The 238,297-nt window shown below is 46.2% G+C and overlaps 1 pseudogene; it reads left to right on the plus strand.

Moving 5' to 3' along the window:
* The first annotated feature begins 74,118 nt into the window (after nt 1–74,118).
* LOC144134134 (uncharacterized) lies at nt 74,119–214,100 on the plus strand (annotated as a pseudogene).
* The last annotated feature ends 24,197 nt before the right edge of the window (nt 214,101–238,297 follow it).

The following is a 238,297-nucleotide window of genomic DNA, read 5'->3' on the forward strand; positions in this document are numbered from 1 at the left end:
GCATACTACGACGAGTCAACCACACCCTAGAAATCTGCCAAGACATCCATCGTCTAGCGGCACGCATCCCGCAGCAAATCCGTATTGAGTGTGTCCCGTGTGACCTCTTGAACGCACAAAGCCGCGCAGATTCTGCGACCCGCCTTTCGACCCCAACCTCGTCTTTGCCTTGAGTCCTCACTCTGGGTGACTCCACCCTCCTCAAGAAGGGAGCACCTCCGGCGCCGCACACGTGCTCTAATTCCTCCGTGTGCGGTAACCCTCCCCCGTGGTCTTACGCGTGCAGAGCAGGTTGCGCTTCGGAGGACACGGGTCGGTGTTGCCCTAACTCCAGCTGTGACACGCAAGTGGCTGCATTTTAAAGATTTATTTCCCCGCCCCGGGTGTCCAGTCTGAAAAAAACAGATTGTGAGGCGGATATACACGACCTGTTTTGGGACTGCCCTGCGCTGAAGCCGACGAGAGTTCGGCACCGGATGGCAGTGGGACTCTCACCGGACAATCCGGATTACTATATTGCCTGGGCACAGGTTGCATATCATCGTTCACTTCTTGATTTCATCAAATCAGCCTAACTTTTACCATTTATTTAAGCATCTTACTCATCTCTCACTTCATAGTTTTTATGCCCTGAAGCAATAAACATCGCTTCAAGAAAAATCTACCGGCGCAGTTCTCTAGAAGTTGTAATACATTATTCGAATAAGAATCAAGACTATATACACCATAATTTTGGCGCAACACAAGAACTTACCGGCACCACACCTACTGAAAACACAAAGTTAAAAATAGCGTGACCAGTTTCGTTTAGTTTGATGTCTTGTGTCGCGCACGTCAGCAGTTAACCACTATAATGGTTGCAACGGCTGAGGACGAAATAAACTACTTCTTTAATGATCTCATCTGTCGAGAAGTAGAACGGGGTGACAGAAAGTTAGTTGGGTGAATGAGATTAAGAAGTTTTGCAGGGATACGGTGACCACAGGCGGCAAAGGACAGGATTAGTTCGAGAGACATGGGAGATGCCTTAGCCGTGCAGTGGGCGTAGTCAAACTGATGAAGAGGCTGAGAAGCGCGCCTTTAGTCGAACAGCTGATCATCACATACAATGGGCAAGAAATGGCGATAGCTGTGGTGAATGTAAATATAACAAGTTTCTTTTGTGTTTCCATGCGTCAGCTAAAGTAGGAAAGAAAATTAGGTACCCAGACGAGAGATTCGTGTTGATGGGCTACTCTAACCAGCTCTTTGTAAGTCGACAGTTTGTCATTTTGAGCTCAATGCTTTAACGTTCTTTTCTTCACCACACTCACAAGTCAGCTCTGCTTACATCAGATGTGCATGCTTTGTTAACTTATGGTTACTAGAACACTAGGATAAATATATTTATTCTTATTTTGGACTAAAATTCGTTTTATCTGAGTTCAAGCCAAACAAACGTTGCGAGTTTTGTCATTCTGGCAAAAAAACAAAACAATTTAGTTCTTTCAAATGAGCATTTATAGGCCAGAATACATACGTGTTATGCTGAACGGTGAACATTTCTACGGAATTCGACATACACACTGCGACAAAGAACTGAAAGGAAAGTTTATAATATATTTATTCTGAGCGTTGACAATGATAGAACAGCTCGCAAAGCCGTACCTACGACAACACACTGCCATGTCCAAGGCTCATTGTGGACGGCAGCTCAAGACACAAGACAAAATGAAAAAAGCATTGCTGAATAATAATAATAATTGGTTTTTGGGGAAAGGAAATGGCGCAGTATCTGTCTCATATATCTTTGGACACCTGAACCGCGCCGTAAGGGAAGGGATAAAGGAGGGAGTGAAAGAAAGGAAGAATAGGTGCCGTAGTGGAGGGCTCCGGAATAATTTCGACCACCCGGGGATCTTTAACGTGCACTGACATCGCACAGCACACGGGCGCCTTAGCGTTTTTCCTCCATAAAAACGCAGCTGCCGCGGTCGGTTTCGAAACCGGGAACTCCGGATCAGTAGTCGAGCGCCCTAACCACTGAGCCACCACGGCGGGGCCAAAAACTCTGGTTTCTATAATTTATGAACTCTATTTGCACGTACGCGTAATAATGCTGCTGCCAGCGGCTTTTGCACAGCATAGACATTTCTCATAGTACGTTAAAAACGGCCGCCACGTGAAAGAACCACGAGGTAAAGGTGCGTCCAATTTTTTTTTTTTTACTGTGTGAGACTTCATTCTTTGCTTCTATCTGAAAAATTTCTTGTTTGTAATCTAAGAAAGCCGCATTTATTTCTCAGAAACTAGAATATAGAACTTTTTCCTCCAAATGATACCAATTCGTGATATCTACACTGAAAAGGACTCCGTGATCACCGCTTTAAAGTGAAAATCGGTGTAGCCTGACTTCTAAGAGTCAAGCCGATTAAACTCTGTCGTCACACAGATGTTCACTTACGAATTAGGCATGTGATGACGGCACCTAAATCTCACATTTTTGCCTTGTCTAGCTTGTAAATGTTGAGTTTCGGGTTAGTGTAACCTCTTCAGGAAATGTATCTATAAAGGCCTACTTCAGTTTTTCCTTACACTCTAAAAATATAGGAGGAACAGGAGTGTAACCTGCCCTCTAGCGCCCTTTCTTTTATAAAAGCGAGTGTACTAGCGAACAGCTTGCTCCTGCTCCTTTTTTTGCTCCCAAAAAGTGCATTTGTGTTTAAATATTGCCCCCCTCAAAACAAAGCGTTAGCAAACGTTCCCTCTGCAATTGCAGTGTTTTTCACAACGCTTGCAGTGAGGAAGCTTGATACCACAATTTTCAGCGGCCCGTCTACGCCTTGTAGACACACAGTCCACAAATGTAAAGCGGAAGAGTTTCAACGGAAACGCGGCTCTAAATTCTTCTCAGAAAGCCGTACAAGTGTGAACGCTGGTACACATCTGCGATGCATATTCAAGGCTACCAAAGCAAGGCTTGGTGGGCGCCACATTTTCATTGGCTGCTCGTGAGTACGCAAACTACCAGCTGCCACAGTAGCAATAATACAAAGAAGCGATAACACTAAGATGCACATAGGAAGTGCTAGCTGTTTCTCCCTTTTGCAAGCATTGTTCAGAAGTAACATACAGGTCTTTACTAACAGTGGCGCATATATAGGAGCACTTGATACCTCCTGCAGCCGCCGTGAAATGGCTCGTTAGTCGGCGAGAAAATATTCAACGAGCTTTAGACTGAGAATAAAGAGCATATGTTTAACTGTTTTAGCACACGGCTAGCAAATACACCATTTCCAGCTACTGCTGCTGACCCAAATGACCCCATTCTCTTCAATTTCATGAAAAAAACATTTCGCTCATCCGAGTGGTAGCACTTATAATGATAGTGCAGTGGATCCAAGCTCTCCCATAACGGCCTCTGGAGATAGACCATTTACTTTTTTCTTCGCGGCCAAATATTCACTTTTTAACAAAATATTTTAAAAGCATGCTTAAAAAGTTTTTGTACATCAGGGATGTACACAAAACTCAATAGAACTAATCATGAAGTGTGATAGGAAGATTGAGTAGAGCCCATAACTAAAGTCATCAGGCGAACGGGACACTGCAGCTATCGTAAAAACCGCACGTTAATTTAAAAGCATGAAATGCCTTTAGCACCCATGGTATGCAAACTCAGCCGAACATCGTTCAGGAAACCGCGACTTGCGTAGTCCTAAAAAAGGTAAAAGATTTTTTAATCTGTGTTCAGTTTATTACAGCAGAATGGGGAAAGTATACGCATGTATGAAGAAGTATCCTGGTAAAACGGTGTTCCTTCCAAGTCATGTTCTACGTAATGATAATAACATCCGTATGAATCCATGCGTACGTTATACGTCACCCGACACTGCAGCAGCATGTGTTGTGACTGTTTCTGAAAGCAAAAATATTCATTGTAGTCTCCATCCTCAGCTGAATCACCAAGGGAAACAGTCCGCAAGAAGCATCCTCAAGTGCCACGACACAAAGAAATTTTATCAAGCAGACAGAAAAAAAGGGCGCAGTGAAGGGAGCAAAAGCCACACGTGATGTGGATACCGTGGTATGCACGTGTGCAGATGACATATGAACTCCTCTTGCAGTATAGTTAAGGAGAACTTCTATTTGGGCTAGAATCTTTGTGGTTAGCCATTTAGATGGCTAGATGGTTGTTTGGGCCAGCGCTTGTCCCACGTCGTTCTTCTGCTCTGTGTGTGTGTTTTTCGGCGCTACTGTTTTCCTCTTGCAGCTTTACATATTTATCGCTACCCGCACAACAAGGAGAACAGCTAAAGGTTATCACCGTACAAGCATTAAGCACAACCAGTGAACCCTGTGAGAAAATCTTATGAGAAAGTCCTATGATAAAATCCTATCAGGGAAACAAGTATACGACAGAGCGCGATAACGCGAAAAATGTTAAGGGAGGTACACATTGGATCCAACAACTCTGAACGCAGACCTCACAGCTAAATTTAAATTTCATGAATTATCAGTGACTAGGGTTCTAACACAAGCGCTCCCACTTTCTCTGATCTGGTGCGCCTCGATCAATTCAAGGACAAACGTGTCTTTGCTTCTGCTAAAAAAGCAGTTTTCTGAGTGGCTGAAGACATCTTCACCTACCAAAATAATATAAGCATGAGCTGCGCCTGAATTTCGAACCAGCGGTGGCGCAAACAAAATAGCCGCACTGGCCACTGCACGAGAGTTTTATGTCATCGCAATTTTTTTCTTTATTGCGTGGAAAAACAGCTTACAAGAAAAATTCGAAAAATGCTCAAGCCGCAAATCATCGAGCTACATAATACGTACCCGCTATACCCCCGCACGTCTCCACCTTCCCCAAAATGAAACTTTTGGGAGGCATAAACATGCATATAGATAGCAGACCAAACAAGTTGGCTCTTCCAGGCCAGAATATACACTAAACCACGCTTTTCACCTAGCAAACACTTAAACAAACAGTTTAGACGTTTGACAAGGAACTCTACTAACTGAACAACTTTCTACTTGGAGCATATGCTATCGCAGAATGTCACTACACAAAATGTCAAAGAGGTCCAAAACCTGCGCGAGTGCGTCTGGGAAGTCAGGGACACGGTACGGGTGCCATTGAGGTCAGCATGCAGGAATACGGTGTTGAGGACAATATTACCACTAAGTAATCGAGGGAGGACAATTTTGTATTATTCCGTGGTAACTCAAGGTGTCGTGAGACATCGCTAATGCCCGATGCGCTGTTTGCAATTAGAAAAATTTCAATACTCAGCCGTTAAGCACGGCTTCCTTTTTTGTTTCTTTATTTTTGATGCGATGTTTATTGCACCAGGGCATAAAAACTATGAAGTGAGAGATGAGCAAAATGGCCAAATAAATGAAAAAAGCTGGGTTGATTTGATGAAATCAAGAAGTGAACGATGATATAGACCCTGTGTCCAGGCAATATAGCAATCCGGATTTTTTGGTGAGAGTCCCATTGCCGCCAGGTGCCGAATTCTTGTCGGCTTCAGCGCCGGGCAGTCCCACAACCGGTGGTGGATATCCGCCACACAGTCTCTGTTCTTGCAGTCTGGGCACCCCGGGCGGAGATATAAATCTTTGAAATGCGGCCACTTGCGTGTCCCAGCTGGAGTTAGGGCAACCCCGACCCGTATCCTCCGAAGCGCAACATCCTGTGTACGGGTAAGACCACGGGGGAGGGTTACCGCACACGGAGCGATTAGAGCACGTGTGCGGCGCCGGAGGTGTTCCTTTCTTGTTAAAAGGATGGTGGTGTCATCCAGAGTGAGGACTCGAGGCAAAGACGAGGTTGGGGTCGAAAGGCGGGTCGCAGAATCTGCGCGGCTTTGTGCGTTCAGGAGGTCACGCGGGACCCACTCCATAGGGATTTGCTGCGTGATTCGTGCCGCTAGACGATGGATGTCTTGGCAGATTTCTGGGGTGTGACTGACTGGTCTTAGTATGCGTGTGACGTGAAGGGCGTCGGTGCAACTGAAATTGCGGGCAGTGGGTAGCATGGGAACGGCTGCCACAGAGCAAAGTGCTTCTTGAACCGCAAGCATCTCCGCACAGAAGGGGGAAGCTGGTTCTGGGAGGTAAAACCTTGATGTTTTCTTCAGAGAAGGCTTACAAGAACAGTAAACTGCCGTTGATGTTTTGGAGGCCTGGATTTTTGCGTCAACGTTCATACATAACGATGGAGCCATGCGGCAGATTGGCGTCTTGCTCTGTAGTTCGGTCGCGAAACCATGATGCCGTGCGGTTAGATGATGGCCGGCGTAGATCAGTTGGCTTGTTATCGCTTAGGTGCACAAAACGCCAGTAAGAAAGAACTGGCGGGGGCTGTTGTAGAATGGAGTGCGATGAAGCATATGCCCCGAGTGAACATGTTATGTGTCTAATGCTTGACTTTAGACGGCCAGCATCGCGTCGTTGCGGCACGAGCTCATATAGTGTATTCAGCTGTGCATGTTCTTGGAGCGCCACGATCGGGGTAATGCTGGGAAGGCAAGTGATGACCCTCATTGCCTCTCGATGAACAGCTTCTAGACGATCTCATTGAGCCCGCGTGAAATGCTGGAATTGAGCTTGGTAAATGAGGCGCGGTTGCTCAACCGCCCGCACCAACTGTTGTGCAACATGAGAGCTGGCTCCGCCTGTTTTAGGAGCAATGCGTCTAATCAGACCCAACGCCTAAATTGCTTGCTTTTTAGCCCGAGAAAACCAAGCAGTACCTCTTCCTGACTCGTGTATTGTCAATACCATTATTTTTATGGTCGAACTTTTTTTGAATTGGAGTTCCGAATAGATGGACACGAATTGGCGTTGCAGCCAGTTTACAGTGTCCCCAGTGGTGGCGACTGATACGAACGTGGTCTTGCTCACTTAAAGCTGCAGACCAATTGAAAAAGCAAAAGTCGACGTAAGATCTATTTCTGAGAGTAGGCCTGCTGCTTGAGTAATCAGGTCGTTGTGAGTGCTCCACACCGTAATGTCATCAGCCTACAATAAGAACTTAACCTAAGGGACATTAATAAGCGCCAAGAAAGAGAGGTAAAAGCGATATTAAACAAGGTTGGCGATAACACCGATCCATGGGGAACGCCGCGAAGAGGCTCAAATGATCCGACGGCCTCACCACTGAGGTGTATGGCAAAGTGCCGGCATTCAAGGAAGGATTTAACAAAATTGCGCACTCTAATGGTGAAATGTAGCAAGTCAAGCGATTCCAGGATGCAGCATGACTGATATTATTGTATGCCTTTTCAACGTCCACGGCCAGTACAGTACGTACATTGTGGCAGCGAGTTGAGGCCAAAACCGCTGACGCCAAGACAGCCACTCCATCTTCTGTACCTAAGGACGCACGAAAGCCAATTTGGGCGGGATGGTAGAAACCATGGTGCTCAAGCCATCACGACAGTCGTGTGGCAAGCATTTTTTTAGGTAAGCTTGCATAATGTTGGCGTAAGCGATATAGGCCGGAAATATCCGAGGTCTGTCGGCGGCTTCCTCGGCTTTGGTATGCGATCACAATAGCCGATTTCCAGGTTTCTGGTTCGAAGCCTTCTCTCCATACCTTGTTAATGATGGCGAGGAGTTGAGGCATTGAAAATGGGCTTGCAATTCCCTCGGCGTCGGCTGTAGGTGGGAGCTTATCGACATATGCTGGAACGGCAGCCAAGGGGGCGCCTATGAACCTTGGAGGCACACATCATATTTCGGGCAAAAATTCCACGCTGCCTCTCTGGCGAAATCATCCGGTGCTAAGTTGGCTGCGAAGCATGCTGTGGCGCCGCTGCGTCAGGACGACGGGAACCATATTCAATTGCACTAAACGTTCGCCAGAGAGCAGCATTCGATGACTTTGTCGAGAACTGCTCACACCACGCATGCCACTGCTGTCGCGAGAGATCGCGTTCATATCTGCGAGCCTTGGCAGTAAGGTAATTCAGCCTTGTCCCTGTTTTAGAAGAAGTCGTGCCTCCGGAAGCTGCCATCTCCGCTTGTCGGCAAGCAGCACACAGGTTAAGCAGACCCACATCCGGCACCGGGCGATTCACGTCCGTCTAGGTGACAGCAGTAGGCTTATTCAGCGCAGTTTGTATGCAGTCCACAAGTCGTGTAGATGATTGCAGAGAGAGATCTTCGACGGTGATGCGAAACGTGTCCCGAATGACCACAGAACACCTACGGCGTAATCGGTGGTCCCCTGATGGATGGAGACCGATGATGATAGGATGGTGGCCTCTACCCTTGCTGTCTCCAGGTGCCAGGATGGTGTCCCGGTTGCTGACCACATATGTAAGGTCCGGAGCATATGTTGGACTGCGAGCATGGCGCACAGTCCGCGTTGCTGAATCTGGATGGTTGAATAAAACAAACATCGCATCAGCGAATGCGTCCCGCACACGCCTACCACGGGGGCTTGAAGTAAGGTACCCTCTGTCTGGATGAGGGGCGTTAAAGTCATCACCAACTAAAACAGGCCACCCTGGGTGCTGTCGTCGCAGAGTTAATAACCATATCAGATTAATGCGGGATGGAGCTCCACCGGCAGGTCTTACATAGTATGACACGACCACAACAGTTGTCTTGGTAAACTGCACAGCCACTGCGACTACCTCTTGATATGAGGTGCACCAATTTTCTAGAGAGAGGCGAACTTGCGGAAAACACGCACCAACGTACACCGAGGCCTTTCCCGGAGGGGCAACAGAGTGCACACGAAGGTCGTTCATTGAAGGAGACATGTATTCTTCAAAGCCTGGAATGGATGGCAAATCATTGGTCTCCTGCTGTAGCAGGTCCCACACCTGGAGCTTGTTCATGCGAAGTCCAGATTTGAGCTCTCCCAGCTTAGTGGAGAGGCCTCTGCAGTTCCATTGGAGCACACCAGAACTACGTGTATTCGCCATTTTCGATTAGGCTTCCAAGCTTTGTAAAAGAACTGATGCCAGGCTAGATAACTCGTTTACCATAAATCGGACAAGGGATGTTGTTGAGTTATTTTGCAGTGCTGCAGAAGACCTGGTAGAATCTGCGAAAAACGCATGAGGGCTGGACGTAGTCGTAGGCGCTGTAGCATTGACTGGAGCGTAGTGGGATTCCGCTGGTTTTCTATGGCGAGCAAGCAGTTCACGGCGTTGCCGTAGCGTAGAGACCTCGGCTAAAAGGCATGCAATTTGGTCGACAACTGCTGCCATGTCCTCACACAGAGGTTGCAGTATGCTGTGCTTTTGTGTAGCTTGAATGTGACAGCGATCCTTGGAACTTTATCACTGTATGACTCTTGGGCAGGGGCTGCAGGTGGATTGGGCTCAGAAAGCTCCGGCCAGTCGTCTTCATCCCACTCGAGAACCACAAACCTGTTGGATGTCTGTATCAGGGCTCTGTTTTCATTAGGAGGAACTTGATTACGGATCCCACGCCGAAGCTCCTCAGTTGCTTTCTGTATTGTTGGGCAAGTTGGAGAGGTGATCTCGTGGTCGTCAGTCTTGGAAAGTCCGCACTTGTAAGACGGTGTGCCTTGTGGCCGAGCCTCATCTTGTGTTGCAAAAGGGCATGTTCGGCGCATGTGGCCAGGTCTGAAACAGCTATAGTAATAGACAGCTCCAGGTTTGTAGGGGCGAGGCCGCACAATAAATCCACAGTAGTAAAGTCGTTCTGGGAGTGTTGGTGGGCCCTCTAGTGTGACGATGCACGAGTGCCCCTTAGCCATATACCGCGCTTGGATGACACGGTGGGTTGGACACTACAGCTCACGCTGGAGGGTCGTCTGGTCATCGGCGGCGTCGACGTTGTAAACAACACAGCGTTGTAGGTCCGAACCTTCTACTAGGTACACCTGGACCGGCACCGATATCTCGCTTGTAACCGATATGCACTTGATCGTTTCCAGACGCTCGACAGCAGCCAAAGTCGGGAGCCACACAGCGATGGTATTAGATTTCTTTCTAGACGTGAAACAACGAAAACCTTTGGTCCCAAGACACTCGTTCAGGTTCGGCTGAAGAATCCTATTCGGAAAGTCTGTCAGGCTTTTGGCTGCCAGAGCTTTAATGGCCACTTTATACGATACTGACCCCGATGTCAGCACAGCCAGCTGGTTGGCATACGCTAGTCAGTAACGCTTGCCTTGAGAGCGGCAGTTGGCAGAAGACGAATCCCGAGCAGTGTGCCCTGATGGGCGCTTTTGAGAACTGCGGGAAGCCGGTGGCACGGATGGAGGTGCTTAAGACAGGTTCATCTTGGAGCTCTCCTGCTCACTCTGCACGGTTGAAGCCCCATCCAGCAGTGGAGGCTAAGCAGCCATTGCTGAGTTCTGCCCAGAGGCCAGACCGCTCACGGGCTGCGGTGCATTTCGAGAAGGCGGGATGTCCGCTGCCGCTGATGGACCGGGAGGAGGGACCGTCCGGCAAAGCCACCTCTGCCAGCGCGTCACTGGAGGCTCTAGGCCTAGTCTCAGAGCCCAGTCCAGCTTCCGGGATGACTGAAGGACATTTGCTTACTGCCACCCAGTCAGACTGCGCATGAGGCGGGAGCTTCTTCAGATGGTTCGAAGTCAGTTCTCTTGATATAAGGAACGTATTGATGCGGATGGCGATATTTTTCAGCGGAGCGATGTGCAGCCACCTTAGCAGGGACACTTCGTCTTGTTGTTGCCTCAAATACGATGGTACTTCTTCCCAGAACGGGTTCCTCTTGGTCCATTTATGCTATCGCCGTAACTGCAAACATCTCTTGTTTAACTGTCACTCTCTCACGCTGTGCGTTGCATGACGTCATCTTGATCACCTTCCATCTGTACGGAATGTATCGACAACACAGCGCTATAGCGATGCTTTCTAAGATGCGTCAAGCGACATAAAATTTTATTTTGCGCCACCACTAGGGTCCCAAACACCGATTTTGACGGTTTTTGCCTGAAACCTGACCTAGGAGCCCTAGCCTCGAACCGAAAAAAATATGAAGCCCGACTTAGCATGTATGAAGCGCTGTATATACTGAAGTATATACTGAAGTGTACTGAAGTGCTGTACAAACATGCCAGACTAAATGTTTTTGCATCCACATCCGAACAGGTATTTAAATGGTCTAAATTCTGCGGTCCGGCACCTGCGGTCTAGCATTTTTTCTCCTTGACGTTCTGAAAGTCCCCAGCAAGAAATGTTGCACAAGGGAAAAATAACAAGCCTATGTACACTCGCTACGGGACAATAGTTCCAGCTCAGTGGGCATGTCAGCAGCAGACACGGCAACATGCTAAGCAATCCATTTTGCTTTGCACTTCAGGTCTTTCTCGGAGCCCTGCTAGCGCCGCGTGAGTGGTATCAAGCGACACGTGCGAACCATGTTCAAGGATTCGATGCCGTATCAGCAGTACTGCTTTCCGACGGAGTCATCACTGAACCAGACCAACCTTGGCTATCAGCTTCCACACCTTTGACGACATCGGGGACGTCATGTCACGTGGCTCATCCATCGACTATAAATCCACCACCGGAGCTTTTCTTCGCCAGTGGGCATGTCAGCAGCAGACACGGCAACATGCTAAGCAATCCCTTTTGCTTTGCACTTCAGGTTGGTAATCTCAAATATGAACATTGTTATCGAAGTGACGATCGTTTTTTAGTGCTGCTGCCCTGCCCACTGAGCGTTGAGTGCTTTCTGTCTTGTGTTATTACATTATCGAAAGATCTGTTGTCTTGTGACGATATTGAAGCAAATCCTGGTCCAACTGAAAAAGAGATGCTATCGGAGTTACTAGCAGGCCAGGGTAAGATTACTTCAACAATGGAGGGCCTACAGGCATCACAAAACAAGATAGAAGACAAGCTTTCCTCTTTAACTGAGCGGATTGACGGTATTGAGAGACAGTTATCCGGCCTAAATGTCTTAGCCACGAAGGTGAAAGATATGGAATCTACCATATCAGAACTTCAGGGGCAGCTTACTTTAGTTAGAAACCAGATGGATGACTTAGAAAACAGAGGTAGAAGAAATAACCTTATCATTTACGGTATAGAGGAGGACAGCATTGAGTCTAACCATGAACTGGAAGAGAAAGTAACAAACGGCGTTTTTCAGGAAAAGCTGGGTTTAACGGTAAGTGGCGTCGAAAGATGCCATAGAATGGGTAAAAAGGAAGCAAGCAAGGTGCGACCTGTCATTTTAAAGCTGCTCGATTTCCGTGAAAAAATGTCCATATTACAATCATGTCACAAGCTCAAAGACTCCGGCATATCAATAGCTGAGGATTATTCAAAACGAGTTCGAGAAATACGTAAACAGTTATGGAAAAGCTGTAAAGAAGAGAGAGACGAAGGACCCAAAGCAAAGTTATTATTCGATAAACTAAGCGTTGATAACGTCCTATTTGGTTGGGACGAAGCGAAAGGTTCTCGCTTCAGGCTTAGAAAGAAATCAAACTGACTTCTCACCAATAAACCTCGGACCCTGAAAATATTAAATGTTAATTGTAGGAGTGTTCTAAACAAGACTGCTGAGTGGGAGGCTCTTCTGCTTTTGCACGATCCAGAAATTGCGGTTTTAACTGAGACTTGGCTTAACGACACAGTATTTGACAGTGAGTTTGTACCCACTGGCTACAGTGCGTACAGAAAAGACCGTGATGGTAGAGGTGGAGGTGTTAGCATACTCTAAGTCAACCTTGCGAATTTTCCCAATGTCTGATATACCCAATGTAGAGTGTATTTTTTGTAAAGCATACTATGGAAATGTTAGATATGTTATTGCAGCAATGTATAGGCCCCCTAGTTCTACCGTTTCCGTTCTAGACGATCTCAAACAATATTTGTACACGAATGTCAAACTTGGTGATCGTATTATATTGTCAGGTGATTTTAATTTACCTAATATAGACTGGTCGACGTTCTCACTTGAAAAACATGACGCTTTAGGTGAAGCAATGTTGGACATTGCTTTTTCCTTTGATTTATTGCAAATTGTGGAACAAAGCACAAGAATTCAGGGCAGTTCTCAGTCAGTCCTTGACCTATTTTTTGTCAGCGGATCAATAGGCGCAGATACAAATTACGAAATAGTACCTGGAATTTCAGACCACGAAGCTGTCCTACTCACCATTGCTGATGCCGTCTTGGATAGCAAGCCTAAATATTCATCTTACCCAAACTTTTCTCGAGCCGATGATGTATCAATCATTGACATACTTTCGCTTAACTGCGATGCCTTTTCAGATAGCACAGATGATGTGCATTCACTTTGGTGCAGGTTTAAAAAATTAGGAAAAGAGTGCATTGACCGTTTTGTCCCGCTGATAACTAAAAAGAAAAACGGCAGGAACCCCTGGATCTCCCGTGAGACGTTACGACTCCAAAGGCAATTGAAGCGTCTTAAGAAAAGATTGAAAATCCATGCTGCACAGGCGGTCAAAAACAAGATTGACGAAATTTCCTCCCGCCTTAAAAATAAAGTATATGCCGATAAACAACGCTACTATGGTGAATCACTGCCCAGTTTCATAACTACAGCTCCAGAAAAGTTTTGGCGTTCTATTTCTCCGACTTCCAAGGAATGTGATGTGTTTCATGTTGATGGTAAAGATGTGTGCGATGGCAAGGAAATAGCAAACGCATTTAATAAACATTTTAAGTCCGTCTTTACTAAAGATAATGGCGTAATGCCGTCTTTCGAATTACCTACGCCACCTATACCCGATGTTAAAATAAGTGAAACAGGAATACTAAACATGCTTTTAAATCTGGACATTAAAAAGTCTTGCGGTCCGGACAACATTCCAAACACATTTTTAAAGCGGTATGCAGAATGGACCTCAAAATACCTGCACGTTCTGTTCACGAGATCATTGTGCGAGGGACAAGTGCCGAGCGACTGGAGGACTGCCACAGTGAAGCCACTACATAAGGCAGGAAAAAAACAGTGTATTCAAAATTACCGCCCAATTTCTTTAACATCTACGGTATGTAAACTTTTGGAACACATAATTCATAATCATATCTCAGAGTTCTTGGAGAAATATAATATACTTACGAAGCATCAACATGGTTTCCGAAAAGGCTACTCTACAAATACCCAATTGGTTCTAACAGTGCATGACTTTGCTAAAGCAATTAACAATGGGAAACAAATAGACGCTGTTTTTATGGATTTTTCAATGGCCTTCGACAAGGTGTCTCATAAAAAGTTACTTCACAAATTAGGCGCAATACTGAAAAATTCTCAACTAATTAATTTGCTTGCGGCTTATCTTGAGAACAGAGAACAATTTGTTGTTTTTAATGACCACCATTCAGAACGACTTTCAGTTGGCTCTGGCGTCCCGCAGGGCTCGGTGGTTGGGCCTCTTTTGTTTCTTTTGTTTATTAATGATGTACTGCATGGTATTCCCGTTAAGGTTAAACTTTATGCTGACCACTGTGTATTGTACTCGGAAATAGAGAATGCCGCTGACCAGGAACTGCTGAACAATGCCTTAGGACAAGTTGTTGCCTGGTGCAAAGCTTGGCAAATGTCAATTAATTTTCAAAAAACTGTTTTTATGACCATTACACGCAAGAAGCACCAACTTAAATATCCATATGCTACTAACGACATATTTCTCTCCGAAGTAACACACTACAAGTATCTAGGACTCTGGATCACTAATGATCTCACTTGGACTAAGCACCTTGAATATGTAGTAGCTAATGCTAACCGCAAATTATTCTTCTTGAGGAGGGCTTGGAGACTTTCCACCCCTTCTGTCCGTCTGCTCGCATACAAAAGTGTAATTCTGCCGATACTAGACTATGCATGTGTAATTTGGGACCCTTTCACAAAGACTAACATCACCAAGATGGAAATGGTGCAAAGAAAAGCAGTTCGCTTCATATATAATAGCTTTGGACGTACATCAGTAACCGAACTACTAATGAAAGCAAACCTGCCACCATTAACGCAAAGAAACCGTGTATCACGACTAAAATTCCTCTTTCAACTTATTAACGGTCATAATAAAACCGACCTTACGGGAATAATTAGTTTTTCATCTGGGTATTCTACAAGGCAGAGACACAGTCGCACAATAACCGCCTTTAGCACCCATAATAACTGTTTTAAGTATTCTTTCTTTCTCCGAACAGTAACTGAATGGAATCTGCTAACCAATGATCAAATTTCAAAATCATCACTATAGGCATTTATTTCAGGTATTGTTTAGAAATGTGTCTTTAACTGTTTATACGCTCCATGGATATAATTTGTATTATATGCTTTGTCTGTGTTATTGCTTTCATTATGTATTTATTGTATCCCACCCTACTAAAATCCCCAGAGGGGATTGCAGTATTGATAAATAAATAAATAAATAAATAAATAAATAAATATACCGATTTAGCAGCAAGCCTAAATAAGACTGAATGAGTGTGTGCCTTATTTTCTGAGAAAACTGGTGTAATTTTTGGGCATAAAACACATAAGAATTCTGTGGCCTAACATTTCTACTTAAACGCTTGTTCTCGGTGCATGGAAGAGGAAACTACTGTGGCAAGATGAGCAGGTGTGCCAACTGGCATGGGATGAAGCGTAGTTCCGCGCGCCTCTGCTTCATGACAACAAATCTGGCGCTGCTGTTCTCCGGTCGGCGCTCAGATACGTATCGTCTGCTACTCGTCGTGGTTGCATCTGGCTTTTCGCTCACCTCAGTTTTGGCTCAGAACGTTACGTTCTTTCTTTTGTCTATCTCTAGGCACTACCGCTGAAGTAGATAGTCATTATTTGGCAATAAAACTCTAAAGGTAAGAGAAAGTAGCTGCTTTATCTTCTGTTTCCCGCTGCTCTAGCGCAGTGCAGTTCGCAAAAGACCTAGTGCTTTATGGTAAAAATTAAAAAAAATATCTTATAGCCAGCTTAAAACACGTAAGGAAGAGGCCTACCTTTTCATTGGTTTTTGTGCCATGGTGTCGCAAATTCTTTAGGAAATGCGAGTTGTTCGCCATCTTGCTTAGTATACCAAACTCCGCATTGCGTGTGAATGCAACTTCGAGCACCAGTTCACCGAACATACAGTCTATGCAGTTGTGGCTGAAGGTAGTGTATTTAGGCGATTATAATCATTTTCTATGGGGCATGCTATGCAGCGCAGACGCTGTGGGGAGTGCTAGCGTTTTTTAGCGCCGGCGCTCTCGTTCTAGCTGTAGCGGCGGTCACAGGCCAGCCTGCGTGAATACGGAAGCTTCCTACTCCCACCTGCTGCTGCAAATGAACAACTTCGCGACTGCTTGCACGTTCGCTCGCTCGGTTGGAGTGGCAAAGCGTATAGGCGAGTCTGCATGGCACTTGACTATTCCCCGCTGCAAGGGCTTTCGCAAGGAATTGAAATTACGGGGTAGGGCAGAGCAGAAACGGTAGTCATTTTTATTTGATTTGTGTTGTTGATGTGTCCCGTAACGTTTAATTATGACGCTGACACTCATGAAAAAGATGCAAAAATTCGTTACAAATCGTGGCCGTGTCTTAATTCAAGAATACAAGAGCGGAGTTGGGGGGGTTGGGGGCGGGAGATCACTGTATGCCAACGGCTAAATAGTGCCATTGAGATCGCATGTGAGCAGCATATAAGACCAGATGACCAATGGTATCGGCAAGCTGCAGCCTTTCGGAAGCGTCCATTTCACTCATGTCTATAAGGCCACCCTCCTTGAATAAAAATGGCGTCTGAGTAGCGTGACGACGCGAGCGCTGAGACTCGCGCTAACGGCATGGACTCGAACGTTGTTATTTCACTACGAGTGCTCAAAAAGATTCCTATATGTCCATCATTTGCTTTACTTAGTTCGTTTATTCATTCGCTTCAGTATCGAATTTAAATATAGGTTCATATCATGTCGACCTTTTTCAGATTCTTGTTCATGCACTAAGACTGGACGAAATGCACTAAGCATACATTTCTTCAAAATACATGAAATACGATTGCATGATGGCGCAGACATTTTCAGCAGAAAACAAGAAAAAAATTGTCGTAATATGGCATTTCAACTTGTACTCAGGGCAGATCTTTATAGAGCACAGCGACCGAAGCGAAATTGATAGTACACCTACGGCGGAGCTGAACGAGTTAGATATTCCTCTTCTGCATCTCTGACCCTATAATATGCACACGTTTCAGTCTTTTTTGTGCAGTTTACTCGAAATAAAGTCATATATTGCAGTAATATCGATAGTAAAAATGAAATGAATCGGCTTGATACACGCATAGCAAAGGCCCGAGGAAGCAGGCGCGAACTGATCTTTCGCCGGTGGCGCATTCTCCTTACTGGGAGGCGCCGTTCATATCTAATAACATTTAATTTTTACAGGCCCTTTTTGTGAAATTACACGTGGGAGACTAAATTGCTTTGCTTTTCTTTTTTTCTGGCGAAAATTTTCTAGCATAGCGAATTGCACGTGAATATGCGTCGAAGACTTTTTTCGAGCGCATCTGAATTCCAAACTGATAGAGCACAGTTGCAACTTGGAATGAAAGACAAATGCATAAGTTGGCCTACGATTGAACAGAAACCATCTAGCTTGTGCATGCACGCAACGCTACTTGCACTCATATTTCGTTCTTGGGCGTGGTTCTCTTGTTTGTTAGGTTTGTTAATGGTGTAACTGCGCATGGTTGCATCGTCATATGTCGGCGCACAGCAAGTAAAGAATAGTTAGATCTCGAAAAGGCACGTGTAGCCTGTTCGTCCATCATATCACTATCCAAACACTTAGGCCTTTATATATCCAAAGCCCAAAGGAAACAGAGCAGACGATACCATACAAGCACCCCTTGCCGCGCAAAATGGACGCGCCATTCGTGGACCACAAAGGGCGGCTGTTGACACAGCGATGCCAGAGGTTGGGCATTCGATGCACTTCTGTCCCCAATAATAAGTTCACGACGATGAACGAACGTTCATAATAACTTTGAAAGTCGGGGCTGCAATCGTTGCGAGATTTGTGACACACAGTGCTCCGAACTAAGACCAAACGAGGTTGCTTTGAAGCTTGTTCTCTCAACAATAAAAAAAATCCTAACCTCTACATATCCTTATAAACACCTATACCACGGAAAAACGGCTATCAATGCTGCTATTGCTCTAACAAAATTGGCAGTTGGGCATAAACTCTTGCAGTTATCATCATTAATTTTTTAGTTCCCGCTTCTCACGGTAATCACTTTTGAAGATTTCACATCCGAAGATTTCAGGTTAGTTTACTTAGTGGAAGCAGTTATGCAATCATATTATCTAGAAAACGAAAACAAGCTATAACAAAGTGACAACTTTGTTCGTCTACCTAAGAGTGGCCTTCCACTCACTATGTTCTCCGCAGTTCGGCCATCAATCTGACTGCATATATTTCTGGTTTCTCGCTTCCGGCCCTCTGTTACTAGCTTGGATTATTTTGTGCGCACTGCGATTATTACTTAAAGATATGGTCGCTGACAAACGTAGGGCGACTCGAAAGGGGCTCTTAATCAGATGCCCAAGAAGACAAGCAGCGCGCATCCGAGCGGAAGCGTGGTCTTCCTCGCTCTGTAACGAGCCACGTCATGCCGCTCGGCCGCATGGCGGCATTCGCAGAATGTGAGCAGTGTGGCATTGCCCCCCCCCCCCCCGTACTTTCAAGGCGATGCCTCCGCCAAGGGGGAAACACAGTATAGAAGCACCGAAAGTGCGAAGGCGCGTGTGGCGTCGGCACTGAATGTGAACCCCGGCGGGGGCTAACGGGCGTAATACAGTTTCATGCGCGACACGTGGACGACTTCAGACTTGGGCAGTCGAGAAGAGCGGACAACTCCTTGGGAATGCACTTCATAGTTCGCCTCGATGAGTTGACGTAGCACCTCGTAGAGGCCGAAGTAGCTGTGCAGAAGCTTTTCAGAGCGCCCGCGCAAAGGTATTGGACTCCTTACCCAGACTTGCTCACCGGGTTTGCAAATCACCTCCCTGTGGCGGAGGTTGTAACGCCGGGTGTCAGTTGTCTGGTGGTGTCGAATCCAGTGTCTAGCGAGGTGGCGAGCGACTACTGCGTCACAACAAAATTGGTCAGCGCCCGTGACAGACGAGGGCCGCAATCCGGGAGCAGCATGGCGTCCAGCATGGTCAGGGCATCACGGCCATACACCAAGCGGAACGGAGTGAAGCGCGTCGTTTCTTGGAGGGCGATGTTATATGCAAACGTGACGTAAAAGAGTATTTCGTCCCAGTTGCGATTGTTAGCGTCGACATACATAGACATCATATCTGCAATGGTCTTGTTCAGCCTCTCAGTCACTCCATTCGTTTGAGGATGGTAAGCAGTCGCTTTTCTATGACGGGCGCCCCTGAGACACAGGACTTCATGTGTAAGAGCCGACGTAAACGCGGTTCTCCGGTCAGTTAATGCAACCGCGGGGGCTCGGTTGCAAAGCACAATAGAGTGAACCAAGAACTTGCGATTTCTGCCATGGTGCCACGGGGGAGACCTTTGGTTTCACAGTAGCGGCTGATGTAGTACGTGGCAACAACAATATGCCTGTTACCCATGGAGGAAACTAGGAATGCACCTAGTAAGTACTTGCCGAATTGCTGAAATTGGATTTGCGGTAGATCAATTGGCTTCAGGAGGCCGGCCGGTTTTGTGGGCGGTATCTTCCGTTGTTGATACTCACGACCGGTTCTAACATAGCGTTAGACAACCTTAGCAAGCCGAGGCCATGTTGTGGCGGAGGCGCCCCAACGTTCTGGAAAAACCTAGGTGGCCAGAAGAAAGGTCGTCGTTGCATGCAGAGAAAACTTCCTGAAGACGCGCGGTTGGGACAATGAGGAGATATACAGTTTCAGTCCGGCCGTAGTTTTTCTTGAAGAGGACTCTGTGTCTTAAGCAAAATGACGAAAGTCCGCGCGAGAAGAGTCGGGGCGGAGACGGAGCGGTTCCTCCGAGGTATTCGATTAGAGGCAGCAGTTCGCAGTCGGCCCTCTGGTGGAGGGCAAGATCGGATGTGGTGACAGCGCCGAGGAAAGCAGAATCGTCGTCGGACTCATCTGGTGGGCGCGGATGAGGAGCTCGGGAGAGACAGTGAGCATGTCTATGTTTCTTACCCGACTTATACACGATGGTGACGCCGAACTCTTGCAACCGAAGGCTCCACCGTGCAAGCCGCCCCAATGAATCTCTCAGGTTCGCGGGCCAACACAAGGAGTGGTGACTGCTGACGACTGGAGACGGTGGGCCGTAGAGGTAGAAAGGAAATTTCGTGACTGCTCACACAGTAGCGAGACACACCTTCTCCTTTGTGGAATAATTCACTTCGGAACGGGACAAAGTGCGACTCGCGTATGCGTTCACATGTCCTACACCGTCTTGCCGCAGCACAATCACCGCACCAAGGCCAACATTGCTGGCATCTGTGTGCAGTTCTGTGCCGGCTTCCTCGTCGAAGGTTTCAAGGATAAGCGTAGATTGTAGGCAGGCCTAAAGTTCTGTGAAGGTTTTTTCTGAACCTGGCCCCATTGGACGGCTTCGGAGTTTTTCGTGAGGTGAGTAAGTGGCTTTGAGAGCTTGGAGAAGTTTTGACCAAATGTCGATAATAGGCTCAAAGCCCCAGAAAACGCCGCAAGCTTCATTTATCTGTTGGCTGGGAAATGCAGCAATGGCGACCGTCTTTTCTGGGTCGGGCCTAACACCATGAGCATTCATGATGTGGCCAAGAAACTTGAGCTCTCGAAATGAGAAGTTGCACTTTTCAGGCGTTTGAGACAGACCTGTGTTAAAAATTGCCTCGAAAACAGCGCGCAAACGCTTTCGGTGCTCCTCGAACATCGCCGAAAAAAACGCGAGGTCATCGAGGTGCACTCGGGAGGGCTGCCACTTCAGGTCAGAGATTACGGTGTCCATCATGCGTTGAAACGTTGCAGGGGCTGAACACAAGTCGAAAGGAAGCACCTCAATTTCGTATAATTCGTCAGGGATAACGAAGGCGGTCTTTTCTCGGTCACGTTTGTCAACCTCCATTCGCCAATAACCACTACGCAAGTTTAGTGACGAACAGTACGTGCCGTGGCGCAGGTGGTTTAAAGATTCGTCAATGCGCAGCAGCGTATAGACATCCTTTGTGGTAACATTGTTGAGACGTCTGTAATCTACGCAGAACCGTAGATTGCCGCCTTTGTGACGACAACAGATGAGGCGCAGGTGCTTGTCGATGGTTGCATGACGTCGTCGTGGAGCATTTCGGCAACTTGGCGGCGGATAGCATCACGTTCTTTCAACGAAACCCAATTAGGAAGCTTACATAGCGGTCTCTGGTCACTGTCGACGATAATGCGGTGCTTAGTTACTGGCATCCGGTGAACCTTGGAAGTGGACGAAAAACAGTCGCGGAAAGAGCCAATAAGACTTTACACGCACTATTTCTGATTGGGCACAAGGTCCGTCTTCATGTCGGTCTTAAAGGCTGTTTCCGTGCATTGTTCCGCTGTTCCAGGGACCGTTGTGGACAAGGCACATTGGCCAGCACGCTGGCCCAGTTCTTCAAAATGGGCAGTCACTGTTTTTTTTTCGTCAAATGTTAGGGTTGGCAAATAAAGTTGGTCACTAAGAGCTCGGTACACCCGAGAACAAGGTCGACAAGAGCGCGAGCAACGCAAACTTGCCGACAAAGTAGCAGTGATATGTTCCCTTCGGCAATGCCCCGAGTACCGAAGCTGGTATCAGACTACACCGTGACAAACTTGCTTGCTCTAGGCGGAGTAGTTATGTGGTCGTCAGATGCGTGTAGTGCTGCTCTGCGCGGATCGGGATCAGTATATATCAACGGCTCGCTTTGTCTAAAATGATAACTGTTCCTGCAGGTTGATGACCGCCTTTCTTTAAGAAAGTCCATGCCGAGAATCAGTTATTTTGAACACTCTCGTAGCACGGCAAACGACCCAGAAAAAGTGGCACCGCGAATCTATATGCTGCAGGTGCAGACACCAATTGGCGTTACCACATGGCAACCAGCACCAGACCAAGGTGTTATAACCTTACCGAAGGCCGTGGCTAGCTGGCTCCTCATCACAAAAAAGGCGGATTGGGTGTCCGCGAGTGCTGCTACACAATAGTTGTCGGAGGGAAGTAGAATTTCGGCTGCGGAAACGATTCTTTTACAACACGTCGGTGAGGTCTTCGTTGAGGTCGTCGTTGAGATCGTCGGTGAGGTCGTTGGTGAGGTTGTCGATGTGGGTGTCGGTGGGGTCGCCGATGAAATCGTCTTTGAGGACTGCGAGTGAGATCGCCGACGTTCAGGTCACCGAATCAAATCATTGGGATGGAGGCTGTTCACTCGCTGCGGCAGGCTGTTCACTCGCCGTCTTCAGTCCTCCCGGCGGGGAGACGTGCCTCTGAATTGGCCAGAGGATGATGCACGACTGGGCGAAGCACCCCGTCTTGGAGACGGCGACCAAGACTGATATCGTGGCAGTGTCGAGGGCAGCACGTGATCGGCCGGGTAATATTAAATGTGCCGCGGTCTCTCACCATACCGCGGTTGAGGTGCACCGGGCCGAAATCCTCTCAAAACCTATCCTCCTGTATGGGCACTTGCGAAGGACATCACCTGGCTGCCCGCAGTCGTAGCATAGTGGCCATTAGATGGATGTGAGCCACACGTCCGCTTTTCGAGCAGGGCCTGGGTCATGCAGCTCAGCGGGAAGAAGGTACCCCTGGGTTGGTTCTGCAGCAGGACGGTATGCATGCGGCGCCGACGCAGGTTGCCTTAGGGCTTCGCTGGAGGTCACGATGTACGGCTCCGGTTGTGGTGTGCGTAGGCCTTCGCTGTAGCTCATGACGTACGGCTCAAGCTGTGGTGCCAGTGGCGACTGGACCGCTCGCCGAATTTCGTCACGGACGGCATCGGCTACAGCTGCAAAACTGGCAGGTGGAGCATCTAAGTGGAGGTAGCGCAGTTCTTCGCAGACCACACCCCGCAAAAGCTCCCAAAGCGGCTCGGCCCCGGCGACTGGCAGTGACATACAGTAGGGTGTGGTCGCAACGCTTTCCTGACGACCGTACTGCGCACTGCGTTCCTGCATGGAACGTTCCATACCCGTGGCTTCTTTGGCGAAGTCACCGACGGGTCTTGGAGGGTCGCGTATGAGGCCAGCGAAGAGCTGCTCCTTCCCACCACGCATGAGGTGGCGCCCCTTCATAGCCTTGGGCATGACAGGGTCTGTCCGATTGAAGAGGCATGCCATATCCTTTAAAATATGGTGACGCTTTCCTTCGTCTGCTGTGACCTAGAGCGAAGGACGATTTTGGCGTTTTCTTTTCGTGCGTTTGTGCTGAAGGGGCCAAGCGACCCACGGCGGAACGCATTCTAGTGGGTAAAAGATTCTTCATGGTTCTCGAACCATTTCTTTGCCGAGTCTTTGAACGCGAAATACACGTTTTGTAGCTTTCAGTAGTTCTCCCACTGGTTACAAGTGGCCCCACGGTCAACGCTGGAAAACCAGTCCTCGACATCCTCGAACCGATCGCCGTGGAAGGATGGCGGCGACCGAGGTGTAAGGAGTACAAGCGGCGTACAGTGCCGAAAGGCTGACCTGTCTGACTGCCAGTAGTGGATGTCATGGTACGCACCGTCTTCATCAGTGGATGAAACTCAGGTTCCAGGCCTCGCAGGCGCCGGCTTGCTTTGTGGACGGGTGTTGTTTCGAAGCATCGCGGATGAGCGTAAGATTTGTACTCAGGGTGGGCGTTCATGGGACGATGGGCTCCACCTAAATGTCGCCGAAAAAGATAGCGCGACTCAAAAGTGGATTTTTAATTGAACGACGAAGTTGTTGTTATCCTCATACTATGGCACATGCCCACATCGGGGGATTCGCCAAGAATGGGGCGGGGGGGGTGGCAGAGAGAGTTTTTCAGGTAAATATTTCCTGGACGAAAATAAAATTAATGGTAAGGAAGGAGGAAGTACAAAAAGGAACAACGAAATGAAACGTGAAATGCATAATGCACGCAGGAGATTGAGATTGATGGTTTATAGCCGAGTAGTTAAATTATAACTGTAAGAATAAAAATAATATTGAAAAAATTAAATAAAGTTAACAAGGTAGCCAACTTTAATTCATTAAAAAAATTTGGACTGTGGTGAAAACAGACTTCTGGCTGTCCCCAAGTATGGTGGCTCCAAACGACAATATGCCTGGGCTGCTCAAACAAAGGCCAATCTGTTGAGGCGGTTTCTCTAAAAGCCGTCTTTTCATCATGATGTATCGGCGACAAGACAACAAAAATGGTGTATGGTTTCATGCTCACCACAGAATACAGCGAAGTAGACCAGCAGTGCGCACCAGAGAGGAAGTGTCGTCTTCCTCGCTCCGACACGAGTCAAGTCATGCCGCTCGACCGCACGGCGACGCTCGCAGAATGTGAGCAGTGTGGCAATAATAAATGCGGGCATACTGGCAAATTCGAAAGCACCAAGGTATGTTGTATAAAACGGTAGTGTCCAAACCTATCTCGGGACTCAGGCGCCGACACCGACAAGCAGTATTGTGTTTTTCGCTCAGCCCTCATAGTGAAATTCTGGCTGTCACAATAACAATCGGGAGAAACTGGGTCATTTCTGACGCTCACGAAAACGCTGACCTCCAACACCAAAAACTTTGCACACAGGAAATCCAGACAGCCTACTCGAAGCATAACTTTCACGTCTCTTATTCATATTGCGCGAATACCTAAGCGACAGCTGTATCTAGTACTTGCCGCAGGGAGAAAATAGGTGCTTTCTTTGTCCGCGGTCTAAGTAACTTATTATGTAACCAAGACGCCATCAACACTGGGCCTTGTACTGAGGAAATACGTCATGTGGGGCTCCTAACCTTCGAAAGAATAATGGATTAGGACAGGCGTCAGTGTTCAACTCAGCTTTTTACTGAGCATTCAGTGATTGAAAATCAAGTCTCTCTCTTTTTTGTTTCTTGCAACAATCCAATTTTACATGATTCTTGTGCCAGAGTGGTTTAGAAGTTTCAGCATTGCAGTTTCGTTTTGTGTGCCGAAAGCCAATTAGAGGTTCGTGTTTGCTCGTGCGATCAGAACTTCATCAGCTGCCATGTGATTCAGAATATTTCTCCTGCCACTATTGTGAATAGACACACAGTGGTGCTTGTTCGCATTGAAGAAACGGGAAGTTATTACCATCACCCTCGTGGTTACGTCCGCTGTGAGGAACGCCTTATTCTTATTATACTTAGTTATAAAGCCGTAATAAAGAAGGCCTTTCCCATTGATAATAAATAGCTCTGTCCTTCAACAGCTCACCCTACTTTTATCTCTAATACGCGCGCATCCTTATATACCATATTTGGTCAAATAATCTGTGCGCCTGAATCTCTGGCCTCCTGCTATTTACCTGGCTATCTACCTGCTATCCTAAGCACCACCAGCTGCCTGTTTTGCTCATTAGGTTTATTGCATGCCAGCTAGTGCGATTTCCTCCTCATTTCAGCTACGCTATCATGCAGTCGTTCCTGCCTTAGCGTATACTGTCACTTCCTGCTGCTCATTTACAGCTTCGCTATCTGCTAAAGTTCAGTCTCACAAAGGGAGCGGCGCCTACCCGGTTATGCCTCAAAGTTCTAAAAACTGCAGAGGCGTGAAGGAGGAGAAGGAAGGGGAGGCTCATGGGCCTCCCTTGGAACTCGGTGGGGTTTGGAATCACCAAACCCCGGCCAATCCCCCACCGTCGGTATGCGCCATCTTTTTTGAGGTAACAACCACAACCAGGGGCCAAATCCACGAAACAGTTCGCTTTGGAACGCGTTCGATGTCTCTCTCGCCACCTCGCCTCATTGGCCCTGTGTCGTCACCGCTGGCGGTGGCATCACTTCACGGAGGCGGGACCATGGATTTTGTTTACGTCACGAGACATGTCAATCAAGTGAAAGCGAACGCGTTGGGTCGCTGTGTGTGGAGCTCTGAAAGTGGTGTTCGCTTCGGCGCGAGAAGAAGCATGCCGGCAGCTACCGTCGCCCCGCTGTTAGCGGTGCTCAGCGACTGTTATCGGTGGCATCGGCGGTCGCGCGTGCATGACAATCCGTTCGACATGCGTGACAATGCCTTCCGAAGGCATTTCAGGATATCGAAGGGACTTGTACGCCGGCTATGCGTAGAGCTAAAACCCCCACCTTGGACCAACGAGAAAAAGTGCGCTCACAACAGAGCGCAAAATACTCTGCGCGCTACGGTTTTTCGCTACCGGGGGCTTCCAGGCGACAGTCGACAGCGAGGCAACTATACGGCTCCCGCAGTCGTCTGTGAGCCGCACGATTTTGGCCGTTGCTCAGGCAATCGTGCTATCGGCACGAGAGGTTTAAAATGCGCCGAAGATAGCATATAGCCCCTTAAACATACAAGCAGCCGAATGGGACCGCTGAACAAAGCCGATTAGCTGTTGCCTGCCCCCTCGTCCTCTCGCAGTGTTCGTTCCATCCTTCTCCCTCGGATGCTACGTCAAATTTACGTCACGGCAAAGCGAACGCGTTCCAAAGCGAACTCTTTCGTGGATTGGATTCGGCCCCAATTGGGTCGGCAGCGGCAGCCAAGAGCAAACGCCTCTACCATCTTAGTGATGCCAGCAGCCAAGCCACCGATGAGCACTCGGGGTCTAGTGATGACCGTTCGACGGATGATGGATTTGTATCAGTCCTCAGCCAGAAGGTACAGCGAACAATGCGCCGACGTGAAGACTCGTCCTCATCAAGCACGTCTACGGTCACCAAGACGCGAGGTCCCCCCGAAACATACCATCTTGTCTGTGCCTGATATGCCAACCGGAAACCTCAAACACCTGAATAGCCAAGCCACGTCTTTGTTCCTTGAAAGGCTCTCCCCTGGGGGAATTAAAGATCAGAGTCAACCCCTACAGAAACATCATCGCCATTGATCTCACGGATCGGTGCGCACTGCAAAGTTTGACCGCCATTAACAAACGCGGCGACATCAGTGTACGCTCCCATGTGCTCCAAGCCGGCGGCACTATATTAGGCGTCATTTACAACGTAGAGATTTTCATTTCTGGCGCTTATTTTCCTATTTAAGTAAGGCAAGCGTCCAACAGCAACTCAATAATGGAAGTACAGCGAGTTGGAAGATCTCAGTGCATCAAGCTCACATTCAAAGGCGAATCCATACCGTCGTATGTAGAGGTTAGACCATTTCGCCACCCCGTTCGGCCTTTTGTGCCCAAACCACTTTAATACAGAAAATGCATGAGGATCGGATACGTGAGTCGCGTCTGCAAGAACACCATCGTGTGCCCTAGGTACTCTGAGTCACATAGCGGCGACGTTTGTCACGCGACTACCCTTAAGAGTGCCAACTGCCGTAGCCCTCCATGATTCCTCCTCGAAAGAATGTCCCTGCCTAAAGAACGAAGGAGCAGTGCTGAAGCAAATGGCGCGTGACCAATCCACGCACAGACAGGCCGCTGATAAGGTGCGACGACGTCCTTCGTTTCGTCGAAGGACTTTAAAGAAAGCTGTCACTTCTGGTAGGGAGGCTTCTAGCACTGCTCCATTTTTTCCTCCTCCTCCACCTGCCGTACTAAGTCAAAAGTGCCTAACGGTTGGTGAAGCCGGACTTGCTGCTTCGGATGTTATCTGGTCATCACTCCCGACACCCAGTGGTGGCCCAGTGGCCAGCACGTCCACTGGGCCAGGAACGTCAATGCCATTTCCAAGTTCTGCGCTCACTGTTGATCCGGAGAAAGTCCAAGACCTCGGCTATGGCCTAGAACTGCAGGTTATAGCAATGCTCAAGACCGTCCTGAGGGCCATCCACATTGTGCTGGCAGGTCTGCGCACGCCAGTAGCACAGAATGCGCTGTGAGTACTGGACGCAGTAACTCCAGTTCTAGCGGCTCTACATTAGCAGGAACGATGGCTCCCCCAGCATTAATACTTTAAAAGCAGCTGAAGCAAGTCTCTATTTTACAGTGGAATGCCCGCGGGCTCCAGTCTAGAATTTCATATATTCGGCAGTATGTTTGCATAAATGATTTCCCAATCCTTGTCATTTGTGAACCGATTGCACCAAAGATAATGCGGCTGTCAGGCTACGAGGCGTTTGCATCTCCAACGCACCCAGGGAACAGAAAATTTATTGTCTACATTCGGCTTGAACTTACGTACGTGCTTCATCCAGTTCATCGCAGTACCGACAACCAGTACGTTTCCCTAACAGTGAAGAGGCGAAATCTCACGTTTGCGCTCGTGGGTGCGCATCGGCCACAATCAAGTCAATTTGACGCCACACGATTGAGTGAATTGATGGCGATTACACCCGGCCATTCGATTGTCATGAGTGGCTTTAACGCTCACCACACCATGTGGGGAGGCGTTGAAACGAATATTAGGGGACGAAAGCACGTGTCTTTCGTCTCTGACTATGACCTTCAGTGTCGAAATGACGGCTCCCCAACCTATATTCGAGGGCTAACTTACAGCAGCTGCCTCGACTTGGATTTCGTTTCTCAATGCCCTATCATCCGCAACATCCGGTGCTTTTCGGATATTGAAACCCACAGAAGTTACCATATCCTTACATATCTGGTCATTATTGGCCTTTCCACGTGCAAATCTTCAACACGCATGTGACTCATTAATTGGTCAGTGTTCCAAGCAATTATGGAAGAAGCTTGCAGAGAAGGTTCCTCCATTGGTTAGGAAGGAAAAATTAAGGAGGCCATGGAAAACGCGACACGGATATTACCACCAGTTACAAAGTACGCAAAACTTGATATGGAATTGCAGCGCCTACAATCACTGCGACGGAGAGCAAAGCATAGATACCGACGCACAAAGTCGAGCCTTGACCTCAGAGATGCGAGGTGCATGCAAAAGAAAACTCAGCGCTGAATTCAGGCCCTTCAGGCACAACGTTGGAGTTCAGTTTCTGAAACACTTGACCAGGGACACAATTGTCACGCTTCTGGAATGTCGTTCGTGGACTCCGAACATCCCCGCACCAGTTGCACCCTTTCAAGTCTCTCGCACTCTACCAACGACGTGCCGAGGTCGAGGCAGCTGCGGATTTCTGGGCTAGCGTCGCAGGACCATCCACCCCATTGGCAACGCTACATTGCAACCATCTTGCCGCTTCTCGGGATTCTCAGGTGGACCTTCTGTTACATATATTAAGGAGCCTAAATTAAATTTTAAAGGAAAGAGGTGCGAAGAAGACGAAGTGGATTAACCGAAGAAAAAAGAGGAAGAAGCATTCGGTGAGCTGGAGACAGCTGATTGGTGGAGAAGCATTCGGTGAGGTGGAGAGAGATGATTGGTCAAGAAGAGAAGAAGACGACGACAAGGCTTACATGGACTAACACCAAGGCTATAAAATGGCGAGTGAGAGCGAGGCACGGGGGAACAGCAGAGAAGAGGAGGCTCCGGCGGGTCAGGGACACATCGGCTGGAAGAGAGCGACGCCGGCTACTGCTCCGGTGAGCTCGCGTTCTACGGCATCGCAACGTGGACTTCCTGCCGTGCCTGAGCCCGTTCCGGGGAGTCAACCGAGGACGCTACCACCTGCTACGGCCAGGGGTGTCTCCAGCGCTGTTGCCACCCATCCGGGTGGTGCCCCCAACGCTAACAACGCCGGCATCACCTCCACGGGCACTTGCAACTGGAGCTTATACGACGCAGCAAGCGACGCCGCCAGCGACGCCAGGCCAAGCACGTCGAACGCCGGATACTGGATCCATACAACGCCGCAGCCGCACCTAACCAACCGTGAGCAAGAACGCCGACCACGAATAGTAGAACGCTAGTAGTACACGTTGGTAGCAGTGTGCCCGGTTCGTGTCCATTTATAGCTTTTGTGTTAGTTTTGTTGGTTTTGTGTTCTAGTGTGTGTGTCACGCAGGGTGTATTAAATGTGCGTTTGTGTGGGTACACCCGTCGCCTAGTCAACTCTTTCGGCCCGAGTGTTCTCGGGAGAGATCCGTGACAAAGATAAGTGGCGATCCTGTGCCAGGATTCATTTCCTTTTTTCTTGTTGCTTTGTCTCGGTTCTTTCAGATCTCTCCACAGCAGAAAGTATGGATTTGGCAAGAACTTTAGAACTGGCGCTCAAGCTTGGGTTAAGCAAGGAAGGGGCGATATGTCTCGGCGACAGCAGAAAGAGGAGGCAGATAGACAGAGAGAGTAAAGGGCGCAATCACGCGCAGACGCTCGTGAAGCCGAATAGCGAGAAGAGAAAAGAGCTCGCGAGGCACAAGAACAGGACAAAAGAACGATAGAACGGTAGAAGAAGTTTGTTTTGTGGAAACAGGCACATGTCGCGGGAATATATGAGGAGATCACGGACAGTGATCAGCGTTCCATAGCGGGTAGAGAATCTCTTAGACCGGCTATAGTTTGTCCAAGAAAGCTGATCGCTGCTTATGATGACAAGAGAGATGATTTGGACGCATATCTGCAGCGATTCGAGCGGATAGCTTTGGGCAAGGCTGGGAGCGCAGTGAATGGGCCACGGCATTAAGCATGTGTTTAGTCGGAGAGGCACTGAATGTGTTTGGAAGGATGCCTGCTGCTGATTCCATGGACTATGAGAAAGTGAAAAATGCACTCCTCCAAAGATTCAGGCTTACGGCAGAGGGTTTTCGTGAGAGATTTCGCACCGCAAAACCTGAGGATTCGGTAACCGCTAAGCAGTTTTCCTGCAGGCAATTCAAATATTTTGGTAGGTGGCTTTATATGTAAAACACAAAAAACGTTTTGAAGGTGTACGTGATAAGCTGGTCACAGAGAAATTTTTAGCGTGTTGCAGCTCAAAGCTGGCGCTATTCCTGAAAGAAAATTATGTTTATTGGAACAGTTCGCCGACACTGCAGACCAATTCCTTGAGGCTCAAGGGCTAAGAAATTTGAGTAAGACAAAAGAGGAAACCAAAAAAGTCCTATTGAATGATGCGGCAAAACCTAGAGCACATGGCGGTGCACCTCTGTCGTCAGTAAGGTGTTTTCTCTGTGGCAAGGTGGGGCACCGTGCAGCTAACTGTCGCACTAGTAGCGCTGCCCAAAATCAAAGGTTGTGTGTCAAGGTTGTAAGAGGAGGGGTCATATTCTGGATGAGCACCGATACAGAACGCTGGACCGAGCTGCATGCGTTGCCGACTCTAGGGTAGAACTTCTGACGCCACCCGAAGTTCCAGAACTGAAAGGAGAGCAAACGCCGCTGGAAAATGAGGCAGTGATTGTAACACCCAAGTCGAAAGCAGCAATGCCGGTGGTGGTTGGCCAAATAGGGGACCGTCCTATATTGGTGCTTATAGACAGCGGAGCCAACACAGTCTTTGTTCGGAGAAGCTTGGTGAAGGACGAGGATTTTACAGGGGAAGCGTCGGCCGTCATTCTTGTAGATAGCACAGTAAGGTACCTTCCTGAAGCAAGGATTCGAGTGTCCACACCATATTATATTGGGTAGGTAGTGGCAAAATGCGTAGACCAACCCATATACGATCTCATCTTAGGAAACATTACGGGTGCAAGAAGTGTCCAAGACACCGGTCCCGAGTGATGGATGCTCTACGTTGAAGAACATCCAAAGGAGGAAAGGCCTGCGACAGCTAAGACTGGTGCAGTCAGTTTCTCGTCGGCAGTAGAGGCAAGAGCTCGAGCGACAGCCCGAGCAACGCAGCGTCCGCTCTCTGCTCCTGTTATGATGTGGCTAAGGGTTACATCGGGCGAAATTGCAATTAGGCAAAAAGAAGACCCGATCCTTAAGACCTGCTTTGAGAAGAGTCGTACGTCCTTCGAATATCAATTGGTAAATGTTCTGCACAGAGAATGCAGATTTAGTTCAGGAAGGCGGGTCCAACAGCTGGTGTTACTGAGAAATATGCGAGAGACCGTGCTACGCTTTGGACATGAAGCCATTATGGCCGGACACCGGGGTGTTCAAAAACGGTGTCTAGGATCACCAAGGAGTTTTTAGGCCGGGTGTTCAGAGTGACGTTAAGCGCTTTGCTCGCTCATGTGATGTGTGCCAGCGCACAGTTCCGAAGAGAAGAGTTGGTCCTTTACCTCTGGGCAAGATGCCAGCCATCGACCTACCGTTTCAGCGAGTGGCCATTGACATTGTGGGATTGGGATAAGGTACTAATAAACCCCAATTTCAATATAGACAGAAGATAAGGTTGAAGCGGACTTCATGTGTAGAGACAACTGAACAGCTCTAGGTATCTCTGGGATGTATCTTGTTGCTGTGTTAATGTATCTCTGAGATTTATCTTGTTGTTGCTGTTCTTGGTGTTATGTGATTATACAAGGGAGTGTGTTGTGGACACGAAAATGTTTATTAAAGACTCTGTACGGACAGCGGCAGTGGTGTGTTAGTGTTCCGAAAACAAAATTTGGTGTGCTGTGTTAGTGGTGTGCGTTTGGTGTGAGCTGTACCTCTGCGGTGTGTTTTGTGCTGGGTCCAGAATCGGTACAGAAGATAGTCGGTTGGCTGGATGGCTTGGAGATGATGATTACGTGCAGTTTTTCATGAAAAAACTCTTGAGAGAGGCGGCCCTTGTCACATATATTAAGGAGCCTAAATTAAATTATAAAGGAAAAGGTGTGAAGAAGACGAAGTGGATTAACTGAAGAATAAAGAAGAGGAAGGAGCATTCGGTGAGCTGGAGAGAGATGATTGGTGGAGAAGAGAAGAAGACGACGACAAGGCTTACGTGGACTAACACCGAGGCTATAAAAGGGCGAGTGAGAGCGAGGCACGGGGAGAAAAGCGCAGAAGCGGAGGCTCCGGTGGGTCAGGGACACATCGGCTGGAAGAGAGCGACGCCGGCTACTGCTCCGGTGTGCTCCCGTTCTACGGCATCGCATCGTGGACACCTGCCGTGCCTGAGCCCGTTCCGGGGGTCAACCGAGGACGCTACCACCTGCTACGGCCACGGGTGTCTCCAGCGCTGTTGCCACCCATCCGGGTGGAAACTCCCAACGCCAACACCGGCATCACCTCCACGGGCCCTTAGACCTGGAGCTTATACGACGCAGCCAGCGACGTCGCCAGCGACGCCAGTCCAAGCACGTCGAACGCCGGATACTGGATCCATAAAACGCCGCAGCCGCACCTAACCAACCGTGAGCACGAACGCCGACCATGGATAGTAGAACGCTAGTAGTAGACGCTGGTAGCAGTGTGCCCGGGTCGTGTCTATATATAACCTTTGTGTTTTGTGTTAGTTTTGGTAGTTTTGGGTTCTAGTGTGTGTGTGTGTGTCACGCATGGTGTATAAAATGTGCGTTTGTGTGGGTATACCCGTCGCCTGGTCCATTCTTTCGGTCAGAGTGTTCTCCGGAGAGATCCGTGACACCTTCCCCTCACTGTGGAGGAACTTGATGCCGCGCTGCCTTGTTGCATACTGTCATCATCGCCGACACCCGATGGTGTGCCATACTCCGCACTTGCAAACGTTGGAAAAGAAGCTTGCGTGTCCTTTTGGAGTATTACAACAAATTATGGAATTAGGGCACAGTTACAGATGAGTGGAAGTCCAGTCGTCCAGTTCTGCTCCTGAAACCAGGGAAATCGCCATTTGACCTGACATCGTGCCGTCCAATTGCGTTGGCTAGCTGCGTTGGCAAAGTGCTGGAAAAGATGGTACTAAGACGTATTGAGTGGTACCTGGAGCGCTACTGTATATATCCGGCTATAATATCCAGGTTTCAACGTGGACGCTTCTGACTTGACAGCGTGGTCGACCTGGTGTCATCCGTCCAACGCCAAAATATTTGAAGAGGTTGACCGCGGCATTGTTCCTGGATATAAAGTGCGCATACGACAACGTAACCAATCAGGGTATTTTAGACGCTCTGGAGGCGGCCGAGCTTGTGGCCGCGTATTCTGCTGGATACGTAGTTATTTATCCAACAGATCTCTCTTTGTACAGACTGGGGATGGCGCAACATGTCATTTCACTTCCCGTGGAGTACCACAGGGTTGAGTGCTTAGCCCAGCGCTGTTCAACCTTGTACTTCTCAGGCTCTCCTACATACTACCACAGTAGGCGCAACTCTCAATCTATGCGGATGACATATGTATCTCAGCGGCTGATGTTACGCGCCCACTAGTTCGAGCAACATTCCAATAGCCGTCAAGTATTCTTGAGGCCTACCTCCATTTGAGAGACTTTCAGATTTCAACCGAAAAGCGCTCCCTTTCAGCCTTTACACGCAAGAGCATGTCTCAATATACCGTATGCATAAACGGCACAGCAAAACCCTTCGCAAAGAGCCATCGGTTTCTGAGAGTAATCATCGACTGAAATCTGTCATGAACCCCCATATTTCATACATTAAAAAGATTTTTTTAGTGTTTTTTATTAAAATAATAGTAAAACGGAAGGAAAGATTTTTGCCAGCCTCGGCATCTGCCATCGATATTGAAGCACCTGAGCTGGGGCAGCGGAAATAAAGGATAGCAGGAATAATGGAGTATATAAATGAAAGATGTGAGGGGGCAGGAAGACACATTAAAAAGAGACTGTCAGTGATTTGTCACGTTCTCGCCTTTCTTGAAGGAAAGTCGTGGGATGCGTCAGTGCGGTCGATGATACAGCTCTACAACGCATTAATCATTGGATTTCTTCCCTACAGCCTCCCCGCACTTGCAAACATTCGAAAAACAAGCATGCGAAATCTGCAAAGCGTTCAAGCCCAAGCTCTCCGGACTTGCCTAGGATTGCCACAATGTGCCTCTACAGTCGCATCTGTATTCATCGCCCAGGAGCATCTAATCCCTGCCAGTCTACGTATTACCAGGCCACGCACATCGTTCAAAAATGCCATTGATGCAGATTGCGCCATTCTGCCGTTCCAGTTTACACCCGCCTCCAGACCGTCCTCGCCACTTTGGAGCCGGCACAATCCCCGCGTGCTTCTTTCAATACCTGGAATGAAGAAGAAGATTGATTTATCACTGAAAGTACTAAAAGAAGACACTCCTGATTATTTCCATGAGCACCATGCAAACCGGGTGCTCGTTTGCATCGACGGCTCAGTGAACCCTACCAGTTCTTCGGGCTCCGTGGTCATCCCCGCAAGGACTACAGAATTTGGAGTTGGGACAGCTCACCAGACTTCTTCGACGGGTGGAGCACTCACTGCGCTTCGAGTCGCCACTGAACAAATCCATCAGAAGCGCCCTCTGCAGTTTCTATTTTCACCGATTCAAAACCTGCCCTCTAAGGCTTACAAGCTTCTCTTCGCCGTGGAGTCCAGGAACAACTGGTCTCGGAAATCCGACAAATACGTCACTCTGCCATTAATAAAGGGCACGACATTATCTACCAATGGCTACCGGTGCACAGCAGAATAGCAGGCAATCACCACGCGGATGAGGTCGCGCGAACTCCTCGCCACGACAGCGATTTTGTGTCGATCCCCTTTTCGAGATACGACGAATTAGGCAGGCTTCGCGTTCTCGCGCGACATCACGCTTGTCGCGTGGAATTTCGGACAACTTTCTAATTCACGTTGAAAAGCCTTGGACCCATTTCTGAAGCTCCGGCTTCCATCCGGCCTACCACGATGTGAAGAAAGCTTGCTGTCTTGCCTTTGACTTGGTGTAGCTTTCACCAACCATCACTCGTTCTTAATCAGTATGACTGATAGCCCTGCATGTTCCTTCTGCGGATATTACAAGGCTATATCTCACATTCTTTTTAATTGGCCTGCCTAAATCGCCGAAATGTAGTTGCTCTGCCGTGCGCTGGAGCGTCTAGATTCACGCCCACTGAAAAAAAAGAAGATTCTCGGCCACTGGTCGCGGCTATCGTCGGTGATAAAGACCCCGAAAGCACTTCTCCGCTTTTTACGAACTTCTGGCCTGCACGATAGGCTGTGACTTTTACGAACGCTGACTTTTCATAGCAACTCTCCTTTCTCTTCCATTTTAATCCCCTCACTCCTTTCCTCCGTGTAGGGAAGCAAACCGATTATTCTTACGGTTAACCTGAATGCCTTCCCTCTTCTTCCGCCTTGCTTTGCATTGCATTTAGTCTATATGTGTACTACCGCAGAGTACTAGAGAAGACGTTACGCTGTTCGTGACAGTATTATGCTCATGATGATATGACAGTCCGTTGCGGGTCTCTGGAGGGCCGCTATTTCCGGTGGCATCTTCCCTTTGTGGGACACCGGAGGCTCTTAACCAAGAGAATGTGGGGCACCGGGAATCGTCGGGTGTCGGGGCCAAAGGTCATTAAGGGTTCGAATGCCGACAGCCTGACCGTCAAGTTTATTCGCACGCCAACAAGCATTCAACTGGTCAAGCTCACTCGGCGAGAGTTACCGGGATGCCGGCAGGAGGGGAAAAGACCCCAGCCAACGGGAAGTCAGGGGAAGACGAGCAATGCCGCAGGCACCGTGCCTCAGAAAGGAGCGAGGGAGACATTCAAGTCTGTAGAGAGGGATCGCCCGAATGGACAGGCGAAAAAAGGAAAGGAGGGCAGTAAGGAGACGAGCAAATCCCGAGTCGTCACCACTGGGCAGTCGGCCTTCTGGCTCACCAAACGCCCAAGCCATCTGGGAGAGGCCGAGCCTGAGCGAACGAAAATGGTCAACTCCGCATCTTCTCTGTCCTTCCTGACGAAGTCTCCTGCGCCAACGCAGCTGCATGAAAGCTTGGGCACCCCAGCCTCCGCATCATGTGCTGTATAATATGTAATTCCAGATTATACCTATTTTTCTCTAACTGAGTATAGCGGTGTCTCTTTGCTTCTCCGTGTGGACCCGTGCAGTGTGTGGGGTCGTCACAATGCTACTTTCATAAACTTTCAGATCCATGCTGCACTGACGGACAGCTGCCGATGATGATGAGTGACGGAGCACAGCTACACGTGCGGCATAGCTGCCCTGACGAGCTTTATCGCCACTAATTTAGATTCCGCCCAGACATTGGCCATGGCTGGCGCGACGAATTGACGCATGGCGGTCGATGTGACTCAACCGGACAAGATGATATAGAATGAAGCTGGCTAGCAGCCCCGACGCGACCAGAGGCCGTGTTGTGATTGCTTTCGTACACGACGGCCAACTGAAATTGATCATTACAGAATACAAAACTATTTTTACTTCTAGTGCTGAAAAAAGCCGATAATAAATTTGCCGGAGACACAAAGGAAATAAAATCTTTCCATCCGCCGTTAAATATTTTAAAGCGAAAGTTGTCCATCGAACGCTGGTCTTTTGTAATGGAATTGTGGCACCATTTATCAGATCTAACTTTTTCGGCACGGTCATTGAACCTCTGTGCAAGAATGCACTGCACATACTCTGAATCAAAAACATGATATCTCTTCTGCATTACCGGGACATACCTCCTGTCTTTCGCTGGAAACATAGTTCTAACAAAGAATGCTCCCGTCCGTATTGTGCGAAGGCATTGTCTCCCATGAAGTGGGGCTTCGAATGACGCACTTTCTCAACTCCAAAAATGAAAAAATCTGCAGGCGTTTTCCTCAGAAATGCGAAGAGCACAATGCCCTCACTTTTGTGCAAAAAATAAATGTTTTTGCACCGCATGCGCGATTCATTTTTATTTTGTTCAAGCTTCTTTTTTCTGCGGTCTTTAGTGATCCTTTTGTACGCGTTTCTCTTTCGACTTCACAGCGCAGTCCTTGTTTCTCGTGGATATAATTGCGTAAATAACTAGCTGTAGCATATTTCACTATTAAACAGAGAGTTCCAAAGTTTCTATCGACTCCCTAGAAGGAATCTGCAACAGTGATATGAATACTTCTCCCTCCCTTTCCTTTAGTACATGCTAAAAACCGAGATGCACGTGGCCCATATCAACTGTATAATGTCATGAAGCATATAGTCAGAAAACCCTACTTCTTGAGCAAACTGGATTCAGGAAACACTGTATTCTGTGAAAGGAATGCAATGCTCGGAAGCCACATGGTGTAGCGGCATTAAGATGTCAGGAACATTGTTCTTGGAACGCTACACCAACCAAAGAGGTATACATAACTTTTCGATGGTTTTTTGAACGGTTCTTATGTGCAACTTTGACTTTATTGCTGACTTTGAGAACACCTTTTCACTTCTTGCAAAGAAATAACATATCAATACTCCTCATGTAATATACACTGGGGAGGATTAGGACTAACAGCAATAGTTAAAAAATTTACAGTTCAATATTATTTAAACATCCTACTAGTTAGCACGACTTGGCTGTATTACTGATGCACTACAAAGCTGACAATGCTATGGCTGAAAGAAATCCCCCTCTATCTCTAAAATCTTATTATAGCGAGAGCTCTACTCCTCGGGCTGCTGCTTCCGGTTTTGATGTGGATGAGGCAATGACCTTCAATGCCTCACAAGGTCGAACCGAACTTAACTGCGCGGTGTTATGGTCCAAGATATGGTAGTATGAGCACGCGATCATATGTGGGTCACCTGACCTTGAACTTCGGCCTTGACATTTGATTTGAGACCATGGGCACCACATCGTCAGTCATCTTCATTACCTCACAAGGTCAAGCCGAACTTAAATGCGTGAGTGTATGGCCCAAACCGTAGTAGTATCACTACGCAATCATATAACTGCCACCATTGGGTACCTGACCTTGACATTTGATTTGAAACAGTGGAGACCATGCTTAGAGTGCATTATCTACTGTAACTACGTTCAGGCCACGTTTGTACCCCAGCCATTTTTCTAAATTTCAGATAATCTGAGGTAAGAGACCTGGTAAAACTCTTCACATATTGGTTATTGCTTATCCATGCCTCATAAATCGGTAATCATGCCATCCATTTTATATGCCTTAACTTATGGCATCTTTAAAGCGATCTCATCAAAATTTTCTCTTAATATTCTCGACTCCATCCGAAAATGACTGAAACCCAATGAGGTATGTCAATAAGAAATTGACGCATTATTTTTCTGTGTTTTTATAATTGCATACATCTCCTTCGAAAAAAAAAACTATTGCAAAGTGGAACGAGGTGAAATAAGCTACAAACATGTAAATCTTATTATATGCACAGACAGAAATCACAGAACATGAATAAATAGCGTTGGTTTTAAATAGTTATCAAAGGGCACAGAATGAATATTTTCAGGAAGCCGATTGGAAAGCACTATAGATGGGGTCGAAATGTCTACCAGGTTGCACGCGCAGCAAGCTAGTCGGTTTATTATGTTTATGTTGTTAATATGCCAAAACATTAAACATTTTTACAGAACAATAAGTGCAGTGCGCATTAAGTTGAGGATGCCTAAATTCTCCAGTATCATTCTTTGTTTTGTGCTTGAAACTAATTCAAATCAAACAACTTTTCATTATAAACGGCACACACATTACATCTTTTCAATTTTTGTGAAATAAAAATTCTGAATTGTTTGGAAAGATTTAAAAATGTAATTTTATAACTTAAAGTGTAATGAACTTTTCTTGCGCGAGAGCAGATTTGGCTAAAGAGCGCGTTAGCACTAGGAATTTCATATACGCAAGGCGGGATCAGAGACCCAATCATTTCATGCCTTTCACCGCAAAAGGCGACGAGCACCAGGCCAGGGAAAAGTTTTTAATATTGTTGTTCAGGTGTACACTCGGCACTGGTAAGAATCGAACCCCGCATGATGCTCAAACCTAGGCCCATTCAATAATTTCTAGTGAAGATATAAAAGGAAGTGTCATATATGGAATAACGCTTTTATAAGAAAGCTAATTAACGTGTTTTTTTGCGTTTTGCAAAAGAATGAAGAAGCTCGTAGTTCAATAGGATTAAAGAAGTGTTAATTAGCGTTTTAATTATATCTGATGTCTTTAAAATATTTACGCTCATTATAACACTGAGGCCTCTTTTATGCTTTTATAAACTTGGACATCTATCAAAGGCACGTAAAAGCTCCAAATAAAGTTTTTAAATTAATTTTTCAAATATCTTATTAAAGAGAAAGCCTTAGCGGCATCATAATACGAAATTCTGTCAGCGACAGTCGTTGCGGCTGAGAGATGTTCCCGAAATGAACGTCGCAAAAGCTGTCGTCTAGCCACTGAAGCGGCGAACGCGAAGACAGGCTTCAACTCTCGTTACTCCGATTTCCGCTTCCGTTCAGCTGCCTTAGCCAAGCAATTCGCTTCCACTCAAAGGGTGCGTGTGCGTGCGTGTGTGTGTGCGTGTGTGTGCGTGTGTGTGTGTGTGCGTGTGCGTGTGCGTGTGCGTGTGCGTGTGCGTGTGTGTGTGTGTGTGTGTGTGTGTGTGTGTGTGTGTGTGTGTGTGTGTGTGTGTGTGTGTGTGTGTGTGTGTGTGTGTGTGTGTGTGTGTGTGTGTGTGTGTGTGTGTGTGTGTGTGTGTGTGTGTGTGTGTGCCTTTGCTAGCTGCGCCCATCCTATGCCTGCAAACTTCTTAATCTCATCCGCCCACTTAACCTTTTGCCTCCCCCTGCTACGCTTACTTTCTCTCGGAATCCACTTCGTTACCCTTAAAGACGAGCGGTTATCTTGCCTTCGGATCACGTGCCCTGCCCAAGCCCCATTTCTTCCTCTTGATTTAGGCTAGGATTTAATTAACCCGTGTTTGATCGCTCAGACACTCTGCCCTTTTCCTAATTAATTAACGTTACACCTATCATTTTTCTTTCCAGAGCTCGCTTCGCTGTCCTTAAGTTGAACATTTTGCGTTAGCCCCCACTATTCTCCCAATAGGTGAGCAAGGGTAAGATACTGCTGGTGTATACAGCTTTACTGTAAATAAGTGCAAAAGATGAGGGACTAGCGAAAGAAAGGCACAGGACACACACTGGCTCGCTAGTAAATGCTTTGTTTGCTAGAGCCATCGTGTATAAAGAAACACTCAAGGGCATAAAAATGATCACACCGATAAAACAACAATAAAAACCAAACATTGTCAAGTAAGGCATCTTCTTATCGCTCACAATAATCGATGTGTTGCTGATGCAGCTCTTCTGACCCTCTGCGATATGGAAAGCCTCAACCACTTCCCGAGTTTTCTGTTCCTTGTGGGTGTAAAGTACACCCACATATAGCAATGGACGTATCAAACAAGACAGCAGCGTTGCAACAGCAAGACATTGGTTGTTGTAAACGATAGGAAGATTGCGGGAAAATATTCGGGAATCGGCGCTCTTTACCATTCCAGGCATAGAGAAAATTTATTAGCACTCCTTTGAGAGCACATTTAAAATATTTTTATATGCCATTATCTGCAGTTTCATTTTAACGCGACAGCGTTAAATGCCTCTTTACGCGGAAAATCCGACGTCGACTCTGTCGGCGTCGCCTTTGTGGGCGAAAAATCACAGGCATGGCTCAAGCTAGGATTTTACAGAAGGCAACCTATGAGGCAGGTGTGCAAACTAGGTAACGTGACCTTGCGGTATCGTCAACATCCTGCCCACTGGAGAGTGAACAGTCGGCTCACTGTAGCAGGTTGCAGAAAATTAATGATTCGTTGGTAGGGAACAGCAACCTGGTTCGGTCATGGCCCCCCGCTGGAATTGCCTGCCATCGCAGGGCAGCGGCGCATCGCTCAACCGCTGCACCACTGCGCCAGAAGGGCGTGATGACTCCTAGAGATCTAAATTAGATAACGACCTTACGCGTACATTGTTAACCGGGTGTGTACCTGAGGACTGGAAGATAGCCCGAGTCGAACCTGTATTTAAAAAAGGCGACCGCCTTCAGGTGACCAATTATCGACCTATATCCTTAACGTCATCTTGCTGCAAATTAATGGAACATATTGTCGCAACTAGCATTATTGAATTCTTAGATCGCAACAACATTCTGACAGATTACCAGCATGGTTTTCGCAAAGGGTTTTCCACAGTAACTCAACTACTTTCAGTTATCCATTCATTTGCGGCATCACTTGACCATAACAGCCAGATTGACGCGATCTTTCTAGATTTCAGTAAAGCGTTTGACAAAGTTCCACACCACAGCCTTATTCTAAAGCTAAAAACTATTGGACTTCCGCCTATATTTATTTCCTGGATAAATGATTATTTAACTAACCGGAGTCAACATGTTACAATCGGTCGTCACCAGTCTGGCTGTCTCCCAGTCACATCAGGTGTGCCACAGGGAAGCGTACTAGGGCCACTACTCTTTCTAATATACATTAACGACATCATCGGTGAAGTTTGTACTGGCGTACATATTCGATTATATGCTGATGACTGTGTTTTATTTCGCGATGTTAGCAATGAAAACGATCAGAGTGACCTACAAAATACGCTTACTAATATTGTACAGTGGTGCAAGCGCTGGGACATGACACTGAACGCAGATAAAAGTGTTTCTCTTCGCATAACTAACAAGATAAACACTCTACAATATGCATATAAATTAGAATCATCACCATTGCAACAAGTAGCGTCCGTAAAGTACTTGGGTGTAACACTTACTAATAACCTTTCCTGGAACTCTCACATAGATAACATCTGTTCACTCGCATTCCGTAAGCTCTGTTATATAAGGCATAAACTTCGAAGCGCCCCCGCTAACGTTAAGCTCTTAGGTTACAATACTCTAATTAGACCCAAGCTTGAATATGCTTGCATAATTTGGGACCCGTATACTAAGTCTAACATAAGAAAGCTCGAGTACGTTCAAAGGAAAGCAATTAGATTCATATATTCAAAATATCTACCCACTGACTCCCCCTTAGACTTGATGCATGCTAACGGTATTGAAGAACTACAGGTAAGAAGACAAAAGTTTCGTTTAGATTTTCTTTCTTTACTTCTTAATAATAAACTCAGACTTGACCCTTCTGCTTATCTTTCCCCAATGCCAACACGGAATACACGACACTATCAAAAAGCTCTTTTAAAACCATATTTTGCCCGGACTAACTCGTTCAAGTTTTCATTTTCCCACGCACTATATCTGACTGGAACTCATTAACCGTACCACATCAACCCTGAAAAACAGACGCGTTCCTCAGCCATCTTTGATATTGCGTATTATGTATTTTTTTCTGCTTTGTCTTGCATTGCTGTATTGTTGTTTTACCACATTATCTTTGCTGTATTGTTGTATTTTTGTTGCTATACTTTTGCTTTTTGTGCACCTGCCCTTCCTGCTTGGACCTAAGCATCGTCTGCAGTATGTACATAAATAAAAAAAACATAAATTAGCCCATTACGATATTTTGTCAAAATCTTAAGCGGAGCTTAAGTGTGTCCCTCAATTTTTAGCTTTTTTTTCATTTTCTGCATTGCGCACATATTTTGCTTAGCCATGCCACTGTTTTATTCTCAATCGGCTAAACATCGTCGCGTTAAAGTGGCGTAGGTTGCAACGCTTTATTTTGATTCTTTTCCTTAAGAATAACAATAATAAAACAATTAGGCACACTGAAGCTCCGCGTATTCTTAACTGAACAAAGATAAGCTAACACTCTTATTAAGCGGCATTTACTAAGGCTTACCATTGGGGCTAGCGCTTTGTTGGCGACATAATGCAAGAGAAAGCCCACGCAGATTGCTTAGTGGGAGCTCACAGAGACGACGTGCCTACAGAATAATTAGGGATACTCGCGGATTGGTCGTCAGATTCGGAAGCATTATTCCTGGGCACAACGAAAGACAGGAAGTCCGCATTAAAGGCAAGTTGTCAATTTGGCTGCATCCCATTTCGTTTGGATTAACATGCTCCAAATATCATTACCGGCAGGGTGGCGTTGAGATCACACGCAGCTGTAACTTCTCTGTGCGGCTTATTATTTTCATTCTGTTTAGGTTGCCCCAACGTTACGAATGTACATTCCGGACCCGGCAGCTTACTCTGTTCACAAGTGACATTGCTCTCCGGAATGCCGTATATTTCCAAGCTGTTTGTCAGGCATCCATTGTTGTAGGAAGGTCACAGGTGGCGCCGTAGAAGCTGACGTTTCGTTGCTACAGGAACTTACTGCCTAAGTGGATGCATTCGTCTTTTTCATTTTAGGTGTCGCTAAATAGAGTGTCGAGATGGTCGGTCATGACATTTAATTTTGATAACTGTGGAACAAACATCTCTCTCTTAAGTGCGGTTTCTACCGCACCGTCTTGTTGCATTTCCTTCAAACTATTCTTTATTCGCTTAGGCTGGCAGAGAACTGATGCGCACTTCTTGTCTGGAATTTTAATCCCTAGAAGCTGCTGATTTCAATAAGAACATTGAAAGTGGAATATTTATCATATCGGCAAACATTCTTTTCAGTTATTGGATATATTTATTTCGCTTTGCTCTGCACCTTCGAGCCTCGGAGACATACATGACGAAACATAGAAGCTTACATAAATAAACAAATAGGTTTGAAGATGACGCTGCAACAAGTAGATTGACTTTTACACCAAAAGAATTTGAGTTTGAAAGCTTGCAGCCAGTCATATCACTAGTGTAAGCTCCCTACAAATAAAAAAAAACAGCCACCACCTTAAAATAATGCATTGAATGAGTAAAACTGTAAAATTAAATGGAATAAAACTTTATTTTAGAAAGTAATTATTTCCGTCTATACAAAACTATAAGAACGAAAAATAACTGAAATTACCCTTTATTCTTGTGTCTATCCGATGGATATACCTACAATCATTTTGAGTAACTAATAGAAACTCAGTGCCGCCGTAATTTCTGAAGTCCTTCGCGTCCCCAAGAGTAGAATATTGTTACGTGGCGGCCAGTCGAAGAACGAGGCGCGATAAACGATGGGCAAGAGATGATTTAATGGCCGCTGGCCTATCGCGAATGCTTCGCCCCGCGCCACTGTCATTTCGTCTTGTCTTCTGGTCAAGCCGGGGGACGGGGCTGGTGTGAGTGGCGTGGTCAGTTATGGTCTCGTGGGATGGGGGAGAGCCGGGCGGTTCTGTCCAGGCGCACACGGTCGATGCCCACGGAAGACGCGGGACGCAGATAGCACTCACCATGCGGAGTGCTATTAAAGCCGATATCCTGTTGCAACAAAGCCGGCTCATCTATATGGCGCTCCTTCTATCAATCCGCACACCCTCCATACACCATGATGCATCGAACTTTGCGGCGTGAATCGCTACGCAGTGCCTGCCTCATGGCAGCGGGATACTTCCTGGCCGCTTTTGGCCGTTGCAGAAAAGCTCAAAAACATGTGCACACACGCAAGGAATGTGAGGGAATATGTCAAGACTGCTCGAGCACCAACCTATTTTATATTTCGAAAATTGAATCAACTCAAACCTCTATTTTTCTTTAGACAATTATTACGTAGTAGCGAAAAGCTGCTCTAAGTGTCAGCTTGACCAGGCGGCTGCTCCTACATACGTGACAACAGCTTGCACCACGTCAAACGTATAGTATCAGTCAGATTTGAAAAAATTGCGCAGAAGCACATAGTGTATATGCGGTCCTCAGATAAGTGAAGGACACACCTGGTTTAGTATTGTAGAATTACCGACAAATAATACAATATAACTTTACAGGAAAGAACAACGAGCAGTGACAGCGGTTATGCAAGGAAAAGCAAGAACATATAAACACAATAGAAAAATTGAAACTCTCGGGAATTCCGTGCCTGCTTAGCACATGAGTAAACGGTGCACATAAGAATGAATTCAGAAGAAAAAATATTGTAGCATCGCAAAAATACATGAGAGAACAAAATATTCAATCCTTCCTTAGAAAGGAGACAAACACCTATTTAATGCTTATAAAACTCAATTAGCCTCAATGAAGTTTGTAACCTAATGATTGCAAGGCATAACAATTTTTGGGGTGTTGGACTGTACCGCAACTTATAACGAGTGGTGTACGCATTAAGGTAGAGGCTTAATTGGCAGAGTTCTGCATGAAATAAATTATTGTTTTAATACATGCACAGTAGGTCTGAAATAATTGGTATTGTAATAAATGCTTGCTTTAAATATTTTACATTTATCAAGTAGTTCATAGGTATGTGAAGTAATATGGCGCATTAACAATGACACTCACCACTTTCTTTTGTAAACTTACTAATTTTTCAGTGACTGTTTGGTCGTCGTTCCCAAAATCAAACTACAATAGGTCCGGTGTGGAAGAATAAGGGGTTAGAAATGAACATGACCATCCCAGCTTACTGTATTTGAAAACTCGACATCAATTACATTAAATTTAGTGACTTTACATTTCCAAAGCTCATATTAAAGTTAGCAGCTTCTAGGGATGAGAATTCGAGGAAAGAAGTGCGCATCAGTTATCGGCAAACCCAAACAAATAAAAAAAAGTTCTGAAGGAAATGCTACAAGACGGTGCGGTGCACACCGCACTTAAGAGAGAGCGGTTTGTTCCATACTTATGAAAACGAAATGTCATGGCCGACCATCTTGACACTCTATTTAGCGACACCTAAAATGAAAAAGATGAATGCGTCCAATTAGGCTGTAAGTTCTTGTACGGAGCAAACGTTAGCTTTGACGGCGCCTCCTGTGACCTTTTTACAACAATGGCTGCATGAAGAACAGCTTGGAAATATATGGCATTCCGTATATCAATACGACTTGTGGACAGCGTAAGCTGCCGAGTCCGGAAAATATACAGAAGTTACAGCTGTCTGCTGTCTGCTATCTGACCCGGCGGTAATGGTATTTGGGGCATGTTAAACCCAACGCAATGGGATGTAGCCGAATTGGCAACTTGCCTTCAATGCGGACTTCTTGTCCTTAGTTGCGCCCAGGAATTGTGCTTCCGAAACTGACAACCAATCCGCGAGTCTCCCTAATTATTCTGGAGGCGCATCATCTCTGCCTGCTGCCAGCAAGCAAATGCTCCAAAAACAATTGGATGGACAAAAGGACTGGGGTCAGGCGCATTGCTGCGAGAGCTGCGGGGCTGCTGAAGGGGTGGGAAAGGCTTGGGAGTGTGTAGTGAGTATTGCGTTGGCGGTCTCTTGCATTATATCGCTAACATAGCGCTAGCACCAATGGTAAGCCTTATTTAATGCCGCTTAATAAGAGTGCTAGCTTTTCTTATTTGAGTATAGAATCTTAGGGGCTGTTCTGTGATGTGTTTTACTGTGGTAAGGCTTATTAAAAATAATTGAAAATAAAGCGATCCTGCCCACGCCACTGTATTATAAAGGGCTTTAACCAATTAGGAATAAAACAGGGGCATGGTTAAACGAAGCAATTGCTGAATCCTGAAAATAAAAAATAGCTAAAAATTGTAGGAGACAATTAAGCTCCACCTGAAATCTTTGACGCGATAGCGTAATGGTTTAGTTTCCATGTATGCTTAAGGTCACTCTCTAGTTTACATTCACAGATCTCTTGGAGTCGTCATACCCCTCCTGCCGCAAAAGCCATGTTTTTACTAAAAAAAATTAAGTACAATTACTTAGTCTTCTCTGAAACGTCTGGTATATATGCACGCAATTGCACAGGTTTTCACAAAGCAGGCCTCAAAATAACAGCTAGTCAGGCGGGCAGGCAGGCAGGCAGGGACCGAAACAAAAATAAGGAGCGAAGGAAGTGATATCTTCGATAAGCAGTGGGGAGCAGGGCTGAGAATACATTATCATACACAAGGATTATGCACAGCAGCCTTTTTGACCTGGAAACCGTTTATGAACGCAATTTTTTAGGTAATGTAAGATTTCACTGCAAAAAATCAATATATCCGCAGATTATTTAACGGCAGTCCTGTATTTTTTTCTATGCACGTTTTTGATATCGTTAAATGAGCTCCCCATTCATTTTCTATGGCAGTCTTAACTTTTAAATGCGATCGGTCGAGCCCCCACATTGCTACCTGCTAGTGCCGCGGATGGCATTTGGGAAAGTGGAGAAAGGATAGCTGATGAAAATGAGAAGGGAAGGCGGCTGTCTTGAAAACAATACGAAGGTGGGCGGGGGGTTAATGTGGAAGGTGGAGGCTGAGGAGGAATGTCACGTGATAAGGGTATCCATATATCAGAGCGGCGCCCGTGCCGGATGCCACACTTTTAATGAACTGGTTGCGTGGTGCAAGATTCTCTTGACTGTTAAACGGCGCGAAGCAGTGCTTGCGCGCGGGTCTGATGGAAGCCGGACCTTCAGCGAGCTGCGTACAAAGCGTGGAAGACGTGGGTCGTCTTGTGAGCCAAGCAGAATTTCCATTAGAGAGTCCATCCTTGACACACAGAAGATCCTGCTCTCCAGTAGAAAACAAGTTGAAGCATGCAAGCAAGATGAACAAAATGACTAATTGTTCACAAAGATTAACGTAAAAAACTGAATGTGATTTGTCGTGTCAAGACAAGAAAAATGAAAGTCTAATGATATGGTTCTCTCTATGATCAGCGCACCGATCGCCTGTCATTTTCTCTATGAATTATAGATGTTCTTCAAAACGCAACCTTTAATTTATGCATGAATTCATCACATTACCAGATAATTCTGTGTTTTTTCATTACGCGTGGCACCAAACCGAGAACGACTAAGAGAACAACCTCACCAGGGGCCATAGTTAAGAAAGCTCTCTGACGCGAAACTTATTATTACATCACAGTTGTCCCGTCCTTTCACTGAGTCCTTTTGCCCCTGAGCGGGATCCGTGCTGTCTCTCAGTTACTAAGCTATGTGTCTACAAGTGAGAATTTCCAAGCAGGGAACTGAATTTATTGTGATCACAATTTATCTGCAGAAAACAAGCAGAAGCGACGGTTACGAACCAGTTCCTGATTGAATAACTACCCACTGTTCACAGCAATAATACCTTTATTGCGGTTGTGTTCGACAAGATTGTGACGAAGAATACGAAGCTGGCAGTGGCGCGGGACGGAGCGTTTGTGCTAGGCCAGCGGCCAATAAACCATCTTTTTGCCATAGCTCAACGCGCCTCATTCTTCCCCTGGCCGCCACGTAATGTCTTGTGGATGTGCTGGGTAATCATCGGTATCCTAGTCCTGGAGCGTCGGCGTCCTGAGTTGGCCCTGGTCATCGCCACTGTGAAACTGGTCCGCACCGCCCGGCTCTCCCCCCAGCCCGCCAGACCAGAACTGACCTCGCCGCTCACACCAGCCCCGTCCCCCGGCTCGACCAGAAGACACGACAAAACGACAGTGGCGCGGGACGAAGCACTCGCGATAGGCCAGCAGACATTAAATCATCTCTTGTCTATCGTTCATCACGCCTCACTCTCCGGCTTGCCGCCACGTAATAATATATACCTCCTGGAGACGCCGGGGTCTTTAGGAGTTTTGTGGGTACTCAGTTTCTAGTAGATACACAAATCGATTGTCAATATATCCATCGGATATACACGCGAATAAATGATAATTTCAGTTATTTGTCGTTCTCCTAATTTTCGGATAAAATGAAAATATTGGGTTCTAAAATAATATTTCCTTGCTGCAAGCCCTCAAACAGAGACTCTTCTGGGGTAAAAATCAATCTATTTCATGCAACGTCATGCTCGAACTTATTTGTTTATTTATGTATGCGCCTATGTTTGGTCATGTATGCCTCCGATGCTCGAAGGTGCCGAAAAAAGCGAAATAAATATATGCAATAACAGGAAAGAAAGTTTGTCGATGTGGTAAACTTTCAATTTTGAATGTTCTATTGAAATTATCAGCTTTTAGGGTTGACAAATCGAGGCCAGGAGTGCGCTCCACTCCTCTGCTAGCCTAAAGGAATAAAGAACAGTTGTGATAAAAATGCTATAAGACCGTGCGGTACACACCGCACTTAAGAGAGAGGGCGGTTTGTTCCACAAAAAACAAAACGATATGTCATGACCGAACATCTCGACACTTTATTTGGCGACAACTAAAATATAAAAGAAGAATGCATCCACTGAGGCAGAAAATTCTTGTAGCATCGAAACGTCAGCTTCGACGGCGCCTCCTGTGACCTTTCTAGAACAATGGCTGCATGAAGAAAAGCTAGGATATATATCGCATTGCGGAGAGCTGCATGGGTTGAATGCCACGGCACCCTTCACGACCTCCGCATACGGAGCTTGTTGGCTAAGGGGCTTTCTCGCGTTCTTTCACCTTCTCTTCGTGTTTTTTTTTATCATTTTCAAACCTGTGTCTGGTATGCGCGGGTTGGCTGAGGGCGTTTTCTTTTCATTAGTTTTTCATGGGAACGCGCCGATGGGAAAGAAGTTGCCCTGGAGAAATTGGTCCGTGCGGACATGAGTGCGGTCAGCCAGGGAAGTGTTCGGCAAGCGAGCCTGGGGGGGGGGGGGGGGGGGGGGAGGGGGGGGGCTACGCTTTGTACAGCGCGGTGACTGGAGCCCCGAAGACGCGTGGCATGAGTTAGTCTGTATCTGCGGCACCCCAAAATCCCGTAACGAGCAGACATTTTACAAAAATGGCGCCTGCGCACTCCGAATCACAGTCGAGTTTCTTTAGAAGCAGTGTAGCTTTCCTTATTAGGCATTTGGCTGCGCTTGGGTGGATGCCGATCAGTATTTACTCCCTTCTTAAAACCTACCGCAACTTGGGTGCCTACTGTAAATTTTAAACGAAAACCACTCCTTTCGACTGGATAGCCTTCAGCACTGTCCCACCGCAACCATTTTTGGGTGGTTGTTATACGTACGAACAATTGCCTGCTGGAAGGGCACAAACTCAGAACAAATGTGTGTGCTACCTAGGTATATGGAACTGAATTTGTAGCAAATTCTGTCCTAGTAGTCAGCGTGACCTCAAGTTGATTTAGCCCACCAGGGCGAACCATGTTGTCCATACTTGTGCAGACGGCGACCGTGGTGACAAATAGCAAGCGGTTGCTTTCGGGACCGGCACAGGTTATGACCTAACAGTGCTAATCCCTGAGATGAATTTGGCTTAGCGTGGATCGAATATTTTTCGACAGTGATGCATATAAGCTGCGAAAAGGCCCATTTATGAGTGTTTTGAGCGGTCACCCTAGCATTGGGCTTCCTCCGCAACGCGAGGGTGTGAGAATATAAAATGGAGGAAGAAAATCATTGAGACCGTGCACTTACGATAGGTTAGAGTGAGCAATCCGATGTTAATGACCCTTTTTTCTTGGCGCTCATTTGCAATATTTTAAACAAAAGCAGTGCTTAATAAGGTCTCATTTTTAAAATAATGAACTGGAGATCTTGAGAAACATGCATCTGTGGTTATAGTGAAAGCTTGGTAAATGCATAAAATCGGACATTTATTCTGTGAGTTTGGGTTCTTTGCTACGTCGCGTTCAACTATTTTTGCTTAGTTATGCCGGTGACTGCTCCACGGATGCGACAACTAAGTTATAATTATAAGAAGCTCCTGTGGAGCAGTACCCTGACGGAGCCTGTCTGTGTCACCATGCACGCAATTACCCATAATAGTGGTCTCCTATCATTGTCATAATTTATTTTTTTTATTCACATACCTTAATGTTGAAGCAGGTGGGAAGATTTTCTTATACTTGTCCGCTTTACATACGCGTATAAATGTCATTCAGACAACCACGGGTAACAATGGGCCTTTTGACGAACGCGAGCATATTCCCGCTTTGTGGCTAGTGATCTCTAGCTTGCAAGATGAAAGTCTAAATCGAAGCAAGCAAAACACAGCGTCGGTAACTGGTAACGTCGCTAAAGCATCCGCGTTGGAGCGCGAACAAAATGTGGGTTAAGCGGCGCAATTGAGGGCATTCAGCTCTCTTTAGTTCATGTTGATCACCTTGGAATCTGGACAGGCTTTCCTTTGTGGGACAACTGAGCGCGCTTTTAGGCAAAGCTGCCGTACACGTACCTTAAGAGGACGTTTATACGGGAACGTACACCTCCCGTCAAAAGGATAGAGCCCAAAGCGTTTGCTTTTTAGGCCTGCAGCGTGCCTCGTTATGCATCATCAGCAATCAATTTTCTCGAACGAAGAATGGCTTCGTGTCCTGATTCCTCCCAAGCTTCGGACTGCTAGATGTGCTAGGGAGTCACGCTAAACAGATTAGAAGAAAACCTGTTGGGCTGTTAAAACTGCAGATTTCGAATTGCTCCATATCATTATGCCGGTAAACGCGTAAATTTTCATGAGCTGGCAGCGCGTCGTGAACACCCCTTAAGTAATCGTGCCGGCCCCTTGAAATGCGCAGAACCAAAACACACGAAATGACACGTGTATCTGTTTCACTATTTCTGAACTACACGCTGAACCTGCGAGCCCGTTCGGCGTGTCGCTTTCACGAAGAGAGGCGTGTTCCAGATCAGATGTTATGTTGCGTTAGGCAGTGCATATAGTTGCACTTAAGTGGGAGCTCGTTTTGCAGACAAACCATACTCGCGCTTCTACAGTCGAACTCGCGCTAAGACCAAATAAAATTTTAAAGCGAATGTACACTCGTTTGTTCAAAGTGTGAGTACTTTTTCGTGACCTTCATCCACATCTCTGATCGTCCATCATCATCCTTCGCTTCACGTGAACTTCATCCTCATTTGTGAATGATCATCATCAACGCTCGTTCGGTGTGTTCGATCTTCGACGCCATTGTTGGCAGTTCCAATAAAGCTCGGTCAGCCAGTTTACAAAATTTACAAATTTGCATTGGCTCCCAGTGTAAACGGATCAGGCTTGAAACTTGAGGAGAGGTGAGGAATGAATAAGCCCTTGAATGCAGCACGACCAACTACTGTGATCATCTCTTGCTTTCCTTCGTTTTACAGCGATAGCTGTTAAGTGCCAGTTCCTGTGTAGTAGCCCGTCTTAATGTCGACGTGACCGGTGGATGCGTTCCCATGGGAACCACTCGGAGTATGGGCGGCGTGCAATGACGAAAGCATGACGTGAGAGAAGGAATGCTCACCCAATGGGTGGTTAGCACAGGAACAATCGGAGGTTGGTTACCGTTGAAGGAGGAGGGGATCTGGAGAGTAGAGCAATCTCCAACTGGAGGGTGGTTACTGCGAGAAGACGACGGTACAAAGAGAGCACAAGACGGCGTTAGCGGTCGGTGGTTGCCTCGAAAACCACCCGTAGGGCAGTTACCCTGGAAAGACTAGAAGTGCTACCATGGAAGAAGGCGCAACTGGAAGGTGGTTACCACAAGACCCGACCGGAAGGAGGAGCGAGAGCGTATGCAGGCGTAACCAGAGGCGGTTGCAGAAGGACGTGTGGAACACGGTTACCACGCAAGGATAAAGGTGTGACGAGAGCGAAGAGATCTCCAACCGGAATCTCGTATATTCACGCTACGAGAGCATAAGGAGATGCAACCAGTCGGTTGTTGCAACGCAGATCACATGGAAGGCTGTTATGCTGGAAGCACGAGTACGGTTACTGTGGAAGGGGGAATGTATTCTGAGAGCTGAAACGTTCTCAACCTAAAATTATTCTCGTGAAAAGAGTAGGGTGTGGCGGGAGCGTGAGGATGTGTAACCTGTACGCGATTGCCTTGGGAACCAACCGGAGTGTAGTTACCCTAGAAGGAGAAGAAAGGTATGGCAAGAGGAGGAGACTACGGCGAGAGTGTAAAAATGCGTACGACCGTAACCTTCGTGAATGTGACTACCTCGAACGAAGGAGGGAGAGTAAGGCGGGAGCAGGGAAATGTAGCCTGTGCATCTGCGGCAGCTCCTTCAAAACGCGCCGCCCGAGGACAGGGTCATCAGCGGCGCTGTGCCTCTAGAGTGCAGACAGGAGGGACGTAGATGAAAAGTGTCGTGTGGATCGAAAACTAATTAGAGCGCCCTAGAACTACGCAGATGTGAGGTCACTCTCATATTCTCTACCAGAAGATGTCGCAAAGTGTAAACACTTTAGGGCCTGTCAACGAATCGGGCGTGAAGTGGTGGTAACCACATTGTCAATTTTTTAGCCGCGCTATTATGCTATTTCAGCAACGTTGATGTAGGCGCACTTCTGCATAGGCTTTCACATGAAAGATAAAGCGATTTATTCAGTAACTGTTAAAGTTCTAATACAAGCATCAGTTTCTTTCCATGTATAAAAGCGTTCAAAATCTCGAGAAATTGTGATAGCGGGCCAACATTCAAGAGTTTATCGCCGGTTGTATAGAACTAAGCTAGACATACCGGCTTTTCATTTTTTTTCCTCTCTGTCTATTTGGGATGAAGCAGTTTGAAGCATGTCACAACACGCGCTCCACTCTGGTTGAAAGTATCACAAGGTACATGGCGCTGTTCTCGTCTGATTCGATCTCACAGGGAACATAACCTTGGCTATAAATTACCTCTCTTCATGCAGACCCAGTGACCCGCTACCTAATAGCAAGGGAGGTAATTCAAGCTGCGAGGCTGAAAATATCTGAAACACACAAATACAAACAGCCTATCACAACGTGGAGAGCAGGCGCAATCATGAAGTGCATTTCAAAAAAAGGCCAGCGCATTTTGAGCCGGCTCAATTGATTGTAGTCCCGGTGATAAGTTCTGTCAGAACCGACCATCGCTACTGATTGCTGGACGAGGTTCCACCTCTGCGAGCATGCTGGGAAGTTGATTTTCAGCAAAGTACATAATACACTGCACTTTCCGTGGCCTTTCAAGTTTGGCTATATGACTGCTGTGTCACTAGAGAAAGCATCCAAGTGAGGGCAAGAAGTGCAAGTAGATTGGAATCAATTGCTCAATACACTCGCTCGCTCTGAATTCTCTTCTTGTTTTTTTTTTAATAACAGAGCTTGCAGTGGCGACTTGTGTCCATTTTTCTTTTCTGTTGATAGTGAATTGGTTCCATGATTGAAAAGTGGGCGTGACCTTCCTTGACCTCATTATAATAAAAAAGTGCTCGCGCATTTAGCAAAACATTGCTGCAAGATGTTCCAAAGACCTTGAAGCACCAAATGAGACCACTCTCATCATTTACAATCAAGTACTCCAAGTGAATAGAACTTAAACGGTAAACAGAAACGCGTGTGAGCACGCGCTGTGAGACGAGATCTCGAAAATGAAACAGAAATTAGGTTATTCAACGTGTGGCTCACTCACTACTACCAAACCTAAACTAAGACAGCATAAGAACTGAAAAAGTGCTTAGTATAGCATTTCGCCTTTGAGGAGCGCGCTACGAAACGGATGTCATGATCGGCGACAGGTGGACTACGTCCAGTCAAAGTTTAGTTGCTTCATCTCGTTGGAAAATGAAAAAAAATGCAACCAAAGCAACGGTGTTTTGAAGCAAACTACATGGCACAGCTTCGTCAGGAGAGCCGCCTTGAATCTTTGGCCACACGCTCAAAATGGCGGTGATGTATGACCGATGACATATTGCGAGGTAGGGAAAGAATTAAGAACCAGAACTGCTACCGTGCCTCCTAATAAGTGTATCTAACGTAAAAAAAATATCAAGACGACGCCGTCGAATAATACATCGCGCCTTGTTTAGATGCGGAACATTCCTTGAAGTATGGAGGAGAAACATGGCAATGCGAGATAAAACGGGACACGTCGTCAACGACAGAAATCAATTCGAGACATCCTGTTGGGTGAGTTTGTTCATGTATAAGGCTACAGCACGACTTACGAGAAACATTAGGAAGGACATGACACAATGCTCAGTGAACGCCTGTAATGACTGGCGCCAGTAATGGAAAAACAATGCGTATACGCAACCCGAAGGAAAGATAAATCCTCACATACAGCTGACTTGTGTCTACATTAAAACTTGAGGTTAATTTTTTCTGTTGTGACAGCGCTAGAGAGGGTCCACTGATGCATTTGTCTTGATGCCTTGCTGTCATGCCTGTTTCTATTATTACTCTTGCGCAATAGTCATAATTTCTTCCTCTCAGGATGCGTTCGTTATGCCAGCTCATCCATCAATAATGATTTAACCTGCTTTCAGTACGGCGCTGCATCCTCCCGACTATGTCTAATAAGTTTGTCCAATGTTTTAGGGGAATCCTCCCAGATATAGTAGATTTGTAGTAGCGGCGCCGACTAAGATACTGTTAGGCGAGAGCGAATTGATCAATATATCGAAGTGGGAGCGGCGTTATACAGTCAGTTGCACTGTAGGCATGGCTAACCCTCGAGGTCACTAAGAATGCGGAATACAGGGAAGCCACGCCGGCGTGCAGTCATAACGGGCAACGGACATCCACTTCTTTCAATAAAAAGGTCGCGTTTATAAGGAGCAAACTTTAGAAGCCCCGTGAATGAATTGGTGTACGGCGAACTGCATAAAGAGATCATCCTGTATGCAGTGGTCATTAAAGATCAGTGTAAATGACATTCTCGCAAAATATTGTGATCTGTAGCTGCATTGTCTTCTTGTCTCTTAGATCGTATCAAATCGCAAAAGATTTGAGCCCTAATAACCAAGAGTCACAACAACTCTACCCAGTTATGGAATGACGCCACAGTTTTGTTTTTCGTGAACAAACAGATTTCGTGATCAAACTGAATGCTCATCAATGCATAATTTCAGGAGGCTTTATTGCTCCTTGAACAGCTATTTCGCAGTATGACAATTTTTCTTTTATTCTTTGTGAAGAGACATCCAAAAAGCTCCCCGTGTAATATAAACAAGGGCCGGTAAGAATGGTCCGGAATTATTATCGCCGGCTGACGTTCCATATACATCGCTGATGCTGCAGCAAGTTTCTTAACACCGCTGGCTGCAAAAACAGTAACCCAATATCAAGACACGTTGTGTCTAAAGTGTATAAACTGTGGCAAGGGGCATTTTAATGCGGCATCCTCCGCCGTATACATCAAAACACCTTAGATACAACGAATTCAAAGGGTCCCCTATAATTCTTATAGCCATAGCTGAACGTACGCACTTATTCCATATACTCACGCGCTTAACGAGCACCGTGTAGACCTGAAGCCAAAATGCTTGTGTTGGGGTTCTCACCAGTGTGTGCTGGCACAGCTCTAGTGATCGTGCGTCATGATGGAAATTCACCCAATTAAGACCGTGAGAATGTAGTGGCAGTTGGTCGCCAGGTTTTATGTGGCCAATTACTAGCGGGAACTATAAAATGGGACTTGGTATTTATACGAGCTTTCTTCTTGTGCTCTACGTCTGTATTGCTGCAGGAACCGTTTTTTAGGCCCTGAATGAATTTTTGTCCGCTTAAGAACTTCGTGCTCGTTTACAAGGCTGACATATTTCAGTGGTGAATTCGTGCTTTTGCCCGCCACAAAGCGTGTTTTAACCAAGATTGTTAGCAAACTTTAATAAAAGCTTTGTTATATGCTTGCTCTCTCCTCTATAACTCTATAAGCGGTGCTGTAGAACTGAGAACTGCCATTATCATCATCATCATCAGAATGACTACACCCACTGCAGGGCAAAGGCCTCTCCATGTCTCTCCAAATAACCCTGTCCTTTGCCAGCTGCACCCACCCTATGCCTGCAAACGTCTGAATTTCATCTGCCCACCTAACCTTCTGCCTGCCCTTGCTACGCTTGCCTTCTCTTAGAATCAATTCGGTTACCCTTGAGGACTAGCGGTTATCTTGCCTTCCGAGTACATGCCCTTCCCAAGCCCATTTCTTCTTACTTACTCGCTTACTTTCTGTTTACTCCTTTTTGTTAAGAGTGACAGTCCACAAGTAGGTATGAGCCGACTACTTGCACGAACTGCGCACCACTCCACGAATGTGTGAGCAGTTACACAAAAATCATTCTTTCACACAATTTGGCGTACTAATCAATAAACAGGTCTGGCTGTTGCGGGGATCGGAACAAGGTAAAAATATTATTGCACATTGAATTTTAGTTCTGAATAATGCGGTGTGTGCGAGTTTTTGTAAGTGTGTGGGTGCTTGCCTTACTCAGTGTTTCATCATTTCGACTGAGCGATTAGAAGTTGCAAGATTAACGTTGATGTGATGATGCCAAGTTTGATCCGTTTGAAAGTTTATCTCCTAGGTATTTGTATGTGGTATCAAGGTGGACAATATTGTAATCTATAAGTTTTGAGGTTAGAACAAATTTCAACCGTTTCCCGCTTTTTACGAAACAGTGAATAAAAAATAAGTGCAGCAGCACGTTCAACTGCGATATGCTCCGCACTGACCTTTTCCTAATGATATTTTTATGTTCCATTTGAGTAGAAGTCCGATTCACAATTGCATATGATGCTTCACTACGTGGTGACTGCGCTAAATAGTTATGCATTCCTTAACAGCACCGGAAAGTATGTAGGTATATAACTCCTGACAGACAGACGAGTGCACCGTCACATGAAATACCGCCTTAGCTAGTTAGCAAGAATGACGAGGTAAACTATCACACATCATTTTAGAAGCGTTTTTATGCAGGAAAACGTTACATATTCTGAAATATAGACACAGGCATCCTACGGCGCCTTCTCAGCCCTTCCTTATCTCTGTCTATCATCCGGCCAGAGAACAAGCGACTATTCTTCCAAAAAAAGAGACCTTGAACCACTTTTCGCAGCAACAAAAAAGAACTGAGTACCGTTCGAATCAGTGGCTCGGGATTTCAGATTCCCAGGCGTTTTCAAATGCATTCACACGGGTATCACCACACCTACAACACATAACACACCAATAGCTGGAGAGCCCAACTGATTCGCTCGTATGTTTCGAACCCTTTTAACCTATTCGGCCATCCTTGGCGAATGCCGCCTTGCGCTAGACATGTTGCGCGTGAATTTGCAATGCGTTGCATGAAACCAAGAAACTAACGGAAGAGAAATACGTTTCAAAAATATCCAGGAGCAACGAGAATAACACAGCTCGCTATGCTCAATTAGAAAATCGTACCTTGAAACTTGCGTATTTCTTTACACGATATGAAGGCCGATTGTATTACCTTTGCTTTCTGAGATGGGGTGCTTGGGCGAATATTACATTTTGTGATGAAACGTACCGTCGACTTTGAAGCACTGTATCACTACATCTTGTGATTTATCTAATCGCATGCAATATGGAATGGAATATTTAGATTTTCTAGCTTACTTTCTTTTTACGATTATCTCGTGCTCCTGCGAAGTTTCGCAGGCTTCATACAGAGAGCAGAAAAAATGCAAAATACTCCCGATATTATGCTTATTTAATTTCAACGCTGTTACAATAAATATTCTTTCTTTGTCTATACATCCAAAATTGACTGAAATAGATAATGAAGTGAATGATGTAGAATAACATGCTTAGAGTGTGGCCTCACGCCACTCCAGCACTTAATGGGTTTGTCGCTCTCTGCGCTTCCTGAAACCTTGGCTATAGTGGGCTTAGGATACCCATCGACTGTTGTTTTCTTTTGTCTGTTGCCAAGAAACCCATTTTCTTGCTTCCCGTCTACCATGGATTGGCAAACAGGTGATTGCCAAGCGTTTCGCTAAATGTTTGGTTAATCATTTGGTGAACTGTTTGTTAAGCCACTTGGTTAAAGAGTTTGATCAAAGAGCGTGGGCCAACTATTTATTCATTAATTCTTCCTTAATTCCTACGCGGTAAGCACATTTTGAAGATTAGCGCAAATTAGAGTCCGCTGAAAGTGGAACACGTTGACGGGCTGCTTTCAACACTTTGAGGCTGGATTTTCGCGATGCTGGAAGGAACGAGATAAAAGCTCGAAGTAGAAGGTGAACAAAAATTCTTGTCAAGAAAAATCGTGCTATACACCTGAATGGCGCATAAATTTTTAGAAAACTGCCGTAGAGCCAACACTGATGTATAAAAACCTTTAAATCTTCAGGTGCAAAGGTGATATTTTTAGCGCTTAGCTGTGAGATATCTCCAAGAATGACCCATTCCACGGTGGTAGCTGGAACATGCTCACCGTATCAAATTAGTTGAGTGCATGTGATTTAGAAGCAGCTCTCTATTGCACTTTTTATGCACTTCCTATTCGTGCTGCCGCCCCAACTGACGAGTGCCATAAGTTTAGGAAGAAATCTCTCCTTTGCAGCGCGTGTTACTCGCAATTATTTCCCGCTTTATACTTTCCCTTAGATGATCAAAAGGAAAACGCTGAGGATACCGAAAAAAGTCAATCTCACCCAACATAAATTGAGCCTCAAATAAGCCGACCTCACACTGGTTAATTATATTTGGTGGTTATGTATTGTGTGCAATTTATCCACAGACAAGGCAGCGGGTACAGGCTGATTTGCCGAACGGTAACATCTAAGATCACAGCCACTCATAGCTCCGCGGGTCTGTACACCACAGCGGAAACGGCTTAAAGAACTGATGGCTTCCGGCGGCTCAGCCACATGAAACTAAAAAGCAAGCAAATTGAATATTTGATAAAAACTCTTCATCAATTTAAATTCGAGAGCAGACTAGATCTTTAAGCTTGAATGCATTGCCCAGAACGCTGGGCTTCACTTTCAAGTTAGTGGCACCACAATAACTGGCCATCCTTGGTCTGTGGAATAGCGGCCTATCCCGTGAGGCCATTCTATTTCACCCGCGTCAATGCGAAAACGGGCCTTTATAAACTCTGTGAGACACTTTTCAGTGTCTTGTTTCTTTCAAGGTAATTCCTGCAAGAAATCCTTAAATATCAGGTTTTTCGCCGCATCCGGTTATTTAGGGCACCGACAACTAAGTTAGAGTTTTGTTTAGGCAGCCTGTTTTTCAATAGTCCTTGAGATTCCTCGATCGGGCAGATGTGAGAACTGTTACGTCTGCGCACAATGTATTACCATCAGATAGATCTTCTAGTCCGGAAAGTCGTCGCTTTATCTCAATGATATTAGACTGAATGTTCTTCAGCTTAATAAACGTGTCTTGCAATTTCTCGCATGAGGCCGCAAGTTCTGTCAGCACAGTCAAAACGTTTTCTATTGTGTCGGCGCTGAGGTTTGTCTCTACGTCCTCAGGACAAATGGCCAGATGCGCAACACAAAAAAATAACGGTAAGCTGACCGCTAGTACACCAAAGTCCGGTAGGCGAAAAAGCCTAAGCCGCACTTGAGAGCAATATTTCTTAGCTTTCCAGTATGTAACAAAAGAGCCTGTACGATCACGGTATGTACTAAGATCAGTACCCACGTCTAATTAAATTATGAGCAAAGTAGGGGATTTGCATCGAGGCTGAGTACAAGACTGAGGAAAAAATTAATTTGTGCAAGCTCACGTAGAAAGAAGAAACAACCTGCGCTGGTATCAACTGTACGGCCGCCAATCCCACAGGCACAGGAAGGTTGACTGGAAGTTTGAAAAAAAAAAAAAACGACCGAGAATGCTGCATGGTGCTTAAAGTATGAAGCATAAACTACATATCTCTGCGGTAAAACTTTGTGAGCACCAGAAATGGAGGACATTCGGTCAGGAGCATTCTTTCGACGACCTCAGAATAATGATGGCTTGTGTCGGCGCAGTGTACCCGAGAAACTTCAATGAAAACTAAGGAAGTTGGAAGGCACGCCAAGCTTCTACACGACCAAAAGAAAAATATAATCACAGTGATAGCGTCCCATACCTTATAGCATCTAGCAGCCGAATTGCTTAAAGTATCAAGCATAAACGCGCATCTTAGATTGCCTTCAAGTGTAAATAACAGTGCGAAAGGACACACGATGGACATATTTCCACACACCATATATAGGATTACATTTTCAAAACAAGGAACCGCTGAATCAACAACTAATCTGGAGAAAGAATTCAACTGAACTCAGCGGCTATATATACACAAGTTCAATTCGTTTCTTTCTTGAGTGGAAAACAGCTGCTGAGCTGTTTTAATCATCGGAAACCTTATCAACAATGCCTCTTTAGACGGCTATGTTTCATCGATGAATGCCAAGATATAATCACTTCTCACAAGTGAGTAATCAGAACGATTACAAGTAACCTTGTTTACTGAAGACGTTATCGTATTCACCTTTTTCGAGTTCCTATTGATCTGTGTCGGCATCAATTGTCTCCTTTTTTCGGCAAAAAAAGGGCTTTCTACCAGTAACGACACGTGCATGCGCATAAACGCTACGCACGAGCTCTACCGCGAACCCTGTAGGCCAAGGACACGACGCACTGAATGGCGAAAATTAGGTGCAGCGCTTCCAGGTCCCTTGCAAAACTTCGTAAGTCACATTTTCAGCATAGCAAGAACTTTTCATCGCGGCGTTCCGAACCGTCCTAAAGGTAGGAGTAAAGTGCACCGCTGAAGACTGCCACAGCTGCATTTCTTCATTCTGTAGGGATATCTCTAGGGGGAGAGAGAACACTGGTATGGTCCAACAGATTAGATGCGTGCCACAAAGCCCTCGCCCGCAGGCTTAGGATGCCAGGCGGAAACACCGTATTGGATGCTGGCCGGGACGTCTTGTTCCTCGGCTGCCTCCTCAGTTTGGGTTGCATGTTGCTGCAGCATCGGACGATGGCCTCCGCTAACTTTTCTCTCCTAACCCCATTGTGTTCAAGGTGCATGTTCCTAGGTAACGGTGGTATTACCAACTTCTCCATGACATTCCTGTCCAACTCGACCCTTGGAGGGGGATCCCACGCTAGGCACTGTCCTAGCTCGGTCGACTATCCCCCGCCTGTTTTTGTGCCGCTGAACCTCAGTATCTGAGTTTTAAACAACGATTCTGTCATTTATGGCCCCGTGTTGTGTACACCGAGCGACAAGAGTCTCTCGGTGGACGTAAATCCAGGTAGTCTTAGCGCTCGGTTTTTGCATCAACCTATCAACGCATATATTTTGGCTTTCTCAGCCATCTTCAGGTCCGAATACAGCATCGCGTATACGATCATATTTTATGCAGAGCCCCACACTAGCCTCGTTAGGTACTTTGCTTTCAGCTGTCGTCGTTCGCTCGCTACTCTTTTGATGAGATTCAACGTCTGCGCCGCATGACCCTCTAGCTGCTAAGTGCTTTCCCCATTGAGGCCGTCTATCTGAAGCGTCAGCTCGAGGACCGTTATATACTCTACTTTCCGGATCTCTTTCCCTTCGACTGATATTCGAATGGCTGCTCGCATCTTGCATCTGAGCCTTTTGGGATTGTATACGAAAATTCCATACTTATTCGGGCAGCAGGCGAGTGCCCTTTCCGCCACATATTCGACTATTATGTCCGTTCCCCTTTGTAGCTTAGCTTCGATTTCCGATTCACTGCCGCGATTGATCCACATCGTGATATCATCCGCATATTGGCTGAAGTTTACTTCCTCAACTCTCAAATTTTGCCGTGAAGGAAAGCAGAGCTACAATAAACAAAAATGGTGATAGCACCGACCTTTTCGGGGTACTCTTGCTTCCTTGTTCAATGGCAAGGGATTCCGCAGATTGAAATATTGAAATTTTATTCCGGCCGTCCGGTTAGAGAGGGATACCCTGACGTAGAAGTCTCTGGCATGAGTATAGCCTCATGTTTGACATTATCGAATACCTTCGCAAGATCTAGTCCTAGAATTTTTTTCGCGTCCTTCGACCGCGAGCTTTTGTCGTGCTTTAGTTGCAGCATTATGTCCTCCTGCCTGCACAGGCTGGTGCTTCATGTTTTGGCCGGGTGCATCGAAGGTGAAATGAACCTGGCCAAAACTTGGAGCAATAGGGGAGGATGGATTTCACCTGTGGAACACTGGTTTGGCAAAGCTGCGCCTAATCTGTATCGCCGCAGCAACATACGGCACAGAGTGCACAAAAGGCGCGGACGACTTTTTCCTGAGAACACGTCTCCAGATCTGCACTGGATTTGTGCCCCCCAAAGCAGGTTTGGCCGTAATGATGAAGAAGCTTCCGCTGTAAAAAGAAGCTTACTTCGAGAGTTTTGTAAGCAGTGATGCCTACGCCGATTTCCACGTGGTCTTAGCGCACACTATCCTCAGGCGAGAACATGCTGTCTGGTTCTCAAGTCTAATTGCGTTGAAGATTAAGCGCATTGAGCGCAGCGCTGACAAAGCAGTTCATTACAGGTACGTGCACAGGTTGGTGAAGCACATCTGTGGTTAGGCAAAGCCAACACTTCTCGAAACAATTCCGTAAAGCAAGACGCACAAGCTATTCTGAAGGGTTTTTAAAGGCCGCACCCGATCGCAATCCTTTGCAATGTTGAGTCTCTACAAACGTGGACTGCGCGCAATTTTTCGATTGTGCATTCAACAAATTTTATTTCGCAGGATTTTATGTGTGCATTGGCGACGCGTCCAGTTTGGAACTGACTCACCGGCCTGTTTGTAAACTGTTGCTTTTATGCTGGAACTGAAACACAGCTTTAAACAGCTTTGCCAGTGTTCTAGAGAGCACGTGAGTTTTTAATGTGCGTTTATGTGAATGGCGTCATTAAACTTTCTAAACAGAGGCAAATGATTATAGGTGCAACCAGTTCGAAATAGTAGTGTGACGTTGTTAATACACCTACGAAATTTTTATAACTACTTAAGCAGTACCAATTCTTCACAGGTTTAGCAGGAAAGTGATAAGTTTTTCAAATATAGCGGCATCAGAATTCGTGAAGTGTTTGCTTAAGAAATGGCATCTTCGGTATCACCATATTGTCTATTATGAGTTCTATCACTATCTTTGAGGCATCAATCCAAAAAACCCAGATATAGAGAAGGTGCCCTATAGTGCCAGTGAGTAACTCAGGTTGAGCGACAGCTGTTCTGACAGTTGTCACTACACCTTGTTCTCGTACAAGGTAAAACCAGTCTCTTGTATAGCATAGAAGAATGGGGCATTAGTTCACTAATCACAAGCTGTTGTTAATGTGACAGCATTTTAATGGCAATTAATATTATGTATTAGGTGAACAATGTTACATATGTTGCAATTGTAATGTGCATTGTTGATAATAATCCGCTTCGGCAGTAGTATCAGCCACAGATGAAGGTTGTTCACAGTTCTAAGTGCTCATTACTACTGTTTTGAAATAGTACTTTGTTGTGTTGTTAGCAGCCTTTACGAAGCTAGATGACCAGAGCGCCGCTGCTTCTAGATATTGATCAGATTATTGCTTCTGTTTGCAACACTGCTGCTTCCTCTATCTCATAGACCGTTCTTTTGTCATATACGTGTCATCTGGGTAACTCAGACAGGCATGCACGAGTGATGCCTACCTGTTGTCACCGTTTCATCTCTGAACAGACAAGAATGACGCAACAAATAGTGTACTTATCAAGAAAACATGAGTGACTTTCAGCAAGGCATCAGCCCACTTTTCGAAAGAAAATAGTTCTAGCTATGCAATTGAATAATTTTACTTGCGGGTATGCGAAATTAAGATCACATTTAAAGAACAACTAGAAGTGCCGACATACCACAGCCTCCTTTTGCCTGAGTTTTGTTTTCAAGATAATGCTCTGAATGAAAAGATATGAATTAAAAAGTGAAGTTGGGGGTGGGTTGTGTACACATGTATGGTTAGAAAGGCACTCCTTAACTCAAGGATTTCTATATATTAAATATTTGCTTGGACTGTGCTGTGGATAAGCCAACACAGTTATCTGGCTTAATATCTATTATAAATGAGTGAAAGATGCATCTAACAGATTAATTATCTTGCCTACTATTCACTACAAAGGAATGAAAGGTGCACCAACAGATTTTTCAAACTACTTAATTTTTTTCTCCTCTGAACCTCTTATTAAATTTATCTCAATTTTCTTTTCGTTCACTTGATTACTGCATCACTACATACCTTTCTTCAGCTTTGAAACACGACAGATTGCTTTTGATCATCTCTTAGGTTGTTGGAAGCAAGCTGCCCATTGTGAATCCAGGGAACAGTTAAATGCATCTCAGGAAAGCATGCGCATATATATAATTTTAGTTACCTGTTAACAGCAGCAGTTAAGAGAAAGAAGAAGCTGGTAACAGATGACACTCACTGCTTGTGTGGACACCTAACAATGATTAACGAACAACCAAGCGCAAAAAATTCTTTTTTTGCCCACCCCTACGGTTGGAACAAGCTGTACATGCAGAGCAATGTAGGAAAAGATAAACGACGAACATGCAGTGAAACAAGAACAGAGACTGTCTCTAAAAGAACAGAGACTGTGAGGCGGATATCCACCATCTCTCGTGGGACTGCCTGGCGCTGAAGCCGACGAGAATTCGGCACCTGGCGGCAGTGGGACTCTCACCGGACAATCAAAAATGCTATATTGCCTGGACACAGGCTCCATATCATCATTCACTTTTTGATTTAATCAAATCAGCCCACCTTTTTCATTTATATAAGCATCTTACTCATCTCTAACTTCATAGTTCTTAATGCCCTGAGGTAATAAAAATCGCTTTAAAAAATGCAGTGAAACAAAAAAGCCCGTTGGTTGGGTACCGCCAGGGATTTAGATTGCAGCTTTTTTTGCGTTCAATAGTATGCCGTGCAAACCGACCAGAACAAAAAATACGAACAAAGGGGCCACCTTTTAACAAATGCTAATGGTTCAAAAGGCTTAATGTCTAAAAGCGACTCAGTCTATGAAGGACGCTGATGTGAGGGGCTTCGGAAATTTCGACCACGTCGAGGGTTTTATCACATACCGGTGGATACCTAAACCTCGCTCTAAGAGAGAAGATAAATGAGAAAGTGAAATAAGAAAGGAAGAAGGGGGGTAACGAATAATTCCAACCGTTTAGGGGCCTTGAACGTGTACAAGACATCTCAAAGTACAAAGGCGCCTTTTGCGTTTCGCCTCCAGTGAAGCGCGGCAGCCGCACAAATATGTATCTGTCGGTGCCAGTTGGATATTAACGAACCTGCGAAAGGAAAAACAAAGAAAAGAACAGAAAATTGAGAAGAAAAATAGTACAATTCCGGTACAGGGCCGGCATTCGAATTCCGCGTTTGATGGCAGTGAGAAGGGCAATGACCTAATTTTGACTTCAAAATGGTGTAATGACAGTTATATGAGCCCCGCATCGCTACAGTGCTTAAAAATGAGCACGGGTGAACAGAAAGACAGCACAAAGTGCTGTTTCTTGTCACGTCACAACAGAATACATCTGCACGCAGAAAGGACTGTGCGTGCTTTATGAACACGTTAATTTGGAGTCCTTGAATAGCCGTATATGGCGTATGGATGCCTAATAAAAGGGGCTATTTATTGCGTAACAAGACAGTGCGCGTACTCAAACACAGTTTCTCATTCTTAAGTGCACGCTTCGGCACTCTACGGGTGAACAGCATGTGGAACGAAATATCCCAGCAATCCATGTTGGCCATATACGTTCGATAACGCTGGTGGATAGAAACACACGCGGTTCTGAGCTGCTGCTGCAAGTATTCTAAGTAGTAATCTTGAAATGTGAGTTTGTGTTCGTGTCTTACTATTACTTCCTGACATTTCATAACTCTGCATGAAATTTTTCCTTTCTACTGGAATTATGCTGCAGTGACACAGCTTTCCTGTGTAAGGCTTCCTTAATTTCGCTACCTTTCTCTACATTAGAATAGTAGAAGGTTAGAAATGAAGCTTCATTCTTGGTCTTTCCTGCCAATATCGTTAAACCTTTAGTGTAGAAATTGAGGTTTGCGATACCGAAACGTCAGCTTTACGTAAGGAGCTGGTGCAACGAAGAATAAAATAATGCATTTAAAAAAAATATGAATAATAATAGATAATAATGAAATAATGAAGGAGATAATGATGAATTTAAAATTAGAGATCAGATTTAGAGAGCGCGTGGGCCCTCTCGACGCCGCTAGGTGGCTTGCAGTACATGTTTCACTACTTCCTCCAGGGCCCAATCCACTACATGCAGTTGTACCTCCGAGCCAGGGCTGAGCAAAGCAGTCTCTCACTGACTTTGGTTTGAAATTTCGAAGCTCAGAGGTGGTTGGTCCTCTGGGTACTCAAAGAGGTTATCATTGAGGCTTGCCTTAGAAGGATTGCAGAGAGTGCAGCGGAAATTGTATTCCTCGGGATTCATCAGACAGTAGATATAAGGTTATAGGAATGTACACGTTTGATGTGGCCGCGAGGCAACCTGCTCTGCTTTAGTGAGGGATTTTTGCTGGGATGAGTATTTAAGTGGATCGATTCGATAGTGATGGGCGATTTCATGGTAGGTTACCAGACGCTTCCCCCTGAACCAAGCCGTGTCCCTGGGTGGGAGGTACCCATAGAAGCTGGAACCGTTGTGTAGATAATTTTGATCTCGCCAGGATGAAGAGAGCTGGGGCCTGATGCCTTCTCTTAGCGATGTTCCTGATTGCTGCCTTGCAATCACTTAGGATGAATCCTACCCTGGTGCCCGCTGTGGCGAGCTGAATGGTCACCTACTCAGCCTCTATGGATAGTCGGGTGTTGACGGATGTGGCCGTCACTAGGGGTTGTCTGTGGTTTTCTGCGACCATGAGTGGAACTGCGTCCTTACCGTTTCCTGCAAGTCGGAGTAGTGTTTAAGCAGCGCCTTGGCTCTGGCAGTGCGTTGGCCTTGGTCGGGCACTGGGTGCATGTTTTTGGGAATGGAAGGAATGAATATATGGTTGACAATTTCATTATGCAGCGAAAGTTGGCGGTAGCCGTGGGCGTGTGCCCATTTTCTATTTTTCTAAGGGTAACCCTTCCTGTTATCGTGCGGGAGAGGCATCCGTAGTGAGCGGCAATATGCACCTCAGCGAGTTCATCGAACTTATTATGTACCCTAGCTGGAGCAGTTTTTTCTAGGCGGTATTTTTGGGCAGGTTAAGGGTGTTTTATATGCTGCGCGAATTATTCTCTCTTGGCCCATGAAAGTCGAGAAGATGAAATAAAACTATGTGAGAGAACACACTGAACTATCTGGCGACCCACTGGGCACATGGCTCAGTTCACATGACGCCAACTTTTAATTCTGTGCACGTGGAACATAGCCATGGCTACACATACTCTCACGTCTTGCGGTGAGATTATTTTGGGATGCAAAATTAGCCATCAGGCTTGAAGATGTCTCGAAGACCCATATATTTGTTGTCTATCACCTCATGAACAGTAGGCGCAAGCATGAAATGCACTTTAGAAAAGACCGGGCATTTTTAGCTGGCTTATAAACCACGGTCCGGGTGATTAGCTACATCAGAACGGACCATCTCTTTTGGGTGGCAGACGAGGTTCCATAAGTTCGGCAAGCTGAGCGTTGCACATGTGTAGGCCGGCCGTTTTCAAGGCTTCGGGAGCCTTTGCGATCAGCTGCTGTTTTTCCTAGACCAGGCGCTACTATTCCATGGCAGCTTTTGTGGAGAGCTTCTCTGTGTCTTGATTATCCCTTTTCATTGCATGCCCATGGCGGCAGTGCTACCCCGCCGCTAGTTATAAGTGTCAGGTTTGCAGATGAAAGTTGATGACACAAGGAATTAGAACACGCCGCTCAAAATGCTGCGATAATGGCCGAGTGTCCTAATACGTCAGGAAAAGAAACCGCTCAGTCAGCGCCGGAACTGTCTCGAGTCTCATTCGGGGGTTCTCTTATAATGCTAATATTTACTACTTCACACCGCTGTCAGGGAAAACTGGAATTTTTGGGACACGTTTTTGGGACAGATTCGGCTGCGTCTTCGGCCTTTTCGTTTCGGCTCTTTCTTGAACATGCTCGCCCGAGTTTGCCTGAATGGGAACTGAGAGTATTTTCTGTTCATAATGTACATATTGCATTAAAAAACGAAGAAAACAAAAACGTGACTCTAAACGTTAAGTAGGATATTCCACAACAAAATATATTGCTTCTTCCAGTACAGAATATGCTTTGAATATATTAGCACCAGAGCAATGAGACAAAACAGTCGCACGAAATGTCCTGGTGGCGGCGGAAATTGCATTTAAGCAAAACTTCGTCCTTCCTAAAATTTCACTTCTGCTGTTACAGCCTAGAAGCATATTTTTCGAATAAGAGCTCGTAACTTGGATACTGTTGGAAAGACGAAGACTAGGGCAGTGGCGTGGGACGGAGCGCTCGCGTTAGGTCCGCAGCAATTAAGTTATATTGTCATCTGTTATCATGTGGCCCTGTTCTTTGGCTTGCCACCTCGTGTCATTTCATGGAGGCGCTGGATATCATCGCCATCCTCGTCCTGGAGCTACTCCGTCCTGCGTCAGCCATGGTCTTCAGCCGTGAGTTCATGGCCTGCGTCGCTCGGCCGTGCTCCCGCCTTTCAGACCCGAACCGACCTCGCCGTGACGGGCGGCGGAATGGGTCGGTGACGGGAGCGGTCGCATACCGCGTCGGCTCCGTGACAGATCGCAATCAATTGCGATACACCAACTTTTCCCCCTGCAAGCGTGGTATCGTCTCCAGGAACCTCAGCGGCACCCGTCTACACCACGCTTGTTAAGGTGGGGCCAAGTTTTGACACTTTTCGGTCATTTGAAGCTTTCGTCACGCCGCGGTGGTGCTAAGCCTAACGGCGCCGGGGCCTGCGATGGCCCCGGTCGGGGATCCCTCGGCTCTGGCGGCTCCAAATCAAGTCACGGGATACGGCCCGCAGTCCTTGCAGATCGTAACAATGGATACCTATCAATCCGAGGATACGACTCAAGGCGAGGATCCTGTACCAACCGAGGACGATTACCTCCAAGATGTGGTCCGCGTCTGGCGCGGAAAGAAGAACGCGGCGGCGGCATCGAGGGGCGCTGGTGCTGGTGCCACCCAGCAACAGGCGCCGGCTAGCTCTGCGCATACGCAGGGCTGGAGTGCGCTGAACGCAGCCTCGAAGAGCTCCAAGCAACTCCGCTGGCGGCCGCAGAACACGCCGCGCATTGAAAAAGATGACATCGTCGTGGTGCTGAAACCAAGAAACACAATCGACCTCAAGGCAACTTTTGGTCCTGGACGAGCCGGCGCTGCAGTCCGCAGCATCCTCGGGGACGACGCAGATGCTGGACTTGAGGTGTGGCCCGTTTGGGACCAAAACGTCCTTGTATGTGCACTGAAATATGTCGACGCCGCGGAGAAGCTACTCCGGGATATTGTGCTGCCGGTAGGGGAACGCGAGCTACCGTTCCGAGGAGACCCTAAACTCTCCGGTGCGTTCTGTCGAGGCGTCGTGACTGTTTCGCCAGACGAAACGTCTGAAAGCGTTAAACGAAAACTCAGTGCGGAACAAATTTTGGTGTCTGTGCGCAAGCTAGGGGGAACCCCGGTTGCGGTGATCACCTTCGCGGGGGCCAAGGTGCCACGGACGGTGTTGTACAGCTACGAACGGCTCCCTGTTCGCCTGTACAAGAAAACAGTGCCAGCATGCCACCGCTGTGGCACAGTGGGCCATCGGGCCGATGCGTGCCCGCGGCCGCAGCCGGGCCGCTGCAAACGCTGCGGAGTCCATGTTCCCGATGCAACTCCTGACGCCCCGGCAGAACCTGACTGTATTCCGAGCTGCCTCATCTGCGGAGGCGGCCACCCTACCGGAGCTCCTGGCTGTGCCGGGCGGTTCCGGAAAGCCATCAAACCGAGCTCTCCATCCGGATCCAAACCGAAGACAAAGACGGGGCCCAAGCAGGCTCCTCCGCCCAAGGCCAAGAAAGCGCCAGCCGATCAGGCAACCAAGGCCAAACCCGGCACATCGAAACCTGTCAAGTCCGCGACCCAGGCGGTGCCCCCGTCCTCAACGCCAGGGACTTCCCGCCCTTGGCACCCGTCCAACCACAGGTGAGCAGTTGGAGTAGGGCAGTCTCCGGGCCCCCTACCCGTCCCTCCCCTACCGAAACCGCCCTACAGCAGCAGGTAGAGCAGTTCAGGCGCCAGAACCAAATTCTAGCGCGCAAAATTCAAGAATTAGAGGCCAAACAGGCCGGGTCATCCGAACCAATGCAAGCAGCTGAGCCAGATGACGAGAATGACGGATCATCCGTAACATCTTGCCTCACTAGCGTCTCGCGGCAGTGCGGGGACACGGTAGTTGGATCTGCTGGTCGCGTCGCCGGCCTAGAGGCACTGCAGCGCCAAACCGAGCAACTGGAGGAGCAAGTGGCGGCCCTCCCGAATCAAATCATGTCAGCAGTCCGCGAGGCCTTCCTGGACATGTTCAAGGTAGCTTTAACGCAAGCACTTCCCGACCTTATGGCCCAGGTCACTGACTCGGTCCTTAAAGCCGTACATCCCTGGGTCAGCACCCAAATTAAGAACGCCACTAGCTGCGAATCCCCTCACCTCAAACGTAAGACAGCCTCCCGCCAGGCAGCGGAGGAACATGGTTCAGGCTCTGCAGCTGGTGGGTAGGTGCGGCCAATCGCTGGGGTTGCGCTGGCGCCCGGCCAGATCTAGTCCGCTCGCCCGTAAATAAATAGAACAAAATGGCTAGCAGATCTAATAGGAATGATTAAAACCTTGAAAAATTCCAGATCATCCAATGGAACTGCAGGGGTTTCAGAGCTTGGGAAAAACGGTCACACCTCCAGCTCTACCTCCAGTCCCTAGGAGACATGCCGGCACTCATTCCCCTGCAGGAGCCCGGCATAGACGCTAAATTATCAGGCTACAGCACCTTTCAGGGGGGCGCCTCTACGTGCATCTTGGTGAATAAAGCTTACACCGTGGTTCAGGTCGACATAGACTTGAGTACCGAGCAAGAATATACAATGGTCCGGGTACTGCCTCTCAGACGCCGCGACCCGTCAATACATATCCTCAACATATACTGCCCTCCGCATAAGCCGCGCACAACTTTTAATGAAATCTTCCTTCGCGCGATTAAAAAGGCAGCCAAAGAGCCTCTAGTGATCGTTGGAGACTTCAATGCTCCCAGCCTTCATTGGGGCTACCACTTCGAACAGGCAAGAGGACGTAAGCTGGCGGAGCTCATCTCCACCCTCAGCCTCACGTTGCTCACGGACCCGGCGTGTCCCACCCGAGTGGGGAATTCGGTAACCCGCGACACGTTTCACGACCTTTCTCTCGTTAAAAATGCTAGAGCGGCTGCTTGGAAGAACTTGGGATATTCTCTAGGCAGCGATCACCTCCTTCTCCGGATTACACTCATGGCGAAGGCAGCGCGCAAAAAATGGGGTCAGGCCAAGCTGACCGATTGGCACAAATTCCGAAATCACACTATCCCTCCCGTACTATTTTCCGGCGGCTACGCGGAGTGGGCTAACCACATATACAACATTCAGAAACAACACGTCACAACAATACAAACCACCCAAGAGATCCCCGCAGTGCACACCCACCTCCTGCATTTGTGGGAGGCGCGCCGGAGCTTGACTAAACGGTGGAAAAAGCAGAAAACTAATCGCAAATTACGCGACCGCATAGCCAAACTCACAGAGCAGGCTGCAGCGTATGCTGCCGAACTCTCAGATTCAAATTGGATAGCACGCTGCGACGCCGCAGCTCATCAGATGAGCTCTAAGGGGACGTGGCGTCTCTTTCGCAGTCTAATCGACCCCTCCCAAACGAGAGGGGAGACGCAAAAGCAGCTCCGGCGTGCTCTGCAAGGCTATCAAGGTACGACGGCGCAACTTGCGGACACTCTGTGCGACAGATATCTCTGTCGTACGGAGGACCCGCCTGGGCCTGAGTACGTGTACTCTGGCCGGCCTAATGAAACACTAGATGCCCCTTTTGAGTTGCACGACCTTAAGGCGGCCTTAGCAAAAATGCGCCGGGGTACGGCTCCCTGACGGGATCACATAACAGTTAACCTGTTGGCGAACCTACCGGACCCAGCCTACCTCCATTTATTAGAATACATCAACCAGATCTGGGACGGGCGTACACTCCCTCCCGAGTGGAAAACGTCACTTGTGACGTTTATCCCTAAAACAGGTAAGGCCGTGAATACGGACAACCTGAGGCCCATATCACTGACCTCATGTGCGGGCAAGCTTATGGAGACGATGGTTCGGGATCGCCTCTCTCCATACCTGAAGAGTAAGGGCGTCTTTGCAGTCACCCTGTTCGGGTTTCGCCACCACATTTCTGCACAGGATGTCCTTCTCCAGCTGCACAGGGATGTAATACGACCCACAACTATGCAACACAATGACAAAGCCATCGTCGCCCTTGACCTGAAAGGGGCTTTCGACAATGTTAAACACGGAAGCATCCTGGCCAACTTGAGTTCTACCGATTCTGGGGCTAGGGCCTACGCGTATGTAAGAGATTTCTTGACTAATCGCCAGGCCTTCCTTCGGATTGAGGGCGAGGAATACGGCCCTTACATGATGGGAACACGGGGTACCCCTCAGGGAGCGGTGTTATCGCTCCTGTTCAACATAGCTATGATGCGCCTCCCAAGCCAACTGGGCCGGGTGGAAGGCATTCAACACGCGTTATATGCAGATGACATTACAATTTGGACCACTGAGGGGAGCCTTGGGGACATGGAGGCCCGCCTTCAGTAGGCCGCTTCCATAGTCGATGCGTATGCTATGGACTGTGGGCTCCAATGTGCTCCAGCGAAATCAGAGCTTCTGCATGTCAGAGCGAACCCAAAGGATAGGACAGCAATTCACATCTCTCTGTCAGGAGGTCCTATTAGAGAGGTGGAGGAGCTCCGTATTCTGGGCCTTTTCATTCACCACAGACTCAGACCGGACTCCACCATTGTGAAACTCAAGAGAGTAGGCGAACAGGTAGGGCGTATGATCCGCCGCATATCCAACAAGCGGGGCGGTCTGCGGGGCAGGGACGCGCTTCGGCTCGTCTATGCCTTCGTGACTAGCCGGATCCTCTAAGCCATGCCATATCTCCGCACTACTAAGCAAGACGAGGCGCGAATAGACGCCATCATCCGCAATGCAACTAAGCGAGTCCTGGATCTCCCGGTGGCTACCTCTAATGCCAAACTGAAGGCATTAGGGGTGCTAAATTCCTACCAGGAGCTGCGGGAGGCCCACCTCGTAAACCAATACACGCGGCTAATGCAGACGGCCCCTGGGCGCCGCCTGCTAAACCGCTTACACATCCAACACGACTGCACTCCAGAGGAGACGGAGCGTATCCCGGTACTGTGGCGCCATATGCTCTGGGTCTCCCCGCTCCCCCGTAACATGGACACCGACATGCACGAAAACAGACGAGAAGCGCGGGCTCGGGCTCTTGAGAGACAACACGGCTCCCGACCCGTTGTATATTATGTAGACGTAGCAGGGCCGTCGCCCACGGGATTTTACACGGCCGCTGTTGTTCACCAGGAAATGCACGTCGATGGACTCTCTTTTCGAGCCCCGAATTCAATGCGAGCCGAGGAAGTAGCGATAGCGCTTGCTGCCGCCCACGCCAATTCGAGAATCATCATTACGGACTCCCGAAAAGCATGTGATCATTACTTGGCTGGGGAGATCTCCCCCTTAGCTGCTTGCATTCTAAGACGGACTGCCACTGATCCAACACCAAAAAGAATCATTTGGGCTCCTGGCCATCAGGACGTACGAGGTAATGAGGCCGCTGACGCGGCTGCCCGAGCGCTTATTTACCGGGCTCCTCATCCCAGCTCTTCTGGCTCGGAGACTAACCAGGCGCTGCTGCGATTCAGGGAAATAATAACGCATTATAGTGACAACCACCGCCTTTTCCCGGCCCCTGCCAAGGGGCTGAGTAAGACGGAGGAGCGAACTTTAAGGCGCCTGCAGACAGGTACTCTGCTCTGTCCTGCAATCTTAAAGCATTACGATCCTAACACGGATGGGCGATGCCCGCACTGTGGGGAGACCTGTGATATCTTCCACATGGTGTGGGCATGTACTCAAAATCCCCACCTCCCCCTTCCCCTACCCCTTCCAGAGAGGCATGGGAGACTGCCCTCCTCAACTGCTCCTTGCTTGAGTCCCAAAGGGCTCTGGTGAAACGGGCGAGAGACGGGGCATTGTCATGCGATGTCCCGGACTAGGGACGCCGACCATGTAGCGGGGCCACTCTGTGGCTCCCAAACTTTATTGCAGCAATTAAAAGTTTTCACCACCACCAACTCGCCGTTGTTCGGCGCCCCGCCCCGTACCCCACCAAGACCACTCAACACGACGAACTGAAAACGACGCAAGGATTTCACCTACCGACTCCACCGACTCGAGACGCCGCTTACATCTGAAGACACCGTTCCCCCAGGCCGTTCGGCGCGTCTTGGGGCCTCGGCCCTCGGCTCCTGGCAACCTGCGGCCTGGAAGCTTCGTGGACCAGGATACAGTCAGCCATCTTATTCATCGTGGCGGCCAGCCCATCACCACTTTCTCGTTCCTGTCCAACCGCCCTCTGAAGCCCGTAACCACTTCACTCGTCACTTGTCACCGATCGGTACGATCGCTCGGTGGCCCCGGGTAGTGTGACGAAGAAGACAAACTGTGCAAGGGCGTCCGCAGCAGCGCTCACGCTAGGCCAGCGGCCATTAAAATCACCTCGCCGGCTCTATCCCAGCTCGACCTGACCAGAACCGACCAGCCGCTTTCCCCCGCCCCGTTCCAGCCCCGACCACAAGACACGACGATAAGGACCAGACGCAGTATGACACACCAACCACCCGATTAAAGACGGCATTCACGCACAAGCTGTCCGGCGACTCCTTCAACTTTGCCCTTCGGCTGTGGGTGACCGACCGCTGTACCTGAAGCCTCGTGGACAACCGTTCATCAGATTATCTCGTTCATCTTGGGGGCAAGCACTTCGTCCTCTTCTATCCTGAGCTATCATGCTCATCGTCACCTCACGATTGAGATTTCATGAAATCGATCGGAGCAATCGCTCGGATGACCCGGGTAGTGTGACGAAGACGGGGAAGTGGGCAGTTTCGCGGTACGGAGCGCTCGTGTTAGACCCGCTGGAATTAAATCATATTATCATCTGTGATCATGTCGTCTTCTTCTTTGGCTTGCCGCCTCGCATCATTACTACACACAATAAGATTTCCTCGTATAGGAGAAATGCTCCTGCGCACATGAAACAGGTATGTTATTAGTCCGTTTATGCATTTTTAATCTCCCAGAGGCGCCGTAACTCGTATCTTAAACTTAGTCTTCTCTTTCATGAAACATGTCAGCTGCTAGGGAATACAAGCATATTCCCGATAAAAAGCTCTTAATTTAATGCTAATCTGGTGCTACGTACAATATTAGTTGATATCACGAAAAAATAGTAAAGTCCTTTAAAAAGATTTGTATTAGATCTTTATATATTTACATTGTCAAACCTTTAGTTGAAGCAATTTCTGGCCATTGGAAGTATTAGGCCCACAAATTGCTTTCAGGAAGGGTCAGAGCGCGACTGCCTTAACCTCATGAACATGTACAGACTATCTCAAGAAAGCAAACTTTTGCAGTTGTTCGCAGATATTCCTAATACCCTGCTTCCTGGCCAATAACTATTGAATATTTCAATTATGAATGACGCTATTATATTTATCGAATGCCTTTGCCCCAGCAGTTCAATCATTTAGGACACTTAACAGCAATGACAGTTTTTATGCTCACGCAGCTGAAGCTTATAATGAAGCCGAGCTAGCGAAAAGTTACGTCACGACACGCACGCCAAGTGAGCAACCAGAAAGTGCAAGTGTTTATTTCATGAGCCGCGTTTTTGCAGCCCGCACTTCCACTACCACTGCCCGACATAATCAGCCCAGTGCCAACGTTATCGCAGTCGAATCGCTACGCAGCACTCCTTCTTCTCCATTAGAGGTTTAAACGCTGCGCTGGACTTCTTTTTCTGGTTGACATGTGAAGATTAACCTGTAGATAACCATCAGCTCCGTGATCATGATTGGCTTGCGGCTCCTGGTTTTCTTGGGTTGCCTGGTGTGTCGAAGGAATAGTGGCGATTGGCTCCTCGGCCTTCAGTGGTGTGGTAGAAGCACGAGGTCGTAATTTATCCGCGTGACAGCGCTGATGTTCGCCCGGACGGACCACTGTGGCCATCCTTAATCCCTGGGTTGATGCTACAACGCCTGGCAGCCATGATAGGCCTGAACGAAAGCTGTAAACACAGACGGGTTGACATGGAGATAACGACATAGGAGACTTGTGGTTTGAATCTGGATCGACGTATTGATCGGGAATCGCGCAGTCTAGTTTTGTCCGGGGTTGATATCCCAAAACATTTCCGCAGGTGATTTACCATCTTTCACGAGAGTCCGGTGGTACCGGCACAAGAACCGAACCAGATGGTCTGCCATACTGTAACCCTTTACGAAGTCCATCCTTGACAGTCCTGACAGCTCTCTTGGCCAGGGCGTTGGACGGTGGATGGTAGGGTGCCGATGTTACATCCTGAATGTTGCGGCGAGCCATAAACTGCCGGAAGACGGCCAATATGAATTGGGGTCCATTGTCACACACCAGTGTGTGCGGTCGACCAAACCTGGCAAAAATTTCCGTTAATGCTCTGGCAGTTGCCTCTGCAGTGGTGCTGCTCATAGGTATGGCCTCTATCCACTTAGTTTTTGCATCCACCAGCAAAAGAAACATGGGCTCTGCACTAGCTCTGCATAGTCGAGGTGCAGCCGAGACCGTTTTCGTTTTGGCTCCGGCCAGGGTACTCGTGGTAGGGCAGCATGCATCGCAGTAGTTTGTGAATAAGTTTCACACTGGCGCACAAAGTTCTCGATGTCTGCATCTATGCACTGGACACCGAATGTGCTTCTGGCTAAGCTTTTCATTGTTGCCATTCCAGGATGAGTCTCGTGCAAGATTTCGAGAAATCTTGATACTGTCGCGTTTGGTACTACTACGCGTTACCCCAGTAGGTCAGCCCCTGACTTACGGCCAGCTCGTCACACTTGTGGAAGAAGGGTCCAAGCCGCTCCTCAGTTTCAAACAGAAGTGTGGGCCATCTTTTCACAAACCACTTTGCGACAGGCTGCAACAAAGCGTCTTTCTGAGTTAGGTGCACTAATTCCTGTGGCCTGATAGGCGCCTGTTCTAACGTCAGCGAGTAGAGGACATACTCTGGCAGTACCCTCTGGCTGTTTTCCGGTTATCTTGCTGGCAGAGGCAGGCGACTAAGAACGTCCGCGTTTAGATTCTCTCTGCCTTTGCGATACTCTAAGGTATACTGATGGCCTCCAAGGAGCAGGGCCCATTGCTAAATGCGAGCCGTGGCCATCTGAGAAATAGCTAGCTTTATCGCGGCTAAACAATCCTGTCAACGGTTTGTGGTCTGTGACTAGCACAAATGGCCTTCCATACAAATAGTCGCGAAACCGTGTAACACCAGATGCCAAGGCCACTGTGCCTCTTTCTCAAGATGCAAGCAGTTATTTTCAGCTTTACTCAGTGTGCGGGATTTGAATCTAATAGGGCAGTCTACCGCTCCGATTCGATGGGAGAGAACTGCTCTCACGCCGAACAATGACCGGTCACATTCCAGACGAATCGGATTACTAGGATCAAAACATATGAGAAACTTTGCATTCTCTAACGCTGCCTTTGCTTCCGAAAAGGCTTCTTCCTGCTGGCTTCCCCTTTACCACTTTGTGCCTTTCGCTAGTAACCCGTACAAGCGGGTCAACGTGGTAGCCTTTCGGGGAAGAAATCTGCCATAATAACTCAGCAGAACTAGAAAGGATTTGAGTTCACTCACAGATGTTGGCTTAGGTGCGTTGAAAACTGGAGCCACGTTCTCCCTGTCCGGTCGAAAGCCCTTTTTTCAATGCAGTGGCCTATAAACGTGACCTTTCGTGCCCTAGCTCGCACTTATCCCGATTAAGCCGGAGGCTATGCTCTCGTAGCCATTGCAGCACCTGCGTCCGCACAGAGTAATCTCCCGCTTTCTCGGCAACAATGATGTCGTCCAGGTATACCTGTACGCCTGGAATAACATTAGCACCGCTTCCATACGGCGTTGAAAAATTCCTGGCACTGAGGAGATGCGGAAAGAAGATTGAAGCTTAAAGACCCTTGTGCGGGTTGACTACTGTAAGCTTTTATGCGAAGCATAATAGGGACACTACTCAGCTCAAACATAGCCCAGCCTGGCGCGGCCGCGACCACCAAGGCTAACTCCCGCTCCTCCCGCTAGGGGCGCTGCAGCCGAGCACGTGGTCTGACGTCACGACAGCTGAGGAGAGACGGGGCTCAACTCGCGCGGTCGCCGCGCGGCCGCGACCACCAAGACTAACTCCCGCTCCTCCCGCTAGGGGCGCTGCAGCCGAGCACGTGGTCTGACGTCATGCCAGCTGAGGAGAGACGGGGCTCAACTCGCGCGGTCGCCGCGCGGCCGCGACCACCAAGGCTAACTTCCGCTCCTCCCGCTAGGGGCGCTGCGGTGCAGCCGAGCACGTGGTCTGACGTCACACCAGCTGTGGAGAAACGGGGCTCAACTCGCGCGGTCGCCTCGCGGCCGCGACCACCAAGGCTAACTCCCGCTCCTCCAGGAGATTGCTAAACAACGAAGAGACTAGCATGACTTACGGGCAGGCGATACTGAATCCCTTTCACAAATATATTATGCTTCGCATCCTAGGCTTAACCTTAGCTAAGCCAGGCCAGTTTTGGAATCTTCGTCTAACTGTAGCGCATTTTGTGCATCCCGAAGATCCAGCGTGCTAAAGACTTCTCCCCTGATGAGACTTGCGAACATATCTTCTAATCTTGGCAGTGGGTACTGTTCTGTCTCGGTCGCAGCATTCACAGTAAAGCGGAAGTCCCCACATATTCGCAGCCTAACGTTCCGCTGAACTGGTAGCATCGGTGTCATCCACTCAGAGGTCGGAACTGGTTATAACGCGCCTTCGGCAACCAGGCAGTCTATTTCTTCTCAATACATAGGCTTCAGTGCAAAGGGGACGGTGCGCGCCTTACAGAATTAAGGAGTTACCCCTCCTTTCAAATGAAGACTCACAGGTTGCCCTTTGCATAGCCCCAGTCCTGCGGAAAATACATCGCTAAACTCACCGAGAAGCTTTTGCGGGATCTCATTTTCGGGTTCAGAGTCTACCTGCATGTATCCAGCAGGGTTGGCACCTAGGGCCGGACAGCCCCTTGCGTTAAAGCTTCGGATGATGTCGCGGCCGCAAAGCGTCGGTCCTGGTAAGTCAACGGCGATGAGGAGGCCCTGCACGGACGAGTTTCTCTCGGTTGCCGTCCGTTCCAGCTGGCCTACGACAAGCAGAGCTCCAAGAAAACAAGATAACTTTACTGTCGTCTTTCTGCAACGCCGGCCTCACGTTGTGGTGTTTCAGGAAAACTGCCTTTGAGATAACACTCAGGGGCTAGCCGGTGTCAACCAACACGGTAGAGAGTACGCCGCTCCAGATGATATCGCGCGATACGGGCTTAATGTTCGCTTCATTCCCGGATGTTTGCACGATTAAGGCACAAAGTTCGTCCCCTTCGGCAAGTCCTCGTCGCATCCGGAAAAAGCGTACCCTCCCATATGCTTGCTGAGCCGTTCGCGGTTGGCTGGGCACACTCTGGACAGGTGTCCGCGTTTCCTGCAGTTGTGACAGACCATCCGTGCATGACGACACTCGTTTGTTTGGAGGTAAACGCCACCACAACGATCACACGGCTGGCCGTCGTGTACGACCGTCCTAGTAGGTTTTGCTGGCTTCCTTTGCATTCGTGCCGTCTCGACGTTGCTAGAAGTGCCTGTAAGCTGCGATCCGGTGTTATGCTCGCGTCGTGCGTCCTCCATGGCTTTTTCAGCCGACAGGACCAATTCATCGTCCTCCTTCAACGTCAGAGTGCGAGAGGTCAGGAGGTAGCGCCGTATGCCCTCGTCTCGTACCCCACACACAATGCGGTCCCGGATAATACGCTCCAAGGAGCCAATAAAATTGCGGCTCTCGGCAAGTCGGCGGATGTCAGCAATAAATTGCCGCACGGCCACACCTTCCGGTTGGACTCGCCTGAAGAAGTAGCTTGCGGATATTCCGTTGACTTCGGGGGCGTAGTAGTTTTGCAGGTGCTTGACGATGTCACTGTTCGGCAGGTGGCTCACAGGTGTAGGGTGGTAAGCCCCCGTAGCCCATTGAATGCACTGCAGGGTAATGAAACCACCAGCAAGGCTCGCTTCTTGGCCGAATCCGCGAAGCCACGCGCTTCAAAGTACGCTTCCAAGCATATCTGGTAGGTTTACCAGGTGCCATCGGTTTCGACTAAATCCGAGAGCCGGTCGCCGGGCATCGCTTTAACACCACCACTGACGCGGTTAACTCAATCCGCCCGTTCGCTCAGATCCCAATCTCGTCACCACTGTTACGTCACGACACGCACGCCAAGTGAGCAACCAGAAAGTGACAAGTGTTTATTTTATGAGCCGCGTTTTTGCAGCACGAATTTCCACTATTACCGCCGGATGTCATCCGCCGCAATGCCAACGTTATCGCAGTCCGATCGCTATGCAGCAAAAACGAAAAATTTGAGAGGACACTTATGCTCCGCCTTAAAGGCAATTCATGATAGCGTTAATGGGCTAATGCCCTTATATGCAGAAGTGGTCACTCTCTACTTTACATTCATAGATTCTTGGGAGTCTTTCTACCCTTTCTGGAGCAGTGGTGCAGCGGTTAAGGGATGCGCCTATTTAAAACCCTTAAAACCCTTATTTAAAACCCTATTTAAGACCCTATTTAAAACCCACTAGTGATGAACGCCTTGCTCAGACGAAGACAAGTCCTCTTATCGAAACGTTGCCAACCACTCTGAGGCTTTCTCCTCCCTTGTTTAGTTTGTGATTGCTTAAAGGTAACAATACTGTGCCGAACTGGGAGCTGCGGCCACATTCTAGATACGCTATAACTTGATTCACACGCGTGCTGGCTATACGCCTGTAACCAGTTCGTTTAGTATAAAAATATTTTATAATTTTTCCAGCAAGTACGGCACGATAAGGCTGCATATGAGAGGCGCAACTAACGAATCCTCGATCAGTCAATGAAAATTTTTGGTGAGCAGTTACCACAATAACAAAAATATTGTCCTCCATGGTTTTCCTCGACACTCATAGCCATTCACTGGCTCAACCTGTGACGACGTGAAGGAATTGTTTACGCACTTGTAATAGGTGAGCCGCTTTAGAGGACCGCAGCTTTGCAGGGGGGCGTTGCAAGCGCCAGTGAAAAGCGTCCTCTCCGGCTGACTCCCCACAATTGACCGGGCAGGTTGGTCACCTCGCCCATTGAGTAGTTGCGCAAAATACCCAGCTATCTCTTGAAAAAGGCCAGTTCTAAACATGATTTCCACGCGCTGGCCTGCCTACAAATATGTTTGCGCAGTCGCTTTTCCCTCGTGCATGAACGCTGACGAGCTTCACAGGATTAGGAAAATGTACTACGATTAGGTTCAGCGTAATTGTTGACAGTGCAATTTTCTTTCGCAGCACAAACTTGAAAAAAAAAGAACTGCTAGTGGATCACGTCCACTCCATTGAGCAGGTTTTCGACGAAAACACCGTTACCGTAACGGTGAAGTGTGTGCCGCAAGTAAATGAAACGATCATTTAAGATGTGAAATTCAAGGTCAATACCCTTTTTTGTGGAGCAGTCATTTTCGCAAGATGCTAATTTTTTGGGGTGGCTCAGCAGTCAAGTGCACACAACTCTGTTACCCAAATAGATTTTCGTTACGTTTTTATCTGCATAAGAATGAAAATTACTTTTATTTCAATGTAAAATGAAGTGCCTACATGGCGATACGCGAGAAAAAGCAAGACACGCACGAAACGCGCCTACCACCTGCTTGCTTATGGCTAAAGAAAAAACGCTCTAGTTTGGTTAATTACTGCCATTGAGATAAATGGCTGGAATATTTCTTTTATTGCCGACCACTGCCCACGCACATGCCTGCAACAATTTATTAGCAGAGTCATCGCTCACATATAATTGGTTTTTGGGGAAAGGAAATGGCGCAGTATCTGTCTCATATATCGTTGGACACCTGAACCGCGCCGTATGGGAAGGGATAAGGAGGGAGTGGAAGAAGAAAGGAAGAGAGAGGTGCCGTAGTGGAGGGCTCCGGAATAATTTCGACCACCTGGGGATCTTTAACGTGCACTGACATCGCACAGCACACGGGCGCCTCAGCGTTTTTTCCTCCATAAAAACGCAGCTGCCACGGTTTTTATGCACACATGCAAATACTCATTCGTGTGCATTCAAACATTTCATCTACTTTTATTTTTAAACTTTTTTACACGTAGTAAACGAACTTCGGAAATTGAGCCGGACGTCACACGTCAGAACAACCAGCCGATCAATGACTTTATTTAACACGCGTCTGCATAACGTCGGTGTTCAAAGTTGGTCTCCAAAATAGGTTTAGTAATACCTGACCGGTGCAGGGAATTACTGGTAGAAAAAAAATTCAGGTTCGTTAGCGCCAGGTCTACCACTAAGCTCTGCATGCTTAGTGAATTACAACGAAAATTGGTCAGAAATATTATTCCACGTGCAACATTCCAAACATTATTAGCAAGAGAAAAAGCTTTCTTAGCTTACTACACTCTGCGCATGGCAGTTATCCAGGCTTGCCGTGTCTAGTTCTCAACCATTTTATGCTCAAAATTTACGGAAAAAAACATTTTGAACAGGAAAGTGTGTATGAACGCATTTTTTTCACGTGTCAGAAGATTTTACTATAACAACTTCCCGTCTACAAGCTTCAAGATTTTTTTTTTTGCTAGTAACATTTTTCTTATCGTCAACTCCTCGATGCGTGCGGTGGAAAACTTCGGAACACATTGCTACATATTGGAAGGATGTACCATTACCTTCAATATTTCCATTACAGTACCTTACAATTGACAAATATTGAAAATTTTTTCCATGAATATGGGACATGTCCAGGAAGTTTGTAGAATTCCACGGGCAGCACATGCCCGTGCAGATGAAAGAGAGTGTGCCAGCGGTACGGGCTGAACGCCTGCCAGTCGAGACGTTGCGGACTCAGTGCACTTCGCCGGCGACGTGCCCGGGCAGAAGTTCGGAAATGGTCGCCAGGGAAGAGAGGACGCAGGTGCAGCGGCGGCAAACATTAGGCGCGCTTTCTTATAACAAGTGGAACGTCTACGCCCAGCTAGTCAACGTCATCATCAGGTCTAACGAAACCTTCCCAACGCAGTATGACCGCTACAAGGACGCTTTCGCGACCCCGAACTCATTATAGAGGAGATCAAGAAGTGCTTCGGTGACTCTTGCCGGTTGAAAGGACCCCGCTTCCCGGTGAGTAAATAATAAGCGTATCGAGGAAACTTAGTTAGGAGGCGAAGTTATTTGCCTCCGCGCCATAGAAGAGGACATAGCTGAGGGCCTGTTAAAGAGCTTTCCGATGAAATATGCAGTTTTTGTATCGTGTAAGCAAGCCTCGGGGCCGTCTCCAGTTCATAATGCATTGCCACACGTTACAGACGACAAAAATGCGTCCGATCATCTCCATATTCTGCCGTTTGGCTGGAGTAACTTTTGCGGTAGGTATTGACATATCTTTATTACCTGGCGGCGCCGATCAGAAAAGGCGAGAACGTTCGACGCAACATTTCTTGTGGTGACTACCTGCCTTTCAGCCTGTTCCTCCTCCTTATCTTGTTTGTTACCAGTGCGCCAACCTCGGCTACGTCTCGCGTTTTTGTTCCTGCTGTCAAATATAGCGCCGCTGCTCCTCATCTAACCCTCCCCACCACACTACCCATCTGGTCCGAATCCAGAGACCCGTGGCCTGCACCTTTCCGACACCGTTCTTAGGCATCGAATAGAAACGTGACACCGCCTCCAGCTCCCCACACGCGGCCACCTCTATCAACCCAGCGTAGCTCATTCTCGCCCCCCCCCCCCCCCCCTGAAAACGTACATTGAAAAAAACAAGAGTTCTTTCCCCCATCTTGCTCGTGCTGAGAGATTTATATCTGTCATTCGAGTGATAAAACGATGTTTCAATGTGTATATCGTGCTGCACTTAACTCTTCAACGAAGACATTCTTTTAGATATATTGCCGCCCAGTGCTAAACATTTCATTGAAACATATGCAATAATCTATGCCTGCCATGGCCGTAAACAATGTAATAATATTAAAAGCCTTGCAATAAGAATTAAGCAACAAAAATATAACGACTGAAAGTGAAATTAGAATTTAAAAAATTTGACATGCATGTGAGTTTCTTGGTGACACAACTCCGTCAGAGAGCAAGCCAAAACGGAAATGATGGAATGATTCGCCTTTTATTTATTATGCTATGCTTCCACTACACAGAGTAAAGTATCTGAATAATAGAACGCTCACTTCTTCGCCATGTCTTAAGAGGGGCTATAAAACAGCTAGAATGCAGATTTACGGAAACTTTGAATAAACATTATGCCAATCTTCAAAAGATTTTCAAGAGAAAATTCAGCACTACGTCGTCTAATCAAATTAATGTAAAGCCGAGAAATATGGCGATGGGAGCAAAAACGGGGCGCGTTCGCAGCGACCCAACTCATTTAGAGGCAACCTGTTGGGTGAGTTGGTTCCTGTATTCTGTGGCTGCAGTACACTTACAGGACACAAATGGGAAGACACAACACAGCGCTCAATCAGCACCTGATATTTTTGTTGGCTGTACAGCCTTTTGAAATACCCTACTGGAAACCAGTATTGGAAAAAGCAATGCATATATGTAGAGCGTAGCAAAGAAAAATCCTAACACACAACTGACATCTGTTTACATTCGAAGCCAAGATAACATTGTCTCTCTTGAAAGTGGTAGAGCGACCCATTGATGCGTTGGTGTCAAGAGTGCTTCTATTATTTCCCGTGCGAAGGAGTTACGGTTTGTGCCCCTCAGGATGCATTTGTTTTAAGGGCTTATCAATCAATAAATATATCAGCTGCGATCAGTACTGCGATGCCTGCTCTCTAAATTGTCTCTTCAGTTGGTCCAATGTTTAAGGGGAATCCTCCAAGATGGATTACATTTCTAGCAAGTTAACTACACATTGGCTTTCACCCAAGTATAGACAAACGGCTAGAAAGAGAAGCTAGAGCTTCAGCGCGGAACTTCGTAGTTAAAGAAAATTTGCACGTGTCCCTGGTTGGAACCATGGACCACCGCCTTGTCGGGCAAATCGCTCTAGCAAAACAGAGCTAACCGGGACGGTTAGGCATATAGCAGGGCGAGAGTGAATTGATCAGTTACCAGAAGTGGGAGAGGCGTTGGTCAGTCAGTTACGTTGTAGCCATGAATCAATTCTCAATGCCACTAAGAATGCTAAATTTTGTGAAATCAAGCTCGCTTGCAGGCATAAGCGACACCGGAAAACTACTTCCTCTCATAAAAGGCCTTGTAGATAGGAAGAAAAATTTAGAAGCATCCGGAGCCAATTGGTTTGGGAGAGGTTGCATAGCAATATAGTCCGTAATTTGAATGGTTATTAAAGATTGATGCAATTACATTTTTCGCAAAATAATGTAATCTGAGGTACCGTTATAATATTTTCTCATACATCGTAGCAGATCGCAAAATTTCCGAGCCCTGTTACCGAGAAATACAATAATATTACGCTAGAGTTTTGGGTTTCACGTACAAACCGAATGGTGATAAATGTGAAATTTCTGAGCCACTTTATGGTCTCTGAAACTTGATATCACAGTGTTACGTTGTTGTTTTCTTCCTTTGCGGAAAAAGGCCCAAAAGGCATGCAGCCCCATACAAGCACATGCCAGTAAGAATGGTCCGGCGTTATTATCACCGACAGATGTTTCGTATTCGTCGCTGATGCAGCAGCAGCCTCTTTCTCAAAGTTATAAGCTGTGAAAAGATTAACCAGTGACGTGACGCCTTCTGGCTAATGCGCCAGGAGGAACCTTTAAATGCGGCATATGGTGCCATATTCATCAAAAACGATGTTGAAGTAACCTTGCGATTTTTTTTTGTTATAGCTAAAGAGCACCGTCAATATGTGCTGGTGCCATTGTGGCCTGTGTGCTCGCTCACCGTGCGAGAATATCATCCAAATAAGGAACTAAAATTGTTATTGTGGCCGGATGCCAGCTTTTATATCGCCTCTATAATAGTCAGCAATAATGAAATTATGCTTAATATTCATACGTTTCTTCCTGTGCTTTGTGACAGTAGTCCTGCAGGAGCCGTTTGTTACGCACTGAATATTTTTTGGGTCACTGAAAAAGTTCGGGCTCGTTGACGAAGCCGACATATTCGGGCGGTGAATTCGTGTTTTGACACGCAAGATAGGGTGTTTCAACTAATATTGCTTGAATGACATAAATAGAGTTTTTAATATGCCAGTGTTCTCTTCCCTATAGCATTGTGACTTGTGGTTTGCATCAGAATACGGCAAGTAGGTGTTAGCTAGCAGGCTGCTTAAGTAAAATTTGCTAGCCAATAATAACAGTCTATTTAGATGTGAAACACTTTTTCTGTAGCATACCTCTCGTTACAACTTTTCAACAATCGATAAACATTTTCGCAATGCCTGTAGTACCGTTACCCCCTCCCTCTTCTTCATATAATTGAAAATAAGGACCCATAACCTTAACGTGGCGCTGACCTGCACACGAAAAACTGCCGCCATGAAGCCAAGCGGCGGGTGTAATAGCTTAATCGCAGACATTCTTCACTTATACAATACACCTTAGCTGAAACCCTAAAGTGCCCGGTTTGTTAGTCAAATACGTGATAAGAAGCGTCCTTCGTGGAGGTGAAACAGCCATTTCTTTTTACCATGGCACACATGCATGTGTAGGTGCTATTCGGCTGCACTAGGAAAAGGCGCATGGCAAACAATACTTTTTTTATGCACCTGCTGTCTGAGTGCAAACTTCGCTTTTGCAATACACTGTATCATTTCCTTTTGAATAGAGGAATGAAGAACAGACGCGAACATTGCAATTAGTGGCAAATTAAATGACCAAGGAAGCTTTTTCTTTTCGTTCGCATGTCTTGATTTGGTTTTCAGTCTTCGACGTACAGTGAAGGTGATTGCTATTACCACAAGACTGCTTCGAGGGTTGTACCCGAGTAGAAACATACTTGGTGATGCTGCCGTCCGCCTATTGTTGATTTCTGATGCGACATTCAGAACGGCACCCCTGATTTGACACCTGCTAGAACCACCCAAAACAAAAAAAAAACAAATTCAGATGAGCCGCTAGCCATTAGTGATTGTAGCTGTCAACGACGAGTTTATAAAAAATGTTACGGAAAATTCCTTCTTGCTTTGTTCGTTGGGACCATCGTACGCACCTCGCCTCTTTAATTCACTGCCGCATCTATGTAAGGAAGAGAGAACACCTAGCAGCGACAATAACGAATAACCTACATGCTACCTGACACAATATGCGGCTTTCTCAGATTTTGCCGTTTTCATAGCACTGAGAGGCTGTGCTAGACTTACAGGCTTCACTTTTTTTACGCTGCAAGCAAGACGGGGAATTTTAACAACAATAATGGCAAAAATAGGCTTCATTTTTTGTGTTCCCTACAACTTGAGCCTGACCTATAAGCTCCGTTTAGCTCATTTACTTATTATGAGGATGGGCACATCCATAGCTGCCCGTGGCACTTGAAAAGAAAAAGGGCAGATTTTGGATGCGACTGTAAATACAGATAACTGCTAAAGTTTGCATATCTTCGTCTGCACACTAGCCATGCTTGTGGTTGTTTGACACCTTTACAAATTTTGACTCCTTTCTCCTTTCAATTGCAGTGGCGAGCCGTTGACCGAGAATGAAAGCATTGATAGTCCTGTTGGTCACCGTACTTCTTGGTTATAACCAATTTGCGCAATGGTAAGGGCAGCATATTGCACCTCGTAGGCACGTACCCTGGGACATATGCAGAAAAACTTTTAAAATATGTTACGCGGGCTAAATACATAATGATGGTATTCAACGCGCAGAAATATTCTGCACTGCGAAATATGAAAACCACACCCATTATGTCCCGCAAAATTAATGTCCCCCTCTCTGCATGCTGTGCGCTTATTCTAAATTAACCTATTTAAATTAGCGAAGGAATTAGTAATGTCAAAAAATTCCAACCTTAAGTCTCCCATAAAAAAAAATTTCTGTCGATAAACAAGCTACCACCAAGTAATGTGAAATTAGATGCAGTGGTCCATTCATCCTCCAATTACATCTGCACCGCAGCTTCTCATTCAACATTAGGTGGCGTCTATTTTAGCGTGCTAAACTAAAAAGAAGGAACCCTGCGTACTACCTGCATAGCAACAGGTCTGGATAAGCATGTAAAATCATTAGGCAGTAACTACACCCCGAGTGCGTTTTATTTTTGTACTACTTCCGAAGGAATGGCGCTGAGCGGGAAATATCTGTAGATTTGGAGAAAAATCCCCGGCATAGAGGGCCTATTTCAGATCCGGTTTGCGCATTGAAAACTTCAACGTTGTTTTGACCGATGTGAAACAACTGTAAAAAGAATGATTACTCAGGATTATTTCTCGTGGTGTGATTCTTGATTGCATTGGGTGCGCCATAAAGGCAATTCAATAAGGCCCTCAGGAGACATGTAAATTCCAGCACAAACACCTCAAGGAAGCAATTAGAGAGTATACAGTATTGGCAGGAGCGTGGAGAACATGAAGGTGTCTGGTAGATTACAAAAACGAATATATCGTCTTTAGTTACTCACGCATTACTGTTGTTGTTCTATGTGACTGACTTCAATATGTTTCATGTTGTGTCTGCGAAATTTTTACGGTTATTAAGCACACCGAGGATGACTCGTGCATTGCATGAGTGGTGATGAAAAAAAATGGTAAACGTTAAATGCGGAAAACATAGGGTCGCAAGAAAGACGAAGAATGAGCTTTTTTCCGCCGTCTTTTTTACGTCAATGTGTTCGCCGCGCTTTGCGCTTGCCATGGATTATTAACTAGCCCACATTCACACCTTAGTACGGTGATAAAAATTCGTCTTTAATCAAAAAAGAAAACGAGGATGTAGAAACTGGCCGCTGATAGCTTGCGTTTCTTGTCGCATCAAATTTGTTGTCTTTTACTCCTATTTGACAATTTGCTCATATTTCTGTTTTGTACAAAATTATTTGTAACACGTCGGAGTCAGATGTCGGTCGGCGGCAGTTCTGATGAAATAACATATTGTCTTGGCTTATAGACTGTGGGATTAGAACGTTCTCACGCTAAGACTACCGGAATATATTTCTGAATTCCCTATTAAAATATTAACCCTCTATGTTGTGAATCCTTTTAGCCAGCAGCAGTCATGTTGCAGCTCGTGCAATAAAGTGCAAAATCTTACATATCTGCAATATTTGTATAAGATGTTATTTTAGGGAAGGAACTGAATGAACGATGCCCCATGATGTGTTTGCACGTTTCGAATAGCCCATAATATGAAAGACACAGAAGAGACAAAAAAAGCAAATACGACATCTGTGTCTTACTTGCATAATTTTTCATATTCATGCAACCTGAATCTTCTTATTTTTGACCAGAAAGACGATTGTACTTGACGATATTTTTGATTCAGCCATGTCTTTCATCGTGGCGGCCAGTACCTTACCACTTTCTGCTTCCTGTCCCGCCATCCTATGAACCCATCACCACCTCGCGGTTCTCTTTGTCACCAATCGGAACGTTCGCTGGGTGGCCCCGGGTAGTGCGACGAAGAAGATAAAGTTGGCAGTGGACCGAGATGGAGCGCTCGCGCTAGGCCAGCAGCCTTTAAAAAATCTCATTGCCATCAGTCATCTGGTCTCATACTTCGGCTGGCCGTCACGTAACAATATTATTATTGCAGGCGCATCATTGCTGGCATTACGCATATCCTTTGTCGATTTCACGGCGCATACAGGTCATGCTTATACCTTGGAATCGGAGTTTTACAAGTCAGGTTGCAGCCGCTAGAATTTGTATTTATTTGTTATGCAATATTACAATATTATTCTGGATATTCCGTAAACCTTTCAGCTCTGTATTCCCATTTTACCATTTTGTGAAAAGGAAAAAAGCACGCAATAACAAAAACTTACGCTCATCCTGAGGACAGTTCTATGTGGAGCACTTTCTTATTAGTTCAAGCAAGTCGGTAACCAACATTACCTACTATCAGAAATGAAAGTTACCAGGAGATTGTGGATATAAGAGTAAAAGCTCTGATGAAATCAAAAAATACACGAAAGAATTAAAACTAAAATAGAGCAATTAAACAGAACCATACGGCTAATAAGAAATCAGCGTAAGAAGAAGCATATGCAGAACAGAGGAACAAAATTTATTATGGATTTCTTGAACCTGCGAAACGCGCGAATCTTGGGCAACAACGTGGCGTGTCATGGAAAAGCAACAGTGGAGTGAAACAAGGGTTCATGCTGGACAACTGTCCATCATAGTGCACAACCGTCCACCATGGATGTGTAACAACTTTCCCAACTTTGTTGGCTGATTAGGTATGCAGACATGATTTTCTTATCGTATTATGCTTACTGAATTCACTTTAACTCTTTTGCTTTAAATTTTGTATTTAAAATTTATCTTAATGTTAGTGCTATTCATTTTTAGCCCCTTGTTTAAGTCATATCCCTGAGATTTTCGAGGCGTGTAGTTTCAAGAGCATAAGCTCTTACTCATCGCGTTTCAAGATTTCGTAGGGCCTGCTACGAACCTTGATCTCAGCGCCATCTCTGGCAGCAACTAGAAAACAGCACATCTCGCATAGAGACTTCCAGCTTCATTGTTAGAAACAACTACCTGCTGCGTGCCAGTGATGACGTCACGACCAAATATGGTGGATAGAGGTGGAACTATGTACGTATGACATCAGGGGACAAAATGGCAGCATAGATTCGGTTTCTCGAATCAAAAATGGCGGCCATTAAAATTTATTGTGCCCTTCCAACCCTTTCTCCCTCACTCCCAAAAAAATTTCCTATAACGGGTCGGAAAACTGGCCCGTTACGGGACCTTCGTAAGTGGGTTCATTCGTTCCGCTATTTATGCTTCGACAACAAGGGGCATCCTTCCGGTGACAGTTGTGTACCAAATTTGGCAGGCAAATAGTATTTTATGTGTTGTGGTATCGAAATAAAACCACAATCAAATAATAGGTAAACATTGTATACATTCAATTACTAATTCAAGCGTTACCATAGCGCACCACAAGCCCTATTCTAGGCACACCGTGACCCCCCATAGCGAAGCACATTTCGTTTGGGATGTATCTTGAGGGGGTGTAACTCGACAATGGTTAGACATGCATCATAACTTCTCTGACAGATGGTGCTAGGCGTCGATCGCTCCGCTAGGGGGCGTGCGTGCACGCGTAGCCGAGCAGGGTGGCAATCTACGCCGTCTCAACGGGTATTTCCGTTTCTGGAAACGAGCGGTGCATTCTTCGCTCTCTTCGTCTAGAAAACCAAACGGCTATCGCGCGTTGCTTCAACATCTTCCAGACGGTGGTGGCCTTTTTCACATTCATAAATAATCACTCAAAAAACTCTGTTCGGGCGTTGTCGGTGGCCTATTTTGAGTCTAGCTCTGGTTCTTCTTGGGATAAATAATTTTTGGTTGTTTCAAAGTGCGCAAAGTTCGCATTATTGGCGCTCAGTACAAAACGAACGATAGCTGCAAGTAGAATTTAATTACAATGAAAAACAGCTTACACCGGTAACACCAATAACTTGTACGGGGTTCGTATTGCTGTATGTGAGGCTGTTTAATCATTAATTTTGCAGTAAATCGCCATAATTTACCGACATATTTAATATTTCTGACAAATATTAACTGTCCATTATTGTGTACGTAAGAAAGAACCATGACAGACAAGGTTGCAGTTCTAAATGCCAGCATATTCTTTTCTTTCCATAAGGTGTAACGGAGCCCCTCGAAGCTGATCGGAATAATATTTTCCATTATACAAACTTCGTGAACTGCACCAGCCCGTGCAGAACTAGAGGGCCAAAGCTGAAAAAATAGGAACATTTTAGCAAGGCACAGTGCTATTTCTTGATCTTTATAACATGCAAGCAAGGAGACCTGTAATACAAAATTTTTAAGAGTAATTGCTACACAAAAACAAAAAACCCTGCGCTCATAAATCAATGCTAAACCGATGTGAATAACACCACAATCAGAAGCAGAGGATATGAAACGGAAGGGGGCAAAAACTGTTTCTCAGTCTCATCCACACAAAAAAACGCTGTTTAATTCACAGAACCTTTAGCATTGCTCCATTCCTGCCCATGTCGCACTGGCCAAAAAAACCTTGAGAAAAAGCTTTTTTTTTGTGAAACTCTCAGCTGGTATAAAACGGTTATCTATGTGTACATCACCGGTGCATTGAAATCAGAAATATCGGATCGAAAAACCGCTATAAAAAGCAAGCCACCTGAACCGAAGGCAAAGTGTACGCCGTCAACTTCACTAGCACTGAAAACAGCCTTTGCCAGATAGCGGGTTGCCTCAATAATGCGATGTGGAACACGAACAAAAATAAAGGGACGCAATTAAGAGCTACCAAGCGTAACGCTTCTGCTATCTGCGTGTTCTTTGCCCCATTTTTAATGCAAACATTTGTTATAACGACCTCATCCACGAAAGATTTCATCCGCTGTCCCCAGACACTGCTACGCAGCAGCCCGAGCGCTCAGCTCGTGCATGTGAGCCCTTTGTCTGCTTTTCGGCTAAGAGCGGAGGTCACTCGGCGCTTGCAGCTCCTTCAACCTGGGAGACGCGAGAGCTTCGGATCTGCTGCATTCAGCAGTCAGTATACGGCGCGCTCGTGAGCACGAAATGAAGCGTGGAGAACGCGAAATCGAGCCGCACGTAAGCTTCGCACTAAAATCTAACATATTTTTAAGATGTACTTAGCAAATGTTCGAGAGCGAGAAGCACCCAGACTAGCTGCCACATTGCCCGTGCAGGGCCATCGACGGAGCCACCGCCTGCCAGACGGCTGCAAACTAATAAGAAGCGTGCTCACACAGTCGAACAGCAGCTGCAACTACTCTGTAGAGACAGATTTTGGCTCAATAGTTTGTGTCGAGCGGTAATTTCTCGGTGGCTCATTTTTCCACTCTATTCACGAATCTTTATTCGACCAGAGAAGCGAACCCTTTTTATAAACGAAATGATTCAAGGGACCACATCCAGTGAATACACCTTTGTATCCGGTCATTGCGGTATTAATATTCAGGATCATGCGTGCAACACTCTGTCAAATGTTTGTACGGTGATAGACAAGCAAGTGATCTAGGCATGCTGAAAATAATCTAATGTGCAGAAATAGCACGCTTTCAGGATGCTGCGGTGAGCACTAATAAATTGAACGTCTTGCTGGCTAAGCGCTTGGCGCTCCATCTCGTTTTCCTGCCTTGTGTTACGTCTTTTTTTCGTACCTGTATCCAAAGATGGCACTAAAAATGAAATGGCTTTTGGTTAAATGTTTATGCCAACCCCCAAATGTAGTAGATTTCTAATAATGGAGTAATTTTTCATTGGTATATCCCAGCGCAGCAATAAGGTTACATAAGAAAGCTATAAAGCCTTCACAGAAACTTCGTACTTTAAGAAAATTCGTCCTGGTCCGAGGTTCAAACCTGGGTCCACCGAAGCAGTGCCCTACGAACTGAGCTCACCTGGACGGCTAGCTTCTAGTAGAGCGAGAGCGAATTGATCAATAACTCGAAGTGGGAACAGTGTTGGTCAATGTTTAGGCAAAGCACCAAGGATGGAGAAGGTTTTTTATAAGAGAGTAACTGCTTATCGGCAACTGGCAATGATATCAACAGCATAGTGGATGCCAATGAGCAATTGCTGCCTTTCAGCCAAGTGCATAGCCGCCCTCTCTTTCGGCGGAGCTAAACATAAGTATAACAGCTTCTCGCGGTAAAAAATCTGAGACAACTGCAAGCAAAAGTTCCCAAAATTGAGATGCTGAGCAGTTACTACCTTTGTTGGATGTCAATGGCTATTGGCAATGACATCCACTCCAGAGTTGATGCCAGTGAGCAATTACTCCCTTAATTGAAATATCTTTTATTGCACATGAGCTTAACATCTTGATTTTGGGAACTTTTGTTTAAAGTTGTCTCATATGTTTTACAGCGAGAACCTGTTCTAGGTAAGTTCACCGGCGCTCAACGAGGGGTCGGCTATGCACTTGGCTGATGCGCACAGCTTTGGAGGAAACCGCTGAAGCCTATGTCTATCATTGGCCTCTCTGTGGTCTTGTGCTCGACCGCGTGGAGCCGCTTCCGGGGAGAGTTGATTGTCGTGATTACTGAAGGAGATTCCTCTATTATTTTCTAGCATGCATCGGCAGTAAAACTCGTTTTGCGTGAATAACCAAAAAGAAGACCCCTGTGCTTAGGCAATAATTAAACAAGGCAGAAAGAACAGCTCTACCAAAGGTTTACGCTACTCCAGGACTGCTTGGTTGAAAACAAAGCGAAATAGAAGAAACGCCTGCCTTCTTTCCTTGGTACTTTCCCTTTTGCTCATCTGCTGACTTATGAACATAGTTGCATAACATTTTTCAGCTGTAAAAATACGAAACCGGAATATGTATACGGACAACACCCTTGCGTTGGGAAGGTAAGCATCATTCTTGGTGTCTGTAATATCTCGCCAAAATAATACGACAGGCGCTGTTTAGCACCATACAAATTCTAGTGACGGCTATAATCTGTCATGCAACAGTCTGTTCGCGACGGCGGCCATACGCTGAAGGTTCAGTTCACAGAGGGAATCCAAGGTAAAAAGCATCGAAGTAACTCGAGATATTTCCTTTCTAAAGTAATCTCCTACCGATGGTTAGCTGTGTAGCCTGCATCGTTAACAGCATATTCATAGCGCAATGGAAATCCAGTTCTATCACAGGGTGATTTAGTTTTCGTTATATTACCGTAGCAGAACTAAGCATCAAAGCTGTCGTCGAACAAAACTGTTCTCTTCAGCACTAAACTAAATCTAAATAACAAAAATCACCTGCTTCTTCGCTTTCGACCAGAGGTCTAAGAAGTGAAGAGGGTGGGCCTTTGTATCTTTTTTATCTACTGGATCGTAAATGAAAACGGTCTGTTAAGATCTGAGGGTGGTTGGAAAGGAGCCACATCAATAGCGGTAATGAATAAGACGGCGGTAGCAGCTTATGTCCAGCATTTTCGGACAAAAAACTTGAACATGAGAAACCTGTAAGATACTGTTACGAAAACATTGAAGGTAACGGTCCATTCTTCTGATATGCAGAAATCATTTTTTAAAGTGTCTCCATCGATTGCATAGAAGGGTTAAGACTGCCATAAAATACATGGGAACACTTGACTATAACCAAAACGTTAGTAAAAAATAAAACTCAAGACTACCATCGGGTGATCTGCGGAAATATTGTATATTGCATTAAATTATTGCCTTATATAAAAAAAATGCGTACATCAACGGTCTCCCGCTCAAAAATGCTTTTCTTCATAATTGTTGGACGTGACTCATGACCGTCACTTAAAAGAGTCATAAAGCACCCATTCACGCAAAAAAGGCACAAACATTGGCATATTATTAAAGCGTTGTAAAGCTCCCGTTCAGGGGAAAAGACGGCGTCGGCGCTGTGTCGAGATACCAACCACATACTATCTTCATTGCTTGACGTGCCACAGCGGCGCCATTATGCGCAGACCACTGCAAAACCTCCACGATCTGATGTGGAACCTGTGTCTGGTTCGATCCCTCTTTTGAGGCGATGTGACCGTGTGCTTAGTGCAATGAAGACTGATTTTTGTGTGTGTATATAGAACCAACATTATGTGCATAAAGAGCAATATGGAAGAGTTCAGAGACATGATAAGGAAATTATGTTGTGATAAACATGTGAATGTGAAAGAAACAGTTACTTAGTGTGAAGAGCAACCACTGAATCAGTCCATTAACGCTGTCACTTCATGCCGTTAAAGCCGGAGCTAAGATATCCCATAATTGTTTTACTTCCAGCGTCCGGACATATCTAATTATGAAAGTGAAGCTTCTGGCACGCTAACTGAGGGTTGTTCAACGTGCTTATAAGAATGCTCCAAATTGAGTATATTTTAATTAGGTTAGCAATTTGCATCATCCACTAGACACAGCCATACAGGTCTAAAGAAAAGTTGTAAACAAGACTTTCGGGGCTTGTGCTCTTGATCAGTGCCTCTCCGGGCAGTCGCCTTACCAACTGATCTAACCAAGAAGGCTAAGCCGAATCGATCTCCTGTGTCGTCCTGGAAAATCTCTAGGTGGAGTAAATTTGTAATGTGGGAGAAATTGTTGATTTCTCAGCTTTGGTACATCCTAATGAGCAATTGCTAATAGACGTTAGATGATTAAACGTTCTATACGGACGCAGTTTCACTTTATCGGCATATACATCTGAGAATTAGACTAATATGATACTCTTTCTCGCGAACTTTTTTAGGCCGGCCGCATTACTAAAGAGCGTTTCGAAATATTCTGTGGCATCCTGCGACAGGTTCCAAGCTACAACGGCAGCAGTAAATAGTCAAGCTACATTGAGGTGTGCGCCGTGAAAATTTGTTATTTCGGAGCACACAGATGATAGACTTAGATGAGGAGTAAGACTTCTTTCAAAAAATCATGTGCGCCTTAAGCTCTGCTTAGCTTTGTACAAAACGAGGGTCCCTTGTAAAAAGATTGGTGTGCAAAAGCCACAGTACCATCCGAGTACAATTTTTCACGTAGCACACAAAGATGCGTTAGCTAATATACAATTCATTGAAATACCTGCAACACTGACAGGCACAAATTTTCAGCAAGAGACACTCACAGATTCAACTGATTTATGTCGCCAATTTGGTTTGCTCATAAAAAGTTATAAAGGAAAGGGCAAACATGATAATTTAGAAACTCTCTTATGAAGAAGCAGCACTTAGAAGGTGGCAGTAGTGCGTGGCATGACCACCCAAGATTTACTCCATCTGTTTATTAGGTTCCCACTTGTCTCTTCCTTAAGATCAAAAAATTTCCCCAGCAAACGGACTCAAGCCTTCTTTCGAAATAAAAACCTCATTCATTAATTACGAATAGCGTAGTTCAAGAAATCGTTCCTTGGGTATATGAAACACTGCGCTAATTTCCGACTCCGCGGCTTGGAGTTTGATGCTCATGATGCTGTTTTTCCTGCATGCCCAAAACGATAAGAAGAGAATATTAGAACGCAATACCTGATAAGCCCACACGGAAATTAGTGCAACAAGCAAGTCATGTATTACATGCATGGCCCTAACAAATGTACATAACGTACACAAGAATCTCTGGAGAAAAACTTTCAAGCTAAACATGCTTCTTTACAGACTTGTGGCTTCTCTGATTGCGATCCACCCTGCAAGTGTAAATCCTGCAACGCAAATCAGCCTGGATATTGCAATGTGTGAGACGAGTGATCCTAACGCTACGAAGGCAACTATGGTTTTTTCGCAGAGTAAATTACTCCATTGACTGCATCGATGTGTTTATCTACTTGCAAAGAATACAAATTTGCTGCTCTGAACGACTATTTGTACTGCGTTTGCTGCTTCTGTATGCTACTAGCGTAGAGAAACTAAAAAGTTTACGCAAAATTTTTTAGCTCAGACAATACTCTTTTGGACACTAAGGTAATGTTACATGCTTCGGAGTTGCGTTTAACGTTCCAAGGCCCTAATTTTGCTTTGCTCATCTCTCCACTGTCGGCCACTATTTTAAACAGTGGTATCCACTACGGTCGCCTTTTTTTAGATATACATTTGCGGGTAAAGTTACGACTAGACAGATGGGTTTGATAATATAGCCACCACGGCAACAATTTTTAGGAAGCATGAGATGTGGGAGAAATCACCCGCGAATGCCTGAAAAACACTTAGCGTTATCTGATAGTCTAACGTTAACGACCTGGCGTAAAGAAAAGTTCTGGAAATAGCTTCAAATATTCAAGCTAATATTGCAGCTTATCCTATATGCAACGGTATCAGAAACAAAATACAGAAACACTATCGCGAAACATCTCGTTCATAAAAAAGTGATCGGAATCCCTCTTTGCACTTCTCAGTTGTGCATGCCTTCAAAGTTGCCAGTGAAATATTCTCTATTTCTTCGAAAGAAAATTCTATTGCTAAAAGCATAAGGCTGTCCTCTCTTGGAAGGGGAAGTACCTTACTATGAGGTGTTTGGATACACAAGAAAATGCTATACTCATCACCCTGACCATTAATAGTTAAAGTTGACTTGAAAATATTCAGAATTTGGAGACTGCGCTGTCACAATAGCTTTCAATTCAGTGAAGCGCAGTTTACCGTCTTTTTTTTCAAGCAGTAACGGTACATTGAGTGTTAGTATCATTGTTATCTATATTTGGGTAAAATCACTTGCCAGACTGTTCGCGCGCGTATTATAGAATCAGATAAACACATAAAGTGGACACTGTAGCGGAATACAAAGTCTGCCTTGCCTGATACAGTGGTGAGATACCAAAAATACTAACTTTACCTAACCTGAACTTCGGCAAGCCAGAAACTTACATAATATAGGAGGACTGAGCTCACACTTCTCAAGAATTTCGGTAACTACACCTAGTGGCGTGATTCGGCGAAGGCCGCTATTGGCCTACCGATTTCACGGGCAATGTTGATTGTACAAGTCCGCAAAGGGTGCTCAAAATCGAGCGGTTCAGGTGGTGTTCGTATACAAAAATATAGAGACACTCCAGGTTCACGTACGGCATAGCAGGCCTGTCAAAAGCTGCGGTGCGCACTGGCGTCACAGCCACAAGCCATGTCGATGTGCTCATTCTTTTCGAGCGGTTTGCCGAGTGGCTAGGTTGCTAACAACGTGAAAAAAGGAACTCATATTCTTATCAACGCGGTATGCTGGCGCCATGGATTGGTAAATTTTTAAACGAAGGCCCATGTCAAAGCTAGAAGAGCAGTTTTCATTAAAATTCATTGCTCCGATTGGTCGAGTTTCTTTGTTCTATCTATTGGGCCGTAAACAGAACGAAATAAATATAAGATCGCATCATGCGTATTTTTTGCAGCCATGAAATGCACTATTTGGAAATTGAACTCTGAAAAATATGTCAAAGGTATCAGAATTCTTGTATTTCATTTGATGTCATGCTTAGCTTTTTGTTTAGGCAGCAGAAAAAGCTACAGCAACTGTCAAATTTTCTCAGAGGGTTAGTACTGTGTGCCTTTCATGAATGAGGGCGAACGTTCACTGAAAACTATGTAGTTATGCAGCAGCTTTTTCTCGCAGCTTTTTCTCTGTAGCGTTCAATAATTTTTTTTCTTTTCAGGCGAATTCTCGAACTTGCACCTTGCACATAAAATGCTTCCTTATGCAATCTAGCGTGCGGACCACAATATATTTCAGAAAACCATGAGATCTGTAGGGCGGCTTCCACTATTTTCTTGCGGACAAGCATTGTCGCTAGCTCCAATGAGTAATTTTTTTTTCGGTTTTTCTTTCGTCAGGTAAATCTTCAACACCAAAATGAATTCAAGATTCCTACGGACTTGGTTTCATGAATCCCGCTGTGCTAAATTGACTTTCAACTATCTTTATAGATTGTACGAAATTTTATATAGGCGTGTAAAATAACAACCCTCGTTTTTTCTCGACCAATTAACAAAGGCACTTTTATATAGGACAAGGCATACATTTCAGGCTAAAAATATATGTTTTGAATGTATATAAAAAATGGCTCCTAGAAGGCCTAATCTGTATTAATGGATGCGGAAGTGCACCAGTGCTTAGGCACCAGAAATACTGCCACACTATCTGATAATGGGTTGAGCAATTACAGAAACAATAAACGTTATCAACTCTGTTGCCGCGTTCCTCTGAATTGCCACGGGCACATGAAAGGAAGAATATTTCCCTCTCCTTACAAACTAGATAAGACATGTTGCACATTCTCCCCGGACTCTTAACCACTATAGCACCACTCCTGCTAAAGAACGACGCCAAATAATAATAATACATCGATGATCTTTCGATGGTCGATGATGAGGTTGTTTGTGAGCTTCTGAAATGCCAAGCAGAAGGGAACCTCCTGGAGCCTAAATGTGCAAGTTCATCGTGTAGTCCAAACACTGCTGCTGATCTGAATGCATTATGCTTCTCGTCTCCTGTTGTCTAGAGAGTCTGACGAGCTTCTTAGAGAAAATATTAGAGGTGAGTGACGCCAGGCTTCAGCGCTGGTAAAGAGGCAGGAGTGTCCTGAGAGTTTCCTTACTGGCTTGCGTAGAGGAAATATACCGTTGACGATATTAAGAACATTGTGGCACGTTTTGAGCACGAGAGAAGCAGCTACAGTACCCCCATTGCTCTATTATCTAATATCCTCTACTCAGTGTACTGAAACTTGGTGTCAGTTGGAGGCCGTTGCAGTGGAATTCTCTGAGTGAGCGCAAAAAAAAAGAGTTTTTACGAGTTAAAGGAAAAGCGCAGATTATTGTGTCATTAACGGAGGACCGCAAGGAAGCGTGTAAAGCCCTCTTCTTTTATCAACGGAAAGCTTAATTAGCCATAAATGATGTCAACTTGTTTATTGTGATCACTATGTGCGGATGATGTGTGCATTAAATTACAAGCATACTCATGTCGACCTTAACACTGGCATAGATGTCCGCTTTGTGCTTTCTAGAAGAAAGTCGTGTGAGGCTAGCGTTGGCCAAAACAGCTGTGCTTCATTGCATTCGAAAGCGGTTAATGAATTTACAGCTTTCTTTCGAATGTTGGATTTTGATTACTGTTAAGTATGACCGCTCCCTTGATATAGTTCTCAGCCGACAACTGCCTTGGTATTACGCATACATTGATTGTATCGAAGAAATCAGTTATGTGATGAATGCATTTCACTGCTTGCAAGTACATTTAGGGGCAGTTCAATGCCACCTCTTCTTAGAGGTCACAATGCATTAATTTTACAAAATATTTGGCAATTTGCACGATGTATACAGATTCTCGCAACCATTTTGTAAAAGCGCTTGCAGTGACTGATAGCTAGAGGGGTTCGAATGTGATCTGTTCTTCCCCATGCGAAAGCGAGCACTACGGTAAATGCAGAGGCTCGATAGCATCAATTTAAAGTGTAAAAAATGAAACATAAAACCTCACTTCCTACCTTATACTCGAGCTTGAAAAACACTCCTTCCTTTTCCGCGTCGCCGGAGCCAGATGGAGGCCAGAAAGATATCATATATACCACGAGTTTCTCGAAAGGTGATCACTTATTATTAGAAATAGGGTTCTTGACGTTGAGAAAGGTTTTTGGAAGGCGTATTCATAAAAGTGTTGGTGGAGGTAAAAACTCTGGAATAAAGTTAACTAGTAAAAGGGTTAAAGAAATTCTAATATTTACCTTTTTACCTGTTTCTACTGGCAACTCATTGCAATTAGAGATCTGCAGCCGGCCGTCGATAATAGGCATATCAGTTTCTATAATTTTAAAAACGCGATTTCCGTCGGCGCTGTGGCTCTACAAACTTTGGCGATTTCGTCTAGTTACGGGGACTGGAGGGGTTGCTTTGCCTGCATGCTTTTCGAAATCGCATCTATTCTGGCACGATGTACCCGAATTTTGTCGACCCACAGTGACTGAAGTTATCGCTTTTTCATATTCTAAAAACTGATATGGTCATTACTAACTGCCGGCTGCAAAAACCTAATTGCAATCAGCTGCCTATCTGTAACAGTTAAAAAGTTAACTTATCGAATTTAGCTAATCACTTTACTAGTTTAGTTAACAACTTTACTTGCCCTCTAGTTTATAGAGCGGAGGAGGTTGCTGGTGGGTGGTGTTTCCAAGAGATGACAACGCCATGTTCGCCATGTTCTAATGCTGCTATTACCAGAATAAAACAAAAAATCTCGGACTGTCTTGGTGGTTTAGCGACTGTATGCTGCTCCCGTCTTCCATGTTCCCACACGGCACTAAGTTATAAATATATATTCTTAGAACTTTTTCCTCTATCATCTTAATTTGATCAAGCGCGAAAAGTAGAGGGGTGAAAATTATATAGTCCTTAACTTACGCACACATTCGAATATCTCGCGGCCAGTTTCTCGTTGTCGAAATGAAGAACAGCGTAAAAAGACAAAAGAAATATAACAGATAAAAGCCACCGTGCAATTAAGGCCATTTCACTCTCTCCTTTGTGAGAAGCTTCTAACGTGTGTTGAAAGTTGCGTTGTTGCGTTTGGCTCTAACCGAACTGCAGCGAAGAAGGATCATCCAAGGTAGTTAACCTCATACATTGCGCGCGAAGCGAGTTGTGGCCTCCGGCCAACGGACGCCGCATGAGCCGCTGCAATAATGCTGCATTTCAGAAAGCCTTTGGCGATACGGAAGGTGGCTGTCATGAGGTCTTTACTTTTCTCTTAAATCCCGCTATGTCTTGTGGGGTAAGAATACTCATAACCGGAAATCCGGGGTGTGAATTGCATCTTATACTGTTGGAAATTTGAGTTATATAATGTCGACCGCCTAACTGCTCACAAAATATCAACAGAGCGTCCCACAGCCTCATTGTCGTTCTCGAAACACTTCGCCGTCCTCCAAACGTACGTAGCAATATATTGCACATCCTGACCTAAATCTTGCTAGCCTTTTGTCAGGTCTTTCATCTAAAAGGCCTTTAGATTCGAAGACGACTATTTCATTCTGGTGACTGTGATGAGGATTGTTTCCCGACTGTAGTTCTACAACTGTTCATGGTGTTCGAGCAGTGCCTGTCGCCTCAATATTTCTGTAGTCCTACGACTGCTGATGATGATAGAACACGGTCTCTGCCCTCATGTTTTGACCTAAAAATTTGCTTCCTATACCTAGCACGTAGGTTGCAGATGGACACTTCGTTTCGGTATGTGCCGAGAGGGAGGGGGGGGGGGGCAAGGCACTTCAGTCCTACTAGTCTCCGAACTCAGTCATCGTAAACTTGAGCACAGCTACGCGTGTGGCGTGTCTGAAGAACTTTATCGCCACTAATTTGGATTCTGCCAAGAAATTGGTCACCATTGGCGCCACGAATTGAAGCAGTGCGGTCGATATGACTCAACCGGGCAAGATGACACAGCATCAGGCTGCCTAGCTGCGCCACCACGACCAGGGGCTGTATTCTTTACTGCTCTCTAAATCAATCTCAAGTTTAAAAGCGTGACGTAAAAATGACGGAACCACAAGACGCCGGCCGTGGCATCAACCAATTAGCAGCAAGGTTGCGGTGACTAGTAGCAGGGCTCCACCCCGGAAGCATTTATTCGCACGACAAGCAACCATAGAGTTACGTTTGCCTGTAAAGATGCAGTGAATAAAATAAATATTGCTTTATATTGCTAGGAAACTGTATTTGAAACTCAACACCAAGAAAAACAAGAAGTGATCTCTGTTCAGCAATTAAATTTGCTCTTCAGTCACTTTTATTGCCGCCAAGAAGTGCTCTCATCAGTAATGCTTGAACATGTCAGTCTAAAAATATAGAGGAAAGCAATGCAGAAAATAAATAATTATTATTTTGGTAATAAACTGCGTTAAAAACTCAACAACATGAAGAAAAATTAGAAGCGTTCTCAGTTTTGCAATTAAATTTGCTTTAGGGTAACTTTTATTGACATGAGGGCGCGCTGAGAGTGGTATCGCGTGAACATGGCGGCCTGCAAGAAAACCGCTGATACATGGCTAGTTCTTTAAAGCTGCGAACTGGGCGAGTTGGTATTGATTCATATTTGAACAGCGCAATAAAACAACGGGACACAACAAAGAAAGGACACCACAAGCACTGACTCGCAACTAGGTTTTTAATTCACGTCAAAGCATCTTAAATACTAAGAAAGCCAAACACAAACAAGAGGGAAAACCAAAAGAAAAACGACACAAAGCTGCTAATCATGCCAACAAAGGTGACAGTGAGCACGAGCGCGAGACTACACATCTTGGCCGGATAAAAACATCATCTCTCTATGAGTTAGTGTGACAGAAGGATCACTAATGCAGCTATCAGGTGCCAAGCGGATGTGAAAAGCCTCCAAAATTTCCCGCGTTAGCTGTCATTATGTTTTCCTAGGATGACGGTGTTAGACAACAGAGGGGTGCAAGTACCTTCTCTCCAGTGGCGGGCAAGGTTACAAGAAGACCCATTATCTCGGGACCTGTGGTGCTCACTAAGACGAGCGTTGATGCAACGTCCTGTCTGGCCAATATAACTCAACCCGCAAGTGCACGGAATCCTGTAGACAACCCCCACATTACAGGGCACAAAAGGGCTCTTATGGTTGGTCTGACAACCCCCAGTCTTTTTCTTCGCGGTTGTTGCCTTAGCCTTCTCTTCCACCTGCCTGCAAACACCTCTAAGGTTTTTAGGCGCTGAAAAGACCACATCAACATCGTATCTCGCCGCAACATTCTTTAAACCATGCCCGACACCCTGCGTGTAAGGCACCACCACAAACTTCTTTTTTTCCCGTTTTGGCTTATCCCCGCTCTTGATCCATCTAAGAAGCTTATCGCATTCCCTGGAAATCACATGAGAAGGGTAACCGCTAGATTTTAATCGGCCAACTTGACGCAAAATACTTTCATTGATTCTTTCAAGACATGACTTGTTCATGGCAGATTTCAGGCTAGAAAAAACAATGCCATTTTTTACCAGTTTTGTGCGGCTTGATTGGTAATTTAGAAAAGACTTGGTAGAGCGAGGGAAGTATTCCCAACACACATGACGCTCTTCCAACACCAGTCTTAAGTCCAGAAATTGAAGTACATCTTCTTTATGAAGTTCAGTCGTGAAAGTTAGTCCCATCGCGCATTCTCTGAAAACCTTCAGTACATCTACCACGCTACGCGTCATGTAACCCTTCTTAAAAAAACAATATAATCATCGACATACCGAAAAATCCTCAGAACCAACCCGTCACATCTCCTGTCTATGGATCTGTCTACCCTGGCAAGGAAGATATTGGCTAACACAGGTGCTACTTTAGATCCTATCCACACTCCATCATTCTGCGCAAACGATTTCCCTTTCCATTCAATGACAGTTGAACGGAGGTAAAAAGACAGAATCTTTAAGAAGCTCTCAAGGGACACACCACATAGCAATAAAATCAGTTTCATTGTTGTAATCAGCGATGCACATTTTTACACCTTTCATGAGGTCATCATGAGGTAGAGAATAATATAGGTCTTGCACATCAATGCTGAAACATCACACCTTGCCGGGTTATTGGATTTTAGGAAGTCAACCATAGCACCGGAATTAGAGATGTGAAAAGGATCCTCAATTATCAAACACGACAAATGCTTTTGAAGATAGCTAGACACGAAGCACTGCCAAGTGCCGTGCTCAGACACGATAGATCTGAAGGGAACATTGTCCTTATGCGTCTTTGCAGAAAAGAAAACCTGAAGGTGGGATCCTTTTGCGCTCTTAGCAGAAGCCGCGAGGCGTTGCAAGTTGTTCTCTTCCAAAAGACGAAGGGCACTTGCCTTGACTTTGTCAGCTCTGAAACTTACGGACTTGAAGTTCTTCGTTAAGGCTTGATGCGCTTTTTCTTCAAATTTCTGGCTAGTTCTTGTTCTTTTGCGCGTCGTCTAAAATCAAGGTACTTTGCAGATGTCTTAAGTGCGCGAAAAAATCTGTTTCAAGGCAGTGAACGCTATGGGCCTGCGGAGATCAACTTAAAAGGAGCGCTCGCCACGAAAATCGACGCCGACTATCGATGACCGAGTGACGACTGGTTCTGTTTATTTTTCTTTACAAAAGAGCAGACGACAATGAATCATCACACAGACGCAACTACCGACTCACAGGAGCAGACAGCTGCTGTTAGCTAGCGATCACGGTGCGGGAAATGAGAGCCGACACAATCTGCCTTTGTGGTAACAATCACTCTTCTGCCTCGTGACCAAGTCATGCCACCCACATCGGGCTGAGCACTTAATGTGCCGTTGGTTGTGTTGTTGCTCCGCTGGTGGTGTTGTTGTTGGTGTTGTTGTTGGTGTTGTTGCCTATGCAAGATGCAGACATTGCGGTGTCTATGCTCCGTTTAGTTTGTTTATACAGAAAGTAAGCACTTCATTTGAGAACATTGCTATTGTCACCGAGGAGGGAACGAGCTAGTTCCATTAACATCATTCGCTGATCTAATATATCTGGGGTCAACCAGGCAAGAAGTAGTTTGCTTGTATGGCTTGTGTAGATGCTAAATGCAACAGGGCAGAAAGTTGAGCAAGTTTGTTCGCGTTCACAGGTACACAGCAGTTGAATTCTCCCCAATGAATTTGTAGAGGCAATGTTCAAGTTTGCGTATGATCCAGGGCAGTGAGGTAGGTAGGAAAGGGCACTGATATGTAAAACAGAATGATATTGTATCGCTGGGTTTGTTGAGGGCAGTGTTTGAAGGGCTTTAAATAATTTACATAGCCTACAACAACATGCACGTCCATTAAGCTCAGAAGAATACTTAGGTTTTTTTTAAAGTTTTGGTCCATCTCATCTGAGGCACCCTGTATACAGGCCGCTCCAGTAGTAAATGAAACAACCAGTTTAAAATGACTTGGATAATAAATGCCTAGAGTAAAAGTAGCTTAAAAATAGTTACACTTATCGCAGATATTATGTGATAGCATAAGGAGTTTGTCGCGCCATTTGGCATTGTCACTGTCTTGTGACGTCATGGACACGACTTCATAGCCTTGTGTCATCGCAAACCAAGCTAGGTGCCACTTATGGGGCAATAAGCGAGTGCTGAAAACTTCCCATAGTGTAGCTGCCCTTACATTCTTAGAGCCGTAGAGCATTCTCAGTCATGGTGTTGCGTGTTTTATTCTTGTAAAATAACCTCTACTCACACGCCATCTCCTTGATGATGTGTGTGTGATGTCTACACACTTCTGTCTATCAGTCAAGGTGTTCTAGTCATTCGGCAGTCATTGTAGCCACTGCACATTAAAATATTTTTTGTGCATTGTTGTACAGCGGTCTCCTTGCAGTAGGTACAACTTTTAGCACTGAGTGGAACACGGTCGCCACACACCATCAAGCCAAAAGGCTTAGCTTTGGTATTTACGCATCTTTTATGTACCAAAAAGTTTTCTTGTCGTGAAAATGCGTTATGTACCCTGTACCAAGCAGTATTTAATGTACAGGTGGTCTTTATATGAAACCAGGCGCTTTAAACAGAAATCTTTTTCTTAATTCCACTTGAAAATGCCATATGTTAATTGTACATCAAGGTAAAGTATGCTTGTACGTACGGTGGCTTTTCTGCAATAGAAACACTAGTATGAAATGCTGTAACAAAAAAATTAACGCACACACTGAATGTATGATGCACCGAAAAAAACGTTTGGTGTCGCTTTTTTGTTGCAACAAGCATCATAAATATTTCGTGCCTTATTCCAGCACTACACTTTTGGTTGATGCATGTTCGTCACACGGGTAATGACCACAGGCGTTCCATCAAGGTGGAGTGATGGCATGGAAGGGGAAGGTGGGCTGACATAACCATTGGCAAAAGAGAGAGCACAATGAAGCTTTTTACTTATTGGGTGAGCTTTTCAACACCTTTTCCGCCTTCAGGAAGAGACTGTGCAATACGCTGGTGAGGGACTGGGAGGTATACTGGCAAACACATTGTCAATGAAGTGGCAGCTAATGGGGACACTTGTGTGTCACTGCGGGCTTCTGACCGCACGGCACAACCTAATCATACAGTTGCTCACACACTTGCAAATCTGTGCTGTGCACTAACATGAGGCAACGACAGTGGCAACAGCAGCGGTGGCTGATACTCTATAAGCCAGCATGGTGAGTTATCGCTAGATGCTAAAGTCTCCACCGCAACTGTCGCTGCACCATCTCTAGGTACGCCTGCCCCTGGAGACGGGTCGTCCTACAGAGGCTGATAGCACAGTAGCGCATTGCTCTTCCCAGGAGGTAGGTTAGGAGCTATTCTGCCTCTACGAGGTAGCCACTATTTAGAGGTAGTCCGTTGTTATATGGGTCGCTGGCAGTGTCGTCTGCACCCTCTGCTGGCATGGGCGAATTCAAACGGAGGCAGTGAAGTGCAGCACGTGCGGTGATGATGCGCACTGTCCACTCCCACTGGCAGGGCTCTTCGGCGCACTGAGGCAGCTCTCAACCACAAACTGCTTGAAAGCATGTGGCGTGTCGTGCAGACCTTCTGCTGAATTAGATCTACGATGCCACGCCACTGGCGCAAGCAGACATGGCTCCAGTGGCTAGAAATTGTCTCCTGCATAACAAAACATGGCGCAGTTAAGGATGTCCTTTCACAGTGATCTCAACAGCATGACAGGAAGCTCTACTATGAAATGGAGATTCGTGCTAAGTAGCCAACAGCCGGACAACGCATGATTGAGGTGTAGAAGTGAGTACTGCTGTAAGGTCAGACCTTTACCATCATACTGATATAAATGATGTGCTATGATTGCCGGCACGTCACAAGGGCCGTCAGGTGCATTTTGTCTTGGTTTCTTAGGCAGGAAATAGGATGTATTTCAACAATGTTATATGTGTCATGTGTTTCTGCTGCAATTATAAACAAAAGGGTGATAATACACTATCTTACTGTAACGTGATTGCATAGGTGTAACTAGCCACACTGGATCTTGTAGCTTTAGCAGATCCGTGTAAATGCATAGTGTTGGAGCTCAATATATGCAACGGTGGTGGCCTGAAAGTTGACACGGCTTTTTTTTTGTTACCCAGAAAAAACTCACTGTCGTCCAGCAGCCCTGCCTCCGCCTTGGAGTGCCGCCAGACGAATGCGTCGTGGAAGGATCCGGGTCAGCTCATTTCCGCGGCCAGAATGCACATGTTCACGTCACAGATCTGAGAAAAAAGACGCACAGGGCTATTTTACTGCCGTTGCCGAGGTACGCACTTCTAGCGGAACTCATGCGATCAAAAACAGTGGCCGAGGTCTACTCACTTTCACGTTTGCAGCGTAGAACCCCTTGCGGCTGGTTCGTAGCACTGCCTTGCGGCTCCAGGATGACGATGAGTGTGCAGTCGACAGAACCGACGACGCCGCAGATGCTGCCGCGATCAACGGTTAAGCGAAGGAAGCCCTCCTTCGCCGCCGCCTTCTTTTCTGGTCTCCTCGGAAAGCGAACACACCCCAACTCTGACCCAACGTTGACAATGGTCCCCTCCACCCACAGCAAACACGTGCTCACAGTCGATTGGGCTACGCGACGTTTGCTCCATTTCCCACGGTGCCGTGACACCCACCGGTGGCGAAGAAGCGCAGCGCGCACAGCACCTGCCGGTCCACTGAGAGCACTCACCCACACAAATCCTATTTCAACCGCGAGTTCGCCGCATAGCCACTCTGCAGTCTCCTTCCTAAGTCGAATCGTCGAAATAACTCGTCTCGGGCGTTAAAAATGTTTTCATGCACGCCCCTACACCGTTGCTCGCGGTGCCCCGCGCGTGTTAGACGCTGTCAAAAGCCGCCATTTTCGCCCACAAAGATTGTGAGCGGTTTAGGTGCTACCTTTTCGCTCTCAATTTTAAGCCCGCATAATTAAGTGCGCAACGTCATCACTTCAGCCGTGTACAATACGTAAATAGCAGCCGCCGGTGACGCAAAAATCGTCGACCAAGGTCGCCCAAGACTAGCGGGGCAATATGGCGGCATTGTAGGCGTTTTAGTCGCGTGTTAGTATTGAGAGCGGTACAGAATACGGCCCCAGACAGGCCGTGTCTGTGATTGCCCTCTTGCTTTCGCACGTGCTGCTCCTTTGGTCACAATCACGCGACGGCCAACTAAACTCGATCGTTACAGAGCAAGGAACCTGTTGTTAATTCTTGTGCTTGAAAAAGTAAATAATAAATTTGCCTAAGACACGGAGAAAATAACGTCTTTCCATCCGCCGTTAAGTGTTTTACAGTAAACGTTGTCCACCTAACGCTTTTTCTGTATAATGGGGACGTTTTCTGCATGGTCATTGAACCTCTGAGTAAGAATACACTGCGCATGCTCTGAACAGAAAACTTGGTATCTTTCAGCAATAGCGGGGCATAGCTCCCGTCTCTCGCTGGGAACGTGGCTCCAACAAACAATGCTCACATCTGTATTGTGCAAGGGCATTTTGTCTTGCATGAAGTGGGGGTTCTAATGACGAACATTTTAAACGGCAAAAAAATGCGAAATATTCCAGGCGTTTTCCTAAGAAAAGCGAAGAGCACAATGCCCTCTGTTGTGTGCACAAATAATAATTGTTTTGGCAGCGCATGCGCACCTCATTTTTACTTTGTTCAAACTTGTTTCTTCCAGCGCTTTGTAATAATCTGCTTATACGCGTTTCTCTTTCGAGTTCACAGCTCTATACTGGTTTCGCGTGGCGCTAATTGCGTAAAGAATTAGCTGCAGCATATTGGACTATCAAAGAGAGATTTCCAAGGCTTCTCTATACTCCCAAGAAGGAAATTTCAGCAGTGAAATGATTACTTCTCCCTCCATTTTCCTCAGTACATGCTGAACACCGAGATATGCGTGGCTGGTATCAACTGTATAACGTCACGAAGCACTTACTCAGAAAACCCTGCTTCTTGGGCAAACTGGATTCAGGAAACACTGTGTTCTATGAAATGAATTCAATGCTAGGAAATCACGTGGTGCAGTGGCGTTAAGATGTCAGAAACATTGCTCTTGGCTCGTGATATGAACCAAAGAGGTATAATTATCTTTTCACTCGTTTTTGAATGGTTCTTATATCAAACTGTGACTTTTTTTGCTGACTGAAACGCACTGCATTTCTGATGCACAAATAACAAATCAATCTCCCTCATGCAATATGCATCGCCTTCCAGTAGGACTAAAAGCAATAGTTAAAAAGTAACTGTTAAATATTGGTTAATCATCCTGATAGTAAGCTCGACCTAGGTGTATACTGATGCACTACAAAGCTGATAATTCTATGCCGAACAAAGCCCCCTTCTAACTTTAAAATCATATTATAGCGAGAACTCAACTCCTCGGGCTACAACTTCCGGATTCGATGTGCATAAGACAATGACCTTCAATGCCTCTCAACCTAAAACCGAACACAACTGCGTGGTGTTTTATCTCAAGCTGTAGAAGTTTGACCACGCGATCATATGTGGGTCACCTGTCCTTGACCTTCGACCTTGACATTTGATTTGAGACAATAGGCACCACATCGGCAATGGCCTACATTGCCTTACAAGATCAAGCGGAAATTAACTGCATGGTCGTATGGTAAGGTACGATGGTATGACTACGTAATCATACGGCTATATTCATTGGGTACTTGATTTGGACATTTGATTTCAGACAGTGAAAACCATGCTTAAAAAGCTTTCTTTCTTATAACTATGTTCAAGCCACGTTAGAACCCAAGCCATTTTTAGAAATTTCAGATAATCTAAGGTGAAGCATCTGGTATAACCCTTCACAATTTGGTTATTGCTTATACAAAACTCCTGCGTCGGTAATCATGACATTCTTTGTATATGCCTGAATTTCTGACATCTTTAAAACGATCCCATCAAAATTTTCTCTTGGGATCCTCGTCTCCATCCGGATAAAACTGAAAAGGAATGAAGCGGATCCCTAAGAAAATCTCGCACTCTTTAACAACATGCAATATTTCTCTGTGCTTTTATAATTACATACTACTCCTTCGAAGAAGCTATTACAGAGTAGAACGAAGTGAAATAAACAGAAAATATGTAAATCATATTATAAGCACAGACAGAAATCACAAAACATGAATAAAAGGCGCTTGTTCTAACTTATCAAATGGCACAGAATGAATATTTTCAAGAAGCCGATTGCAAAACACTATCGATACGGCCGAAATGTCTACCAGGTTGCACGCGTTGTTATTATGCCAAAAAAATTAGCCATTTATTAAGACTGATAAATGGAGTGCGCATTAAGTTCAGGTGGCTTAAATTTTGCATTTCATGCTATCTTTTGTTCTTCACACTAATTAAAATCAAAACTTTTTTCACAGTAAACGGTAAATATATTAAATATCTTCAATTTTGTCAAAAAAAACTTTAAAATAATTGAAAAGTTTTAAAAATATAATTTTACAGCATACAGTGATTATGAACTTCTCCTCCGCAAGAGCATATTTGGCCAAAGAGCGCCTTAACACCAGCTATTTCATACACGCAAGGCGGTATCAAAGATCCAATTTTTTCACCCCAAAGCATTTCATTCCAAAAGAAGACCAGCACCAGGCCACGGAAAAGCGTGTGCATATCGTTATCTAGGTGGGCATTCGGCACTGATAGGGATCGAAACCCACATGATGTTCAAACCTCTAGGCCAATTCGATAATTGCAAGTGAATATATAAAAGGAAGTGTCATATATTGAATAACGCTTCTATGAAAACGCTAACTTAGCTGTTTCTTTGCATTTTGCAAAGGAGTGAGGAAACTCGTAGTTCATTAGACTAAAGAAGAGTTATCTAGTGTTTTATTATATCACTCTGGTTTTCTTAAAATGCGCTTCTTATACCACTGAGCCCTAATTTTGGTTCTTATAAGCTTGTAAAGCTATCAATGACACGTAAATGCTCTAAACACGGTATTGCAAATAATTTTTCAAACATCTTATTAAAGAGAAAGCTTTCGCAGCCTCATTAGACGAATTTCCAGCGACAGTTATTGAGCCCATTGTGCGTGCGTGCGTGCGTGTGTGTGTGTGCGCGTGCGTGTGCGTGCGTGCGTGCGTGCGTGCGTGTGCGTGTGCGTGTGCGTGTGCGTGTGCGTGTGTGTGTGTGTGTGTGCGTGTGTGTGTGTGTTTGTGTGTGTGTGTGTGTGTGTGTGTGTGTGTGTGTGTGTGTGTGTGTGTGTGTGTGTGTGTGTGTGTGTGTGTGTGTGTGTGTGTGTGTGTGTGTGTGTGTGTGTGTGTGTGTGTGTGTGTGTGTGTGTGTGTGTGTGTGTGTGTGTGTGTGTGTGCGTGTGCGTGTGCGTGTGCGTGCGTGCGTGCGTGCGTGCGCGCGCGTTTTAATAAGCTCTAAACTAAAGATCAAATCTCTAAAGCGTAATTCTCACAGCTGCACGTTTATTCATATCGAACTATCAGTTTGTAAACTCAAGAAAATATTGCGGTGTTGATGTTCATATAACACCTTGCAGGCGCTGTTCCCACATTTATGAACACGAATAAAAGGTGCTAGAATGTGAAAATTCTCGCACATTTTTTCACACTTCACCTCTGGGTGGCCTACCGATCGTGATTTATGGCAAATATTTTCCTTTCAGCCGGTCGAATTGGGGCCTGAAGGGGACATAAATAACTGAATTTATATTTCACTAGCATGCTCACCAAGTAAGCAGTTATCAATTTTTTACCTATTCCCATTTCCTACCCTCACCTTAAAGCGGCTCTGACACACCTACCGAGGAGAGCACATCAACTTTCTCATTCACTGCATTGTGTTGTCATGAGAACCTTAGCAAAATAATACACTTCTACAGGCAGCAGAAAACCCACAATAAAGCGCGAAAGTTGGCAAGCCCTTTCCGGCGACATTTTCATTCTTGCACCCTTCTCCGTCACTCGCACCTGCGTATACAAGTTGACAGGTAGCTGTTGGGTAGATTCTTTCAGACGTGGTGCCGCTACCACGGGTGCATCCAGTACGCCGTGTAGCTCCAGCGCGGCAGGAAGCTTCGCCCCCGGAGGTGAGGCCGGCTGAGGAGCGCCGACCTTCCATTGTGCAAAAAGTGACAAGAGATGAGGGTGAGAGATAGAGAATAAACATTTAATTGTAAAAGAGAATACCGGAGCGGAGTGTGGGTGGGGTCCTCAGTCCAAGACTGTATTGACTTCCGCCGATGCTTTGGCGATGGCGACTAGCGCGTCCTGGTCTTCCTGGGTGCCACTGCTCCAGCCCTGCATTGCGCGGTTTTAGTTGGTTCGGTTTATCTCAGCATGTCCATGTAATGTGCGTGAATGAGCAAATTTCGCCACAAAAAAAGACATGTGTCTGCGTATAATGTTGGGTGAATGCCGTGTAGGTGGTGAAGACAGGGGAAAGTAAGTGTTTGGATGCATCTAATGTGGAGGGAAAGGCGCGAACAAGCTGCACCTCGAATTCGCACTACAGATAACCCAGCTTCTACAAAGCGCTTTAAAAAAAAATTGCTGAATCGGCGTGCTTTCCCAACCCAGGCATACAGCAACTTGAACGCTTTCAGAGCCCCTTAAAATATCATTATATCCCATTATCTGCAGTTCCTTTTTAACGCGAACGATAAATGCCCCGTTACGCAGAAAATTTGACCTCGGCGTTGTCGGCAACGGCTTGGTGAGCGAAAAATCATGGGCATGGCTCTGGCAGGTCTTCCACAGAGAGCAAGCTAGGAGGCAGGTGGCACAACTGGGTCACGTGACCTTGCGGCGTCGCCACAAGTTGCCCACGGGGGAGTGAGCAGACTGCCCAGTGTACGAGGTGCAGGCTAAAATAATAATTGGTCGCTCAGGAACAGCAACCTGATTCGGTCAAGGCCCTCCCCTGGGAGCACCTGCCATCGCAAGGCAGTGGCAGATCACTGAACCGCTGCACCACTGCGCCAGGAGGGGCTTGAGGACTCCCGCAGATCGCGAATGTAAAGTAGATAATGGCCTTAAGCGTACAGAGAAATTAACGCATTACGCAATCACATCAAGCCCTTCAGGCGGCCGACCACAGCTTAATTGTTTTTTTTTCAATTTCAGCTATTTGTTATTCTCTGCAAGACACAATTAATTCATTGTCCATGCCTTGTTTTATTCTATTTTGACTAAAGCCCGTCATAATAAAGTGGCGTAGGCTGGGATGCTTTATTTTCAATTATTTTGTTAACCCTCACCTTAGTAACACAAATAAGAGCAGAGCCCCTTAGATTCTTTATTGAAAAAAGATGAGCTAACGCTCTCATTAAACGGCATTAACTGAGCCTTACCATTGGTGTTAGCGCTATGTTGGTGACATAATACAAGAGACAGCCCACTCCCACAGTCACTACACACTGTCAAGCCTTTGCCACCCCTTCAGTAGCACTGCAGCTCTCGCTGCAATAGGCGTGACCACAGTCCTTACGTCCAGCCAATTGTTTTTCGACAACTTGCTTGGTGGGAGCACGCAGAGACGACGTGCCTCAGAATAATAAAGGCATTCGCGAATTGGTCGTGAGATTCGCAAGCATAATTTATGTTCACAACTAAGGACATGACGACCGCACTGAAGGGAAGTTGTCAATTTGGGTACATGCCACTGCGTTGGAATTAACATGCTTCGAAAACCATTAGCGCCGGGTCAGCGTTGAGATAGCAGACAGCTGTAACGTCTGTGTATTTTCTGAACTCGCCAGCTTACGCTGTTCAGAAGTCCCGCAGCTCTTCAGAATTCTATGTATTTCTATGTATTTCCCAGCTGTTCTTCATGCAGCCATTGTTGTAGAAAGCTCACAAGAGGCGCCGTCGAAGCTAATCTTTCGTAGCTACAGGGACTTACTGCCTAATTGGAAGCAGTCTTCTTTTTCATTTCAGGTGCCGATAAATAGAATGTGGATATGTTCGGTCTTGACATTTCGTTTTGATAATTGTGGAACAAACCGCTGTTCCTTAACTGCGGTATCTACAGCAACGTGTTGTAGGATTTCCTTCAGAACAATTCTTTATTCTTTTAGGCTTGCCGAGAACTTAAGCGCACTTCTGGCTTCTAATTCTCATCCCTAGAAGCTACTAATTCCATTGAAATTAGAATGTTTTTCATATCTGCGCAGTTTCTTTGCAGATATTACAAGTATTTATTTCACTTTGTTCTCCACCTTCGGGACTAGGAGGCATACATGATGAAAAATAGGAGGATACATAAATAAACAAATATGTTTTAAGATAACATTACATGAATTAGATTGCCTTTTGCGCCAGAAGAATCTCAGTTTCAAACCTTGCAGCCGTCGTATCACGAGTGTAAGGTCCGTAAAAAACTTTAAATAAACAAGCGACTACTAATAGAAGCAATGCCCTGAATGAGCAAGACTGTAAAATACTACGCAAGCAAATATCCTTTTAGAACAGAATTATTTCCATCTATAAGAAAATAAGAGAACGATAAATGACTGAAATAATTATTTACCCGTCTGTCTATGCGCTGAATATACTGACAATTACTTTGAGTAACTACTCGAAACTCACTGCCGACTAACTTCCTAACGACTCTCGCTTCTACAGGAGGTAAATATTGTTACGTGGCGCCCAGCCGAAGAGTGAGGCCCGATGAACAATGGACAACGGATGATTTAATGGCCCTTGGCCTAGCACGAGCCCTCCGTCCCGCGCCACAGTCATTTCGTAGTGCCTTCTGGTCGACGCAGGGGACGAGGCTGAGGTGAGCGGCGAGGCCAGCTTTTGTCTAGCGGGCTGAGACACAGCCAAGTCGCGCAAACCAGGCGTACACGGCCGACGACCAAGGCAGACGCAGGACGCCGAAGCTCTCTGACCAGAAAGGCAGTGATGGTATCTAAGCACCTCACGCCAAGTGTTACGTGGCGGCCAGTCGAAGAATGAGGCACGATGAACGATGAACATTAGATGATTTATTGGCCCTTGGCCTAGCGCGAGCCCTCCGTCCCGCGCCAATCTCATTTCGTAGTGTCTTCTGGTCGAGGTAGGGGACGAGGCTTGGGGGGGGGGGGGGGAAGCGGCAAGGCCAGCTTAAGTCTAGCGGGCTGAGACACAATCAGGTTGTGCGAACCAAGCATACACGGCCGGTGACCAAGGCAGACGCAGGACGCCGAAACTCTCTCACCAGGAAGGCTGTGATGGCATCCCAGCACCTCACGCCAGGTGTTAGGTGCCGGCCAGTCGAAGAATGAGGCACGATGAACAATGGACAACAGAAGATTTATTGGCCCTTGGCCTATCACGAGCCTCAGTTCCGCGCGCGCCACTGTCATTTCGTAGTGTCTTCTGGACGAGGCAGGGACGAGGCTGGGGTGAGCGGCGAGGACAGCTTTGGTCTAGTGGGCTGGGACACAGCCAGGCCGTGCGAACCAGGTGTACACGGCCGATGACCACGGGAGACGCAGGACGCCGAAGCTCTAGGACTAGGAAGGCGATTACGGTATCCCAGCACCTCACGCCAAAAGTTACGTGGCGGCCAATCGAAGAATAAGGCACGAGGAACGATGGACAAGAGATGATTTAATAGCCCTTGGCCTAGCGCAAGCCCTCCGTCTAGCGCCACTCTCATTTCCCAGTGTCTTTTGGTTGAGGCGGGGTACGAGGCTGGGGGGAGCGGCGAGGCCAGCTTTGTTCTAGCGGGCTGGGACGCAGCCAGGCCGTGCGAACCAGGCGTACACAGCCGATGACCACGGCAGACGCAGGACGCCGAGCTCTGCGTCCAGGAAGACGATGACGGTATCCCAGCACCTCTCAACAAACGTTACGTGGTGGCCAGTCGAAAAATAATGTACGATGAACGATGGACAGGAGATGATTTAATGGCTCTTGACCTAGCGCGAGCCCTCCGTCCCGCGCCACTGGTCTAGCGGGTTGGGACACAGCCAGGCGGTGCGAATCAGGCGTACACGGCCGATGACCATGACAGACGCAGAACGCCGAAGCTGTGGGTCCAGGATGGCGATGACGGTATTCCAGCACCTCTCAACAAATGTTACGTGGCGGCCCGTCAAAAAATGAGGTACGATGAACGATGGACAGGAGATTATTTAATGGCCCTTGACCTAGCTTGAGCCCTCCGTCACGCGCCACTGATCTAGCGGGCTGGGACACAGCCAGGCGGTGCGTATCAGGCGTACACGGTCGATGACCACGACAGACGCAGAACGCCGAAGCACTGGGTCTTTGAAGCCGATGACGGTATCCCAGAACCTCACACCACATGTTACGTGGCAGTAAGTCGAAGAATGAGGCACGATGAACGATGGACAGGAGATGATTTAATGGCCCTTGACTTAGCGCGAGTCCTCCGTCCCGCGCCACTGGTCTAGCGGGCTAGGACACAGCCAGGCGGTGCGAACCAGGCGTACACGGCCGATGACCATGGCAGACGCAAGACGCCGAAGGTCTTGGACCAGGAAGGCGATGACGGTATCCCAGCACCTCACACCAAATGTAACGTGGCGGCCAGTCGAAGAATGAGGCACGATGAGCGATGGACAAGAGATGTTTTGTGGCCGCTGACCTAGCGCGAGCGCGCTGTTCTGCGCCACTGCCAGCATTGTCTTCTACGTCACAATATCGTTGAGCATGACCAAAATAAAAGTATTATTGCTGAGAACAGTAAAGAAATTATATTATCACGAACTGGTTCATGGCCTTTGCTTCTGCTTGTTTTCTGTGGCTAAATTATGATCCAATACATTCAGTTTACTGCCTGGAAATTCTCATTTGTAGACACAGAGCTTTGCATTTGCAAGGCACCTCGGAGCCTGCTAAGGGGCCAACGGAAACTGTAAATGAATGGAACAAGCATGATATAATTCTAAGTTTCGCCTGAGAGAGCTTTCTTAACTATGGGCCAGACCTGGTGAGGTTATTCTCTTCATAGTTCCCAGTTCAGTGCCGGGCATAATGGAAGGGCAAAGCTATCTGCTAATGTGATGAATTCATGCAGATAATTAAGGTTGGGTTATGTAGAACTTCTCTCTTTTCCCCTCCTCTATTACAGAGAGAAGAAAATGACCGGCGATCGGCGGGATGACCCTAATGAGGTGCTTATCATCAGTTTCATTTTTCTTGACTTCAAACGACATATCACATTCAGTTCTTTTCGCTCACCTTTGTGAACACTTAGTAATTTTGTACTTTTTACGTTTGCATGATTCTACTTGTTTCTCACTAGAGAGCAGGATCTTCCGTCTGTCGCAGACGGCGTCTTCAAAGCAACTGCTTCTTGGCTCACAAGACGCCGCACGTCTTCCACGCTTTGTCCGCAGCTCGCTGAAGGTTAGGTTTCCATCACACCCATACCGAAGCACTGCTTCGTGCCATTTAACAAGCAAAGAAATCTTGCACGCAACTACTTTAATAAAAGAGTGGGATAGGGCGCAGGCGTCGCTCTGATATACCGGCTGCACTTATCACGTGACTTTCCTCACCCACCACTTTCCACAGTACCCCACCCCATATTGTTCCCAAGGCAGCCATCTTCCCTCCTCTTCCTCAACAACTCTTCTTTCTCCACTTTGCCAACTGACAACCGTGGCACTCGCAGGTCGCCAAGTGGAAGCTCGATCGACCACCTTTCACAGTTACGACTTCAATTGAAAAGCAATGGGAACGCTTTTGACGATATCAAAAACGTGAATAGAAAAATATATAAGACAGCCATCGAGTGATCTGCAGATATAATTATTGTCATAATTAAATCTTACATTACCTGAAAATATTGCGTTCATAAACGGTTTCCATCTCAAAAATACTTTTGTCTATAATTGCTGGATATGATAATATGCTCTTCACCCTCCTCCACCATTGCTTGTCGAAAATTTTACTTCTTTCACTGCTTATTTTTGTCAGTCTTTCCAACTAACGAAGTCATGTTCATGCAGCAAATATTTAATTCAGCAGATGCTCTCTCTTTTCGACGCACCAACTGCAAGTTTCTCATAAGGCATAAAAACATAAAACTCAAGAAAAATGTTGCAAATCCACTCAAGCCATATAGGTTCATTAATAAGCCAATTCAGAAAGTGGTCAGAGTGCTAATTTTCAGGCTATTTTATGCAAATTGTGTGCAGTGTTGTCACTCTCGTTATTGCAATTCTTTTATTAAAACAACACCTCTTTGAACCTAGCTATGACCAACTGCAGTTTTTGATACTGTCTAGATGAAAAGTTTCACAGCATTAGCACTTATACTGGCCAGCCATTCTCCGCATTTAGACGTTTGCCTGCTACTTTAAGGCTTGTTTTGTGAAAAGCTCCCCAAGTGCGCGCATATATACCAGACGTATCGGGAAGAAACATCTTCCCACATATATTTTTAGGCGAAAGTATGGTATTCGCGGCCTAATACTGCCTGTGTTGGCGGACACCATAAAACAGGTGAATCGTCTTAAGTAAAGGGCTGGTTAATTAGTATGTGTTCTGGCACAATGTAGCCCATCTATACAAGCCTGGCACGTTCCTGATTTGCCACTGGAAAACGTGTGGTGGGCACACAGCGCACTACAGCAAGTGCCACTTAAATTAATTATTGGGCCACCTTGGCCACACAAGGCCCATCGCTAGCAATTTTGACGCAATAGCGTTAATTGCCTGATGTCGGAGTAATGCCAGTGTCCTCGTCGGCGGCGTTGGCCATGTGCGAAAATTCCCAGAAGCATTAATAAATAAAACCGTGTAGGAAATTAGTCGAGTTCGGGAATCGAGCCAGGGCCTCCAGAGTGCGAGAGGAGCATGCTAACCACTCCATGAACCAGCTCGATTGTTTAGAATAGACAAAGGCGCGTCTAGTGAATACGGTGTTGTCTTAGAAGGGTGTTTTTGAGGCATGTATTGTGGTGTCTACTAGTAATTATGAGCCTGGAAATTAAAGAGGTCACAGTGAGGGGAATAGCAAAGTACGTTTCCTGCACTTTCCCTTTTCGCTCGGCGCGCACGTAGCGCCACCAGGCGATGTCCACTAAAACCATTCTTTCCTCCTCGCAATGTACGCCACAACGCCAACAGATAGCGTGCTACGGTAGCGCCTCCCGCTCGTCTCGTTCGGGCACAGGAGGGCCGTGCGGGGACGCAGTAATCACACAGTGAGGGGCGAAGAACGCAGTGCACTTAAAAAGCGCGTTCAGCACGAAGCTTGCGGCTTTCTGCCTGTTCTTTCGGCGCGGAAGCTATGCTGGTCTTCGTGCATCGAGTTTGTCGAGAACAATGAGCCGACGAACTACGACTGCAACTTGAGGCCCACGCGTTTCGGCAAGGCGCCTGGCAGCGCTTCTACGTGATTTGCAGCTCCGCGCGTCTGTTTCACCGTGAGCAGCATCAGCAGCATCAGGTTCACGCGGTGTTGAAGGCATTGGCCGTCAGCGAAAAATAGCGGAATGATTAATAATTAAAGAGAGCAGTAAGTTGGTCTAGGTAGTGAATCCATAACCCATTCCGCTATAGCGTCATACCCTCAAGGAGAGCTTGAGTGTCTCCTTCAATTTGGAGGGGACACTATGAATGTACAATGTAGGGATCTATGAATGTAGAGAATGACTGTGCATACAGGGGAATTAACCCATTACCCTCAAGGCAGAGGTTGAGGGTACCCTCCAATTTGGAGGTTACACTATGAATGTACAATGCAGGAATCTATGAATGTAGAGAATGGCCTTCTGCATACATGGAAATTAACCCATTACCCTCTCGCGTCATACCCCCCAGGCGGAGCTTGAGTGTCCCCTCCAATTTGGAGGGACACTATGAATGTAGAATGCAGAGACTAACCTTCTGCATATATGGCAATTAACCCATTACGCCATCCCGTCATACCCTCAAGGCGGAGCTTGAGTGTCCTCTTCAATAGCACTCACCAGACGGAGTGCTATTAAAACCGATATCCTGTCGCAACAAAGCCAGCTCATCTATATAGCACTCATTCTATGAATTCACACACTCTCCAGACACCCTGATGATTCGATCGTTAAGTTCTGAATAGCTATCCTGCCCCTGCCTCATGGCAGCGGGATACTTCCTGGCCGGTGTTGGCCCTTGCAGAAAAGCGCAAAAACACCTGTGCACAAGTAAGGAATGGGAGAGAATTTGTCAAGAATGCTTGAGCACCAATGTATTTGAGATTTCGAAATTAAAATAAACTCAAATCTCTATTTTTCTTTAGACAAAGATGACGCAGTCGCCAAAAGCTGCTCCAAGCGTCAGTTTGACGAGGCGGCTGCCCATACATACGTGACAACACTCGCATCACGGCAAAAGCATATAGTATCATTCAGTTTTTGAAAATATTGCAGAAGCACGTTAGTTGTATGCAGTTCTATGAGAAGTGAAGGACACAACTGGCTTAGTTGTTTAAAATTACCGACAAATAATACTAAATAACCATATAGTAAAGAACAACGAGCAGTTTTAACAGATATGCAAGCAAAATCAAGAACTTAGAAAATCAATAGAAAATTTCAAACTCGGAATTTCGTGCCTGTTTTGCCCATGTGAAAACGGTGCACAGAAGGACAAATTCAGAAGAGAAAAGTTTGTAGCATCTCAAAGATTACATGAAAGAACAAAATCTTCAAGCCTTCCTTAGAAAGGAGACAAAAAACTATTTAATACTTATAAAACTCAATTAGCCTCATTGGAAGGTTGTAACTTGATTGGAAACGGTTATGATTGCAAGGCATAACTATTTTTCGGTGCTGGAGTGTACCACTTCTTAGAAAGAGTGAGGACATTAGGGTGAGGCTTAATTGGGATAGTTCTGCATAAAATAAATCATTGTTGTTAATACCTGTACAGTAGGTCTCAAGCAATTGGTATTACAATAAATTGCTTGCTTTAAATCTTTTACATTTGTCAAATAGTTCCTCGGTATGTGAAGGTATATAGCGCATTAGCAAAGACTCTCACCACTTTCTTTTGTAATCTTATTAATTTGTCAATGCTTATTTTGTCATTGCTCCCCAAATAAAACTACAGTAGGCCCGGTGAGCAAGAACCAGGCGCTACAAATCAACTTGACTATAGCAACTTACTGAATTTGAAAACTCGATATCAGTTACATTAAATTTAGTGACTTTATGTTTTAAATCCTCATACTGAATTTAGCAGCTTCTAGGAATGAAAATTTGGGGCCAGCAGTGCGCTTCAGTTCTCTGCTAGCCGAAAGCATTAAAGAATAGTTCTGAAGGTTATGCTACAAGACGGTGCGGTAGAGACCGCAGTTAAGAGAGAGCGCTTTTTTCCACAATTCTCAAAACGGAATGTCAAGACCGAACATCTCGACACGCTATTTAGCCAAACCTAAAAAAAAGAAGAATGCATTTAATTAGGCAGTAAGTTCTTGTACCTACCAAACGTCAGCATCGACGGCGCCTCCTGTGACCTTTCTACAACAATGGCAGCATGAAGAACAGCTTGGAAATATACGGCATTCAAGATAGAAATGCGACTTGTGAACAGCCTAAGCTGCTGAGTCCGGAAAATACACACAAGTTACAGCTGTGTTCTATCTCAACGCGGTAATGGTTTTTGGAGCATGAACTCCAACTCAACGGGATTTAGCCAAATGGACAACTTCCCTTCAATATGGGCTATGAATTATGCTTCAAATCTCAAGGCCAATCCGCGAGTCACCCTAATTGTTCTGGAGGCACGTCATCTCTGCGTGCTACCGCAAAGCAATCTTACCAAAAACAATTGTCTGGACAAAAGTATTGGGGTCACGACTATTGCTGCGAGAGCTGCAGTGCTACTAAAGGGGTAGGAAAGGCCTGGGAGTGTGTAGTGACTGTGGGAGTGGGCTACCTCTTGTATTACGTCACCAACATAGCGCTACAATGGTAAGGCATAGTTAATGCCGTTTAATGAGAGCGTTAGCTTATCTTTTTTCAAAAAAGAATCTTTAGGGCTGTGCTGTTCTTTGTTTTACTAAGGTCAGGGTTATTAAAAAGAATTGAAAACAAAGCGCCCAAGACCACGCCACTTTATTAGGACGGGCGTCAAGCCTATTCAGAATCAAACAGGGGCATGGCTAAACAAAATAATTTGTCACGGATCTCCCCGGAGGACATAGGGACCGAAAGAATGGACTAGGTGACGGGTGTACTCACACAAACGCACATTTAATACACCCTACGTGACACACATACTAGAACACAAAACTAACAAAACTAACACAAAACACAAAGACTATAAATACACACGACCCGGTCACACTGCTACCAGCGTCTACTACTAGCGTTCTACTATTCGCGGTCGCCGTTCGTGCTCACGGTTGGTTCGATGCGGCTACGGCTTTGTATGGATCCAGTATCCGGCGTCGAGGCGGCGCTCGACGTTCTTGGGCTAGCGTCGCTGGCGGCGTTTGACGTGCTTGGGCTGGCGTCGCTGGCGGCGTCGCTGGCTGCGTAGTACAAGCTCCCGGTCCAAGCGCCCGTGGAGGTGATGCCGGTGTTGTTGGCGTTGGGGGCACCACCCGGATGGGTGGAAACAGCACTGGAGACACCCCTGGCCGTAGCAGGTGGTAGCGTCCTCCTTTTACTCCCCGGAACGGGCTCAAGCACGGCAGGAAGTCCACGATGCGAAGCCGTAGAACCGCGAGCTCACCGGAGCAGTAGGTGGCGTCGCTCTCTTCTAGCCGATGTGTCCCTGACCCGCCGGAGCGTCCGCTTCTCTGCTGTTTCCCTCGTGCCTCGCTCTCGCTCGCCCTGTTATAGCCTTCTACACGCAATCCTTGTCTCCGTCTTCTTCTTCTTCTCCAATCATCTCTCTCCACCTCACCGAATGCTTCTTCTTCCTCTTTATTCTTCGGTTAATCCACGTCGTCTTCTTCACATCTCTTTCCCTTAAAATTTAATTTAGGCTCCTTAATATATGTGACATATTGCGCCTTGCAGAAAAAAAATAGCTAAAATTGGAGGAGACAAGATCCGCCTGAAGGCTTTGACGAGATAGCGTAATGGGTTAATTTCCATGTACGCTTAAGTCCATTCTCTACTTTACATTCATTGTCTCCGGGAGTCCTCTCACCCCTCCTGGCGGTAAAGCCATATTTTTACCTAAAAAACAGCAGAATTACTTAGTTTCCCTAAAACATTTGTTTTATAAGCACGAAATTGGGCAGCTTTTCACAAATCAGGCCTCAAACTAACAGGAAAGCAGGCGGCAGGCTTTCAGTCAGGCAGGCGGGAAGGCAGGCAGGCAACGAAACAAAAACAAGCATCGAAAGAAGTTAAATCTTTGATAAGCAGAGGGGAGCAGGGCCTAGAACACATTATCATATCCAGCAATTATGAACAAAAGGAGTTCTGACGTGGAAACCGTTTATGAACGCAATTTGTTTAGGTAATGTAATTTTTCACTATAAAAATCAATATATCCGCAGATCACTCGACATCAGTCTTGTATTTTGTTTTCTAAGCACGTTTTTGGTATCGTCAAAAGCGTTCCCCATTGCTTTTCTATGGCAGTCTTAACACTTAAATGTGATCGATCGAGCCTCCGCTTTGCGACCTGTGAGTGCAACGGTTGGCATTTGGCAAAGTCGGGAAGGGAGAGAAGGGAACGTGGCTGTCTTGGGAACAATATGGAGGGGGGGAGGTTATGGTGAAAAGTGGAGGCTGAGGATTAAAGTCCCGTGATAAGGGGAGCCATATATAAGATCGGCGCCCGCGCCGAATGCCATTCTTTTCATGAACTGGTTGCGTGCAAGATTCCCTTGATGGTTCAACGGCGCGAAGCAGTGCATGTGTGTGGTCCTGATAGAAGCTGGACCTTCGATGAGCTGCGTACAAAATATGGAATACGTTCGGTGTCTTGTGAGCCAAGCAGCAGCTCCATCGGAGAGGCCATCCGCGACATTCGGAAGATCCTGCTCTACAGTAGAAAACAAGTAGGAGCATGCAAGCGCAAAAAAAGAACAAAATGACTAATTGTTCACAAAGGTGAACGCAATGAACTCAATGTAATTTGTCGTGTCAAGCCAAGAAAATTCAAAGTCTAATGATACACTACCCTCTATGATCAGCCCACCTATAGCCTGTCATTTTCTTCTCTGAATAATAGTAGTTCTTCGAAACGCAACCTTAATTTTCAGCATGAATTCATCCCATTCGCAGATAACTCTGTGCTCTCCCATGATGCGCGGAGCCAAACCGGGAACGGCTGAAGGAATAACCTCACCAGGGACCACAGTTAAGAAAGTTCTCTGACGTGAAACTTCGAATTTTAACACGCTCGTCCCCTTCATTCACGGGCTCATTTTGTCCCTGAGTGGGCTCCGTGCTGCCTTTCTGTTACTAAGCTCTGTGCCTACAAATGAGTTTCCAAGCAGTGAACTGTATTTATTGTGGTCTTAATTTAGGCATAGAAAACAAGCAGAAGCGACGGTTACGATCCAGTTCCCGATTAAATAATTTCCTGACTATTCACAACAATAATACATTTATTGTAGTTATGCTCGACAACATTGTGACAAAGAAGACAAGGCTGGCAGTGGCGCTGGACCAAGCGCTCGTGCTAGGCCAGTGGCCATTAAACCAACTCTTTGCCATCCTTCATCGTGCCTCACTCTTCGGCTGGCCGCCACGTAAAATCTAGCGGATGTGCTGGGTAACCATAGGCATCCTGGTCCCGGAGCTTCGGCGTCCTGCGTCTGCCGTGGTCATCAGCCGTGTGCACCTGGTCCGCACCGCCCGGCTGTCCACCTTCCCGCTAGACCAGAACTGACCTCACCGCTTCCACCAGCCCCGTACCCCGTCTCGTCCAGAAAACACGATGAAATCACAGTGGCGCGGGACGAAGCACTCGCGATAGGCCTGCGGCCAGTAGATCATCTCTTGTCCATCGTTCATCGCGCCTCACTCTCCGGCTCTCCACCACGTAACAATTTTTACCTCCTGGAGAATCGAGGGTCCTTAGGAATTTAGTGGCTGCTGAGTTTCTAGTAGTTACTCAAATTGATTTTCAGTTTAAGCATCGGATAGACACACCAATAAATGACAATTTCAGTCATTTGTCGGTCTCATAATTTTCGTATAGATGAAAATAATTGGGTTCTAGAATGATATTTGCTTGCATATAATTTAACAGTCATACTCACTGAGTGCATTACTTCAAGGTTGTGGCATATTTTTAAAAATTTTTACGGACCTTACATTCGTGATACGACTGGCTGCTAGCTTTCAAACTGAGATTCTTCTGCTGTAAAAGCTGATCTACTTCATGCAACGTCACCTTCAAACTTATTTTTTATTTATGTATGCTCCTATTTTTATTCATGTATGCATCCGAGGCTCAGACGTGGAGAAAAAAGGAAATAAATATATACAATATCTGGAAGGAAAGTGTGCGATATGGTAAATTTTACACTTTCAATGTTCATATTGAGATCAGCAGCTTCTAGGGATGATAATTCAAGGCAAGAAGTGCGCTTGAGTTCTCTGCTAGTCTAAGGGAATGAAAAATAGTTCGGAAGGAAATGCTGCAAAACGGTGGGGTAGAAACTGCACTTAAGAGAGGGCGGTTTGTTCCACAATTATGAGAACGAAGTGCCGTGACCGAATATCTCGACACTTTATTTGGCGACAACTAAAATGTAAAAAAAATGCATCCACTTAGGCGGTAAATTCTTGTAGCAACGAAACGCCAGCTTCGACGGCCCCTTCTGTGACCTTTCTAGAACAATGACTGCATGAAGAACAGCTTGGAAATATATGGCATTGCGGAGAGCTGCGTGGGTTGAATGCCACGGCACTCTTTGTGACCTCCACATACGAAGCATATTGGCCTTTGGGGTTTCTCGCGTTCTTTGATTGATTGATTGATTCAATTTTATTTCTCAACATTCATACAAGGCATGCTTGTGAAAACATCTGGATCCCTAGCTAAAAGCTAGTTGGGATCCATGCAATTCAGTTTCAAAGAAAATTGCAGGCATAACTAAAATAATTACATACATATAAAAGCTCATGAAATTAGAAATACATGAATGGGTACATAGAGCAACAATATTCAGAGCACCAAGCCTCTTTTACAAACGCATACAAACACACAAAAATACATGAAAAGGAAAAACGCTGGCTTCACTCATTGTATATATTTCTTCAATGACTCAGGAAGAGTTTTACTATGTTTAAGTTCACTTGGAAGCTTGTTCCACAGCTTAATACCAACATGGGCCATCCTTCTTTCTCTATAGACATTTTTCGTTTTCGGAAGAAGGAAATTTCTATGAGTGGCGTTGCGAGTGCACAGTGGTGGGATACAGAATAGCGATGAGTGTAACGGGTAATTGTCTTTAAGACATGTGTGTATTGTCAAGACAGTCCTGTATTCAAGTAATGTATGTAGTGGCAGTATATCCATCTTTTTAAAAAGAGGAGAGTGTGGGCGTTGTATCCTGAATGTGAAATGAATCGAATTGCCAATTTTTGCAAGACCCTAAGTGGTTCCAAATAAGATCGGTAGGTGTGGCCCCATGATTCAATGCAATATAATAACTGGCTTTGAAAAATTGAGAAATAAATAATGCTGAGTATGTCATTACCAAAATAATCTCGGCATTTGTACCGTGCAAAGCATGCTGCAGCTAACTTTTTACAAAGGGCCTGAATGTATGGCTTCCAGTGTAGGTTCTCATCTAGAATTATTCCAAGATAAGTGATGTTCATGATTTGAACAGCGCGAACTACAAGGGACAAGAAAAGAAGGGAAACAGGACAAGCGCTGACTCGCAACTAAAAGGTTTATTCAATGAAACCTTCTTATATGAAGAAACAATCAAAGGGAAAAAACAACACAAAAAACTAAAAACCATGAAACGCAACATTCGTCAGGTGCTCCCGAGATAAATCATCTCCCTATCGGAAAGGAACACAGAAGGTTTGCTGGCGCACTTCAGTTGATCCCCTGCGATGTGAAAAGCCTCGACAACTTCTCGTGTCGTCTGATCACCGTGGGTGTATAGCACACGGGTTTGATTGAATAATGCAGTGCATTTTTTCTTTTTCTTTTTCATGACTTTACATTCTAGACAATGTTTGACCAAATGCGAAAGGTCATCACCATTGTTTAAGTTGTTCCTGTGCTCTTGTAGGCGCTTGTTAAGGCAACGCCCTGTCTGACCAATGTAACGCGCTCCACAGGAAAGGGGTACACTGTATACGACACATGTTTTACAGGCCACAAACTTATCCCTGTGCGCAACGCCACATCCTTCTTTTTTCTCCTTGGCCTCTTTCTTTCTTTCAATGGCAGGGCATATCTGTTTGAGCTTGACGGGGGCTGTAAGGAACACGCCAACTTTGTACCTACTTGCTACGTTCTTTAGTCCTTGGGAGACGCCGTGGGAGAACGTAGTAAGTAGGTACAAAGTTGGCGTGTTCCTTACAGCCCCCGTCAAGCTCAAACAGATATGCCCTGCCATTGAAAGAAAGAAAGAGGCCAAGTAGAAAAAAGAAGGATGTGGCGTTGCGCACAGGGATAAGTTTGTGGCCTGTAAAACATGTGTCGTATACAGTGTACCCCTTTCCTGTGGAGCGCGTTACATTGGTCAGACAGGGCGTTGCCTTAACAAGCGCCTACAAGAGCACAGGAACAACTTAAACAATGGTGATGACCTTTCGCATTTGGTCAAACATTGTCTAGAATGTAAAGTCATGAAAAAGAAAAAGAAAAAAATGCACTGCATTATTCAATCAAACCCGTGTGCTATACACCCACGGTGATCAGACGACACGAGAAGTTGTCGAGGCTTTTCACATCGCAGGGGATCAACTGAAGTGCGTCAGCAAACCTTCTGTGTTCCTTTCCGATAGGGAGATGATTTATCTCGGGAGCACCTGACGAATGTTGCGTTTCATGGTTTTTAGTTTTTTTGTGTTGTTTTTTCCCTTTGATTGTTTCTTCATATAAGAAGGTTTCATTGAATAAACCTTTTAGTTGCGAGTCAGCGCTTGTCCTGTTTCCCTTCTTTTCTTGTCCCTTGTAGTTCGCGCTGTTCAAATCATGAATATCTACCAACTCGCCCAAATGAACGTTTTGATAAGTGATGTTATTGACAAGTGCAATAGCTGTTCCCAGCCATTGCACGGAAGGCAGGTTTTCATGTATGATTTTTCTGGAGCTCCTAAATAATATGCATTTTGTCTTATTAACATTTACAACAAGTTTAGTTGAAATAAACCAGCTGCACAAAGTTTACAATTCTCGGTGTGCGGTGCTAATAAGTTCCGTTGTAGTTTCATGAGCACATAGAAGAGCAGTGTCGTCAGCATACATAAAAACAGAGAAGTGTTGTGTGAAATGCGGCAGGTCATTAATATACTAGGAAAAAGAATCGGACCAAGGACTGAACCCTGAGGCACACCAGCCGTAACTGTTTCAAAGTCAGATTTTACACCACTAAGTTGAATCATTTGCCGTCGATTACTGAGATAACTTCTGAAGAATTCTAAACTGATACCTCTAAACCCAAAAAACACCAGCTTTTTCAGTAAACTTTCGTGATTAACAGTGTCAAATGCTTTCTTAATGTCCAAGAAAATTCCGAAGACTATTTTATTATCATTTAGAAAAGTGTTGATCGTGTCTGTTAGCGATATGACGGCCGTACCAGTTGATCTGTTTGGTCTAAAGCCATGTTGTTGAGGAGATAGCAAGGCTTCTTTCTCGCGAAATATTTTCACTCTCTTTGCAACGAGTTTTTCAAAACGTGTGTTTATATCGCTTAATATAGAAATTGGGCGGTAATTCTCAACGTGGTTACGGTCACCATTTTTGTGAATCGGTACTATTCTAGCTAGCTTAAGCAGATCGGGATAGGTGGAGGAATAGAAGGCAAAGTTGAAGATTTTTTCAAGTGGCTCGCATAAGATATCAATGCATTCCTTCAGCGCAACAGAGGCAACGCCATCACATCCAGTGGATAATTTCGATGGAAAATGAGTAGCTGTATATACAATCTCCTCCACTGTAATATCATGGTATGCAAAGGTCACTACAATGTTTTGCGGAGGGAGGTACTCAGTGCAGGGGCAAGTATTTCCTATACTAGCACCAATAGTGGAAAAATATACATTGAACGTTGTAACTAGATTTTCGATGGAGATCCCCAAGATTTCTATGTCAGGCATAATAAAACGATTTGCTACGGGTTTAATAACAGAGTTAATGATCTGCCTCGTAACTTTCGTACTTTGGGCATTTTTCAAAATTAATTGGGAGTAATACTCTTTCTTGCGGGACCTTATGGCCGCAGTAACTAAGTTTCTTGCTCTCCGAAACTTTACTAATATGAATTACCTCGCTTTTGTTTACATTTGGTATGCCAGTGATCTTTTTCCTTAATAAGTTTCATAATAGCTTGTGTCATCCAGGGACAGATAGGCGTGCTATGGTATCTTTTGATTTGAGGTGTAGAAGATTGCAAAACTGCCGTGGTTAGCCTGTCATTAAATTCTTGGTATAGGTCATTTACATCAGCTGAGTTGATCAAGCTAAAATCTACCACTTGAAGACATTCCCTCAACTGAATAACATCGATGCTGCAGTGGGGGTCAGATGTTTTACCCGGGGCAGCTTGTTCCAGAGGAAAAAATATCGCAACAGAATAATGATCTGTAAGGGATGCTTTATATATGAAGCTCAAAGTAGATGATGTGTCGACATTGCAGAGTATATGATCCAATGACGTCGAAGAAATGGGAGTCACACGTGTTGGGCATATAACTACATTACTGAAGCTATATGACTGTAATAAGTTAGTATATACCACACTGTTATCACTTAAACAGTCAATATTTAAATCACCACAGATTAATACTTTGACTCTTAGATTAGATAAGTTCATGAGCAGCGATTCAAAATGGTCAAAGAAGAGTGATAGAGAGCTACTTGGAGCACGATATACGACAGCAATTGTAAGGTTCATAAACTGAACAACCAAAAAATCAAAGCCACCAGAATATGAATTTGTCAACCCAGGAAGAAGCGAGGAATGCAACGATGTTTTCACGTATAGGCCAACGCCACCGCCTTTCGTAAAAGTTTTTCTACTACAGGAAAAAAAAATTGAACCCTTGGATATTGTGGAATTCCCCTTCATGTATCCAAGTTTCAGAAACGGCTACGTAGTCAAACGTAAATGAGTGCTCAGCCATTAGACAGCAGACATTATCTATATTCTTATTCAAGCTTCGAAAATTGCAATGAAGCAGAGAAGCACATGCATTTTGTTTCATAAATTGGTTTGCTAGATGCACATTGTCCATGATTTACTAACGATTTTGGTTTAACAGATCAGAGCTAAGTCTGCCTCGGAACGGATCTGAATCACGTTCGAGTTCTCGGCCTTCCTAGCAAGGATCTTTCTATTAGTGACCCAGGTGAACTTCCAGCCCTTTTCTCGCTTTCGTGGAATTGCTTTTCCAAGCAATACCTTATACTCAGGACAGAGGTGCTCATTAATATCTACTGTATCTGTGCCTTCGTAGCCAAAGTCCACCGGAGCCAAACTGATCTTTTTCACTGCGTGTAGAATTCTACTACGCACGGAACGAGATGTGAGCCTCACGATCACGTTTGGATTTTTCTTGTCCTTTCCGGGTACGCGATGAATCACATCGATATCAGAGCTGAATATTGGAACACCGCGCGTTTCACCAAACTGCATTAAGGCGTCAGCAAGTTTTTCGTCAGTTCTGAGGGTGGTAGTTCTTTGATTTCGATGTTCTGTTGTCTTGAATACTGCTTTAACTCTACGATCTCAGTTTTTGCACTCTCTAGGGCTGCTCTAAGATTGTTGTTTTCTGTTTTCAGTGTCTGTTGTTCCCGCTTCATGTCTTCTACGGTGTACTTGAATTCTTCAAATTTTTCATTTATGAACGACAGCGACTGTTTGATGTCTTGCAGTTCTGACACAACGTTAGCTTTGTGGTCGTCAAACTTTGTGGAAAGTTCTGAGAGCACCTTTGCTACTTCTTTAATAGTTGATGGCTGTTTATCACCAATCTCAAGGCAAAAAAAAAAAACACACCGCAGGGCAGCTCAGGAACGCGCTCGGGAAAAACTCAGGAAAAGAACGTACCTGCGCAAAGTAATCAATTCGGTCAACGACGTAAGGTGCCGAGGCGCGTGTGCCTGAGCTGCCCGCAGTTGTGATGAGGTCCGGGAACGCGGCTTGCTTATGAAGGCTTGCCCCGGAAGTTCACGCCCGCTTGCTGTGACGTGGTTCCGTCCTGTTCCGGTCTTGTGATTGCAGCTTCCACCCCGCTAAGTTGATAATGGATCCAGCTCAAGGTGATGAAGTTATCGCACAGCCATGAAGATGGAATTTTCACCGAGCGATGAGCAACGATCTGCGCAAAGTAATCAATTCGGTCAACGACGTAAGGTGCCGAGGCGCGTGTGCCTGAGCTGCCCGCAGTTGTGATTTTCAGCCTTCTCTTCATGCTTTTGTTATCTTTCTCAAAACGTTGGTCTCGTATGTGTAGGGTGCCTGAAGGGGTTTTCTTTTTCATTAGATTATCATGGGAACGCACCGGCGGGAAAGCAGTTGGCCTCGAGAAATTGGTGCGTGCGGATATGAGTGCGGTCAGGCAGGGAAGCGTTCGGCAAGCGAGCCTAGGAGGTGCGGGGGGGGGGGGGGGGGGCTGACGCGTTGTACAAAAGAAGAAGAAGAAGTTGAAGTTTATTCCTTTCTTACAAAGGAGGAGCCGGGACTAAAAGCTGTGGCGACAGCTTGACAATGGTCCCGGCTCCTTTACATACCCGGCAGTACAGGAGGAAAAGCGACGGCTATACATACAACAAACATACATACATACAAAGCAAAAGTAAAGAAATCAACACTTTGCAGGCCACCTATGCACATCATGCAAAAATAACAAAATAAAATGCGATGCGATGAAAGGTCATAGATAATCATACAAAGAATGGTGCATAATAATCAGAAAAATTGCATCTGAGATTCTCAAGGAAAAGAATTCTCCCGGCAGTATTCCCGAATTTCGTGTTTTGATTTTCGGGTTATGTCAAAATTTTCATCGTTTAATCTGTTCAGCAGAATTGGAAGGTTATAACATAAGGATTGATTCACATAATAGACTCTTAGTGTTGGGGTAAACCAAATTTCTCTGTGTCTTGTGTCACGGCAGCTGGCGTTTTCTCTGAGTTGTGCAAGCAAAATGATGAGGTTTTCGGGGTGTTTTAGGTGAGATTTGTAACATGATAGTAGTCTATAAGTATATAACGCAAATATTTGAAGGATTTCATACTTTACAAAAATATTCCTGGTGGGAGAAGAGAGTGGTACATTGGCAATACATCTCACTGCTTTTTTCTGAAGCAGATGTATCTTGTTAAGATTTGTTATGCCTGTTGTGCCCCACACTATGTTACAATATTGCAAATCAGAAAGTACTAACGCATTGTAAAGTATGATCTTTACCCTTATTGGAAGAATGTGCCTTAACCGCACAAGTAGACCAAGGGCTGAGGCGACCTTTGAACGTATGTAATTAATATGTGTATTCCAAGTTAAATTGCTTGAAAAGGTAACTCCCTGTGTTTTTACGGACTCAACGAGCTCTATAGGCTGGCTATTGAATACGGCTTTGATAGGTCGCGATATTTTCTTTCCCTTAGGACGGAACAAAATAATTTTAGTCTTCACTAGATTTATTCGCAGATAATTTGCTTCTGCCCATAAACTGAGTTGAATAAGTGCATTGTTTGTTTCTTTTTCGACGTCTGTTTCGGAAGTACCTGTGATAAAGAAATATGTGTCATCAGCATATGATACTATATGAGCGCTACTTGGGCTGTAGCAAATATCATTTATATAAATTAAGAACCGTAATGGCCCAAGTATGCTTCCTTGAGGCACTCCAGATGTTATAGGGAGAGTAGAAGAAGTTGCTGTGTTTATATCTACATACTGAGCTCTGTGTGATAAGTAGTATTCTAATAAAGTTAGCGCTACACCACGTACACCATACCTATTTATTTTAAAAAGAAGGACCTCATAATTAATGAGGTCAAGTGCCTTAGTAAATTCGATATAAATACCAATAGCGAGTTTATTATCTCTAAATGCCTGTATTATAATTTCTTTTTGTGTTAGAAGTGCCGTTTCAGTAGACCTATGCTTCCTAAAGCCATGCTGAAAGTCAAGGAATAAGCGATTGTAATCAAAATATGAAGTTATTCTGGTATGGATTATTTTCTCAATGCCCCTAGAAAGCACAGGAAGTAGGGAAATCGGTCGATAGTTATTGAGTAAATTTTTATCTCCACGCTTAAATATTGGCACCACTCGGGCAATCTGCATTTCCTTAGGGAAAATTCCAGTGGATAAAATTAAGTTGAATATGTAGGTAATAAGAGGGCACAGGACGCCGAGAACATACTTGACAGGCAGTATTTGCATACCATTCGAGTCCTGTGATTTGCTATTTTTGATGTTATTTGTGCAAGAGAAAACTTCGGATGAATCAGTTGGGGATAAAAAGAGGGACTGCGTACTATCGTTTCCTTGTACGTACTGAGCGTATTTCGGCACATACCCACATTCTGGTTAATTACACTACTTTGTTCAATAAAGAAACGGTTAAAAGCACCTGCCAAAGAAGTACCGGAGAGTACCTTTCCGTCATGCGTAAGGCCATCAAGTGTAGATGCATAATTGCTGGTATGCAACAACAAGTTCAAATTGCGCCATACAATATCTGGACGTTGCGCGTATTCATCACGGAACATGTTTATTAAGAAAGAATCCTTAGCGTGCTTTAGTTTAGATGTAACTTTATTTCGATAGGTCTAAACTGTGCAAGTAGTGTTAAATCTTTTGTTCTTACAAATTTGGCAAATAACGCATTTTTATGCTTAATCATATTCAACAACTCTCGCGTTAACCAGGGTTTTCGCGCTTTCTTCGGTTTCCTCACTTGCACTAACGGAAAATGTAGGTGGTATATATCTTTAAATATGCTTATAAATTTTGAATATGCAGTATTATTATCACTCCATGTGTAGACGGAGTTCCATGTTTGCTGTTCAACTGCGCACCGGAATGACTCAAGGCGAGCAGGATTAATTACTTGGCGATAAGTAGTTTGCTCTCTATTCCACTTGATCGGAAAGGGCCTATCTACCAATAGAAAAATTCCCAGATGGTCGCTCATGCTAGTATACGTAGTTCCAGCGAATATTGTGTCAGTGCTAATATTAGTAATAAGTACATCCAATAAAGTAGAGCTTTTTTCTGTGATCCGTGTTGGATAAGTGATAACATTGGACAGCCCATATGCAGAAAGAGTAAGGCTGACTTCATTTTGGTTAGACGTAGGTATAAGCATGTTCACGTTAGGGTCTCCACCCAAAAATATATCCACTTTCTGTTCCACAAAATATTCGAAAACTTTGTCTAAGAAGGCCAAAAATCGGCTAAAAGTACCAGACGGTGGCCCGTACACCACGCAAAACAGATTATCAAGATGGCGTAGAGTGAGCGCCTCAAAATCAGGTGTGACAGCACAGAAACGTTCTCCAGTATCACAGATAACATTCTCTTTTACAAGAATAGAAACACCGCCACCTTTCTTGTCCTGACGATTGCGAAAGAAACATTGATAACCAGGTGATTGAAATACAGTCGATTCATCCTCATACCATGTTTCAGTAAGCATTAACACCGTGAATGATACTCCGAAAAGATCTAGCAAAGCATTCATTTCGCTTTCTTTATTTTTTAAAGAGCGAACGTTCTGGTGAAAAAAGGATAGGGCTGGCTTTTTGGTCAGAACCTATTTCTGAATTTCTTGCGGAATAAAACCCATAATTGTTGGACAACAAAGCTAGATAAGTGCAAGCACTTTACGCTATCTTGGACAGGTCATCCACGCGGGTGATAGGGATAACGGGTGTGATATCAGATTTGCGAACATAGATTTTTCCGTTCTGGACCCACGCGTATTTCCAACCCTGCGCTTTTTTCGCTGCATTTGCAGCACCAAAGAGACGTTTCATGGCTGGGCACAGGTGCTCGTTTACAAAGATGTCGTTGTTCGGTTCTAACGCCAGGTCATTTGCCGTAATCCTGCACTTTCTAGCTTTTTCCAGGACAGAGTTACGCTGAGCTCTGCGTGTAAACTTCACAATTATGTTAGGGGAGGCAGCATTTCCGACAGTTTGAACACGATGGCAAACCTCAATGTCAGCGTCCGCCAGAGGCATGCCAATTTCTTAAGCCACTTTTTTCGTTCGTTCTTGCAAGTTTTCATTTTCTATTTGTGGCACTCCTTTAATTTCAATGTTAAAAAACCGTGAGTGCTGCTCGGTCTGCATAAGACGGGACTCGTGTTCCTTTACCTGTGCACACAGAGCCTGACGTTCCTCTAGCAGCGTTCGTATTGTTTCTTTCAGATCCTTTTTCTTTGTTTCAACTCTTTTAACAGAATCTTTTATTTCTTCATAGCTTTTGTTAATAAAGCCCATGCTGGTCTTAATTTCTCTGATATCTTTCCTGAGGTCTCGCTCGATACTTTCTCTCATATCGCGAAACTCTTGTTTTATTTCACGCTTCAAGTCTTCAAACATTTTCTGAAGCTCTTTGGTCATTTCTCAGACTTTGACAAAAAAAATGCAAACCAGCTCCAAAACAAGACGCGCAACAAAGTGCTTGGCAGCAATATGGTAGCGGATTCGCACTGAATAGTTTACATGCAGTAAATGAAAATTTCTGGTAGCAAATCTGCAAAATATGGGCAGAAGATATAGCACGGCCGTTGTCTCCGCTACCGCAGCTGCCAAGTGACGCTGGACAAAACTGTCGCAGAATATGTAGCCTCAGTCAATGCGACGTCACGCCGGGGCATCCAATGGCTGATGGCCTCCTTCTCAGACGGCAATGATGGTGCAGTCATGTGCTGCACTGGGCAACAAAGTCTGGCCACGGGAGCTGCAAGCCCTCCCGTAGAAAGCGATGCTGCAAAATATGGACAGAAGATATAGCACGGCCGTTGTCTCCGCTACCGCAGCTGCCAAGTGACGCTGGACGAAACTGTCGCAGAATATGTAGCCTCAGTCAATGTGACGTCACGCCGGGGCATCTAATGGCTGATGGCCCCCTTCCCAGACGGCAGTGATGGTGCAGTCATGTGCTACACTCGGCAACAAAGTCTGGCCACGGGAGCAGCAAGCCCTCCTGAAGAAAGCGATGCTGCAAAATATGGGCAGAAGGTATAGCACGGCCGTTGTCTCCGCTACCGCAGCTGCCAAGTCCGGTGACTGCGGCCCCGAAGATGCGCGGCAGGAGTTCCACCGTATCCGCGGCACCCCAAAAGCCCGCAAGGAGCAGAAGTTTTAAAAAAATGGCACCTTCGCGCTGTGCGCGTGAGGAATCACAGTCCAATGTCTGTAGAAGTAGTATAGCTTTCCTTTGTATGTGTATGGCTGCGCGTGGGTGAATGCCAATCAATATTTTCTCCTTATTACAAACTTACTCCACCTTGGGTGTCCGCAGTAGAAATTTGACCAAAACCACTCCTTTCGACTGGATAGCCTCCAGCACTGTCCGACCGCAAGCCTTTTCGGGTGGTTGTTATAAAAACGAAAAAATTGCGTGATGAAAGGGCAGAAATTCGTAATTAATGTATGTGCTACCTAGGTGTATGGAACTGAATTTGTAGCAATTTCTGGCCGAGCTATCCACGTGACCTCAAGTTGATTTAGCCCACAATAGTAAACCAAGTTGTGGATACTTGTGCAAACGGCGACTCTGGTGACAAATAGCGTGCGGTTGCTTTCGGAAACGGCATACATTACGACCTAACATTGGTAATCCCCCTGATGAATTTGGCGCAGTGTCGCACAAATGTTTTTCGACAGTGATGCATATAAGCTGTGAAAAGGACCATTTTTTGAGTGTTTTGAGCTGCCACCCTGACTTTGGGCTTCTTCCGTAACGCGAGAGTGCGAGCAAATAAAATGGAGAAAGAAAATATTTGAGACCGTGCACTTACTGTAGATTACAGTGAGCAAGCCGATATAAATGACCTTTTGTTTCATGGCACTCATTTGCTAAATTTAAAAAAGAAGGTCTTCAGAAGGTCTCATCTTTAAAACAATAAACTGAAGATCTTGCGTTAACACGTTTTGGCGGGCTAGTTGGTTAAGCATCTTGAACAAACAGCGCGAACAAAGACGAGCACAAAAGACAAGAAAGCGAACGACACGGCGCTGTGTTGGAGCGTAGGCCGAGCGAGCAAACTGCGTAGCAGTTCTCGATACAGGCGAGCTTGGCGCTGCCATTCGGAGCGCAAAATCCTGCAAATTCTTCTTCCATGACCAACAGATGGTCTGATGAAGCCAAACAAGGTCACCACCTCTGGAGGAAAGACCCTACGCCGGTTGCAAAAACCGAAATAACGTGCATTGCATGTTGCTGAAGCCACAAGGGGGATAACACGAAGCGGGTCAAGAAGATACCCCAAAGGAACACCCGAAGAACAAGAAATAAGTTGCGTTAACACGTTTTGGCGGGCTAGTTGGTTAAGCATCTTGAACAAACAGCGCGAACAAAGACGAGCACAAAAGACAAGAAAGCGAACGACACGGCGCTGTGTTGGAGCGTAGGCCGAGCGAGCAAACTGCGTAGCAGTTCTCGATACAGGCGAGCTTGGCGCTGCCATTCGGAGCGCAAAATCCTGCAAATTCTTCTTCCATGACCAACAGACGGTCTGATGAAGCCAAACAAGGTCACCACCTCTGGAGGAAAGACCCTACGCCGGTTGCAAAAACCGAAATAACGTGCATTGCATGTTGCTGAAGCCACAAGGGGGATAACACGAAGCGGGTCAAGAAGATACCCCAAAGGAACACCCGAAGAACAAGAAATAAGTTGCGTTAACACGTTTTGGCGGGCTAGTTGGTTAAGCATCTTGAACAAACAGCGCGAACAAAGACGAGCACAAAAGACAAGAAAGCGAACGACACGGCGCTGTGTTGGAGCGTAGGCCGAGCGAGCAAACTGCGTACTACGCTCCAACACAGCGCCGTGTCGTTCGCTTTCTTGTCTTTTGTGCTCGTCTCTGTTCGCGCTGTTTGTTCAAGATGCTTAACCAACTAGCCCGCCAAAACGTGTTAACGCAACTTATTTCTTGTTCTTCGGGTGTTCCTTTGGGGTATCTTCTTGACCCGCTTCGTGTTATCCCCCTTGTGGCTTCAGCAACATGCAATGCACGTTATTTCGGTTTTTGCAACCGGCGTAGGGTCTTTCCTCCAGAGGTGGTGACCTTGTTTGGCTTCATCAGACCGTCTGTTGGTCATGGAAGAAGAATTTGCAGGATTTTGCGCTCCGAATGGCAGCGCCAAGCTCGCCTGTATCGAGAACTGCTACGCAGTTTGCTCGCTCGGCCTACGCTCCAACACAGCGCCGTGTCGTTCGCTTTCTTGTCTTTTGTGCTCGTCTTTGTTCGCGCTGTTTGTTCAAGATGAAGATCTTGAGAAACATGCATGTGCGGTTGTAGTGAAACCTTGGTAAATGCATAAAATTGGACATTTGTTGTTTGAGTTTCGGTTCTTTGATACGTGACGTTGGACTATCGTTGCTTATTTATGGCGTTGACTGCTCCATGGTAGCAACCAATAAATATTAATTATAAGAGGCGCCTGTGGAGCAGTCCCCAGACGGAGCCCGTCTTTGTCACAATGCATGCAAGTACCCATAAGAGTGCTCAGCTCCCATTGTCATAATTTATTTTATTTATTCACATATCCTAACTTTGAAGCAGGCGGGAAGGTTTTATTATACCCGTCCGGTTTACATACGCCCATAAATGTCATTCAGACAAAAGCGTCCAACACGGGTCTTTTGACAGACGTGAGCATAACCCCGCTTTGGGCCTTGTGATCTTGAGTTTACAAGATGAAAGTCTAAATCTCAGCAAGCAAAGCACAGCGCCGGTAGGTGGAACCGTTGCTAAAGCATCCGCGGTGGAGTACAAATACAATGTGAGGTTATGCGGTGTAATTGAGGGTGTTTAGCACTCTTAAGTCCCTCTTGAGCGCCTTGGAATATGGACGGGCTTTCCTTTGTGGGTCAACTGACGACGCTTTTAGGCATACCTGTCGTACACGTACCTTCCGAGGACGCCTTTACGCGAACGTACACCGCCGGTAAAAAGTATAGAGACCAAAAGTTTTGCTTTTTAGGCCTGAAGCGTGCCTCGTTATGCATCCTCAGCCATCGATATTCTCGAACGAGAAGTGGCTTCGCGTCCTGAGCCCTCGCAAGCTTCGGACTGCTCGATGTGCTAGGGAGCCGTGCTAAACGAATGAGATGAAACCCCTTGGGCTGTGTACTTCTGACGGGGACTATACACACGCAAAACGCCCAGAAAGTGTACCGTGTCCTTTTTGAACTGAACTAACAATACACAATCATCGACGGGTTGCGCGTCTGGCTCACGACACAAGGGGCACCGGTTCGAGTCCCTGGTCGACCATTGTTCTTTTCAGCGAAATTGCTTTTCACTCTTCAGATGCCCCATGTAGCCGTGGTGGAATTCCGTTACCTCCCTGTTGGCCACTGAAGATTGTTGTAGTGGCGTTGTCACTGTTGTATTTTCTGCTCGTTGTGGGGTCTTTAAGTATACCTGTGTCACGGATCTCCCCGGAGAACACTCGTACCGAAAGAATGGACTAGGCGACGGGTGTACCCACACAAACGCACATTTAATACACCCTACGTGGCACACAAACTAGAACACAAACCTAACAAAACTAACACAAAGCACAAAGACTATAAATTCACACGACCCGGGCGCACTGCTACTAGCGTCTTCTACTAGTGTTCTACTCTTAGCGATCGGCGTTCGTGCTCACGGATGGTTCGGTGTCGCTGCGGCGTTGCATTGATCCAGTAGGCGGCGTCGAGGCGGCGTTCGCCGTGCTTGGGCTGGCGTCGCTGGCAGCGTTCGACGCACTTTGGCTTGCGTCGCTGGCTGCATCGAACAAGCTCCCGGTCCAAGTGCCCGTGGAGGTGATGCCGGTGTTGTTGGCGTTGGGAGCACCACCCGGATGGGTGGCAACAGCGCTGGCGATACCCCTGGCCGTAGCAGGTGGCAGCGTCCTCTGTTGACTCCCCGGAACGGGCTCAGACACGGCAGGAAGTCCACGATGCGATGTCGTAGAACGCGAGCTCACCGGAGAAGTAGCCGGCGTCGCTCTCTTCCAGCCGATGTGTCCCTGCCCCCCCCCCCCCTGTGCCTCGCTCTCACTCGCCCTTTTATAGCCTCGATGTTAGTCAACGTAAGCCTTGTCGTCGTCTTCTTCTCTTCTCCACCAATCATCTCTCTCCACCCCGCCGAATGCTTCTCCACCAATAATGTCTCTCCACCTCAACGAATGTTTCTTCTTCCACTTCTTTATTATTCGGTTAACTTGTGTCGTCTTCTTCACACCTTTTTTTCCTTTAAAATTTAATTTAGGCTCCTTAATATATGTGACAACCTGCTCTAGGCCCTGTAAACGAATGAGAAATTTTGTTGCGGACACAAATATCGCTGTGATCAGCAGAGATATTTCGTTGTGACAAAGCATTCTTTTTGACATCGAGGTCTTCGTCTAGCTAACACCCGCTGTTATCGCGTCAAAAACTATCGCGTCAAAAACGCTGTTATTCATTAGTATTGAATTAAATGCGCCAAAGTAATCCACAGCTGTTGAGAGAGTAAGCCATAGTACAACTTAAAACTGCATGTTTCGAATTGCTCAGAATCCCGAACACTTATGCTGGTAAACGCGTCAAATTTCATAATCTGGCGGCGCGTCGTAAACGCCGCTTAAGTGATCGTGCCGGCCCCTTGAAGTGCGCAGAACAACTACACAGGAACCGACACATGTATCTGTTTCACTATTTCTGAAATACACGCTGAACCTGCGAGCCCGTTCGGTAAGGCCCTTTCACAGAGAGGAGTGTTCCAGGTCAGAAGTCATGCTTTGCCCTCAGGCAGTGCAAATAGTTGCACTTAAGTGGGAGCTTGTTTTGCAAACAAACCATACTCGCGCTTCAACTGTCGAACTCGCGATAGGACCAAATAAAACATTACAGCCAATGTACCCCCATTCGTTCAAAGTGTGAGCAATTTTAGTGACCTTCGTCAACATCTGCGATTATCCATCATGACTCTTCTTCTCACGTAGACTTCATCCTCATTTGTGAATGATCATCATCAACGCTAGTTCGGTGTTTTTGATCTTCGACGCCATTGTTGGCAGCGCCAATGAAGCTCGGCTACCCAGCTCACAATATTTACAAATATGCTTTGGCTCCCAGCATGAACGGATCAGGCTAGAAACATAAGGTGAGATGGGGGATTATATTGTAACAGTTGTTACACTGAAAAAGAACTGCAGCGGCTGAACGAGGGCACCAGAGAAACGGACCTACCCTTCAGCGTCGTCTACTTCTAGAGGCTGTGATCTCTTTCTTCTACTTCCAATCCTCGTGTCACTGCCCCCGCTTCAGGAGCATCGCCCCGATGTGGTGGGGAGAAAAAGTGTTCAAGAGGTACACCACGAGTCTGATATCAGCCGCAAAGCCACTCGGGGGGTCGCTCGTAGTACGGCTTCATTCGCACCACATGCACAACGTCGCTGCGCTTGCCGTTGCGCGATGAACGAGCTGGCGAGGCTGGTGCAACTTCGTACGTTACGTCGCTGAGGCGGCGGACAACAAGGTAAGGACAGAAGTAGCGGCGCAGTAACTTTTCGGACAGCCCGCAACGACGAACGGGCGTCCAAACCCACACATAGTCGCCTGGGTGGTAGGTAACGTAGCGGCGTTCAAGATTGTAGCGGTCAGCATCGATCTGCTGCTGACGGTGAATGCGGTGTCTGGCCAGTTGCCGTGCTTCTTCCGCGCGCTGAACATAGGTGGCGACGTCGACAACAAGTTCACTCTCACTGTCAGGGGGGTCCACGGGTAGCATAGCATCGAGGGGGGTGGTAACCTGTCGACCGAAGACTAATTCGAAAGGAGTGAACTGCGTCGTCGCGGTATTATACGCGAATGTTGCGTATGGGAGAATTTCGTCCCATGTCTTGTGCTCGATATCGATATACATGAAAAGCATGTCGGTCAAGGTCCTGTTGAGGCGTTCTACCAAGCCATTTGTCTGCGGGTGGTAGGCTGTTGTACGTCTATGGCTGGTGTGCGTGAGCTTGAGTACAGCCTGAGTGAAGCGGGCCGTAAATGCAGCTCCACGGTCAGTAATGATAGCTGCAGGAGCGCCATGACGCAGGACGATGTTGTGGACGAAGAAGTCGGCGACTTCAGCAGCAGTACCGTTTGCAAGTGACGTGGTCTCAGCGTATCGGGTCAAATAATCTGTCGCGACCGCAATCCACCGGTTTCCTCTGGTCGACTTCGGAAAAGGGCCGAGGAGGTCTATGCCAATTTGCTGAAAAGGGGTCTTTGGTGGTGCTATGGGCTGTAGAAAGCCGGATGGCTTCAGAGGAGGAGATTCGCGCCGTTGGCAATCCCGGCATGTTGTTACGTATCTACGCACGGATGGGAGCAAATTGGGCCAGTAATACTTAAGCCGAATTTTTGCCAGTGTGCGACTAACCCCCATGTGGCAGGCGGATGGTTCATCATGACAAGCGCTTAAAATTTCGGAGCGTAACTGCGATGGCACAACAAGCAGAAACGTCTCTTTGTTGCTGTCAAAGTTGCGCTTGTAGAGGACCCCACGCCGCAGAATGAAGGTCTGTAGTCCACGGCGAAACACACGAGGTACATGAGAATTCAAACCCTCCAGATACTTAACGAGTGGCGCCAACTCAGAATCTGCTCGTTGAAGCTGCGCCATACGGGAGATGTTAATGGCACAAAGAACAGGGCAATCTTCGGGGATGTCTTGCGTAGCCGGTTCCACGGGCGCTCGTGATAAACAGTCCGCGTGCTGGTGCTGCCGACCCGATTTATAGACGACCGTAACGTCATACTCCTGTAAACGGAGGCTCCATCTGGCCAACCGGCCAGAAGGGTCTTGAATGCTGGCCAGCCAGCATAGCGAGCGATGATCGCTGACAACACAAAACGGTCGGCCGTAGATGTAAGGTCGAAACTTACTCAGAGCCCAGATGACGGCAAGGCACTCTTTTTCGGTCGTCGAATAGTTCCGTTCCGATCGAGAAAGTGTGCGGCTCGCGTAGGCGATTACTCGCTCTGCGCCGTCCTGCCACTGTACGAGGATCGCTCCGAGGCCGACATTGCTGGCGTAAGTGTGGACATCAGACTCTGCATTCTCGTCAAAATGAGCCAGTATTGGTGGACTTTGAAGGCGGCAGCGGAGTTCCTCGAAGGCTGCGTCTTGGGCACTTCCCCATACGAAGGGTGTGTCATCTCGAGTCAAGGCAGTCAATGACTCAGCTAGGCGAGAAATATCTTTAACAAAGCGGCGATAATACGAGCAGAGGCCCGAAAAACGTCGTAGGGCCTTCTTGTCGGTTGGGCGTGGGAAACTAGAGACGGCGGAAGTCTTGTCGGGGTCTGGAAGAACACCTTGTGCGCTGACATGTCCTAAGAAACGGAGCTCCTCGAAGGCGAAATGGCATTTCTCTGGCTTGATCGTTAGTTGTGCAGACTGAAGAGCTTGAAGGACAATGCGCAATTGCTGCAAGTGTTGTTCGAAGCTAGACGAAAAGATGACCACGTCGTCCAGGTACACAAGGCACGTCTGCCACTTCAAACCAGCTAAAGCAGTGTCCATCATGCGTTGAAATGTGGCCGGAGCGGAGCAAAGTCCAAACGGGAGAACCTTAAATTCGTACAGACCGTCGGGTGTCACGAAAGCCGTTTTCTCGCAGTCTCGCTCGTCCACCTCGATCTGCCAATATCCGCTTTTCAGATCTAAGGAAGAGAAGAACCAGGCGTCCCGGAGTCGGTCAAGGGCATCATCGATCCTCGGTATTGGGTATACGTCCTTTTTGGTAATATTATTCAGTTTCCTGTAATCAACACAGAATCGCAACGTGTTGTCTTTCTTTTTCACCAGGACCACCGGCGACGCCCATGGACTTGTTGACGACTATATAACGTCGTCTGCAAGCATTTCATCGACTTGCGTCCTAATAGCTTCGCGCTCTTTAGGCGAAACGCGGTATGGACGCTGGCAAACTGGTGGCGTGGCGGAATCGGTGACAATGAGATGCTTGGCTATCGGCGTACGTCCGACCTTGAAGCTCGCCGCGAAGCAATCTTTAAAATCAAGTAGCAGCGACGACAGAAGGTTCTTCTGATGAGGTGACAACTCCGGGTTGATTTTAACCTTATGAAGGGCGTTACATAGTGCGGCATCGTCGTGAAGATTCACCTATACAGGGCACAGATTCGGCAACCTATCCACGTCGTCGAGGAAGGCGACGGCCGTTCCCTTGGCGATGTGCTTAATTTAATTCGTGAAATTCGTCACAAAAACTGTCGCACAGCCGTCATTCAGTTCAACAAGACCGCGCGCGATAGCCACACCCTTCTTGAGCAACAGCGAAGGGTGACTGTCCGCAATACCTTCGTAGTCGTGAAACGAGTCGTTCCTCACTAACACCAGCACACTGGACCGTGGTGGCAGCATTACGTCATCTTCGACTATACGCAGAGCGTTAACTCCTGGGCCTTCTGTGTTACTGTGCGCCACGGCTTGCTTCGTCGAAAATGTGACTCGCGCCTCGTGTAGATCGATCACAGCACCGTTTGCCGGTAGAAAGTCGAGGCCCAGGATCAAATCTCTCGAACCCTCGATCAACACGACGAATTCACCCACGTAGACGAAACCGCGGATGCCGACTCGGGCTGTGCACCTTCCAGCCGGGCTAATGAGGTGAACTCCAGCCGTGCGAATGCTAGGGCCCAACCATGGTGCCAAACCTTTGCTCAATTCCTGGGCGAGGGTGTGGCTCATCACGGAATAGTCAGCCCCAGTATCAAGTAAAGCGATGGTATCAGTTCTGTCAATCGTCACACGCAAATCAGAAGTAGCGCGTCGGATGCTGTCGCTTCCCTGCCCCGGTGAGGAATCAGCGTATCGGTATATCGGCGGCGGAGGATCTTCAGTTTTCCCGACAGCAGCGGCCTTGCCTCCGGAGACCGCTGGAATTAGTTTTCCCGGCGTGGACTGGGAGAACGCCGCTCAGGGTAGCCGGCGTCTCGGCGAGGGCTTGGGGAACGGTAACGCAGCGGAGATGACGACCTAGGATCGTAGCGACCATAAGTCCCAGGCCTCTGACGGGCCGACAGATGAGCTTCAATTTCGAATGGTCGTTCGCCATACCGAGGGCAAGGGTCGTCGGGCGCGAAACCACGCAGACCCACTCGGCGGTACGGGCAGGCCCTGTAAAGATGTCCCGCCTCACCACAGTGGTAGCAAAGGGGCCGCCGTTCCGGTGCACGCCACACTTCACACTTCCGTGGCCGCTGATAAGCTGGTCGAGCAGGCACACGGGAAAGACCAGACTGCTGCGCTGCGTGAGTCGCGGTATTCACGTCGTAGCCTGGCGTTGGGGCCCGGCAGAGGACAGATGCCTAGGTTGGTCTGACCTCAGTCTGTCTTGGGATCTCAGGCAGTTGTTGCTGCTGTGCTGCTAGGCGCACCTCGTCCCGGACGACTTCAGACAGCGATGTAACAGACGGCGCGCTGGGTGGCAGCTGGAGGGCTTGTAATTCCTCCCTGACGATCGACCTGATTAGGTCCCGTAAAACGGCCGCATCACTCCCTAGCGGCATCGAAGAAACAGCGGGCCCAAGCGTGCTTACATCCCGATTGTATTGCCGGGCTCGTTGCAGGAGCGTCGTCTCCATGGTAGTCGCTTCCGTGAGGAATTCGGCAACGGTACGCGGTGGACTGCGCACAAGACCGGCGAAAAGTTCCTGCTTGACCCCGCGCATGAGGTGGCGAAGCTTTTTCTCCTCCGCCATGGATGGGTCAGCACGCTTGAAGAGGCGCGTCATGTCATCTACATACATGCGGACGCTTTCGTTAGTCCGCTGGTTACGCGAGCGAAGCGCAGCTTCAGCTTTCTCCCGGTGGTCTGCGTTGTTAATGTAGCTATGAGATTTTGGCGAAATGTCTCCCAGGTGGACAGGTTGCTCTCGTGGTTCTCGTACCATGTCCTAGCGGAGTCCTCGAGCGCAAAATACACATTATGGAGCTTACGGTCGTCGCTCCAACCGTTGTAGCGGGCGACCCGCTCGTAGGTGTCCAGCCAGTCTTCCGCATCTTCGTACACGTCGCCGTGAAAAGATGGCGGTGTTCGCGGCGTGTGGTAGAGGATGGGCGACGGGAACCTACTGTCTGTGGCCATTTCCGGTGGGACCGTCGGTCGAGGCTGCGTGTTCCTCGTCGGGTTGTCAAGAGGCCCGAACTCAGGTGTCTCACCGCGGAGGCGGCGGCTTGGGCGCAGATGGACCGGTGTGAGTGCCGTCTTTATCTCGTAGGCGTACGCAGGTCGGGAAGCGTACCCAGCACTGCTCCACCAGATGTGTAACAGTTGTTACACTGAAAAGGAACTGCAGCGGCTGAACGAGGGCGCCAGAGAAACGGACCTACACTTCAGCGTCGTCTACTTCTAGAGGCTGCGATCTCTTTCTTCTTCTACTTCCAATCCTCGTGTCAATATTGTTACGACGAACTGGTAGTGGAGGACGAACTGGCCTTTCGCATGAAAGGACGGACGAAGAAGAGGAGGTTAATGCAGCTCCCTGTTAGTGTTGGTGCTCCCTGCTAGGAACTCTTTATTCTAACTCCAATACTTGTACATAAATGTAAATAGTAATTCACCGTAATAACCTTGGCGGAGAAGTGGCAAGACGGAACTAAGTAGCGGACGATATCTACCACGGCCGACAATGACGGAAGCATCCCCCCCAAGATTCGGCAGCATCAGCGTCCTCAGTCGTCTTCACTCACCCTCTTGACACTAGACCCTTCTCCGGGGATGATGACGCCGATGTTGAGACTTGGCTTCGCAAGTATGAACGGTGCAGCGCTAATAACCGCTGGGAACAAACTTTCATGCTTGAGAACATAGATTTTTTTTTACCTTAAGGGCAAGGCGTTCAAGTGGTGTGATACCAACGAAGAGACACTGACCAATTTAGCTGACTGTAAGCAGAAGCTTATTGACCTTTTCGGCAAACCATTCGGCCGGCAGCTTTCCGCTAAAAGAGATCTTGCCAGTCGCGCCCAGTCATCCACGGAGTCCTACGTCTCTTGTAATCAAGATGTGTTGTCTCTGTGCTACACACTGGATACAAAGATGAGCGAGGCTGACAAACTCGGACATGTGCTCAAGGGCATCACAGACGACGCCTTCAATGTGCTCATCTACAAATACTGCGACAAATTTGCCGACATCATAAAATAATGCCGCCGCTTCGAGGACGCCGTAACCGGAAGGATCACCCAGCATATCGCACGCTTGCCCAACATGGCTGCATCTTCCTCCTGCCAAGGTCTTTGCTCTCGGAACCAGCCGACCTCACCTGAGAACGTGACCCGTATTGTGCGCCGTGAGCTTGAAGCAATTGCTCCGGCTCTCTTAGCAACTCCTGTGGCCGACCAGCCGTTGACCCTTCCACTTATTCAAGCCGTCGTGCGACAAGAAATTGCTAACTTGGGTTTTAACTTAGTCGCCGCTATTCATCCCCCTCAAGTACCCGAAGTCCCTCCTCTTTACCCTGTCCTGCCTGTTTACGCCACTGTTCGACCACGCAATCCCTCCGAGTGGCCTACGCCTGACGAAATGCCCATATGTTTCAACTGTTGTCGTGTAGGCCACATCGGCCGTCACCGCCGTAGTCAATGGCACTCTTCCCAGTGGACGCGTTTCTCGACTCCCCCTTGTCGCCAAGACGCTGCCCGCTGAAGCTATTTCTCGCGACCCTTGGACCCATCAAGCTCCATCACGGTTGTTTCGCCGCCCCGCTTCAGCCGTTCACCATGCCCACAGCGCCGCCCGTCCCGTTCGCCGCAACGACCACACGCTTCCTCTCCTAGCTAAGACTGATGATCACAGGCGGAAAACTAGCTTCTGCAGCGTCTAGAGGTGATGCTGTAGTGACGACCCGGTTTCAAAATCCTACTTTAGTTCTTCGTGCCCCGCGGAATTTACTGACCATACAAGTCGATGGAGTTGCCGTCTCTGCTCTGGTTGACAGGGGCATTAACATTTCTGTGATGAGTTCCGACCAGCGTCGCCGCCTCCGCAAAGTATTGACGTCTGCTCCTACAACCGTTGTTCGAGTTGTCGTTGGCACAACGTCACCAGTTTTCGGCCTGTGTGCTGCTCGCGTGACGAGTTCAGATCACCAAACCACCGTGCTCTTTACCGTTCTCAACTGCTGCCGTCATGAAATCATACTCGGCCTTGATTTTTTTAGTAAGCACGGAGGCCTTATTGGCTGTGCACCAAGTGTTGTTGAGTTGGACCTACCGTTCCTCTTAGAACCACCTGCCCCAGTTGTGCACCGTCTCTGTACTGCCGTATTAAGCCGCTTACCACCCGCAGCCGCTACTTGCGTATTGTTTAAATCTGTTCCACCTCTTCCCAACGGCCAGTATGTCATCACTCCTGACATTGATTTGCCCGTCACAAAGAATACTGCCCTTGCACACACAGTTGTCACTGTCTCAGCAAACAGCGCATGTCTACCTGTTCTCAACTTCAGTACGCATGTCCGGACGCTTGCTCAAGGCATGTGCCTCGCCACGCTGTACCCGACCGACAAATACGTATCTCCGCAGTCACAAACCGTGTATCGCCCTCTTCGGACAGTCATTTCACCGCTATTTCGAGACCTGACCACGTTACCATTATGATCACTTCCCATCTCCCCGCAGACCAATATAACGCGCTTACCCATTTACTGGCATCCTTTCAGGACATATTTGAATTCATTGACAGCCCTTTAGCTCATACGACTATTGTGCCGCATTGTAACAACACCGGTGACGCCGCTCCTCTGCACCGCCGGCCTTACAGGGTGTCCAGCTCCGAACGATATGTGATACAAAAGGAAGTCGAAAAAATGCTCTCTAAGGTCATCATCGAACCGTCCACCAGTCCTTGGGCCTCTCCCGTCATCCTTGTTAAAAAAAACGGCAGTTGGCGTTTCTGCGTAGATTACGGCCACCTGAACCGCATCACAAGAAGAGACGTGTACCCACTCCCAAGGACCGATGACGCTCGACTGCCTCCACGGATTTCAATACTTTTCTTCCATTGATCTTCATTCCGGTTATTGGAAAATCGCCGTTGATGAGCAGGACCGCAAAAAGCAGCTTTTGTCACACCTGACGGTTTATACCAGTTCAAAGTTATGCCGTTTGGACTTTGTAATGCACCAGCTACCTTCGAAAGGATGATGGACTCGCTCCTTTGCGTATTTAAGTACAGTATGTGCTACCTCGACGATGTTGTTGTCTTCTCGCCCACCTTTGCCTCGCACCTTGAACGTCTTAGGAGTATCCTGACTGTATTTCGTATGGCTGGGATACAGCTCAACTTGTCCAAATGCAAATTCGGCCGCTGGCAAATCACCATTCTTGGACATCTCACCAAGGCCTCTGGCGTACGTCCTGATCCCGCTAAAATTGAAGCGGTGAAACACTTTCCTTGTCCACAGCCCCAGAAGGACGTGCGCAGTTTCCTTGGGTTGTGTTCCTACTTTCGCCGTCTTATTCAAGGTTTTGCCCTTATTACTCGTCCACTCGCTGACCTACTGAAGACCGCCACTGACTTTACCTAGGACCCTGACCACCAAAATGCGTTTTCCACGCTTGTCCGCCTGCTGACGTCATCACCGATGCTGGCAGAATTTGAGCCGGTGGCCTCTACTGAACTGCGCACAGACGCCTGCGGCTACGCGATCGGAGCAGTGCTCGCACAACGCTCCCGGTGTCCAGACCGCGTCGTTGCGTATGCTAGCCGCTTGCTTTCACCTGCCGAGCGAAATTACTCCATTACCGAACTGGAGTGTCTCGTCCTGGTCTGGGCTGTAGCTAAATTCCGGCCATACTTGTTCGGGCGTGCTTTTTCTGTTGTCACGGACCACCATGCCCCTTGCTGGCTGTCCCCGATGAAAAACCCTTCCGGGCGTCTCGGCCGCTGGGTGCTATGCCTTCAGGAGTATTCGTACACCGTTGTGTACAAGTCTGAACGTCTTCATCAAGACGCTTACTGCCTGTCTTGCTACCCTGTTGAGCCATCTGATCTCAGTGACACTAATGATATCGCTTCCCTGTTTGGCATTTATGATCTACACAACATCGCCGAGGAGGAGCGCAAAGACCCATATTTGCCAACCGTCATCGAGGGCGTCAGCTCTGGAAGCTCGAAGCACTCCCTGCAGCTCTTCGATACCAAAAATGGCATCCTCTATCACTGAAACTTCCGTCCTGACGGGCCCTCCCTCCTTCTAGTCATTCCCCAGCTGCTGCGCTCTTCTATATTCACAGAACTCCATGACCTGCCTTCAGCTGGACACCATGGTGTGGCAAGAACCTACGACCGGATAAGGCGCCGCTTCTTTTAGCGTGGCTTATACCGTACAGTCCAGCGTTACGTCACCACTTGCGACCTCTGTCAACGCAGGAAGAAGCCTTCAGCACCACCTCCTCGTCTTTTGCGTCGAATAGACGTGCCCGTGGAGCCCTTCCACCGTGTAGAGCTCGACCTCTTTGGATCATTCCCGACCTCAGAATCCGGAAATAGGTGGGTCGCAACAGCCGCCGACTATGCCACTTGGCACGATATCACTCGCGCATTGCCTACGAGCTGCGCGACCGATGTCGCTGACTTGCTTTTGCACAATCTTAATCTGCAACATGGTGCCCCTCGTGATGTCGCTGACTTGCTTTTGCACAATCTTATTCTGCAACATGGTGCTCCTCGTCAATTACTCACTGCCCGCGGACGCTATTTCATGTCTCGAGTGTCTCGAGTGACGACAACCTGCGCTCATGTTCAACCAAGCACAAGATTACCACAGCATAACACACACAGACGAACGGGCTAATCGAGCGTTTGAACCAGACAATAACAGACATGTTGTCTATGTACGTCTCCCCCGACCACGAAGACAGGCATCCCGCCTTGCCCTATGTGACGTTCGCTTACAAACCCCTCCCGGCATGACAAAACTGGTTACTCTCCGTTCTATCTCTTATATTGAAGACACGCCGTCCTGCCTTTGGACACACTTGTCCTATCCGCTGACCGTCGCCTCATCGCCTACGCCTGTGACGCCATTGTTCAAGCTGCAGACGCTCGCCATATCGCCCGCAGTCGGCTCCAAGCGTCCCAGCAAGCACAGATGTCTCTGTACGACAATCGCCATCGCCACGTCACCTACTAACCGGGCTCGCTCGTTATTCTGTGGTCTCCTTCCCGCCGCGTCGGTCTCTCCGAGAAACTTTTGTCCCCCTACCATGGCCCTTTATGTGTGGTGCGTCAGGTCACCGACGTCACATATAAAGTTGCTCCTCAGGCCTGCACCCTCATCACGTAGACCACCCGCCGACAGTGTTCACGTCATGAGCCCCAAGCCCTACTACGTCGGTTCTCGATCATTGGCCTAGCGTCGAGACAGCGCAGGTGCCGCCGGGTGTCAAGTTACGACGAAGTCGCAGTGTAAGACGAAGTGGCCTCTCGCATGGAAGGACGAACGGAGAAGAGGAGGTTAATGTGGCTCACTGTTTGTGCTGGTGCTCCCTGCTAGGAACTCTTCATTCTAACCCCCAAAGCTTCGAAATAAATGTAAATGGCATTTGCCCTTAACAATATCAGCCCTTAAATGCGGCACGATCAACGACTGTGATCATCTCTGGCTTTCTTTCGTTTTACAGCGGTAGCTGTTAAGCGCCAATTCCTATCTAGTAGAACGTCTTAATATAACCTATTCGTCGACGTGACCGGTGTATGCGTTGCCATGAGAACCACTCGGATGGTGGGTGGCGTGCAATGAGGAAGATATGGCGTGAGCGAAGAAATGCGTACCAGATGGATGGTTAGCACGGGAACAATCGGCGGCTGGTTACCGTTGAAGGAGGAGGGCATCGGAAGAGCAGAGAAATCCCCAACTGTATGATGGTTACTGCGGGAGGACGACGGTATAGAGAGAGCGCGAGAAGACATTAGCGGTCGGTGGTTGTCAAGCAAACCACCCGCAGGGCAGTTACCCTGGAAAGACGGGAAGATTTACTATGGAAGAAAGCGCACCTGGAGGGTGGCTACCGCAAGAACCGACCGGAAGGTGGTTTCTGTTGGAGGAAGAGGGAGAGAGAGAGCGTATGCAGGCGTAACCAGAGGTGGTTACCGAGGAACGCGTGGAACGCGGTTACCACGGAAGGAGGAAGGTGTGGCGAGAGCGAAGGGATCTCCAATTTGAATCTGGTAGGGTGACGGTACAGCGATCGCATAAGGAGACGGAACCGGTCGGTGGTTGCCGCACAGATCACTTGGAAGGCAGCTATGCTTGAAGGACGAGGAGGGTTACCGTGGAAGGGGGAAGGTATAGTGAGAGCTGAGAAATTCCCAAACGAAAAATGGTTACCGTGAAAGGAGAAGGGTGTGGCGAGAGCGTGAAGAAGTGTAACCGGTACGCGGTTGCTATGGGAACCAAACGGAGTGTAGTTAACCTACAAGGTCAAGGAGGGTACTGTGAGAGTAGGTTAAGGCGAGAGTGTAAGAAGGTGTACAATGGTAACCATCCGAAACATGGCTACCCTGAAGGACGGAGGGAGAGTAAGGCGGGAGCAGTGGAATGTAGAGCTGTTAATCTGCGGCAGCTCCTGCGAAAAGCGCCGGCCCAGGAGTGCATCATCGGCGGCGCTTTGCCTCTAGAGAGCAGACTGGGAAGACGTAGACCAAAACTGTGGTGTGTGTAAAACTATAAAAAAGCGCGCTTGAACTACGCAGATTTGAGGCCACTCTCATACTTTCTACCAGAAGATGTCGAGAAGTATAAACACACAAAGAGCTGTCACCGAATCGGCCGTTCAGCGGTGGTAACCGCCCTGTCAATTTTTTAGCCACGCCCTATAATAGCGCCATTAGCCGTTTCAGAAACCTTGATATAGGCGCACTTCTGGAAAGATTTTAGATAAAAGAATAAGCTATTTATTCATTAACTGTTAACGCTGTAATAGAAGCATAGGTTTCCTTCTATGTGTAAAAGTGTTTAAAATGTCGAGAACCTGTGATTGGCGGCAGAGTTTGTCTCCGGCTGTATAGAACTAAGCTAGTCATCTCGGTTTTTCATTTTTATGCTCTCTGTCTATTTGGGATGAAGCGGTTTGAAGCATGTCACAGCACGCGCTCCACACTCTGGCTGAAAGTGCCACTAGGTGCACTGCGCTATTTTCGCCTGATTCCTTCTCACAGGGAACATAGCCATGGCTATAAATTACCTCTCTTCCAGCAGACCCAGTCACCCCCTACCTAACAGAATGGGATGTAAAATCAAGCTGCGGGGCTGAAGATGTCTGAAACACACAAATACAAACAGCCTATCACCATGTAAAGAGCGGGCGCAACCACGAAATGCATTTTAATCCGAGTGGATAGATTCTGCTCCCGGTGATAACTTATATCAGAACCGCCCACCACTACTGATTTCTGGACTAGGTTCCATCGTTGCGAGCTTCCGTTCAGCATGCTGGGAAGCTGATTTTCGGCTAAGTACATAATACACTGCACTTTCCTTGGCCTTTCAAGTTTGGCAGTGTGACTGCTGTGCCACTACAGAAAGCAGCCGCGTGAGGCCAAGAAGTGGAGGTAGATTTGGAATATTCAGCACATTACACTTGCTCTGAGTTCTCTTCTCTACAAAAAATACAACTTAAACGTTAAACCGAAACACGTGCGAGCACGCGCTGTGCGACGAAGTCTAGAAATTGAAACATAAATCAGGTAATTCGACGTGTTGCCAACTCACTACTACTGCTCTAAAAAAAGACAGCATAAGAATCGATAGAGTGCTTAGTGTAGCCTTTCGCCTTTGAGGAGTGCACTATAAACGGACGCCATGATCGGCGAACGGCGGACTACGTCCAAAGTTGTTTTTTAAGTCGACTCTTCTTGTATGAAAATGAAAAAAAGTACAGCCAAAGAAATGGTGTTATACAATCAAACTACATGGCGCAGCTTGGTCAGGAGAGCCGCCTTGAATTTTTGGCCACAAGCTCAAAATGGCGGTGATGTATGACCGATGGAATATGGCGAGGTAACGAAAGAATTAAGAACCAGAATTGCTACCATGCCTGAAGTGGTTCTAACGTAAAAAAAAGTCAAGACGACGCCGTCCAATAATACATCGCAGCTTGTTTAGGTGCGGAACATTGCTTCACGTATGGCGGAGAAACATAGAAATGCGAGATAAAACGGGGAACGTCGTCAACGACACAAATAAATTCGAGACAACCTGTTGGGTCGGCTGTTTCATGTATTCTATGGCTAAAGCGCGACTGACGAGAAAAAATACGGAGGACACGGCTCAGTGCTCAAAAAACACATGTAATGTTTATTGGCTGGTCAGCCTTTAAAAATGCCCCTCTGTTGGCCAGTAATGGACAAACAATGCGTATACTTTACGCGTAGCAAAGAAAAATGCTAACATACAACTGAATATTGTGTCTACACTAAAACTACAGGTGAATTTTTTTCTTTTGTGGCAGTGCTAAAGAGGGTCCAGTGATGCATTTGTCTTGATACCTTGCTTTCATGACGGCTTCTTTTATTACCCTTACGAACGAGTCATGATTTCTGCCTCTCAGGGTACATTCGTTTTGGCGGATCATCCACCAATAAAGATTTCACCTGCTATCAGTACGGCGCTGCATCCTCCCTACTGTGTCTGATAAGTTTGTGCAATGTTTTGAGGGAATCCTCCAAGATACAGTGGATTTGTAGTAAGGGAGTAATTGCTCTTTGGCATCCGCCCAAGAGCAACCGTACTGCTACAATTAAAGCTGTACAGCTTTGCATGCAACTCTGTAGTTAAAGAAAAAAATTCCTTGTCGAGAATTTAAACCCTGGACCACCGCCTCTAAGCGGCAATCGCTCTACCAACTGATCTAACCGGGCCGACTGTGATATTGTTGGGCGAGAGCGAATTGATCAATATCTCGAAGTAGGAGCGGCGTTAGACAGTCAGTTGCACTTTAGCCATGGCTAACCCTCGAGGTCACTAGGAATGCGGAATTCTGGGAAGCCACGCTGGCGTGCAATAATAACGGGCACTGGACGTCCACTTCTTTCAATAAAAGATAGCGTATTTTAGCAGCAAAATTTAGAAGCAGCATGAAAGAATTTGTGTACGGCGAATTCCATAACGAGATCATCAGGTACGGAGCTGTCACTAAAGTTCGGTGTAAATAATTTTCTCGCAAAATACTGTGATCTGTGGCTGCATTATCTTATTGTCTCGTAGATTGTATCACATCGCAACATAGTTGAGCCCTAATAACCGAGAGTCACAACAATGCCACCCAATTGTTGAATGACGCCACAATTTTGTTTTTTGCGAACAAACTGAATGCTCACGAATGCAATATTTCGTGACCATATCATGCTCTTTGAAGCGCTAAGTCACAGTATTACAATTTTGCTTTCATCCTTTGCGAAAAGAGGTCCCAAAAGCTCGACGTGTAATATAAACACGAGCCGATAAGAAAGGTCCGGCATTATAATCACCGGCTGACGTGCCATTTTCATCGCTCATTCTGCAGCCTGTTTCTCAAAACTGCTGGCTGTGAAAACAGTAACGCAATGCCATGACCCCTTGTGGCTAAAGTGTAGGAAAGGCCATTTGAATGCGGCATCCTCCAACGTATTCAATAAAATACATTAAACTCAGTTACAACGAAGTCAAAGGGTCCCCTTGATTTCTTCGTTATAGCCATACCTGAACGTAAGCACATATAGCATGTACTCACGCGCTTAGCAAGCACCGTGTAGACCTCAAGCCAAATAGTTTTTGTTCGGGTTGCCACCAATATGTGCTGACGCAGCTCGGGTGCTCCTTCGTCATGTGGGAAAGTCATCCAATTAAGTCCATGAGAATGGAGTGGCAGTCAAGCGCCAGCTTTCATGCCGCCCATTACTTGCGTGAACTATAAAATGTGTCTTGGTATCTATGCAGCTTTCTTCCTGTGCTCTACGACAGTATTGCTGCAGGAGCCGTTTTTAAGGCGTTAACTGATTTTTTGGCCGCTTAAGAATTTCGTGGTCCTTGGCAAGGCTGACATATTTGAGTGGTGAATTCGTGTTGAGGCCTGCCACAAAGGGTGTTTCCACCAAGATTCTTAGCAAACTAAATATATGCTTTGTTGGAAGCTTACTCTCACCTCTATAACATTATAAGCGGTGCTGTACATCAGAACACTGCCATCATCAGCAGTAGCAGCCTGACTACGCCCACTGCGAGGTAAAGGCTTCTCCCATGTCTCTCCAAATAACACCGTATTTTGAATGTTGCACCCATCCTATGCCTGCAAACGTCCTAATCTCATCTGCCCACCTAATCTTCTGCCGCCCTCTGCTACGCTTGCATTCTCTTAGAATCCATTCGGTTACCCTTGAGGACTAGCGGTTATCTTGCCTTCGGAGTACATGCTTTTCCCAATCCCATTTCTTCTTACTTACTCTATTACTCCCTGTTTATTCATTTTTGTTCACAGTGACAGTCCACAAGTAGATATGAGCCGGCGACTTGCACGAACTGCGCACCGCTCCGCGAATGCCTGAGCAGTAACACAAGCATCATTCTTTCACACCGTTAGGCGCACAAGTCAATAAACAGGTCTGGATGTTGCGGGATCGGCAGACGGTTAAGATATTTTTGCATATTAAATTTTAGTTCTGATTACTATGGTGCATGCCAGTTTTTTTTAATTGTGAGGGTGCTCGCCCTAGTCTGTGTTCATGATTCCGAGTGAGCGATCAGAAGTTGCAAGAGAAGCGTTGATGTGATGACATCACATTAGATCTGTTTGAAAGTTTACTCCTATGTATTTGTATGTGATAGTGATCTGGACAATATTGTTAACTATAAGGTATGAGGTTAAACATATTTCAGCCGTTTCTCGCAATTTACGAAACAGTGAATACAAAATTAAGTGCAGGAGAACGTTCTACTGCCATATGCTCTGCACTGACCCTTTCCTAATGATTTTTTTATGTCCCAGTTGAGTAGAAGTCCGATTCACAATTGCATATGATGCTTCACTACGTGCTTACTGCGTTAAAAAGTTAAGCATTCCCTAACAGCACAGGGAGTATGTAGGCATATAACTCCTGAAAGATAGACGAATCCACCGTCATATGAAATGTTGTCTTACCTAGTTAGCAAGAATGACCCGCTAAACTAACATACATCATTTTAGAAGAGTTTTTATGCAGGAAAGTGCTACACACCTTGAAATATAGACACAGGCATCTTACGGCGCCTTCTCAGCCCTTCCTTATCTCTGCCTATAGTCAGGCCAGAGAGCAAGCGACTATTCAGCTGCAAATAGAGATCTTGAACCACGTTTCGCAGTAACAAAGAAAGAACTCAATACAGTTGGAATAAATTGATAGAGAAGTCAGATTCCCAGGCGTGTTCAAACGCATTCACACGGGCATGATCACACCCACAACGCTTAACTCACCGATAGCTGGACAGCCCAACTTGTTTGCTCAAATGTTTCGGATCCTTTTAACCTATTCGGGCATCTTGGGTGAATGCCACCTTGCGCTGAACATGTTGTTCGTGAATTTGAAATAAGGGGCACGAAACCAGGAAACCAAAGGAGATTTCATAAATATCATGAAGCGACGAGACTAATTCGGCTCACTAATGCTCAATTAGTAAATCTAACCTTGAAACTTAGGTATTTCATTATACGATATGGTGGCCGATTGTCTAATCTTTGCTTTCTGAGATATTGGGGAGGGGGGATTTTACGTTATGCGCTAAACGTACTGTCGACTTTGAAGCACTGTGTCACTACTTGTCATTTATCTAATCGTATTTCATATGGCATGGAACATTTAGATTATCTAGGTTGTTTTCTTTTTGCAATTACCTCGTGCTGCTGCGAGGTTATTCAGGCTTCATACAGAGAGCTGAAGAACTGCAAAATGCTACTGACATTATGTTTCGTTTCATTTCAACACCGTTACAATAAATATTCTTTCTTTGTCTGTACTTCCAAAATTGACTGAAGTAAATTATAAATTGAATGGTGTGTCATAACATGCTTAGAGTGTCGTCATGCGAGATCCTCAAACCGCTGCCAGAACTTAATCGACTTCTCACTATGTGCGCTTACTGAAACCTCAGCTAGTGGGCTCAGGCTTCCCTTGGACTGTTGTTTTCTTTATTCTGTTGCGAAGAAACCCATTTTCTTGCGTTCCATCTACCGTGGATACGTAAACAGGTGACTGCCAAGCGTTTGGCTAAATGTTTGCTTAATCATTTCGTGAACTGTTGCTTAAGCCATTTGGTTAAAGAGTTTGATCAAAGAGGGTTGGCCAGTTATTTTTTCATTAAGCCTTCCTTAATTTCTACGCGTTAATCACGTTTTCATGAAATAACATAAACTGAGGCCGCTGAAAGTGAAACACGTTGATAGGCTGCTTTCAACACTTTGAGGCCGGAATTTTGCGATGCTGGAAGGAACGAAATAAATGCGCGAAGTATAAGGTGGACAAACATTTTTTGTCAACAAAAATCGTGCTATACACGTGAATGGCACATAATATTTTTAACAAACAGCCATAGCGCCAACATTTATGAATAAACACTTTTAAATGTTGTGTTAAAAAGGTGATATTTAGCGCTTAGCTGTGAAATATCTTCAAGAATTACCCATTCCACGGAGATAGCTGGAACATGCTCACCGTATCGAAGTAGCTAAGTGCATGGGATTTAGAAGCATCTCTTTGTGACACTTTTTATGCCCTTCTTATTTGTTCTGCTGCACCAAATGACGGGTGCCATAAGGTTAGAAAGAAATCTTTTCTTTGCAGCGTTAGTTATTCGCAATTTTCTCTGCTTTCTGCTTTCCTTAAGGTGATCAAAAGGAAAAGGCTGAGGATACTGGAAAAGGTCAATCTCATCCAACATGAGTTCCGCCTCACAGGAACCGACCTCGCATGGGTAATTATATTTGATGATTATGAATCGCATGCAATTTAGCCACAGACAAGGCAGCATGTACAGGCTGATATATTCGCCGAACGGTAACATCTGAGATCACAGCCAAACTTAGCTCAGCGGGTCTGTGTACGACTGCGGAAACGGCTTAAAGAACTGATTGATGGCTTCCGGCGGCTCAGCTACACGAAACTAAAAAGCAAGCAAATTGGATGCTCAATGAAAACTCTTCATCAATCCAGATTCGAGAGCAGACCAGACCTTTGAGCTTGAACGCAATTTTCAGTACGCTGGTTTTGTCTTTCAAGTTAGAAACACGACAATATCTGGCCGTCCTTGGTGTGTGGTATGCCGGCCTATCCCGTGAGGCTATTTCATTTCACTCGCCTCAATGCCAAATGGGCCTTTATAAAGTCTGCGAGATGCTTTTCAGTGTCTCATTGCTTTCAAGGTAATTCCTCAAGGAAACCCTTAAATATCAGGTTTCTCGCAACATCCGGTTATTTACATCATTGACAACTAAGTAACAGTGTTCGGATTCTTTAGACAGCATGTTTTTCAGTAGTTCATGAGATTCTTCGAGCGCAGATGTGAGTTCAGTTATGTGTGCGCACAACGTATTAACATCAGATTTATACTCTAGTCTGGACAGTCATCGCTTTATCTCAGTGATATTAGACTGAATGTTCTTCAGCTTATTAGAAGTGTCCTGCAATTTTCGCGAGTTTCGACAGCACAGTCAAAACTTTCTCTCTCTTGTCTGGGCCGTGGCTTGTCTCTACGTCTCCAGGAGAAATCACTAGATGCGCAACACAAAAAAGAACATCCGAAAGCCGGTCGCTAGTAAAACAAAGTCTGGTAAGTAAAAAAGGCGAGAAATCTGCTTGGTGCTTAGAGTATCAAGCATAAACATGTATCTTATGGTGTCTTCTAGTGTAAAGAACAACGCCAAAGGAACTAAAATAGGTTCTTGCATCGCGCTATTCGTTTCATGTTTCTGGCCTTGGTCTTTTTCCTTTTGCCCGAATGTATCCACTGCAGCAATTCAAAGTTTGTTTGCAGCTTTAGAACATTGATGGGCAATTGAATTACATGTGTCTTGCCTCGCTGATGAATAACATAGCTACATGAAGCATTATGCCACAAATCCCGGTGGTAGAACTTTGTGAGCACCAGAAACGGAAGACATTCGGTCAGGAGCTGCCTTTCGACGACACCATACTAATGTTGGCTGGTGTCAGCGCAGTGTACCCGAAAATATTCAATGAAAATCAAAGAGTTTGGAAAGCCCAAAAACGCACGCCAATCTTCTGCATGACCAAAAAACAAAAAAATATAATAAATGAGATCGATAGTGTCCCATACCTTATAACAGCTTGAAGCCGAATTGCGGATAACTTACAAAAGACTACACGGTTCTGCGAATAAGTGGCAAATGAATTTTATATTAAACTGCACATCAGCACGATCGAAGTATTTCAACACAAATATATAGCATTACAGTGTAAAATAAGAAACCGCTGAATTGACTAATTTCGAGAAAGAAATCGGCAGAACTCCGTGGCTATGTATAAGCAAATTCGTTTCCTTTCTTTCTAGAGTGGAAAACAGCGGCTGAGCCGTTTAAATCTCCGGAAGCGTTATCAGCAAAGCATCTGTAGACGATTACGTTTCATCGATGAATGACAACATACAATCGCCTCTCACAAGTGAGTAATGAGCACGATTGCGAGTAACCTTGTTCATTGACGATTGTATTGTATTCGCCATTTTTCTACTTCTTATTGATGTGTGTCAGCATCAATTGTCTCCTTTTTTTCGGCGAAAAAAATGGCTTTCTTCAATAACGACCCGTGTGTGCGCATAAATGGTACGCACGTGTTCTACAGCGAACACTGTTTGTAGGCCAAGGACACGACGTACTGCATGACAACAATTCGGTGTTGTGCTTGCAGGTCCTTTGCAAAACTTCGTAAGTCACCTTTCCAGCGTAGGAAAAACCTTTCACCGCGGCGTTGCGACCCGTCCCAAGGGCAGCAGTTCGGTGCAGCGATGAAGACTGGGAACACTGCATTTCATCCTTCTGTAGGGATACCTATAGGGGGAGAGAACAAACTTTTATTTTCCAACAGAGAATGTGCGTGCCCCAACGCCCTCGTCCACAGGCCTAGGATTTCACGCGGAAACACTGTCTTGGATGCTGGCCAGGACGTCTTGTACCTCGGCTGCCTCCTCAGCTTAGGTTACATGTTGCTCAAGCATCAACCGATGGCCTCCGCTAACTTTTCTCTCCTAACCCCATTATTTTCAGTGTGCATGTTCCTCGGTAACGGTGGTATTACCAACTTCTTGAAGTTGCTGTCCAACTCGACCCATGGAGGGATCTTACGCTAGGGGGGATCCCAACTCTTTCGAGTATCGCCCGGCCTGTTCTTGTTCCGCTGAGCTTCTGTATCTGAGCTACGCGCACCTATTCCATTTCTGACCACGTTTTGTGCACACCGAGCGACAAGAGCCTCTCTGTGGACGTAGACCCAGGTAGTCCTACACTGTAAACAAGAATCAACACAAATTCGAGTTTAAATCGTTGGCGCCACCCTTTATGCTCCATATTCGGAAGCACTTGCTCCATCAATATGAAATAAAAATGTTCTAAATGAAATATTTTACTCCCTGCGCTAAATTATTGCATATAAAGGGGGTTCTCCACCTTATAACTCTCATTTTTAAATGGAGTTTCTTCGTCTCAATGCGCCCCAAGTCCCCAAATGAGAAAAAAAACACCATTTTGCGCCATCCGCCCCGCCACCTAGCGCCCCGTCTGCTTGCGGTCAGCCGTCTGATAATGACGGTGAGTGACGACCCCCTGGTTACCATCGTCGCTGTATCTCTGCTCACTTCTGCTCCTTCATGGGCGCCTGCCGCGGTTCAATATATCGGCTTGCCGCCGTTTTCCGCTGCACTAAACTGCATAACTGAAACTCTCTTGTGAAGCGTACAGTGCTATAATCATACCTGACCTTCCTTTGTTAGTGTCCCCACCCCGTTAGAGCCCCCGCATAGGCCTAAGCTTCACAGCATTTCCAGTGTTGTTCTCGCGGTGCGCGGTGGGTCGCAACAGATTATAGTGCGTTGCATAACATGGAACCCTCACAGAATATAGATTTAATGCTGAGCTTTTGATTGAGCTGATGAGGCAAATTTTTTTTCGGTCATATTTAAATGTAAAGCCTTAAAGAAGTGAATATGAAGCCAAGCACTGCCATACCAAACTACCTTCAGGGGTGTTTTCATTTTCAACTCATTCTGCTGTGGTATTTAATCAAGTATAGTGTGATGCATGACCGTGAAAACTACTCCGCGACTCCTTTTCAGTTTTGAAATATTTATTTTAATGCTATATTTTGTTATCTACGAAGGCATCCAAACACAAAAGCTCGTACAGGAAAAGCAGACGACTCCTGCCGCCTTCGCCTAGGGCGCCGCTCGGCTTGCAGACAGCGAAAAGAACGCTTGACGCAGGTTGACAATAGAGAGTTTTAGTTTCACGGACGTAGAGAGTTCACGTACGCAAACGTGAGAAGTCTACGTAGCATACGCGCATGTAGTTTCAAACCCTTTTGGTTGCACGTACGCGACATACGCCGCGCGTTCTTCTACTGACAGATGAAGACACTGCTGTAGCCACTCTAATACCAGACGAGTCAAAGCCAAGCCAGTCGAACTGCGACGGAGCGCTGCTTCGTCAGGCTTAACAGCTGAAAAATCGCCCTTCTGTCTGAAAACCAAAAGCTCTTTGCCGCTTTAAAGCTTATGCGAGGGTAAGAATGGGCAAATTGAAGGCGAATACATTAGTTTAGAACACGATATCGCGTCGAGGGATTAGCGGCGAAGCTGTTATTGCTGTGAAGCGGCGGGCAGTGCGCCGCCATGTTTGTCAACGCTAAGTACGCAAGCAACGCAAAGACCGCAACGTAAAAATTCGAATCTCACGTACGTACGTGAGACTCGCGTGTACCCTTTGCATTCTGCTCATGCGCATTGGTCACCCGTAAGAGCTCTACGTACGTGAAACTAAAACCCTCTAATTAGGCAGCGCAGTTTCCAATGTTTTATTGCCGGCTGCCCGCGCAGCTACTGCCTATTTCCGCCGCGGGTAATGCTGTAACAATGAGCCTGAATGAGGATAAATCAACACAATGCCATTTTTGGGCTCCATTTCTGCGGGTAGTATAAAATTCCTCGTACTAAATACCTGCCTTGTATAACGAAGTATATCAAATACCCCAATTAAATGCTGTAAAAAAACCTCTTTTTGGGTGTGCGGTCCAGGACAAGGTTTTTACTGTCATTTGGGTGTATTTTTGTTAACAGTGTAGAGCTCGGTTTATTCATCAACCTATCAACGCATCTAACTTGGCTCTCTCAGCCATCTTCACGTCCGAGTACAACGTCGCGTGTACGATCGCACTGAATACAGAGACTCGCACTAGCTTCACCAAATTCTTTTCTTTCAGCCCTCTGCGTTCTCTCGCGAATCTTTTGATGAGATTAAGCGTATGCGCCGCATGGCCCTGTAGCTGTTAAATGGTTCCCCATTGAGGCCATGAATCTAAAGCGTCAGCTCGAAGACCCTTATCTCCGCTACCTTTGGGGTCTTTTTCCCTTCTACTGATATTCGAATATCTGCTCGCGACTTGCATCTGAGCCTTTTTGGATTTATACGAAAATTTTGGACTTATTCGGGTTGTAGGCGAGTCTCCTTTCCACCGCTTATTCGACTACTATGTCACTTCCCCTTTGCAGTTTAGCTTCGATTTCCGAATCACCGCTGCGATTGATCCACATCATGATATCTCCCGCATATAGGTTGAAGTTGAGTCCCTCAACTGTTTCCAAGTTCGCCGGGAAGGAAAGCAGAGCTACAATAAACAAGAGTTGCGATAGCACCGACGTTTGCGGGGTACTCTTGCTTCCTTGTTAAATGGTAGGGGATTCCGCGGATTGAAATTTTATTCCGGCCGTCCGGTTAGAGAGGAAAACCCTGACGTAGAAGACCCTGACATGAAGATGGCCTCGTGTTTGACATTATCGAATACCTTCGTAAGACCTAGTCCTAGGATTACCATAGCGTCCTTCGACCGCGAGTCGACTATGTCATGCTTTAGTTGCAGCATTATGTCCTGCGTGCACAGACTGGTGCTTCATGTTTTGTTCAGGTGCATAGATGGTGAAATGGACCTGGCCAAAACATGAAGCTATGGCGGGAGAATCCCTTTCACCTGTGAAACAATGGTTTGGCAAAGCTGCGCCTAATCTGTATCGCCGCAGCAACACGCGGCCGAGCGTGCAGGAACGGCGCACGAGAGTTTCCTGACATCACTTATGCAGGGAAGCACCCGATTTGTGCCCCCCAAAGCAGGTTTGGCCGTAATGGTGAAGAAGTTTCCGCTGTAAAAAGAAGCTGACTTGGAGATTTTTGTAAGCGGTGATGCCTACGAAGATTCCCATGTGGTCCAAGCGCACACCAGCCTCAAGCGAGAACATGCTGTCTGGTTCTCAAGTCTAATTGCGTTGAAGATTAAGCGCATTCAGCGGAGCGCTGACAAAGTACTGCGTGACAGGTATTCGTGAAGCACATCTGTGGCTAGACAAAGCCAATATTGCTCTAAAAAATTCCTTAAAGCAAGCCGCACAAGCTATTCTAAAGGGTTTAGACTGGCCGCACCACATCGCAATCCTTTGCCAAGTTGAGTCCTTACCAACGCAGTCTGCGCACGATTTTTGATAGTGCATATAACAAATTTTATATCGCTTGATTTTATGTGTGCGCTGGTAACAAATCCAGTCTGGCGCTGATTCAGTCGCCTGTTTGTAATCTGTGGCTTTTCTGCAGCAACTGAAACACAGCTTTACGCAGCTTTACCAGTGTTCTAGAGATAACGTGAGCTTTTAATGTGCCCTTAACTGAATGGCGCCATTTAACTTTCTGAACAAAGGCAAATGAATAATCGTGCAACCAGTTCGAAATACTAGTGTGACGTTGTTATTACATTTGCCAACTTTTTATAAATTTATTATTTATTAGTTGTTTCTTTATCGGTAACAATTCAGCATATGTACAGCAGGGCAGTACAAACTTTTTAAATATAGCAGCATCAGAATTCATGAAGAGCTTTGCTTTAGAACTGGGATTTTCGCCATCACCATCTTGCCAGATTGTGAGTGTCAATATCTTTGAGGCATCAATCTAATAGACCCAGATGTAGAGAAGGTGCTCTGTACTGCCTGTGAGTAAATGAGGTTGAGTGACAGCTGTTCTGACAGTTGTCAATACACCTCATTCTGCTGCTACGAATAACAACTCTCTTGTAAAGCATAAAAGAATGGCGCATTAGGTATCTAATCATAAGCTCTTTAATGTGACTGCATTTAATGGCAGTTACTTTTATGTATTAGGACAACAGTGTTACGGCCTATTGTAAGGGCAATGTGCGTTGTCAGTAATGATCCGCTAAGACAGTAGTATCAGCACAGAAGAATATTGCTTAGAGTTCTGTTATAAGTGTACATTACTATTGTATTGAAATCGTGGTTTGTAGTGCTGTTAGCAGCCTTTATAAAGCTATATGACCAGGGAGCCGCTGCTTCCAGATCTTGATCAGATTACTGCTTCTGTGTGCAAAAATGCTGCTTCCTATATTTTATAGACCGATCTTTTTTTGTCGTATGCGCAGTCATCTGGGTAAGCAATACTGGCATGCCCAAGTGGTGCCTATCTGCTGCTCACTTTTTCATCTCTACACAGACAAGAATGACGCACCAAATAGTCCACTAACCAAGACACATCAGTGACTTTCAGCAAGTCATCAGCACACTTTACGAAAGAAAATAGTGGTACCTAACCAATTGAATAATTTTACTTCCGGATGTGCGAAACTAAGATCAGTTTTAAAGAACAGCTGGAAGTGCCGATATACCACAGCCTGTTTTTATCTTTTTTAATTGGTTTTTGGGAAAGGAAATGGCGCAGTATCTGTCTCATATATCGTTGGACACCTGAACCGCGCCGTGAGGGAAGGGATAAAAGAGGGAGTGAAAGAAGAAAGGAAGAAAGAGGTGCCGCAGTGGAGGGCTCCGGAATAATTTCGACCACCTGGGGATCTTTAACCTTCACTTACATCGCACAGCACATAAGCGCCTTAGCGTTTTGCCTCCATAAAAACGCAGCCGCCGCGGTCGGGATCGAAGCCGGGAACTCCGGATCAGTACCTGATTTTTGTTATCAGGATTACGCACTGAATTAAAAGATATGAATTAAACAGTGAAGTTGGGGGTGTTTACTCCTTCATGGTTAGATAGGCACTCCTATATTTGAATATTTCTATATCTTAAATGCTTGCTTGGACTGCCCTGTGGACGTCGCAACACATTTATCTCGCTTAATATACAAAGGAATGAAAGGTGCTTCAAACAAATTTTTCGAACTGCTTGTTTTGTATCCCCTCTAAATCTGTAATTACATTTCTCTCAGTAGCCTTTTTGTTCACTTGATTTCTGCTTCACTACATACCTTTTTTCAGCTTTGAAACCGGTAGATTGCTTTTGACCATCTCTTAGATTGTTGGAAGTAAGCTGCCCATTGTGAATCCAAGGAACACTTAAATGCATCTCAGGAAAGCATGCGCATAAATATGTTAGTTACCTGTTGACAGCAGGAGTTAAGGGAAAGAAGAAACTAGTGACAAATTACACTCACTGCCTGTGTGGACACCTAACAAGGATTATCGAACAACCAATCGAAAAGCCTTTTCTTTTGGCCACCCCTTCGGTTGGACCAAGCCGTACGTGTAGAGCAATGTAGGAAAAGACAAGAGACAAAAATGCAGTGAAAAAAACAAGCTCGTTGTTTGGGGACCACCAGAGATTTCAAGTGCAGCTTTCTTGCGGTCAATAGTGGGCGGCCGTGCAAACCGAGCAGAACAAAAATACGAATCATAGGGCCCCCTTTTAACAATTGTTAATGGTATAAAGTATTTAACATCCCAAACCGAGTCAGTCTATGAAGGACGCCGTCGTGAGGTGCTACGGAAATTTCGACCAGGTTGAGGGATTTATCGCATCCGGTGGACACCTAAACGTCGCTCTAAGCGAAGGGATAGAGAAGGAAGGGAAATAAGAAAGGAAGAAAGAGGTGCCGAAATAGAGAGTTCCGGAATAATTCCGACCGTTTTGGGATCTTGAACGTGCACTGACATCTGACAGCACAAGGGCGACTTTTGCTTTTCCCCTCCATTGAAACGCTGCAGCCGCACTAATCATGTACCTCTCGGTGCCAGTTGGATGTTAAAGAACCTGCGAAAGGCAAAAGCAAAGAAAACAGCACCAAAGCCAGAACAAAAATAACAAAACTCCTGTACAGTGCCGGCATTAGAATTCCGTATTTTATGGCAGTGAGAAGGTCAATGACCTAATTTAGACTTCAAAATGGTGTAATGCCAGTTATATGAGCCCCACTTCCTCACAGCGCTTAAAATGAGCTCGGGTGAACAGAAAGGCAACACAAAACGCTGTTTTTTTTTCACGTCACTAAAGAATTCATCTGCACGCATAAAAGACTCTTTGTGCTTTATCAACACGTTAATTGGGAGTCTTGGAATAGCAGTTATTACGTTAGGATGTCAAATAAACAGGGCTCTTTATTGCGAAAAAGACAGTTCGCGTACTGAAAACACTTTCCCGTCCATACGTGCTCGCTTCTGCACTCTGCGGGTTAAAAGCATGTGGAAGGAAATATCCCAGCACTCCTTGTTAGCCATATAAGCTCGAAAACGCTGGGGGATACGAACGCGCACAGTGCTGAGCTGCTGCTCCAAGGCTTCTAAGTCGGAATCTTGAAATGTGAGTTTGTGTACTTCCCTTACTGTTACATCTTGACATTTCATTACTCTGTATGAAATTTTTTCCTTTCTACTCGAATTATGCACCAGTGACACAGCTTTCCTGTGTGAAGCTTCGTTAATTTCGCTATCTTTCTCTACTTTAAAAGGACATAATGATGAAATTAAAATTAGAGATTAGATTTAGAGAGCGCGTGGGCCCTCTCGACGGCGCTAGGTGGCTTCCAGTCCGTGTTTCACTCCTTCCTCCAGGGCCTAATCCACTATACCTAGTTGTACCTCCGGGACAGGGCTGAGAAAAGCAGTCTCCCGCTGACTTTGGTTTGAAATATGGAAGCTCAGAGGTGGTTCGTCCTCTGGGCACTCAAAGAGGATGTGACTGAGGCTAGCCTTAGGAGGATTGCAGAGAGTGCAGTGGGAATTGTATTCTGCGGGATTCATCAGACGGTAGATATAAGGATTTTGGAATGTACCCGTTTGAAGTGGCCGCGACACTACCTCCTCTGCTTTAGTGAAGGATTTGCGCTGGGATGTGTATTTGAGGCAGTCGTTTCGATAGTGGAGGGCGAGTTCATGGTAGGTTACCAGACGGTTACTCCTGAACCAGGGGCCGTGTTCCCTGGGGAGGAGGCATGTTCTGGCACCCATACAAGCTGGAACCATTCTGTAGGTATTTTAGATCTTCCAAGGATGAAGAGAGCTGGGGCCTGAAACCTTCTGTTAGCGAAGTTCCTGATTGCTTCCTTCAAATCACCGAGGATGTATCCTGCCCCGGTGCCGGCTATGGCGAGCTGAATGGTCGCCTCCTCAGCCTCTATAGTCAGGTGTGGACGGAGGTGGCCGTCACTAGAGATTGTCCGTGTTTTCCTCCGACCGCGAGTGCAAATGAGTCCTTATCGGGGTTTTCTGACGCATCCACATGAACCGTTTCCGGCAAAGCGGAGTAGTTTTTATGCAGTGCCTTGGCTGTACCAGTGCATCGAGTTTGGTCATGCACTCGGTGCATGTTTTTGGGAATGGAAGGAAGGAATATATGGTTGGCAATTTCATTATGCAGCGAAAGTTCGCGAGTAGCCGTGGGCGTGTACCATTTTTAAGTTTTCTGAGGATAGCCCTTCCATTTCTCGTGTGGGAAAGCCTTTCGTAGTGAGCTGCAATATGCACCTCAGCTAGTTCATCGACCGTATCATGTACCCTAAGCTGGAGCAGTTTTTCGGAGGTGATATTTTTTGGTCGGTGAAGGTTTGTTTTATATGCTGCATGGTTTATTCTGTCTAGGCAGATGAATGTCGAGAAGATGACATACAAGTATGTGAGAACACACGCTGAACTATCTGGCGAGCCACTGGGCACATGGATCCGTTTACATGACGCCAACCTCTAATTACACGTAGAACGTAGCCATGGCTACCATTAAGCTCACGTCCTGCGGTGAGATTAGTATGCACTTGTAAGCTACAGTAGCATGGGATGTGAACTTTGGCAACAGGCTTGAAGATGTCTCAAAGAGCCATACATTTGTTGTCTATCACCTCATGAACAGTAGGCACAAGCATAAAATGCATTTTAGAAAAATGCATTGAGTATGCTTAGACGACTTATAAGCCACAGTCTTTGTGATTAGCTACATCCGAATCGATCATCTCTTTTCGACCCCCCCCCCCTGAAAACGTGTCGTTCCCACTTGCGGGGGTGAGGTCATTGATGCCCCAGCATGTGGGAACAAAGTGCACATAGACGTTGATTCTGGATCTGTCATGGCGTTAGTTGATAACACAGCTCAGTGACCGTTATCATTGCTGCTTTCAACTGTTTCCTCTGACATAATGTTGCGTTTAGGTGAGCTGCGGTGAGCGTACGCGAACTGTTACCTGCTATTGCATTGTGCAGAATGAAGGTCTCTTTGGGTGGTTTATTATTCATCACGCAAAAATGGTGGTGTTCGACCGATCGACACACGACGTCATTTGTGGGTTCTATATTTTGCATGTGTTCGGCCCGGACGTCTTCTCTAACACCGGCGAGCTCAGCGTTGGCAAATGTCACACCCCTTGTTTTATGTAATACTCGTGAAGTCGCTAGCATTGTTATGTGTTTCTCCTGATACCATCGTGCCACCTTTTTTGTCTGTATGCCTTGCCACGATACCGCCTTCGACATATTTGATGCGACTGTGGATTCGATGCGTTTGGATGGCATGAGGGAGAACGTCTTGATTGCTTTGCCATGGTTTTCATCACCCACGGTCTCATTTAATCATGCGCAGTGAATTTCTCCACAGAATCTGCAGCTCTTCTTCAATGCTTGAAACTTGCGTTATGTACCCCGGCTCACCAGTGTCCGTTGCATTGGTTACTTACGCCTGGTGCAGGACAGCGGCCAAGTCCTCTGAAAAATCGCAGTTATTTCGCTTACTATCCAATTCGCTCGCCAGGCATGGGTGCCGTGCTATCACTTTCAACATTTGACGTTTGACTTTTCACAGCCATGTGGTCCACTTTTCAATCCCTCGGACCTTTCGCCGGGTTCACAGTGGCGCTTCTAATCATTCACTTGATCTTCTGCGTGTTCATGGGTGTCGCATACCTTTCATGGGTGTCGCATACCTTGAGAAAATTAGGACGAAGAAAGAAGATGTGGGTGGGTCATATCGTACAATAAGCAGACAACGAGAGCGGTACATGTAAATCAAATTTATTCGCACAGAAAAAAGAAACCTTTAAACTAGCCTTGGCCAGCATAATCATAAATAAATGCTCTTGTGGAAGGGCTGTTCGGTTCTAGCGTGTTATGCGGAACATTTCATTGCAACAACCTTAAAAATTGGATCATGAAAAAACCTTATCGATATCCTAGATAAACTTCGCGAACTGGTCGATAGAGCTCAGGTTGCCTTGTGATGTCATCAAAACCTGCCCACTGTGGCCGTTGGCAGCCTGGACCCCGGATATCGAGCAACCTACCCACCACGACAGGTGGCAATGGAATAATTTATTGGTCAAGAGAAGTCTATGTAAAATGTTACACCATCGCAGACTTCCCACCGAGCTGCGAGCAACCTAGTTTGTGCAGTGCAAGCTAGACACAGAATCCATTTCAAATACCATAAAAACGTGCTATAAGTAAACCCTCGCAATGTTACGTCATAGCGGATACATCCTACTGCAGCTAGCCCTATATAGGTAAACACCTTATAGGCAACTATAGGCGAACACACAAAAGACGAGGAAGAATCAGCGACAAATGTCACATTTAGTGCTATTGCATTTTACTCTTCAGTTGGCTTAAGCGTCTGCATAGATTCTCCCCAAGAAGCATGCAATTTTTCCAAATAGGAATTGTCGGCACTTAGCCCAACGGGCACATGTAAGCGTTAATTAATGGACTGCGAAGAATTGTATTGCAACAGCGGAGTTCCAACAATGGCAACTTCGTGGGGATTGTTTCCTTTTGAGAAATGAACCTGTTCTTTTGGTACTACAAAGAAAACTGTCATGAAATGTACTTTTCTGGCGCAGTAATACTTAAGCACTGAAAATATTTAAGAGAATGCTCTTTATGGCGCCAAACTATTTGCTAAAGCTTATTACGTACATGCAGGATGTGAAAATTGCCCTTGTGTCATTGTGCCAAAGTACAGCGCGCTAACCTGAAGATGAAACTGAATGAAAATTGTGTTTGCCAAACCACATTCCTTTCGCCACAGCAGTGTTGAACACACTTTTTTGTGTTTGAGTGACATAATAAGCACAAAGTACAGTTCTAGGAACATTATGCGGATCATACATGAAAAAAAGCGAGAGCTCTTTCCTCCACCTTGCTCACTCTTACAGATTCTAGCTGTCATTCTGGTGATATAACAATGTTTCAGTTTATGTCGTGCTGCAATTAACTCCTCAAAGCCGACATTCTGTGCAATATTTGCCGCAGAGTGCAAGACATTTAATGGGAATATATGTGATAATCTAAGCCTTTCATGCGCGCAAACAATCTATTAATAAGAAAATATCTTGCAATCAGTATTAAGCCACAGAACTCCAATGATTGAAAGCGAAATGAGATTTTGAAAATTTTAGGACGCATGTCAGTTGCTTGTTGACGCAACTCTGTCCGAGAGTCAGCCAAAAAGCAAATGAATGAATGATTCGTCTTTTATTATTTACGCTGTACTTCCACTACACATAATAAAGCATTTGAATAATAGAACGCTCACTTCTACGCCACGTCTTCAGCGGGGCTATAAAAGCCCCATGATGTGGGAAAAACACCTAGAATACAGATTTACGAAAACTGTATAAATTATACTAATCTTTGAACCTGAGAGCTTGGGAACGCAATATTTGAGTTTTAAATCCTGTTTTCTTGAAACTGATGTGCATTTTGTCTAAGTTCTCCCGTCCACATCACCGTGGAAAAATTTCTCCCCAAGAGCGATATAGAGTCATTTTTATAAACTCGCGACATTCAGTTATCAATGAAAAGCTAAGTTAAAGTTTTCTACGTATTCTATTTTTGCTAAATGGACAATGTTAAACATTACGCCTTTTCGCATACTGCCCCCTGTTGATTCGCTCTCTTCATTCCCTCTCACCTCTTTCAATTCATTTCTCCATTCTGCTTCTATCCTTTAATTCCGTTACCCCAGCTCAGGTGCTTCAGTATCAATGGCAGATGCCTGGGCTAGCAAGAACCTTACCCTTCCTTTTTATTATTATTTTAACAAACCACCACCACTACTACTACTACTACTACGGCTGATTCCTGAAGGTGAAAGTTGAGATTGCATGCATTCGAAGAATGGAGGTTTAAGCTCAAACCATAGTTCACCACACAAGGTTTCTGAAAGCATACATCTGTTGTATACCGTGTATTATCTATGCAGGACAACTAGAGCATGTAATTCTAAGACGCAAGCTCTTGGCTTCGGAAAAAGGAGTCACGGTAGTACAAGTGGTCACATATGACGGTCAGGGCAATGGTTGTTCTATCATAGCTCTCTGTTAAACACGAAAAATTTGTTTTCTATTCTTCTCCTCACGTACAGTTAGTGTATTACAATCTCAATTCAAGCATAAAATGTAAGATACTGTGCCATTTCCTTTCCTCAAAAAACCAATTAATAATTATTAAAATGTAATATTTTTTCTCTTCTCTAAATTGCCCCTTAGCGGCTTAGACAAATGACTTGTTTGGAATGTCTCCAGTGCGCTTTTTTTAACTCCTGAAACGGTTTATGTATATCTGCGCAGGTTTATTTAGGACGCAGGTAAAGCAGCCTCAGAAGAGTTGTATATCCTCTCATTTTTCATCCATAGTGATGGAAAAAGTTTCGAAGGATGCGGGACAAAGGCAAAAAATGTTATTTCTGCGCTATCAAGCAAAGCAGATTAATCAAATACCAGAAGCATGATCTCGTGCATGTGCTGCATCTGCTGCCATAATTTCTTTGAGCGACTAATGGGGAGACGCAAAATATTTTTCCGCCATTCTGTATTTTGTAAGCAGTAATCAATGACAGAACTTCGTAGTTAATGCTCATGGCAGCTTCACTACTGTCTCCCAACGATTCCAGCTGTTAAGATTTAAGAACCAGCTTTGCTACCGCGCCTCAAAATTTGTAGTTCTAAGGCAAAGAAAATTCAGGACTACACCGTCTAATCAAATTGATGTAAAGCGCACAAATATGGTGATGCGAGAAAAATGAGGCGCGTTTGCAACGACCCAACTCATTTCGAGGCAACCTGTTGGGTGAGTTGGTTCCTGTATTCCGTGGCTGCAGTACACTGACAGGACACAAATGGGAAGACACAACACAGCGCTCAATCAGCACCTGAAATTTTTGTTGGCTGCGCAGCTTTAGAAACACCCTACTGGAGACCAGTATTGGAAAAACAATGCATATATCTAAAGCGTATCAAAGAAAAATGCTAACACATAAGTGACATCTGTCTACATCAAAGCCAAGGTAACATTGTCTCTTGAGACAGCGGTAGAGCGAATCCACCCATTGATGCCTTGCTGTCATGAGTGCTTCTATTATTTCCCGTGCGTACGAGTTACGATTTCTGCTACTCAGGATGCATTCGTTATAAGGGCTTATCAGTCAATAAAGATTTCAGCGGTGATCAGTGCTGCGTTGCCTCCTTCCTACTTTGCCTCGCCAGTTGGTCCAATGTTTAAGGGGAATCCTCCAAGATGGAGTACATTTCCAGCAAGCTAGCAACTACTCATTGGCATTCCCCCAAGCTTACACAAACGGCTACAAAGGAAAACTGCAACTTCCGCCTGAAACTTCGTAGATAAAAAAAGTTTGCACGTGTCCGGAGTTGGAACCTGGGACCACCGCCTCACCGGGCAGATCACTCTACCAACTGAGCTACCCGGGACGGCTAGGAATATAGTAGGGTGAGAGTGAATTGATCAGTTACCCGAAGTGGTAGAGGCGTTGGTAAGTCAGTTGCGTTGTAGGCATGAATCAAATCTCGGTGCCACTAGGAATGCTGAATGTCGTGAAACCAAGCTGGCTTGCAGGCATATGCGACACCGGACAACCACTTCCTCTTAAAACGGCCGCGTAAATTAGAAGAAAAATGTAGAATAAGCGTGAGCCAATTGGTGTTAGATAGACTACATAATGAGATAATCGTAATTTGAATGATCCCTAAGGATTGGTGCAAATACTTTTCATCTCAAACTAATATCATCTGTGGTAGCCTTATCATATTTTCTCATACATCGTACCGCATCGCCTTAGGGACCATTTAAATTACGATGATTTCGCTATGTAGTCTATTCAACACCAATTGGCTCACGCTGCTTCTACATTTTTCTTCTAATTTACGCGGCCTTTTTAAGAGGAAGTGGTTGTCCGGCGTCGCTTATACCTGCTAGTTCCGAGCCCTGTTACCGAGAAACAAAATACTGCCACGCCAGAGTTTTGTTTTTTACTAACAAACTGAATGGTGATCAATGCGAAATTTCTGAACTACTTACATACATACATACATACAAGTTTTATTCTCCGCAAAGAAGTGGAAGGAGGCGGAGGGAAAAGCCGTACATTTGTGGCTTGAAAAATCCTCCGCCCCCTTACAGTGCATACAGCAGCAGAGCGGGACAATACACAGTCACATTTTTTTTTGTTGCAAAGAGGAAAAAAAATAAACAGCACTATATCGCATCACAAAATAAAATAAGCCTAAATAAGAGTTTCAATAGAACACTGGGTTTGGACTCCTGGAAAAACATTTTTTTTTGAAAAGTAAACAATGCAATGTAATTGAACATAAAGATAGACCTGTGCGTTCATTCACAAAAAAGAGTATGAGTAGCAAAATATTTGTACATATTTGGAGGAGACATATTGGATACATCAGCGCCTTCTTTTTCTGCAGCATTCAATAATCGCGGAAGGTTATACCGGAGTGTTTGTTGTCCATAGGCAGTACGACATTTTGGAACTTTCCATCGTTCTGGAGTTCTGGTGCTGTAGATGGGATAATTGGGTTTTAGTTCTGCCATTTCAGTAAAAACTGTACTCTCTCGTTGGACACTTAAACGGTACTGCCTGCATAATTTGTATTCGTAAATATTTCTTACTTTCAATAAATTAAGCGAAGCAAAGATATCTGAAGAAGGCGCTGTGTATTCAACGTTTTCAATTATTCGTACTATTTTTTTCTGTAGCCTTTCAAGCTTCAACAGATTAGTTTTCATGCTCTCTGAAACTTTATATTACAGTATTACAATTTTGCTTAATTTTGTTTTCTTTCTTCGCGGAAAAAGGCCCAAAAAACCAGCCGTGGCATATAAGCACATGCCAGTAAGAACGGTCTGCGTAATTATCACCGGCAGATGTTTCGTATTCGTCGCTGAAGCAGCAGCCTCTTTTTCAAAGGTATCAGCTGTGGAGATTACCAAGTGACGTGACACCTTCTGGCTAATGCGTCGGAAGGTACCTTTAAATGCGGCATCTACCACCATATTCATCAAAATAAATTTAAATGCAGTTACAGCGATGTTGAATTACCGTCGTGATTTTTTTTTGTTATAGCTATAGATAACCGCGGACGCAAAGGTTTTTTAACTACACGCTTGCTACCCATCGTGTAGACATAAAGCGAAAAATGTGGTGTTGGGACTGCTGCCAATATATGCTGGCGCCATTGTGGCCTGTGTGCTCATGCACCATAAGAGAATGGCATCCAAATAGGGTACTAAGTTTGCAATTGTGGCCGCATGTAAGCTTTTATCGCCCCGCTGTTCTAGCTTCAGCAAGAATGAAATTATGCTCAATATTGATACGTTTCTTCCTATGCTTTGCGGCAGTATTCCTGCAGGAGCCGTTTGTTACGCATTGAATATTTTTTGGGCCAATCAAAAAGTTCGGGCTCGTTGTCGAAGGTGACATATTGGAACGGTGACATCGGGTTCTGACATGCAGTATAGGGTGTTTCAGCTAAGATTGCTTACAAATTTTAAACACAGATTTTAATATGCAAGCGTTCTAATCACTATAGCATTGTCATCTGTGCTTTGCATCAGAATGCGTCCATTAGGCATTAACTATCAAGCTATTATATAATATTTGCTAAAATTAACAAACTATTAAAATATAAAACATTTTCTGCAGCATACCTGCCGTTACTATTTCTCCAGTTTCGATAAACATTTTCGCGATACTCTGCAGTACCGTTACCCCTTCTCTCTTCATATAATTGAAAATAAGGACACATAATATTGTCGTGGCGCTGAACTACACACGACAAATTGCCGCCATGACCCCAAGCGGCGGGTTGAATAGCTTCATCGCAGACATTCTTGTCTTATACAATAGTCCTTCGCTGAAGCCATATAGTACCGAGTATTTTAGTCGACTATGAGATTAGAAGCGTCCTTGGCGGAAGTGAAGCAGTCACTTATTTTATTTTCACCGTGGCAGACATGTATATATGTGTAGGTACCATTCGGTGTGTACAGTTAAGGCTCTACACGCTGCACTGGGAAGAGGCGCATTACAGACAATACGTTTTTCATGCACCAGCTGTTTGAGTACGAGCTTAGTTTTTGCAGTACGCTGTATCTTTTCGTTTTGAATATATAAGTAAAGAACAAACGCGAATATTGCGTTTAGTCGTAATTTAAATGACACAGGAAGCTTCATTTTATTCGTTCGCGTGTCTAGATTTGGTTTTCAGTCTTCGACGTACTGTGAAGGTGATTGCGATTACCACAAGACTGCTTCGAGGGTTGTAACCGAGTACAAACATACTTGGTGTTGCTGCCATCAACCCAACCCATTGTTGCTTTCTGATGCGACATTCTGAACGGCATTCATGATTTGACACTCGCTATAACCACCCGGAACAAAAGAACCCGAATTCAGATGAGCCTCTAGCCATTAGTGATTGTAGCTGTCAACGACGAGTTTTTAAAAAAATCCCACGGAAAATTCCTTCCTGCTTTGTTAGTGCGGACCATCATACGCAGCTGACTGCTTTAATTCACTGCCGCTTCTATGTGACGAAGAGAGAATACTTAGCAGGCACAATAACGAACAACCTACATGTTAGCTGATACAATATGCGGCTTTCTTAGCTTTTTGCCGTCATCACAGCACCGGTAGGCTGTGCTAGGGTTACAGGTTTCACTTGTCCCTATGCTGCAAGCAAGTCGGGCATTTTTAACAACAATAATGACACAAACAGGTTTACTTTTTCGCATTCGGGCAACGTGAGTCTGACCTATATGTTCCGTCTAGCTCATTTCCTAGTTTTAAGGGTGGGCATATCCAAAACTGCCCATGGCGCTTGAAAAGAAAAAGGGCAGGTTTGCGATGTGGCTGTAATTACAGATAATTGCTTAACTTTTCGCATCTTCCATGTGCATACTATCCTTGTTTGTGGTTGTGTTAGTCCTTTATAAATTTCGACTCCTTTCTTCCCCTCATTGCAGTGACCCGCCGTTATCCGAGAATGAAAGCATTGTTGGTCTTGTTTTTCGCCGCACTTCTTGGCTGTAATCATTTTACTGAATGGTGAGTAAGGGCAACATACTGCACCTCGTAGGCACTTTCTCTAGAAGATCTGCAAAAAACTCTTTTTTAAGATGTCCCGGGGGCGAAATAACTGGTGATGGCATTCAACGCGCAGAAATATTCTGCACTGCGAAATATGAAAACCACACCCATTATGTCACGTAAAATTAATGCCCGTCTCTCTGCATGCTATGCGCTTGTTGTAAATTAAAAAATTTGAAAGTACGGATGCACTTAGTAATGTAACCCAAATTCTTATCTTCAGTCCCGCATGAAAAAAAAAACTTTTGTCGATAAACAAGCTACCGCACAAGAAATGTGAAATTAAATGAATAGTTCAATATTGCTTCAATTACATCTGGTGTGTGACTTCTCATCCAACTCTAGGTCGCGTCTGTTTAGCGTGGTAAACTTAAAAGAAGGAACACTGCGGTCTATCTTCATAGCAACGGGTCTGGGTAGGCGTGTCAAATGATTTAGCAGTAGCTACACACCGAGTGCATTTTAGTTTTGTATTACTTGAGAAGGAATGGCGCTGAGCGGGGGATATCTGCAGATGTGGAGAAAAATTCGTGGCAAAGAGAGCCTAGTTTAGATCTGGTCCTCGCATTGAAAACATCAACGTTATTTTAACCGATGGGAAACAACTGTAATAAGAATGATTGCTCAGGATTATTTCTGGTGGTGTGATTATTGATCGCATCAGGTGAGCCATAAAGGCAGTTCAGTACGGCCCTCAGGAGAGATGTAAATTCCAGAGCAAACATCTGAATGAAACAGTAGGTGGGTATACAGTATAGGACATTAGGTTTTCGTTTCCTATATTATACAGTATTGGCAGGAGTGGGAAGAACATGAAGATGTCTGGTAGGTTACCGAAAACGAAAACGAGTAACTTGCGCATTCCTGAGGTTGGTCCAAGTGATTGGCTTTATTATGTGTGTCCGAAATTTTTGCGGTGGCAAGCACAGCGAGGATGACTAGTACATTGCTTGAGTGGTAATGAAAAACATAATAAACGTTAAGCGCTGATAACATAGGAACGCAAGAAAGACGAAGAACAAGCTTTTTTTCGCCATATTTCTTTCGTCCGTGTGTTTTGAGCGCTTTACGTTTACCATGAATTATTAACTAGCCCACACCAACATTTTAGTATGGTGATTAAAATTCGTCTTTAACGAAAAGAAAACGAGGGTGTAAAAACTGGCCGGTGATAACCTGCGTTTCTTGTCGCATCAAAATTCTTGTCTTTTGCTTCAATTCGACAATTATCTCAAGTTTCTGTTTTGAGCATAATTATTTACAGCATATCGGAGTCAGATGTCTGTCGACAGCAGTTCTTATGAAATAGCTGATTGTCTTGACTAATAGACTTTGAGATTAGAAGGTTCGCACGCTAAGAGTAGCGGAACACATTTCCGGATCCCCTTATTAAAATACCAACCTTCGTTCTTATGAATCTTTTTAGTCAGCAGCAGCCAAGTTGAAGCTCGTGCAATAAAGTGCGAAACCTTACAAATCTGCAATATTTGAATAAGGCGTTCTTTTAGGGAAGGCACTGAATGAGCGATGCCCCTTAATGTGTTTGCATGTTTCAAATAGCCCAGAATATGAAAGGCAGAGAAGAGACGAAAAAAGCAAAAAGAAATCTGTGTCCTACTTGCATAGTTTTTCATACTCATGCAAGCTGAATCTTCTTATTTTTACCCGGAACGACGATTGTACTTGATGATTTTATTATTACAGGCGCATCGTTCCAGGCATTAAGCATATCCAATGTCGTTCTCACGGCGCAAACAGGTCATGCTTACCTTGGGTTCGGATGGTTACTATACAGGTTTTAGCCGCTTAATTTTGTATTTATTTTTATACAATATTAAAATATTATCTTGGTTATTCCGTAAGCCTTTCAGCTGTGTATTCCGGTTTTGTGCAAGGAAACAAAGCTCTTTTTAACAAAAGCTTATGTTCACGCTGAAGACAGGTCAATGTGAGCAATTTCTTATTAGTTCAAGCAAGTCGGAAACCAACATCACTTGCTATCTTAAATGAAAGCGACCTAGAGATTGTGAATATAAGTGTATAAGCTCTGATGAAAACAAAAAATACACGATAGAACAAAAACTAAAATAGAACAATTAAACAGAACCATACGTGTAATAATAAAAGACTGTATACAAAGAAGCAAATGCAGAACTGAGAAGCAAAAGTTTTTATGGATTTCTTAAATTGGCGAAACGTACCAAGGGGACATGTACTTGAATCTTGGGCAACAACGTGGCGGGGCACGGACAAGCAACAGTGGAGTGAAACACGGGTTCATGCTGACAACTGTCCATCATAGTGCACAACCGTCCACCATGGATGTGCAACAACTTTCCCAACTTTATTCGCTAATTAAGGATATAAACACGATTTTCTTAGCATATTACGCTTACTGAATTCACATTAACTCTGGTGCTCTAAATTTTTTATTAAGAATTTCTCTTAATTTTAGTGTAATTCATTTTCGAGCCTTATGTTTAAGTGATCTATAGGATTTTAGAGGCGTGCAGTTTTAAGAGCGTTAGCTCTTACTCAACACGTTTCAAAATTTCGTAGGCTCTGCTACGACCCTTGACCTCAGCGCCATCCGTGGCAGCAACTGCTCATCATATTTCGAGATTTCGTGGGGTCTCGTACCACCCTGAGATCACAGCGCCAATTGTGGCAGCAACTATAAAACAGCACATCTCGCATTGAGACTTGCAGCGCCATCTACAATAGCATTGTATAAACAACTATCTGCCGAGTGCCAATGATGACGTCACGGTTCAATATGGTGGACAAAGGTGGAACTATGTGAATATGACGTCAGGGGACGAAATGGCAGCATAGTTTCGGTTTCTCGAATCCAGCATGGCGGCCATTACAGTTGGTTGCGCCCTCCCACCCCTTTCTCCTGTCACGCCTAAACAATTTCCTATAACGGGTCGTAAAACTGACCCGTTACGGGACCGCTATAAATGTATACATACGTTCCGCTATATATAGTCCGACAACAACGGGCACCCATCCGGGGACAGTTGTATGCCGAATTCGGTACGCAAATGAAACCCTATGGGTTGTTGTATAGAAATAAAACCACAATTACATAATAGGTAAACATTGTATATGCAATTACCTATTGAAGCATTGCCGCGAACATTTGCAGCGTTTGTTCATCCTTCAAATCTGCCGCCACAAAACCATCGATTTGTTTGCGACGCAAGACGCAACTAGATTTATCTCGATTTAACGCAGCCAGGCAAAGCTGATTCTATGTTGTTCCAGAATGTTCTAGTAACTTTGCACGCTTTATCTTGAAAGTTCGCTATCGGCTTTGAATTGAGCACGGCCGACAGCGGCGGGCATTCTGTTCGACGACCGCCGAGCACGCTTGTCGCTTCGCCGCCGCCGAGTGATTCAGTCCGTTTTGGGTGCAAGTCAACCAAATAAACAGTCTTCTATAAGAAGACCCCTTTGTCCGTCTTCATCGCTGCTTCGACTGCCGTAACCACTACGTGACATCTGGTGGAGCTGCTGGGTAGCTTTCTATGTTCCGGGCGCCCCCTTCAAGTCGTGAAGCCAGCCCTCAGCGCTTCGTACCCGAGGACGAGCCAGCAGCTCAGCGAGCCAGCCGACGTCTCCAGGGAGAGGAGCCTGAGTTCCTGACCCTGCCGGACCGCACCAGACAGCGAAAAGACGCTGCTACGAGCACCGCTACCTCCCCGAAGATGTCGGCATCAATCATACTGCAGCAGCCGCAGGTGCCGCCAACTTTCAATGGATCCCTAAACGAAGACCCTAAGGAATGGTTGAACCAATTTGAGGGGGTGGCGTCATTAAACAAGTGGGATGATATGGCAAAAATTGGACAGGTGTTTTTCTTATTGGACGGCTCCGCACGCACGAGGTACGAAAACTACGAGTCGCCCCTTACGACATGAGAGCTATTCAAGAGAGAACTATTGAAGGTATTCACCAGTGTCGTGAGGAAAGAAAGAGTCGAACGACTCCTCGAGTCCAGCATCTAGCTTCTGAATGAGCCCATCCGCAGTTACGTCGAGGAGATGAAGCGCCTGTTTCGCCGCGCTGACCCCGAGACGACCGAGAAAAAGAAAGTTCAGTTTTTAATGTGCGGCGTAAAAGAACAACTCTTTGGCAGCCTCGTCCGCCAGCCGCCAAAAACAGTCGAGGAATTCATGCAAGAAGCCTGCACAATTGAGAAGGCCCTCGACGTCCGAGCTCGGCAGTACAATCGCCCTTCCTCTGCCTGTGCAATCCGTTCGGACACGACGGCCACTACCAGCGACAGCTTGCGGGAAGTTATCTGCGAAATCGTCCGAGAGGAACTACGCCGATTACTGCCATCCTCCCCACAGCCACAAGCATCGACTCTGACGGTTGTGGTACGGGAAGGTGTGCAACAGGAACTTGGCACCCCGACGGCCACAGAGCAGTGATTTAGTCCATTTTGGGTGCAAGTCAACCCACTTAACAGTTTTCTTTTAGAAGACCCCTTTGTCCGTCTTCATCTCTTCATCGCTGTTTCGACTGCCGTTACCACTACGTGACAATATCGCACCGCAAGCCGAATTCTAGGCACACCTTGACTCCCCCCCCCCCCCAAGTGAAGCAAATTTAGTTTGGGACGTATCTTGAAGGGGTGCAACTCGACAACGGGTAGGCGTACATCGTAACCTCTCTGATAGATGGTTCTTGGCGCCCATGCTCCGCCAGGCGGCGTCCGTGCACGAGTAGCCGAGCATGGTGGCAATCCACCCCGTTTCAAAGGGTATTTCCGTTTCTGGAAACGAGCGGCGCATTCTTCTTCGCTCTCTTCGTCTAGTAAACGAAACAGCTTTTTTTTTTTGAAGCGATGTTTATTGACTCAGGGCATAAAACTATGAAGTGAGAGATGAGTAAAACGCTTACGTGAATGAAAAAAGGTGGCTGATTTGATGAAATCAAGAAGTGAGCGATGATATGGACCCTGTGTCCTGGAGCAATCCGGATTGTCCGGCGAGAGTCCCACTGCGGCCAGGTTCCGATTTCTCGTCGGCTTCAGCGCCGGGCAGTTCCACAACAGGTCTGTCTTCTTGCAGACTGGACACCCGAGGCGAGGATATAAATCCTTGAAATGCGGCCACTTGCATGTCACAGCTGGTGTAAGGGTAGCCCCGACCCGTATCCTCAGAAGCGCAAGCTCCTCTGCACGGGTAAGACCACGGGGGAGCGTTACCGCACACGGAGGGATTAGAGCACGTGTGCGGCGCCAGAGGTGTTTCTTTCTTATTAAAAGGAGGGTGGTGTCATCCAGTGTGAGTGCTCGAAGCAAAGACGAGGTTGGGGTCGAAAGGTGGGTCGCAGAATCTGCGCGGCTTTGTGCACTCGGGAGGTCACGCGGGACCCACTCAATACGTATTTGCTGCGAGATGCGTGCCGCTAGACGATGGATGTCTTGGCAGATTTTTGTGGTGCGACTGACTTGTCGTAGTAGGCGTGTGATGTAAAGGGCGTCGGTGCGAATGACAATGCGGGCCGTGGGTAGCATGGGAACGGCCGCCACAGAGAAAAGTGCCTCTTGAACCGCAAGCATCTCCGCACAGAAGGAGGAAGGAGCTTCTGAGAGGCGAAACCTTTCACGTTTTCTTCGGAGCAGGCTTTCAAGGACAGTAAACTGCCGTTGTTGTTTCGCAGGCCTGGATGTTTGCGTCAGCGTACATAACGATGGAGCCATGCGGCAGGTTGACGTATTGCTCTGTAATTCTGTCGCGAAACGACGATTCCGCGCGGGTAGATGATGGCCGACGTATATCAGTTGGCTTGTTGTCGCTTAGCTGCTCAAAACACCAAGGAGGAAGGACTTGCGGGGGCGGCTGTAGAATGGAGTGCGATTAAGCATATGCCCTGAGTGCACACGTTGTGTGTCTAAGGTTTGACTTTAGGCGCGCGAGCTTCGCGTCGTTGCTACACAGCTCATCTAGTGTATTCAGCTGCGGATTTTCTGGGAGCGCCACGATAGGGGTAATGCGGGCAAGGCAAGTGATGACCCTCATTGCCTCTTGATTAATAGCTTCTAGACAATCCCATTGAGCCCTCGTTAGATGCTGGAATTAGGCTTTGTAAACGAGGCGCGGTTGCACAACCGCCCTCACCAACTGTCGTGCAACATGAGTGCGGGCTCCGCCTGTTTTAGGAGCAATGCGTCTAATTAGACCCAACGCCTGAGTTGCTTGCTTTTTAGCCGGAGAAAGCCAAACAGTACCTGTTCCTGACTCGTGTATTTTCATGCCCAAGATTTTTCGGTCGAACTTTCTTGAATTGGAGCTCCGGATATATGGAGGCGAATTGGTATGGCAGCCAGTTTACGACGCCCCCAGCGGTTGGCGACTGACACGAATGTGGTTTTGCTTACTGAAAGCTGCAGACCAATTGAAGAAGCAAAAGTCGACGTAATATCAATGGCTGATTGTCGGCCTGCTGCTTGAGTCATCAGGTCGTTGTGAGTGCTCTACACCATTATATCATCAGCATACAATAAGAACTTAATCTCAGAGACATCATGTGAGCGCCAAAAAAGGGGATAAAAGCAATATTAAATAATGTTGGCGATAACATCGATCCCTGGAGAACGCGGCGAAGAGGCACAAATGATCCCACGGCCTCACCACTGAGGCGTATGGCAAAGTGTCGGCCTTCAATGAACTATTTAACAAAATTGCGCACTCTAACGGGGAAATGCAGCATGTCAAGCGATTCCAGGATGACAGCATGACTGATATCATCGTACGCCTTTTCAACGTCCATGGCAAGTACAGTACGCACATTGTGGCTGCGAGTTGAGGCCAGAACTGCTGAAGCCAAGACAGCCAGTCCATCTTCTGTACCTATGGACGTACGAAAGCTAATTTGAGCATTATGGTAGAAACCATGGTGCGGAAGCCACCACGACAGTCGTGAGGCAAGCATTTTTTTCTGTAAGCTTGCATAATGTTGGCGTAAGCGATATAGGCCGAAAATTCCAGAGGTCTGTCGGCAGCTTTCCCGTCTTTGGTATGGGGAACACAATAGAGGATTTCCAGGTTTCTGGTACGACGCCTTCTATTTATACCTAGTTAATGGTGGCGAGGAGTTGAGGCAGTACAGCGGAACTTACGTTCTTGTAAACCTCGTACGGAATGGAGTCCAGACCGGGCGCAGTATTCCGACAGGCCTTGTCTATACCTGCAAGCAACTCGTGCATTGAAAATGGGCTTGTAATTCCCCTCGGCGTCGGCTGTAGATGGGAGCTAATGGACATATGCTGGAATGGTAGCCAAGGGGGCTCCTATGACCTTTGGAGGCAACACATCATACTTGGGGAGAAACTTCCGCGCTGCCTCTCTGGCGAAATCATCCGGAGCTAAGGTGCGAAGCATGCTGTGACCGCTGCGTCAGGACGACGGGAACTATGTTGCATTGCACGAAACGTTCGCCAGAGAGCAGCTTTCGATGACTTTGTCGACAACTGCCCACACCACGCATGCCACTGCCATCGCGAGAGATCGCGTTCATATCTGCGAGCCTTGGCAGTAAAGTTATTCACCCTTGTCCGTGCTTGCCAGAATTCGGGTCTCGGGAAGCTGCTATCTTCTGTCAGAAGCCCACAGGTTAAGCAGACGCACATCCGGCGCCGGGCGATTTACGTCCGTCCAGGTGAGAGCAGTAGCCTCATTCAGCGCAGTTTGCGTGCCGTCCACAAGTAGTGTAGATGATTGCAGAGAGGGATCTTTGACGGTGCTGCGAAACGTGTCCCAATTGACTACAGACCACCTACGGCGCAATCGGCGGGCACTTGATGGATGGAAACCGATGACGATAGGATGGTGGTCGCTACCCCAGCCGTCTGGCTTCAGGTGCCACGATGGATTCCCGGGTCCTAACCACCACGTAAGGTCCGGAGCATATGTTGGACTTTGAGCATGGCGCACAGTCCGCGTTGCTGAATATGGATGGTTGAGTAAAAGAAACAGCGCATCTGCGAATGCGTCACGCACACGTCTACCACGGTGGCTTGAAGTGGGGTACTCCCAGTCCGGATGAGGGGCGTTGAAGTCACGACCGGCTAAAACAGGCCACCCTGGGTGCTGTCGTCGTAGAGTTAATAACCACCCCATATTAATGCGGGAGGGAGCTCCACCGGCGGTTCTTACATAGTATGACACGACCACAACAGTTGCCTTGGGAAGCTTCACAGCCACTGCGACCACCTCTTGATATGAGGTGCACCAGTTTTCTAGAGAGAGGCGAACTTGACAAAAACGCGCATCAGCGTACACCGCCGCCTTTCCCGCAGAAGCAACCGTGTGCACACGACGATCGTTCATTGAAGGAGGCATGTATCCAATAAAGCCCGGAATGGATGGCAAGGCATTGGTCTCCTGCAGTAGCAGAGCCCACACCTGGAGCTTGTTCATGCGAAGTCGAGATTTCAGCTCTCCCAGCTTAGTGGAGAGGCCTCTGCAGTTCCACTGGAGCACACCATAACTACGTGTACTCGCCCTTTTCGATTAGGGTTCTAAGCGTTGTAATTGAACTGATGCATTCCCGATTCTTCATTCGACTGGAGAAGCGAAGCCTTCTTATAAACGAAGTGATTCACGACACCACATCCAGTGCATACACTTCTGTATCAGGTCGTTGTGGTATTAAAATTCGCGATCATTCTTGCAACGCTTTGTCAAATGTTTGTACGGTGATAGCCGAGCAACAGAACTAGTCTTGCTGAAAAAAACGCATTTGCGGAAATAGCAAGCTTTCAAGATTCTAGGATGAGCGCTAATAAAATGAATGTCTTGCTGCCTATACGCTTGGCGCTCCGTCCCGTTTTCCTGCCCTGCGCTGTGTCGTTTTTCGAGCCTGTAGCCAAAGATGAACTAACAAAATGAAATGGTTTTTGGTCAGACGTTTAGGGAAAACCCCCAACGTGTAGTAGATTTGTAATAATGGAGAAATTGTTTATTAGTATATACCCAAGCGCAGACATAAGGCTACATAGGAAAGCTATATAGCTTTCACAGCAAGTTCGTAGTTAAAGAAAATTTGCCCTGGCCTGGGGTTCACACCTGGCACCACCGGAGCAGTCGCTCTACGAACTGAGCTAACCTGGGCAGCTAACTTCTGGTAGCGCGAGAGGGAATTTATTAATAACTCGAAATGGGAACAGTGTTGGACAATGTTTAGGCGAAACCTCCAGGGCGGAAAAGTTCGTAATAAGAGAGTAACTGCTCATTGGCAACTGGCAATGACATCAACACCATGGTGGATGCTGATGAACAATTGCTGCCTTTCAGCCAAGCGCATAGCGGACACCTCGTTGGGCGTTGCTAAACGGAAGTATAACAGCTTCTCGGTGCAAAAAATTTGAGACAACTTTAAACAAAAGTTCCCAAATCGTTGAGCAATTACTACGTTTGGTGGATGCCTTTGGCAATTGGCAATGAAATCCACCCCAGGGTGGATGCCAGTGAGCAATTGCTTCCCTATTATAAATGGCTTTTATTGCACATGAACTTAGCATCGTGATTTTGGGAACATTTGTTCGAAGTTGCCTCATATGTTTTACAGCAAGAACGTGTTCTACTTAAGTTCACCGGCGCTCAACGAGGGGTCGGCTATGCGCTTTGCTGTAGCGCACAGCTTCGGGTGAAACCGCCGAAGCCTATGTCTATCGTTCGTCTCTCTCCGTCGTCTTCTGCTCGACCGCGTGATGCCACTTCAAAGGAGAGTTTAATGTCGTGATTATCTATGGGGATTGGTCTATCATCGTCTAGAATGCATGCGCACTACAACTCGTTTTGCATGAAGAACCTACACGGATAGCCCCTGTACCACAGGCAATAATTAAGGAAGGCAGAAAGAAACAGCTGTACCAACGGTTTACGGTATTGCAGGACTGCTTGGTTGAAAACAAACACAAATAGAAGAAACACCTCTCTTCTTTCCTTTGTATTTTCCTTTTTGCTCATCTGTGGACTTATGAACATAGTTGCATAACATTTTTCAGCTGCCAAAATACGAAACCTGAACGTCAAATTGGGCAACCCACTTGCGTTGGGCAGGTAAGCATAAATCTTGGTTTCTGTAATATCTAGAGAACAAAATACGAAATGCGCTGTTTAGCGCCATGCAAATTCTTCTGACGCCTACACTCTATCGTGTAACCTCAGCTGGTTCACGACGGCGGCCATATGCTGAAGATTAAGTTCACAGAGGGAAACCAAGATAAAACACATCGAAGTAACTCGAGGCATTTCCTTTCTGAAGTAATCTCCTACCGGTGGTTAGCTGTGTAGCCTGCATTGTTAACTGCATATTAATAGCTCAATGGAAATGGTGTTCTATCACAAGGTGATTTATTTTTCGCTGTTTTACGACAACGAAACTAAGCGTAAAAGCTGTCTTCGCACAAAACATTTCTCTTCAGCACTAAAGTAAAGGTAAATAAGAAAAAATCACCTCCTTCTTCTCTTTCAACCAGAACTCTAAAAAGTGAGGAGTGTGGGCCTTTGTATCTTTTTTAACTGCTAGATCGTAACTAAAAGCGGCGTTTAAATCTCAGAGGAAGGTTGGAAAGGAGAAACATAGATAGTGATAATGAATTAGACGGCGGTAGCAGCTTATGTGCAACATTCTCGGAAAAAGTTTTTGAAAATGAAAAACTTCTAAGATGCTGTTACGGAAACATTGCAGGTAAGGGTCTGTTCTTCTCGCATGCGGCAAAATTATTATTTTAAAGTGTCTCCATCGATCGCATAGAAGAGTTAAGACTGCCATAGCAAAAAATTAGGAGCGCTTTTGGCGATAGCAAAAATGTTAGTAGAAAAAAATTCGTCTGGCATCGGGCGATTTGCGGACATATTCTATATTGCATTACAATACGGCGTTATATAAAAACATTTCTTTCATCAAAGGTTTCCCGCTCAAAATTGCTTTTCTCCAGAATTTTTGGATACGACTCATGACTGTCACCTAAAGGATATAAAGCGTGCATCCATGCAAAAGAGTATAAACGTGCGCATATTAATAAAACGATGCCTTTGACGCTCCCGTCCAGGGGAAAAGACGGAGTCGGCGTTGTGTCGAGATACCCACGTCATATCTTCATTGCTTGACGTGCCACTGCGGCGCCATCATGCGGAGACCAATAGGAAATTCCCGCGATCTGATGTGGAAATGGTGTCTACCTGAAACCCTCTTTTCAGGCGATGTGACCGTGTGCTTATTGCAGTGAACACTGATCAGTGTGTGTATATAGAAGCAACATTATAGCGTCTCTCATAGCTTGAGCAGCTTTGGGACGTTAAACCCACATAATCCAAAAACCAAAAAAAAAACATTATGCGCATAAATTGCAATATGGAAGAGTTCAAAGACATGCTGTCGAAATATTTTGCGATAAACGTGTCAATTTGAACGAAGCACGGTTACTGAGTGTGAAGAGCAATAGGTGGATGGAGCCATTAACGTTGTTGTTTCATACCCTTAATGGCAGAGCTAACAAATTCGTATAATTCTTACACTCCAAATTTCTGGACATATCAAATTATAAAATTGAAGCATCTGGCACGATAAAGTAAGGTTGATCAATGTGTAGAAGAACGGCAGATTGGGCGAGTTGGAAATGCTCCATAATATTAAAGCAGCGCTAAGCAACAAGGACGAAGAAAGAAGGGAACACACACACAGGCGCTGATCTTACAACTAAATTTTACTTGAAGCAAGCAGGTCAATTTATACATACACAAGAACTACGCACATGCGCATGGTCAAGCAGAGATGTACTCATTTAAAATGCAAATAAAAACACACTGCATCAAGGGCTCGTGCAGTTATCGCCGATATGCTATCCCCTGTGCAACAGGCTCATTTTCTTGGAGGTTAGAGATACTGAAGGTGTGCTGACGCAACAGCTTGTATTTATTATGATATGGAAGGCCTCTGCTATCTCTCTTGTGCGCCGATCATTGTGCTCAAACAACACTTCCATGTAGACAAAATACGGTGTGCATTTACACGTGAAGCAATGCTTGGCAAGGTTAGTCTCTTTGTTTCTCAAGGAATTGGCGTGTTCCATGAGGCGTATATTAATACATCGGCCGGACTGGCCTATATACCTAGAACCACAAGACAATGGGATCTGGTAGACAATGCCAGTCCTGCACTGGACAAATTGATTAACATGGTTGATGTTACACACTTTCCTCTTTCTATGTTCTTCGATGTTTCTTTGTGCTGCGGCCCCTACTTTACTTAGTTTATTAGGGACTGAAAAGAGAACATTAACTCAGTAATTAGCCCCCACTTTTTTAAACCTGTGCGACAGTTTGTGAACATATGGCATAACGGTCACCCTCTTCCTTTCATTTTGATAAGACTGCACATCAGAGGTGCACTCTGAGGATTTCACCGCTTTTCTTACTTTATCAGCACTTGACACAGTAACCGAGTCCGGGTATCCTGCTTCCTTGCACTTGCGCACTTGGGCTAGGAGACTGCTGCTCATTTGATCAGGACAAGATTTTTTTACTGCCATGATTAAAAAACTAGTAAAATTTCTAGCTTTTACCAGTTTTGAATGGAACGACTTATAGTTCAGTAGGGGCTTCTCGCTTCGGGGGGAGTATTGCCAACACACAAGGTCTGGTTCAAAAGTCAGTTTTAAATCAAGAAATTGCAAGCCATTTTGCTGGGGGACATCATGCGTAAACGTCAGTCCCGAGCCATTTTGTGTAAAAACTTTAAGAACTCGTGACACATATTCAAGATCCAGGGGCCTTCCAAACACCAGGAAATCATCCACGTAACAGAAAATGCGAATGACTGTTCCTGCTAATTCATGCGACACTTGTCTATCAACGCGGCTCAGAAAGATATTGCTCAGGATAGGGGCTACCCTCGCACCTATGCACACACCCGACTTTTGCATAAGTACTTTGCCGTCCCACATAATATACGTGTTATTGAGGTAGAATGACAAAAGTTCTAGAAAGGACGCGGTTGAAATACCACAGGAATTCCGGAAGAGGCATTCATCGTTGTCTTCAGTAATACATAGATGGACGTACTTCATGAGTTGGATATGTGCAAGTGAATAGTACAAATCCTTCAAAGCTTTCCTTCAAAGCCCCAACTAAAGTTCGACCAAGATGTGAGCCTGAATGCATTGACGCGGTTGCTAACAGCGGTATTTCGAAAGGGCAGCAAAAATCAGTTTCGTTCCCTAGTCAATTATTTGTTTGAAGATCACCTGCGGGTTGTACACTCGAATAAAGAAGGATTTTTTGTTCTGCTGTCTGAGGAGCAGTTCGCCAAAAAATCCAGTGATGCACTTCAAGAGAATTTCAGAAGTGTTAAAAAAATTCCTGCACGATCTAAGGGGAAGCCAGTTGCTTTACTGGAGAGTCTCAGTCTAGAACATTTAGCGAAAAAGGTTAAAGAAGCTTAGCTTTCAGTGCTTGAGGTGTTTTTGCGGGAAATACCCACAAACACGATATTCTGTTTAGAGCAATAGTTTCTGAGCGCAACTCTTGGCAGTTAGTTGTATCTACTTACCTCTGCAGACATCTCTTTTCACTTAAAGCAGTAGATCATTTCATGGTTCGCACTCGGAAACTGTTGCAAGGTTCCTCAGGGATGAAAATCCCGGCCCTTGCTCTGGCTTCAGCGTGGACGTGGTTGATTTGTACTATTCACTTCCACATAGCCAACTCATGAAGTACGTCCAACTATGTATTACTGAAGACAACGATGAATGCCTGTTCCGGAATTCCTGTGGTATTCCAACCACGTCCTTTCTAGAACTGTTGTCATTCTACCTCAATAACATGTACATTATGTCGGAAGGCAAAGTACTTATGCAAAAGCCGGGTGTGTGCATAGGTGCGAGGGTAGCTCCTATCCTGAACAATATCTTTCTTGCCGCGTTGATAGACAAGTGTCGAATGAACTAGCAGGAACAGTCATTCGCCTTTTCCTTTACGTGGATGATTTCCTGGTGTTTGGAAGGCCCCTGGATCTTGAATATGTGTCACGAGTTCTTGATGTTTTTACACAAAATGGCTCGGGACGACGTTTACGCATGAAGTCGCCAGCAAAATGGTTTGCAATTTCTTGATTTAAAATTGACTTTTGAACCAGACCATGTGTGTTGGCAATATTCCCCCCGAAGCGAGAAGCCCCGCCTGAACTATAAGTCGTTTCATTCAAAACTGGTAAAAGCTGGAATTGTTACTAGTTGTTTAAGCATGGCAGTAAACAAATCTTGTCCTCATCAAATGAGCAGCAGTCTCTTAGCCCAAGTGCGCAAGTGCAGGGAAGCAGGATACCCGGACTCGGTAACTGTGGCAAGTGCTGATGAAGTATTAAAAGCGGTGAAGTCCTCAGAGTGCACCTCTGATGTGCAGTCTTGTCAAAAAGAAAGCAAGAGGGTGACCGCCATGCCATATGTTCACAAACTGTCGCACCGGTTTAAAAAAGTGGGGGCTAAGTACGGAGTTAATGTTCTTTTTCAGCCCCTAATAAACTAAGTAAGGTAGGGGCCGCAGTACAAAGAAAAATCGAAGCCCATAAAATAGGAAAGTGTGTAACATCAATCATGTCAATCAATATGCCCAGTGCATGACTGGCATTGTCTACAAGATCCCATTGTCATGTGGTTCTACGTACATAGGCCAGTCCGGCCGATGTATTAGTGTAGGCCTCATGGAACACGCCAATTCCTTGGGAAAAAAAGGGACTAGCCTAGCCAAGCATTGCTTCACGTGTAAATGCGCACCGTATTTTGTCGACACGGAAGTGTTGTTTGTGCACAATGATCGGCGCACAAGAGAGATAGCAGAAGCCTTCCATATCATAAGAAAGACAAGTTGTTGCGTCAGCACACCTTCTGTATCCCAAACCTCCAAGGAAAAGAGCCTGTTGCACAGGCGATAGCATATCGGCGATAACTACACGAGCCTTTGATGCAACGTGTTTTTATTTGCATTTTTAAAGGAGTACATCTGTGTTTGACAGTGCGCATGTGCGTTGTTCTTGTGTATGTATAAACTGACCTGCTTACTTCAAATAAAATTTAGTTGTAAGATCAGCGCCTTTGTGTGTGTTTTCCCTTCTTTCTTCGTCCTTGTTGCTTAGCGCTGCTTTAATATTATGGATTATTCAATGTGTTTTAGAAGAATGCTCCTAAATGAGTATATTTAAATTAGGTTAGCAATTAGCTGTTATCCTCCACTAAGAAACAGCCATACAGATGTAAAGAGAAGTTGTACAGAAAGTTTCGGGGCTTGTGCCCTTGACCAGTGCCTATCCGGGCAGTCGCCTTTCCGACTAAGCTAATCAAGGCCAGCAGATGGCTCAGCTAGGCCGAATCGATCCACTGTGTCTTCCAGGAAACTCCCAAGGTGGAGTAAATTTGTAATGTGGGAGAAATTATTGATTTTTGCGCTTCGGTGCATGCTATAGAGCAATTGCTAATGAACGACCGGTAACTAAACTTTCTATTAGGACGCAGTTTGACTTTCTAGGCTTATACATCTGAGATTAAGCCTGATGATACACTTCCTTACGACCGTTTTAAGGTAGGCCGCACTAATGAACAGCGTTTCGAAATATTCTGTGTCATCCTCGCGCAACTTCCAAGCCACAATGCCAGCCGTAAAAAGCTACATACAGGTGTGCGCTGTGAAAACTTGTTATTTCGGAGCACACAGATGATAGACTTAGATGAGGAAGACATGTTTCAAAAAAGCATATGCGCCCTAAGCTCTGCTTAGCTTTGTACAAAACGAGGCTCCCTTGTAAATGATTGGTGTGAAAAAGCCACAGTGCACTCCGAGTATCATTTTGCACGGAGCACAGAAAGATGGGTGAGCTAATATACAAATCATCGCAATACCTGCAACACTGACAGGCACAAGTTTTCAGCGAGAGGCACTTACACATTCAACAAATTTATGTTGAAAATCTGATTTGCTTATAAAAAAAGATGTAAAGGAGAGGGCAAACATAATAATTATAGAAACTCTCTTATCCAGAAGGACCACTTAGGAAGGTAGCAATAGTGCGTGGCTTGACCACCAAAGAGTTCTCCCATCTATTTATCAGGTTCCTACTTCTATCTTCCTTAAGAACAAAAAATACCTCCTGCAAACGGCCTCAAGCATTCTTTTTAATAAAAATCTAATTCATTAAATATGAAGAGCGTAGTTAAACAAATAGTTCCTCATGTATATGAAACACTGCGTTAGTTTTCGACTGCATGGGTTGGAGTTTTATGCTCAAGATGTTGTTGTTCCTGCATGCCCACCACGGTAAGAAGGGAATATTAGAACGCAAAACCTGATCATCACACACGGAAAGTTAGTGCAACATGCAAGTCTGGTGTTTTAGCATGCATGGCCGTAACAAATGTACATTGCGTACCCAAGAATATGTGGAGAAAAACTTTCAAGCCAAACACGCTTCTTTACAGACTTGTGGCATCTCTGACTGCGATCCACCCTGCAAGTGTAAATCCTGCAACGCAAATATGCCTGGATATTGTAATGTGTGAGACGAGTGATCCTACCGTTACGAAGGCAACAATGATTTCTTCGCATGGTTAACTACTCCATTTGCTGCATCAATTGTTTGATTTGCTTGCAAAGAATACAATTTTGCTGTTCTTGAACGTCTTTTTTACTTTGTTTCCTGTTTCTGTATGCAACTGTTTCTGTTTTGAGAAAAATAATGATTAAGTAAACTTTTATTACGCTGAGACAATACTCATTTCGACCCTAATTCAGTAGCGCAACCTTATTGAGTTTGGTTTAACGTTCCAAGGTGCTAAATATTCTTTGCTCGTCTCTACTGTCTATAACTATATTAAACAGTAAAATCGACTGCGGCCGCCTATTTTTCTAGATGGAAGCTTTCTGCTCAAGTTAGGGCCATACAGATGAGTTAGAGAATATCGCCACCATTGTTAGGATTTTCTGGGCGTATCAGATGTGAGAAAAATACCTGTAAATGCCTAAAACACTTAGCGATACTTGATAGTAGAATATTAACAACCTAGCGTAAAGAAAACCTTGGGAAAAAGCTGTAAATATGCAACGCCACTGTGCGAACATTCCCTCTTTCTTCGAAAGCAACACCTATAGCTTATAGCCTATGGTTGTCCTCTCTTCATGGGAGGTACCTAACACTGAGGTGTTTATATACAGTAGAAAATACTATTGACATCATTCTATCCAATATTGTTGGAAATTTGGCTGCAAACAAATATAGAACTTGGAGACTTTGCGTTCACACTAGCTTTATATTGAGTAAAGCGCAGTTTACCGCTCGTTTTGTTTTCATGTTGTAACGGCACATTAAGCGCTGCTTTCATGGCTGCTTGTATTTGGGTAAAACAGCTTGTCAGACTGTTCGCGCAGAAATTATTTCATTATATAAACATATATAGAGGACAAAAAGACGCTACTAGGTTCATTCACTCCCAATACTCTTAAAACGTTAGCGTTTCACCTTTAATATCAGAATCCGGCTTGTAAACGCTCTGTGGTCGACGCCGAATTGCCAGCCTGTCTTTGTATAATAAGTTCTTCTTTTCTTCTCTTAATAAATTACCATACATCCCAGCAGCGTCCCGCATATCTCATCGCACCAGCCATCAGTTCCACGTTGCGCGCCCACGAGCTCGAACCCCTGCATTCATTGCTGCCATTTCCTTCCAAGCCGCCACCGACTGCAACGGCCTTCCCCAGCCATCGCTGCTACAACGTGTCCATCTTCGTTTTAACAGCTTTTAACAGCGCTGGATTAAGGGGCGGAAGGCTAAGGGGGCAGCAGCCTAGGGTCTCACCTCGGACAGTAGAACAAGGGGCCCCATTTATTCTAACCTGCTTAGTATAAGGAACCATGGGCAACGGAACTTCGAGTGACATGTATGAAGCGAGAAAACCAGAACGTTTTTTTTTCGGATTTAAAAGACCATTTTGTTAAATAATTACTTGTTAGGATGTGTTATTCTTTGCATAAAAACCCACTCCTTATGTAATGTGCTCTACGGGAAACTTTAAGGTAATAAACTGAATTGAACTGAATTCAAATTCCTCCTTGATCTAGATCTTGGTGCCAAACGCTGAAAAATAGCAAGTTTTATTAAAGCCACCGCGTCAGTAAACCAGAGAATTGCATAATATAGAAAGACTGTGGCGACCCTTTTATCGGTAATTACACTTAGTGGCTTGATTCTGAGAAAGTCGCGATTGGTTCGCCGATTTCACAAGCAATGCTATTTGTCAAGCCCCAAAGCATGATCTAAACGGACTAGAGCGAGTGCTGCTAATATCGAACAATTCATAGACACTCCAACTTCCCATGCGCCATAGTAGGCAAGGTAAGTTGTTGGGCGAGTTGGTGACGATATTATATGACTGCGTTGTATTTTGTTCCTCAATTTTTCCTTCTTCTTTGGCCCGTTCATCGCGCTGTACTCATGGCATAGAAGGCCTGCCCAAAGCCGTGCTGCGCAGTACCCTCACAGTTGTCGTTTTCCTGCGCTATTGACGAGCAGCTAGGTTCAAAATAACATCAAAAAATGATCTCGGCTTCATAGCAACGTGGTATGGTGGCGCCATGTATTAGTAAACATTTTAAACAAGGCCTGCGTCATCAGCGGGAAGAGCGATTTTTCTTGCAATTCACTGCACCGATTGCTCGTAATCTTCCCTGTTTTGTTGAATTCAAAAGATACCGTAACAACAATGATGTCGCCTCATGTGCGTTTTCTGCAGAAACCAAATTCAGTATTTGGAAGTTTCATTCTGCTAAATTTCTGAAAGGCATCATAATTCTTGTCCTTCATTTCATGTTATGCTTAGCCATCTGTTTACGCAACAGGAAAAGATACAACCGTCTACTTCCTTGTCTCACAGGAATAGTGTGTGGCATTCATAAATGTGGACGAACATTCGCCGCGAACTAAATCTGAATTCGCCCACTCAAGAAGATCAGCATTGTAAGAGCAGACTGAGAAATGTCGGCCTTTATTTGAACTGTGTTCTTTCCGTACGGACAACGTCAAAAATTATTGTTAATGGAAACTTGAATTTCATTAGGCGAGCTGCCGCAGTGGCGCAGTAGTTATAGCGCTCGGCTGCTGGCCCGAAATACACGAGTTCGATCCCGGCAGCGGCAGTCAGATTTCGAGGGAGGCGAAATTCTAGAGCTCCATGTGCTGTGCGATGTCGTGCACGTTAAAGAACCTAAGGAGGTTGAATATTCCGGAGCCCATCACTGCGGCATCTCTCATAGCATCGGTCGCTTTGGGACATTAGCCCCCCATAACCACAAACCAAGCAATTCATTACGCATATGTGCCTGCCAGCCTCGCGATATATTGATGATGACAATAGAGTTTTATGATGCAAATGCATCTGTGGCCTAAGAGCGCCATGGCACAAGGTATACATTCTTTTACTCTAGGTAGGGTTAAAGCCCCACTTCTCAAGCAGTCCACTCTAAATACGGCAAGCACCAGACCAAAGGAAATGTTATACTCTGTATCACCGGTGGGTACCCGGTGGCACTAGGGATCGATCCGCGCGCCTCCGGCATGGGAGGTGGAGTCGGACTCGCGAACCGTTGCAATACACAATGCTCGCAGCTATCCAAAAGGAGCCGTGTTAGCTGCAGCGAAATTTAAAAGTTCACAAAAGAGAAACCTGAACACGTTTTTTTACCGCGGGAACTCTATGCACACAGTTGAGTTTCCCCTTCCGGTGGCGATGAGAGGAAACTACTTGATGATGAAATCGGGGTTTCTTGATGACCCGGTGGTTCTGCTCGCAAACATTCACATTACTCAAGGAAAGGAGAAGGTTAACTATTTATTTACAACATAGGTAAAAAACCGAGAAGAAACAAAGCAAGGAGAAAACTATTTGCATGACTAAATCGTGGATCAGACGAATTCAGCCTCCGCTCAACCCAGAGCGCTTGGATTTAAACCCTCTGTCTCCGTCCTTAGCGGGTACAGCAACCAATAAGATAACAAACGAACCATCTCGCCAATCAGTGGTTAGGGAAAGGAAAATAAGGTCCGCCCACTGATCAGAGATTGGGGAAAAAGTTCTGATTAAAACATTTGGGAAGGAGGTTTCAAATAACCACACAAACAACACAAATGCGACCTCCGTTCCCCACGCCACCCACGGCACCACAGATGCTAGAAACGTGTGCCGACGAGGCGATGACTCAGGTTGTTGACAGCAACAAAAAGAACACAGTCGTTAATGGAATGATCCGTTTCCTGGTCACCCAGCACTCGGTCCCCACCCAGCTGTATCTCTCCCGCATCGCCGAAGTCTCGTCACCCATTGACGACGCACACATGTGGACAGCTGTATCTGGTTAGGCTTTTTCAAGGCGGATTATGCCCGAGGCGGCGCGGGTAAACAAGGACGACCGCTGCAAGACGGAGGAAGTAGGGACCAGATGGCTCCCTTTGATGCGGCACGCGGCGCCGACACTGGCGCGGCCTTTCTCAGTCTTCGTTCGAAGAACGGTCAGCGAACTCCACACCTCCCAACCAAGAATGTCACGCGGACACTTGCTGTAAGTGTGACATAAATGTTCAGTCACAATTTGCAGGAACACAAAAAAAAATCACACAACCGTGCACACACACACGCATATTGTGGTTAATTCAATCCGCACACAGGGGTAGAACACCAGTCTGCACATTCCAGAACTTGCCATGTCCGTTCTCTGAAGGCTAACTGCCAAACTAGCCTTCACTTCCCCCCGTGACTACCGCAGTAAGCTAACTAGTTACCCTAAAAAAAAATTACACCTACTAGTTACTTGCGCATGCAAACATTGAGCACACGGAGAGCTCGCATGCTTTAAACTCTTCAGCCGCGCCCGGCTGGGACGCTGTCTCACTGGTGCCGACCGGTCACAAAAAAGGACAACTCCCTGTACCCCCTTTGCAAGCGCTTCTGCGTTTCGGTAATAAACCTACAAAGGCCCGGCAGCGTGGGGATAATCTAACGGTCCAGCCGTACAAAGACTCTGAAACGACAGCGCCGTTGCTTGTCAAGTTTTTCCCCTTTGGCAGCAATCGGCATTCTGGCGCGTCGGTTGAGCATTTTGCTTTCTAATGCGTGGTGCGCGACCAGTTAGCCCTGACTTTCGCCTGCCAGGTACTCTCCGTCTGGCGCGGCGCTCCAGCCTCTTCTGAAATCTCTTACGTCGTGAGTTAGCTCGCCCCTCTTTTTCCGTGTACACTGCTGTTCTCTCTGAATAACGTGCTACGCCACTTCTCATGTGCCGCTGCCTATCCACAACGTGAACGCCTCTTGCGGCTGAGAAGCACGCCTTCACCTTGCCCTTCCTGTTGCTACCGTCTGAGTCACCCGCAGGCGTAGTCTGAGAGGACTCGGCTTTGTTGCGTTTAGGGTAAACTCGGCGGCGACGACTTTTTCTAGGTGTCCGATGGTTTTCTGCGTGCGCTTCCTTTGTTCCAGAATCATTGGTGGAAACCATCGGTGAATCTTCACGCAGCTCTTTGCTGTCGCGCGGCGCGCTCAACGCGTCTACCAATACCGCTGTACGAGTTAGCGCTACCTGCGTTCTTTGTATCGACAGCTCGACCGACACGAGCGGCGCGTCCTCAGCATACAGTGATGGCCTACAGGCCCCCTCTGCGACAACTTCATCAGAACCTGCTGTTACCCTTAAAGATTGTCGTGCTGTTTCGCAGTTCTGGGGAACTAATCTGCCAGGGACAGCGACGTCAGACTCAGAATTAGCATCTCTTAATTCCGGCCTCGCTCTTTGTGTTTCCAGCACTTGCACTTTTTCTGTCTCGCTGGCCTTTTCTCGTGCTATACGCTCCGAACGAAGACGATACGTTTCGCGCTTCAATTCCAGCGATTCCCTCTCTACTTCTGCGATCTGCAACCGCAGTTGCAGCATTGATAACCGCGTCGATGTCGCCTCAGGTGCGGCGCTCTTCTGACCTCCGCCCATATGGCCAGCGGGCGCCAATGGGTCCTTTTCTGGCATAGAAGCCAGCACCGTTTTCAGTCCATTTGCATAATCGCCCAACCACTGTCCATGTTGCGCATCCTCTAGTGGCGGAAACTGCATTTGCGTCAATTTTATTTCTTTAAGTTCAAGTTGGAGCTTCAACTTTTCAATTTCAAATATTTGAGCTCTGCGCTCCTTTTCTTTCCACAAAGCTTGCGTCATGTTTCCTAGTGCCTGCTCTGTTGACGCAAGTTGCTCTATAGGCTATAGAACATTCCACCCTGCGGCATCCATCCCCGCATCAGCCATTTCAATGCTACCGTATAGCGTACGACTATTACACAGACATGGCAAATTCGGAGAAAGCAGGAAGGTGTCCTACCTCATTCGATGCTCCGACGACCGCAGCACTGTCGATCTCAGCGTGATGACAGCGGGCTCCCGGCAAGGTAGACGCCCACGAGTTGATCCTGGTTCCTCACACAGATCAGCGCTTCGGACCTCGCTTCACCTGGTCGCCTGATTACTTTTCAGCAGCTAGCTGACTCGAACCATTTCGAGGTGGACCCCTGGTTCTTTTTCAGCAGTTCCTGACTCGAACCCTCGATGGCTTGTCGTTGCCCGGCTCTTTCAGCTCCTCGCTGACTTTAGCCTCCGACGTCCTCTCGAACACGAACTGTGATCCTTAAGCTCTCGACGTCGTCTTTCGACGGAGCTTCACGTTTTCTCCTTTAGGACAAACAGCTTGTCCACCGACTTGTTCTTCTCACCTTCCGTCCAATGCCTTGAGTAGAAAGAAGTTGCGATCCTGTCGACTGCGCCAGTTGAGTTTCCCCTTCCGGTGGCGATGAGAGGAAACTACTTGATGATGGAATCGGGGTTTCTTGATGACCCGGTGGTTATACTCGCAAACATTCACATTACTCAAGGAAAGGAGAAGGTTAACTATTTATTTACAACATAGGTAAAAACCCGAGAAGAAACAAAGCAAGGAAAAACTATTTACACGACTAAATCGTGGATCAGACGAATTCAGCCTCCGCTCAACCCAGAGCGCTTGGTTTTAAACCCTGTCTCCGCCCTTCGCGGGGACAGCAACCAATAAGATAACAAACGAACCATCTCGCCAATCAGTGGTTAGGGAAAGGAAAATAAGGTCCGCCCACTGATCAGAGATTGGGGAAAAAGTTCTCATTAAAACATTTGGGAAGGAGGTTTCAAATAACCACACAAACAACACAAATGCGACTTCCGTTCCCCATGCCACCCACGGCACCACAGATGCTAGAAACATGTGCCGACGAGGGGATGACTCAGGTTGTTGACAGCAACAAAGAGAACACAGTCGTTAAGGGAATGATCCGTTTCCTGGTCACCCAGCACTCGGTCCCCACCCAGCTGTATCTCTCCCGCATCGCCGAAGCCTCGTCACCCCTTGACGACGCACACATGTCGACAGCTGTATCTGGTTAGGCTTTTTCAAGGCGGAGTATGCCCGAGGCGGCGCGGGTAAAGAAGGACGTCCGCTGCAAGACGGAGGAAGTAGGGGCCAGACGGCTCCCTTTGATGCGGCACGCGGCGCCGACACTGGCGCAGCCTTTCTCAGTCTTCGTTCGAAGAACGGTCAGCGAACTCCACACACACGTTCCGGGCATACTTAGAATCTTCGAATTATGGTCCACCCAGACGTTCGGGTTCGGGTGTCCACCCAGGCATGTGAGATGGTTACTACGCTATTTCTTTTCCTAAAAATCAATAGGTGCAGTGGGCGAAAAATTTGCTTCTGAGGAAAGGAAATGACGCAACCACTGTCTCACATATCTCGGTGTACACTAACCACGCCGTAAGGAAAATGAAGAGTTCCCGAGTTCAATCCCGACCACGGCGGCAGCGTTTCGGTGAAGACGGAACGCAAATTCGCCCGTTTGCTACGTGATGTCAGCGCGCATTAAAGATCCCCATGCAGTATAAATTATTCGGGAGCTCCACACTACGGCACACATTTCTTCCTCTCTTCTATCAGTCCCTCCTTTATTCCTTCCTTTACGGCGCGGTTCAGGTGTCCACCGATATGTGAGACAGATACTATACCATTTCCTTTCCACAGAAACCAATTTTTATTTTTCTTAAAGGAGGGAGTAGGAGTATAAAGGAACAAAGAGGTGCCGTACTGGAGGTCCCCGGAATAATTTCAGCCACCTGGGGACGTTTATCGTGCAATGACGTCGTATAGCACACGGGCGCATTCTGCGTTTCGCCTCCATCAAAACGCGGCCGCTGCGGTCGGGTTGCAGCCCGGAGGAGAAGAAAACATTTATTGCAGCATTGTAATAAATTCGAAATAGCAGGTAGAGATGGTCGTTGCGCTGGATGGCAGTCCGTATTCCGGGACGGCATTGGTTGCCGCTGCTGTCCCTGCTCTCTTGACCATGGCCCGCTGGACCGCCATGTCCCAGCTTTTAGGGCCGCCTCCCATCCCTCCCTACTTGGCTGACTTATAACGATTATATGTGTATCGTACTGGCTGGCCCTCACCATGTGGTATAGGTCAGCATACTTCCCGCAGAATTTCCACCTGCCAGTGAATGTTTTGTCCCCATGTTTTAGTATGGCGAGATTTAAGAAAGACCCCGTTTGGAGCCGTCTTAGGTGGCACTCCTCGGTTCTGTCGAGAGCTTTCGCGGGTTAGGGCAGTGCCCTCCTTCAGAGATGCAGATAATTTGCAGTATCCGCGAAAGAGATTAGCGGATTTGGGATGAATGTCGCGGCAGCACCGCGAAATTGAGTCAAACCCGGGCGAAGGAACTCCCGGACAGCAGCGTGAACGGCCCCGTTCCCCTCAACCTCCTGGTGACCAAGCACCCATATTGTCTGTTTTTGTAGCGAGAGCTACACTTGGCTGGCAGCCGAGCATTTCGCCGTGATCCGGAGAGACCAGTTGTGCGCATGAGCGGCGGCCGGAGAGGAGCAGCAGTGTGTCACGGATCTCTCCGGAGAACACTCGGACCAAAAGAATGGACTAGGCGACGGGTGTACCCACACAGACGCACATTTAATACACCCTACGTGGCACACACACTAGAACACAAAACTAACAAAACTAACACAAAACACGAACACTATAAATACACACCACTCGGGCACACTGCTACTAGCGTCTACTACTAGTGTTCTACTATTAGCGGTCAGCGTTCGTGCTCACGGTTGGTTCGGTGTGGCTGCGGCGTTGTATGGATCCAGTAGGCGGCGTCGAGACGACGTTCGGTGTGCTTGGGCTGGCGTCGCTGGCTGCGTCGTACAAGCTCTAGGCCCAAGCGCCCGTGGAAGTGATGCCGGTGATGTTGGCGTTGGGGGCACCAACCGGATGGGTGGCAACAGCGCTGGAGACACCCCTGGCCGTAGCAGGTGGTAGCGTCCTCTGTTGACTCCCAGAACAGGCTCAGGCACGGCAGGAGGTCCACGATGCGGAGTCGTAGAACGCGAGCTCACCGGAGCAGTAGCCGGCGTGGCTCTCTTCCAGCCGATGTGTCCCTGACCCTCCGGAGTCTCCGCTTCTCTGCTGTTCCGCCCCGTGCCTCGCTATCACTCGCCCTTTTATAGCCTCGGAGTTAGTCCACATAAGCCTTGTCGTCGTCTTCTCTTCTCTACCAATCATCTCTCTCCACCTCACCGAATGCTTCTCCACCAATTATTTCTCTCCATTTCAACGAATGCTTCTTCTTCCTGTTCTTTATTCTTCGGTTAATTTGCGTCGTCTTCATCACACCTTTTTCCTTTAAATTTTATTTTGGCTCCTTAATATTTGTGACAAGGGCCCCCTCTCTCAAGAGTTTTTTCATGGAAAACTGCTCACATCATACTCATCTTCAAGCCATGCAGCCAACCGACTATATTCGGTGGTAATTCTGAACCCAGCACACACCACATTGCAGATGTCCATCACACACCAAAAGCAGACCACTAACACAGCACACCAAATTGCGTTTTCAGAACACAAACACACCACTGCCGCTGTCCGCACAGAGTCCCTAATAAACATGTTTATGTCCAAAACACACTCCCTTGCATAATCACAGTAGCAACAACAACAGTAATCATGGTAACATCAACAACAAATCGACAGCACCAAAAAAGATACATTACAGAGATAGCTAGAGCTGGTTTATTCTCTTCTTGCAAAAGTACGGTTCCTAATACTCTGTTTGGTACTTCAGTGCGAAGAACAAATTCTTTATCCAATGCCAATAGCCACTCTTTGAAGCGGTAGGTCGATGGCTGGCGTCTTGCCCAGAGCTACGGGACCAACTCTTCCTTTTGGAACTGTGAGCTGGCACACGTCACACGAGCGAAGAAACCGTTTAACGTTGCTCCGAACACCTGGCCAGAAGAACTTGGTGATCCTAGACACCGTTTTTTGGACACCCTGGTGTCCGGCCGTAATGGCGTCATGTCCTAAGCGTAGCACGGTCTCTCGCACATCTCTTGGTAACAACAGCTGTTGGACCCGTCTTTCTGAACTAAATGTGCATTCCCTGTGCAAAAACCATTTACCAATTGAAACTCGAATGACGTCCGACTCTTTTCACCTTTTCCCCAACTCTTTCGAAGCAGGTCTTCAGGCTCGGGTCTTCTTTTTGCCTAATTGCAATTTCGCCCGGTGTTACACTCAAGCACATCGTAAAAGGAGTGGAGAGCGGATGCTGCGTTGCTCGGGCTGCAGCTTGAGCTCTTGTCACCACTGCCGATGAGAAACTGACTGCACCCGTCTGAGCTTTCGCAGGCCTTTCTTCCATTGCATGTTGTTCACCGTCGAGCATTCTGCACCCGGGATCGGGGTCTTCGACACCTCTTGCACCCGTAATGTTCCCCAAGATGAGATCGTAGATGGGTTGATCTACGCATTTTGCCACTATGTGCCCAGTATAATATGGCGTGGACGCTAGAATCCTAGATTCAGCAAGGTACCTCACTGTGCTATCTACAAGACTGACGACCGACGCTTCCCCTGTATGATCCCCATCCTTCACCAGGCTTCTACGAGCCAAGACTGTGCTGGCTCCGCTGTCTCTAAGCACCAATATAGGACGGTCCCCTATTTGCCCAACCCCCACTGGCATTGCTGCTTTCGACTTGGGTGTTCCACTCACTGCCTCATTTTCCAGTGACGTTTGCTCTCCTTGCAGCTGTGGAACTTCGGATAGCGTGACAAGTTCTACCCTTGAGTCGACAACGCATGCAGCTTGGTCCTGCGTTCTGTATCGGCAATCATCCAGAGTATGACCTCTCCTCTTACAACCTTGACACACAATCTGTGTTTTTTGGGCAGCGCTACTGGTCCGATAGTCAGCTGCACGGTGTCCCACCTTGCCGCAGAGAAAACACCTTACTGGCGCCTTAGATGCACCGCCATATACTCTTGGTTTTGCCGCATCTGTCTCTAGGGTCTTTTGGGTTTCCTCCTTCGCCTTGCTCAAATTTCTTAGCCCTTGAGCCTCGAGGAATTGGTCTGCAGTGTCTGCGAACTCTTCCAATGAACACAACTTTCTTTCAGGAACAGCGCTAACTTTAAGCTGCAGCACGCTAAAAATTGCTCTGTGACCAGCTTGTCACGCACCCTTTCAAAACTCTTTTCTGTGTTTGACATATCAAGAAACCTATCAAAATAGTTGGTCAACCTGCAGGAAAACTGCTTCGCGGTTTCCGAATCCTCAGGTTTCGCGCTGCGAAATATCTCACAAAAACCCTCTGCCGTAAGCCCAAATTTTTGGAGGAGTGCCTTTTTGCTTTATCGTAGTCCATGGAATCAGCAGCAGGCATCCTTCCAAACACATTCAGCGCCTCTCCGACTAAACACATGCTTAATGCTGAGGCCCATTCACTGCGCTCCTAGGCTTGCCCCACAGCTATCTGCTCGAATCGTTGCAGATATGCATCCAAATCATCTCTCTTGTCATCAAAAGGAGCCATCAGCTTCCTTGGACAAACTCTGGCTGGTGTAGGAAATTCTGTACCCGCTAAGGAACGCTGATCATTGTCCGTGATCTCCTCATATCCTCCCGCGACATGCGCCTGTTTCCACAAAATCAACTCCTTCTCCCGTTCTATCCATCTTTTCTCCTGTTCTTCTGCCTCGCGGGCTCCTCTAGCTTCTCGCTCTTCTGCCTCGCGACCTCTTTTCGCCTCGCCCTCGTCTGCATCACGAGCTCTTTTCTCTTCTCGCTCTTCCGCCTCGCGAGCTCTTTTCGCCTCGCGCTCTTCTGCTTCGCGAGCGTCTGCGCGTTCTTGCGCCCTTTCCTCTCTCTGCCTATCTGCCTCCTCTCTCAGCCTCTTTGCCTCCTCTTCATAGGGACGCATCGCCTCTTTTTTGCTTAACCCAAGCTTGAGCGCCAGTCCAAACGTTTTTGCCAAATCTATACTTTCTGCCGTCAAGAGATCGGAAAGATCCGAGACAAATCAAAAAAGAAAAAGGAAATGTATCCTGGCAGAGGCTCGACACTTATCTTTGTCACGGATCTCTCCGGAGATCACTCGGACCGAAAGAATGGACCAGGCGACGGGTGTACCCACACAGACGCACATTTAATACATCCTACGTGGCACACAAACTAGAACACAAAACTAACAAAACTAACACAAAACACAGAATATGAATACACACGACCCGGGCACACTGCTACTAGCGTCTACTACTAGTGTTCTACTATTAACGGTCGGCGTTCGTGCTCACGGTTGATTCGGTGGGGCTGCAGCATTGTATGGGTCCAGTAGGCGGCGTCGAGGCGGTGTTCGGCGTGCTGGGGCTGGCGTCGCTGGCTGCGTCGTACAAGCTCCAGGTCCAAGCGCCCGTGGAGGTGATGCCGGTGTTGTTGGCGTTGGGGGCACCAACCGGATGGGTGGCAACAGCGCTAGAGACACCCCTGGCCGTAGTAGGTGGTAGCGTCCTCTGTTGACTCCCGGAACGGGCTCAGGCACGGCAGGAGTTTCACGATGCGCAGTCGTAGAACGCGAGCTCACCGGAGCAGTAGCCGGCGTCGCTCTCTTCCAGCCAAAGTGTCCCTGACCCTCCGGAGCCTCCGCTTTTCTGCTGTTCCCCCCCGCGCCTCGCTATCACTCGCCCTTTTATAGCCTCGGTGTTAGTCCACGTAAGCCTTTGTGTCGTCTTCTTCTCTTCTACACAAAACATCTCTCTCCACCTCACCGAATGCTTCTCCGCCAATTATCTCCCTCCAGCTCAACGAACGCTTCTTCGTCTTGTTCTTTAGTCTTCGCTTAATTTGCGTCGTCTTCTTCACACCTTTTTCCTTTAAAATTTATTTAGGCTCGTTATTATATGTGACACAATGCGCCGCACATGACGTTAGAGCTTCGCCAGCTTCGTGGCCGCACGCCCACTCCACCGCAGGTTCCGCGCGTGACCTCACGCGGAAAAGGGGTTGTTGCATGCGCGGCAACAAGAGAGGAGCAACTGGCCGGCCTTCGCCGCTGGGTCCGCGCTTGACACAGATTGATGTCACGTGCTAGCTATGCGCGTAACTACGCATGCAAAGCTGCGTGTATAAAACGCCGAGTTGACACAGCGGCTATATGAGGTGATTGGTTGGTTGGTTGGTTCTGATTTAATTTCTGCTACGGATCTCATGTGGACGCAACATATTAAATTTATTTGTTTAAATATGGCGGAGTGGTCGAAGCACTCCGGTACGGGTTGCCCCGGTATTGCACTGCCTCCGGGATTGGCCGGGACATATTAGCGCGCGCGCGCGCCTTTCCTTATCTTTCCTCTCCTATACTCCGATTCTCCTACTTTCAGCACGTGGCAGCGGTTGTGGCTCAGCTTGAGCCAGTGGGCCGGCCCGTTCACTTTCTTATTCATTCTTCCTGACAGCAACAGCAATAGCGGCAGAAGGCGGCCATGTCACAGCCGATTCGCATGGGTGACGAAAAAAAAGGCCGCCGTCTTGTAGACGTCGGACTCACGAGCGTTAGCTGTTTGTTTTACTAGACGAAGAAAGTGAAGAAGAACGCGCCGCCTTAGTCGAGATGTTTTTGTGTGATGTCAACAACAACAACAAGGAAATGTAATGCAATTTGAAACGGGGTGGGTTGCCACCATGCTCGGTCGGCTACGCGTGCACGCACGCCGCGCAGTGGAAAGGTCACCACCTAGCACCATCTATCAGAGAAATTACGATGTACGTATACCCGTTTTCGAGTTACACACCTCAATATGCGTCCGAAACGGAATTTGGTTCGTTTGGGGGTTCAAGGTGGGCCTAAATTTAGCTTGCTGTGCGATATGATAACGCTTCAATTAGTAATTGTATGCACTCAACGCTTACCTATTATTTATCTGTGGTTTATTTCTCTACCAAAACCCATATATTTTATTTGCCTACAAAGTTCGGTGCACAACTGTCCCCAAATGGGTGCCCCTTGTGTTCGGATTATATATAGCGGAACGGAGCCGGAGCTGCCTGCTGCGCAGCCGCCGTGGGACCCTGTTCCCGCGCTCGCGACGGTGCCACCTGCCGAGACCGCGCCGCACCAGGACGACGACACGTCTGCTGCTCCAGCAAACGACCTGTCACAAACCCTGGCCGATCCAGAGCCTGCGGCCCTATCGCAGGAGGAGCCGGAGAACACGGCGGACACGGTGTCTACCAACATCGTTACCCTTTCCGTCTCCGGCGATCTTCCTGACGAGCTTGTCAGAGTCGTCCTCCTCCAGCGACAGCGACTCTCCCCAATCGGCGGACGAGAGCGGCGGAGCGCTCTCACATGGCGCGAAGCTCCGCATCACCGGGGTCGTCCCCAGCGAACAGCCCGGATCGACCGACCTGCTGAGCGCCGCCGGCCCGTTCCGACATCCACAGCGCCGACCACAACCAGAGGCGGAGGACGGGAACGTCCAGGACTCTACAGACAGCACCCTGACCACGACACCACCTGCCGACCACGCCTTGCGGGGTGCAGTAAGAGACGTCACCGACTCCTACTCGCCGTATAACTTGTCGACTCGGGCAGAGTTTCAGGGACGCACGCCTTATCGCTGTCAGTGGACTCGGACGTCTCAGTTCATCCGTCCCTTCCCAGAAAGCTAGCATGCGCGAACGATCCCGTTAGTGGCCCGGCCCTTTAAACTCGTTGGCACAATGTCGGCGCCCTGTTTTGTCCTCGTGGCGGTGGTGCATCTCCTCTCCCTGAACGGTCAGGGACTTCTGTCGCTGGATACGCAGAGAGAGGTGATGCACTTTGCCCGCGCGCAGGACTTCGACATTCTCTTCCTGGAAGGAATGCAATTTCTGTACCGCGCGGGATGTAAGCAACTATAAGAATCGCTTCCTCGTGCCCGCTTTCTTTTCACTCACCGACTCAGTGTCATGCGGTGTCGGTGTGGTGTTTATTAATCGCCACCTGCGCTCAGGCGCGCATTGCACGTACAGCATCGACGGTCGCACGTTGGCCGTCGACTTCTCCCTTACCGACAGGCGAGTGGGAGCATTGACGGTGTACGCGCCGGCAGAACGAGGCGATTCTTCAGCATTTTTTGATCGTCTCGACTGTGTCATGCTGGATCGTACACCACTTTCCTAGTGGGAGGCTTTAATTGTGTACTGGACCCCACGCGCGATGTATCCGGGCCCGGTCAGGGTCGCCCTTATGTCGGCGCACGATCCCTACGGAGCCTATGCACGAAGGCTCGTTGGTCGGGCGCACGGGTCTCCCTGCATGGTATCAACTTCGTGACCCCGTGGGCGAGACGGAGGTCGGCCAGTAGGCTCGACAAGTTTTTGTTCCCGCCGGTGCTCGCGCAATTCGTGACTTCCTGTCAAGTAGTCGAGTTTCCCGCGGGCACTCTACGCATCTCCGACCGTCGACGGCTGTCAGTAGTGCTGGATTTCGGCGGTTGCGCCCCACGAGTAGACGCGTCTCGAAAGGACGCCAGCCTACTGACTGATTGGTCGACCGTCGCTTCATTTCAGCATGCGCCGGGTGTTCCGGGCGCGCGCGGTGACACACCAGTACCGTGGGATGAGAGGAAGGGCGAGTGGAGTGCCATCCTTATCGCGGAAAGCCGCCTGCGACGAGCACGCGTCACCCGCGAAATCAACGGGATTCTGGCTCGCATCCCCGTAGTTAAGAGAGGCGCGCCGCTGACGTTTGCGATGGGCGACTACCTCAACCTATTGAAAGCGCTCTAACAGACGCTTTTGCGGCAGTCGTCGCGTGCGGCGAGCCGGGCCCTCGTTTAGGGAAGGCCCGTAGCTGATCCCTCGGTTTTTTGGCAGGTTTGCGCGGGTGCCCTCGAGGAGGACGCGCCCGCATTCATTGAGGAAGTCGTGCTGCCCAACAGAGCCAGGAGCAGCAGCATCACGGACATCCGCGACGTGCTCACACGCCACGTGTCCCAGCTGTTCGCTTCTAGTGTCGAGCAGGGGGGCGATCCCGCGTGCCTCGTCGAGCTTAGCGATTTCTGTCAGGGCCTTGGCGTAGTATCCGATGAGCTCTTGCAGCAGCTCCGCGCACCGGCGACGTGAGATGAGCTCCGCGCCGCCAAGAGTAGCCAAATTAAAAGCTACCTCGGCCCCTGGGCCTGGCGGTATCTCAGTCAGTTTCCATGCCAGGCTATACGATGTCTTAGAGGGTCCCCTGCTCGATCGGGTGAACAGCTTTCTGACGGACGGAGTCCGTCCACACTCCTTTAGGGAGGGCCGAATCGCTCTCAATCTGAAGCCCAGCATGTGCCCATCCGACCCACAGGTGTGGCGTCCGATCACTCTGCTCAACGCATGCTACAAGATCGCGGTGTCGTTGCTGGCGAACAGGTTGAGCGCGATTCTGTCCTCGCTTGTCAGCCCTGCGCAAACGTGTAGCGTGCCGGGCCGTTCGGTCCTTCCCACTCTCGCACTTACTCGATTCCGGGCTGCTTTGTCTCTCTGGATCAGTCGAAAGCTTTTGACCGTATCGAGCACCGGTACCTACTGAGTGTCCTAGAGGCATTCGGCTTTCTCTCGGCCTTTGTTGCGAGGGTCGGGCTTCTTTACTCCGGGCTTACGGCCCATGTGAAAGCTAGCGGAGCGATAACCGCCCATATTGGTGCATCCCGAGGCGATAAGCAGGCTGTCCCTCGTTGCCTACAATGTTTTATGCCTAAACCCGCTGCTGTGTCGTATCGCCCAAAGCCCGTCCGTGCGCGGGATTTCACTGCCAGGATAAGGACATGTTAAGGTTTCGGCGTACGCCGATGATGTGCTCCTGTTTCTGCGTGACGAAGACAGTTACGTAGCGTTCCTGCGGCTTTTCTAAGTGTATAGCGCCATGCTAAACAGATACAAGTGCAAGGCGCTCCACTTAGGCACTTTCACGTCAGATATCTTCGGCGACGTCGAGTGGGGTTCGGCCGAAAGAGTACTCTGTGTTTTTTTCTCGTCCTCAGGAGATGTGGCCCGCGAGACATGGACGCGCCTTAGAGCGCCGGCACAGGCGCGCCTTGCAGTGGTGGCACATTTTCGTTTGTCGCTACGGAAGCGCACGTTAATTGTGAAATCAAGTGTATGCTCTACACTGTTTCATGTTACTCGCATGGCCAGCCCGCCGTGTGCTTTTGCACGTCGTCTGGCTACTCTTTCTGGGTCTTTCTTTTGGGCTGGGAGAACGTAGTAAGTTTCCTGTGTCCTACTCCTACCCCCAAGTCACATGGACGAGTTCAGTATGCAGGACATGCGTGTAATGTGTATCATTTCCGCCCTTAGGGGAGTCCGCCACCTCGTTGGTGCCCCCGATTATCCGGGGAGGGGTCTTCTTGCTTAACTCCTTGGCACGTCGCCGCACATATCTTTTGAGCGCTCCTCTGGTCCCACAACCGAGCGACAGCCGAAGTTTTTCCAGTATGTCTCTCAGACGTTCAGGTCCCTTACCGCAGCCTTGCCCGATGTGAACGTGTTCGACATGCCAGCCTCCCGCGTATGCGAGCTCCTAGCAATAGAGGAGGCTACAGATGAAAAACTCTAGAGGAGCAGGCGGGCTCTGTGGCGAGACTTGACGTCGTCGGCCCTACCACCCCACATTCGCGACTTCGGCTGGCAGCGAGGCTGGCCGGTTTTTCCCAGTGGTGACCGCATAGCGGCGTGGGGGGTCGCACCCTCTTCCCGATGTCCGCAACGTGGCCTAGTCGAAACCCAAGTGCATGCCATGTTCGATTGTGTCGTCTCTGTGACTTTCTGCAGACTTTTGTCACGTATGTTTTTCACCAGATTAGATGCTCGCACTAGGCCGCGCGATACACTCACGCGGTTGTTGCTCTGCGTCGGAGCTTTTGTTTTGTGGCGACAAAGAGTGTCGCGTCACTACAGCGACGGCCACAGAAGGAAATATTCCCACTCCTTCGGCGCACGCGGGCGCGCCTGTTTGAGCAGGCCTGCGTCGACCTTGTCTCCATGGAGGAAGAGGCTGCTACAATACTAGTGATGTGGTTGTGCGCGCCGCGCGTCTGTGTGGCGTGCCTGGCGAGCGTGAACACTAATTACTCTGGTAGACTCCCGCCTGCGTTGTCTTTCATAGGTTGTACTAGGCGACGGAAGTAGTGTTATTGTACTTATTTGTGCTCTTGAGGAAAGACAGTCCCTGGTTTGTTTTCCGCCTAATAAAATTCTCTTTAAACCCGTCATAGAACCTTTCTTGGTGAGGGGGGAAAGGAGTTTTAATGGCCGCCACCTTGGATTCGAGAAAACGATAATACGCCACCATTTCGTCCCCTGACGTAATTCTCACATAGTTCCACCGCTGTCCACAATATTGGACCGCGACGTCATCATTGGTGCGCGGGAGGTGGTTGTTTCTAAAATGCTATGGTAGATAGCGCTACAAGCCTCAATACGAGATGTGATGTTTTCTAGTTGCTGCCACAGTTGGCTCTGTGATTTCAGAGTAGTTAGAAACCCCACTAAATTTCGAAACGTGATGATTAGCTGCTGCCACAGATGGCACTGTGATGTCAGGGTGGTAGCAGACCTGACGAAATCTCAAAACGGGATGAGTGAAAGGTGAGAATCTTAAAAGAGAGTCCTTCCGCTGTTCAACAGCGGTATCGACAGATCAATTTCTCGCTACGTATAACTTTGCATTGCCGAGCTAAGCCCCTGCCAATTCTTTTACTAACCGCCGAATCCTAATTGGTATCAACTGCTAATTGTATTGTGCGGGCGAGTTGCGCTATCCAACCCCACACCTAATTTTTGCAGGCCTGCGGTGAGTTCGACGTTATGTACTTTGCGTCGTAGAGCGTGGCGGCCAGTGCAATCGCCACTTCCTCGAGCACTATCGCGTCGCTAGTTTTTACCGAGTCCGTTCACCTGTCTTCGCTCGTGTACCGCCGCAATGGTGCCGATTCCCTCCTCGGTTGGACCCGCTGCATCCACGTAGTGTATGCCTGCCTCATTCCCGTAGTAATTTTGAATAACTTTTGCCTGGCTTTACGCCTCCGCTGATTATACTCCCAATTCATATTTTGGGGAGCGGGTATATTCTCAAATTATTGTTCCATGCCTCCGGGAGGTCGACTCTGCGTTCGATAGTGTAGAGCAGCACGATATTAAGGTCCCAGAGTACTTGTCTGGCGGCGCTGGTCATCGACAGCCTGGCAATTTGGCTTGTTCTGTGGTCTTCAGTCACTTGCTCCAACGAGTTGTGGACACCAAGTTGGTGCAGGCGCTCCGTAGACGCTTTGGCAGTGAGTCCTAGTGCCTTTTTAACCGCCGCCAAATCATCGCATCGAGGCGCCCACGGTCGGTCTTTTTGAACTTGGGGTAGGGCGCCACATACACCACACGACTGACGATGAACGCCTAAAGCAGGCAAATGGTTTTATTGATAAGAAGCCCGTTTTCCTTGCCGGATATCCTGCCAATCAGTCTAATAATTTGTTTGGAGGTAGAATTTATTCGTTGCAAGGCCGTGGCATTGTTATCCTGGTTATTAATTTGTAATTCCAATACTCGAAGCGTCTCCACCAGTGGTATCTAGATGTCGTTAACGTAAATTTGCATGTTCGCGCCTAGGTTTAAGATTGTGATTTTTTTGGAGCGGTTTCCATACCACACTCCCGAGGCGGCCTCTTGGAGGACTCCCTCCATCTGCCCGAAGCTGCTCCGCGACGACCAGATAGTAATGTCGCCTCCGTAGATGCCGTGGCGTACGCCATCCACCGCTTTCAGCCACTCGTTGAGGCCCATGAGGGCAACGTTAAAATGCAGCGGAGAGATAACTGCTCCCTGTGGCGTGCCTCGCTTTCCCATCTTGGTAGGCACAATTTTTTTATTGCCAAGTCTGTTGTAAACTTTCCTATTTTCGAAAAAGTTCCTATAATTCTGAACGTTTTCTCGCCGCAACCGACGGCGTTCAAAGGCTCTAGAATATATTAGGTTTAACATGGTCAAATGCCTGCCTCAAATCCTCTCTGCCGGATTCCCAAAAGGGGATCGATGCTTTCTCTATTGATTTGGAGCAGCACGTGCTCCGTTGATAAACGTGGCCTAAAGCCTAACATACAGGGCGCAAGTAGCTCGTGCTGTTTCATATAATTAGAGAGCCTTTACTTAACTGCTGCTTCCATGAGTTTACCGGCACTGGACTTGCGAGATATTGGTCTCAAATTTTCTTTTCGTGTTTTTATCGCGCCTGCGGATGAGCGTCATTACAGATGTTTTCCAGTCGTTCGGTAATTCTCTCAAGTCCCAGCATTCGTTGATGTGGTGCGTAACGTCTTCTACAACTGGATTGTTGAGGTTCGCCAGAACGCCGACCGTTGTCTTTTCGTCTTCCGGTGCTTCCCTCGCCTCGTCTTCATCAGAGCGGCTCTGATTTTCTCTACGGTAAATTTTGCGTCCATCTTTGAATTTTCCTCTCTGATGTAATTCCTAAACTCCTCATCATCTAAAGTCCTACATATATATCTTGCTTTGAGTTCGCAGGCGAGTTGTTTGTCCGTGCCTTTAAATTGCTGAAGTTCCCCCTTTAAATTATTGCTCTGTTCGTGTTTGGCTTTATTAGGCTCAACGAGGCACCTGAGAAGGCGCCATATACCCTTCGTGTTGAAGGTACCCTGTAGCGAATGACATTTAGATGTAGAGATGGTTTTTGCTAGAGACCACGCGTAATCTTCAAGCTGATTGGTTAGATGGCAATTCTAAATTTAAGCTTACATTATGTTTTTGTTTTTTCCGTCTTCTAGTGATCTTCTGGCTTTCCACAAGTGTAAGACGTGGTTTTCTACTGCTGGGATGCCATCGGTAGTCTGAAGTTAGTGCGAAATGCGATTCCGGCTCAGTAGTCGAGCGCCTTAGCTGGAAAAAAAATGAAAATTGTTTTTTAGAGAAAGAAAACGGCGCAGTATCTGTCTCACATCTCTGTGGACACCTGAACCGCCCCGTAAGGGAAGGGATAAAGAAGGGAGCGAAAGAAGAAAGGAAGAAAGATGTGGCGTAGTGGAGGGCTGCGGAATAATTTCGACCAACTCAGGACCTTTAACGGACACTGACATCGCACATCATATGGGCGCCTTTTGCGTCTCGCCCCATTGAAACGCGCACGCCGCACTAATCATGTACCTGTCGATGCCAGTTGGGTGTTAAAGAACCTACCAAGGGCAAAGTCAGTGAAAACTACGCAAATCGATAATGAAAATAATACAATCCCTCTATAGTGCCTCCATTCGAGTGCTAAATTGTACGGCAGTGACAAGGGCAATAACTTAATTAAGACTTCAATATGGTGTAATGTCAGTTATAAGAGCCCCACTTCGCTACAGCCCTCAAAAACGAGCACGGGTGAGCAGAAAGACAGCACAGAGCGCTGTTTTTTTTTCACCTCACAAAAGAATACACCTTCCCGCAGAGAGGACTCTGCGAGCTTTATGCACACGTTAATAGGGAGTCTTGAAATATGCGTTATTACGTTAGGGTGCCAAATAAAAGGGGCTCTTTTTTGCGTAATACGACAGTTCACGTACTCAACCAACCTTTTCCCGTCCATACGTGTTCACTTTTCTGTCTTGCGGGGTAAAAGCATGTGGAACGGAATATCCCAGCAATCCATGTTAGCCATATAAGCTCGAAAACGCTGGTGGATAGAAACGCGCGCAGTGCTGAGCTGCTGCTCGAAGGCTTCTAAGTAGAATCTTGAAATGTGAGTTTGTGTCCTTTCCTTACTATTACTGCTTGGAATTTTAATTATTCTGTTTGAAATTATTTTTCTACTCGAATTCGGCTGCAGTGACACAGCTTTCCTGTGTGAGGCTTCGTTAATTTTGCTACGTTCCTCTTCTTTAGAATAGTAGAAGGTTAGAAATGCAGCTCCATTCTTGCTCTTTCCTGCCAAGATCGCTAAACCTTTAGTGTAGAAATTGACCATGTGACACCCCGACGCCAAATTCATATAAGAAGCTGGTGAAAAGAAAAATAAAATAATTAAAAGTATGTTCCAGCGCAACAAAATCAGTTTAAAGGAATTAAAATACTCCTGATTACACAAAGTAGTTGTACATCTAACCACAAAATAAAAGCGCAAGTAATGAAGTGAGTGTTTTCCAGACAATATTACAGTGCGGAGAACCACCGATAGGCGGAGAGAAAGTCTGGAAAATCTGAAATTCCGGTGCACAGCCCACGAGCTATGCATGTTTATAAGTTAAAATTTTGCGAATTAAAGACTATCTACCCATACGGACGTTAAGTCATTATTTTCCAGTGTCACCCAATATAGTATTAAACACTTAAATATCACACACGGACTATGTACGTACCAGTCGCGGATGATCTAGTCAACGTTCTGTTGTTAAAGCCAAAATTGAGCCCTGCGGACTGTGCGGAAGTTGGAGACTACCTTTATGCCTCATCTTATGCTATATTCTGGCTACGCGAGAAAAAAACACTAGAACTTTCGTGAAAATATTTCTAGTAATAGTTTGTTTTCAATAGCGATAGTATATTCACAATGAAGGTGCTTCGATCTTGAAGTGTCGTAAGTACGTTAAGTGAAAGCTAACGGGACAGGCTACAATACCGAAAGTCGTTATTCTCATGCCTTCAAATTCTTCACTTAGCATGCTCCTGTGTAGCCCATTGGCGCTGATATAATCGCAGCCCTGAAAGATAAAGACGGTGATTATCTTATTTCAATATTGGTCATGTTTTGCAGTGAATTTTATTCTTAAAGCAGCCGGAATGTCTCAGTGTGCCACTTAGATGAACGGAAATTATACTACGAACCGACATTATTATACGAACCGAAACCGCGAATGAAAAGAGAACGTTTGTGAGTTGCAGGAAGAACAAGTGAAGCATTTGGGCTTTGAATAATTTTCTAGAACAGGAGAACTAGAACAATACTCAAGTTCTTCAGTACGTTGTCCTCGATGTTGTGATCGTGTAAGTTGCCACGTTTTCTTAATTTCTTGTGAGACAGAAGTCCGGCTACACAGGTCAGATATACATATTTTTAGTGATTGTAAATAAACTCGACTGGAGATGATGATAGATGCCTCCCGAAAAAATTCCGGCGGAAAAATGTGTTCCCGTGGGCGGCAGGAGCCGAGCATAAACACTGCTTTTCTTTTCATACAATTTTTATTCGCACCAAGCGTCCGCATTATCTGCCCTACTGCTACCACATCATCATTAGCCTAACATCACCAGATCCATCCCAGTACTCGCCTGTGCTTCCGGCCGACGACAACGGCAAAACATCACATTGGGCAGCACCAATCACGACAGGCCACCCGGCTCAACAGTGCTTAAAAACGATTGCCTGCTCGTCGACAGCTGCAGTCCGGAGGGATGCACAAGCCCAGCGTGAACGCTGCTTTTGTTTTCATCCAGTCTATATGCTAGTAGCTATTAAGGCCGTTTGCTCCGCCAGACTGCAACCAGCTGTGTTATAAATGACAGATAGTGACTGTATCTCATGGATAAGACCGATTCCAACTGAGAGCCAGTTCCTTACGCGCCGTGAATGTAGCAGTGGTTATCACTTAGGCAGCAAATTCTCTGGAATATTTTAAAACGCGTTTAAGAGTATGACGCCAGGAAGCCAAGATGCATTTTTATGCCCTACCTCCCCTAAAAGAAATCACGGCTTTCGCATGCGCGAAACGGGCACCGGCTCTCAGGTGGAAGGATAAACAAACCAAATACCTGAACCCTATTTGATGGACATAATCATAAAATTAAAATTAGAGATTAGATTAAGAGAGCTCGTATGCGCTCTCGACGTCCCTCCGTGGCTTGCAGACCATGCTTCACTCCTTTCTCTAGGGCCCAACCCACTACACGTTGTTGTACCTCCGTGTCAGGGCTAAGGAAAGTAGTCTCCCACGGACTTCGGTGTGAAATTTGGAAACTCAGGGGTGGTTGATCCCCAGGGCACTCAAAGAGGATGCGATTGAAGCTTCACTTAGAAGAATTGCAGGGAGTGCAGCGGGAATTGTATTCTGTGGGATACATCAGACAGTAGATTTAAGGACTTAGGAATGTAGCCGTTTGAAGTGGCCGCCAGGCAAACTCCTCTGGTTCAGTGAGAGATTTGTGCTGGGGTGAGTATTAGATTGGATCGCTTCGATAGTGGTGGGCGATTTCGTGGTGGGTTACCAGGCGCTTTCTCCTGAACCAGGGCCGTGTTGCCTGGGTGAGAGGCATGTGCTGGCGCCCATAGAAGCTGGAACCGTGCTGTAGATAATTTGGCTCTTGCCAGGATGAAGAGAGCTGAGGCCGGAAGCCTTCTCTTAGCGAAGTTACTGATTGCTGCCTTCGAATCACTGAGGATGTATTCTGCCCCGGTGCCGGCTATGGCGAGCTGAATGGTCGCCTCCTAAGCCTCTATAGATAGTCAGGTGTGAACGGAGGTGGCCGTCACTAGGGGTTGTCCGTGTTTTTCTGCGGCAGCGAGTGGAACTGCGTCCTTGTCGGGGTTATCTGAAGGATCGACATGAACCGTTTCCGGCAAATCGGAGTAGTGTTTATGCAGCGCCTTGGCTCTGGCGGTGTGTCAGCATTGGTCATGCACTGGGTGCCTGTTTTTCAGAATGGGAGGAATGAATATGTGGTTGGCAATTTAGTTACGCAGCGAAATTTTGGCGGAGCCGTGGGCGTGTACTCATTTTTAAGTTTTCTCATGATAGCCATTACTGTTGTCGTGTGGGAGAGGCGTTCGTAGCGAGCTGCAATAACCACCTCAGCCACATCATCTATCGTATTATGCACGTACCTTAAGCTGGAACAGTTTTTCTAAGGTGATATTTTGGGTAGGTGAACGGTCTCTTATATGCTGCGCGAATTATTCTGTGTTGGCATATAAAAGTCGGGAAGATGGCACACAATTATGTGAGAGAACACGCTGAACTATCTCTTGAGTCACTTGGCACATGACTCCGTTCACATGACGCCAACCTATAATTCTTTGCACGTGGAACATATTCCTGGGTACTAATAATTTGACGACCTGCGGTGAGAGTATTGTGTACTTTTAAGCTGCTAATAGCATGAGATGCAAAATTGGGCAACAGGCTAAAAGATGTCTCGCAGATCAATATATTTGTTGTCTATGACCGCATCAACAGTAGGCGCAAACATGGATTGCACTTTATAAAAAGCATAGAGCATTTTTAGCTTGCTTATAGACCACGGTTCCGGTGATTAGCTACATCTGCATCGACAATCTCTTTTGCATGGTAGACCAGCTTCCCTAATTGCCATCTTCAGTTCTTCAACCTGAGCGGAGCGCATGGTAAGCTGGCTATTTTCATGGTTTCGGGAGCCCTCGCGATTAGCTGCTGTCTTTCCTAGACCAGGCGCCAGTATTCCATGGCGGCTTTTGTGGCGTTAATATTCGCTGGCTACAGCCCTGTCTTTTTCTGTGATGCGCACAGCGCTCAGCATCCTTCAGTGCTTTCGTGGAGAACTCTAGTTGGAGCTAGTTGGTTCATGATTCACAAAGTAAACGCGCGAAATACGGGAACTAAAGAGAAACAGACACGACAGGACCAGCAACGGTGGCAGTTATTGACACATCTCTCTGTCTGACATTCTCGATCCACCAGACACTTCACAAAGGATTCACCCTGTCGCTCGAATTCGTTTGGAGCTCCTCAGTGCTTCTCCAAGTGTATCCGACGCTTCCGTCTCCGGCAGCCGCCCTTAACGCAGCGGACTTTTTGAGGAGCACTAGGAATTGCAGAAGCTGCGGCAGAGCAAGGCCCCGAGATTGCCTCCGGAGCAACGGTCTCGCTATTACCTGAGAGTGCCGATCAATTAATCCAAGAACGTTGGACGCAAAACTTCTTGTGGTGACTACCTGCCCCAGCAGCGTGTTCTTCGTCCCTCTCTTGTTTGGTTCCACTGCGACAACCTCGGCCACGTCTCGTGATTTTGTTCCTGCTGCCAAATATTGCGTCACTGTTTCTCATCTGATCCTCCGCGGCCATATTATCGTCTGTTCCTTCTGTCTGCCTAACTTACTGCACTCATTCCAGTGACCCGTGGCCTGCGTCTTTGTCGGAGCGTTCTTAGGCATCGGATAGGAGCGTGACTCGCCTACAGCTCCCCACACACACGGCTACCTCTAGCACCCCAGCGTAGCTTTTCTCGCCCCCCCCCCTCCCCAGAACACTTCTAATTGCCACCTGTCGACGACTTCCACAGAATGAGATGCCCCGGCCTGTAGGAACAAAGCGCACATACTGGATGATGGTGAACCTGTCATGGCTTTAGTTGATAACACAGCTTAGTGTCTGATATGAGTGCTGCATTCAACCGTCTCTTCTGACAAAGTTGCGTTTCGGTGAGCCACGGTTGCTGCACGCGGCCAGCCGTTACCTGCTACTGGAGTGAAAGTCTCTTTGGGTGGGTGCAGTATTCAACAAGGAAATAGTGGTGCTCACCCGATCGACACACAACGTCATTCTTGGGTTCAATATTTTACGATGTTCGGCACTGACATCGTGTGTAACACCGGCGACCTAAGCATCTGCAAATGTCACACCCCTTTATTTAAAAAATACGTGTGAAGCGGTGAGAACTGTTATGTGTTTCTGCTAATAACGTCGTGTGAACTTCTGCGAGTCTATTCCTTGCCCCGATACCAGCCTCGGCATATTTGATTCACCTGTGTATCGGATGCATTTGGCCGGCATGAGAGAGAAAGTAATGATTCATTAAGCCATGCTTTTGGTCATCCTCGGTCTCATTTAGCCGCGGACAATGAATTGCTCAACAGTATCTCAAGCTTAGCTCTCTGTTCAACACGGAAAAACATGTTTCCTATTCTTATCCTCACGTAGTTTGTGCATTGCAATCTCAATTCAAGTATAAAATGTAATATTTATTCCATCTTCTACATTTCCATGTCATAGCCGGTTTGAACAAGCACTTGTTTCGAATCTTAGTCTCTTGTGCGCTTTTTTTAAGCACCTGAGACAGTGGATGTATTCGCTTTATAACTGCATTTCTTTGTGTCTGCACAAGTTTATTTAGGACGCATGTATAAGCAGCTTGAAAATATTTGTACATCCTATAATTTCACATGGACACTCGTGGAAGAAGTTTTCAAGGGTGCAGGGTCATGGCAAAAATGATATTTTTGCCCCATCAAGCAAAGCAGAATAATCGAAGCCCAGAAGCATTATCTCGTGCTCATGCTGCACCTGCTGGTATCATTTCTATCAGAGTAATTAGCGAGGTGACGGAAAAATAAGGATTTTTTTCCGCCGAATTGTATTTTGTAAGCAATAAACTATGACAGAACTTCATAGTTAATGCACATGGCATCTTCCCTACTGTCCCTCTACGCCACTGGCTATTAATATTTAGAAACCAGCGTTGCTACCGCGCGCCTCTTGATAAGCGGTTCTAAAGCAAAAAAAATTTCAAACGACGCCATTCAGTGGCACATTCAAGTTTGTTTAGTATTGGTGCTTTGGTTGACGTATGGCGGTGAAATATGGCGTTTGCGAGAAAAAATTGGGCACATTTGCAACGGACCGACTGATTTCTAGACAACTTGTTGGGCGAGTTGGTACCTGTATTCCATGGCTACAGCATAACTGACGTGTCTAAATAGGGAGGACACAATGCAGCGCTCAGTCAGCACCTGAAATGTTTATTTGCTGGCAGCCTTAGAAATACGGTGCTAAAAAACAGTATTGGAAAAACAATGCATATACTTTCAGCGAACACTTTCAAAAATTTTAATTATAGGCATTTTGGGCCATGAAATATGGCTCCTGTGGCATATTATTAACAGAGTTGGCGGACACCGGAAATCTGATAAGCCAGTTAACTAATTTCTAACAAATAACTTTTGTAGCGAAAGCAACATTACGGTAGCATTTCGAGCCGTCAGCGTGGCGGGGCCGCCGCCCTGTGGCTGCGCCGCCACGCTGTCACGTGGTTGGTCACGTGGTGCGGAGAAGCTTCCGGCGGTGTGGCGTCGTGACTCATCACGTGGTTCGTAACGTGGTCAGTCACGCGACCAATTTCCACTCACTCGGCTAGCTGTAGCTATCGCGTCACTGCAGGTTTAACCAGAGCTAAACCGCCGCCAAATTTTTGTCTTCGACGTTGTATCAAATTAACCGCGATTTCACGAGACTGTTTAAGAGGTGGCACCAAATACAATACTTGGTGTTGCTGCTCTGAGCATATTGTTGTTTTCTTACGCCACATTTAGAATGACAGTCACAAGTTGACACTTGATATAACGAGCCCAAACCAAAGGACGCGAATGCTAACAAGGCGTTAATCATTAGGAATTTCAAGTAGGGAACGACGAGATTTTAAAGGTATCAAGAAATCTCCCCTCCAGCTTCGTTCGTGTGGACTATCATAAGCAGCTGACCGCTTTCATTCACTGACGCTTGTTTGTGAGGAAGAGAATATCTAGTAGGTACATTTGCGAATAACCTAATTGGAAGCTCATACTGATGTGCTGCTTTCTGAGCTTTTCGACGTTTTCATAGCAGCTAAAGACTGTGGTGTCAATTGACAGAGGTGTCAATTTATATTATGCTCTAAGCAAGTGTGGAAAAATTTAACAATAATCGTAAAAAAAGGCCGGCACAGTCATGAAGGCGAAGTATTGAGCGTTAGCTGTTTGGGTTACTAGACGAAGAAAGAGAAGAAGAAAGCGCCCGTTGTCCAGTTGCAACCCCTCAAGGTACGTCCCAAACGAAACTTGCTTCGATTGGGGGGTCAAAGTGGGCCTAAAATTCGGCTTGCGACGCGATATGGTATCGCTTCAAGTAGTAATTGCATGTATACAATGTTTACCAATTCTTTATTTGTGGTATTCTTTCTGTACCACAACCCATAGATTTTAATTTCCCTACCAAATTCGGTACAAAACTGTCCCCGGATGGGTACCCCTTGTTGTCCGTGTATACATAGCTGAAGGAATGTATATAATATCTGGTTTAATAACTGATAAGGGTCCCATTGAGGCCAAAGATATTAAACTTATTTTTTGAAATACGGCGGAGTGCTTGAAGCACTCTGGCACGGGCCGGCATTGTATTTCACTGCCTCCGGTATCGGCCCGGGGCATATTAGCGCGCGTCTTCCCTTTACATCTTTGCTCTCTTATCTTTGAACTCTACTACTTTCGGCACGTGGCAGCGATTGCAGCTCGGCTTGAGCCAGTAGGCAGGCCTGTGCTCTTTGCACTTCATTCTTCCTGTCAGCAACAGTAGCAGCAGCAGCGCTCCCAACCAATTTTATCGGCAGCCAACCTGGATTCCTGGAACCTAAACTATGCCGCCATTTCGTCCCCTGACGTCATTCTCACATTGTTCCACCCCTACCCACCATGTTGCACCAAGACATCATCACTGGCATTCGGCAGGTGATTGTACAATTCTATTGCAGATGGGGCTACGAGTCTCCATGCATGATATGCTGTTTTCTAGTTGCTACCACAGATGGACCTGTGATCTCACGGTGGGAGCAGACTCCACAAAATCTGGAAACGTGATGAGTAAGAGCTCACGCTCTTAAAAGACCGTTTTTCGTTTCGCGCTAGGGACCACGTGAGTCTGACCTCTACGCCCCAGTTAGCTTATTACCTCATTTTGAGGATGGGGACATGCACAGATGCATATTGCGCATGAAAAGAAAAACGGCAGGTTTGTGATGTGACAAAACACTGCTGAAATTCACGCATCTTCCTTCTGCGCCATATTAATGGTTGTGGTTGCTGTAGTGCATTGCAAATTTTGACTCCATGCTTTCTTTCATCGCTGTGATGAGCCATTAGACCGAGAATGAAAGCATTGATGTTCCTGTTGGTCATCGTGCTTATTGGTCATAGCAAATTTGTCGACTGGTGAGTTCGGGCAAAATGTTGCACCTCCTAGGCACGTGCAGCAGAAGGTATGCTGCAAGCTCTTTTGAAAGATGTACCGCAGGCGAAATAAACGGTGATGGTCATGTCCAGAATTCTCAGGAAAAATTTTTTATAATTGGAAAATTGTAAGACTCTAAAATGAAAATACTGAAGGTTCTGATTCATTATTCTGATATGTAGCAAAATCTTTCTTTTAAAGCGTTTCTATCAATCGCATCGAAAAGCGAAGTCTGATATAGAGAAGCAATGGGGAGCGCTTTTGACAACAGAAAGAAACCTGATTAGAGGAAAAATACAAGACTTACATCGGATTATCTGCGTATATGATTGTTATAGTGAAATATTACAATATATAAAAAATTTGCGCTCACGAGTACCTTTCCACTCAAAAATACTTCTTCCAGAATAGCTGGGTATGATTCGACGCGCAGAACTATTCTGGGCCTCCAAACAAAAAAAAAACATTTATTTTGCGGCGCAAAAGTTGTGCCCTTACGTCTCCAATTTGTGCGCTTGATCTAACTTGAAAAATTTGTAAATAGCGATATATTTAAAGTATTACCAATTTCTAAGCTTCTTTCTCGCATAAAAAATGACAAACTAAGCTACCGCGAAAGAAATGTGATATTAGATACAACAGTTTACTGACGCTCCCATTACATCTGCAGTGCACCTTCTCATTCAACACTAGGTCGCATCTGCTCAAGCGTGGTAAACTAAAAGGAAAAAACACTGCATAGTCACTGCGCAGTAGCAGGTCTAAAGAATTAGTAAAATGAATTAGCAGTAATTACAAACTCTGTGAATGATAGTTTAGGATTATTTAAGATTGGCACCTATCGAGGCATATCTGCAGATGTGCAGAAAAATCCGCGGCAGAGAAAGAGCCTTTCCACATCAGGTTTTCTGATTAGAGACAGCACCATTGTTTTGAGAGCTGTGAAAAAACTCTAATGAGAATTATAGCTGAAGATTGTTTCTGGTGGCCAAATCCTGCATCGCAACTTACGCAGTACTGTGATCGCAACTTACGCAGTACTGTGATTATTCTGTTACTCATTTCAATATCTTCATGTTGCGTCTTCCAATTATTTGCGAAGACAACAAGCACAGGGAGGCTGACACGTACATAGCGTGGTTGATGATGAACACATTGTGAACGTAAAGCACGGCAACCAAAGGGACGTAATAAAAACGAAGGATAAGCGCTTTTCCGCCGTCTTTCTTATGTCCCTCTGTTTGCCGCGCTTTATGTTTACCATTGATCGCCAACAAGGCCAACTAGGCGATGAAAACATAACACTTTTTAGCGAAAATTTGTGGTTTTGAGAAAACGAGAGTGTAAAAACTGGCCCCTTATAGTCGACATTTCTTGCCGCTTCCAGTTTGTTGTCTGTTGCTTCTATTTGACAATTAACGCGTATTTCTGTTTTGTGCGAATAATTTATAGCATATCGCCGCCAGATTACTTCGGCAGCAATCATGAATAGGGAGCAGGTTTTCTTGGCTAATAAAATGCGAGATTGGAATGTTCGCGTGTTAATATTAGCGGAAAACATTATTTCTAAAATCTTTAGGATCTCCTATGTCCAATCTGTGTCTCTGCTGTGTGAGTAAGGCGCTATTTTAGCGATGGCATTGAGTGAGTAATGCCTTGATGTGTTTGCTTTTTTCAGATGGCCCCAGAATAATAAAGACGAGAGAAAAAACAATTAAACCAATGCAAGTTTCTCTCTACCTTGCATAGTTTTTCATATTTTTGTGACCTGAATCTCCGAGATTTTAGCCCAGAGGCATGGCCAATCTTATTCTTTATGATGCTTCCAGATCATTCTTAACCTGGGTTTGGATTTCTTGTAGTCAAGTTATTACTGCTAGATTTAGTATTTTTTGATGCATTACAGGAATAGCATACTGCTTTTTCCGCGCACCTCTTAGCTGTGCTTTACGATTTTGTGCACAGATGGGCTGTACTCATTGCCCTGTAAAATTTGCTCTGTGTGGGCAAGGCTTTGTATAGCGTGCCTATGTCCGGATGCTCTCATGCAATTTTATGTGTGTATGGGGGACGTTTTGAAAAACTGTTTTTTTTTCATCATTTAGCAAACTCAGCGTTTCTTGCCTTGGCTTGTTCTTTTTTCACATTTTTTTGTGAATTCTGGATTCCCTAAATCTCCTCATTGTCTTTGTGCTCTGACAATAAGCAAAAACTAATGGGAATCAGTGAGAACATGGCAGCAAATTTATAGCATATTTTGGCCCTAGTAAGAAAGAAGTTCGGAAGTTTGCATAGCAACACATGCACCCAGAAGGCGGTCAAATTCAACTTCCCGCACGTTTATAATAAAAACCACATGATACTACCAGTAAAAATATTGCCATTGAATGTTTGGATCGTGGTCTTGTGAGCCATGTGCGACAACTTGGCTTAGAGATTTACCTAAAATAGTTTAAAAGGAATAAGCACTGTAACCCGTGTTCGCGCAGAACCAAAAAACGACCACCCCTTGCGCTGCAGGCATTAATTACGGAGGCTGAAGAAGCAGCCATGCGACAATACAGGCATGCTTGATTTAAAAGAAAATTGCATGGAATAAACACCTCTGTCTTCATTCATTTGTACTTTTCCTGTTTCCTATCTGCGAATTAATGAATTCAATGGTATAATATTTCTCAGCTGTTGTAATGAAAACCAGCCCGTCAACCCGGAAAACCAGCTTGCGTTGGGCAGGTATGCATAAATCTTGTGAAACATCTGCGAAACAATATACGGAAGACATTGTTCACCGCAATGCAAAATTCTTGTAATGGCTATACTCGCTCACATAATCTTATCTGGTTAGCGGTCGCCGCCATATGCTGAAGGGAAATTTCACAGAAAGAAAGTTAAAGCACATAAAGTAGGTCAATACACTTCGTTTTTGAAGTAATTCCTTTCAGAAGCTTATTATGTAGCTGCAATTGTGGCTGCGCATTCATAGCGCAAAGCAACTGCGGTTCTTTAGTAAGATAATTCTCTTTCCGTTAGAATATGGTAACAGCACCTTTCATTTAAAGCCTTCATTAAACCAAACAGTTACCTTCAGCACTAACACGGTGATAAACAAAAAAAGGCGTTAGTTACGTTTCACTCAGAATAATAAAAACTGAACATACTAAGGCTTTCTGTCCTTGTTTGTCTACGGAGCCGTAACTCAGAGCATCCTTTAAAGTAGCGATGACGGTTCTAGAGGGGCCACAATAGTAGCGAAAATGCATTACACGATAACAAAAGCTATAACATTCATGGCCTTAATCTAAAGGATACCTCTAAAACTCGTATATACAAAAAAATCAGTCTAATGTAGGTACATTATTTCACTTGTAGTTCCAAGAATGAAAAACATTAAAGCTCCTGGTATGCTAATTAAACACTGTTAAGGATGTTCTGGCGGAATCTTCAAAGATCGAGTAACTTTTGAATATGGGATCAATAACTCATTTCCATCCAACAAATACAGCCATACAGCTAAGAAAGAGTGCTATAAAACTTTCACGGCAGCTTCGCAGTCCAAGAAAATTTCTTCATCTCCGGCACTCAAACCCTGGACCAGCGCACTTCGGGGCAGTTGCCCTACCAACTGAGCTAACCGCAAAGGTTAGAAAATGAGCAGGCGAGGCCGAATCGATCAACAACTAGAATCGGGAACGGTGTATGTCCAATATGTTTCAAGAGGAATCCTCCAAGTTAGAGTAAGTTTGTACTTTGCGAGCTACTCGCTCCTTATCGTCCAGGTTCTGCACTTGGGTGGGTGCTGATGTGTAAGTTCAAACTGATACCGGATGGTTAAATTTTTTAATAGCAGGCAGTTTCACTTTCTAGAAATATACACAAAAGTTACGCCGGACGATAGTCTTCGTCAGTAAAGTTTACAAACTAGGCGTCATTAATGAGGAGGGTTTCGAAATATTCTCTGGCACCCTGCCCGAGATTGCAAGATAGAATGGCAGAGGTGGCAGTCCAAGCTACTTATGAGGCGAATGTGAGAAAAACTTTTTTTTTGCTTCGTCTATATGTGACAGTATTATATTAGTAACAAGTTGTTCGTACAAGGATGTGCGCCCTAAGCAGTCCTTAACGTCGTATAGAACGAGCGTCAATATAAATAAAAACCGCTTGGTGCAACAATAGGCACAGCACCCTCAGAGTACTTTTTTCACACAGCACAGAAAGACGTGTGGCCTAATGCATGTCTAATGCAAATGCCATGGAATAGTGACAAGCAAAATTGTTTAGCGATGGACAAGGCCACCTTCAGGAGGATATATTGTCGGAAAGGTGTTTTACTCAAGAAAAAAAAATCTGAAGTAAACTGCCGAGATAATGATTACAGAAACTCCTTGATCCTGATAATATCTTCCGAGGACCGCTTATCGTGACGTTGGAGTGTAGTGCATTCCAGACCACCGTACAGTTCCCCCCATGTATCTAACAGGACCCTACTTATCCTTGTCTTGAAAACCCGGTTCCCACAAGAAACGGCTCCTCGCCTCCTGTCCTAAATAAACAGTCAATGCAGTCAATCATTCATTATGATCGATTGTAGTTTACTAAGTCCTTCCTAGTGTGTATGAAACATGAAACACCCGTGCTAATTTTCTACTGCGCAGCTTGGGGTTCTAGGCTCATGATGTTCTTGTTCCCGCACCCTGCTACGGTTAAAGAGGAAAATATGAGAACAAAAACCTAATATGCCGACACGGAAGCTTGCTGCAACACGCAGGCCTCATGCGTTTGCATACATGGCCGTAACGAATGTAGTTCTACGTACGCAACAATACCCAGAAAAAACTTTCTTTTCAAACTTAAAAAAAATTGGTTCCTTTTTACAGACTTGTGGCATCTCTACCTGTGATGCACCCCGAAAATACAAATCCATTAACGAAAATCTGCCCGGATACTGTAATGAGTGAGACGAGTAATCGTGCCACTGGTAAAAGGAACACTAATTATTTTGCAGAACTAACTGCTTCATTTGCTCCTTCGATCAGTTTTATTTTCGTGCCAAGAATACATGTTTGATATTCCAGAACTGTTTTTTTTTGCTGTGTTTTCTTCGTCTGTATGTACTATCATTGAGAAAATTAAAAATTAAAAATTTTTCATTACACTAGGACAGCATCCTCTAGGAATCTAGGTTAGGAGTGCAAGGTTTCGACTTGCATTTAATGCTTCAAGGTCGTAATTATGGTTGGCACGTCTCTGCTCTGTCGATCACTTTCTGAAGGGTAAAGAGTACTGCGACCAACTTTTTTTTAGACGTACATTTTCTGGTGAAGGGAAGACAAGACGCAAGTAATAAAGAAAGAGTACAACCCAGCTGTCCCGATTTCTTAAAGTTTCAGTTGTAATAGAAAAATTACCCGTAAATGCCAAAAACATTTATTGATATTATCTAGTACAAAATTAAAAACCTAACCTAAATAAAAACCTGAGCTAAGCTGCAGACTTGTGGAAGCAGTAATATTCTAGCTTACCCTAAATGCAACGTCATCGAGGAAAAAATACAGAAACGCTCTTGAAACATGTAAATACAGAGAAACGTAATCGAAATCCCATTTACACCTGTCAGTAGAACATGTCTTCAAAGTGCCAGTGCAAGGATTTGCTCTTTCTTCACAAGTAAAATGTATTGCTTGAAGTCTGCAGGTGTGCTCTCTTCGACGGGAAAGTACCTTAAAGTGAAGTGTTTGGATATACAAAAAAATACTATTCGCGTTACACTGCTCATTGTTGTTGGCATTTGGGGTTCCAAAACGGAAGAACTTGGAGACTACTTAACTCTATGTTTATATTCAGAGAAGCGCAGATTACCTTTTTTTTCAAGAAATAACACCTGAATGGACCTTGTTATAAGTGTTATTTGTGTTTTCCTAAAATGTTGGTCAGAATGTTAGCGCAGAAAACATTCTATGAAATAAATACAGAAATTCGACCGTAGATTCTATGAAATAAACATATAAATGGGACCGTAGATTCTATGAAATAAGGATACAAATTGGACACTGTAGGCAAATAGATATTATGCCTTGATTGAATTATTAATAGCCAAAGATAAAACATTCCAAGTTTTGTAAGGAAGAAAATTACACAACACAGGAGCACTGCGGCGACCCTTTTCATGAATGTCGGTAACTACTCCTAGTGGCGTGATTCTTCAAAGGCCGCGAATGGCTTACCGGTTTCACTTGCAGCGCTACTTCTACATGACCACAAAATGAGGTCGCAATGGCAGCGGGGGGAGGGCTGTTCACATCCTAGAATACAAAGCCACTCGAGCTACATGCGGCATAGAAAGCCAGGCAAAAGCCGTGGTACGCAATGACCTCAGAACCACAAGCCTTGTAAAAGCGCTGGTTCTCTTGTGCTATTCTACGAGCGGCTAGGTTGCTAATAACATGAAACAGATAAACATGGTTTCATTGCAACGCGGCATATTAGGCGACGTCTGTCGGTAAATACAATATTTTAACCAACGTCCGTGTCACAAGCACGAATAGCGGTTTTCTTTGCAATTCACTGCACCTAATTGTCGATAGTTTAACTCTCTTCTGGAAGTCACAGCAAAGAAAACGTAAACATCTGACGTCGCATTATATGCGATTCCCGTAGCAACCAAATGCATTAATTTGTAGTTTCGCTCTGGTAAATAAGTCAGTGGTATAAAACTTTTTGTGCCAATCATTTTATGCTATGATTACCTCTTTTAGCAAAGAGGAAAGCTGTAACAAATGTCTACTTCCTTTTAGCAAAAAAATAGTGTGTGGCATTCACGAATGTGGGCGAACAATCGCCATCAACTTAATTTGAATGCGCCATCGCAAGAGGAACAGCATTGTAAGAGTAGAATTGGGGGATTCCAGGCCTACATATGAACTGCTTTCTCTCACTGCTGAAAACATTAAAAATTATTGTTAAAGAACGCTTGCATTTTATTACGCTTGTGGCTTATGATAACTGGAATAAAAATTCAGGGGGGCACTTCGTTGACGTAAAGTGCGGAGAAGCGAAAGCATTTAGCGCGGTGTTGCTGCTTATGTCACGGATGTGTGGTTAAGATGTTGGTTAAGTACACAATTGTTTTTGAATCTTAAATGCTAGAGACACTGGAGGGTGTTTGGGAGGCATCCGTCTAATTCAACGCCTTTCCGGAAACACTCTCCAGCGTCCTCGACAGGGAGAACTACATGTGGGTTGGGAGGAAGTAGCTTAGGTGTTAGCACTCTCGGCTGCGGAGCAGAAGAATGGCGGTTCGAAACCCATCGTGCAAAAAGATTTTTTTTTCTTATCGACTTGCTGAAGAGCGGAACATCCGACCGATAGGCTCGTGGCCGCGAGTATGAGCCATTAAAGGATTTCGCCTTAAAGCGAGGCCCACAGCTATAGGAAAGGAACCATACTGTAGCTGAAGTTTGGAGCCTCATTTGTTTTCAGGAATAATTATACTCCGGTAATTTGAGTAATTCCATTGGTGTTGGCCGTTTTCCGCTTTTAGGTGCTTTCTAAACGAATCTTAAAAACACCAGTAACAGTGCTTATTGCTTGTTCGCCTTTCTTTAGCACTCGCAAGATTTGTTTGGTTGATCTTTCCGAAACTCTCCAGAAATCTCTACACCGAAGAAGCTGGCTGCACCAACAGGATCACTCGTACACCGTCGTTAAATACATATGGGGCAGTTGTATCCTCACTATGTAGTATGTGGTTGTAGCCACCCCAGTTCAAGATAAGCAAGACGCGTGGCTCGCGGTTTACGCCCGCCCACTTCCCCGTGCCCAAGTGTCACGCCCAGTTGTGAGGCTGCTTTTGTACTGCGTGCATGCGTTGACATCACGAAGCCTAGCTTGGTCCTTGGAATATTAGCGCTTGTGACAATGGAGTACCAAGCATGATTTTTGATAAGACTAGGAGCAGGGAACGAAGAAGCCTCCGTTAATGAGAACAGCTGCGCTTCACTGCTTGCATAGACAGGGCCCGTACAATATAAATAAGTTGCATGGATAACGACTTTGGCCCGGTCACAACAGTCGTGACAGCCAACTGTTAAAGTCGCACTTTAAGCATACCGGCAACTCTCGAACAATAGCCCAAAAAGTGCAAATTAAAATGTGTCATTATACTGCGCAGAGCGCTGTGCCATCGTAGTGAAATTTTAGCGGTTTCTCTTTCACAACATTTGTTAACTCTCAAAACGCACTTGAAAATATTCATAGAAGGTTGGAATGAGTCAGACAGCACTATGGGGGCTCTGTTTCTCGCCTACTTTCTTCATTGTTTACTTCCAGAAGCACGATAAAAAAAAATTAACAGCAGCGCTTAGCATGCGTATACAATTACGAGTGCAACGCAATGCCACCAAATGTAATCTATGCGCAAACATATCAGAGCTATATAAAAAGGAATACCACAGCGGCAGGAACAGAGGGATGAGGAACTGGGCTTCACTCATAGGTGTTACTCATGCGAATTACGGCTTTCATTTTCGTATCGCTGCGGGATAAACGTTGCTGTGCGGCTGGAAATGCACTGCTGCTTCTAGGTGGCAGTGAAACACAAAAAAATACAACATGTTTACGAGGATGTAAAGTTAATAACCCATCGTTAGATTCCTAGTCACAGTGAAAATAGGGAAATGTATTACAGTTGATGGTATGGTTTATATCGGGTAGTGATAACTTATTACGCGGTGCAAAATTTATTCAGTTCTTTCTTCTGAAAGACGTGGTCTTTGCACATTGCTCAGGATCTGGTGACTGCTTTGGGATGTTTCCAGTGCCAGCATTACTATGTGCGAATATGATTTATAAAATCGGCGTCGTTTTGCCATTAATGTTAGACTCCTATAAAAAGCGTGGGACAGTGCCTTGGAGGAAGGAATATCTTAAGGAAGTAACCCAAAATCTTCGAAACGATGGCGTTGGCCTTCAAGTAGGCAGAAATATTGACTAATCGGGCCACCAGAGCAGGGGAATGTTGCTTAGAGCATGCGCTCCGTATGCGGCTGGTCCTGGCAGGTAAAGAAGGCGCTGCTTGGCAGGTGCTGTGCTTGTATCGCGGATTTGAATCTTTAGCTGTGAGTGTCCTTTAGAAGGCTTGGGGTCGCCAACAACAACGGAAAAAAATTGAGTGCAGTGCTAATATGTGGTAAAGCAGTAAAAAGGCGCTAGTTTGCATTTCCAGCCTAAGTGTGCGTTAAAGAACCCCAGGAGGCCAAACTTAATTCGAAGCCATCCATTTCGACAATTATTTCTCTCATTCCCTCCTTTCGTACCTACCTCGATCCCCTCCCTCACGGCACTGTTCAGCCGTGAAACATAGTCAGTACGCCTTCCCATTCCTCATACCAAATTTGGTGATATATTCATCGTTTACGAGAATCTCCGCAGCTGCATCAAAGTGCCATGAGTGTGATTGCACTCCACTAGCGCTTCGGCTGCAATCCGCGCGGGCCACTTTCGCAAAATTTCAGTCTTGCGTCGTAGACGCGATCAAGCGTATGTCAGGCACACGCTCTGCAAGGGAAAATATGCCATCCGCAGCTGCATCGCTCACGCCTATACCATGATGACACTGAAGGCACGCGAGTAATGAGCGGCATTCATGATGCTTGAAATAACAATAAAACTGTTTAGCATTGAAGAGCATGAAAAGAACAGTAAAGTAAAATATAATGATATATTACTAGAGCGACAGAATACCAAAACATCTCAGATGTCCTCATTATACCAAAAACGATACGTTCAAGTTGCCTGGTATTAGGACAAGTGCGACACACTTTTTGGCGCTGGGAGAGGTGAAAAAATTCGGTACTCCTGTTCTTTGCCTCCTCGGCTGAAAAAAATTATAAATATAACCCTCGAAATCTATGGGGTGAATGTTAATGTGCAAAGCTAGGGCCCCATAGAAACGTAGCTCAGAAGCGTTACGCTTTGGGCGGGCTGGTGCTTTTTTTCGTTCCTGCAATTTGTATGTACACTCTAGACACGAATACACCTATATAGGAGTAAAACCCTGTGCTCTAGCGCGCATTTATTTTCTAAAAGAGAGCACGCTAGAAGAAAGTTTACTCCATTTTTGCTCTTTTCTGTTTAGAGTGCACACCGCATATACTTATGACATGAAACGCAGCGCACACAAGAGCTTGTGCTTGTCCTTTTTTCTCGTCCTTTATATTGAGTGCGAGAGATTTCTAGAAGTGCATAAACAGGCCAAAACGAAAGCAACGCTCTCGGCACTGCCAACAGTGCCGCTCATATCTAAACAGCGTTTCAGTGCCGCCAGGCTTGAAGTTATTAACAGTGTTTCTTGCG

The sequence above is a fragment of the Amblyomma americanum genome, chromosome 5, assembly GCF_052857255.1.
Source record: "Amblyomma americanum isolate KBUSLIRL-KWMA chromosome 5, ASM5285725v1, whole genome shotgun sequence".
NCBI lineage: Eukaryota > Metazoa > Arthropoda > Arachnida > Ixodida > Ixodidae > Amblyomma > Amblyomma americanum.